The sequence below is a fragment of the Ptiloglossa arizonensis genome, chromosome 5 (assembly GCF_051014685.1).
Source record: "Ptiloglossa arizonensis isolate GNS036 chromosome 5, iyPtiAriz1_principal, whole genome shotgun sequence".
Classification (NCBI taxonomy): domain Eukaryota; kingdom Metazoa; phylum Arthropoda; class Insecta; order Hymenoptera; family Colletidae; genus Ptiloglossa; species Ptiloglossa arizonensis.
In genome coordinates, this window is record NC_135052.1 from 19,251,465 (window position 1) to 19,539,822 (window position 288,358).

The window sequence follows — 288,358 nt, forward strand, 5'->3', positions numbered from 1 at the left end:
TGGCACAATGACATTTTTTGCACGTAGATGCAAGTGAGGTCATATGCAAGTGTAAACACGTTCCATGAATATTTAACAACCATGTATTTGAAAATGAAGCTCCGTACGAAAAAATGTCACTCCTCACTTTCGACTTATTTTTTTTTCACGTAGATATACCCCCTTCCAGTTTGTACCACCAGTTCGTGCTCTATGAATATTTATTAATCTACTCGAAAATGAAGTTTCGTACAAAAAAATGTCACTACATTTTCGACTTATTTTTTTTTACATAGATGTACTCCCTTCCAGCTTGTACCACCAGTTCGTTCTCTATGAATATTTAACATTAATCTACTCGAAAATGAAGCTTGGTACAAAAAAATGTCACTCTACACTTTCGACTTATATTTTCGTACAGATTCATCCCTTTTTATCCTATACCACCAGTTCGTGCCCTACGAGTACCTAACATCAATATACTCAAAAATAAAACTCTGTACCAAAAAATTATTACTCTATTTTTGTACTGTCAGTAACACCCTGTATAAATTAATCTTGAAATTCCACCACTCGAGTACACATGTCACGCTCGAGTTAATTTACACACCAGGTATATTTACATACCGGATATATAAAAAATCATTAAAAATTTATCTAGAGCACACTCTCGATGTACGTGCAAATACAAAATACACGATCGTTCCCTACTCAATGCACGAACGAATTTTAAAATTCGAATTTCAAAATCTTTTCACCCAATTTTTTTCTTTTCTTTGTACCAATATTAATATATCACCGACTATAGACTCAAGATTAGACACTTATCGGGGTAACATACGACCTGGAGTTAAAATGAACACGCTCCAGTTAAAACGAACACCAGGTATACACGGTCGTGTTCGCCTCTCGAACAATCATTGGCGTACACGAATTGTTGTACACATTCTGTATATTTTAATCTCTTGACGCCTGCGCTCGAATGCACGCGACATGCTCGGGTTAACGTAAACACCGGGTATACACGATCGTTTCCCCCTTGACGCGCGACAAGTTTTCGGCGAATACAAATTATTAATCCTTCACCTATCTCCTGTGCTCGAGCACACTCGACATGCTCGGGTTAAAGTAAATACCAGGCTACACGAGCTCTCGTTCCTTGACGCACGGACAATTTTTCTGCGAATAAAAATATTATTAATCTTTTAACTCTTGCGCCCGAGTACACGCGACACGCTCGAATTAGAGTAAACACTGGGTATACGATCGTTCACCTCTCGACACGCGACAAGTACTCAAGCGGATACAGGATTATCGATCTTTTATCTCCTGCACGCGTGTACAGGTACTCGGCGTAAGATTGTCCGTTTCTTTGTTCAATTTCTGAGTATATTTGTGAGTATAATCCTTGGAAAATTAATTGTGAAATTAATTCAACACCGAGGCTTTTCCTATCGCTGATTAATTCATCAGTGAAAGGGTTAAACGTGTACCTTCTCTTTTATGGCGGACGAGGAACTTCTTAAAGCGCGATACAGATATTGTTAAGAAAAAAAAAATGTGCCTAGAGTTATTTGATATTATTCTTTATGATAATATAAATTTGCGAGAATCGATCGAGATCGTATGTTACTCCGATAAGTGTATAGTCTTGAGTATATAATCGGTAATATATTAATATTTGTACAGAAAAAAGGAAAAAATTGGGTGCAATTGAAATTCTACATACTCAAAGACTTTAAGTGTGTAGTCGATAATATATCAATATTCAGAAGAAAAGAAAAAAAAATTGGATTCAATTGAAATCCTACCTATTCAAAAATCTTAAGTCTATAGTCGATAATATATTAATATTCGAAATAGAAAAGAAAAAGATTGGGTTCAATTGAAATCCTACCTACTCAAAAATCTTGAGTTTATAGTCGATAATATATTAATATCCAAAAAAGAAAAGAAAAAAAGAATTAGATTCAATTGAAATCCTACTTACTCAAAGACTTTAAGTGTGTAGTTGATAATATATGAATATTCAAAAGAAAAGAAAAAGATTGGATTCAATTGAAATCCTACCTAATCAAAAATCTTGAGTCTATAGTCGATAATATATTAATATCCAAAAAATAAAATTAAAAAAAATTAGATTTAATCGAAATTCTACTTACTCAAAGACTTTAAGTATGTAGTCGATAATATATTAATATTCAAAAGAAAAGAAAAAAAAATTGGATTCAATTGAAACTCTACTTACTCAAAGACTTTAAGTGTATAATCGATACTATATTAATATTTAAAAAAAGAAAAGAAAAAAATTAGGTTCAATCGAAATCCTACCTATTCAAAAACCTTGAGTGTATAATCGAACGGAAGAAAGCGTCAAGTTTAAATCCCCATCTTTGTCATTCACACCTGGACCCTCTATCCTTATCCAGCTCCGATATCCACGAGCAAACGATTCACGACCGAGAATCATCGTCCCAGAGCAATCTCTGAACAGAAAAACAACGATGCGCGGCGATACCACGTTACGAAGACGTAACACGAACCGTTCGATCGTCGAACCGAGATCCCCGAAGGAAAAAATCAAGCAACGCGAAACGAACGGGAACGTTGCGAGTAATCCCGCGAGAATTCGCGGTTCTCGGGGGCGTCGGGGGCCTGGATTGTTCCTGGCGGTGCGTCGCCGTGAAATTTATGTGCCTAAAGTCGGTGGCGTGTTGCCGGGGCATAATTTTCGAGAGATTACCGCCAAACGTGCATCAACCTTTTGCCGGAGCGTGTAATTAAACTGTCTGTAGAGCGCCGCGATGTTACTTCATGGTAAACAGATCTATCGTTTCCTTGTTCGTCGGACAACGACTTTTGCTTTTTCACGTCGAGACACGATCATCACGTGACGAACGCGGCGAGCGCCATCGCGTGACGAGTACCAGAATCGCTCCCACTTGCGTTCTAACCTCTCTTTTTTTCACCGTCCCGTTCCCTTTTTCTCTTTTCTTTTCCTTTTTATCTATCTCTTTCGGGGGAGAGTCGTTTCTCGCGGGTTTCCCTCGTTTCACTCGTTTCCCTGCGAAATAAGACGCGGACGTAACGAGACGTGATTTACGACAGAGCTCTTCGCCCTCTTTGCACGCGTTCCGCCCAGCGTGGCGCGTTATCTGGAGGTGAAACAGGAAACGAAGGGTTGACGGTGGGGGAGGGAAACAAAACGACGCGGGATCGTCCTCGTTCGTGGTGGGGGGAGGAAAAAAGGAAAAGAAAAAAGAACAAGGAACGCGTGGAGGGGGCAGAGAATCAATTCTGAACTTTCCGCTCGTAGACGTCCACCCACGCTGCGATTATTTCGTGGGTGGGCGGTCAACGAAGTCCTTTCTCGGAAAGACGAGACACCGGGGACGTAATTAAATCGTTTCGTCCATTTCCAGCCGCGTCGATCGCGATCCGTGCCACGTTCTCTGGTTCAGGTAGATGAGTCGAGGAGGATCCTAAAAGCGATTCAGAACCTCCGTTATGCGAACCTTTCGTTACACGAATACTCTACTTTGCGAATGTTCTATTACACGACCATTTTACTTTTAGAAGGTTTCATTATGTTAACGTTTTACATTGTGTATAATATATTGTGAATGGTATACACGAACAGTATATTTCCTATTAGAATACTCTATGCAAACGTGCAATGTGTATATCTTCTATATTTTTCAATGTCTTTATTTCTATATTTCTGTTGAGTAAAATCTATACACGAGTCTACAATTATCTCCCCGGATAATTGTTCGAATTTTACCCCGGATAATCGATCAAGTTTTACTCTCTAAATAACCAAACAAATCGTCCCTGTTGCTCTATCTCGTTCGATCTCAGACTAGTCGCTTTTTAGCGAGGAATAGATACTTTCCCCGGATAACTGATCAGAAATGAACCTCTACCAGATCTATAAGGATTGGTATATTCAAGACGGGTTGCACACGCTTGTCCTCGTGATAAAAGAAAATTTGTTCTCGTAAAAGTATTCCTTCCCTCGATACTTGAACAGAAGTGGATCAATTAGCGAGGTGACGCTGTAAAAAAATTCTAGACCTACGCAAAAAGAGAACACATCGAGGATGTTCACCAATGGTCGTATAATACAGGTATTCTACAGTACCGAGTACTCTATAATTTGAACGAAGTACACTTTTATATATTAGTATATTTTATATATACGATAATAAATTTTGCATACGATTTTACATACCATCTACGAAGGTGAAACTCTTATCTGTAACGTTGAGAGTTATTGCTTTACGAGTACAGGATACCGGTAATTTCCAATAAAATTTTACGGTTTGTCTCACGTTACCGTCGAACTATAGTTAAATAAACGCTATAGTTTATTTAACGAACCCTACCTCATGCGAGTATTCGCGATCGATTCCGATACCGAGTTCCTTGTACCTGTGAAGCGAAACCTCGTAACATCCTCGATAAGAGTCCATCCACGTAGATGGACCATGCAGGAGCGAATTGACCATTTATCAACCGTTTGAAGATAAAGTTATTATAACTGTTCCATCCGACTGTTTTATAGTCGAGCAATTACGTTACGCGCGAAAAAGATGGAAACGAAATGGGAGAAGAAAGAGATCAAGACCCGTCCACGAACATCATCTGGACTTGTTTTCCGCGCAATTACGATTCCTTTTCCGGCCTAATCACGTCTTAATTAAATACACTTCGGCTCGACGATACTAAAAAACAAACGGTCCGTTTGCCATTCCTTCTGTCCGGTCTGTAATTAATCTGATAAGCGTGCACGCGTAACCGCGACTTTTACACGTTACTTTGTCTACCCAAGCAAACATTTACAGAGGTCACAGGCGTGTGATCTATGCAAGATGCGAAAGATACGCCGTATTGTCGTACAAGCAGTGCGGCCCCGCGTGGACAACGACGACTACCTCTTAAAGGGGTCTGTACAGTTTGGCGATAAAATGATTCCCTTCGAGTTTCAAGCCTTGAAAATGTTACGTTCAAGGAATCGTGAAAAAATTTGAAAAATTCACAATGCGAGGGAACTTTGAATCGAACATTGCACCGTTGCACCAGGAGAGCCAAATTTTAAATTCGATTTCCTCGGAACGACAATTTTTATATGTTAAATCGTAAAATGACATCGTCTTATAGACACTAATTCGCTGTTATGTCAGACAGTGATCGTAAATGTTAAATTTACCGTTTAGATATTTCCTCGGTTAAAAGATAATACTAAAATAATACACGGGTTGAATGACCAACGTCAAATGGTGTTTTGCAATTTTTACTCGAGCAATTTATATGCGAAACTTATCTAATCGGGATGTGTATAAATTGTGTCCAATTCTTTTTCGATTTCTCTTCTTTCTGTTTGAACGTGTTTATACCTTTTTCTGCTCGAGTCAGCGAAGAGTCGCGATAAAGCTATCAAAGAGAGGGGGGAGAAAGCATGGTGGGGGTAGCCTTGAACGGTCGAAACCTTTCACCTTGAGTATGATAACTAAAGTTCTCAAGTAGACAAGGCCTTTTTTTGTCACGTTCGTCTATCTCTCCTGATTCTACCATCTTGTAAAAAAATATACGAGTCTTTCCCTTTTTCGAATAAAAAAAAAAAACAATTAAAAAGTTGCGATAAAAATATCACGAAAAGGGGAGACGTATCATGGTGAGCTTTAAACGTTGAAATTCCTTCGTTGCAAACTTCATAAATAAAGTCATTGCCAAGTAGACTATTCAGTCAAGGTCGTACTTTTCAAGGGCTATCTTTCTGGTATAGTGTTGTCGATGTTGAATTATCTACCATCTTTTAAAAGGAGATACAGAGCTTTCTCTCTTTTGAGTCAAAGAACGACCTTAAAGTCGCGAAAAAGAATCTCAAGGAGAGGGGGGACACTACACAGTGGGGGGAGTCGATGACCTTGAACGGTCGAAACTTTCGACCCGATAATTAAAATCTCCGAGTAAACTATTCGGTCGAGTAGAAGACCGTCCTTTTCGAATGTTATCTTCTCTGGTACACTGGTATCAATGTGAAATGATCTATCAATTTTGTAAGAAGAAATACAAAGCTAATTTTCCTTGTTTCGAGTCAAAACATAAGCGAAAAGTCGCGATAAAAATCCCACGAAGAGAGGAGACACGACACAGTGGAGAAAGTCGATGACCTTGAACGATCAAAACTTTCAACCCGATAATTAAAGTCTCCGACTATTCGGTCGAGAAGAAGACCATCCTTTTAGACTACCACCGTTTCCGTTACAGTGATATCGATGCGAAACAAGAGAGACGGTACAGGTAGTAAACAGTCGGTGACCTTGAACGGTCGAAACCTTTCGCGGCGAGCTCGCGCTAACTGTAACAGCGTGAGATCGTCGTCGCGCGGCTCCATGCTCCCCGATGGAAAATTAACAATTCCCTCGAAAATAAACGACCGCGGCGAAATAACCGGAGGATACTCGTTTCGCTCTGTACCGGTGTCTCTTCGTCTCTCGCACGTAACCGTGTGTGTAAGGAGCCAGGAGGGGATGGAGGAGGGGACGAATGGCTCCGGCGTTCGTACAGTCGGCGAACGGGCAAAAATCGGTCGTTCGGTCCGCGGTTTCGTTCTCTCTCTTCCCGCTCGGGCCGAGTGATCGCGCACGTGGGAATGCCGAGGCATAATGTAACAGTTTTATTCACGGCGGCCAATGTAAATATGCGAGATTATGAGCGCCGCGAGTGCAACACGGGGCCGGTACGCCGGTGCCTAGGCCCGTCGCGCCGGTTGTATATCTGCGATGCGTTTTGCGCCTAATTCCGCCGATCTCTGGTCCGCACCGATGATTCCATTAGCGGTTCGTGCGGCTATCCCGTTCGCTCGTGTGCGCGCACACCCGGCGATCCGCGATTTTCTGATAATAAACGGCTCGCGAGCTTTAATGGAACCCGCCTCGGCGAAACGGGTGCACCGCGCCGCGCCGCGCTAACGACGTATGGATACGGGCATCGGCGATCACTCCTCGCCGTGCGGCCACTGAAAGGGAAACCTCTTCGGTTTCTTGGTTAATTGGTAGCGGGACGATGATCGGTATTTGCCGAGGGAAATTTAAGCGATTGATTAATCGCACGCTCGCGGGACGAGCGTCCCAACGGTGTCCTCCGCGAGCCACGAGAGAGTTAAGACTTACGATTTTTAAGAACTTTTTTTTTTTGGAGGAAATCGAACTTTGCGGGGGTATGTTTGTACAAGTTTGACACGTGAATTCTTTCGTAGCGAGTGGACAGAGAGTAGAAGCGTTGACGCAATTGCAAGGATTGTAGATGTTGGATATATAAAGGGGAAAAGAATTGATTCATCATTGGAACGCAAAAAAATATTGAATGGTTTGATCTTGTCTAAAGTTAGAAGGGTCGATTTATAATTTTTGACGATTTTATGTGCAAGAAGGTAAAATTCTGAGTTATAACTTACGATTTTTAAAAATTCTTTTTATAGAAAATCAAGCTTTGCAGTGTCAAATGTTTGTACAAGTTTGACACATTCGTGAAAGTTTAGGTTCTATAAAAAGGTTGATGGTTCCAATTAAACGTAAAGAGCTTCGTTCAGTTTATTAGAGATTCACAGAGTGAACAATAAAAGAGTACTATAGAACACGGTGAGTAGTTTATATCCGATGTTATCTATATCTACCGGCCGTTAATTTATCACTCGGTCTTTTTTTATAGTATACGCGATGAAATGTGGACTCTTTCGTAGAATCGAAGGGTCGAACGTCGAAAATGGAATCAAAGGCGAAGGTGGAAAAAGTTTCGAGAATGTTTGAAATCGTTCGAGAACGTTTGAAAATGTTTACGAAGGTTTGAACGTCTTCGATGGCGTTCGAAACGCTCGATAACTTTCGAAAGTATATAAAAAACAAACGTTCGGGTAACGTCCGCTTAGTATCTCCAGCAGGATAAACATTCCTACGAACAATATAGCGTGAGAGCGAACTGGGAAAGGGAATTTTGAAAATGTTCGCAAAGAGGCATTTGGGAAATGTCTGCGTGCACTGGAGTAACTGAATGGCAAATATGCGTTTCTATATACGTGCAGGAGGGTAAGAATTTCCGAGGACGACCAATCTACCGTGAGAGTGGAGTTAACAGTGAGAATCGAGAGAGAATAGCGAGCAAAGTGCACGGAGAGCTCTAAGGCGTGAATTTCGAGAATGTAAAGAGAGAAGACAGCTATATTAATACTTTCTCTTTGATAGATCGCATCACACGTTCGTTACCACGCGTTACAAGCGTATATGTGGCGTTGATCTCTAACTAGAATCAACGCTTGAATTTCGTGCAATTCCGCAAACGTGTGCATTCAACCTTAAAACATTCTTCCGTTTCGCGATATCCTCGAACGCTCTGGGTCAAAAATGGCCCGAATGTACCCCAGTCGTATTATAATTTACAATACGATAAGAGACCTGAGGAAGTACAGAAGCGTTCAGTTGTATCTATGACCAGTAACAGCTTTAACTGTAGAAAAAATATTGCACGGAAGCAATGGGTTGAAAATGACCCGGGTAACTATCCAATCCTAAGGATAATCTTCGAGCGTTCTTTCGTTTGACAATACGCTTCAAACTTCTGTGTCAAAAATGTTCCAAAAGTAAATAAACTCGTGTTATAATTTACAATGCAATAAATACCATAAGAAAATACAGAAACTTTGTATCTATTACATATAATAGTTTTAACTAGACAGAAAATATTATGTTGGACACAATGGGTAAAAAATGACCCAAGGAAAAATCTAAAGTTAATCTTTAGTGTCCTCTGGGTCAAAAACGTCCCAGACGTACACAACTCGTGTCGCACTTCACAATCCAGTAAAAACCCCAAGAAAATACAGAAAGTATCTATTACCCATAATTACACAAAAAATATTACATTAGACACAATGGGTAAAAAATAACGACGGAAAAATCTAAAGTTAATCTTTAGTGTCCTCTAGGTCAAAAACGTCCCAAACGTACACAACTTGTGTCACACTTCACAATCCAGTAAAAACCCCAAGAAAATACAGAAAGTATCTATTACCTACAATACCTTCAATTACACAAAAAATATTACATTAGACACAATGGGTAAAAAATAACAAAGGAAAAATCTAAAGTTAATCTTTAACGTTCTTAAATCATTCTCGGATCAAAAACGTCCCAAACATACACAACTCGTGTCACACTTCACAATAAAAACACAGTAAAAACCCCAAGAAAATACAGAAAGAAAGTACTCCATTACCTAAAATACCATTACCTATACAAAGTATACAATACTGCACGGACGAAATTCATCGAAGAAGGTATACATCGATCCGAGGTATACATCGTAGTCGAAACCACCCCGAATCCCTCGATCGATCGGTTCCTCTTCTATCCGTTCGCGCGGATGTTGGCACGAAAGCATCTCCCACGTCAGCGGCACCTCTGGTTCTCACCCCGAGGAACTATGTCCGTGGCTTTCCTCCTGTCTGCGATGGGCGCGCGGAGGACTCGTGCGTGTCCCGGGGCAATTCACCGGGTAGATTCGCGATTCGCTCGGGATTTAATGTGGAAGGAAGCGGGCATAGTTGTACTGTTCGGTGTGATACACCGACGTGTACCACCGGCGTGGCTTCCCTCGATAGAATAATACACGTACACGTACGCGGTACCCCTGTTTCGTTCAGGTTTCTGGGAGCAGCGGGCGTACGTGTTCGAGTGTGTTCTGGTTTGTGCTTACCGGGCGCTGTATCGGGTGATCTGTATGTGTATAATAATTCAGAGCGATATGCGCGCGGTTGCGCGTGGGAAAATGTTACGTATGTTGTCGAATCGTGGATTGCATTTCGCTGCTCGTGCATATTTCTAACCCGTTGGTAGACAACGGTAGCCGACTCGAGTACGTAATAAAATGTTTCTATTTTTAACGATGATTCGACGGTACAGGAGACACGGAGCGAAAAATGCAGCTCGGTAATATTTACGAACGTCAGAGCGAAACTTATAGAGAAATTTTATTTATCGTTTAGTCCGCGCAGCGATTTCTATTGTAATAATATAGGAACAGTGAAATATTAAGAAATATTTAAGTACGCTCCCACGATAAGTACACTCTTCCATGTAATACCTCGAGTTATCGATCGATGGTACGAAAAAGTATCTTTAAGGGATTCTCAAGAGCTGTTTTTATTATACGATACGATTAACTCGGCTCTGGTTTGGATCTTCTTGGGAAATCTGTGCACGGTGGTTTACGAATTAAATATATCCGAACGAAATAAACATGTGTAACGCGATATCTAAATATAGAAAAATTTTCAAGTTTCATAATTTGCGATTATCATCAACAGACTTGCTAAAGAGGACCCCAATCTGGGCGGAAATGTCGAGTTAATTGTATAATATCAGCTTAATAAACGGCTCCGGAGAGTCTAAGATTTAATATTTACTTTTTACTTGGCACTTGTGCTACCCTTGTCCGATCGGTATCTGGTTGTGTTTGTGGAATAACTATGTTCAATGTTATGGAACGCATAGTCTTTGTACACCTGTTGTTTTGTTTATTTCAGTCACATATTTATCATAAATGAATTTTAATTTTTACTCTTGGCTACACATACGTGTCTTCAACGTATTGCTTTATTTCTACACATTTCATTAATTTCGTATGCACCGTATTTATATTTTTTTACGGGCTCGCAAATGGAAATTCTTCGAAGAAAGTAGTTGTTCACCTTCGTAATTCACTCGGCATTATAGCGATCGTTTTGTCCTTGAAATTGGACGGCAAATGAAAAAAATATCACTATCTTCGTCGATTTTGTGTTTAATTTACCGTGGGCGTATTAAAATTTTCATATATGCATAAACATAGAAAATTAATATATTAACATAATTGAATCGTGTGTGGCGTATTTATCTCATAGATGTACGTTAACGATCGCCCCGATGTAGAATAATATTCAATGAAAAAATAGATTAATATACAATTCAATTAAAACTGTATTACCGGGAGCATATATTGTTGTAATAAACTAAAGGTGGATCTGGATTAAGTTGCAGCAAAATTTTATTCGCTGAAAATTTCCAAATCTTTCGACCACGATAGAAAATTATGCAAAAATAATTACACGAACGCATACAATGTTACGTATGAAAAATTCGTTAAACATTATTCATTTTTTAATACGTTACACGAGAATGTACAATTATAGAATTTAGATTGTATTTAAACGCTATCAAAATTAACGTAAATAATCCACAGCAATAATTACAGAAATATGTATTAATATTTCCTAGGATGGCCTAATTGGTTGAAGATGATGCCGATACGATTGTGTATGATTCTAGTTCGGAAAGTTCTTCCACGTCGCGTAAGATTTGTATAAAAAGTATTTTAGGTTAATCACCGCGAGCATACGTGTACACTAACGAACACTTTACATTATATTAAATAACTTTGTACCAATTATTATAAATTATTTTTATCAAGAAATTACGTTAATAATGTGTTAACCTCTTCAGGGACGAGCTGTTCTGTTTCAAATAAACAGAGATTCAATGCGATATTAATTATTATGTTATCGGGAAATTTAATTACGAATATTTATTCGTAATTATTACGGTTATTTCCACGTTACACACAAAGCAAATGCTCTCGATACCCGTGGAAAGTTTATCCGTTGGAAAAGGTCACAGAACTTGAATCTCTCACAAAATTTGAATCTTGCACAAAAACTTTGATCTTTTTATAAAAATTACGAAAAACTGAATCTTTTCTTTACGATATTGTCGAAAATTTCATTCATCATTTTTTGTAGTCTTTTCTACACAGTCGATGGAAATTTATGAAACTTATGAAAATTGAGAAAATTCTCAATATCTTTGTTTTTTTTTTAGAATTGTCGCCTCGAATGCATAGACAATTTTTTTTTACACGATTACCAGTTCTTCGCCGAGACGAGTGGAATTTATTGTTTTAATACAATAGAGAAAAGTATAATCTTATCGTTTTAATAGAATTCCGTAAAAAATTTCTCCGCATTTGTCAAAGCGTGAATAAATATCTCTATGAAGATATATAAAAATTGCTGTCTCTTTATTATTTTCTTTTCAAACCTTCCAATATTGTTCAATTTTTAAACATTAGAACTAGACTCCTATTATTTTAACGAAATTTCGCATTCGTTAAAGCTTGAATAAATATCTCTATGAAAATGTATCAAAATTTCTCTCTCCCTTACTATCATCTTTTCAAACCTCCCAATATCGTTCAATTGTTAAAAATTAGAACTAGACTCCTATTATTTTAACAAAATTTCGCATTCGTTAAAGCTTGAATAAATATCTCTATGAAAATGTATCAAAATTTCTCTGTCCTTTACTATTTTCTTTTCAAACCTCCCAATATCGTTCAACTTTTAAAGATTAGGACTAGACTCCTATTATTTTAACAAAATTTCGCATTCGTTAAAGCGTAAATAAATATCTCTATGAAGATATATCAATTTTTAAACATTAGAACTAGACTCTTATTATTTTAACAAAATTTCGCATTCGTTAAAGCGTGAATAAATATCTCTATGAAGATATATCAATTTTTAAACATTGGGACTAGATTCTTATTATTTTAATGGAATTCCGCACTCGACAAGGCACGTGAATAAATATCTCTACGAAAATATATCAAAATTTCTCTCTCCCTTACTATCATCTTTTCAAACCTCCCAATATCGTTCAATTGTTAAACATTGGGACTAGACTCTTATTATTTTAAAGAAATTTCGCATTCGTTAAAGCGTGAATAAATATCTCAATGATATATATATCAAAATTTCTCTGTCCTTTACTATCTTCTTTTCAAACTTCCCAATATCGTTCAATTGTTAAACATTAACACTAGACTCTCATTATTTTAACGAAATTTCGCATTCGTTAAAGCGTGAATAAATATCTCAATGATATATATATATATCAAAATTTCTCTGTCCCTTACTATCATCTTTTCAAACCTCCACAATCGTTCAATTGTTAAACATTAGAACTACACTCTCATTATTTTAACGAAATTCTCCACTCAACAAAGCACGAATAAATATCTCTACGAAAATATATCAAAATTTCTCTGTCCTTTACTATCATCTTTTCAAACCTCCCAATATCGTTCAATTGTTAAACATTGGTACTCGGCTCTCATTATTTTAATGGAATTCCGTAAAAAATGTAATCTCGTTAGCGTTTCTGAACGACCCGAGACATACACAAGGAAGCCAAGGGACACGGTTCGCACCGCGATTTAATGGGAAGCCACGGACTAGATCTAGCAAACTGCGACTCAGCCACCCGCGCGTATTTATTGCCCTCCGCGGACATGAGGGATAGCCAGCGCATAAAATTAGCGATACTCGTAATTGTTATTGCTTATGTGCCGGACGTCGCCGCGATAGCGGCTAATGTACGCTTATTTGTCGGGAAACGAGCGCGTTTCATGCGCGCTTGGCTTTCCCTCCACGCAATTAGCGACCCTTAACTCCTTTGTCGCGTTTTTTCCACCGTTTTTGGCCCGACGTCCAGCAATTATTCCACGGCCAGTCAGTTTCGTTGATTCATTCGGAATCCTTTGGTCGACCGGGCGAGAAAAGGAATCGTGAGATCTCAACCCCGCGCTGGGATGCACTATAATTTGGTACCTCGGTTACGGACACCGGGGCCATCTCGAATTTTATTTCTATTTCTCGACTTAAGGTAAATATCCCCATTATCTTACGTGTAAGAACGCTCTTGTTCAAGAAAAAAAAAAAAGAACGGTAACTTTCTACCGAGAACGCGAGATAATCGAATAAGATTTAAATTACCATAATTATTGAAGGCTTCGGTTTTACGAGATACTCAAACTTGAAGGTTCGTTCGAGTATTTATAGGGAAATTATAGTCAAAATTGTATTTTCTACTGTGTCGCCATTTTCAACTTATTTGTAACTTTCTTTAGTTTGTTTGTTGTATTAATGTTTTTCTTTAATCTGTACACGGTACAATCTGATATTTTTGAGTAAGAAGCTATTATTTCTAGTGTATATATTCGTCTACTTTTATATCAATGGAAACGCTTTACATTTGTATATTGATATCAATTGTAAATACAATCTTTATTAAGTTAGTAAAAATTATTATCTCGAGTGTATATATTCGTCTACTTTTACATCAATGAAAACACTTTACATTTGTATATTGATATCAATTATAAATACAATCTAATATTTTTAAGTAAAAACTATTATCTCAAGTGTATATATTTTCCTACTTTTACATCAATAAAACTACTTTACATTTCTATAACTATATCAATTATAAATACAATCTAATATTTTTAAGTAAAAACTATTATCTCAAGTGTATATATTCGCCTACTTTTACATCAATGAAAACACTTTATATTTGTATATTGATATCAATTATAAATACAATCTTTATTAAGTTAGTAAAAACTATTATCTCAAGTGTATATATTCGCCTACTTTTACATCAATGAAAATACTTTACATTTCTATATCGATATCAACGATAACTACAACCTTTACTCTTTAAACGATCCCTAGAATAATAAATACTATACTTTTCATCGTACTGTAACTAAAACAAAATGAAATTCAACCACGTAGAATGTATCGACCTTCGATCGACAACAGTGTTATGGAATAGTATCGTTACCCACGCACAACCATACCCGAGAGCAACAGTTAAAAGGTTAATTATAGAAATAAACACGCGTAGGTAATTTCGTTTCCGGTCCCGTTGCTACCGTGATCGATATTATTATCCGGTTGCCGCGAGAAAGGAAAAGTCAAGGGAAAAGCCGACGAATTAACGGAAAGATCGGCGGTTAATTCTCGCGCGAATGAGCGAACGCGAACGAGGCGATGAAATAACACGATCTGCCTGCTTATGCAAGATAATTGCTTTCTGGAGTGAGTTATATTGTGTATCTGTTCGTGCTAACTTACCCGTGGCAAAGCGCGGGTAATTTTTTTGCCTGGAACAAACACGTTTAAACTTTCGTTTTGCGAGACCTAGCACCAAGGCAAGAGACAAAAATCTCCTCCATTTTGGTCAAAAATTTGTAATTACGAAATTCTTAAAGACGACTTCATGGAGGGGGGCACGTCTCTCTGACGAGTCGAAAGAATTGAATTTTTTTTTTCTCGTTTTCTTAAAGTTATAGAAATAAAATGATTTTAATCATTTAAAAAGAATTAGAAATTCTTCCTTACCTTTATTTCAGTCTAAAAATACATATTTGTATTATCCTAATATTTTCAATATTATACTTTTTAAGCTATTTAAACAAAATACATTTAACACAAAAAGTTTGTAAAATGTTGCGTCGAATCGGTATTTCGAAATTCGAATATTTAGAGATGTTGCACAGAGGAATAACCTTGTTTCGCGTTTTTCGAGAAACTAATAGGTTGATGAGTTAATTGATGAAATTTAATGTGAAGTTTCCTCGTTTGATAAGAAATGGAGATATTTGGTTGGTTGTTTTATTTTTTTAAAGATGGTACTGTTTGATGAATATGTGTGAAATTTCGTGTAGATGTTGACTCGTTCATATGTTTACTGTTGTTTACAGTTGAAGTGTCGTAGTATTTGTTTACAATGGAAAAAACGACAGAACATATTGAACAACCTGGTAAATGATTACGACCATGATAGAAGTAGATATTCCAGTTTTTGGGTACGTTCATTTACAACGCGATCGTTTAATGCAAATGATTGTTCAATAGTTGATTGTATCTTGTTCTTAATGAATGAAAAACAGTTGTGGAATTTTTTCAATAAGTCTCGTCGAAACGATTAAAATGGAATTTATCTAATAAAAGTTCTCAAAATGTAATCTATATTAGAACGGATAAATAAAAAGTTTAGTTTTGGTTGAAATTGATGAGAAATAGAAATAATGTAACAAGAACAAAAGTTCTCAGTTGCTGAAAAAATTATTTAGGTGTTTTTGGTTAAGTGAAGCTTTTCTGTTTGATATTTTTAATTTTGTATCTTTTATTCGGAAGGAACATAATAATGTGTTATTATATCGAGTATAATATGATACGTTGCCAAAGAAAATTGTTATCTACAATATAAATAGTATAAATTTGGAGTTTTATTCGTTCTATGAAACTTTTTCTAAGAAAAGTTCTAAAATGATTGTATTCGTGTAATTTTTATTATAAGACTTCTAAAAGGCAAACAAACATTTCCGTTGAAGTACCACAAAATTAAATATTGGTTCGAATATGATAAATAAAATACAAAAAAAGAACTTTTTTTATTTCTGCACAATTTAAGAGCATCGTCCAATCGAAAAATTCCAATCTTTATGAAACTCGAAAAATGGATGGATTGTTCAAAATTATTAAACATCTATTTCTTTTTATACAAGTTTAACAAATACAAGCCTAACAGAACACAATGTTGCACACAAAAGAAAGTACTTGAATAAAATAAAAATTTTACCAATTAATAGCTTCACTGAGTCCAATCTGATCTCTTTTATTGCACAAGTATCTCTCATTTGTTCTCCGAAGTGTCTTTCAATGATTGACACGAAAATTATTCTACATTTCTCTAAAAAATACTCAGTAACAATATTTGCAAGATCACGATACCTCGAACGAATGAAAATAACCGCGACAAACATTTTCTCTTTCACGAAACCAAGTTTTAAACCACCCTATACGAGCATACAGTTCCTATCGCTAGATTAAGTAATTTGGCAAACGATCGAGACTATAATTTATATTTCTTTGGAAGATATGGTACTTTAGTCTAGTCACAATTAGAGAGAAGCCACTACCACTGTTGAATCTCAATTATTCGTACTAATAGGGAGAAACGGTAGAACCTTCTTCATCCGAACCTCCGTTACTCGAATACTTTACCAGCGGAATACTCGAACATGCTATTATCCGAACACAGCGTGTTCTTGTAGAATATTCCTCCTTCCATCGAAACGTTCTCGCATAACGGTTCAGACTAATTCTGATCGTTGCAATTTAGCATGGAACAGTGTACGCGTTCTACGCCTAATAATAGCAACAAGTAGCACCGTGTAAGGCAAACTTTGAGCCAAGAATTGGAAAACAGGGCCGTGTATAGATATTTTAGTGCCCGAGGCAACAGTGGGATACAACGCCCTTCGTCTGTTCACTTTACGTTGAATACTATGGGTATTTTGTATCGTGAAAAATTGTAGACCTTCAAATTTCTTTTACCAAAGAGCGGAAGTAAATTAAAAATTATTTTCATCGAACGATACAATGTTACGACGGTTGAATTAATTTTTTTTTGTACGTTGTCGCGATCTCGTTGGAAAAATATTATAACGTTGACAAGAGGAAGAGAAGAAGCTCGGGATGGTTAAATGTGTGTAAAATATTGTTCTTTCGTTGATTTTTGTACCATTTTATCTGAAATATAGAGTGATCGGTGGATCGCAGATTTTATGCATTTATGGTGCATGCGAATATGAAATCATATGCTAAACGTATGCAGACTACATACGCTTCTGCGAACTGAAATACTAATACCAGTACATTAATGGATGGAATGTACTCTTCATACATTTTGCACATATTTCCATATTAGCGTAGACCATAACTGCACGAAACACGCGGTCTAATGATCGGTCTCGGAAGCGTGAGTGTTCTACTATCAGTGAACTCACCTCGATCGATCACGTCTCTCTATTATTATAGTACGAGTAATGGTGGTTCGGCTGTTGGAGTGCTCGATTAAGGAAATTTTCAGACAATGGAACAGTCACGTTGCTTAGATTTGTTATTCCGTAACTCGGATAAAATACAATAAACGTCGGTAATAGAAACGAAAAGAAACATACAATGGAAACGATTTTCTAATCGATCGAAAAGTATCCTATGTTTTCGACTGCTACACGATATAAGCTTATCTTTTACATACGAGTGTTTAACTTCTAATTGTACATTTCTCACATTTTTTTCCATTCTTTGAAACGTAATATTTTACAAATACAGTACTAAAATATTAAGATGAAATTAGGACTATTAAAAATGTGAACTCTTTTCGTGGAGAAAAAAAATGGCTTATATTTTTTAGAAACATTAACACTTTCTTACGAAACTTGTCAGAAATATTGTTCCAACTATTCATATTTAATACACGTACGAAACATCGATATTAAACATTCCGTATTATTAAAAAAAATTCCCAAACACAGGCACTTTCTCCACCAGAAAACTCTTCTCCCTTACCCAGGTCATTACAAATCCTTTAACAAATAAATAAATATCCATCACATTCTTCTCCAACCTGTAAAGTGACCACTAACAATATTATTCTTCCCTCGTTAACAATACTATTCCTTGCGTACAAAGTGTTCACGTTCTTAATAAATAAATAAACACCACCAATCTTCTCCAATTCGAAAAGTGATACTCCCCGTTAAGAATCTTATTACTTTCCGTATGAATGATATTTTCTTTCACAAATAGATAAATAAATAAACAAATGAATCTATTCCTTCAAATTTTTAATAGTCCTAATTTCGTTTTAATATTTTAGTAGTGTATTTTTAAAATATTACGTTTCAAGGAATGGCAAAAAATGTAAATAGTGTACAATTGGGAGTTAAACACTCGTATGTAAAAGATAAGCTTATATCGTGTAGCAGTCGAAAACATACGATACTGCTCCGCGATTAACGCTCGGGGGGCGTTCACGATCGTGATTCGTCGCCGATGAAAGATCGTCCGACGCAACGAATTCCGCGATTCCTTTTCCGTTCTCGCGGAGCGCGTAAGGGTTCACGGTTCCGCGGGATCGAGAAATCATCGTTCGTAACGTTCGCATTTTTCTACGAGCATTCGTGCTCATCGACGCCAGGAGACGACCGGAGCATGCAACGGGGCCGAGAATACGAGCGGAAAAATTCCATGAAACCGCATTTGCAAACCTTTGTCGGCGTAGCCGGGTTAGTTTAATTCCGCGCGTCTCCCGCATTGGACGTAGTAATTGCTGGTATCGTTAAATTTCACGCGCGAGCTATTTCCCCGTTGCTCGTAATTAAACGCGGACGTCACAGCCGAAAGAAGTCATTGCCGGGGAAATCATTCGACGAAACCGAGAACTCTGATCCCATACGGAGATTTGTGGACATCGCGAAACGTTGGAGGTGATATACGACGACGAGGACCTAGCTAGAGTTGTAGTCAGTACGGGTTAACAACCGTCCAAGTGTAGTTTTCTTAACCTCGAAACAGTCTTACGTTCGACTAGAGAGTCGAAGCCTTTGGGTTCGAAATCTGACGAACGTATTGAGCTCATGTTTTGTTACTTGAGAATATAACCGAGAGGACTGTGGGAATAAGGGTGAATTCAGTTGCGTATAGTAGGTTTAATTACAGAGAGATGGTGTATGGTTGCGACGGGTCAGAAATGACCCAAGGAACGCGCTAGGGTCAATTTTGAAACATTCTTAAGTTTGACTATGGAATCAAAATCTTTGGCTTGAAGATGTACCGAATTTGTGGAACTTATATTTTTAACTTCGTAATGTAATAAGAGGACTAAGGAAATAAGGGAGGATTCAGTTGCGTATAGTAGGTTTAATTACAGAGAGATGGTGTGTGGTTGCGACGGGTCGGAAATGACCCGAGGAACGCGCTAGAGTCAACTTTGAAACACTCTTACGTTTGACTATGGAATCAAAATCTTTGGCTTGAAAATGTACCGAATTTATGAAACTTACGTTTTCAATTTTCTAATACTATAATTTATAATACAATGTGAGGATTAAAGAAGTAAGGGAATATTCAATTGTATCTAGTCCAGTGGCTTTAATCGAAAAAACAATATAATGCCGAGTCTACGGGTCAAAAATGACCCAAGGACCACCGCCAAGGTAAATCTCAATACTTGAGAAAATCTCTTCCATTTTGTTACCCTCAAAATTCTTGGATCAAAAATGTACCGATTGCATGTAACTCTCCAATACAACGAGAAGAGTGAGAAAATAAAGGAGAATCCGCTTAGATCGATCATAGTAGCTTTAATCGCAGAAAAATAATCTACCACGTGTACACGGTGAAAAGAATGACTAGCCATGGTGCAGAAATTTTTCTTCCACTTTTCTCAGAAGGGGCACATTCCGGTAAACCGTGAAACCCGTGGATTTGTTCGTATAAATCTCAAAGCGTAACTAATTGCGAGATCTCGACTAATAGAGAGGGACAAGTGTTCGAAGAAGCGAATCGTCGAACACGATGATTCTTCGATTCGTTCTGGAGCTTTAGTAAGTTGAATCGTCTGGTATCGACACGATGTACTGCAAGTGGAAAGAAAGATCGGTCCTTGATGAAGAACAATATGGTACCACCACTGAGGGGAGTCTGAACAGCGATTGATTGACTTTCAGGACTTTCTTTCTCGCCACGATGCGATTTTCCGTTCAATTTCAATTTCAAACAACTTCTTTGCACGTAGAAAAATTACGTAAGGTCTTTATCGCGCGAGAGAGTACCGAACGAATAATAAAAACGTCGGTCAGAGGCACGTAGCCGAAGCACTGTTAATTAACCAAAGTCGGAGAATTAATTCTCGAATATCGGTTTCTCGCGAGACCTCGACTCGACCAGTTTAATCCTAGCTCAAGGAAAGTCCCCGACGGTCCCTGTTTCGTTCCCCCAAGGACCTCCCCACTCGTTGCAGATGACTGGAACCCCACCACCGACCGAAAAGCAGCGTAGATAATAGAATCGCGAGCCACCGATCGCGATCCCTGCGGTAAGAATTCCGTCGTGGCAACACGGAGGAACAAAGGTGGAAGACGGTAATTTCAGTCCGTGAAGGCGAACGGGAAGCAGTGGCCGCGGCGATTACCACGGGGATACCGTGTTCCTGTCATCGACGGATCGAGATCTGTTATCTGATGCTGATTATGCCTGCGCGCGCACCTGTGTACACCGCTGCCACACAATGTATAATAAAAAGCAAAGAAAAAGAAGAAAAAAAAAAAACGATGAAGAAGAAGACGAAGAAGAAGAAGAAGAAGAAGGGAAAAAAAACGAAGAAGGAGGCAAGGCGCGTCTTAGCTCGACTGTAACAAATATTACCTCCTGGACGCGTATAGAGCAACGTGTGTACGTGTTACGAAGCGTTCGGCCGGCTATTACGCATAAATACCGCGTACCAAGTTCCGGCCTGGGGGGAAGCAACGAGTAGGAATCAACCACGCGATCCTGGCGTCTCTGATTGGTAATTAAACGCATGACATCCGACCCGCTGTTCCATCGACTCCGCGGACCTCCCACTCCCCGGGCCCCGATGATCGCGCGTGCGCGCGAACGATAGAGCTTCTTTGTCCCGGGTGCTTGGGCCCGTGTTTAACCCTTCGCGTACGCCGATCTTGATCGGTTTTCTGGCTCGTAGTGTCGTTTAAGTACTCGTGGAAAACGGGGCTTAGAAATGGGTTACGTATCCGATCCGATTTCGGTACTCGAGACAATGGAACGGTTGAACGTGAATCGAGTTTGCTGAATTACTTCTAGGGTCTTAAACGAATTGAGTAGATTGAATTATTTCAAGAGTCTTAAACGAATCAAGTAGATTGAATCGTTTCGAGAGTCATAAACGAATTGAGTAGATTACATTGTTTCGAGAATCTTAAACGAATTGAGTAGATTACAGTGTTTCGAGAGTCTTAAACGAATTGAGTAGGTTATATTGTTTCGAGAGTCATAAACGAATTGAGTAGGTTACATTGTTTCGAGAGTCCTAAACGAATTGAGTAGGTTACATTATTTCAAGAGTCTTAAACGAATCGAGTAGATTACATTGTTTCGAGGGTTTTAAACGAATTGAGTAGATTGAATCGTTTCGAGAGTCTTAAACGAATCAAGTAGATTGAATTGTCTCGAGAGTCTTAAATGAATCGAGTAGATTGAATTGTTTCAAGAGTCTTAAACGAATCAAGTAGATTGAATTGTCTCGAGAGTCATAAACGCATCGAGTAGATTGAATTGTCTCGAGAGTCTTAAATGAATCGAGTAGATTGAATTGTTTCAAGAGTCTTAAACGAATTGAGTAGGTTACATTGTTTCGAGAGTCCTAAACGAATTGAGTAGGTTACATTATTTCAAGAGTCTTAAACGAATCGAGTAGATTACATTGTTTCGAGGGTTTTAAACGAATTGAGTAGATTGAATCGTTTCGAGAGTCTTAAACGAATCAAGTAGATTGAATTGTCTCGAGAGTCTTAAATGAATCGAGTAGATTGAATTGTTTCAAGAGTCTTAAACGAATCAAGTAGATTGAATTGTCTCGAGAGTCATAAACGCATCGAGTAGATTGAATTGTCTCGAGAGTCTTAAATGAATCGAGTAGATTGAATTGTTTCAAGAGTCTTAAACGAATCGAGTAGATTACATTGTTTCGAGGGTCTTAAACGAATTGAGTAGGTTACATTGTTTCGAGAATCCTAAACGAATTGAGTAGGTTACATTATTTCAAGAGTCTTAAACGAATCGAGTAGATTGAATCGTTTCGAGAGTCTTAAACGAATCGAGTAGATTGAATCGTTTGGAGAGTGATAAACGAATCGAGTAGATTGAATTGTTTCGAGAGTCTTAAACGAATCAAGTAGATTGAATTATCTCGAGAGTCTTAAATGAATCGAGTAGATTGAATCGTTTCGAGAGTCTTAAACGAATCGATTAGGTTACAGTTGTTTCGAGAGTCTTAAATTGAATTGAGTAACTCGCGAAAATAATAATTATTTAGTAAATTTCACTTCAACATTGATAAATGTGCAGTGTTCGTTAGACATTTTTACAAGAAAAGTAATGCCTTCTTTGGGTCTTTTTCGACCCATAGCGTCCTGACAATATTGTTGCACATGTTAAAGATTTATTATGCTTTAATAATATTCCATCGAGTATCCTGATAAATGGAGATAGGCAGCTGTTGGTTGCAAGGGAACTCATAAGTTGTTCTTAGTTGCTCTTGAGATATCAAAGATAATACGATATTTTATTACTTGTCCACTAATTCATATATTCGATAATATCGTACTGTGGTCGAAGTAACGCATGTCGTGCTGTTATAATATATTCTGCTTCTATAATTAAAACTATTATAATAGGTGGAACATTTGCATCTATCATACGTTGCGTATGCTCTTCTTTATTTAGTTCTCTCATTACATTATAAAGTTAATAACGCGAGTTCCAAACATTTGGGAAACTTTTGATCCAAAGAGCTCAAATGTACAGTCGAAAAACTTTTAAAGTTAAACGTCGAAGAAATTAAACGAGAAGAGAAAACTCTGACTACCCCCCATTCATGATTGATGACTACGGTTAATGGGGACAATGGTGGGAGATGATTTGGGAAGAATTGGAGAACCGTGATTAGGTGTGATGGGATGTCCTTTACGGCGGGATATGGATAACATTAATCCGTGGACAAAGGGTCGACGAATTTATTATAGTTATTATAATTAAAGGTCATTATTTACGAGTACACGGACAGGGTGTTTTATTACGAGGTAGGTTAGGGTTAGATTGTAATGCTGAACCCAGTCTATGGCTATATTATGTATATTGTTTTTTTATGTATGATTGTACTTGTATAATAAAGTCGTTGAAGGAATAAATGTAATTTAAATAAACCGCGGGCATGACCCGGAGCAGTGGTGCTCAACCTTTGAATTAGTATAAGACAATGCTGATAAAACTGTAGAAAAAATGATGACCGTTTCCTAACTATTAGGATCTTTACTTGCCAGTTTCTTTTTTTATGTTTTTAATAACGATAAAGTACTTTGAGAAACATTTTTTTTATTCGTGCAAGGATAATACAAATAAAAATTAAACTAATGCATTAAAATTAAACTGATGCAATTAAACTTTGCATCAGATTATACACGAGATCCTTGGGTGTAAATGTTGAACAGTTTTAAAGTGAATTTAAAATAGCTCAATTTGCAACGAGCACTTATCGAAACGTTACAAATTTCTATAAACAAAAAACAAAGTCAGATAGAAAAAACGTGTATATTTACACACGAACTTTTTTTATTATTTTTGTGCGTTGAATTCGCTTCTTGTATTTTACTTTTTGTAAAATGCAAGATTCTTAACGCAAAAATTGTTAAGCTCGAGTTTAAGTAGTCTTTCACAAAATTTCAGACTTTTAATATTGTGAAAAAATAGTGAAAATTCTATTCCTAATTTTGGCTCAGGAAAGGTAACTTGGAGGATCCTCTTTATTCTAAAATTTGTCAAGGTCCAAATCCGGGGATTCATCGCAAAAGTTAAGAAAATCCTAACAAAGTACAAAAATTGTTAAACGACACTCGAGTTTGAATATTCTCTGCCAAAGTTCCAAACTTTTGAGATCGTGAAGAGAACAGATTTTACAAGCTCCAAATCCGAGAATTCCTCGCAAGATATAAGACAGTCCTAACAAAGTGCAAAAATTGTTAAACGACATTCGAGTTTGAATATTCTCTGCAAAAATTCCAAACTTTCGATATCGCGAAAAGAACCGCAATTTTGACTTAGCAAAGCTGGCTCGGTATCTCTTGTTCGCTTTGCTTCGAAATTTTGCAAAGTCGGGATCCGAGGATTTAGCGGCGCGAGAGTTGACGCAGCCCGTTAGGATTCACGAGCGCAGCCTAGCCTAATTAATATTTGCAGTTAAATCTGCGATCTAGATCTGAACGAACCGCTAGCTATCCAGCCAGCCAGGGTGTACCGGCTCCCTGATTCCGTTGTCCGACACCAGCGCTCTTTCCTCCGAGTATCCTCGAGATAGCGTTCGTGTGAGTGTTCACTGACCTGACGAGAACCGGGCTGGTTACGATTACGAAACAATGTGCGACGTAAATCTTCCGGAAGACCATGCCCGCCAGCCCGGAAGCGGCTGGGAAAGGTCTTAAAACAATCTCGATCTAATTCCAACTGAGCCCCGATCGTGTCCTTTTTCACGGATCGAGGGATAAATCGTTTTCTAGGTTACGATCGGAATTGTTGGATACGATTCCTACCAAGTATCCAAACGAACTCGAAGTAATCGAACCTGGAGCTCGAATTTGAGGTTAATTCGAGAGTCGTTTAGACGGATCGAGGGATAAATCGTTTTCTAGGTTATGATCGAAATTGTTGGATACGATTCCTACCAAGTATCCAAACGAACTCGAAGTAATCGAGTTTGAGGTTAATTTGAGAGTCGTTTAGACGGATCGAGGGATAAATCGTTTTCTAGGTTACGATCGGAATTGTTGGATACGATTCGTACCAAGTATCCAAACGAAATCGAAGTAATCGAGTTTGAGCTTAATTTGAGAGTCGTTTAGACAGATCGAGGGATAAATCGTTTTCTAGGTTACGATCGAAATTGTTGGATACGATTCGTACCAAGTATCCAAACGAACTCGAAGTAATCGAACATGGAGCTCGAATTTGAGGTTAATTCGAGAGTCGTTTAGACGGATCGAGGGATAAATCGTTTTCTAGGTTATAATCGGAATTGTTGGATACGATTCGTGTCAAGTATCCAAACGAACTCGAAGTAATCGAGTTTGAGGTTAATTTGAGAGTCGTTTAGACGGATCGAGGGATAAATCGTTTTTTCGGTTACGATTGGAATTGTTGGATACGATTCGTACCAAGTATCCAAACGAACTCGAAGTAATCGAACATGGAGCTCGAATTTGAGGTTAATTTGAGATTCGTTTAGAGACAGCAAGATACATTTGTAATAATCTATGTGTAATTTTCAGGATGATTTACGGATCTCTTTTAGAGAAGACACAGATGTGAAATTAGAGAACTCGAGAAAAAATAGATTTCTCGAATACAATGGTAAACATCGTTCGGGAACATTTATATCTTTGCAAAAGTGCCGAGAGTGCAACTATTCGCTCCTGACGATGTTATGATCGTAAAAAGATTATCGCGCATAACGTTCTCGTTAGATCACACTTTGGCGCACAGACTATCTTACGAAGAAAGTGAGGTTATGGGTAGATGTAGAAACTTGTTATATTTGCGCTTTATAGGTGTATCGTCGCAATTGCGAAAAATGTTAGGTTATGGGTGGGTATAAAATTTTGTTACGTTACCCCTTTACAGGAGTATTGTTGCGTTTATAAGGTTATACGAAGATACATATAAGATGTTATATCGTGCTTCAGATCGTTGTGGTTATGAAAGCAAGGTTACAGGAAAGTGCGAGATCTTATTACGTCGTTCAACGTTTCCCATTACCATTCGATGTAACAAAATTTACAACCCTATTGCCTCGTACACTTTATGTACATTTATATAATCGACAGTCTCGCGTTAACTGTTTGACAGTGATAACTTTGTTTGACAGTGTACACAACCTTTTTGTTATATATTTATATTTGATCACATATCTTGATGGTGGTATCGGTAAATCATACCGTATATATAAAATATACATCGTATATATCGTATATATGAAAAAATATATATATATATAATTAATTAGAAAAAATATATATATATATATATTTAATTAGAAAAAATGCATATATATAATGAATTAGAAAAAGTATATATATATGGTACATAAGAAATATATATATATATATATATATATATATATATATATATATGTGTATGTAAAATTACAAAATGTTCTTGATAAAAGATTAAGAAAACAAAACTGGAACTCACATAATTTCCATTACAGGTTCCCTCCCCGAAGGTACTGTACAGAGATCAGATCGATACCAGCGAGTCCGATTGGTATTAGAATAATCCCCTACCAGTGCTACTCTCTTCGACAACAATCACTCGGAGCACGCGTGTTCTCCACTTTGTAAAAAAACGACACCAATGTACGACGATCTCGTCCCGGCACAGTAGGTGCGAGAGAAGGTGTAGTACACGAATGGATTCCATTTCCAGCGTACGAAAAGACATAGTACCGCGTCACCGATCGCGAAGGAGTTAAGTATAACCGGTACCTTCCCCACCCAGCGAGCGGTGCACCTTCCCTCGTTTGTCCACATTTGCTCGAGTAATCGCGGACAGATTTCCCGGGTGTCTGTGTAGTGGAGAGAGAGAGAAAAAAAAATTGAAAGAAAGAAACAAAAAAAAAAAAAGTAAAAAAGAGGCGTTGCAACGACAACCACGAGGCTGGAACATCAACCCTTATCGGAAGGCCGCGGCGCTAGCGGCGCAGCGCCGGCCAAGGACATCGTCCTCGAAACGACGGGGCTCGTAGCCCGCATCCAGGTCGATTTGTTGAAAATAGTCGTGTGCAGGATACGCTTCGCGTTATATATCGCCGGTGGTATGTCGCATAGCCGGGATTGGAGCTCGCCGGTTACAAGCGGCATCGCGCCGTACCCGCTGCGCTAGCAGCACGTCAGCGCGCCGCCACGAAATACGGCGGACTCATGCAGCGCTTCTCAAACCGGGACGAGCTGGAACTTGTGCCGTTGAAAAATTCGCGACGAGTCCTGCTTCTTCCACGCGTGAAAATATTTTCGAGTTCTCGGTCTCGGGTTCGAGACCAGTGACGCTGGACTTTCGAAATCGGTTGTTGTTGTTCGAGCGACGACGGTGCGAATATTTGGAATTTATAGAACGAATTCGAAGATACGAATCTAACGCGTGGGAAATTCGTGAGCGATTCTTCTTGGTCGAGTGACAGTGTGAAAATATTTGGAAGTTTAGAACTAATTCGAAGATTTGAATTTTAGAAGCGCGAAGTGGAAAATTCGAAATCGGTTCTTCTAGTTCGTGTGACAGTGTGAATATTTGGAATTTTGGAACTAATTCGAAGATTTGAATTTTAGAAGTGCGAAGTGAAAAATTCGAAATCGATTTTTCTAGTTCGTGAGTGACAGTGTGAATATTTCAAATTTTAAAACGAATTTGAGAATTTGAATCTCAAACGTGGGAAATTCGAAATCGGTTTTTCTAGTTCGTGAGTGACAGTGTGAATATTTAAAATCTTCAGACGAATTTGAGAATTTGAATTTAAGACGAGCACAGTGAAAGATTCGAAATCGTTTCTTTTTTTTTGTTAGCGAGTGATGTGAATATTTAGAATTGTAGGACGAATTCAAAGATTAGAATTTAAGACGAGCGAAATAAGAGATTAAAAATTGATTTTTCTTGTCCGTGGATAATCGTGTGAATGTTTAAAGATTTTGAACTCGAAAACTTTGAATTTGAAACGAGTGCATTGGGATTCATGGGTGACAGTGTGAATTACCAATCTTGATTAAGGTTTCGTAAAAGAAACGATCCTAAAAATTTAGAATTTGATACGTATGGTTAGTTTTATAATACGAGTTAGTAGCCTCATCTAGAGAACTTACAAATTATCGATTTGCGATTCGAAGAGGTTACAAACTATCGAATGAAAATTCCCTGCTCTTTATTTAAAAGTTTTGGAGTTTTAAGTTCTTTAAGAATTTTTTGGTACAAGATAATATATTAGAAAGAGAGAATCGTGGAATTTTCTGTCACAAAAAATACAAATCTATATCTATGAGACTGACCGTGGTCTACATCGAAGTTGATCTCTGGTATTCGATCCTCGATGTCGGTTTAATGAACAGTAAACCATATGGGTCGAAGGTCCCTCGGGTCGTAAGTGCTTTGACTTCGGAGAGATCTATAGGTCATGGAGTCCGAGCGAATCAACGAATGCAAAACAACAACATCGATCTCTGATATAGGTTTTGATTTCCGTTCTTTTCGCTCGTTTTTTCGGGAGACGAACAAGAATCGATTAATCTCGGAGTCACCGATTCAAGTGCAACAAGAGATTAAATTTTCATCGAAATCGCCTTGTGTTGTCCTACTGTTTGAAAATCTTCTCGTAACAAACACTCTATTTTAATTTCTAAACGCGAAATTAATTTCGACGACTATCAAAAACACCTTAAAAATAGGTAAACGTAATCAATACCCTAAAATTTGCCTAGTTTCTTCCAAGGATTCAATTGCGTCCTTTACGAACAAAAATCCCTGAACAATCCTACTCTTCGAATTGCAAGAATTCAATTGCCTCTTCTACGAACAAAAATTCCTGAACAATTCTACTCTTTGAATTCCAAAGATTCGATTGTGTCCTCTATGAACAAGAATTCCCTCGAACAATCTTACTCTTCGAATTCCAAGGATTCAATGCGTCCTCTACAAACAAGAATCCTTGAAAAATCCTACTCTTTGAATTCCAAGAATTTAATTGCCTTTTCTACGAACAAGAATTCTTCACAATTCTACTCTTTGAATTTCAAGGATTCAATAGTGTCATCTACGAACAAGAATTCCCGCGAACAATTCTACTCTTCGAATTCTAAGAATTCAATTACGTCCTTTGCAAATACGAATACCCGAACAATCCTATTCTTCGAATTCCAAGGATTGAATTGTGTGCTACTCTTCGAATTCCAAGGATTCAATTGCGCCCTACTCTTCAAATTCCAAAGATTCATTGCGACCTACTCTTCGAATTCCAAGGATTCAATTGCGTCTTACTCTTTGAATTCCAAAAATTTAATTACGTCCTCTACGAACAAGAATCCCCCCGAACAATCCTACTCTTCGAATTCCAAGCATTCAATTGCGTGCTACTCTTCGAATTCCAAGAATTCAATTGCATCCTACTCTTCGAATTCCAAAGATTCATTGCGTCCTACTCTTCGAATTCCAAATATTCATTGCGTCCTACTCTTCGAATTCCAAACATTCATTGCGTCCTACTCTTCGAATTCCAAGCATTCAATTGCGTTCTACTCTTCGAATTCCAAGAATTCAATTCCATCCTACTCTTCGAATTCCAAGGATTGCCTCCTTTGCGAACAAGAATCCCCGAACAATCTACTCTGTGAATCCGCCATCAAACTCATCGATTCGAACGCCAAATAGATTTCCTCGATCGTACACGAAAAAAAAAAAAAAAAAAAAACACCAAAACGAAGGTTGAACACGATCGTCCAATCGTGATTCTGGTACCGCTGCGCAAACACCGGCGCAGAAGTTTCGCGTACGCGCGTCGCCTATTAGTCACAGACCTAGAGAATCCCAGACTCGATTACCGAGTCTGGTTGGGCGCGGATTGCCTAACGTTTCGCAAATTGAAACGATCCACGGCCAACTCGACCGGACCTGTTTGAGTATCACTGGACGATTGGGACCGCATTCCCGGCTGGAAACCGCAGCAGCGTTTGAAGACTGCATTTGGAGCGGCCACGTAATGCACAGAGATAACCTATATGAAGAGCTGTCGGTCCGGCCGGCGGCAGTTATGCCGAATAAAATCGCTGATTTGTTGTACTGCCACCGATTCCGATTCCCTTGCGCGGCACGATGACCAACATTCCGTGCCGCGTTTATGGGCCTTCCACGTCGATCACCGATCGCTCGTACGGCCGGGCCTGATCCCCCCTCGGTCCTTAAAGGACGGCGAAAGTTTCGCATCGGGGACGGGAAAACGCGCGGCTGCACTTTATAGGATACTTAATAAGGGGCCTTATCGACCGGCGGTGAAGTTAGATACAGAGGGAACGAGGTATCCACGTCGATATCGCTCGAGATATATCGGGTATTAGCCTGCCCGTTTAACCTCCCCGGCTGTCTTCGGCTGTTACGCGACGAACGCCCGAACACTCGCGGATAATCGCCGCGATAGAAAGTGCTGAATGGTTCCGTGACTCGTTTACCCCCACTCCTCGTTTACCCCTTTAACCCCGTGGATCGACACGGGTCGCGGCATCGAATCCCTGGGTCGATGTTCGATTTCAGTTTTCCCGCGCTCGAACGAGAGTAGTGGTGGGGAGACGAGACGTTCGGACCGTTTCGATAGGGAGAGGGATTTTCTACGGTGGAGGGGGAAGCGCGTCAGACTCGATCGTAAAAACTAGCGTCGTAAAAGGACATTTTTAGATGGAATTTCGATCGAGGGATCGACACTGAGCGACGATAGAGTTAGGTACGATGGAGAGTGGAAAATGGTGGACGTTTCGTCGAAATTTGAAATTGGTGATGTCGATGATTTACGTTGGTGGGGATGTTTCGATTTACTCGGATGTTGGGCACTGCGGTGGAGGAGGAGCGTGTCAGACTCGATCGTAAAAACTAGCGTCGTAAAAGGACATTTTTAGATGGAATTTCGATCGAGGGATCGACACTGAGCGGCGATATAGTTAGGTGCGATGGAGAGTGGAAAATGGTGGACGTTTCGTCGAAATTTGAAATTGGTGATGTCGATGGTTTAGGTTTGTGGGACGAGGGGTGGGGATGTTTCGATTTACTCGGATGTTAGGCACTGCGGTGATTATTCGAATGCGAGTAGTTTGATAATCGTGGTATCTCAGTGGCACGATAGGGAACGTGGATCGTGTTCTTCGGGTCTCTGTTTTATCAATGAGGTTCCACGGCTTCTGGTTCGATCGAGAAAAACTATCGAGATTAGATTTTACGACCGCGAGCAGGCCCCTTTTGCAGTTATGTTTGTAGACGTGGAAAGACTCGACGAGAACGAAGCACTGGGAATAGTTTTGCCACGAAATTTCTTCAAGTGAACATCAGGTACTATTTTTAACGTAACTTTTTTACTTCGGTAGTTACGTACACGTAATTTTAATTTTACGAGACGTGACACTCGAGTACGAGGTTTTGCAATTTTTCGCGATGGGATACCACGTGATGAATTGTATAAGAGTTAAAAAATATGTTTTTACTAATTTTGTCGTGGGAAGAAATTTATCCTCGTTTAACTTCCATCTTTGAGAAATTGATGTTGCGTTCGATCGTCGAAATATTAATATTTGTGTAAGTATTCGTTGTTTATTCGTAGCATTCGATTTAGTATTCGTAGTTTATTCGTAGCATTTGAGTAAGTATTCGTAGTTTATTCATAGTATTCGAGGAAGTATTTATAATTTATTCGTAGCATTCGAGTAAAGTATTCGTTGTTTATTCGTAGCATTCGAGTAAGTATTCGTAATTTATTCATAGTGTTCGAGTAAGTATTCGTAGTTTATTCATAATACTCGAGAAAGTATTTACAATTTATTCGTAGCATTCGAGTAAAGTATTCGTTGTTTATTCGTAGCATTCGAGTAAGTATTCATAGTTTATCCGTAGCATTCGATTAAGTATTCGTAGTTTATTCGTAGCATTCGAGTAAGTACTCATAGTTTATTCATAGTATTCGAATAAGTATTTGTAGTTTATTCATAGTATTCGATTAAGTATTCGTAGTTTATTCATAGTATTCGAGTAAGTATTCGTAGTTTATTCATAGTATTCGATTAAGTATTCATAGTTTATTCGTAGTATTCGAGTAAGTATTCGTAGCTTATTCATAGCATTCGAATAAGTATTCGTAGTGTATTCATAGTATTCGAGTAAGTATTTATAATTTATTCGTAGCACTCGAGTAAGTATTCGTAGTTCATTCACAGCATTCCAATAAGTACTTATAATATATTCGTAGCACTCGAGTAAGTGTTAGTAGTTTATCAGTAGCATTCGAGTACTTACGAAATAATCGAATTATTCACTCCAATCCCAGTTCCTACGTACACCGAGTTCGTAATTTCGTTGGCCAACCTATCCGGAAGGAGTAAATTTCTTCTCTCCTCGGTTTACCCGGGAGACAATGTTCCCGAGTAAAAAATTATTTTGCTCGACGGCTCGAGCCTCGATACGAAGAATCGTGCAGGGTACGATAAAAGTACTGTTCCGTCTCGTAAAACTTGCCATACATTAGCACCGTTGTAAATTTCGGAACTTCGCTACACAACGACGCCCGATCGTGTTTTACGACTACAAACGACAGATTACGACATCCACCGTTGGTGAGTACCGACCAGCCAGAGTTCGGATGCCTTTTGGCGCTCGGCGCGTCGCCGTACGAAACGACGCGGCGTCGCGACGAAAGAATCCGACGGACAAAAGGGCAACCGAGATTTTTATAACGGTTCAACCGCGCGGTTGTAGTTCCCGTCGCGGCGATTCCGTGGAACTGGCTTCGTACACGTTCCGTGTTCACCGGCACGCTTCCGTGTGTGCGTTCACGGAAATCAGAAAAACAGGGGAGGTGGAGACAGACACAGGTGGAGATCGAGAGAAAGAGAGATACTCGGTGGATCGTTGCCCGCCGGTTAGATGAATCGCGATGATAAACGAGGAAACGAACGATACGATACTTTACGCGAAGTGGTTCGCCGTAATCGAGAGGCATCGCGACGTTCAAGCCGCGTTCGTTTTGTCATTTAGTCGCGCGGCTGGCGAGGACGTTCCGTACGACGTTTATCGTAGTTGACGAAACGATGGTTTTCATCGTGCCGGTGGCACCCAATGGCGTCAAAAACGGATATACGGTCTCGTAAAACGACGCCAGGCGAACGTGTAATGTAGCACAACGTAATCCCCGCGATAAACTTGCCCGACGTTCGACCGTTTCGCATCACCGTGAAAATGTAATTTTGCACGGAGGCGTGAAATACACCCGTCGAAAGATTCTCGACGTTGAAACGAGAAGATTTCGCCGAGTGGGTGTTTTCCGTAAAGCGGTTCGTTTCCCGGTGATTCGCGATCGAAGTTCGGTGCGTAACGCGGTGTCCGGGAGTCGGGCGCCATCTTGTCAGCACCGAGCGCGATGCGCGCGCATCCGACTTTGACGTGGAATAACCGCGCGATGAGGACGAATTTCGAAAATAGTCGCTCTTTACAATCGTTTAATTTCTCAACGGACAATCCATCGGTACGATTATTGTTCTCTTACGCGAAGCTCGTTGGTTCGTTTCGTAGCGCGTTGGTGGGGTTATGTAACTCGTCGAAGCGTTCGTTCACGTACACGGCAGTCCGCCGCTAAATTTTCACTGTCACGCGAGAACAATTTTTATTGCTCTATCAGAATGGTCTTTGATTCCGAGATTTGTACGCCGGCGGAGTTTACGAGCCGAAGCGTTTACGTCCGCCCGTTATCTCCGTTCGTTTCAAGGAAATCCACGGAGCATTCGAATGTTACGCCGGGGCACCGCGAGGCGCGCGTTCCGAGATGAAAAATGCCCGGAGACACGTATAGCGGCATTGTGTCGCCAGTAACGTGAAACCTTACGAACCTTACGCTCTCGAGCATAACACGGAGCGCGCATAACGCATGGCACGAGTCTCGGGAACGAGTGTGATAAACATGTCAGCGTGACTAGACCCCCTGTAGAGGACCAGGGACCAGCGAGTTTGATGCCCTCTTACCTGTCCCGAGACCTACCCCGGTACGGCGATATTGGACCTGCTTTCTCGAATTTTTCGGTTTCTCCGGCCTGCTTGCGGAATCCTTCTTTACACCTGTGCTCGCTACGGTCGCACGACCTTCGTTCTCACGGTAGGCGCATCATTTTTTTTAAACGCCTCTCGCGTAAAATCTGGTCCGCGTTCTTGGTCCCCCGAGTCTCGCCATATCCCTGGTCAGCTCTTTGCCTCTGGAAACTCTTCCACAAGCGATAGATATCTATTAACATTTGTACGAGCGTGATCCGTTGTTGTGACCGAATTCTAGATATTAGAGTATTTTGCACGAGTTTCTTTTATTTTTATAACTCGATGCGAATTTGGCAAGGTATTACGATTTAGTAGCGTAGAATCTGTATTCTCTGAGTATCTATATACTTAAGTTTTGATAAAATATTTGGTATAATTGTTATTTAACTATGAGATATAGTTTTATCAGATCTTTGCCCCTGGAAACTCTTCCAGAAACGATAGATATCTATTAACATTTGTCGCCTGTACTAGATTTAGTAGCGTAAACTATAGATACTCAAGTTTTGATAAAACATTCGGTATAATTGTTATTTAACTATCGGATATATTTTTATTGTTCCTGATATTTGATCCACTGTCGTGCAAGGTACTCGCGTAATATATGTGCAATTTTTCAGTAAATTATAAACATTACGAAGCTTTGTGTCCTCTGTAAAGTTTAATAAACTTTGCTCTATCCTATCGTTCCCTTTCTTACTTTCAAAATACTCCAAAATCATTGTACAGTGTTTATAAATATAGTATGCATATATTTGTTCAAAATGGAATGGACTTTTCATTTATAATATTATTTGTCGATGTCGCTATTCATTCAATACTAATTCAATCTCAATGTTGGTCGAATTTTTGTTACAAACGACGTTATACGTTCAAGTTACCGTAGTTAATAAACATTGTTACCGAACTCGCAGTTCGTTTAATCTCTCGCAACCGTACACACCTGAATTGTTTAGAAACGTGACTGCCTAATTTTATATACCGTGACTGCGTACAATTCGAGCACAATAAAAGCAATCAAACCCGTGCAAGAGGGTCGAGTAAAAAGCGCAAAGTAGTTACGATCTGAAAGATCGATCAACGATAACTCGGTTAAGTAGATTTCCGAAAAGTTAACGGGCACTCGCTTCGTTCGATGTCTTCCGGTCTTCTATCGGTAACTAACGTAATTCTTCGTAATTTGTGATCGACGCAAATGTCACAAGCGCACTCGACATAACGGTACCGGATCAACCATCGTAAAAGTAAAAGCTCCAATTTGCCAACTTTTAATTACGAAGAGGCCCGAAGGGTTTCTGGATCATCATTGCAGATTCCCCGACAGATTGCGAACGTTTTTGCGAGGTGAGATGCTAATTTTTCACATTTGTCACACCAGAGGAATTAATTATCCCCTTCCCTCACCCCCTCGTAAGAGAAGGATGGTTAGCGAGCTAAGCGTCGACAGATGGTGACCGTGTCGGTCGTTCCGCCATTTTCGCCAAAATCACCGAATCATTTCCGCCGCTGAAGGGGCAAAAATACCCGGCACTCGTCTCGCCTATCATTCTTTTGCAACTTAACGACTTTAATCGGTCCTTCAAGAGCAGTCAGGCGCCTGGACCTCTCGTAAATTGCAGTTCAGCTGCGTCGCGACCGTAACGTTTGATTAAAAGCAATTTCGGCCGCGCGATTAAGTATTAACACCGGCTACCGGGCGCGTTGCGCATCAATCCTCGATGGAGCAACCGATCTGGGAACATCGTGCCCAGTGACAGTGTACTGACACATTTTCATTTATAGCGTGTACGTAGACACCGTTTCGACTTCTGCCGCTGTTGAGTTACTCAGAACCGGTTTCTGTAATTTATTTAATTTTCGAGTACAAATTTTTTATCGATCTTGTATTTTCAGCGACTACTAGTGTTCTGGTAGATTTATACTTATAGTGTGCACGTAGCTAAATATATTAAAGTTTTGCTGCTATTGAGTTATTCAGAACCGGTTTGTGTTAATTTATTTAATTTTCCATTACAGATTTTTTGTCGATCTTGTATTTTCAGCGACTACTAGTGTTCTGGAAGATGTATACTTATAGTGTGCACATAGATAAATACATTCCGTTTGGACTTTTGTGGTTATTGAGTTGTTCAGAACCGGTTTCTGTAATTTATTTAATTTTCGAGTACAAATTTTTTATCGATCTTGTATTTTCAGCGACTACTAGTGTTCTGGTAGATTTATACTTATAGTGTGTACATAGCTAAATATATTCCGTTTGAACTTTTGCCGCAATTGAATTATTCAGAACCGGTTTCTGTAATTTATTTAATTTTCGAGTACAAATTTTTTATCGATCTTGTATTTTCAGCGACTACTAGTGTTCTGGTACATTTATATTTATAGTGTGCATGTAGCTAAATATAATACATTTCGATTGGACTTTTGTTACTATTGAGTTATTCAGAACCGGTTTCTGTAATTTATTTAATTTTCGAGTACAAATTTTTTATCGATCTTGGATTTTCAGCGACTACTAGTGTTCGTTTAACATTCTCGTTTATTCAGAACCGGGTTATGGAATTTATCTACTTTTCGATTACAGAAATTTTACGACTATCAGAGTTGTGGTATGTTTTCATTTGTAGCGTGGACGTCCATTTTATTTCGACTGTTGCCGCTATTGAGCTATTTGGAACCGGTTTGTGTAATTTATTTACTCTTCGATTACAGATTTCTTACGGATCTTGTATTTTTAGCGACTACTAGTGTTCTGGTACATTTTCATTTATAGCGTGGACCGTCCATTTTGTTTGGATTTCTGCTGTTCTCGAGTTATTTAAAACTGGACTGTATAATTCATTGACGTATCGTACGATTCCTCGGTTCAATTGATATCTTTACGAGATTATTACGGTCAACGAACAGTAATTTGAACATTAGTTATTAATTTATGCGACGCGAAACCCTGACCAGTTGTAAAATAACCATTTTCAAGCAGTGCCGGTTATTTGAAAAGCAGAGAATCAACCTAATTAGCAAACTCCAGAAATTGAATTACTATCTCCACCGAGTAATGTCGTACTAATCAGGCCGACAGTAGCGATCTGTAATGTTATATACTTGTTCTTGAAATTACCGCAACTTATCAATCTAATTGTAAGATAATATTGAATCGTTCGTAATTTCCGATCCGTGACAATTTATTGTAGTGTGCAACGCAAAATAATCTTGGCGAAGATCAAAATTGCAAAATAATCTCGGTGGAGATTAAAATTGCAAAATAATCTCGGTGGAGATTAAAATTGCAAAATGATCTTAATAGAGATTAAAATTGATTAAATAATAATAAGAAAAGAAAAAAAAAGAACATTTTTAATTATTCCGATCGCTAAATCTGAATTTCATTCAAGGTTATTCTCTCCAGATTTCCGTTATAAATTAGGTACGCGGAAGAGGTAAGGTGTATTATAAAAATGCTATTATAAAACCTCTATCTAACCTCTAATACCACTATTCCCTTGAAAATCTTTTTTTCCTCTATTTTCCAACTCTATTTTACAATCTTTACCTATCCAGATCCGGTTTACCTCGTCGCCTCTAAAACTCCATAGTGTCCATAGACAATAGCTAGCATTCTTTCCAACGAGAAAAGCATGTCATCCTTCGAGTCGTTACTTTCCTGCGGTAAAATCAACGGAATTGTAATCGCGACATCATCCACTAACTCGGAAACTTTCCCGTTGATATTCGCCTTATTTATTCCTGTCGTTATATACTTTCGATATACAGAGTGAGTCGATAAGAATTGCTATCCGAAATATCTCGATATCTATTCATTCGATCGAAAAACGTTTTGGGCAAAATTTCATTGTATTGGAGGGAAACCAATGAACGAATGTTTTTTTCAATTTTTTGTGTCTTGTATTTTCAGAGATGGAAGAAAGACGAAGAAGGTTTTTTTCAATTTTTTGTGGCTTATATTTCCTGAAATATCAAGGAATATTTTTTCAACTTTTTGTGTCTTATATTTTCTAAAATGTCAAAGAATATGTTTTCAATTTTTTGTGTCTTATATTTTCTGAAATGTCAAGGAATGTTTTTTTCAATTTTTTGTCTTATATTTTCTGAAATATCAAGCAATATTTTTTCAATTTTTGGTATCTTATATTTTCTGAAATATCAAGCAATATTTTTTCAATTTTTCGTGTCTTATATTTTCAGAAATATCAAAGAATATTTTTTCAATTTTTTGTTTCTTGTATTTTCAGAGCTATCAAGGAATATTTTTGCAATTTTTTCACGTTTCATATTTTCAGAAATGTCAAGCAATATTTTTTCAATTTTTTGTGTCTTATATTTTCTGAAATATCAAGGAATAATTTTGCAATTTTTTCACGTTTTATATTTTCAGAGATATCAAGGAATATTTTTTCAATTTTTCGTATCTTATATTTTTAGAAATATCAAGGAATATTTTTTCAATTTTTCATATCTTATATTTTCAGAGATATCAGGACAATCTTTAAGTTTTTTCGATTTTGAGATTTCATCTTGTTATTGGTCGTTGAATTCCCCGGTTTATCAGCTACAACGAATAACTGAAATAAATACACAAAGTCCTTTAAAAATCTCAAAGTCACTTTGATATCTCTGAAAATATAACCCCCGAAAAATTAAAGAGCTCTTTAACGAGTCTCTTCAAGACAATATATCTTATGCGAAACATTTTTCGATCGAATTAATAACAAACGAGATATTTCACACAGTGATTCTTATGTTCTTATCAACTCACCCTGTAGAGAGCATTCTTTCTCCATAGATTCGATGAACGAAATTACGATAAAAATTCTTCCGTGCTGACTAGCGTTCTCTCCACACGGAATCCGTTTTCTTCGCGGAAAGAATATCAATTTAATACTGGTTATTGCTTCGTTAAGGTGTTAGAATCCCCGACCCTTTGGAACTTGAAATTTAAACGCAATCTTTGGTTATCGTGTATGATCATTTTTCATTTCGAAGCTGCTTTGGATAAATCGTAGATACACGGTGTAAAATCATGTAACCGCGAGACGCGCGTTGCTTCAGTCACGCTGTGACATTATCAGATATATAAATTAGTGAACAAGGAATGAAACATCGTATCTCTTTGAAATCTCGAGAGCAACTCCCAAACAGCTCGTTAGTTGTCGACTACAGCAGCTACCCATCTATTACAGGGATCTATGATGTATATTATACAATTTATTGACACGGTCAGTGTAACATTGATAGAACATAATAAATCATTAACGCGTACAACAATACAGGGTGGGTCAGAAATACGTGTCTGTACTTCAGGCGATGAATCTACACGCTAAAATGATTAAAAAATGTTCTACGAACGTATGTCCTATATACCTTGGATTTCGAGTTACAGAAGATTGGAAAAAATGTTCAAAGTGTCAATAAAAGACGATTTTTTTAAGTTAGATTATCAAATTACTTCCTTAAGACAAATGTGGACAGCATTGAGCAATTTTTGCTTATGGTTAAGTCTCTGAAGTGTGGATGTGAATGGTGGTGTTGCTGTGTGAATATGAATGAGCTTAAACAGATGAGAATCCTTTGTGTATAGTGGTGTTATGTAGTTTATGGTGCAATTGTTATACGTGACAATCTTATCTGGAGAATAATGTATGTACGTTTTGAAGTGAGTCGAAGAGAAACTGTCGATGAAGAAAGAAAGAGGTGTGAGTATAAACAACGTTAAGAGAGTATCGAGACACAGAGAGATTAGGAGTGTGAATGCTAACAATAAGTAAACTGTATACTTTTTATTAATGTGCTTTATTCTTATTTTCATCGATTATTCTTCTACTCAAATAAATTGTTTACCCTTACGATGAAAGTATTTCGTTCTATTCTATCAACAAAGGACACGTATTTTTGAATAATTCTGTATGAATTACCAAACAAGGAATAAACTATAGTATCTCTTTGGAATCTCGAGAGCAACCCCTAAACATAACAGCTACACATTTATTATAGAGATTCATGACACAAGTTATATAATTTGTAGACACGCGGTATATTGGTAGAACGTAAGAAATTATTAACAAATGTAATAATATATTAAGAAATGTAAAAGCAGTTTCGTGAAAAGTTTCACAATGAAAAAATAAAAGCTCTCCGAAAATTTGAGACTATCGCGACACTTTTCTCGATCTGGTGTAAAACAATAAACTATCTTTATATTTATATAAAGCAATATAAGTATCATTATTATTTTTATTTTAGCTACTAGCGTAACCTCGTAGGTCGATTTCAAAATTATTAACATCGAAACGGGATTTCAAAATTATTAACATCGAAACGGGATTTCAAAATTATTAACATCGAAACGGGATTTCAAAATTATTAACATCGAAACGGGATTTCAAAATTATTAACATCGAAACGGGATTTCAAAATTATTAACATCGAAACGGGATTTCAAAATTATTAACATCGAAACGGGATTTCAAAATTATTAACATCGAAACGGGATTTCAAAATTATTAACATCGAAACGGGATTTCAAAATTATTAACATCGAAACGGGATTTCAAAATTATTAACATCGAAACGGGATTTCAAAATTATTAACACGCAAAGATTGATTGTTAATCAATCACGAAAAGTTTGATTCTCGTGGTCGAAAATCGGTGACCACCGGGACACTTTTCTCAATCTGGTGTAAAACAATAAACTATCTTCATATTTCTATAAAGTAATATAAGTATCATTATTATTTTTATTTTAGCTACTAGCGCGACCTCGTCGGTCGATTTCAAAATTATTAACATCGAAACGGGATTTCAAAATTATTAACATCGAAACGGGATTTCAAAATTATTAACACGCAAAGATTGATTGTTAATCAATCACGAAAAGTTTGATTCTCGTGGTCGAAAATCGGTGACCACCGGGACACTTTTCTCAATCTGGTGTAAAACAATAAACTATCTTCATATTTCTATAAAGTAATATAAGTATCATTATTATTTTTATTTTAGCTACTAGCGCGACCTCGTCGGTCGATTTCAAAATTATTAACATCGAAACGGGATTTCAAAATTATTAACATCGAAACGGGATTTCCATATTATTAACACGCAAAGATTGATTGTTAATCAATCACGAAAAGTTTGATTCTCGTGGTCGAAAATCGGTGACCACCGCGACACTTTTCTCGATCCGGTGTCAGACAATAAAGTATCTGTTCTCTGGCTACTAGCGCGACCTCGTCGGTCGAAATAGCGCGATTTCAAAACCGTGTTCCCCGTGATCCACCGCGAGCATCGTTTCCCCGTCGTGCTCCGGTTTTAAGCGCCGCGGCGCAAGATAAATGCTTCCGGGAAACGGAGCAGAGTCAGAATTCAGTCAAAGCACGACTATCTGTACGGTCCAGATGTTCGGGAGTCTTCAGTCAATGGCCCGTGAAGCGGGAGACGACGCAGATAAGCCTTAACAGTGATTCGCCTCCGAGATAACCGTCGGCCGCCACTAATCCGTCGAGGATGTCGGGGGAGTTATTGTTGGTATCTTCTTCGGTGCATCGGGACCTGTGCACCGCCAGATTTCGAGAATCAGAATATTTCTCGCGACTCGACTTAACGACCATTGGAATTTCGAAGCTTTCGGGGAAAAACCGAACGTTTTCGTACCAATTAATATAATATGTGATATATTAATATCGTGGAGGGATCTCGTGAATTTTTTCATGAATTTTATTCTAATGAAAATGGAGTTATCGATAGAACCTTTTTGTACGAATTAATATACTCGTGGAGAGATCTCGTGAATCTTTTCGTGAATCTTATTGCAATGAAAATTGAGTTACTGGTAGAACATTTTCGTACCAATTAATGTAATATATGATATATTAATATCGTGGAGGGATCTTGTGAATTTTTTCATGAATTTTATTCTAATGAAAATTGAGTTATCGATAGAACCTTTTTGTATGAATTAATATACTCGTGGAGAGATCTCGTGAATCTTTTCGTGAATCTTATTGCAATGAAAATTGAGTTACTGGTAGAAAATTTTCAAACGAATTAATATACTCGTTCACGAGAGATCTCGTGAATTTTTCCATGGACTTTGCTGTAACGATAATCGAGTAATTGATTATATTTAGGTGTTTCTTACCGAGAAAAATATGGAATATAATCGTAAATTTTCGTACGAATTAATACACTCGTGAACTTCTTCATGAATAATAGACGAACCTATCGACGCTCCACTGTAACGATAATAGAATTATCGATCATACTCGAGTATTGTATCGAATCTGCAATCATAATCGGCAAACAAAATCGTGTCTTGTCAATTAATTCCAAGCGAAACGTACGAAGAGATTATCATCTACCCGAGTGTAATTTTTGTGTTAGAATCAGAGGAGATTGAGACACGTGAAAGAATATTTCAAATGGATTTGGTTAATTTCGAAGTTATAATACGAAACACGGTTGAAACAGCGGGAGGAGTATTTGTATCACGAATTATAGTAACTCGAAATTAGTTGTTACTAATGAAGCGTGTGAACGAATACCCGAGTCGTTCCACACCGGTTAGGTTCACATTTACTCGACGGTAGAGGTACAACGTTACACCTGTCGTAGTATTTTTAAAAGCGGATATAATTGGTACTCGGGGTGCTCGTAGAAACGAAACCAGAAGTCGATTGCACATCAACGATACGTATATATAAATTTCGTTGCGCAGTCGGCCTTTCGGTTTCGTTCGGTTATCACCGTACCGAATCCATAAAATGCGGTTTAAAAGTTACGTGCGCGTGGCGTGATACGCGCTAAAATAATATTCCCGTATTACAGCGGAATCAGAAGCAGTTTTAATTGCGCTCGAGCCACCTGGGCTAATTGAACATTCACGGTGGAAATGTCATCGATCGACGTTCCTTTCCCAGCGGAGGGTAAGCAAAATCATCGTTTACCTGGGAACGATCGATGATGGTAGATCTCCCAGGTGAACGAAGAAAAGCCGAAAGGCAAAGGATAATTCGATGTTTACTCGGTCGTTGTCTCTGTTACCGCCACTCGAGGACCTCGTCGAACGACCTAAGGAAATATTTAGACGGCTCTGGACCCGCCCTACTTCATTTTTCGCGGGAAGAAAGGCGAGAAGTGGATGACGCGGCCTAATCGCCGATAATTCACCATTTCTCATCTGTTTTTCTAAGATCCTGGCAACGAATCACGATAAGCCATGTCGCTGCATTTTACTTTCGAAACCAACTCGAAGATTCGTTTGGAACGATTTTCAGGAAGACGTTAACGGATGGAAATTTATTTTTGGGACAATTTTCGGAAATTTTTGGAGAAAAAAATTATTCTTGCAACTATACAACGAGAGAAAAATTTAAGAGAAAATTGATCGGTATCGAGTGCATTGTAAGCACGTATAATACAAATTTTGAAAATAATTTGCCTCTGCAATGACACTAAGGTCACCTTGAGTTTCTCGAGTAGGACTAGATATTTTTACCAACGCGTGATTTTTCGGCCGTTTACAACTACGTGACAGTAGAAAGCTTTGAGAAAAATTTCACTGGTATCGAATGCACGATAAACAAAGATAATACAAATTTCAAAAATAGTTTGCCCTAGTAACGACGTTAAAGTCTCTTGGGTTTGTAATGAGGATCGAGCAGACAGAATTGTTTTCAATCGCAACTCTGCAAGCATGAAAAATAAAAAAGTATTTCGGTAAAATATCGTCACAAATAACGAAATTCATTCAAGACTTTCAAATTGTACAAATTTGTGTACTATTCCAATGAAAAGATTAAATAAATCTACCCTCACAGAGGAGCTCAACAATACCCTGTGTATCGTGTGGAAGATCCCTATGTATCCTAAATAAAAATTATTTCACTTCTCCGAGACAATAAACTAACATTTTCCAGGGTCCACGTGTGCTCGAAGATTACTCTCTGATTTTATTTACATTATGTACGAGTTATCGACACCACGTTCTCCGATCCGTGAGACAAAGAAGTCCTCGGACGAAGCACTTTGAAAATTTCGTCTACGAGCTCGGTCGCTGTCAACGACGAGGGGACTCAGAGTTTCGTTCGGAGGCGAACGATAAAGGAGAAAGAAATCACGGACCCGCTGTCACCGAAGTACGCGCGGTCCTCGAACACGATGTCGACGCGATAACCTCGGATTTTTTTTCACTCTTCAAGGATCCGAAGCCGCGTGGTCCACCGGTGCTTTCTCCGCTCTTAATTTACTGGATCGTAAACGTCGCGGAGTGAAGAGACGCGGTTACACGAGGACCACGGCTTCCCCGTTCGGGGATTTTTCGAAAGGAACGACGCGACCGGGCAAAAAAGTAACCCAACGCCTATCACACTGACACAATTTCCTCGGGCGTCGCGGTGCTCGGTGGTACGGTCGCGACACACACCACGGGACACGTGAGTTATTTACTGCGCGTAAATGAAGATATATCGTAGGGAAATCCTTTTTAACGACCGTCTCTCTCTCGTGGCTGTTTCGGGTTGCTCTCTTGTAAACCATTAAACGACGAGCGTGTGCGCGCGGTCACGGTGGTTCCCCGGGCACGAGGTGGACCGTCCACGTGCGCAAAATCGTCCACGGGGGATTTAAATCCGACGTGAATACGTTGGACGTTCGCGGATCGATTCGCGGTCGCACGGGGCGCCATCTGCACCGCGAATCGTGAACCGTGTCATCGCTTCGCCACTTTGACGATCGAATACGGAAGGTGGAGATGTAAATAATACATCGTCGAACGAAATATATTACTTTCGAAAGTGAAGAATTAAGAATACATGCGTCAAGTTTTGTTTTTCGCGTATAAACTTCGGGAATGTTTCGCGCGAGATCGATCGTAGGACGACGGTCCGCCATCTTGGTGGAAGAGATCGGTGAACCGTGTAACCGCTTCGCCACTTTGACGATCGAATACGGAAGGTAGAGACGTAAATAAAACATGGTCGAACGAAATATATCGCCTTCAAACTTGAAGAATTAAGAATACATGCGTCAAGTGTCGTTTTTCGCGTACGAATTTTGGGAATGTTTCGCGCGAGATCTAAGGACGATGGTTCGCCATCTTGTTGGAGGAGATCGGTGAATTTTTCGAGAACCCTGTACCGTAATGCCGAACAAACTTTCGTATACGGTGAAGTACCTACGAATTTGTCCGTACGAAGTAATATACGTATTAACGTCCGAGGATTGCCGCGCACCGCGACGGAAGAAGCTGTTGAGAATCGTTTTCCAGAAACGCGTAAAGTATTCGTCCCCTCTGCTACAAATCACGCAACACTTGCCGCATGCGTAGCAACTATGTACCGGGGCAATAAAAGTAACAGGTTGAAATTACCCGCTTTGAAACACGACTGGCCAGCCGCTATGCAGAAACGTTCCAGATCGAGTTCCAATCGTCCGGTATCAATGGTACAAAACCACCGAGCAAAACACGGCTCTCCCACCTCGGTCCCGATCGATCATATCGGGCCGCTCGACGACGAAGAATTTCCATGGTATCACCGACGGCCGACTGTTAGCGAAGATCTCCAAGGGGCCGCCGAAAGGAAAGATGATCAGGACAAGCCGTCGTCGCAGCTGTGCTCGCGATGCAGTCGCATAATTTATAGCATCGGCCGGGTAGCGAAGCCGGAGAGAAACACACAGCAGGACAGAGAGACGGCGCGGGGGGGTTCGAGGGGGAGGGTGTGGGGGGGTCGTCGGGGAGGTAAGGAGGCGAGGGTAGGGGAGGGCTGGTGGTGGAAAGGATGCGCTCTCCGTGCCGATGAGACACGAAGAAACAGAGAGACGAGAAAGAGAATGGACAAGAAAAGGTGGAGAGGGGCGGTGAAGGGGCGGAGGGAGTGGAGGAACATTAAGATACCGACACTAGCTGGCAAGAGTGACGGGGAAAAGGCGCGGCCGAAGAAGAGAGGGACACGAGGGACAAGCATTCTTTATGCGTCTTATCGGGCTTATCAAACGGCCGGTAGTGATGTGACTCCGGCCAACTCGATGTCCCCCCTCTCCCTGTGCTTCCAGGCATATTCCTTTCCACTTTCGCCCCGTTGCTCGTCCCGTCGACCGTGTTATTTACGAGCATCACCGAAGCGAAGGGCACGGGGGGTCCGGGACGAGCCTCGGGGAACCTTCTTCTTCTCTTTTGGATTTGCTCTAGCTGGGATACGTCGAAGCGGGTCATCCTCTTGCACTTTTCGGACGGACGCAACTCGAATTCACGCGACACTCTCGCGTAACTGGCGTTCTTTGCGATTTCGTCGTGGAACGAATGTACGACGAGGTTAGTTTCAGTCTGCACTTGGTAGAATTTTATTTCGGAAGGTCAGAAATTGAAGAATTTAGGGATCGTAACAAGAGGTCGAGGGAGAATCTTCGGAAGTTGTAGAAGATTAACAAAATTTTCAATCGTTGACGAGGGTATATAGGGTAGCCTAGGTGTGAGGAATCTTGGGGGTGATTTTGAGAAGTTATGAAACATCGAAAAGTCTTGAGATTGTGGAAGAAGGTGTTTGAAGTAGCCCGGATCCGATGAACCTAGAGATCATTGTTGAAAACAGTTAAACATTTAACAATCTCTAAATCGTGAAACATGCCTAGGGTAGTCTAGATTCGTTAAGCTTAGAGATCGTCTTCAATAACTGTTAAGTATCGAGCAGTTATTGGGTAGTCTCTAAATTGTGAAGCAAGGTATCTGGGTGTAGTCTGGACCTGACGAAACTAGATTAAACATTAAAAAATCTCTAAGCTGTGAAGAAAAGGCTATCCTGTATCCGGACCTAGAGATCGTCTTCAGAAATGTTTACACATCGTAAACTCTCAAAGAATGGTAGTCTAGATCCAACTTAAATGCTCGTAAATAACACGTGAAGTCTCTAAACTGTGAAAGCATTGTAGTCTAGATCCTGACTGAATTTGATTATCACACTAGTAATTGTATGTCGAGGATGATTTTCCAATTTAACCACCGAAACCGTAAAGGGTGCGTCCTTGTCTCTTAAGGGCATAAACTACGTCCATAGCTGTGACAGTTTTTCGTTTGGCGTGTTCAGTATAGGTAACTGCATCACGAATGACGTTTTCCAGGAAGACTTTCAGAACACCACGAGTCTCTTCATAAATCAGACCGGATATACGTTTCACACCTCCTCGACGAGCCAAACGGCGAATTGCAGGTTTTGTGATACCTTGGATATTATCACGAAGTACCTTCCTATGACGCTTTGCTCCTCCCTTTCCCAATCCCTTTCCTCCCTTTCCACGACCAGTCATCTTAGAACAAGTTTAGTAAGTTGAAGTCTCTTCGAACTACAGCCACCTGACCCAGAGGCCATCTTTGGCAACTATTGAGCATCGAAAAGTCCAGAAACTGTCAAAGAATGGTAGTCTAGATCCAACTTAAATGCTCGTAAATGACACGTGAAGTCTCTAAACTGTGAAAGCATAATAGTCTAGATCCACCTGACCCAGAGGCCATCTTTGGCAACTGTTGAGCATCGAAAAGTCCAGAAACGATAAAAGAAGACGTTCGAGGTAGCCTATACCCGATGAACCTAAATATCACTCGTTTCTAAGACACTCCCTTCTCTTCCTTCGACAGTGGGCTACGCAAACCCCTTGTCCACGGTCATCGATTACTATTTTCTTTAAATTCGATCTCCCTTGCGTCCACGTTTGAACGTTCACGGATCGTCAAGCGGTGCAAAAGGCCGCTCGTCCGAAAAAGGAGCCCGGTGTCCAATCTTTCTCGAGACCAGCCAGCCACGGTCCATAAATCACCGGGGGAGAGTGCGCATCGGTGTCCAGCTCGGTTTATTCGCCGTAGACTTAGATTATTTATCACTTTCGCATCGATGCATCCCGGGCCCGTCGCCGTTAATGCAACTGTCCATACATTTACATTGTCGAGTGCGCCAAAAGCGTTGCCACACCTACGTAACACGGCACTCCCGGTGGGAAGAAGCGCATCGCGACGTAACCCTCTTCACTCTCGAGGGGCTGTAGCCGTAGCTGGCGTCTGATTGATATACGGACTGTTAAGTGTTTGCAATAACCGACGTTTATATCCACCTCTAATACATCCAGCCATAAATAACCGGCCACTTCGAACGCCTGCACGCGGCACGAACCCGCGGGAGACGAGGAGGAGACCTGCAGCGGGACGAGGCGGATTCGCTGCCAGCCTCGAGGTGAGACGTTGACCAGAAGTCAGCTTTCGGGGAGCTGACAGTTTCGGGTACCGATAACCTATTTTAACGCGCGCTCGGGAGAGTATCTTTCCTCGTTGTTGCTTCGCGGGGTTTCGCGAAACGAATCCCGTTTCGAGGGAGATCTCGTGTCCCTGGACTCTTGGGACATCGAGGATGAAAAACGTGAACGGAGTGTAATATTTCTCGATCACGAGACGTTCGAGGATGAGTTTTTAGAGATTCTGGAGATTCTGGAGATTGTGTTTATTCGAATCGTAGATCTACTAATGCAGAATTGTAATTTGTTGTTTCTGTTCTGCGTATGGATGTGTCTTTGAGATATCAGTTAAGCTTGGATGAAAATCTTGGGGTAGCTTAGAGGGTGACCCAAGAAAATTGACTTGGGATTATTTTTTGTAAGATTTATTTTGGAAAAAAATGGTAACTTATGAAAAGTCGAAGAATATTCTCTTTTCCTAGTTTTATTACTTTTTTAACATAGTAAATTTTGTATCAATGGGCAAGCACACCAAGCACTTGACTAGCAGAAGAAAATTTGTAACTGTTTGAAAATTTTTGATTACGCGTCGATTTCTTTCTTATTCGCTATCAACAATTCCAACATTTCTTCTGCTACGGTGCAAGGGGATGCATAATATTTTTTCGCGCAGAGAACAATTAATAATTCAGAAAATTAAAAATGTTTGGAAATTAAATGTGTTCAATATGAACAAGACGTGTTCTATTCTTGCAGGGATTGATTAAATTAATTGAAAATAATTGAAAAATGTCAAAAGTTCGATCGATTATGAACAATTCCTGGTGAAACGAAGTATTTTAGATAATTTTGGAAAATTTCTTGATTGTTTCGACAAATATTCGCGCGTTCTCCTTTAAACCGTGTTAAAGTCTCGTTGATTCGCTATTAGCCGGTAAACTCGGGGCAAGTTGGTGGGCACGCTTCGGTTAATTTGTGTGAAATCACCCGTTTACCCTTGACACGCTCAGTGTGTCGTCACGCCCTTTTGTGCCCTCGGAACCATTGAATCCAGTGATCTCTAGGAGGTCCTCCCGAGGGAACACCTGCGATCCAGGGCTCCAGGTGTCGCCCGTGGCTTAGAATCTTCGAAATGTACTAAATCCCAGCCCTTAAGCGCCCCCACCGACGCGTCGGAAGCGACCGTTTTGTCGTCGAAAGAGCATTCCTCGGGCTCGGTTGGGCACAATGCTGCGTCATTAGTAGCTAATAAGCGCCGTTAAATATGATTTGGGGAACCCAAGCGAGAGAGAACACCGAGTAACTTTTCTGCAGCGAGTCGCGATTTTTCAAATCCGTGCTGCTCGAAGTCTCGCGAAAGTACTTTCGGGTTGTTCGGAAAGTCATTTCGTTTTTTTTTTTTTTTTTGTGAAAATGAAACATGATTTTTTTTAGAGCGTATACACATTTTATTAGAGTATATATTCTCCATTTTGGAAAATGAAATGACTTTCCGAAGAAATAAATAAAATGTTCTCTTGGTAATTATTCCACATTGCAAAGTCTCTGAACTGTGAAAGAATGGTAGCTTAGATTCAACTAACCTAGATAATTTGGTAACCGTCTTTGGTAACTGTTGAGCAGATTGGTAACTGTTGAGACAAGAAAACTCCAGAATTGGTAATTATTATTATTATCGATATCGTTACCGTTGTAATATCTTCGACGTGTAACTTGGAGAAAAGTGTAAATAATAATTGTGTGAAACCTAACTTAACCTCAAATTATCTAACTCTGTATTTTTAAACGTTTAAAATTACTTTCGGTTGTAAATTTAACCACGCACGTTCAGAACAGTTTGAATTGGTATCTAAACCTAACCTCAAATTATCTAACTCTGAATTTCTTAAATATTTAAAATTACTTTCGGTTATAAATGTAGTCACCCATGTTCAGAACAGAATGTCACGTTCAGTTGAAATTGAAGAATGAAGAATTTTTCTCGAAACTGAAAATAAGAGAAAAAGAACGTTCGATTTTAGAAATCGTTGATTTTAAACGCGTAAAGTATTGTATTTAATTTAGAGGGTGTATTTTTAAAAGGATACGTTGTACGCGAATGACACATTGCGCTCTCTTTCGAGTTGAACGTGTTAAAAATATCAATGTTACGTTTTTTGCGCGTTCGTTTCAATGCCAGGGCCAACGGGATGGGCGGGAAACATCGTCGAACTTTTTCGACCTTCCGCTCGAGATCATCATCGGATTTTGCTTAACTAATTTGACGTTTTATCCATCACGAGCTGCCACCGCTGTCGTTTTCATTAGGCCACGAGTCGCGGCGGCTTTTTCCTGCTTGATGGATGAATTTTGGATGTCTGTAACACGAAACTCGGGGTTCAAGGGGTGGGGGGGACGTGGGGCGGGGGGACGCGCGTCAGCCGGAACACGGGGGCTGATCGCGTTGTTTATGAGATTTTTATGGAGGCGAAATGTTGGGAAAACGCGCACCCTCCAACGATAAGCCGGATAATAAAATGTCGAGCAATCACGGAGGCGCTTTTTTTTTTTTCTCTCTCCGTCGAGGGTTCATAATTAGCGAGTCGTGTGTCCTCTACCCCCTCCCCCTAACCCCGAACAAGAAAGATCGTCGTCGATAAATTATTTCTTTCCACGAACCTGTTGAATCTCTTCCGATGCATTTTAGGTGAAACTTTTCATCGATTTCCCAAAACTGGTAACTGATTCTTGTAAATTTCGAACACGGTACAAACATAAATTATGCAATGAACTTTTCTCGTTAATATCTCGGAAAGATAGTTCGATACTCGAAATATTCGAAAAAATCAAATTCGCAGGCTGTGTTTGATCAAATATAGCTACTGTTCACGAGTCTTCAATTTTTTTAAATATTCTATTCAACGTTTTAACGCTTGCAAAATGTCCAGCTTATTCTCTGAATATTTCTCTGTAAAAATTGTATTTAGAAACAATAGAGCGACTTCGAGAATATTAGAAAATAATGTTCAACTCTCTAATTACAAGAGAGTAATTTTACTACTATTTTTTCAACAACACTTCTCGAAATTATTATTCTTCAAAAACTATCAGCTCGTTACTTGAACCTTCCTCTGCAAAGCAGGTCCTTCAAAACGATGGAACGACCACAGAGAAATTAGTAAAAAAAATAAAATTTGCGCTCCAACGTTCCACAAAATATTCATGGCATCTGTCTCTAATATAATTACAAAATTTATTCTTTCTTCCAAATTCTATTTCTAACATTGTTTAATGTTACATCGTTTCACATTTCGAATAGAAGACTGACGTGTTTCGAAACCGAGGAACCAGTATCGTTACTGATGCATTTGTGAAATACTTACTCAGAATGGCGTCAATTCCCCGGTACTTGCAACCCTCTCCACTCTTTCGAAGGGAACATTATATAAACGGTAATGGTTCGTTTTTCTTCCCTTCTACGCGGCGGCAAATTGGACCGTGCTATCTTTTTTTTCTTTTTTCTCTTTTACGACGAAAGAGAAGGAACAGCGTAACGGGTGGCTCGTAGCTTTCAGACCGTTTCCCACAATAAAGGGCACACGTGAGCTCGTCGCGGGGTGTAGAGTATAGTTTTTTTACGGGGGTATCCCTTACACGTCAGATCGGCTCTCGTCAGCATCTCGTATTGCTTTACACGCCGGATTAAACCGTCAAGCTCTCAAAGCACGACTTGGAGCTGACACGGTTCGTCAGATTTTCCGCGTTACTTCCCTCTCATTTCCCTCGAATCTCGAGCGCGTCATTCGGCCTGGCGAATGACTTCGAAAAATTCAATTCTCGTGCGAAAGTAAATATGTCCTTGGGTATCTCGCGCTTTAATTATCGCACGGAGTTTAATCGTCGTTTTCCTTTAATCGCGATTAGACAGAGCGTTTCGTTATTAGTGGGATTATAATTTTTATATAAAATTCTGTTGGAATTGTTTTAGAATTATTTCGCGCTAGATTTTCGCTCCTATACTGGGTCGTTCGAATCTCTTTCGATAAAAAGTATCGGGTTGTATATGTTGCAAAATGTGGAATTATTTTGTGTTTGTTATAACGTTGCATTTATGTATATTTGCAATTTGTTAAAATTTTGTTGTATTTCCATTTCGCGTTTGACAATCTGTTTATAACTTCTCCTACTTTGTATTTCATTTTTATGTACAAATTTCAGAGCTTCAAATTTCAAATTTATTTCGAAAAATGAACGAATAGAAACCGAATAAGCTTTCTTATCCACTGTCTATGAAATCTTTGTCGTTGGAAATTTTGATTCGAATATTACCTCCTCTTTATCAGTTATTCAATTCTTTTATCCAAATATTGTCCTCTGTTTACTCATCGTTCGAAATTTTTGTTTAAATATTGTCCTTCGTTACTCTTTTGAAATTTTTATCAAAATATTACCCCCTCTTTACTCAACGTTCAATTTTTTTATTCAGATATTGCCCCCCTCTGTACTCATCAAAATTTCAAAATTCTTATACAACAATTGCCCATTTTTCCTCTTTTACAATTTTTACAAAAATATTACCCCCTCCTTACTCAACGTTCAATTTTTTTATCCACATATTGCTTCCTCTGTACTCATCAAAGTTTCAACATTTTTACATAAATATTACCCTTGTTTACTCCTTCGAAATTTTTACCAAAATATTACCCCCTCTTTACTCATCGTTCGATTCTTCTATCCAGATATCACCCCCTCTGTACTCATCAAAGTTTCAAAATTTTTATACAAAAATTGCCCATTTTTCCTCCTTCACAATTTTTACAAAAATATTACCCCCTCTTTACTCATCGTTCGATTCTTCTATCCAGATATCACCCCCTCTGTACTCATCAAAGTTTCAAAATTTTTATACAAAAATTGCCCATTTTTCCTCCTTCACAATTTTTACAAAAATATTACCTCCTCCTTACTCAACGTTCAATTTTTTTATTCAGATATCGCCCCCCTCTGTACTCATCAAAGTTTCAAAATTTTTATACAACAATTGCCCATGTTTCCTCCTTTACAATTTTTACAAAAATATTACCCCCTCCTTACTCAACGTTCAATTTTTTTATTCAGATATCGCCCCCTCTGTACTCATCAAAGTTTCAAAATTTTTATACAACAATCGCCCATTTTTTCTCCTTCACAATTTTTACAAAAATATTACCCCCTCCTTACTCGTCGTTCAAAATTTCTACCCAAACGTAGCCCTGTCTTTGTTAGCCGGTCGGCGCAACGACGAATAAAGACATTAAAGACAGAGAGACAATCGTAGTTCCATTGGACACCCGAGTAGGAAATCTCAGCGCGGTACTATTCGACTGGCGAACAGGAACCAGTAATCCCTCTCCGTGCCGAATTTCAAAGCCACGGGGCGCGCGGCCGCGCGCTCCCGTGCGCGGGCGTGCGCGAGCTCGCGCAAGTGGAGACTCGAAAAATCTGACGTGTCCCGAATCTCGCTTAATTAATAGCCTTATAGGACCGTGGAGAGGGGCGCTGTTGGCCCGAAGGACCCTCTCCGCGCTCCTCGCAGGACTGGTCGGGCAAAGGGGGCACGTGCAGGCCACGTGTCGGTAAGAGGATATCCGTCCGTGCTACCCTAAGCGACCGCCTTCAAGGGAGAAAGACGGAACGAGGGGGCACTGGCAGCGGTGCCCGCTGGTCTCAGGTGCCTCGGGTTTCTTCTTCGTTACTCCCTTTGCCGATACGCTTCTACGGTGTGCGCCGTGTAATCCTCTGGAGTGTGAGTGAAAAGAAACAGAGAGATCGAGCGTGGGTCTGCGTGAGAGAGAGAGAGAGAGAGAGAAATAGATAGAGTATGTGTGCTGTGAGAGAGAGAGAGAGAAATAGAGAGAGTATGTGTGCTGTGAGTGAAAAAGGAACAGAGAGAGTATGTGTGTCTGTGTGAGAGAGAGAGAAACAGAGAGAGTATGTGTGTCTGTGTGTGAGAGAGAGAGAGAGAGAGAGAGAAATAGATAGAGTATGTGTGCTGTGAGTGAAAAAGAAACAGAGAGAGTATGTGTGTCTGTGAGAGAGAGAAAGAGAAAGAAACAGAGAGAGTATGTGTGCTGTGTGTGAACAGAGAGATCGAGCGTGGGTCTGCGTGAGAGAGAGAGAGAGAGAGAAAGAAATAGATAGAGTATGTGTGCTGTGAGAGAGAGAGAGAAATAGATAGAGTATGTGTGCTGTGAGTGAAAAAGAAACAGAGAGAGTATGTGTGTCTGTGAGAGAGAGAAAGAGCAAGAAACAGAGAGGGTATGTGTGTCTGTGAGAGAGAGAAAGAGAAAGAAACAGAGAGAGTATGTGTGCTGTGAGAGAGAGAGAAATAGATAGAGTATGTGTGCTGTGAGTGAAAAAGAAACAGAGAGAGTATGTGTGTCTGTGAGAGAGAGAAAGAGCAAGAAACAGAGAGGGTATGTGTGTCTGTGAGAGAGAGAGAAACAGAGAGAGTATGTGTGCTGTGAGAAAGAGAAAGAGAAAGAAACAGATAGAGTATGTGGGTCTGAGAGAAAGAAAGAGAAAAAGAAATAGAGAGGGTATGTGTGTGTCTGTGAAAGAGAGAGAAACAGACAGACAGAGAAAGAGAATCAGAGAGTGAGTGAGTGAGTGAGTAAGAGAAAGACAGGGCCGAAAATAAAAGAAGGGAGCCACTCGTGTTGTTGTCGCTCGGGCGAGCAAGGATTTCGCGCGGCGCGCGCGAGCGTTGATCCACGAGCGTGGCGAATTGCGGGCCTGGACGCTCGTTTCCTCTCGGATCGAAGGGCTACCGGCTTGGCAAAGTGGACGCGGGTCGCGGGATGGGTCGTTAAGGTCGGGACCTTTGGAATTTTAGACCACCTAATCGGTGCCGCGATCAGAGTGGCGGGAGGAAATATATTTTTCTAAGCGTGTTCACGAACGATAATCACTGGTGGGTACTTTCGAAAGTCATCGAAGCTTTCGGAATTCTAGTGATTCCATATCACGAGACAATCGTTTCATTGATCAGCGAATCGGTGCGATGCAAACCAGGGGAAGGGGAATATTTTTATTTGTGTCTTTATTTGTAAATGTAATTATAGAAATTGTTTTATTATTCTTGGAATTTTAACCACTGATCGTGGCGCAACTAAATATTTTTATAGTAGTATTTACATTGATAAAATTAATTACCATATGATCTGGGAAATTGTCAAGCTGTAATGTCTTTGGAATTTTAGATTGTGCAATTGAAGGTACAGTTAACGGATTGGGGAAAAGTATTTTTATATGTATCCGTGTTTTTGGATAAAAATCATTTTTATATAATAACGAGAGTCGTGTAAGATCGAGATTTTTGGAGTTTTAGTTACTACGATTTGTGAGTTTTAGTTGCTACGACTTCAAATATAGGTGTGCATTAACACCTCGTTAAAAGTGTCGATTTTTACCTCGATAAAAGTTTTGAGATTGCCACTCACACTTGAGATTGTCACTGTGTCTTTGTAAAAGTATCTTTAATGAATCAGTGAGATTTTCCCGAAGGAAATAACTCCAAATACGACCTGTTCTAAATATTGACACGTTTCTTGACAATCGTCAAGAGAATTGTCACCGAGAATGGCAATAGAAACGTATAATATTTTTTGTTTACATAATACGAGAAGATGGAGCATTTTATAAGGTGTAACACGTTCTATTCCTTTTTTTTCAAACATTATTTCATATCATCGTAATAAAACACGCATTAAATGTTTATCATCTACCTAATTTAAGTAGAATTCTTTATCGTTTTTCGGAAAGTCAAACGATATATTTAAAACGACAATATTTATATCTCGTAATGCTCGGGTGTAGATTTTCACATTCTTTTAAGGAATCTTTTCCGTGAATAGTCGTACACCGTCTTACCTGTCGTTCATTAAATCTCTGGTATGACAGATTTTATGGCAACAGCGTACTGCCATTTAACCGAACCTCGCCGTGCGACAGGTTGTACGAGAACCTTTCTCACTTTACAATTATCGTTTAAACAGTCGTACCTGCCATAGTTGTACAACTTATCGTAAGATAGATCGTTACATCTGTGGCCCCTATAAGGTAGATCTAATCCAGATCCGACACAGACCTGGTTGTAGTATGATTCGTTGCGTTTGAGACCTTGGAATTTCAGATAACCTAACACGGAGCTAACCCAGATCTAACCCGGATCGAGTTTAAGTCGATTCTTGGTCCCAGGAATTCAAGAAAGCCCAGTTTTCGGTACTTTGTGGAAAGAATAAAATAAATACGTACAGATAAGCTTCGTCGAGGTTATATTATATTTTCTGACAGCTGTGTCTTGTTTTTCACACACACGTGTTATTATAGAAACACGTGTATATATTTATGTAGATACTTCCACGTATGTATAATAAAGGCTTAAAAAAATAAAGAATAATAATAATTACGTCCGAATAAAAAATTCTTCTACCGATTTATTGCTTAAATCGTCACAATTGTACTTGTCACACTTACTCGAGTAAAGTATACAAAATATGTATAAATTTTAAAGAATATATCTACCTCAAGATTGATACCCAAATTTTCAAGAACATTGCACAAATATCGGTAAATATTTGAATTATTTTTCATTTGAACTTCCCTCTTTGGGTTAAAATATTTACTCGAATTTGTACAATAATTTTACAAATTTCGGTAAAATTCTCTCTTGGGTTCAAATAGTTACTCTCATCTATATAACAATCTTTGAAATTTCGTGATCTTTACGTAGACACAATGATCGATACGTAAATATAATATCATCACGAATTTACACATACACCTAGTAATTTATACGATCAAGTACAACAAGAGATTAACCTGATATATTTGTATTAAAAAATCTCCGTATTGAAGAGAAAGGGAACAAAATTTTGTATAATTTGCAGATCCAAAGGATACGTCCTTTCGCGTTCGTGGTTCAACGAAGACTAACCAGCCGACGAAACAAGTACGAATGTTTGGCATTACAGAATGTCGACTATTACGAAACAATATTAGCCTACCCTGACGTTTCTTTTGTCCTTAAGGTGTCAATCATCTCGACGGGATGGTACGTTTTTGTTAGATATCGATCGACGAGGTACCTTTCCGAATCGTACGTAATTAGAGCTTCCAGAGCGCATAATGCAGAATTCTACGTTTAGACCTTCTCTTTGACTCCTCTCGGAAACTGGACGAATTGATTTATGGCACGACGGCCATATGGTCTCAACTCTATTTATCACGTCATTTCTGCGTATTTCCGTTTAAATAAATTTTATTCCACGAAAGCGTGCACAGATACGCGAGAAACATCGATCATACACATTATCGTCCATTATCCAATTGATACACCTTCCGTAGAAATAGGTTACTTCGTTATAAAAAAATTTGTTCAAGTCTCTACGACAATTCGTCCAAGACTCTGATTTTAACAAAAAAGTACCTCAAATTGGAAACAAACGTTAATCGTTCGGTTTATTAATTTAACATATATCGAATACTATTCCTCTAGTAATATTCGGTCACTTTGTTATAAAAAATTTGTCCAGGTCTCAACGACAATACGTCCAAGACTCTGATTTTAACAAAAAGGTACCTCAAATTCGAAATAAACGTTAATCGTTCGGTTTACTAATTTAACATATATCGAATACTATTTCTCTAACAGTAATCGGTCACTTTGTTCTAAAAAATTCGTCCAACTCTAAAGAACGATACGTTAGAGATTCTAATTCCAAAAAAAGTACATCAAACTCGAAGTGAACGCCAACAGTTGAATCAACTAATTCAATACACACTTTTCGAAATAACAAAATACAAACAACGCCTCAAATTGTTAGTTCGTTAACTCTGGATACGCGGTTCCTGGATATTTCGGAGCACGAAATAAAAATACGTACCTTGTGTAACCATCGACTCGAGGTTACCCCGAAATCGGTGCGATTAAAAAAAAAAAGTAACCCCCTCTCCTCTCTTGAACGAACCGCGACGAAACGTTGTACGTGTACAAAAAAGAAAAAAAAAAGAAACGCGTAAAAACGAACCGCGAAACGTTGATCGGCATCGAAACGACAAACAACAGGTTTCTCCCCGGTGCTCGAAATGTAAATTCTCCCGTTTGTTTGTTTATCCCCGTGGATCCGGGCTAATTCGCAGCGACACGCGGTGCACGCCCACGATCACCTCGTGTCCACGCTCGAGGGGTTTAACAACTTCCTGGACAACGGGCCGGAAAATTTCCTGGACAAAGCCAGGAACCGATGCTTTACGTTTTCCAGTCGTCGACTGTCCACTTGGGCCCCCACGAATTCGACCGAAATCCTCTAATCCCTGCGGTGTCCATTGATCAGCACGCGTTTTCTACAAGCAGTGTAGCCCTAGTTGTCCACCTCGAACCGAGGAAACCTTCTCCGTAGTACAATGGGGGCGAAAACATTTTTCCAACGGGGCCGCACCGGGCCCCGAGAGCACACCGGACCAAGGGTGGGGATAGACATTGTAATATCGCTGTCGAGGCGGCGCGTGTAACTGGCCCGTCCGGTCATTCATCGGTCTCGACTTCGTTTCAACGAGTCTAGGCGAGAGCCTGGACCCCGTGCTCGTGGGCGAGACACGACCCTCGACAATACCCACAATGAGCACGGGGTGGACCGTTTAGGGGCCGCGAGGGAGCTTTGTGAAGAACCTCCGCCGCCCCCTACCTCTCCGATAGAAATTGCCGCATTTCGGGGGGCACCCGGCTCCTTTCTGATGTCTCTATCCACGTGCACCCCCTTGTCCGTTTCCTTTTCTGGTGGCCGGGTGCTTTGTGCACCGGGGGGCTCGTTGGATCGTGTCCGGGACGAACGTCGTCGTGTAACTTATGTTTTTCCAACCGCCTCCGCGTGGCTTTTGGTTTTGTTCTAACGGTCGACGGGGTTCAGAGTTGGCCGGAGCTTTCACGGGTGATTCACTTTTAGAGGAGTAGGAGGGTAGTGGTTATTTATCTGTATTGGATAAGTCGTATAGGATTGGACGAAGAGTGTTTTCGGCGAGGTGCGAAAGATAGGAATGGGAATTAGTGGAGGGGAGAGAAATGTTGAGGAATGTTTCTAGAGAGGGTGTGGTTTAATGATTGTTTTTGGAACGAGGAGATGGAGGAATAGATGGGGAAATGTTGAGGTAAATTTCTAGAGGGGAGTGTAATGGCTGGTTTAGTAAATGAAAAGGTTGACAGGAAAAGAAGGTAAAGTATTGAGGAAAATTTCTAGACAGAAGATTCTCTAGAATTTAGAGAATAGAGAAGATTGACAGACAGAGGAAGAGAAATGTTGAGGAAAATTTCTAGAGAGTAGTGTGTAATGTCTAGAATGAGAAGATTGACAGAAAAAGTAAGAGAAATGTTGAGGAAAATTTCTAGAGAGTAGTGTGTAATGACAGTTCTCTAGAATGAGAAGATTGTCAGAAAGAGGAAGAGAAATGTTGAGGAAAGTTTCTAGAGAATAGTGTGTAGTCACAGTTTCCTGGAATGAGAAGATTGATAGAAAGAGGAAGAGAAATGTTGAGGAAAATTTCTAGAGAGTAGTGTGTAGTGGCAGTTCTCTAGAATAAGATTGACAGGAAAAGGAAGAGAAATGTTGAGGAAAATTTCTAGAGAGTAGTGTGTAGTGACAGTTCTCTAGAATGAGTAGATTGACAGAAAAAGGAAGAGGAAAATTTCTAGATAGTAGTGTGTAGTGTCTAGAATGAGAAGATTGACAGAAAAAGTAAGAGAAATGTTGAGGAAAATTTCTAGAGAGTAGTGTGTAGTGTCTAGAATGAGAAGATTGACAGAAAAAGTAAGAGAAATGTTGAGGAAAATTTCTAGAGAGTAGTGTGTAGTGACAGCTCTCTAAAATGAGAAAATTGACAGAAAGAGGAAAAGAAATGTTGAGGAAAATTTCTAGAGAGTAATGTGTAGTGTCTAGAATGAGAAGATTGACAGAAAAAGTAAGAGAAATGTTGAGGAAAATTTCTAGAGAATAGTGTGTAGTGACAGCTCTCTAGAATGAGAAGATTGTCAGAAAAAGGAAGAGAAATGTTGAGGAAAATTTCTAGAGAGTAGTGTGTAGTGACAGTTCTCTAGAATGAGTAGATTGACAGAAAAAGGAAGAGGAAAATTTCTAGAGAGTGGTGTGTAGTGACAGTTCTCTAGAATGAGAAAATTGACAGAAAAAGGAAGTGGAAAATTTCTAGAGAGTAGTGTGTAGTGACAGTTCTCTAGAATGAGAAGATTGACAGAAAAAGTAAGAGAAATGTTGAGGAAAATTTCTAGAGAGTAGTATGTAGTGACAGTTCTCTAGAATGAGAAAATTGTCAGAAAGAGGAAGAGAAATGTTGAGAAAAATTTCTAGAGAGTAGTGTGTAGTGACAGTTCTCTAGAATAAGATCGACAGAAAAAGGAAGAGAAATGTTGAGGAAAATTTCTAGAGAGTAGTGCGTAATGACAGTTCTCTAGAATGAGAAGATTATCAGATAAAGGAAGAGAAATGTTGAGGAAAATTTCTAGAGAGTAGTGTGTAGTGACAGTTCTCTAGAATGACTAGATTGATAGAAAAAGGAAGAGGAAAATTTCTAGATAGTAGTTTGTAGTGACAGTTCTCTAGAATGAGAAAATTGACAGAAAAAGGAAGAGGAAAATTTCTAGAGAGTAGTGTGTAGTGACAGTTCTCTAGAATGAGAAGATTGACAGAAAAAGTAAGAGAAATGTTGAGGAAAATTTCTAGAGAGTAGTGTGTAGTGACAGTTCTCTAGAATAAGATCGACAGAAAAAGGAAGAGAAATGTTGAGGAAAATTTCTAGAGAGTAGTGTGTAGTGACAGTTCTCTAGAATGAGTAGATTGACAGAAAAAGGAAGTGGAAAATTTCTAGAGAGTAGTGTGTAGTGACAGTTCTCTAGAATGAGAAAATTGACAGAAAAAGGAAGTGGAAAATTTCTAGAGAGTAGTGTGTAGTGACAGTTCTCTAGAATAAGAAGATTGAGGAAACATTGAATTGATTGAACATTTAGGAAAATTTCTAGAGACGAGTGTTGTGTAATGATTGTATTATAAAATCGGAAGATGGATAAAAAACTGAAAGAGAAATAGAAGAAAAATTCTTACTCGAAATCTTGAAATTTCGCGGTTCGCGCGGCGACGAGGTAGAGACTTAAATCGCGCGTAGTCTCGTATGAAAAAGCGTGAAACAAAAGTGGAACAACGCGGCTCTCGTTCTTCTAATCGTGAGCTAAGACAGCTGTTGAGCAGACCTTCGTTAAAAAGCAACGGCTGAACCTTGACCAACTTCGGTCTACGCGGCGAAATCAACAAACTCGTTGCTCTCCGAATCCGTCGTCGTCGTCGTCGTCGACTCGTTCTCTCCGCGATTTACAAACCATTTAGCGAACTGGCGAGTGCTCGCGAGTAACGACAACGAACCGACACGAGCGAGCGTAACAATTTCGCCCCGCGGCTGCTGTTCCCCGCGAAAACAAAAAAGAAAAAGAAAAACAACCGGGCTCGAACGCGGAAGAAAACGCGAAGGGATCGGGGATGAAAAGCGGTAGAGAAGTTAAACGCTCGAAACGAGCACGGTGCTTTCCCTTGCGCCGCGGAAAAGCGCGTTTTCAGCGAAAACAACGCGCGGAACGCCGACACGCGAACGGAACAGAAGAGCTTTCCGTCCTTTGACCCGGAATCCGCGTTTCCAGCACGGAAGCCGCTTCCGTGCACCGCACCGGCTCCGTTTCCTCTCTGCTGCGTCGTCATTCTCTCTTCTCGCAAAACGAGGCAAAGACCGAGGCGAAACTCCCGCGCGGAGGGAGACTCCCTTTGGTTTTCGAATTTTCACGGTAAATAGCGTTATACCGAGGATCTTCACTTTATAATGGGACGTTTTCGAATTGAATCAGAGGATCCCGTGAATAGGTTCTATGGGTAGACAACCGGTGCAAAGAACGTTATGGAAACTCGATGGGCGAAAATTCTCCGTGTGGAAATTTGTAATAACGAACGACGGTGAAGTAACTTTTCGTCGGTTGTTTGTTTCGAGTGGAAATTAGAACTTACGAGCGGAGCGTAGCTTTTTGCTAAATAAATGGAAAAGTATCGCCAGGGACTAATTATTGTTATAATTAAATAGCGTTATTTTTTGTTGGCTGCTTGTCGAATGAAAATTACAATTTACGAGCGGAGCGAAGTTTTTTGTTAAATAAATAGAAAATTAACGCCAGGGACGAATTGTTGTTATAATTAAATAGCGTTATTTTTTGTTGGTTGCTTGTCGAGTGAAAATTAGAATCTGTGCTATAGAGTGAAGCTACTTTGTGTTAAGTAAATACAAAATTATCAAATCATTATTATAATTAAATAGCGTTACTTTTTGTAGATTATTTGTCGAGTGAAAATTAGAATCTGTGCTATAGAGTGAAGCTACTTTGTGTTAAGTAAATACAAAATTATCAAATCATTATTATAATTAAATAACGTTGTACAAAGGTCTTCGGTATATAATAACATGTTTATGTTAGAGAAACAGAGATTATTTGACGTTATTTTTATACGTTATTAACATTGCTCGAACGCACAAGAAGGAAATTTGTAAATTTCCAGACGGAAATTCGTTAAGTCGAGAATTAATACATTTCGCTACAATGTGTGGAAGAAAATAGTAAACTTTGATATAATTGCAATAATAAAGTAATAACGGGTGTTTTCTAACGAACGTAATATTATAATTCATACAATTTAATGCACACGTTACGTTACGAGGTAAGATTATCTTAATTATTTTATACACACTTGCAATTTTACATTCATGATGTGCAACTACCGTATTATTGCACTACGAATAGATTTAATTCTACGTTCAATCACACCCGATAACATTTAATCACCATTTTATTATAATTACAATTACTTTAACGTTCTCGTTGTTCGTTTATATCTGCTCCTTTCTTTCTTCGAAGTTGCCCATAAATTTTCATTCAAGACCGAACAAAAATCCAAATTTTCTTCCACCCTTTCCACTTACTTCTCCGCGACGAATCGCTCTCGACCTGGTCGCACCATTCACCCCGACCTCCCTTGTATCTCCGTAACACGGCAATTACCATTAAATGTAAATTTCATTTCGCAAACAAACGTGGCCAACGTTCGTTGCCATTGAAAAATATCGGTAACATCATTACCTTTCGAAACTACCGTATAGATCGCTCAATTTATTCCCAAACGTAACAAACGGACCACGGGGGGAGGGCTATAGTAGGGGAGGGGGAGACACAGGGCCGCGTTCTAACGCTCGGAGGACGCATTGTGAACCTATCAATGAACGAACACAAATTTTAACAGTTCATCCGGTTACGTTGATCCCGAAGGTATAAGCGGTTTCACGGAGCGACCCCCGAAACGCAAGGTTTCGCGCTTCTATGGGTCTTTCACGGGTCTCGGTCGAGTCCCACTCATGGGGGGTTCTCAACGGGCGGGGCCCCATTCACCGTGGGGCGCCAGCGTTCATTGTACCGTCACTGCGTGTTTAGTACTCACGCGTCAAGTTAACAGCATCCCTCCCCTTCTCGCCTTCTTTTTTCGCCTCTCTGTGTTTCCATCGACGATCTCTTTCCCCTTATCCGCGTCTTCCTTCGCCGGTTCCAGCATTGCCGGTGACGATTTTCTCAGACCTGGATCCGAATAGCCGCCAACTGTTTCTTTATACTGTTAAACAGCTCGTCACGCCCGACGTTTGCACGTCTTTGGCACGGTTCGAGTCGACTGGGAAATTCGGGATAGGGTCTGGAACTCTTCGAAAGATTCGATATTCGAGTATTCCGCGGATATTCGAACGTTACGAATTGAATTTGAATGTTCGGTTATTCGAATATCGTTGCTCGAATTTTCAAGCAATCGAGGATCATTACTCGAAGGATTCGAGTATTCGAATATCGTTGCTCGAATATTCAAGCAATCGAGGATCATTACTCGGAGGATTCGAGTATTTGAATATCGTTACTCGAATATTCAAGCACTCGAGGATCATTACTCGGAGGATTCGAGTATTCGAGTGTCATTATTCGGAGGATTCGAGGATTCGAATATCATTACTCGAATATTCAAGTACTCGAGGATCATTACTCGGTGGATTCGAGTATTCGAATATCGTTGCTCGAATATTCAAGCAATCGAGGATCATTACTCGGAGGATTCGAGTATTCGAATATCGTTACTCGAATATTCAAGCACTCGAGGATCATTACTCGGAGGATTCGAGTATTCGAGTGTCATTATTCGGAGGATTCGAGTATTCGAATATCGTTGCTCGAATATTCAAGCAATCGAGGATCATTACTCGGAGGATTCGAGTATTCGAATATCGTTGCTCGAATATTCAAGCAATCGAGGATCATTACTCGGAGGATTCGAGTATTTGAATATCGTTACTCGAATATTCAAGCACTCGAGGATCATTACTCGGAGGATTCGAGTATTCGAGTGTCATTATTCGGAGGATTCGAGGATTCGAATATCATTACTCGAATATTCAAGTACTCGAGGATCATTACTCGGTGGATTCGAGTATTCGAATATCGTTGCTCGAATATTCAAGCAATCGAGGATCATTACTCGGAGGATTCGAGTATTCGAATATCGTTACTCGAATATTCAAGCACTCGAGGATCATTACTCGGAGGATTCGAGTATTCGAGTGTCATTATTCGGAGGATTCGAGTATTCGAATATCGTTGCTCGAATATTCAAGCAATCGAGGATCATTACTCGGAGGATTCGAGTATTTGAATATCGTTACTCGAATATTCAAGCACTCGAGGATCATTACTCGGAGGATTCGAGTATTCGAGTGTCATTATTCGGAGGATTCGAGGATTCGAATATCATTACTCGAATATTCAAGTACTCGAGGATCATTACTCGGTGGATTCGAGTATTCGAATATCGTTGCTCGAATATTCAAGCAATCGAGGATCATTACTCGGAGGATTCGAGTATTCGAATATCGTTACTCGAATATTCAAGCACTCGAGGATCATTACTCGGAGGATTCGAGTATTCGAGTGTCATTATTCGGAGGATTCGAGGATTCGAATATCATTACTCGAATATTCAAGTACTCGAGGATCATTACTCGGTGGATTCGAGTATTCGAATATCATTGCTCGAATATTCAAGCGCTTGAGTATCATTACTCGGAGGATTCGAGTATTCGAATATCATTATTCGGAGGATTTGAGTATTCGAATATCATTATTCGGAGGATTCGAGTATTCGAATATCATTACTCGAATATTCAAGCACTCGAGGATCACTACTCGGAGGATTAGAGTATTCGTTGATAGAATATTTGAGTATTTGAATATGATTACTCGAGCATTTGAGTGTTCAAATATCATTGCTCGAAACAATCGACTATTCAAATACTATCGCTCGAATAGTTGAGTATTCGAAATCACCACTCGAATACTTGAATGTCCGAATATCATTGCTCGAATATTCAAGCACTCGAGTATCAATACTCGAATATTCAAGCACTTGAGTATCAATACTCGAATATTGAAGCACTTGAGTATCAATACTAGAATATTCAATACTCGAGTATCATTACTCGAATTATCGAGTGTTCGAATATGATTACTCGTGCATTTGAATGTTCGAATATCATTGCTCGAAAGAGTCGACTATTCAAATATCATCGCTCGAATAGTTAAGTATTCGAAATCACCGCTCGAATACTTGAATGTCCGAATACCGTTGCTCGAATAATTCGAGTATTCGAATATTAAATGTAACGAATATTAAAAGGAGAACTATGGACTCAAGGAACTTGATTTATAATTCTCTTCGTATCATTCGAATACTACGAATATCGGGATACTCGATCAGTGCACAAAATACACAAATATTCAAGTATTTAAATAGTTTTCGAATAGTCGAATGTTGAAATAGTATTCGTGGAATATTTGAATCACCAAAGTGCTTCAATAATTGAAGCCCCAATTTGGACAATGTTTGCAGAGTACAGTGAGAGAGTTTCGGTGTGTTTCTTTGGTCGAACAGTTTTGACCCAGATGATGATTTAATGGACTCTCGCCAGTTGGAGAGGACGAAACAGTGGAGGACAAAGAATAGGATATTTGCATCCATTCAATTGTGCTTATGTACAATTCGATGGAGGGTGGAACACTTTAGGTATTTGTTGCGAAAGTGGTTTGGATTGGGGCGTTAAGAACGTGAACGAGATATCTAATTACTTTTGATCCGGAGTAGTTACTCAATTGCGAACGAGGATTGTTTGTCTGCTTCGTGCTAAGTGGGAAATTGCACCAAGGAGGGTAACTCGTCTCTTTCGAGCGTTATAAGTTCCTCAATATGTTTTTAGTATAGTACACTCGTTAGTGAATTTCATACTCCACTGACTTTGGCACCTCCTGCAAGAGAAAAGATTCGCAAGATTCATTATTCGAATGACTCCTACGGTATTGTGCGTCAGGTTGTCATAGAAATTATTATGAAAATTCAAGAACCTCTCGCGACAGGTTTACGAGAAGGGAACAACAATAACAACCGAGGTAACCGATCCAATGAGAATGAAGCCCCACTCGTACAGTATTTACATCTCCATTACCTGCTGTCGCTACTAGCAGTCACTCCTCCTTTCAATTTTTCTCGTTGCTAAGTGACCATTCCCTCCACTCCACGACGCATTGCTAAGAACGAGACTCTCGTGCAACAATCGAGATTCCGTGTTTCTCTCACCTTTAACAACCGGTAAAGAATCCTGTACGTTAGTCGTCGATTCATTCACCATTCTTTCGCGTTTCAGAACTCCTAGAAACTAGGGGTCGTGTCCCCTCGGGGGGTTCGTGTGAAAATTCTTCGGTGGCTTAGAAAATTTGGAAAAGCAAAATATTTGAACAGTTTATCTATATGTTCGAAATATCAGAATACTTTATCTATATACAAAAAGTACACTTGTATAGCAATTATTGTTACGAATTAAACCCAGTTCACTTCTTAAGAACGGTGCACCACTTCCTGACTTTGTCACTGATCTGCACATAAACTTCCCTACATTAGAGATTGATAATTTTATTTTGTAAAAGGACGTTAGTGAAAAAATCTTAAGAATTCCACGATGAAGAGTAGAAAATTTTGTAACAATTACTATTACAAATTATATCAGTGATTCCTTAAGAACGATGCACCGCTTCCTAATTTTGTCACCGCTCTGTACATACATTTTCCTAGATCAGAGATTGATAATTTCGTTTTGCAAGAAGCTTTTCTTCTGTTTTTTTTCACGTTAGTGGAGAAACCTTGAAGAAGTAGACGATAAAAAACACAAGATTCTATAAAAGATACTATTACAAATTAAATCATTTCGCTCCTTAGGAACAGTGCACCACTTCCTAACATTGTCACTGCTCTGCACATAAACTCCCTACATTAAAGATTGATAATTTTATTTTCTAAAAAAACGTTAGTGAAAAAACCTTGAAGAATTCCACGATAAAAAGCACAAGATTCTATAAAAAATACTACTACAAATGAAATCATTTCGCTCCTTAAGAACGATGCACCACTTCCTAACTTTGTCACCGCTCTGCACATAAACTTCCCAACATCAGAGATTGATAATTTTATTTTGTAAAAAGACGTCAGTGAAAAACCTTGAAGAATTCCACGATAAACCACACAAGATTCTATAAAAAATACTACTACAAATTAAATCATTTCGCTCCTTAAGAACGATGCACTACTTCCTAACATTGTCACCGCTCTGCACATAAACTTCCCTACATTAGAGATTGAGTACAAAGAGAATTTTATTTTGTAAAAAAACGTCAGTGAAAAAACCTTGAAGAGTTCCACAATAAAAAATACAACTTATTAGATTTTTATTATTAAATACCACAACTGAAATCATTTCGCTCCGTAAGAGAACGATGCACCGCTTCCCAACATTGTCACCGCTCGGCGAATAAATTTCCCAGCAGCAGATGTCGATAATTTCGTTTTGCGAGAATACGTCGACGAAAAAAAACCCCGCTGGAGGAATTCCACGATAAACTTGACATTCCACCGGTACAAAATGAATTCCAAGATCACCGGGAGCCGAGTTCTTCGTTCCCCCCGCGACTCGTTACAAATTCATCCGATTTCCCGGACGATCCACGGATCCGTCGGAACGATCCCGGTGCGAATCACCTAACCCCGATCCACTGGAGAGGTCCGCGCGCGGCCGGTCTCGAACAAAAGGCGCAACAAAAAGGGCCCCGGTTTTCATTCTTTTTCCCCGCAGGGTCCAGGCACGGGCGTAACGCGCCTGCCGCTTCCTTCCTTCTCTTCCCGGTGTTGCGTCTCCCGAGGACGGAAGGGAAGAAAAAAAAAAAAAAAACGACAGGTTTCAGCGTGGAACAGGACAACTCGGTAGGCGGTTGAAGCGCGGAACGGAGAGGGACGGAGCGTGAGCGGCGGAGACCACGAAGACCGACCAGCTGAAACAGAACGACGTCCGATATATTCCGTCATAAAAAGGAACCGGTTTCGTTCGCGAACGTAGACGGAAACCGTCGTCGTCCCGGTAGGCTTCGATGACGCCCATCGAACGATGGAATCCGCGAAAACATCGTCGACGTTGACCCGATACGATATCGCTCCTCGTTGGATACGATTAACCCTTTCGGAGACGCGTTCAGAGTCGGGGCGAACTTGTGACGCGGGGATGGTGCTCGATCGACGTGGACGAAATTTTCAAACACGCGAAACGTAAATGGAGATCAACAACGATCTGTTATTATCGCTCCGAGGTCGTGAAGAATGCTAACCATCGGTTTGTAAATGTAAAGTTTCCGTTTTGTTCGATTTGGTCCTGGCTGTTGGGACCTCTGCGAATTGTGAAATAGGAGACACACGTTGACTGGCTTATCTTTTTATTGTTATGCGTGATGGAGTCGCGATTGTTTTGTATTCCCTTTTTCACGATTTCGAGAGAGAGAGAGAGGGTTGAAAATCAGGATCGAGAACGGATAAACAATTTTTGTTTTTTTCTTACCAAAGAGATCGTTTTCTCTTTGCGGTCGACGATGGAAACGAACCGATTTCGACAAGTTTATCGCGGCTACCGTAGAAGGGAAAGAGAAGGATCTCGAGACTCGGGAAAATAAATTACAGATGTGTGGTACATGTATGAATCTCTTAGAAGAATTACCTAATACGATAACGTACGACAATCACAGTGTATTATCGGTTGGTGTTTTTCATCGGACAATTCGTTTCGGTGTTACGTTTCAGTGGCACGAAATGCATTTCTAGATTCATCGTAAATGCATTTATTACACAGTAATTTATTTTTCTCGGCACTCAACATCCTTCTTTTCCCTTCTTCGTCAATCACGACATATTTTCGCAATTTTAATTCACTCCCCGACTGTACTCCTTAAAACGTACAAAATAATCCTTTTCAATTCTATTAGGTTGTTCGGAAAGTCATTTTGTTTTTTTTTGTTTTGGTGAAAATGAAACACGATTTGTTTAGAGTGTGTAAATATTTTATTAAATTATATATTCTCCATTTTGGAAAACAAAATCACTTTCCAAACAATCTAATATCTACAGCTTAGAATAAGAAAAGCAGCGAGAGTTACAATTGCACACAAATGTAAAACACGTCCGGATAATAAATCAAATACTCGCAAATATCGTCCACGATGTTTTAAATAAATTTTCAGATGGCAGGCGACGATATCGACAATCGTTTGCACAAATTTCGTACCCCTGGTCCAAACGAGCGATGACAAAGCCGAATTTTAATTCACTCCCCGATTGTACTCCTTACAACGTACAAAATAATCCTTTTCAATTCTATTAGGTTGTTCGAAAAGCCATTTTTTTTTTGGTGAAAATGAAACACGATTTATTTAGAGTGTACAAACATTTTATTAAATTATACATTCTCCATTTTGGAAAACGAAATTACTTTCCCAACAACCTAATATCCACAGCTTAGAACAAGAATAAGCAACGAGAGTTAAAATTACACACGAATACAAAACACGCCAGGATAATAATTGAAATACTCGCAAATATTGTCCACAACCTAATATCCACAACTTATAACAAGATTAAGCAACAAGATATAAAATTACACACGAATATAAAACACACTAGGATAATTCAAATACTCGCAAATATTGTCCACAACCTAATACCTACAGCTTAGTACAAGATCAAGCAACAAGAATTAAAATTACACACGAATATAAAACACACTAGGATAATTGAAATACTCGCAAATATTGTCCACAACCTAATATCCACAACTCATAACAAGAATAAACAACAAGATTTAAAATTACACACGAATGTAGAACACGCCAAGACTATAATTGAAATACTCGCAAATACCATCCACGATATTTTAAATAAATTTTCAGACGGCAGAGCAACCATTTGCACAAATTTCGTAGCCTTGGTCCAGACGAGCGACGACAAAGTCGAATCTCGGTACGAGATACGTAGCCGGTCGTGAAGGGGTTAAAATCGAGTGTTTACAGGGAGTCGCGCACGGAATGCAGAGAAACACGTCGACTCGGACTCGCGGTGGTTCGCTTCGATGCTCGCGCGGCAGTGTATTCGGATTTTACGGGGAGATCGATTGCCGATACGGAATCACGGAACGGTAGCCAACGAGAAGATGAAGAGCGCGATCAGAGGAGCGGGGTACCTCTTTTATCTCGAGGGAAGATTGCTTTCGCGAGACGTTCTCGTCGCGCGGAGACGTCATCCGGAGATCCACGGGGTAATCTTTACCCTATCGCGAGCGACGATAGCGATTCAGGGCGTGATTTAGGGTGGAATGTACTCGTTGGCGCGGAACGTGATGTATTTGGATGTAAAAGTGAATAGTGTCTGTACGGTGGGACGAGTATAGGTGGAATTGTAGAGGCTTTAGGTTTAAGTTTGCGTTACGATAATGAGCGGAGTGTGGTGTGGGTTTGAGTGTTTTGTATACGTTGTGAAGAGTAAGAATGGAGCGTCAAGAGAGAGAATGTGTGTAATAGATTGTTCGATAAGTTTTCTCGAACCTAATAACAATCTGGTACTGTTCAATAAGTTTTGTCGTTCGATATACGATCTAGTATTATAGAATGAGAATAGTGTGTTTATAGTAGAAAAGTGAGAGAAGTAGACTATTGTGTTATCGTACAACCTAATTTTTCATTTCACGAATTATATTTTTTATCTTATCAACGTGGTTCATTATTATTCATCCTCATAGAATTTGAAGATGCTCGTGTAATCTTTCTTCCAATTTGTACAATAAAAATATTCTAATGATTTTATAATCGTCGAAAGAATGATTTCTTACTCCATTAATTGTTAAATTAGAATATATTCTTAGTCGTTTAAACGCGTATTTGTTAGTAAATGAATAATCGTGTTTGGAATACTATTAACTATGTTTTAAATGACACAACGCGTATCATCTGTGTCAGTTTTGTATTAAATAAAGATTGTAACAAAAAGGAAGTTGTCTATATACGATGTTGTTCGAGAATTGCTAAACAACGATTTCAATTTGAAATTTACAAGTAGCACACGTGCACCGAAAGATTGTTAAAGTAGAGTATATTCTTTCGAGCATGCGAGCTACTTGGTAAATATCCAATTCACAATTTATTTAATCCAGTTAACCTGCATCGTACTCGTATCGTCGAAGAGGGCTCAAAAAATGATGGAAATTATGAAACATCGATCTCGGATACCCATCTCTGTGTAACGTGATAATTGACACTGATTAGGCGCGACAGGATGAAAGATACGGTTGATTTCGGAGTAAAGATTTCGATCAAATTGAGAGTGACGTTTAACGATCGAGGTTTGTGCAAAGCGGTTTAATGTTATCTGCGGTCGCTCGTAAAAGTCTACGTACACTCTATAATTTGCATTTCAGTGGTGCCTCGATAAACGAAACCCCGATACTTCCCCGAAACATGCTAACGTTGTTCGTAGCACCGTGTCAATAAGTGGCACTACACGAGAGGTTAAACACGGGCCATAGATAACGGAGATAATGCAATCAATATTCCAGTTTAATTACTCGACGCTTGATTAGCTTTCTTACCAATTGGGTTACATCGATAATAGTAATTTTCGTATTACAACACCAAAATTTCGATGATCCCACACACGTGGCGAATCGTCTGCCTGTTGAAACAAGAAATATTTTCGAAAACTCGTTAGATCGAATTTACCAAAAAAAAAAAAAAAGAATGCGAGTAGAACGTTACAGGTGCGTTAAAATAAACGATTCTACGTAACACCGTGTGTTCTTATCCCGACTTTTCATACACTGTTAGATGAAGGCTGTACGTGGTAGCTAATTGTCTGCGCTGTAGCGTGTACCGTAATTGTGATTAATATTGATCGATCGTTGTGCGTTTGTCTATGTCCATTAAAGGAAGCGTGATAATTTCATTCGAACGAGTGGCTAGACGATTTAATAGAAAGAAACAACTGACATCGTTATTACAGTGTTCCAAACAATGAAGAGATCACGCTCTCGAACAATCGAGGTGAACGAATCGAACAACAAGGAGGAAATAAATACTACTCGTTCAGTACGGTACGATACTATTCCACGTTGAATGCCGAACGTACACGGCACGTTAGAACTTTCATCGAGAGGTTAGGTCTCGGGCTCTAAAATGGCGCGAAAATAAACTTGAAATGAAAAGAAAAAAAAAAGAAAAAAAACCGAAAGAGGAATAAATTGTCGCTTCTTTAATTGTACGTAGTTTCACTTTACGATCGCAAACAGTCACAGCCACTTCCGGTTCAACGGACGAGGCGTCAGATTCTATGAAATATTAGCGGTACCTGCGGTCACGAAACTTTCACACTATGTCCAGACTGTCATGGCCACCGGTATCCACAGCGGCTCGTTTGAAAGCGTTTTATTTGTCTCACAGAGAACCTTATTTATAATTTGCCTCTTTATTGGTACTAAACGCGAACGTAAACGAGTAGCAAGATTTACAAGACTGAAAACACTAAATCACCATTATTATTATTGGCGTACCGATACTCTCCTACAGGATAAAATACAAAATAGTACTGAAACGCGAATAGCAATTTAAACAACTTGTTTTTCTTTCTTCGTACACTTTTTACGAGCAATTCTACGGGAAAATATTTACCCAGATACGAGTCCCGATTAACGAATAGAAGATAAACATTTTATCCGTTACTCTTTGAACGAAACTTAGAATCATGGGATTAAATGTACATCGCAACGAGAGAGTAAAAATTGTAACGATCGATCGAGTAAATTGTTACACGTTGGTTACATTCGTTGAATGTTACACGATGGAAATTTCACCTATTTTTATTCACTAGTTGATATCGGTTATTTATAGTTCTGGTTTGTAACGAGGAAAGGAAGAAATTATTCCTAATGGTTACGAATGATTCTATCGATATTAATTTCGATAATAGTTACTAGAGATTATCAGAGTTTCGTGGTGATAATCTCGTTTCTTCGAGAATAAACGAATCTGAGCGAAGAATTGAACAAAGGACATGGAAACCTTAACCCGTGGACAGACCCGATCGAAAAACCGAGTGACCGCGTTCGTATCGAACGTCTAGCAAATTTCTGTCTATCGTGGACACCGGAGCGAAACACGGGCGTTGTGCAACGGCAAGAAAATCGCGGCCAAAAAGTTCCAACAAGCGAGTATAGAGAGGCGAGCGGACAATGTCGTGTACAAAGGCATCGGTCGGCGCTGGGCAAAAAGATGAAGGCCGCTACTGTTCCGCCGAATCGACTTTCCAGCGAACGAAATAAAAAGACCGCCGCCCTGCTGGGGAGAACCGCAGAAAGCGTGGCCGGATGGGACTGTCCGCTCCGCTGGCTTCTGGATTCTCCGTTAACGTATCGTCGATGACGCGAATTTCGTCGTCGGACCTTTTTCTCCCTTCAGGCCCCGTTTTACGAACGGTACGCGTTTGGTTTCGCTACTGCTGACGTTTGTGGTTTCGAAGATCGTGAATAAGGTTGCTCGGTTGTCATTGGTGTCGATGTAACAACTATGGAAAAAGGAATCGTCGAGATACTTCGTTTGGGACTTATGGTTTGGGAAATTTATAATTCGAGGGACTTATGGAACGAGGATTTACGATTCGAGGGATCAAAGTTTGAGATACATGGGTTGAGTGTTTATTGTTTGAAGGAGGTATGGTTCGTGGGACCTATGATTCGGGGGACTCATGGTTCGAGGGAATTATGGAACGAGGATTTACTATTCGAGGGATCCAAGTTTGAGATACATGGGTTGAGTGTTTATTGTTTGAGGGAGGTATGGTTCGTGGGACCTATGATTTGGGGGACTTATGATTCGGGGGACTTATGGTTCGAGGGACTTATGATTCGAAAGATCGATGATTCGAGGGACTTATGATTCGAAAGACCTGTGATTCGGGGGACTTATGGTTTGAGGGACCTATGGTTCGAGGGACCCATGATTCGAGGGACTCATAATTCGAAGGATCCATGATTTGAGAGACTTATGATTCAAAGGATCCATGATTCGGGGGACTTATGGTTCGAGGGACTTATGATTCGAAAGATCGATGATTCGAGGGACTTATGATTCGAAAGACCTGTGATTCGGGGGACTTATGGTTTGAGGGACCTATGGTTCGAGGGACCCATGATTCGAGGGACTCATAATTCGAAGGATCCATGATTTGAGAGACTTATGATTCAAAGGATCCATGATTCGAGGGACTCATGGTTCGAGGGACCTATTTTTCGAAGGATGTATGATTCGAAGGTCCCATGATTCGAGAGACCCATGATTCGAGGGACCTATTTTTCGGAGGATTTATGATTCAAAGGACCCACGATTCGAGGAACTTGTGATTCGAAGGATCCATGATTCGAGGGACTCATGGTTCAAGGTACCTATAGTTCAGAGGATCTATGATTCAAAGGACCCACGATTCGAGGGACTCATGGTTCGAGGGACCTATTATGATTCGAAGAACCCATGATTCGAGGGACTATGGTTCAGAGGACCCATGATTCGAGGGACTTATAATTGAAAGTACCAATGAGTCGAGAAACTCAAGACTTGAAACTTATGTTTTGAGAGACCCATGATTTGGGACTCCCCTGATTTAGCGTGTTCCTAAATTGTACTTCCATAGGTGTAGAATATAGTATATTAGAAAAGCTCGTTGTTCAGTTCCATAAGTTTACATGTACATATAACAGGCGTGTGCGAATGCATGTTGCGCAACAGAAAATTATTGATTTTGAATATCTTGCACGCATATACATTCGCTCATTCGATCGAAGTACTCAACCTTTCGAAAGCTTCTACCTCGACTAAGTACTCCCGATACCTGAATCCTCCTCGAGATCATCTAACAACCTCGAACGGTACAATTAAAAAAGAAAACCAACTTCGAAGAGGATGATATTCTTCAGTGTTATTGTCCCAATCCAGTGATAGAAATTAATTATTCGTCGATCGTCACGCTCAAGAGTAAACACTTTCTCGATGAAAAATTAATAAGCAACTAATTACCTCCTTCATTCTCAATTCGAGAAGTTCAGCAGTAGGGCAGGAAGACCCAAAGAAGCGACGTGAAAATTATCTGGTTGAAGTGTTTATGGACCGAAATGTAGTCTACTTCGATCGAGGGAAAGAGGAGGATAATTAGATTGTTTGTTAGTTTTCAATCGGGAGAGTGTTTATTATCGAGAGTATCGACCGACGGAATAACGTAGAATTTGCTTTATTGGGTTGGAAAGAATAGCGGCGTAGAATATTTTTTTCTCCGAAGTTGATTTCCTTTTTTCAATCTACCGTTCAAAGCGACTAGAAGATCCAAGTACGTGTCAGGAATTTGCGTAATAGCTTTCAAAATCGATCCTCTAATTAATCGAATCCCTCGAAACCTAACTTGTACATGAAATTCAATAATTCTCAAATATACAATACAAACACACACATACGTATGCATACATTCTTACAAAAGCGTGCAATCCCCCTCCAATATATTTCACAACCTACGTGTACCCAAAATTGGTCTAAAATCGCTTAAAAGAAAAAAAAGGTAGTTAAAGAAAATGTCTTCGTAGTCACCGCGTCCCATCGGTGAAAATATTTGCCCACTTCCGATCGGCTAGTTCGTATCGCGGCGTTATCGCGTTATCGCTCTACCTTAACAAAAACCGATAAAACGAGTAAAAAAGAAACTTAAACGCTGGAACTCTCCTCCTAAAACCGGCATCTAATCCGGACACCTCGTTTTCCGGTGCCAATAGAGAGATGGAAAGCCACGGGCTCATTTTGCGCGTATTTGTAGGCGAAAAAAGGGTTTGGGCTCGGATTAGGTCTATTCCGGCGCAACGCATAGGCGTCTACGTCACTGTATGTGCCGCGACGGCGGCGCTGTCCTCTCGCGCGGAGGGTTCTCTCCGTAGCATCGGCGTGGAGCCGAGCCGCGGCGATCGACGACGGAGAGAGCGACGACGTTGGATCGCGTTAGACGAGGAGAGGGTAAGCCGGGTTCCGTGCAGGGGCGGTGCCAGTGGTTCGCGGTTGGCGTGTGGTGGGGGAGCCGGTGGGCCGTCCTTCGCGGAACCGCGGCCCGCCCCACCTACCGTCGCGGGGTTTTCGCGTCTCGGCCGCGATGCGGCGCTGGCTCTGGCTGGAACCAGTTGCAGCTGTGCCGGTTCCCTCACTCCGCATCGCGGCTTCGGCACGGCAGACGGGCCTGTGAAGTATTTACCGTGGCGCAGCGTGCTCGCGCGTACCTCCGTTCCCTGGCGTTCGTTCCTCTGCGGCGTGTTCGTCGTCGGGTCTCTCTCGAGTGCCGTCACCGCTGGGCACATGCGCCATGAAACGGGCCTGATGTGCGTCCGGTCGTTCCTTCGCCGGAAGACGGACTGAGAGAATCGATCCCCCGTTACGTCGACGCTCCGAGGACACCTCGAGAGTGGTAATATTTGAGTGCAGGTGCGCGGACCAGGCCGGGTGTTGCTTCGATCGTTCTACCCCAGTGCATTGTGAACGGTTCGGGTTCGGGGTTTCGGGTCTCTTGACGATGGAACCAGGGATTCTGCGAGCGGATTCCGTGTCCCGGACTGCCGCCGCGTCTGGCCACCCTGGCACGCGCGGATGAACCTGTCCGTCAGTGATTGTGCAGTGAGGGGGTGTACTCTGTCACGTAGGACGGTGACTCTGCTCGGTGGTTACCGGTAAAGTTTCCCAGGTGGCCGATCGAGGGGATTCGGGGTGCTCGTTTTTCAGGCGAGATGTGCCGGTGAGGGGCGCGCGGGTTTACCCTCTCAGACAGCGATCGGTACCGCCTGGAAAGGTTCGTGTCGCGCGAGGACCAACGGTGGTTACGATCAGTGACGTTCCCGTGCGCGTTACACAGAGTCGTCGTAGCGAGAAATTCAACGAGGAGGCTACCAGGTAAACGGTGACAGTGGTGGAGAAGGAAGAAGAGGAGGCAGAAGAAGAGAAGAACCTGCGCAGCGGACGCCATCTCCGCGTTATCGGCAAGCGGATCCTCCGGGACTCCCCCCCAAGCAGCTTCGGCGTCGCGCACCCTCGGCGGGATCTACCCCGCGACAGCAGCCACCCTGATGGGAGTGTATGAGGAGCGCGCCCCTCCTACCACCGGCATGCACTGGGTGAGTGTCATCCCTCTGTTCTCTCTCCTTTGCTCATTGGCCGTACACCAACCGTCAAGGGGTGCCCGGCCTTTGTGCCGGTGGCCTCGATGATCCGTGGACGATGATCCTTGCCCAACCCCTTTGATCTTCTCTCTGTCTGCGCTCCTCTGAGCTGTCGTTTCCACTTCGCGGTGGGTCTCCTTTTTAGAACCTAGCCCGGTAATACAAGAAACTTTCAGAGATCTCGGATTTACCTACAAATCTCGGACGTAACCGGCCTGCTCGAGGCTCGAGAATTCTTCTTCCTCGAACAACGATTCCTCCCTGAATCCGATCCTCCTTGCTCCATCGCTCGCACCTATCAAAGGGCAGTCCTGGAACGCGTGCAAACTAGAAGGGTGTGTCTTTCAAAGGGTGTGTCGAGGTACACCGAAGTCGTAGACCGCGTCACGGTGTCCCCGGTCTTGCGTTCTTCGATCGATCTGAAATGCCTCTTCGATGGCTCCTGACTATGATCTACACCTAATTTCGACAACCAGTAGTACCAGGTCGTTCATTATTAGAACTCTCGGTTCTAACTCGGACGTTCGATAGGTTCTCTATTGGGTGTCACTTACGAATAATCCTCCCGTTCGCTAAAAGTGTCCAGGTAACTTTGTTCATTGTCAGGACGTTCGATAGGTTCTTTACTGGGTGTCACTTACGAATAATCCTCCAGTTCGCTAAAAGTGTCCAGGTAACTTTGTTCATTGTTAAGACTCTCGGTTCTAACTCGGACGTTCGATAGGTTCTCTATCGGGTGTCACTTACGAATAATCCTCCAGTTCGCTAAAAGTGTCCAGGTAACTTTGTCCCGAGCGATCTGTTGGACGATAACCGACCGAGTTCCGCGATATATTAATTGAAACTTCCCGCACGACGGAATAAGAAGAGACAGACGCCGGATCGGATTGAACGCGACGCCCGCGTCGTGTGTACCTCTTAATGGAAACAAATCCCGGGTACGGGTAATTCGAGCCAACGATTTTATTGCTCCCGATCCCGTAATTGGAATATTGCTGGTCGTCGCGCGACCACTCGCGGACGAGCCCCGACGCTTATCGGCGACGTAACGCCCGGGTGATGTATTCACCGAGCAACCGCGACACGGGCGAAAACGGGTTTCTCGATCCGCGACGACGTTGTAGATCGACGACGACAGAAGAAAAATAAGAAAAAAAAGAAAAGAAAAGAAAGGAAAAAGAATAAAAAATAAAAAAAAGAAAACCACCACCGACGACGAATGTCCGCGTCGCGCGGACACCGGCCCACGGTTTGACGGATCGCTGCGAAGGTCACGAATTTTTGGGTGTCACCGGTATAATGAATGGGGACACCAGAGGGTCCCGTTTGTTAATTGATATCCACCACGGACGACGGGGGGTTCCGATGGCCGGTTGCATCGATCGTTCCGGTGAATCGGAGACGATAACAGGGAGCTGTCTTCGAAAATAGGCACGATTGTCGCCAATGTTTTTTTTTTTGGAAGCTTCGATAATTTTTTCTCGATAGAAAAATTATATTGGATGTACCGATCTACCTCGGTTGTCGTTGAAGAATAGCGTTGTTCTTTAATTTTTGCTTCTTTAGGATCTGGTTCGATGATTTTTTTCTCAATAGAAAAATTGAAATAGGTTGTAGGTCTGCACCGATCTTCCTTGGTTGTCGCTGACGAGTATCGTTGTTCTTTAATTTTTGCTTCTTTAAGATCAGTTTCGATGATTTTTTTCTCAATAGAAAAATTGAAATAGGTTGTAGGTCTGTATCGATCTTCCTTGGTTGTCGCTGACGAGTATCGTTGTTCTTTAATTTTTGCTTCTTTAGGATCAGGTTCGATGATTTTCTTCTCGATAGAAAAATGAAATTGTTTGTACAATCTGTATAATCTGTACGTCTGTACCGATCTCCCTTGGTTGTCGCTGACGAGTATCCTTGTTTTTTAATTTTTGGTTCTTTAAGATCAGGTTCGATGATTTTTTTCTCAATTAAAAAATGAATTTGAATCGTCTACACCAATCTCTCTCGGTTGTCGTTGACGAGTATCGTTGTTCTTTAATTTTTGCATCTTTAGGATCAGGTATTGCGAGTCTTAATTTGTATCTCGCAGGTACAACGTGAGGTATTAGTGTTTTCTATACTAATGTTATTTTTTTATTAAATTTGTACGATGGTGAAATATTGATTCGAAAGTGTCTCGATTTTTTAAAAGAGTTTCGACTGTTGGACGATTTTTCAATTATTGTGGAGAAACTTGATTCTTTGTGATTATAACGCGAGACGTCAGTATGTGGTAATATATTTACTTTTTTATTAAAAAGTGCGATGATAGAATATTGTTCGGAGTGTGTCTCAATTTTTCCAAAGAGTTTCGACTCTATCGATTGATTTCTCGATTGTCGTAGAAGTGTTTTGGATGATTGTTACGATTCTTTCCTCTTAGAGTGGAGTAGCGTAAGACTCGGCTTAGGTCTTGCAAGTGTGTGATAAGATACCGACACCAGATGTAATATTATATCTCGGTTTCTGTTAAAAAGTGCGATGATAAAAGTTGGTTGAGAAGTGTCCTCGTTTCTTCCAAGGAACAGTTTCAAGTTTCAACTCTATCGGTTGGTTTCTCGATTATCGTAGAGGTCTCCTAGATCACTTATCTTCCAATTTTCTTTTTTAGGATAAAGTAGTATAAAACTCAAGCCCTGCAATTGTACAACAAAATATCAGTACCAAACGTACCCCTGTACCTTCACTTCTCTTAAAAAGTGCAACGGTAAAACGATATCGAGAAGCGTCCGCATTTTTCCTTAGAATTTCAATTGCTCGATTAAAGTTCCCTCAAAGTTTTTTCCCCAACTATCTTCTCCGGATTAGAGTAGCACAGATTCGAAGTAGGCCTTGCAACTCTATGATAAGATATCCGTACGAGACGTATTACTATATCTCTATTTCTATTAAAACCACTGACTCAATAGAACAATGTTGAGAAGTGTCTTCCTTTTTCTAAACTGAAACTTTCAACCTAACCATTCGATTTTTATTTACTCTAGAGATCCTCTTGTCAATTTTCAATTTTCTTTACTACAATTAAATCAGTCTAAGACTCAAGCTCTTGCAACTCTATGAAAAGCTATCAATGCAATCTCTGGTCGACACTAATAAACACACTTGAACCCTATCTCAATCCTCGAAAGTATTCTCAAATTCTAACCAACCCTTCGCAACCTTACGACGAAATCACGTCCAAAATTTACCTCTGGTATCGTTTATTCAAACCAATATACAAAAATCAATGCAATTACACGTTGCAAAGAATTATCCTTCCTTGAGGAGCATCTGTCCCTCGTAAAAGTGCACTCGAATCCGAAAAGACACCATTGATCGTACCAAGATCGATCGTTCGACGACTTCGATCGTCACACGAGTGGTCGGTTGCTCTCGAAAATAATTTTGAATCGTATCTGTCTTACTGTAAATCCATTGGTGTCCCTCTCCCCGTCGGCGGAACCGTGTAGAATCAAACGCAAGAACGTTGTTCGCGGTTCTGACCGGTGACATTCGTTTCCATCTCACAAGCGTTCCGAGTGCTCGAACAACGTGCAATCAGCGGAGCCCGGCGTTCATCTTCGAGGAATGTTAATTCCGTTTTAAACGACTGCTCAATGGCCACGCCGTTAACGGGTACACCTTGTAAACAAACGTAATTGATTGTTCCGTGTCACCGCGTTGCCCGCTAATTGAACCGATGCATTAACCGCGCCTACGCCGACGAAACGAGCTGGACGCGAAACTCGCGGCGCGGTGTTGTGCCCCTTTGAGCCGACATTTTTTGCGAATTCGGTTTCGAATTAAACGATTTTCAGACTCGAACACCGGTCTCGAACTACCATCGTGACAGTTGACTGAATTTTCCTCGGTTATCGACGTCACCAGTTCTACTAACTCTTTGTGTCATTTGGGTCGAGAAATATTCTATCTTTTTAACACTCTATACACACGATGGGATATTTTTCGATCCATTGTGAAAAGTTTGAATAATTCTATACGAGTTGCAGGGTGAGACTGTTAATATTTCATCTTGTGATTATATATGGGATCAATCTATTTTTTGGTTTGTTTTCTATCATTTTATATGGTGAGCAACTGTGCTTGAAAGAGTTAGAGGGTATTTTTCGATCCATTGTGAAAAGTTTAAATAATTCTATACGAGTTGCAGGGCGAGACTGTTAATATTTCATCTTGTGATTATATATGGGATCAATCTATTTTTTGGTTTGTTTTCTATCATTTTATATGGTGAGCAACTGTGCTTGAAAGAGTTAGAGGGTATTTTTCGATCTATCCTGAAAAATTTAAATAATCTCTATACGAGTTGCAGGATGAGACTGTTAATATTTCATCTTGTGATTATATATACGATTAATCTAGTTTTTGGTTTGTTTTCTATCATTTTATATGGTGAGCAACTGTGCTTGAAAGAGTTAGAGGGTATTTTTCGATCCATTGTAAAAAATTTAAATAATTCTATACGAGTTGCAGGATGAGACTGTTAATATTCCATCTCGTGATTAAATATCTGATTAATCTAGTTTTTGGTTTGTTTTCTATCATTTTATACAGTTAGCAACTGTGCTTGAAAGAGTTAGAGGGCAGAGATTTTTCTTCTAGCTGAACTTTTGCTATCAGTGTATGCTACTAAATGGAAACAATTTGAGAATAATGTGTTTGGAATATTCGAAAAGAGACTCGAATAGTGTAGAAATAAATGTTACGATAGTTTTGCTTAGTGTGTAACTTATGCAACCTGGTAGAAATTTTTAAGTATTTGATACTTTATCCAACGATTCATTCTAGCGATCGAGTATTATTTTGAACAATCTAACGAAAAATGAACCTGTACTATAGTATTCTGAATTCTAAATGAAGCTACGTTTTCAATTGATTAATTCAAAGCTGAAAGAATTTTTCTCGACGAGTAATATTTGATTTTACAATTTTTACGAATCTAACGGTGTATTTTAATTCATAAAATTTTCTAATATATTTTTCCACGATTCAGACTTTGTTAATTCCTTAATTCACTTAAACGATAGTTTGGAAGATTGAAACGACAAAATGTGTCAGGACGAAACAATTCCACAAACACCTTTGCAACAGAGGTACCTTTGCTAGATCCTTTGCATCCCCTTTTACCACTCCTAACTGTCTGATTATTGTTATTGCATTTCTCGAAACAATTGCGGAATCACGTACTCGGATTTCATAGCTGACACTTGAACGCTGCTTATGCCATAAAGTTCCGCAATAAGTCGCGAACGCAACTGTACGAACATAAACTGTCACCCCTAACTCTGATGCTTCGTTCAACCTCCATGATCTTTTGGTGACGATCAAACAGTGCAGTTTCACATTGTTGGTGCAATTGTAGCTTCTCAAAATGTGTTCACTTGTATCGAGTGCCACTGATTCGGGAATTATTGTGTATTTAATGCACAACGATGTCTGTTCCTTAAGCGTTTAACTTGTACCAACGTTTAAACGTTTTCAATGCTTTGAACATTGGTTTTCAATGCTTTCGTACCGGATGAAGGCACATCAGTGGGTAATCCTTTAACTGTTTGGAGCAGTGTATACATGGCTCGTGCTCAAAACTATTCTTACTGCGCGTGGTGGAGTCTGTCGAGGAAAATTAATCAGGATTTTCTCTATAACTCTAAAGTGACACAAATGTTTCGGTTAATTGTAAAATCCGTCAGTTTTGACGCAAGTATTTCGTACAGGTTCCGTACAATTTGAAACTTTGGTCGTAAATCAATTCGATATTGAATCTACGATCTCCCAAAAATTTTAATCTCAACTTTGCGTCTCAACTTTTGCAAAAAGTATTAGCAAAAATTTCACTCTCGTAGGAACGACATATTTTGCAATACATTATTTTACGATACGTATTTTTCTTATTATTCCACGCAAGGTTCTCTTCGGTTTCATTTCATTGAACTGCGAATATATTGAATTGAACTATCGAGAATAATCCTTACAAAATTGACAAACGCGATAACGAATTGTTTCATATAAGAAATAATATTCTTATACAATCTCGAATTGTTTAACATCGGATTATGCGCCGTTCTCGTTTGCGAAAGATTCCTATCTAAGCTGTAATTTATTTACCGTATCTCCAAGAAGACCGCGAGCCAATAGTATTAAATTATTCTCTAGTACAGAAATTATTCTCACACCCCGATTCTTCTGATTCGTAGGAATCATTAGCAAAGAATTCGACAACTAAAAAATTACAATCTACTCCCGTATTCGAACCAATACACATATATCAAAAATATTCAAATAACAGAACACATTTCCGATATTAAACTGTATATCTTCCTACAAAAACGAAGAAAATCCATGATTTTTTAAATGTTTAAAAATTCCGTGTCTTCGTGACAGCTATATCACGTAAATAATCGCACGAGAGTGTTCGAATACCAAATATTCTATACTACTTCCAAAGAGTACTCGTCGAGTTCGTAAAAATTCAGATTTCGTTCAAGGTCTTCGGGCTTGCGAACTTGAAGCAAAAATGTGTTAACTGAACGCCAAAGACAATGATCGAGGACACACAGGGCGCATCATTCATCACCGAACCCTACCAACCTCGATCGATTTCGATCGACCGCCCGGTTTGCTCTTCCAACGGTTGAAAAAAAAAAAAAAAAAAGAAAAAATAATCTCACGGATGCCTGCGGAATAATTCGGATTAGAAGAGTCGCCGGATGGCCCCCGTGTTCGAAGTGAAATTAATTTCTGTCGGGCGAGCAGAACCGGTAGCGGTTCCGTCGCCCTTTCGGCGAACGAATCTCGGAACTCGTCTCTCCGGATCCGTGTCATACGTTCGCCCCGTTAAACGGATCGCGAACGAGAGACGTAGAACCAATCACATCCCTCGATACTATAATTTTCTTCGAGGATTTTCTTTAATTTTTTTACCGAGTTACATAGTAATTCGAATATGTCGATTAATCTTCTTCGACGAGAGTGGATTTAAATATTTCGAATTATATTCAGGACTAATAGTAGAATTCATATCCTCGATTTTATAATTTTCTTCGAGAATTTTCTTTAATTTCTTATCGAGTTACATAGTAATTCGAAAATGTTAATTAATCTTCTTCGACGAGAGTGGATTTAAATATTTCGAATTATATTCAGGACTAATAGTAGAATTCATATCCTCGATTCTATAATTTTCTTCGAGGATTTTTTAAAATTTTTTACCGAGTTACATAGTAATTCGAATATGTCGATTAATCTTCTTTGATAAGAGTGGAAAGTAACAGCGAGTGGATTTAAATATTTCGAATTATATTCAGGACTAATAGTAGAATTCACATCCTCGATTCTATAATTTTCTTCGAGAATTTTCTTTAATTTCTTATCGAGTTACATAGTAATTCGAAAATGTTAATTAATCTTCTTCGACGAGAGTGGATTTAAATATTTCGAATTATATTCAGGACTAATAGTAGAATTCATACCCTCGATTCTATAATTTTCTCCGAGGATTTTTTAAAATTTTTTACCGAGTTACATAGTAATTCGAAGATATCGATTAATTTTCTTTGATAAGAGTGGAAAGTAACAGCGAGTGGATTTTAATATTTCGAATTATATTCAGGACTAATAGTAAAATTCACAACCTCGATTCTATAATTTTCTTCGAGGTTTTTTTTATATTCTTTACCGAGTTACATGGTAATTTGAAGATGTCGATTAATTTTCTTTGATAAGAGTGGAAAGTAACAGCGAATGGATTTAAATATTTCGAATTATGTTCAGGATTAATAGTAGAATTCACAACCTCGATTCTATAATTTTCTTCGAGGATTTTCTTTAATTTTTTGCCGAGTTATATAGTAATTCGAAGATATCGATTAATCTTCTTTGACAAGAGTGCAAAATAACAGCGAAAGGATTTAAATTATTAGTGAAGGGGAGACGTTTAATTAGGTAATTATTGGAATTTAGAAAAGAATAAGTTTGACAAATGTGTTCAAATTATCTTCTCAAATCTTTTCAAGGTGTTCCAATAAATATTTCACACGTAACATTAATAAAAGTGTCCCCTGCACCAAACAATCTTCTTAAGAACAAATTTTCTATTATTTTCGCTTCTTCTTGAAACATTCCACCGTGTCGAGAAATTTAAATAAAATATACACTTAAAGTAGACAATATTCATAAACGCGATACTTCTCATGCATCTACTCTATCATAAGTTTTTCCATTCAAAGTTCTCCAAATGTAATTCGGTATGGAAGATACGTAGAGAAATGATCGACAAACACTTTTATTAAAATTTTCTATAATTTGAAAATAAATCATCTCCTCTAACATAAGTTTCCCATCCAACGTTCTCCAAATGTAATTCGGCCCGGAAGAAACCTAGGAAAATTATCGACACTTCTTGAAACACTCCACCGTGTCGAGAAATTTAAATAAAATATACACTCAAAGTAGATAATGTTCATAAACGCGATACTTTTCATGCATCTACTCTAACATAAGTGTCTCCATCCAACGTTCTCCAAATGTAATTCGGCATGGAAGATACGTAGAAAAATGATTGACAAACACTTTTATTAAAATTTTCTCTAATTAGAAAATAAATCATCTACTCTAACATAAGTTTCCCATCCAACGTTCTCCAAATGTAATTCAGCCCAGAAGAAACCTAGAAAAATTATCGACCTCACATAACATCCCTCTCCCCTCTAAGAAACACTTTTGTCAAAATTTCCTATACCTTCGTCTCTTCTTGAAACACTCCCTCGTGTCGAGAAATTGAACCAAAACACACGCAAAGTGGACAATGTTCATAAACCCAATACTTTCCATGCATCCACTCTAACCTATGTTCCCCCGTTAAACGTTCTCAAAATGTAATTCGGCCCAGAAGAAACCTAGAAAAATTATCGACCCCACATAATATCCCTCTCCCCTCTAACAAACACTTTTGTCAAAATTTCCTATACCTTCGTCTCTTCTTGAAACACTCCCCCGCGTCGAGAAATTGAACCAAAACACACGCAAAGTGGACAATGTTCATAAACCCAATACTTTCCATGCATCCACTCTAACCTATGTTCCCCCGTTAAACGTTCTCAAAATGTAATTCGGCCCAGAAGAAACCTAGAAAAATTATCGACCCCACATAACATCCCTCTCCCCTCTAAGAAACACTTTTGTCAAAATTTCCTATACCTTCGTCTTTTCTTGAAACACACCCCCGTGTCGAGAAATTGAACCAAAACACACGCAAAGTGGATAATGTTCATAAACCCAATACTTTCCATGCATCCACTCTAACCTGTTCCCCCGTTAAACGTTCTCCAAAATGTCCGCCAGCGGAACAAGAGGGGTACCGCGCGGGCCCCTTGAGCGCGAATCGAGCCGGCGTAAATATTTTGTTTACCGAAATATCACCGCTCCGATTAACGGCTATCGCGTAAAGTCCACGGGCGCCGTGCGTCGAGCGTCCTAATCTCCTTCCAGCGGCGATTACATTTATCGCGTACGCTCGCGCGAACGAAATCGGGAACGAGGGACGGTTTTTCGACGATTCCGGCGGGCCGATTTCCTCTGGCCGCGGGGGTGTTGCGCAACCGTGAGTTTTCCCGGCCGGTCGTTCCGTTGAACGTCGTCGTATAATTAATTTCGCTTACCAGCGGCAAAATACGAAAATAAATAACCGTATCCCTGAACGTCGCCCGTGAATTACGGGCCGCCGGTTGAATTTTTGAGACCGTTCGTCGTTCCGACGAGAATTATTCGCCGCGTCGTTGGTAAGCGCGAGGATGAGTTACAGGAATGTTGTCTTCCATCGAGTCAACCGTACCGTGGACGAGAAAATTGAACGCAACAGCGAAAGAATGTTTTCCGAGGGGGGATTCTCCGAATATTCCTATTTTCCGTTTATTCTCGACCAGTTATTCCATTTTCTTCACCGCTGTTCCGCTGTTCGAAACCCTATGTTTCCCCGCGCCGTTTTCTATTTTATGGTTCGCGTTTACCATTCTACGAGAGAATATATGTATGTATGTGTATGTATATATATTTATCGTTCGTTCTCTTTGGAAAACGTACCAACGAGTTCTCGAGTGTGACTGCTATCGAAACGTTCGAAGGAATTCATCCATCCGGATGTATTTCAAGGTAGTGGGACATTTACCTTTTCGTCGAAACGGGCACACCTGACAGCCAACATCGGATAATTAGGAATTCTAAGGTGGAAAGTAGATAGAATTGCGAGAATATGGTAAACGGAAGGTTTTAGCGAGTGGAAATTTGGTTCTCGAGATCTGCGAACGATATTATAGCGACTGGGTGTATACCATCGATCGATTTTTTTCAACGAGAAATTCAATTGGATCGAGTTTATTCGAATCGTGTCGTGTCGGGCTGGTCGTAAAGAAAAGTGAATTTTGCAAAAAATTAAAACTCCAACGTGGAGAATAAATAGAATTGCGAGGATATGGTAAACAGAAAGTTTTAGCTAGTGGAAATTTGGTTCTCGAGATCTGCGAACGATATTACAGTAAACGATACGACAGTAACTACCTTGAACCGATTTTCTACACGAGGGTTGAATTTGATCGAGTTGAATTTAAAGTTTGAATCGTGTCCAGTTGGGTCGGAGATGCTCGTAAAGAAAATTGAATTTTACAAAAATAAAAACACTTCTCTGCGCAGGTTACACCGGCACGTGAGCCTTCGGCGCGACACGGTTGCCTTACGAACAATCAGATTGTTTAAATCGGCTACTTCTCAGCGACGCAAACAAAGATAACATTGCGTTACTCGGTTATTTTTAGAGCAAGGACTGTTTTTTGTCCGTATATGTGTAAATATAATTCGAATTTATTCGATAAAAGAACAAGAGTAATAAATCGAGACAAATTCGAGGTTAGGTTAGCAACTTTTTCCACACTTTGTATCCCCGTTGTATTTTGTTCATTGTCCACATCTCGTCCAACGTAAGACATTAGAATAAAGATTTCAAATAGAAGAAAAATAAACGCTATCAGAGCTGAATTAATTCGATAAAAGAACAATAATAAATCGAGACAAATTCGAGGTTAGGTTGGCAACTTTTTCCACACTTTGTATCCCCGTTGTATTTTGTTCATTGTCCACATCTCGTCCAACGTAAGACATTAGAATAAAGATTTCAAATAGAAGAAAGATAAACGCTATCAGAGCTGAATTAATTCGACAAAAGAACAATAATAAATCGAGACAAATTCGAGGTTAGGTTGGCAACTTTTTCCACACTTTGTATCCCCATCGTATTTTGTTCATTGTCCACTTTTCGTGGAACGTAAGACGTTGGAATAAAGCTCTCGAATAGAAGAAAAATAAACGAGAATCGAAGTACGTTGGATACCGTGATAAACGCAATACGAGTTTGATTTTTGTGAGAACGGTTCGCGCTATCGGGGCCGAATTTTTTCTGGTCCTCTCGAAGACGAAGTCGTCGCGTATTCCCGATAATATCGTGGCCCGATTCGGCGTCGTTTAGTCTCACGACGCTTTCGATGTTTTCCAAAGGCTCGCGGCCCGGACGCGTGCGTCAGCGCGGAGCCGAGACTCAGCCGGCCGAAGAGAGTGTGATTATTGTAACTTCGATGAGATAAGGGCATCGTGCCACGAACGTGTCTGCTCGTGATAGTGGTCCGTTTGTGCCGAGCGTAATTTATTAGCCGGCTCGGCCGAGATATACGCGGAGCGGTCATCGCGGCCCGAACGAACTGCTCCGAACCTTTTTCGCAGTTCGATGGAACGTTTAATTTCGTTCGATCACCTTCGCTCGTTACGGGAATTCGTGAAAAACACGACACTCGTCCTTTTTTTTTGCGCGCGTGTTTTTTTTCCTCTTCTTCGTTTCTCGTTGGATATTTTTCTTTCTTCTCGTTCCGTACTCGAAAGCGCCGCTGTCACGTATTCGCGATGGTCACTCTTTGGACCGTTGTGCTTCGTCGTTCGTTCGAACTTATCTCACGTTTATTTCAGTTTAAGTCTTATATCATACGTTGAACGTATCCGTGCTCGTATCTCGTTACAACAATGTTGGAGAGATCGAAGCGTCGAGAGACGCGGAAAATTCGAAAAAGACAACGCAGTGAGTTGCGCTTTTTTTTATTTCGAAATTATTTTCTTTTTTATGTTGGAGAACTAAGGAGAGATTTTCAGTGGGGAATGAACTTCGAGTGTTGGAATTTTGACCATTTTTTTTTTTTTGTTTAAAAGAAAAGAGCATTGGATCAATTTTTATTCAATGTTTATACGAGCCTTTGGTGCGGAAAATTGAGTCGATCTGAGTAAATAGACTCAACATAATTGCAAAACTATTACAGAATTATTTTATAGAATAATTCCTTCGAAATTCTGTACAATTTTACAGAATTATTACAAATTTATAGAATTTGTCTCGAATAGAAAACCGTCTCGAACGGTTGTAATTGACGCAACTTTTATTGCGATTCAATCTGAGTTTCTAAAATATTCGACAATGACGGTATCTGGGGGCAACGAGGAGTCGTATGATTCTCTGTCCGACTTTTGCAGTGGTATACTGCCGTTAGATAGCAGCGACGAAGTCACGAATAGTGACAGTGATATTGTGCTAAGATGTCTCGTAATTAAATTAAGTAAACACCAGTGATGTAAGCGTGCAGTGTTAATATTTACGTATAAAGCGTCGAAGCTGGTGATTTTTGGGACGAAGGCTCGCAGTCTGATAACTTTTACGCGAAACACGAGATGATCTAACTTTTAAGTTCTTCTTGAGGTAGATTCAAAAGCATCGCGTGTGTTAAATTATACAGAATTTCGAGGAAATAATTCTGTAAAATTGTACAGAATTTCGAGGAAATAGTTCTGTAAAATTGTACAGAATTTCGAAGAAATAATTCTATAAAATAATTCTGTAATAATTCGGTAATTGTGTAATAATTCTGTAAATCTGTACTAATTCTGTAATAGTTCTGCAATAATTCTATAAAATTATACAGAATTTCGAAGAAATAATTCTATAAAATAATTCTGTAATAATTCTGTAAATCTGTAATAATTCTGCAATAATTCTGTAAAATTGTACAGAATTTCGAAGAAATAATTCTATAAAATAATTCTGTAATAATTTTATAAATCTGTAATCATTCTGCAATAATTCTGTAAAATTATACAGAATTTCGAAGAAATAATTCTATAAAATAATTCTGTAATAATTCTGTAATAGTTCTGCAATAATTCTGTAAAATTCTACAGAATTTCGAAGAACTGATTCTGTAAAATTACACAGACTATCGATGAAATAATAACAAGCGATAAAAATAAATTCGAGAACACTTTCCTTCTTTGTTACAAATACATCTTTACCCTAGAGTAGTATCGATCGGTGCCGAACGAATATCAGTCGCGATTTAAAACCGAAACGTGCTTATCTGAATTTAGATAAGAAGCTCGCGCGTCGATTGAATTTGGCGCCGGATGAAATTAATCGAATAATTCTCGCGCGCTGGAAACCGTTCGGTAGGAAGAAACCTTATTCGAGGATCTCCGTGTAAACTGTTAATAAAATTTGCTGGTACAAAAGTCTCGCTCGTTATATCGTTCGTAGTTGTATCTCACGAAGACTAAACAGTTCGCGTTGCTCTTCGGAGTGGAACTACGCAAGGGTTGATAAAGAGGCGTTACGCCGCCATTTTATTTATTGCGCGGCGATACGGTTGCGAGAAGACTCGCGTTAAAATGTGACCGAAACTGTAACTACGATTCCGTGATACCTGTACGGAGGATTAATATTCTAAAAAATAGCATAGCCGTGTCTTATCTTACCTTTTTAAATAAAATATTCACATCTGACTCACGATATTTCGAATAAATTAACATAATCTCGTTACGAGGAAGAGTCAGCCGCTCTCCCCGGTTCAGAGTTAAGTGCGCCCGTAGAATTCTATTCGCAATGTAAATAAATAAATGGGTAAGGAGGATAATTTCAGTTTCTTTGGAGGATCCATGGCTTTATTCGGGCCTGAAATACCGTTAGGATTTGAAGAGGATCGTCCCTGGGGTATACCGTGAAGGGTTGCTTAACAACTCCACTTGTCGACCATGCTTTTTTTTTTTCATACTCGCTTCGGCGATGGTGTGTTTAGAGGAGATTAAATTCAGCATCACCCGATAGATAACACTCGTTGCGATAAAAATCCCGGCCAATAGAACCTGCAGTCGATCGAGGACAGTTTTCTTTAGCCTCCGACAGTACTCGTTGCGAGAGACGTTCCACGCAGCAGGATCTTTACATAAATCGCGCATGTTATTGCCCTCCCGTATAAATAAACGAAAGAAAAAAGGTAACCGTGGAAACAGTCCACGGCCCATCGAAACGCAATTATCTCGCTGAAGTTAAATAGGTCCTTCCTCCTTTATTTTCAGAGTGGCAGGTGTCTTTAATCGACTCGTTCGTTTTACAAGCTTCCTCGAGATCTCGTTTTTCCGGAGTTCAAGGGCCGTGATTCGTTTTCTACAGTGAAAATAGCAGTTTGACGCTTCGCGGAGAGATCACCTCGCGAAGTGAACGTTCCGTTACCGGCGTGAAAAACATCACGATTATTGCAAACATAAAAACCGAACAATTCGAACCGAAAATAGAATTCTTCTCGCGTTCATCTAACAAAATTACCAAGGAAATTGAAAATTTAAATTCAATTCCAGAAAATAGAATTCCTCTTCGCGAACCTTTTACTTAACTGTTAAAACGAAAACGAAGTTACCACTTAAAAATGGAGTTCTTCCGCACCACGGTCCAACTCTCCCAAAACGAGTCCTTTTCCTTAAACTTCGCTCTAGTTGTTTCGAAAGACGACTGTGCTCGTTAACAACGCACGAAGGTCCTTTATCCTTTATTACGAGAAAGATAAAATTATTCAAGATTTTTCCACGACCACCTTCTCCATCGAACCTTCGACGAAACAGTGAAGAGATTCTTCTCCCGAGTGGTGGTGGTCGTGTTCGTGTTCTCTAAACCGGGAATTTCGCGAAATGTCGGAACACGGGCCGGTTAGTCGGGCGTCGTCGAGTCGTTCAGTCACTCTTTCAACGGATCGATCGCGATTCGGGCGTGATCGATTGCAGTTGGATCGCGGCGTTGGCAGCGCCGAGGCGATCTGAATTTTCGCTGAACGCGTCGCGGACGACGAACGAGGGTAAGCAATAATCTCGGGGTCGGGTCGTGATTCTTGGCCTGCTCGGCATGCGCCGCTTTCTGTCACTGCATCTCTCCGCTCGCTCTTAGCATTTAAATAATCGTTCTCTCGTGTCCCGTGAATACGTGTTTCCATTACGACGGTGTCGCGTGGACGAACCACGTACGAATACACCGATCCACGGCCCGATTTCTCGCCCGTGATCCACGACCACTAGAAATATCGACCTGTTCTACGTCTCGTTCGTTACGTGCAGCCACCGGTGCCAACGTGGTTACAATTAATGATAAATGTCGCGATGAAAGTTTCGATTTTCTGCTTGAACTGTTGATCCGAGATCAAACAGTTTTGTAAGCGTCCCGCGATGCGTACAATTCCTATCTCGTGTTTCACCGCGTTACACAAAAATCGACGGATCGACAATAACGATCTTACATCACCGATTATTACGCACCATGAACCAACGAACTATCGTCGTTGTGTTAACGTTACCTAGGAAGTCGAGAGATTTTTCACGGGTAGATCGTTATTGTTTCGAATAGATGTAGGTTAGGGTGGATGGTTTTTGGATGAAATTATCGTATTATATATGATATAAGTCGAGTTTTAGCTTTTGATCTTGTCGATTTACGTTTCACACAGAGCAATGGAAAGTTTACGTATGTTCCTGTGAAGAAATTTGAATTGAAAATGGCGGTTGATGTTATAGAAACGTAACACTTTGTACGAGTTGTCGTTGTTGTTCGAAACATTGAAACTGTTACAGTGGATCTTTTTTCAGAGACACTATGTATATATTAAATTGTTCGATAAGTTTTGTCGCTTTTTCCATCGTGAGAAAATACCAGGACGACTTTGGACAACTGTAAATACACAAATGAATCGACAGATCTGCACGAAACTTCACACATGTTCATCGAACATGTTCGATGTCTACGCCTATGTCAGTTCATCGTACTATCTTTGGAAAAATAAAAGGAAAATAAATCTAATAGCTCTATTTCTTATCGAACAACCTATCCTATAAACAAAACTGTCTAAAACGTGCATAGATTTTAACCACTGATCTTATTAATCCACGTTTCGTGCAATGGAAAGTTCACTTACGTACCGAAGAAATTTGAATTAAAAATGGCGGTCGATGTTCCACGAAACACGAAACTTCGTACGATTTAACGTTTCTTCGATACTCCCTCGAAATTTGTTACGCGTTCTATTTATTCTATTGTATTTCCAACACCAGACGAAAAATATGTGTTCGAGTAAAATTCTACGAACGCGCGTATCGTGAATGAACCAAGATTGGAACGGAACGAGTGATAATAGAAGAATCGCAACATTGTTGAGACAACGGTCTTGTAAAATTCCCGGAAGAACGTGGCTACCGGTGCCGTAGTTGATTTCTCAATTGGTATTGCCCGTTCCCTGTACGAAATTAATCAAATTACTCTCCGTTTCCTTTCCTTGCGTCTCGAAACGATTGCACAATAACGCGGCGGATGCACCGCAAGGACAACAACGATTCCGATTTAATGCACGAGTGTGTATCATCCGGCTGAGTGCGTATCGCGACGAAATATGTATCGGTTCTTATCGGTATATTTTCAATTGGCATCCACTCGGCGATTCGCTCGGTTGAAAGTCGGCTCGATCGTACGGGCAACGAGCAAATCGAAAAACGAAGAATTATTTATCGACGAGACGCCAAGCGGAAACAACGACTTCGCTCCGGACTTTGCTGATTCATCGAACTTGCAAAACGCCCGGGATTTTGCAACCGGGCGTAAAAGCGCAATAGATTCCCGAGTTTTGTTGAAATTAATATTCATGCCGGTTACACAGAGCGATGGAAAGTACGCTCGATCGACGCGTCAACTGTTTCGCGTACGCGTGGATCATCGTCGATCATCGAAATTGTTCGTTGCGTTGTTTACGGGGGTTAGGTGTGCCCTTGGTAAGGCTCGTGTCCGAGTTTCAAGGAACGTTGTACATTTGTTGTAAGAGTAACTGTAAAGGAACCGTTTTCCGAGTAGTACGTTTTTGAAAGTGTTCGTTTCTCTTTAAGTACACTGTAGGTTAGCGAACATGTGGTACAAAATCGTGTGAATTTACTCGAATTTTCACGTTGGATTTACTCGAGGTTGCGTGTTAGGTTTTATGAAACGCTTTGTACGCGTATAGCAAAGAATCGTCTTCGATTAAGATAATGTACAGGGTGCCTCGTTAAATATGGACGATCCCTCGCCTGCTTAGTGTACCGTACAGTACACTTGTATAGTGTACGTGAATAATAATGGGGAGGAAATGAAACTTTGTCTCCTAATTTCTATCTACTCGTGACACATCTAATTTAAACACACCGGGTGCTTTGTAAACTCCGAACGATAACTTTCAGGTTACATCCAACAGCGAAAAAGAAAAAAAAAATAATAATAATCGCCGAGACGATTCTCGCGCGACTTTATCGCCTAATTCTTATCTACCGATTTGATTCGAACGCTATTACGCGAGCCTTAATACTAATAACTTTCAACAATTTATTATCCCTTAATTGAGTTTTCGTTAATGACCGGTGAAAGTTCGTGTAAGTGTCTTCATCGAGGACGATTCTTTGCTACTACTTGTGTAAATTTGAAATCAATATCTCGCAAGTAGACATTCAAGATATTTGATAATAAAATCGTACGAGAAGTATCCTCGTATCAATTTTTATTTACCATTTCCTTACGTTCGGAGTACCCTGTCACTGTCCATATTTTCCGGAGCACCTTGTATACATTTAAAATTAATATTTCGCAAGTAGACAAATATTTGAAAATAAAATTGTACGAGAACCATCCTCGTACCAATTTTTTCTTACACTTTCTTTACGTTCGAAGTACCCTGTCATCGTCCATTTCCATCGTCCATATTTTCGAAGCACCTTATATAAAATTAAAATCAATATCTCGCAAGTAGACAAACATTTCAAACTAAAATATAAGAATCATCCTCGTTTTCAAAAATTCTACAATTTTTCCCCACAATTTCTTTACCTTCTTAACTACCCTATCACCGTCCATTTCCATTGTCCATATTTCCTAAGCACTTTACATAAAATTAAAATCAATATCTCTCAAGTAGACAAACATCTGAAAATAAAATTGTACGAGAAACATCTTTGTATCAATTTTTCCACAATTCTTTTACCTTCTTACTCAAGTGTCCTCTCACCGTCCATTTCCATCGTTCATATTTCGTAAACACCTTACATAAATTTAAAATCAATATCTCACAACTAAAATCGTACAAGAGTCATCCTCGTTTTCAAAAATTCTACAATTTCTTACCTTCTTAACTACCCTATCACCGTCCATTTCCATCGTCCATATTTCCTAAGCACCTTACACAAAATTAAAATCAATATCCCGCAAATAGACAAACCTCAAAAACAAAAATCGTACAAGAATCATCCTCGTTTACAAAAATTCTACAATTTCTCCCCAAAATTTCTTACCTTCTTAACCACCCTATCACCGTCCATTTCCATCGTCCATATATTCTAAGCACCTTACATAAATTTAAAATCAACATCTGAAACTAAAATCGTACAAGAATCATCCTCGTTTTCAAAAATTCTACAATTTCTCCCCAAAATTTCTTACCTTCTTAACCACCCTATCACCGTCCATTTCCATCGTCCATATATTCTAAGCACCTTACATAAATTTAAAATCAACATCTGAAACTAAAATCGTACAAGAATCATCCTCGTTTTAAAAAATTCTACAATTTCTCCCCAAAATTTCTTACCTTCTTACCCACCCTATCACCGTCCATTTCCATCGTCCACACTTCCCAAACCACCGTGTCAACACACCGATCATTTCGATCTAGATAGCAATTAGTAAACAAAATGATATCCCCGTCTCGATTTTATTTTCCTATTCTTTTTTTTCTCCCCATTATTTCCACCCGTTCTACACAGTATACAGTATACAAGCTTTACGTTACACGAAGCGGTCGAGGGAGATGGTCCATATTTCCCAAGGCACCCTGTACATTCGGAATCCAGCCGGACGGCCGGTCCTCCTCCACTCCGCGCGGTGACTTTTTCTTCTCGGCAGCCGAATAAACCGAGGTGGCACAGTAGCACGAGTAGCCGCGGTCCAATATTTTTGTCCGCGAGTGGCTCGATCCGGCCGGTTGGTAGCCGCTCGCCGCGGAGAAGTGCAGATAGCGAGCAGTTTATCGGTTCTCTGCGGTGTTAACCGTCGCCCACGCGTTTTAAGAGAGAAACCACAGCATCCCAAGCCGTACGCCGAGTGGACGACGAGGCTGTTTATTGTTATCGCTATCATGGCCGGCCAAGGGAAGCCGATACGCACCAACACGGTGGACCCGCGTGCTTGTGGAGAGGAATCGTGAGAGCTGTGCTTGTGGCCGATTGCTGTTTGTCGACCGTGGATCGTGGACACTCGATATCGGGTTCAACCGAGTTTCCTGGTTGACGCTGTTCGCTAGAACGATTTTTCGACGCGATAGCCTCTAAATTTAGACGATTCCTCGCAGTTCGCGCCGATTGCGATGTCCACGTTCCTCGTTTTCGAACGCGTATCTCGCTCTTTGCTAGATTTCGGCGCCGCTCGAGTGTTCTCGCGTGTTAAGGGAACGGGGCCGAGCGCGACGCGACACAACACCACGCGTCCCTCGTAGATCCTCGATCCTCGAGGATCGATTTTAAATCGAGCTTTGTCTCGTGAGCCTCCGGTTACGATTAACCGGTTAACCGCGCTCGAGTACAACCGTGTGGATCCTCGTCTATGAGGTGTACACTCGCTGTGTGAAGTAAAAATCTACCATCTGCGTTCGTCGAGTACACCCGTGTCGATCGAAACCTCGTTTATGAGATGTACACTCGTCGTATGAAATAAAAATATACCATTTGTTATTCAATTTTGAAATTTTAACACAGTTACGAAAATCTGATCTCGGTGACATTGGTCGTTCTTCATCAAAATATTTTCGAAGCTTTGCGAGAGTTCAAGAATTTTTCTTCTAGGATCTTGTCTTATTTATGATCAATCTATTCGAATATTTTGAATATTTATCCCGATCGATTTTAAATCGAGCTTTGTCTCGTGAGCCTCCGGTTACTATTAACCGGTTAACTGCGCTCGACGAGTACACCAGCGTCAATCCAAACCTCGTCTTTGAGATGTACACTCGTCCTGTGAAACGAAAATCTACCATTTGTTACTCAATTTTGAAATTTTAACAGAGTTACGAAAATCTGATCTCGGAGATGTTGATTGTTCTTCATCAAAATATTTTCGAAGCTTTGCGAGAGTTCAAGAATTTTTCTTCCAGGATCTTGTCTTACTTATAATCAATCTATTCGAATATTTTGAATATTTATCCCAATTGATCGAAACGTGATATTTCACACGAGGGAAAAGTTTGATTATTTCTCCCGTTACATCGAGTATTCCACGAATCGTTTCGTGTAATCTTCTCTTCCTACAAACTGTAGGGATATTGTGTTCAGTATATCGGTTATTCCAAGATAACGATTGAAATATATATAAACAAGAAGCGCAAAATTTACTGCACACACGTTGCTCGAATTTTAATTACCCATCGAAGGGGAGATTTTTAAAAATGAAATTTCCGCAGTTGAGAGATTTTATTTTCAAATGTTTCTCTACTTGCGAGATATTGATTTTAATTTTATGTAAGGTGCTTCGAAAATATGGACGATGGAAATGAACGGTGATAGGGTGGTTAAGAAGGTAAGAAATTGTGGGTAGAAATTGTAAAATTTTTGAAAACGAGAATGATTCTTGTACGATTTTTATGTATTTTCTTTGCGCAACGTCTTTATTGAGCAAGGTTACAGACGCGCGATACGGTAGTAAGAAAGAAGAAAAAAAAAAAGAAAGAAAGGAACGAAAGAAGAAGTACCATAATTACGATACGAGCTGAACACGTTCTTTGTTCTTGTCGGAGTTTAAAATGATTTTTACACGATAGTAATCTGAATTTATTTCACTGTCAATGAACGAGGTACGCACGACAGCCATTCATGGGCCGCATACGAAATTCGATGTTAAGGTTTGCCACGGTTCGGGGGCTGCAGCGGCCATTATGGAACCAGCAGCGCTTCGAGTTCGTCGTGAACGTTGTTGCACGCGGTTGTGAAACGTTTCGATCCCTGTACGGCGCCGTGGCCAACCACGGTTGATAAACATTGCCCGGTTTGTTTTGTAACTCGATCGTGTTATGAAAACAGTACTTCGCGAGCGACAAGAGTCTCGTGGTTTCCCCCGAGAAACGAAGGTTAGGGTTGCCGAAAGAGATTCCGATAATCGTTCCGCGTTGGGAAACGATTTCTTTTTTTTTTCTTTTTTTTTCGGCGACGAGATACTTTTATCGTTCGATTTGTTTACCGAAACGCGTAAATTGTACGTGTACATCGAGCCGAAAGAATTCGATCTTACAAAATATAACGAATCTTGGAACGATACTTAAAACCTAACGTGAATGTTTAATACTGTTTGCAAACGTATCGTAAAATATTATTGGCACGGTTTAACCAAACGGTTTGAAAAAATATTACTTTTCCAAGCCAGTCGTTATTCATTTTGCAACCACGCGAGCGCACGTATCACGCGCGGAGCGTTTAAAGGGGAAAAAAAAGTATCAACGATAAACAATGACGCAACAAATAACTTAACCGCAATTACCGCTATCCCCTGCAACGATAAAAGTAATGTTACCTTTGAAGTTCCTTTTGGAAAAATTTCAAGCATTCTGAAATATTGTACACCACGATGAATGTTGTGACAATTTTTTCAATTTACATATTCGCTTGTATCTCGTCACCAATGATCCTCCCCCTCCTCGATTCGTAATTGCGCGTTAATCTCGTTCCGAGTAATCGATGTTCCTCGAAACAAACAATCGACGATAGTTCCGACAACTCCGTCTTTTCTTTCGGTATGAATGATCGATATTATTTATCGAGAGAAGAAACCTAAAAACGAGATCGTGACGCGTGTAAATGTACTTGTAACGGTTATCGTGGTTAATCGTTCTCGAAATTTTCGCGAGCGTTACACGGGATCTTGTAATGGTTGTCCTTCGCCGAGCACCAACTTTCCACAAAGAAAGAAACGCTTCGCAACGAGAAACGTTGAATTTCGCGCTCCTGTTTCGCTCGAGCTCTCGATTCGCTCGAAAATCGTCCGGTAGGTTTCCATCCGGTTACCAGGGAGCAGCTCGTCCTTGAAACTTCCCTCAGGGGTCGAAGCACCCGTGAAACCTTCCCGGGGGTTGAAACTCCCCGTGAAACCTTCTCGAGGCGAAGTGGAATCGATTGGTGTGTTTTCCCAGCGCGAGACACGTCGTGGTCGTTCACCGACCGGGGAACCTTCGTGGAAAAATTCTCGCGCTCGTTCCTGATCCATACCGATGGGCTTCTCATAAATCATAAGAGATCGCGCCGCGCGACAAAAAGGATCGCGCTCCAATTACCTCGATTCACAGCCAAGAACGATGGAAAAAGTCGCCGCGGTTGGAAAAAGCCGGGAAGTTAATCCTCTCGACTTTGTTGCGCGGGTTTCTGTCCGCGATAAGGCACCGTGAAATCAATTTCATTAGATACGGTGCAGAAGATATTTCGCGGAATTGTTCGTTGTAATACGGTTTGTTTCTCGGGTGGAACCCGAGTACGTGGAATCGATCTTTTTACCGCTGGATAATCGACGGTTTCGCACGCAGCTGAAAAAAAAAAGGGAAAATATCAGCCTGCGTTGTGCACGGTCTCCCTCTGTTGCTTTCGTTTCGAGAGATATCACGAGAGATATTACTGGTTTCTTTTTCTTTCTTTTTTCTTCTTTTCTTCTTCTTCTTCTTCTTTTTTTTTTTTTTTTTTTCTTAACGATTGTGTTCCACTTTTTCGAAATACGTTCTTCTATTACCTTCGATAAAATCGAAACTATGCTTCACAGTTTTGTATATACGGTTTCTTTTACTCGGAATTTCCATAACTGAGTCTGCTAGGTTCTTGCACGAGTTCTTTCTCTGTTCTGTTTGCTCGATGGTGACGATTGCAGAGTACTCGATTTTTGTTCTATTTTTCTTTTTTTTCTAGTGGTTTGTTCTTTTCTACTCGAAATTTTTCTTTCGATACCCTTTGTAGATTCCCGAAAGTTGTTATTCCTTCTATCGAATTATTCTTTCTATTTCTTTTACATAATTGTCTGAGTTATAATAAATGTAATTTCACATTCCTATTCTTTCTGTTTCTAATACTACAATTCAATTATCCACTTTGCAATAATTCACAGGTTCTTAAAAATTCCTATTCCTTTCCCTTCTACCGAGTTACTCTTTTCATTTTTTTTATGCTCTAAATTGTGGTACAATTAATTCCTATTTATATTCTTTCTCCCACTCTGCTTTCTTGTACTTCAATTTCCCATTTTCTTACATTTCACAGTTTTCTAAAATAAACTCCTACTCCTTTTCCTTCAACCAAAATTTTTCCATCTACTCTCCACAATGCTCCAAATTACATTACACTCAATTTTCACTCCAATTCTTTCTCCTTCTCTACTCTCTTCAATTTCAATTTCCCAATGCTCCAAATTATATTACACTCAATTTTCACTCCAATTCTTTCTCCTTCTCTTCTCCCTTCTACTTCAATTTCCCATTTTCTTACATTTCACAGTTTTCTAAAAAACTTCTACTCCTTTTCCTTCAACCAAAATTCCTCTATCTACTCTCCACAATGCTTCAAATCAACCACACCCAATTTTCACTCCAATTCTTTCTCTTCCTCTACTCCCTTCTACTTCAACCTTCCATTTTCCTGAATTTCACAGTTTTCTAAAACCTTTTATTCCTTTTCCTTCTACCAAAATTTTTCCATTTACTCTCCACAATGCCCCAAATCAACCACACTAAATTTTCACTCCAATTCTTCCTCCTCTACTCCCTTCTACTTCAATCTCCCAATTCCCTACATTCCACAGTTTCCTAAAAAACTCCTCTTCCATCTCCTTCAACCAAAATTCCTCCATCAACTCTCCACAATGCCCCAAATCAACCACACTAAATTTCCACTCCAACACCTTCTCCTCCTCCACTCCCTTCCACTTAAATCCCCAATTTCCTAATATTCCAACAAAATCCGGAAAAAGATTCCCATTCGGTGTACGAAACTCGCCAAGTCCCACCTACAAGCGCCCATTACACCTAACACCGCGATCGGTTCATTTCCAATAACCCTCCGCGTACACCCACTCCCGGCACCATTTTCTTTTCCACGTGAAACTGTCCAAGTTTCCCCACTTTTTCGATTTCCGTTTCAATGGAACACCCATAGCACGCCGCGGGTGCCTCGCATTGGCCATTCATTCGCTACGCAAACACCGTGCACGACTGGCGGCAGAAAAATGAATCACCGATTCCTTATCAATCCCGAAGCCGCGCCGCGAGCTCGCTAAATCATATCCTTATCGCGCGGCGGCAGTCGTTCAACGTGTCCGCGCGTACCGGCTACGAAACGAAACGAAACGAAACGAAAAATACGAGAAAGAAGGAAAGAAAAGGAGGTGCGCGCACGGTTCGCAATTGGCGGTCGATATCTCTCGAAACGGTTGGACCACTGACGGGGCACAATCGACGTCGTGGCTGCCGGGAGCGGCATTTCTGGCGGCATTCTACCGCTTTCCGTGCCGGCATCCCGCGTGGCGGATTCCGCGCTCGTTATTTACAACGCGTTTCGTGAAAATGAAAAAGGCGGAGTCTTGTGCAAGCTCGCCGTACGGTGAAAGTCTCGTTTCGCGAGCCGGCACTCCGCGCGGTCCACTCTCGGGATGGATAAGGATCGCGGACGAGCGAAGATCGATCGACCGGTACCGCTCTTTCGTGGGAAATTTACAGGATGGGCGTATCGATCGGACCGTGCCCGACGTTACGAAATCACCGGGAAAATTCGTGGAAATTTACAGAACGGTTACGCTCGTACCCCTTTGCGGAAATTTGTCGGTTTTCATCGATATTGACTCGTTGAGTATAGAAATTATTGTTTTCTCTTTTTTTTCTAATGTAAAAGAATTACTATCCATTTTCTTTGGCGAAAAGAATCATTTTTTCCCGAGGAATATTATAGTTTTGATTTTGGGAAAATTTAAGAGAGGTATGAGTAGAAAAATATTTTACCGAGGGGGAACATTACCTTTTCTTGTGTTTTTTTTTTATTTTGCACTGTGTGAGTAATATTTGTAGAAAAATACTTTTATGTTGTAGAGAAATTATTGCTTTCTCTTTTTTTTCTTGTGTAGAAAAATATTTATCCATTTTCTTTGGCAAAAAGAATCATTTTTTCCCGAGGAATATTATAGTTTTGATTTTGGGAAAATTTAAGAGCGGTGTGAGTAGAAAAATATTTTACCAACGGGGCACATTACCTTTTCTTGTGTTTTTTCTTTTATTTTGCACTGTGTGAATAATATTTGTAGAAAAATATTTTATTATTCATCCCCTTTGTGGAAAACTGTCGATTTTGATCGATATTGTAGAAATTATTGTTTTCTCTTTTTTTTCTTATGTAAAAGAATTACTATCCATTTTCTTTGGCGAAAAGAATCATTTTTTCCCGAGGAATATTATAGTTTTGATTTTGGGAAAATTTAAGAGCGGTGTGAATAGAAAAATATTTTACCGAGGAGGAACATTATCTTTTTTTGTGTTTCTTTTTAATTTTGCACTGTGTGAATAATATTTGTAGAAAAATATTTTATTACTCATCCCTTTGTGGAAACCTGTGAAATTATTGTTTTCTTTTTTTTTTCTTGTATATATTGTGGCGAAAAAATATTTCATCCAGAAGAATACTGTCTTTTCGATTTTGAGAAATTTTAAGAGCGATATTTGTAAAAAAATATTTTACCGAGGAGGAATATCAACTTTTCTTGCGTTTTTCTTTAAAGTTTACTCTGTAAGAGTATTATTTGTAGAAAAATATTTTATTACGATGGAACACCACCTTTCCGAGTCCAAGATATAAAAAATTTTTCTTTTATTGCTTTTTCTCGAAATTCGAGACTCTAAGAATAATATTCGTAGAAATGTATTTCGAGAAACACCACCTTCCTGATTTCAAGAAATAGAATTTTTTATAAATTTCTTCAAAATTTACTTAGAGAACATTGTCGTGAAATACGGATTAAGACGAAATTCGAAACAGTAATAACGAAAGTATAACGTTTTTCGTGGTGCGTGTCCCAGCGCTCCAATCCTTAGACTTTAAACGCGTTTTTCTTGAAACAGGTTCTTTTTAACTGTTGGATAACTTTTCTCAGAAACTACCTGTCCGGTTAACTTGAAATTTAAACTGTATATTTATACATCGACATTCTCTATCGTAGCGCGTTCGAATTTTTTTTCTCTTTTTTTAGGAAACTTCAAAAAATTCGATTTTTTCAACACAATTCAATTTTAAATATTCATCGTTCCTTAATAAATCGTTATCTTTTCAAACCTGTGAGTTCAACGACATCGACATTCGTCCAGTTTTCAAAACGTCCAATTGCATTCAATTTTAATTTTTAGGGTTAGATAAATTCTGTATACTTTCCATATATATGAACGTATTTTTTCACGAAAATTGACAGACATATTATTCATAGTACGTTCTTTTAATGCACCCATAAAACATTCGTATTAGACTTTTAACACTCACCATATTTACGTTATTTGCTCACAATTCTATCAAGGAACATCTACTTCGAATATCAATTAAATCCTAGAGGCACAAATAACCCCAGAAATAATTTCTTCCTCGGAAAGAGGGAATGAAATTCGTGTGACGAACAACGCGAATAAAAAAAATAAAACTGATTTCTGAGTGTAGAAAAAAAAAACCTACCGACGCGAGAGTGTTAGCGGAATTCCTTTTGCGTCGTTGAACGAACGGAAGCGATAAAACGACTTCTTGTCGGCGACGATGATTCTCGTCGAAGGATCGATGCATTTTTTCCAACAACATTTTAGGGATTGTATCGAACGATTGTTTCCCCCGTTGAAAATAAACGAAAATTCTACAATAATGTATTTCCGACCGAAGTTTCATTTTCGAAAAAAAAAATCAGTTTCGAAAATCCGTCGAACAGTTCACCAGAATAAATTTCACGTTTCTCCGCGTGCTGTTTACTTGAACGAAAACTTTTTCCACCAAACTGGCTGCAAAATACAGAGAAACGACCATCACCGAATAAATCCAGAAATAATAGCCATCGACGGTGAGAAATTTTTAAAAAATACTACACTTGGAATTAAACCGGGGTCGAGTGGCGTAGCACGGAAATTCGTACTCACGATATTTTCAATTTCGCGTAACCGAGGAACGCGTAAGTTCACGTATCATCGGTGAAACGTTCCTCGCGCAAACGCTGTACCGTACGTATTACGGTATCCAGAGCCGCGTGAATTATGTAGTGTTCGCGCGCGAGGAAATTGCATTCGAAGTTACGAGGCGTCCGATTGGTTCTAGGGGCCCTCGAGTGGCCACGGGACGAATACACGCGTATTATTCTCGCACCTGACGAGATCGACGAACGTATGGAACGCGTCGTAACTCCGCACGCAATTTCCTCTCGCGTACACCGTACGTCACAGCGTCGTTATTACAACGAGTATACGTATAAGATCTCGAAGCCGTTCCATTACGACTCGAATCGATTTACGGGTACACGATGCCCGAGAACACTAGCCAACTACAGGATGTTGATATATCGCATCGACCATACTCCACGTACTGTTCTATCCTATGACCGACCACAAGTCCTTCCGCCGTCAGAGGCAACCTCGAACCCGACAGTCCCGACCGGGTTTATCTAGGCTGGAAACCCTAACTCCTCGTCCGTGGTGCGGTACGCTCCTCGTTCGTGAAATTCTCGCATTAGAGTGGCACGTAATTACAAGGTGCCCCGTATCTTCGCGCTCCAAAACGGGTAAGCGGAAAAAGCGACGCGCTCGTGAGAATCGTGCGCGCGAGCAAACGGAAAAATCACGGAATAATCTCGCGGCTCGTTGGAAGAAACAACTTTGTTTCCATTCGTTGTTGGCGCTTCTTGCGCGGGATACGTGGAAATGCTGGGAAACGTAACCGAGACCCGTTGAAAAGAAAAAAAAACCTCTGCCAAAGGGGGCCGCGCGGTCCCTCTCCCGGGGGACATCTTCGCGCGTACGAGCGCGACTCGACACAATGGAGTGTTAAGAAACGCGTCCGAATGTTGGAGGAAAAAAAAAAAATAGAAAAAACGGGCATTGTTCGAGCAACGCGATGCTGATAATGACATTACGCCCCCGGAACAGTGAATGCGTCGAACCGTTCCCGAGTTTTTACGGCGCGCAGGGTGATTTTTAATTACGTCTCGTTAACATTGCGAGCGGTGAATAACTCGGTCTAAAAACGCGAACGAAATGTTGTACGATCGATTTGTTTCGCGAGTTGCGGTCGATCGAAGAGAGAAAGAAAAGAACGTACGAAACCGCGCGTGGGTCCAAAGTGACCCATAACTTGACCTTGCTCGTACGAATGTTTCTGTTAAAAATTCTGTTACTTTGTCGTGTTTTTACATATTTGATTTTTAAGGACAGTTCTACTGTTGGAGCAATGGAAATAGTGTCCCATGGGTCCAAATTGACCCCTAATGTAACTTTGCTCGTACGAATGTTTCTGTTAAAAATTCTATTACTTCGTCGTGTTTTTAAATATTTGATTTCTAAGGACAGTTCTACTGTTGGAGCAATGGAAATAGTGTCCCATGGGTCCAAATTGACCCCTAATGTAACCTTACTCGTACGAATGTTTCGGATAAAAATTCTATTACTTCGTCGTGTTTTGAAATATTTAATTTCTAAGGATAGTTCTACCGTTGGTACGATGGAGAAATCAAAAGTGTTCCCTGGGTCCAAACTGACCCATAACTTGACCTTACCCGTACGAATATTTCTAATAAAAATTTTATTACCTCGTGGTATTTTTCAATATTTAATTTCGAAGGATAGTTCTACCGTTGACACGATGGAGAAATAAAAAAAGTGGACCCCTGGGTCCAAACTGACCCGTAATTTCGTCCCACACAAATACTTCGAATGAAAATTTAATTACTTTGTCGTGTCGTTTTCAATTTCTAAGAGAAGCTGTACCAGCGATGTGAAAGTCTCTCCGGGTCAGAAAAGACCCAAGTGTGGCGAAACTTGAGTGAACACCGATCGTTAGAGCGATTGGAGGGTACGGTAGGTTCTAGATGGTTTCAGGAAAATTGAAAAGAAAGTTCGAGTGGTTATCGAGATTCGTGCAACTATCGAGGTAACCGATTTCAATAACGAACCTCTCTTACAACAATTTATCCCCGCCACTTGTGCTTCATGCTTGACCTCTCATCCCTTCCACTTGTCAACGTAATGTAACGAACGAGGTTCGTATGCAAATATCGAGGTTTTACTCTACCAAGTGTCGTTCGAATCGTTTCGAATCCATTGGGTACCTTCTCATGCGAATCACGATACGAATCTGTGTCGCGCAGACGGTAGGTTTTAAATGCCACCGGAAATAAAAATCCAATGGATGTAAGTTACGAGATATTTGTTCGTTCATCGTTCCACGTTCACTTCTTTTTACATTTTGAGTCGTGGATTTATTCCTAGACACGAAAACACGTAATTGAGAAAAATTCTGTCTATCGCGAAGTGTCCTTGTAAGAATCGAAAGTAAAAAATTACGATCGATATTTAATTACCGAAATTTGAAGAAAATTTGAGTTACCTTTCCAAAGCGGTTAAAATTCTCCAAAAGAAAGAAACATTACCATGTTATCCACGTTTTTTATTTTTCAATATTCGAAAGGTCGGTAAGAAAAGAAAGAAAAAAAAGAGAAGGAACGGTTCACAATACGATTCGGTAATTGAAACACAAACACGGAGTCGAGCGCGTTGTTGAAATCAATTTCGTAAACCCGTACGGTGCAAAGTGTGCCACGTATGGTAAGAAACTCGTTAAAAATATAAAATAGAAGCAGTGAATATCGTTTCGATTGACATTTCAAGAAGAAACTAGAATTCCATCGGTACCGTCATCATCCTTCGCAATATTCCCTCGCGCGCCAGTTAACGGATCGAGCGAACTGGTTCAAAAATCGCATATTTGTCCCGGGAATCGAGTTTACCTCCGCGGGGTGTCCCGGATAAAACGCGCCGCAAGAAAGTCGCCCAATCAAAGTTCCAATCGAAGCTTAATCAATGATCTTCGAAGGAAACGAGCCGAGTTCCCGATACGTTGCACGCCAGAAGCATTCGAGAGACACTTGGAAACGCGCGTTCCTAGGATTCTTTCCGCGACCCGGTTTATTACATAAGAAACAACGGCCGTCCGCGTAACCGTTACGTTGCACAGTGAAAATCCACGCTAACAAACAAAATCGCCAATTTCTATTTAGTTTCCCGTTGCGCGGAACAAGCACCGGCTCTCCTTTCTAGAACGATCGATCTCTTCACGGGGCTCGATCGCGCGACCTTCCGCGCGAAACGGTAGCTCATCGTGAATCGAACCACGTCGATGAAAAGGATCGATGATCCTCCACTAGAAACGAAGCGAAACGAACGGGGAAGATCGCGACGATAACTTCGTTCCTTATTTAACCGACACTTCGCGGTTATTACACCGATATTAACCACTTAACGACCACGCCCGAGTTCGTTCGAGCAACATAATCGCCGTACAAACAAAGCGAGAACCACGCACGGTGACCGAGAGCGAAACAAAAGGGGGATATACGTTCGAATTTTGAGTGGGAATTTTTCATATGGATTTTCGTAACTGGCTTTAAATATTTTTCAAAAGTGAAACGAACTTGAGTGGGAAGCGAACGGTAGGGTACAGTCGATTCTTGTGAGCGTGTTGCGCTCGAGTAAACATATTATCCTCGATTCTCGAGTTCGAGAAAATATCGTCTGTGGAAACTTTCTGGATCGATTTTTACTGTTTCTCGCTTGCTTTGTAATTGTTGGAATTTTCTAATGTGTCGATTAATTTGGTAGAAGAGAAGACCGAACAGACAATTTTCTTGTCGTTCTTGTTCCGTTGAAGTTTGAGTTGAGTCTCTTTCGACTGAATAAAGGGGAATATTATATTGGGTTGTTTGGAAAGTCATTTCGTTTTCCAAAATGGAGAATATGTAATTTGATAGAATGTTTATACGCTCTACAAAAATCGTGTTTCATTTTCAGAAAAAAAAAAGGAAACGACTTTCCGAACAACCTAATATTTACCGCGTTCACATTGTTCGATATTTAAAATTTCTCGCTTCTTCGTAATTATTGGAATTTTCTAATGTGCCGATTAATTCGGTAGAAGAAAATACCAATGACAAGAAAGAGAGCTAAAGTTAAGTTTCTTTCTACTAAAAAAATTGCAAGATTATATTTACCGCGTTCACATTGTTCGATATTTAAAATTTCTCACTTCTTGGTAATTAATGGAAGTTTATAAAATGCCAGAATTCGAAAAGAGCAACTGCAAAGAAGAGAACTAAAATTAAGTTTCTTTCGAACATATTTAAAATTTCTCGTTACTTCGTAATTATTGGTAGTTTGGAAAAATGCCAGAATAAAAAAGGTTTACTGCAAAGAAGAGAGCTAAAGTTAAGTTTCTTCCGACAGAAAAAAGTGAAAAATTACATTTACCGAGTTTACATTCTCCAATATACACCACAATTGTTGCAACCATGACATTGGATGCAGTGTAAACGTACTTGGTGTCAAAAAGACATATCATTCCATCAACATTGAAAAAAACCTACAATAGTGTACCAATAGCGACTACACCGACTGTAGAAAATTAAAAAGAAATTTTAATTAAACAAATAGTACCGAACTCAACAAACTTCCCACCCTCTCTTCTATTATACATCCTCGCAGCTCGCTAAAACAATACCAAACCCATAACGTAACTCACAGACCCGTATCTCTCAAAATTGTACAAATCATTCCAAGTTAATCGGTGCACCGAGTGAAAATCATTCCCGAATTCGTACCGCGTTCGAAAAATCCGTTTCTCCGACTGGCGTGGTACCGCGGCTGGTTGAATTTTTCGTATCGCGCGCGGAGTTAAATCCCGGAGCTCGCTCGCCTCGAAAGTTGTTAACCCATTTCAAGCCGTTGGAAATAAGCAAGATAAACCGGGACGCGTAAACTCGTACCCGTTCGAGGCGGAGTTGCAACGTTCCCGTTAGCTCGTCGCGTAAAATGCGCCGATTGGCCAAACCCGTGATCGGTGTAATTGGATCGGGGATGCCCGTGGACGCGTGTCCGCGCGAAATTCCCTAGCCGCGTCACCCGATCCGTCGATGGTAGGATCGATTCCCCGTTCGTCGTAGCGTTCGTTGGTTAAACTCGGGTTTAAATTCGTCGTCCAGTGGCGGGAATGCTCGAACGCACGAGCAAGCGAGCAAGCACGATCTTTACGACGTCCAGCGCGGAGAAGTTAACCGCCCCTGGTTGGCGATCGCAAACGCGCCGCTTCGGTTAAAGCGTAGTAAATACCGGTATCTGGTGTCGTAAAGTGCAGCATTGGTTTTCCAACCACCGGTGGTTGACGGTGTTGGCGGTGTGCAGGGGAAGGAGAACACCGCGAAGGGAAATAAGGGGGAAGAAAGGGTCGTAGGGAAAGAAGGAGAGAGGTTACGGGACGAAGAGGGAGGGTGAGCGTAGCGAGAGGGGGGGAAAAAAAGGGGAGGCGGAAGGAGAGGGACGAGAAAGAGAGGACCAGGGCAGCTCACCGCGTAATTTATGTCTGGAGCGCGGCGCGGTACGCCGCGGCCGCGTTGACAGTTGAAACACGGCGGCGGCTCGGATTGGTCGGCTCCGGGCGCCTTATAGGGTCGCGCGCATGCGCGCCACGGCTTGCGACATCCATCAGAGGCGAGCGGCTACTGCCGTCAGCGTGCCACTCTTTATCTTTCTCCTTTTCTCCTAGCCCCCTTGCCCTTTGCCGATGTCAAGCGAGCCGTAATCCGCTGTCACTTCGGATACTGGTACCCCGTCCTGGTCTTCGTGCCGGTTAGGTTGTTGTCCTATTTCGCCTATTCCGGTCGCTGTCGCTTACGGCGGTGGTAATCCTTGCGGCGGACGTCGTCTCTTCCGACGATGTCCTTTGCGGTCCCTACGCGTCCACTCGCCGTGGAAAGTGTCCTCTCCTTCTGCGGCCGTTACGGGAGACCACTTTTACCCGATAAGTCATTTTTTTCCCCCCCACCCTCCCCCTGCTACGTTACCTTACAGGTTTTCAGGGTGTCCGGGGCGCGTTTTTCGTATGTCTTTTGTTCACCCGCGTGCTCCGTGTTCCAGCGGAGCTCTTTTCTCTCGGCGCGGTAACCCTTTAATTGGACGTCGCCTTGATTACTTTCACTGGTGTGTTTCTCTTTGCTCGTGGATCTATCGCGGTCGACTTTTTCCCGTCGGTGACACCGTTCCAGCCGCGGACATCGTTCAAGACCGTAGGATCTGGATAGACGTTTAAGGACGATCGCGCGACCGGTGAATCGATCGAAAATCGATCTTCACTCCCGACGAGTATCACCGTTCATTGGCCAGATACAATTCGGGTTCTTCGGGTTTCACGATACGATCACCGAACCGCGAACAGTGGAACGAACAGTTCACGCTCGTTTCGGTGTCGCGACGAGAACGCGTTGTAAAACAGGCGACCGTTGAACAATCGTTTAACGGTACGACACGCCGCTCGGGGATCGATTAATGTACATGTTCGCACTACGTTTGTTTCGCTCCTTCTTCTGTTCAACCCGCTCTCAACGCCCGCGACCGCTACGTTTACGATACGAACGCTCGATGAGCTCGAAATAGGTACGCAAGGAGTTAGGCGCACGGATCATCCCACGAGGTACCACGTTTCGTTACGTACGCGCACTTCAATCGAACGGTGGCGATAACTCGTTGTCGGAACGTTGCTTAGCGAGTGTTACGTGCCGACGAACGTTTTCGCCGATAGCCTTCGATGTTTTGCGATTGTTTCTCCGCGCGCAACTCCATTCGAGAGTATTGTCGAAACGTTCTCCACGACTTTGTTTCGAGTCTACTCGGACGTACTTTCGATCTCGATGCGAAAAAATACAATTTTTGTTTTATTGAATATTCTTGGAGAAGAGAACCTATTATTACTTTGGAAAGTTAATAAACGAGATTCTTTTTTACGTACGTTTTGGTTCTATGTTGAATTTCGATATGAAAAAATACAATTTTTGTTTTATTAAACATTCTTGAAAAAAGAGAACCTATTATTGCTTTGGAAAGTTAATAAACGAGATTCTTTTTTACGTACGTTTCGATTCTATTTACGTTCAATTTCGATATGAAAAAATACAATTTTTGTTTTATTAAACATTATTGAGAAAAGAGAACCTATAATTGCTTTGGAAAGTTAATAAACGAGATTCTTTTTTACGTACGTTTCGATTCTATTTACGTTCAATTTCGATATGAAAAAATACAATTTTTGTTTTATTAAACATTATTGAAAAAAGAGAACCTATTATTGCTTTGGAAAGTTAACAAAAGAAATTTTTTTTTACGTACATTTCGATTCTATTTACGTTCAATTTCGATATGAAAAAATACAATTTTTGTTTTATTAAACATTATTGAGAAAAGAGAACCTATAATTGCTTTGGAAAGTTAATAAACGAGATTCTTTTTTACGTAAGTTTTGGTTCTGTCTACGTTCAATTTCAATATGAAAAAATACAATTTTTGTTTTATTAAACATTCTTGAGAAAAGAGAACCTATAATTGCTTTGGAAATTTAGTAAAAGAGTATTTAATTTAATAAACTTACTTTTTCACGTAAGTTTCGGTTCAGTCTACGTTGAATCTCGATATGGAGAAATACAATACTTTTATGAAACACTATCGAGAAAAAGAGATAACCTGAAATTTCTTTAAAGAGTCGACAAACCCAAGATCCTATTTTCCGTATATTTCACTTCTCGTCGCGCGACCACAGGGACGTACAAAGATATTTAAAACGAAAACTTGTTCACGCTTGTTAAACGTTATTATAACTTTAAATTAATGCTGCTCTGCCTTTTACACGGGAACGTTCATCATTCAAAACAAACATTACGAAACACGGGTAAATTGCCCACTTTGCGTAACGAATCTTGTTCGTTGATTTCTCCAAGACTTGATTCTTCGATTCGCGTTTAAATTCGAGCAAAAGAGAAAACAACGTATTTCGAATATCGATCGCATAAAAATTTGTCGCGGATCGATCCCTGGATCGTGTCAGTCCGCGATAGAGGTTTCATAGACGCGATTCGCGCACCGAAGAAACTTTTATTTCGTCACGATTCGCGAGCCATCGTCGTTGTTGCACAATTCCGTTCAAACGTTGTCCGCGAGAGTCGATTACCCGTGATCGACAGTCGGTTGAGCAACCGTCTATCGAAAACGCGGTGACCGTGCACCGCGTCTCTCCACGAAAGCTGAGTTTCTAAAGTCCTCGACTCTCGGTGTTTGTTCCAGCAGCCGGCCAGCTCGCAGGAGCGTGGCAGCGGCTTGGCTGTGGGGCGTCAAGGGGGGCCCGGCAGCGCGGGGGGGCCCGGAGCAGTGGACCAGGCGAGGGACCTAAGTCCCTGCCTCCCCGCGTCCATGGGCGACGCTGCACGACCTACCACCTTACCGTGCAGTCCTCCTGCCGCCCACCATCACGGGCCCCATCATACGCCCCTGCATCAGACCCACTGTGGCACCAACAACAACTGCTACGACGGACCCACCACCCCCTACGACTCTAGGGACTACGATTCTCCTGGAGGTTGGTTAATTTCTGCTTTGTATCGGGGGACACCCCTCTCGTTCACCTATCGGGTGCCCTGAATCTTCGAATTTTCTACTCTCCTGTTTTATCGTAGATTTTTCTAGCTGCTCCGCTTCGACGAGGTCTGGAAAGACCGCTTGGAAATGATAGAATTTCAATTTCTAAATCGTCTTCGTATATAGTATAAATTTATCGTATAAATAGATGTCGTCAGTCTTCCAATAGACTCCGATCGTTGAATTTTGTATATCACTCGGTAACGATAATATTAATGCGAGTGTAGGATTATCAACGCGCGAAGTTCGTCGTCGAAGTTACCAGCATCTCGCGTTTCGTTGCTGAAAAAAGAAAAATGTAACCGTACACGCCGTGAAAGTTATTACACGTCGTCGAAGCTCAATCCTACGTGTTCGTCCGCTCCTAACGAGGTCACCGCCTCTCCGCCCCTCTTCCTTCCCCCCAAAACCTTTCGGTCCGTTTCCAATAATTCGGGCGCGGTGTCGTTCATAATTTTGTTCACGAAGTGTTTATATATCGACCAGGTGGGCAAGAGTACAGGAACAACAACAGCAACTTCGAGAACCCGAGCGACTTGAGCATGCCGCCCCAAACGGCCCACCACCACCATCACCATCACCACCACCACCACCCCCATCTGCATCACCAGACGCATTCGCAAGAACAGCAGACCACGGAACACTTGCACGCTATCCCGAAGCTGGAGCCACCGCCCACCCCGCCAGCGCAGTCCGAGGACGTTCCAGGGGTGGTTTGCGCCGGATGTGGCCTCCGGATATCCGACAGGTTCTATCTACAGGCCGTCGACAGAAGGTGGCACGCCGCATGTCTTCAGTGCTCGCACTGCCGTCAGGGCCTCGACGGCGAAGTCACCTGTTTCAGCAGAGACGGAAACATTTACTGCAAGAAGGACTACTATCGGTGAGTCGATGCCACGTTTGTTAAGGCGGTTAACCCCCGGACTGGTAGGGTGAAATGTAGGCTGGAAAACTCGTTTGATATCCGACGGTGGTTAATTCGACTCCTAGTACAGGAAACGAACGTACGTTTCACCCGAACTGAGTAGTGTACTCGCGTTAAAGTCATTTGTGGAGATCTAACCTCCAAACTTGGGGCGAACGATCGTCAATCGGTAAAGTTTAGCGATGCAAAAAGTTTAGCGGATTATAATAGTTGTAAAAGGATCGTTGAGTCGATGACACGTGTGTTAATGCAATTAGCTCCTGATTAATAGGGTGAAATGTAGCCTGGAATATTCGTTTGATATCCGACGGTGGTTAATTCGACTCCTGGTACAGGAAACGAACGTACGTTTTACTCGAACCGAATAGTATACTCGCTTTAAAGTTATTTATGAAACTCTAACCTCCAAACTCGGGGCAAACGATCGTCAACCGGTAAAAAATTTAGCACTACAAAAACTTTAGCGATACGATTGTAATAATTGTAAAAAGTATCAGTGAGTTGATGACACGTGTGTCAATGCAATTACCTCCCTATTAGTAGGGTGAAACGTAGATTGGAAAATTCGTTAGATATCCGACGGTAGTTAATTAGATTCTTCGCGCAGGAAATGAAATTAACTTACGTTTCACCCGAATTGAATAGTATACTCGTTTTAAAGTTATTTGTGGAGCTCTAACCTCCAAACTTGGGCCGAACGATTGTCAACTGCTAAAAAGTTTAGTACTACAAAAAGTTTAGCTATACAAAAAGTTTAGCGATACAAAAAGTTTAGCACTACAAAAAGTTTAGCGGTACGATTATAATAATTGTAAAAACTATCGGTGAGTCGATGACACGTGTATCAATACGATTAGCTCCCGATTGATAGGATAAAACGTGGACTGGAAAATTCGTTAGATATCCGACGGTAGTTAATTCGACTCTTCGCGCAGGAAACGAAATTAACTTACGTTTCACCCGAACCGAATAGTATACTCGCGTTAAAGTCATTTGTGAAACTCTAATCTCTAAACTCGATCGTGAAGCGATAAGAAGTTTAGCGATACGATTGCAATAATTGAACGCGTTACTTGGTAAAGAATAACCGTGGCTGCGATAATCTCCAAAATCAGAGTACACGATCGTTGGTAATAAATTAATTGCTATCGGTGATTAGACACGATCCTTTGTAGATAACAGCATTGTATCTATTCCGATAACCTAAACGGAAAACATAGTTGCACGGGCTGCGACTAATTAAATTTATAACTCGTAGCAGCGTTAGCATTCGTTATGGAACTCTAACCTCCAAAGTCGGGGTAAATGATTACCGACCGGTAATAACTTAATTAGTCGTTGCCAAAGAAACAGAAGGAATACAAGTCACGTGTTATTAAGTTCGTAAGTGGTACTCGCGGTGAAGTTAGTTACGGAACTCTAACCTCCAAAAACGGTCCAAACGGTTGCTAACGAGTAATCGTTTTACCGCCATAGTCGTGGTAATTACGTTTCTATCCGGTAGCCACGCTAGCTTCAATTACGGCATTCTAACCACCGAAATCGAACCAAAGGATTATTAATCGGTAATAAGTTTGTCACCCTAACCGGTTCGGTACGAAGCATCGGTAGAATAATGCGAGTCGTTTTAATTCCACCTTACCGGTTCGGGATTATTAATCGGTAATAAGTTTATTACCGTGACTGGTTAGATACCAAGCTTCGTAAGAATAATACGAGTCTTTTTAACCCCACCTTACCAGTTCAGGGTTACGGCTTTCAATTAACAATATGCACTTGTACCTATGAATCTTCACGTGGTCGGCTGATAATCTTCCCAAGTAAACCAATTAGCCGTAACCGCAGAGGGTAGTGTCTCTGCCGTTTATCAGCAATGTTTCCCGAGGAAGTTCTGCGGTTAGGTCTATATCAGTACCTCGGTACGATTATCTGTTGCATGCAACCTTGACGATTTTATACGCAGAACTGAAACGTACGCATTGCACCTGTAGCTCATTCGAAAGTGGATACTTGAATTTCTCCCTAGCGTTATCATCAATCCATGGGGACATCTGCGCCGACAAATACGATATTTAACCGTGCTTCATCGTAATTCGTTTTCAACCGTTCCACCCTTCGCGAAACTAAAATAATAATTCCAAGGACGTTGTTCCATCGTTACCGGCCAGCTTTCGAGTGACCTGAAAAAATTACAATTCGACGAATGTGTCTTCCTAGCACTCGTTGGAACACTCGAACGACACTCGTCGAATCCGAAATAAGAATAAACGAATTAAATCGTAGGTACGATCTTTCGTGTTTCGATTTGCAAACGTTTCGATCTCGAGCTGTGAAATTTTTCTTCGATTGGAAAAATTACTCTCCCCAGTTCAAAGGGTTATCCACGTAATCTTCAGTGACGAGATTCCTCTCCGTGTCCCGATGGTAGTTCCCGTCTAAGACCTCGTCGTCTCTTTCGATCTTTCTTTTCCTGTCTGTTGTCCCACTCGTTCTTTTTCCATCGAAATTACGTTAGCCTCCGTTTCCGCGGCGTGTCGTACAATTTCAATAACGAACAATCCATGCAACGGGGTCAGCTCGTAACAACTCGCCGAGAATAGTCGGGGCCGCTCGTCACGCCAACAAGTCAAGCGGGAAGCAATTTCTGTAATTCCAGGAGCCGTTCGAAGACGAGCGGCTCGAGAGTACTCGTGCCTGCTCGAAGCGGACGCGCGTTTTGCGCAACGCGTCGCGTCGCGTCGTCGTCGTCGTCGTGGTCGTCGTCGTCGAGGCTACGGCGTCGTCGGTTCGACCGCGGGACGATAAGGGCCCGTTTTATCGACGTGCACGCGATTGGCAATAAATTACCGTTGCACCGACCGACCAACCGACGGATCACGCATGGAATAACAAAAAATTATCGTCCCGAGTTTGTACGGAAAACAATGAGATACGCGGAACGTGTTCGCGTTGGTCGAATCGACTACGCTCGAGTGTGCGGGTTCTTTCGAGACACGGTCCTCGAAACGCGACTCGAAGAGAATTACTTTTATCGGGTGAACCCTTCGTTGGCAAATCCACACGAGTTCGGAACATCACGATTGTTAAATCGTGCGCTGGTATAAAATAACACGGTTACACTTTTTATAACGGAGTCGCGTGCTGATTCAAAAAGTGCACCGAATGGGTTTCTCTTTTGGTCGCGGTTACATTCGATTGCGAAATGTAATCATTTTACCGGCGGAGTTCAACACGCGTGGGTCTTCTCGGACCCAGGGGGACTTGCATCGATTATTTATAGGGTTAGTAGAAGTTTTCTTGGAAATTTAGAGTGGTATGGTGAAGTGATGGAATTTCTGTTCGAAGTATTTTTGCTTGGTTCAATCACGGGTCAGTTTTGACCCAGAGGGACTTTTACATTGCTCGTTTATAGACTTAGTAGAAGTTTTCTTGGAAATTTAGAGAGGTATGGTGAAGTGATGGAATTTCTGTTCGAAGTATTTTTGCTTGGTTCAATTACGGGTCGGTTTTGACCCAGAGGGACTTTTACATTGCTCGTTTATAGAGTCAGTAGAAGTGTTCTTGGGAATTTAGAGAGGTATGGTGAAGTGATGAAATTTCTGTTCGAAGTATTTTTGCTTGGTTCAATTACGGGTCAGTTTTGACCCAGAGGGACTTTTACATTGCTTGTTTATAGACTTAGTAGAAGTTTCCTTGGAAATTTTCAGAGGTGTGCGGAAGTGATGGAATTTCTGTTCGAAGTATTTTTGCTTCGTTCAATTACGGGTCGGTTTTGACCCAGAGGGACTTTTACATTGCTTGTTTATAGACTTAGTAGAAGTTTTCTTGGAAATTTAGAGAGGTATAGAGAAGTGATGGAATATTTTTGCTAGGTCTAATTATGGGTCGGTTTCGACCCAGAGAGACTTTTACATTGCTCGTTTGTATTGTTAGTAGAAGTTTCCTTGGAAATTAAGAGAGGTATGGTGAAGTGATGGAATTTCTGTTCGAAGTATTTTTGCTTGGTTCAATTACGGGTCGGTTTTGACCCCAGAGGGACTTTTACATTGTTCGTTTATATCGTCAGTAGAAGTTTTCTTGGAAATGAAGAAAAATAGGATAAAATGATAGAATTTCTGTTGGAAATATTCGTGGGAGCGAGGCCAAGTTACGGGTCCGTTTAGACCCGAACGTGGTCTCTCTGACGATCGACCGAATCGCTGGTATTACGAGGATTAAGGAGAAGGAGTTTCTGTGTACTTCTATTAACGTTTGTATTATAAATTCGGATTGTTTACGTCACGAGTTATCATCCCTTTTTATTTATTTCGTTCGGTAAACCCGATCCATCGACTGGCCATCGATGGAAAATAATCCGGATAAATGAATATTATTAATTAGTATAAATTGCATGTTTTCCAATTTGTTTCACGGGCGGTGGAAATGTTTCATCAATATTCATAAACTCGTGTAGCCCGCACTTAGATCGCACCGGGTCGTTAACACCATTGGATTGAATAACCGGGGAGACGATACCAGGGTCGTTAATGCTATTGGATTAAGTAATCGAGGACAAGAATTGTCTTGAACGTTTCATTAGTCGCGAGAGAAGTAACAAACGCATCGAACGAAGCGGTAATTGAACGTTCATTGGCCGAATAAATCGGACCAGAATCGTAAACACGGTTTCATGCGCGCGCTCTTCCCAGCGGTGAACTCTCTTTCTCACACCGATCGTGCATCCCGATCGATCGACTTTCTCCGCAGGATATCGACGATAAATAATACGCAGGAAGTTATCCAACGCGTCGATTTCCGGAGGGCTTGGGGAAAAAGTGGAATTTTCCCGCGGCTCCTTTACCAGACGAAATTCCCATACAAGCTCCCGTTGCACTTGGCACAGCTTGATAAGAATTCTCTCACGTTTCGCCGGTCTACGGCGATATTTCCATTCCGAGGAAAACAATCGCGCCCTCGACGGGCCTCGAGTACGCGGAAATCACCTGTCTCGCCATATTTCGCGCGGTTTCGAGACACTAATCCTCGTCAAGTGGGGAAACTCGAAGGGGACTCGCGATAATTCCGCAGGTACGGAAATTCTGCCGCTCGGGACGTAATCTTTTCGAGCGAAAATCGTTGCCTTTAAACTCCTTTCAAACGAAACCGTTCGACCGTTCTTCCGCGATTTCCATTTCCACGGAATTCGAATTTCGACTTATTGTTTTGGGGTTGTTATTAACCCGGTACTCGATGTCTTTCGAACACTATGGATTTGGATTGTTTCGAGATAACTTTTCGATTGCGTTCCGTTCGAGATCAGTTTTCAACGAGAACCTTGTGAAGTGAAAATATAATTTTTGTAATTTTTTAATCGAGAAAATATTTATTTAGTTACTTACGAGTGTAAGTTTCTTTATGTCGAGGTGTTCTCTTTGATATTCTTTGGAATATCTTCCTTTAGGATGTGTATAGTTAATTTTCGAGTTGTGGGTTTGAATTATTTAGTTGTTGAATTATTTTCGAGAGGATTTACAAAAAGTGGTTTCAAGTGAAAATATCATTTCTAGAAATTATAGATATCTACGAACTATTGGGGAAATATTTATTTAATTTCTTACGCCCTTTAAAACACACGCCCTTTTATATCAAGGTATTCTTCTTAATAATCTTAGAAATATTTTCCTTTCGGTTGTATACGGTCACTAATGTCCGAGTTATGGTTTTGGATTATTTACTCGTTGAATTCCATTCGAGACGACTTAGAAGGAAAGCTTCCAGCTGAGAATATAATTTTTCAACGAGTTGTATCACAAATCAAAGATCTCTACGAACCATCGAGAAAATATTCTCTTTTCGAGTGTACACGGTCACTAATTTTGGAAATAAACGAGGTCAAAGAACAAAAATTTCAAGTTCTCTTACCAAAAAAAAAGATTATACCGACTGAACGTACTCCATAAAGGAAACGAAAAAAAGTCCGACAGCGTTTGGTGCACAACTGAATATTTATCGTTGAAAATGCAGTTTTCCCTTTGTGCAGCTGATGCGTTTCTACGCGTGTCACTATCTTCCTGCTTCTGTTGCACTTGATATCGAGTGACGTTCAAAGAAGGAAGTGAATATTCGTGCATGAATATTCACTTTAGAATAAATCGATGTACGACTGTTTAAAAAAAAAAAAACATATAAAAGAGCGTTTTCTCGGCAGTTGGTTGAAACCATTTTAAGGCACGACTCGATAAAAAAAGAATCATACTTCTGGTATTCCCCTTGTTAAAATATACGTAATTCTACATAGTTAGTTATACATAATTCGACAAAAAGAATCGTGCTTCAGGTATTCTCCTCGTCAGTATATCACGTGTACGATAAATTCAATCCTGAGTAGATCAACCCTAATATTCTCTCTCTCGACACTGGATGCCTGAAACTCTGTCAATTTCGATTCTTTCTTACTATCCTCGAACAGTGTTTATTAACTCAAATCGTACTCTCTTTCTCTAATAACTAACCATATCCGACGATAAACCCAACGACGGACAATAAATTTCGAAGCTCGATCTTCGAGATTCAGCCAGCACCTCTAAAGAGCCTAACACAATTTTGTTATATCGTCCACCGGTACAACAACCGAACGTTAACTACCGATAAACTTAACATCCACGAGGCTCCCCGATGTTGAATTATTGCCAACGGTTTGAATCGCCGCGGGTGTTCAGCTATCAATTTGCACGTTACGCGTGATACGTTCACTCCGCGACAATGCATCGCGAGCACTTCGTTCCGTACGTCGCTTGAACGCAAACATCGGGCCCGATCGTTCGTCGAGCAAATCCATAAATCGTCCAATTATAACACGCCTTAACGACGGATGTACCGAATTACCACCGTCGGCTCCAGCCATCACCGATGTACAACTATCGACTCGTGCAGTCGGCTCGAGAAATATAGAGAGGCCGTAAAAACAGTAGGGGGCGCAGACGGTAGTACGCTCGCAGTGTCGAGAGTCGAGATCCCGGGAACGAATTCTGTGTATTTTTTGGACACCAGGTGGAACAAGAAGACCGGTGTGTAACAAGAAAGGTGGATGTTACGAATCGGTGGGTGTTTTGTGTGTGAAAATAACGCAATTTGACGAATTGGAACATCAACCCTCGCTTCTGTGTCGAGTGTTGGACGTCACGTTTGTTGCGCCAACTTTAACCCTTTCCACTCGAGAGGTGATTCTCGATCGCCACTCAATTCGGTGTACTTTCTCCAATTCAGAAAATTCAGAATGTTTTGGAATTGAAATTAAAATTCACGTACTCCTTTCTTGTAAGATGTAAACGTATGTATATGAAATGTTGAAATGAAAATGTTCCGTTTTAAATGAATTACACGATTTGATGGGTTTCATCGAGGTGCCAGTTTCTGGTAGCAGAAAAGCTTAGAGTGCCAAGGGTTAAGAGCTAGAATAGACATTACACGACTTTCTTGCTGTTCAATATAAACGAAAAATAGAATTGTCGCACATTATATGTGTCCTTTTCAAATCTATTTGAAATTATTTTCTAAATTATTTTGTAAATTCATCGAGTCACGTTAGAAAGGAACGATAGAGTGTAAGAGATGAAGGATATTTGCGGTGTAAAATTGATCTCGTTCGAGCGCGTCTCGAGCACCTCGCTGTATTCTTTCCACCGAGTAACCACACGTGTGACACATCCAAACAGTGCTCCGTGTACATTAGTCTTCCCACTCGTCTCTTTAACATCGTCCCTAAGCCTAAGCAGTAGTCGAATTCATAAATCTTCCGACTGCTGTTCAGAATTCTAATACACGATCGCGACTGCGAAACGCGTTGTCGACTTACCCGTGGATCGGTCTCGTGAAATTGTTCCAATAGCGATCGGGAACATTAACGAGGAAGAAAAAGTTAAATTTTTCGAAATTTTATCCATCGTTGTTTACAAATCCCGATAAAAGTAACGAAAAGTCTCGTGTTTCTTCATAAAACTCGTATTTACGCGTCCAATTCTTCGCGCGGGCGTCGCGCGTTATCGAGTGCATAGAACTTTCAAGATGGCGCCACGCATGCGCGCTGCTCGCTCCCCCAAGTGCCCAAACAAACTACATTTTCAACCACGAATATTCACTTACGCTAAAAGTCCCGTGAAACTGTTCTTCTTACTCCGTGAAGATTCACGAATTCGTGTCGTTCCTATTCGCGAAAACTCTTCTCCTCGATCCTACGTTTACATCGAGTCCATGTCTTCGAAAGTGTCACTCGTCTGGTCAACACGTTGAGCGTCATATGTATTTCTAAGGCAATCCTTGCCTGGTAGCAGCTGGTATTCTAAGACCAGTGTTTCCTATCGCAGTAGAAGGTAGTTCACGTTTAGATCAAACGTAATAAATCAAAATTAACGAATCAAAATTCATAAATTTTACGTAATGAATGAAAATGAAGTAACTTTTAAATAAATTTTCTGAAACTCCATGAAACAGTGTACATTTCATAGCTCTATATCGCGTTACCCCGTTGTCAGTCCAGCGATGGTCGACATAACCTAAACGAAAAGTCTAGTGTCATCCACCGATGTCTGACCTGGCACTCTACGCGTTAAGAGTGACAATTCGAGCCACGACTCGTTACAAACGCGTGCTGTATCTAGTCCCCGGTACCGGGGACCGAATGAAAATATCAAGCCTCTCGTCGATCGCGATCCGCGCGCCCTCTACTTCGCCGTCCCTCCGCGATCGTCCCCGACAGATCGGCGCGCAAAATAATTTAAAGGTTCACGGGGGAATATCTCGGTGGACGTTCGGTGGAGAGACAGGAACATCGTGTTGGGCCGTGGAGGGCCTCACACGGCGCAGATATTAGCGTACTCCCTCGCTGGACGATTCGCACACACGGCCGTCCCGTACGTACGGACTGGCCAGTCCGTGGACTAATGGTCACGACTCGACCATTTACCTCCGGCGAAGCGTCGATTCTTGATAAGTAAATCACCGTCGATCTACATTTCACCAGCGACGGACGATATACACGTGCAGCTGCCGGACGAGATATACACGTGCACCAACGGCCGGACGTCATCCGGCGGTGGCTGATGCTGATGCTGCTGCTGCTGCAGCGGTGGCGGCCGTCATCCCCCGGATGTCCTCGGTGCACTTGCTCTCCTTCGTCCTTTTTTCGACCACCTATTGACCTCCCTGTCCGCGAGCAATTCCTTCTTTCCCTTTTCCGTTTAATTAAGTACACGATAAGTGTGTTGTTGTTCGACGTCCGCGAATCTCTGGGAGCCATCCTTGGATATTTGCGGAAGTTTTTGAGGAAGAATTTGGTGTCTTGTCTTTGAATTTTGGGTCATTGGTGTCTTTAAGTTTTCTTCGATATTGTTCTGTAGATAGAGCGTTACGTATTGTGAGATCGTAAGTTCTTGAATAGAGAACGAGAGAGACTGAAACCATTGTTCGGAGAGTCGTTTCGTTTATCGAAATGGGGAATATATAATTTAGTAAAATGTTTATACGTTCTGGAAGAATCGTGTTTCATTTTCAACGGAAGAACGAAATGACTTTTGGAACAACTTAGTATTTTGTGTTGATACGATTAGTATTATTAATCTATCTTCGTTTCTTCGTTGCGTGCATTTTACTATTTCTGTGAAACAAAGTACGGGATATTCTGTGAAATTTAATTGGGCGTACAAGAATTGTAAGAATTAGGAATCAAGCTTAATCGTAATGAGAAACTTTCGTACCGATTGGTGGTTTACAGAATGAAAATTAACAAACGCTAAGAATACAATTTGTGAAAGCACCGAGGTGCAGAATACTGTAAGAGTGACAATTGCATAGAATATCAACTATTGTGCGGAATATGTGTACGAAATTGAATAAAATATGTGTTGAATGGTCGACCGTAGTGTCACATGTACAGAGTGTTCTAGAATATGCGAGTGTAATTTTAGAGATGAATTTGGTACACTGAAATAAGAGGTTCGTGTAAAGTTATCATCGACACGACCTTGTTTCCGAATTATAGCAGTTGTCCTTTCATTGATTCTTACGATGAAGCTTCTGTAAGTCGAACAAGGGATATAATACACAAACCTACCTAACCTAGATCTACTTAGGTTTTGGTATCACATTCGATTCGAGAGCAAGCTTTTGAAGGTATTATAAATCTCATTCGTTCAAAAATACTAGGTTTTTTTCCGAATTAATTGGTAACTCTCTTGAATATACAAACGGAGCGCTTCAACGTCGAAAGAGTTGAAAGAATTTATCGTGAGAATCACTGGAAGACAAAAACGAACGTAACTAAGAAACAAGGTCGTATCGAGCGTATATATATTTACACGAATATTTTTTCCTTATTCTAATATGGCAAATTTGCTTCTGAAATTATGCCTACATATTTTGAAACAATTTCTATACGCGACACTGATGTTACGATCAATACGTTACTGTTTGAAACACAATACTCGAGTACAAATAAAGTTGTGTAGATATCTAAAGATTGTCTACTTTCGGTCTAATTGATCAGAATCTAATTATTGAATTGAAAATATAAATAACCAGACAAATTATTCGATGTACATAAAAAGATCGTCAAAATCAATTCAGTAGGAATTTCTCGCTGAACCTCTTCTCAAGATTCGACACAAAAAGAAAGAAAAAACGTATATTCCAGTTCCTGTTAAGACCTCTGGGAAACTCATCGAAAGAAATGCAGATCGCGCGATAAAGTTTCTTTTCTTCCCCTACCAGCTCTTAACGTCTGATAAATTTGCACGTTTGTACATTCTCTTTTCAAAGTACTCGATACTCGCGAAGCGAAACGTAGAGCTCCGATTGAATTGATCGATGCTTGCGTATCATCGTTGAAGATTTTCCGAAAAGAAGCTCGTTCGTTGGGTTAATTACACTCTATAAGGAAATTGATCGACCGAGCGGTGGAATGTTCTTTTTTATCGAGGAAGAGTGTTAATTTCGTTACGTACAGTTTAAGGTGAAATTTCTCGCGATTTCGGTAGCCGAGGGCTGAACAGAGTCCTCAGTTGCCGGTCTTCGGCCCTCTTTGCTCTTACGGAGGGCTTCTGCTCGCTGGTAGACGCGATGGTATGTCTCGAAAATCGCGCCGGCCGATCTCTGAAGCCACGGTCGAGATCCCATGGGATAAGTGGCTGGTCTCGTCGCACGGAGGAGGACGCAGCACCATGAAGTGGACACCCTCTGACGAGATTAGAATTCGCGGGGTGAAAAGTCGCGTATCGGACGTTCGAATACACGATTCGATTCTGAAAATTTAGATACTTGGGAATATGGTTTGAAGCACGATATTTGAGTAGAAATAAAGTTATGTAGATGTCTAAAGATTGTCTAAGAGCGTGCCCTCTGCGGTACTTTCGGTTTAATTGGTCAGAACTTAATTATTGAATTGGAAATATAAATAACCAGACAAATCAACCGGTGTCTGGTTAATTAACGCGAAGTCTTTGGCTCGAAGATCCTGCTCACTATTGATGTACTAGTAATACACAAGGTGTATTAATTCCTGAATTGAATTAAATAGTAAAAAGATATTGTTGAAATGAAAATTGAGAAACTTAATCTTAATCTTTTTACATATTTTTTTTTGCGTATTGTATTATTCACCGAGAATAATTATTATTAGGTTGGATGGTCGTTACGAGTAATAAGTGACAAGTAAAAAATGAGATACAGATCCATTAAGAAGCCTGTGAAGCTTTTTGGAAATAGTGAAGAATAAGAATTATCGTCTTTTGTGTTATTTTCTGGGAACACGTGTACGTTTCCAAAGTTTAAGGATAAAGTCGTTTTTATACGAATTAAATACTTGGCCTCATCGATTGCCTGTTATTAGATTTGTTGCGTTAGATAATATACTTTAATTGATTATTGTGTCTAAAGATCTACTAGACAAAGTTTCCCAACCGTTAGAGTCAGGATTAAGAGCAAAAGGACAGTATATTACCCTTTGTTAAGTTCATGTAATTTTTATCTGTCAGATAGTTGCAATCACTATTTTATAGTACTGCTCTAGCCTCTATAACCATTTCTCATTCATTTCTTACCCTTGTATTTAATGTATACATCAAATAACTAGAGAAACAAAAGAGATCCAATTTGACCTACCTCGTTGTCAGGTTGTCACAACATATTTCCAAACCTGCAATAACCCGATAGAGTTACCTACAATTACCTGTCCACTCCACTCTAATCGTGTGTCACATTCGATTATTTTTATTCTCAACAAGGACACGCAACATTCTATTTAAATTAGCATACGAGAATACTTATTTCAATCGTTTGAAAGATACTGGCTCGAAGAATGTCCCTGGCTAGAATTCAGATTCAGTGTTAATACACTTCTAAAAAGATTCTTTTATCATTAGTCAAAAAATTTCGTATCCCACAATCTAAACACACTTTCCGGTCAAGAAAATTCATTTCTCGTTCAATATTCTTCATAGTTCCTTACAGTAAATTCTTAAGTTATTTTCAATATTTTCCCGTGAATATCATCGCGAATAAATATTCACAATGAAATTCTCCAATGATACCCTCCAATGTGTCTCGATTGTTCACTTCGATTAACACTAGATTTACCAATCAGTCAAAATAACTGGTCTCAATAGCTTTCGTAACAAAATTTACATTAAATTCCACGTCATGTTTCCCGAAGACGTTACAATTGTCTATTCTCCACATACGATCAATCATATAAATTCTTCTTTCTCCTAATCGATTGATTTTCTTTTATACATAAAACGTACCGTAATATTACGAAATCTATCGGTGGTTCCAGTGTCGACGAAGCAAGTGATCGTCTCGAACCGGAATCACGGCTAGTGGAAAGTGCGTGTAGGATGAAATTTGCAAAAATCCTCGAAGAGAACGTGTTCATGCGGGTGTACGGGTCCGTGGCCATTGGGCCCCATTAAGACACGGTTTTTGAGGTGGTCGTGGATTTCGCCGGCCGCGTTTCCCATTGTCGCTCGGGACAGGAACTTTGTTATTCGCGGCGGATAGTGTGTCGGCGATACGCGATATCTACTAGGAAAAGGAATAAATTTGTCGCTGCGATGTGCGGTCGCGATTCCAGCGTGATTTACTCGCGCGGCACTCGTAAATTAAGCCTTGAAATTTGAGAACGTAGATTTCCCGTTGATGCGATTGTGTAAGACGAGCCCCCCGGGTTTTTGCACGCGCGCGGATCACGTTGATTCGTTGTTTCGTGCCCGAGATGCAAATGTTGCGGTCGACGATTACGCGAGAGGCTTGCGAGTGACTTGGTATCAGCTATGGTGGATCGAGGCGTAGACGAACGTTTTCCTCGATATCCGAAGAAAAGGGTAAACTGTCCCCTATCGTTGCAGGATGATTCGTTAGGATGATTTGGGACGTACAGAAGCACGCTGAAGGTTGTTGAGTTGCCAACTGTGTACCTGGGGCAGTTCACATCTCAGCTCTCTAGTTTCGACTCCTCGATAGGAACTGTATGAAAATTACGAAACGAATTTACTTTCACGAATTTTCCATAAGCAGTGTCGACTGTTTGGAATTGGAAGACACTTTGGACGGTACACCTAAACCGAAAGAATCTATTGAGATGTTCGGAAAATTACTTGGGGGTTTTTTTTTTGGTGAAAATGAAACAAGATTGTTTTTAGAGTGTATGAACATTTTATCGAATCATATATTCTCCATTTTGGAAAACGAAACTACTTTTCGAACAATCTAATAATACCAAGGATCGTGGTAGATGCTCCGAGAGTGAACTCTTTAGAATCTTAGAAACTTCATTGTTGGTGGATAAACGGGACGGTTTAGGTAAAAGAGTACCAGTTTCTACGAAAGGAGCATGGAATTTGAGGAAAAGATGAATCTTTCGCAATGCTTCTCATCGGTATTACCCAAGATCGGACCTAAGCGAACAATGGAAGAACCTTGCAGCATAATACTGGAACGGAGCATCCAAACAGAGGATTGAGGAACTGAAATCATCTTTACGATGAGTATTCCGAAATCGCAAGATCGTGAGAGTATCTGGGAATCGTGGAATGGCTGAACGTGGTACACTCGAGCAAAAAGGTCTGCCGAGTTGTTAGAATAGAACTGGACACGGTGTAATAATGCTTACCTGGGTGAAGACGACTGGAAAACTTCGTAAAAATAGAAGTATTAAAAGTCTCGCATCCTTCGCAACGTTCTTACCCAACATCGAACCTCAGCAATAAGAGTACCTTTCATTATTTCTCACAACCTTCGCACCGGGTTATCAAACGTCGGATCTAACTCAACAATAGCACGAATCTTTTAACATGATCTTGGAACATACGCACCTCGAACCATTAAACAACTAAAATCATCCATACGGTAAATACTGTGAAATCGCATCATCTCGAGCGTAGCTGGAGAACACGGAAGACTCTACTATCTGAAAGGTCTGCGGGAGATAGGATAGGCTGCGCGTAGGAGCGCGCACAATTTAATGTGGAAAACCTAATCAAAAATTTATCGAACGTATCGCAATCTCTGCAACAGTGTTGCCTAACATTGAACCCAGCCGATAAGGATACCCCTCGTATATTCCTCGCAACCTTCGCACCAGGTTATCCGACGTTGGATTCAACTCGACATACATTTTCGACACAATCTCGGAACCTTTGGAAAAATTGAAATCATTCACGAGATAAATATTGCGAGAACGCAGCACCTCGAATCTAGCCCGAGAACAAGGAAAACCGAAAGCTACTTCCACGTCTCGTGTTCCAAGAGATCTCCAAGAAACAGGTTAGACCTGCAACGATACCACGGAATACTGCAAGAGTACCAATTCTATACAACGCTCTACCATTATCCAGAAACGTGTACAGTATCGAGAAACACAAATATGTGTCAAATGTCACGCAAACGAACTCGAATTACCTATCCAAAAAACCTACCTGCCACGATACATCATTGATCTTCGGTAGGGTTCCCGACCAGTCACGGGACTTGACAGGACGGGATCTGTCATTTGTAAATCCAAGTAACTTTCCTAACATCCCGATAGATTCGATTCTTTCGGTTTAGGTGTACCGCCCAAAGTGTCTTTCGATTCTAAGCAGTCGACACTGCTTATGGAAAGTTCATGAAAGCAAAAAAATTCGCTTAGTAATTTTCATAGAGTTACTATCGAGTAACTGTATTGTAGTCGACATTTGCAGTTGAAATTAGGGTTGACAGGATGTTGTGACACCTCGGATCGGATCGGTGCTTGATCGATCCATCGAGGAAAATCATCGTCGCGGTATTTCCCGCGATCGGTTTGGTATCCGTGGCGCGAGAAACCGGGTAAGTATCTCGAGGCAGAAGGCGTGGCGGAGCTCGTGTTCACACGTCGGGGCAGCCCTTGCACGCGAGACCCCGGGACGCACAGCACGCTTCCTCGTCGAGGGCCTACGGTATCTACGGTGTTGTGTACAGTCCGCGCGGACTCCATATGTCGTCATACAAGACTGACAGCCAAGATGGAATAGCGCAGACATCCCGTCACGACACGGCTTCGGGCCCGAAACTCCTCTTATCTCGTTGGCTCGCATGCGCGATCTCCTGTTGTCGCCGCATAGCCGGCGTGTCGTTGCTGCCGCGACCGGTGTTATTAGGCAGCGCGTTCGCGTGTCCGTCCAGTGAACCCGGCTTTTGCGCGCGTGACACCCTTTCGTAACTCCCGCGGAAGGCTCTATCCGAAGGAATTATTTCCAGCAGCGGGTCCCGCGCCCGCTTTTCTAACGCCCTGGAATCGCTCTAGCCGCCGATTGATACGAGGCGACGACGCGTTCAACCGATCGAGCTTTCTAGTGTCGGGTTACCGAACCGACGAGCTGCCGCGGCCACCATGCGTTAACGATCACGGGGGTTGATGTACAGACGCCGAAAGTCACGCCCAACGTGGGATACCGCGTCCAATTCACATGGACGATCTGCGTCAACCCTTGGCAGTTCGTTGAGAGTCCCTTGGGACGAACGATTCTAGTAGTTGTGATCTTTGGATGATACTTTGACGATTGGTAGAGGTTACGAGGTATGTTTGAGAGTCTGTTCTGAGGATCCAGAGGTTAAAAGTCACACACAGCGTAGAGTACTGCGTGAAATTTACCTGGACGTTGTGTGTCAATCTTTAGTGATTTGTTGAGAGTCCTATGGAACGAACGATTCTAGTAGTTGTGATCTCTGGATGATACTTTGACGATTGGTAGAGGTTACGAGGTATGTCTGAGAGTCTGTTCTGAGGATCGAGAGGTTAGAAATCACACACAACGTGGAGTACTGCGTGAAATTCACCTGGACGTTGTGTGTCAATCTTTGGTGGTTTGTTGAGAGTCCTATGGAACGAACGATTCTAGTAGTTGTGATCTCTGGATGATACTTTGACGATTGGTAGAGGTTACGAGGTATGTCTGAGAGTCTGTTCTGAGGTTCCAGAGGTTAAAAGTCACACACAACGTGAAGTACTGTGTGAAATTCAGCTGAACATTGTGTGTCAATCCTTGGTGGTTCGTTGAGAGTCCCTTAGAACGAACGATTCTAGTGGTTGTGATCTCTGGATGATATTTTGTCGATTGGTACAGGTTATGAGGTCTGTCTGAGAGATAGAGGAGTTGTGACTTATCGAGGACCTATCCTGTTCTGAGGTTCCAGAGGTTAAAAGTCACACCCAACGTGGGATACTACCTGAAATTCACCTGAACATTATATGACAATCCTTGGTGGTTCGTTGAGAGTCCCTTAGAACGAACGATTCTAGTGGTTGTGAACTCTGGATGATATAATACTTTGACGATTGGTACAGGTTATGAGGTCAGTTTGAGAAATAGAGGAGTTGTGACTTATCGAGGACCTATCCTGTTCTGAGGTTCCAGAGGTTAAAAGTTACATCCAACGTGGAATACTACCTGAAATTCACCTGAACATTATATGACAATCCTTGGTGGTTCGTTGAGAGTCCCTTGGCACGAACGATTCTAGTAGCTGTGATCTTCAAAAATACTTTGACCATTAGTAGAGGTTACGAGATCAGTCTGAAGGATTCTAATACGTTCAGAACCTCTCCTGTCCTGTCTCTTGCTCCAGAGTTGTGATCCAAATGTTGAAAGTCGTGTCCAACAGGAGATACCGTATGAAATTCACCTGGACGTGTCAATTTTGATGGTTCGTTGAGAATCCCTTGGAATGAACAAATCTACTGCTCGTGGTCTCTGGATACTTTGACGATTAGTAGAGTCTATGATGTCAGCCTGACGGATGGAGGAAGATTTGTAGCTCTCTGAGGACCTGTTCTGTGTTATGTCCTGGTCGGAAGTTATCTACTATTTAGGTTCGTCGATAAGACTTATAAGATACTGTCTTCCAAGTTGTCGCGTAGTTATCCCCCGTCAGATTATGGGACTACTCGGGTCCAATTTCTCCGCCGCTTTTCTCGTACTCCCTATTCCTGGCTCTCGATCCCCACGCAACGAGCTGGAGATGGACAACACCGTTTAATTCTTGGAACACCTACACATCACCTACGGAACCGACACTCTACTTTGCGCGAGGAGTACAGCGAGGTATTCAAGGTAGACTCGGTCTGGAAAGTGATACGCTTAAGTATGCAAACCACTAAATGAGCTTGTCACTGGTTCGCGGTGTTTCTCATTCTCCGAGCTCAACGTAGCTATCCGGAGATAGATAACGCTGTTCGATTCGTGGAACATCCACGTATCACCCGAAGGAACGACACTCTACTTTGTGGAAGGAATGGAGCCAAGTACTCGAGGTTCACTCGGGTCCAGGAAGTGATATTCTTGAAAGTACCAACCACTAAATGTGTTTCTCCTTGTTGCTGTTTCTCACTCGTGTTCCTAACGCGGCGAGCCAGAGATAGATAACGCTGTTCAATTTCCGTAACATCTACCTATCACTTGCAGGACCAACTTTGTAGAAGGAATAGAGCCAGGTACTCGAGGTATATACTCAATTGGACCGGAAGAGAGCACACACCGTCAGAAATATGTTCCTTGCTACGCGAACTGATATGCAGGTCGTCGACCTTCTTGGTGCATCGAGGATCTTGACTAAATGACGTTCAAAGTGTACAGAACTCGTTACTGAGATCTTATCTGCTCTCTCTACTATTTTTAGGACCCTACTTCTTTCACTTTGAGACTGTATCATAACACACAACAGGGGATGTTCCATATTACAACAGGTAGACCCAAAGTCCTGTGGTTGTCGAGTAGATGACGTCTTAACGTAAACGAGACCTCGTCACCTCAACACCCTGTCCTCAGAGATCCTCAACGGCTCGATCTCTTGCGGTGTCTTCCTCTGTCGACTCACCAGCCCTAAGTTACAGAACCCTAAGTTATCCTACCCATCGGTGACGTTCGTAGCCTATCCGTTCGTCCCAACTATAGCGAGTTCCTCTTGTTTCATCCACAACTGACCTCTCTTCGCTGATTCTACGCAACAAGTCAGCTCGACTGGATACTAAAAGTCCAATCCAGGTGATCTGTCGTTGTTCAAGATTAATACTTTCACATCCGACAGAATTTTAACCTCTGCTTCGGTTCAGATCTCCAGATTGGTCGATCTCTTCTTAAAAATCCGCCAGATATTCTATTCGTTGCATCGACGTATTCTCAAATTTTCTTATTCACGAGGACACTTTTACATCGGTGATCCTCTTTGTCGTATACTCTTGAAGAATAATTCTAAACGAATCTTCAATCTCACCCAAGCGAACTCTCACTGTCCCGAGTTGTTCCTCTTTGCGCGAGTAATGGGTAGTGCGATAATCGAGGAGCGTTTGCTATTATTCGAGATCGAAGTACAAGTAACGTATCGATTATGTGATTCGAGGCTCTCGATAGTTTTCCATTACACCTCGAGAGCCTCGAATAATCGCTCCATACACCTTGATATCTATACACCTTGATATCCATACACCTTGGTATCCATACACCTTGATATACATACACCTTGATATACATACACCTTGATATCCATACACCTCGATATCCATACACCTTGATATCCATACACCTGGATAGTCACTTCCCGAACGATCGTTACCAACATGTCTTTCTCTCATCTTCGTAATCGTTGCTCCCGAATTAACCAACGCTGACTTCAACGCGCACGCGTTCCCCTCTCGCGTAGTCGTAACACGGCGCGATATTACCGAAACCGTCCCCGAAACGTCGAAACACGTCGGCATCGAATCGCCGAAAATACTCGTCCGGAATCGAGACCATCTCGGTGAACACAGTCTCGCTTTCCCCGGTATCGGCTTTTATCGGGGCACGGTCCTCGGGGCCCCTGCTCCCCGACAAAATGAGAAACAAAAGCGGATCTCCCTATCCGCCCGGTGACCAGATCTTGATATTTTGACACCGAACAGGATGTAATTAGCGAAAAACGGGGGACCAGTCGCGGGCATCGGCACAGGTGCCAACCGTAGGGTTATCCGGCTTATCCGTTTCATTTCTCGACGAGCCTTAACGAGCCACTTTCCAGGGAAATATGAACGTATATCTCCGTCGGGCGTGCAGCGTCGAAAGTACCTCGTCACCTCGCGTGTTGGCTCGGCCCGGCCGAGTGGCTTCGTCGTAAAAATTGCTTGCGCGTAAAGAGATCGTTGCACGGGCTAGGTAAGAGCTTCCTGGATTGTTCCGTTTCTTTCCTCCGTTGCCCTCCCCTCCCCGCCCCACCCCCGCCCCTCGTCGCGTCGTTGGATACTTCTTTTCCCGGTCTGTCTCGCTCTCCTATGGCGCGTCCGTTAATATGAGCGGCGTCGGTAATCGAAGCGTGTCCAGCCCCCTGATCGCTGATAAATTGCTCTAATGCGACTAATGAACTACCCGCTACAAGATCCGAGCGCGCGGATGCTTTTGTTGGACTCCGGAGACCGTCGATGATGGCTCCTCCGCTCCGCGCCAGCGGCGTGTTCGCGCGGAGCGGGAGCGGGAGAGGGGGCGGGAACGGGCGCGCGCTCGCGCACAGGGGAAGTTCAATGCCGGCAGGTAATTAATTCGGGGCCCGTCTCGCTTCGGGGACCTTTTGGAATTTCTTGCCCACGCCGGGCAAATTCGCCCGGTAAACGATGCAGATTTGTTACGTAGGCGGCCACACCGTTTGGGATATCGGGCTCGGGAAGGAGGATAATTAATAGGCCGAGGCGTTGAATCATTTTAGGTTCGGGCACCCTTTTTCTTCGCGCGGACAGAAGTCGTTTTAGGAGATTAGATTCGGGGAGAGGATTGATACGTGGACGAGATGAATTATTTCACGGTGAACTTTCGTACAGAGTTGTGCCGCTTTGAGTGTTGCGGTTGAGGAGTGATCGAGTTTGTCGGAGATTGAAGTAGCATTTTTCGATCGTAAAATATTTCGGTGTAATTTTGTGTGTATGTGATTGTTTTGGGGAGATTAGATTCGGATTGATATTTAGATAAGATGAATTATTTCATAGTGAACTTTCGTACAGAGTTGTTCCGCTTTGAGTGTTGCGGTTGAGGAGTGATCGAGTTTGTCGGAGATTGAAGTAGCATTTCTCGATCGTAAAATATTTCAGTGTAATTTCGTGTGTATATGATTCTTTTGGGGAGATTAGATTCGGATTGATAAGTAGAAGAGATGAATTATTTCACGGTGAACTTTCGTACAGAGTTGTTCCGCTTTGAGTGTTGCGGTTGAGGAGTGATCGAGTTTGTCGGAGATTGAAGTAGCATTTCTCGATTGTGAAATATTTCGGTGTAATTTTGTGTGTATGTTTTTGAGAGATTAGATTGAGATTGATATGTAGATGAGATGAATTATTTCACGATAAACTTTCGTACCGAGTTGTTCCTCTTTGAGTGTTGCGGTTGAGGAGTGATCGAGTTTGTCGGAGATTGAAGTAGCATTTTTTGATCGTATATTATTTCGGTGTAATTTCATATGTATATGGTTGTTTTGAGTACATTAGATTCAGATTGGTATTTAGATGAGATGAATTATTTCATAGTGAGGTTTCGTACCGAGTTGTTCCGCTTTGAATGTTGTGGTTGAGGAGTGCTTGAGTTTATCGGAGATTGAAGTATACAATAATTTTTCGACCATGTGTATATTCTTGTTTTGGGGAGATTAAATTCAGATTGATATTTAGATAAGATGAATTATTTCACAGTGAACTTTCCTACCAAATTGTTCCTCTTTGAATGTTGCGGTTGAGAAGTGCTTGAGTTTATGAGATTGAAGTATACAATAATTTTTCGACCGTGTATATATAATTGTTTTGGGGAGATTAGATTCGGATTAACAAGTCGATGAGATGAATTATTTCATAGTGAATTTTCGTACCGAGTTGTTACGCTTTACACGAGTAATGGAGGAGTATTATGGACGAGGAGTGGTTGAATTTATCGGAGGTTGAAATATAATTTTTCGACCATGTGTACGCTGTCCTCGGGAAGCATAGCGTTTGTAATGTCGGGATTATATAATATCGGAAGTATGGAATAAAAAATCGGTTTCGTGTATAAAAGTAATTGGATATTTTGAAGGGAATGTACACACGTAATATCGGTGGAATTGTCTTTTCTTTTTTGCTTGTCGTTTGATAAAATGGTCAATAAGGTAAAGAGGATTATCCCTCCTTGTAACCTTGTTTTCTTTGCGAACATCTGTTCGCGAATCCTTCATATTCATAACTTATATATTTCATTCTTACCTTCTTTCCATTTTATTGGATTAATTTTCATTTTATTCGTATCTCGTGTAATCGTATCTCGGTTTAACAGTAGCGCAGCCGAGTCTCGTTTCTTACACCAGTTTGTACGTGCAATTTATTTTTTATTTTCTTTTCTTTTATTTTGTACACGCGTAGAGAGTAACCTTTTAGAGAGATAAACTTAGACGCGAAGAATATTGCCAAACTAAATATTTTGAAAGGGATTTTTTTTTATCTTGTACATAGTACCGATGCGATGAGAAAAAATTCGAAATGTTCGAAAATTCGTTTCTCGAGAAAATTCTCACCACATTGAGAGAATCCAACGAATCGAAAGTTCCGATTCGAGTATCGATCCCACGACCCAACAAATCAATTCCTTTCCTCCGTGTGGGATAATTTCTGGTAATGGTATCGTGGATCTTGTAGTTCGGAATATTCAATTTCCTAGTGAATTTCTCTCAAATTAAGTTACACGTATTTGAATTCACTGTAACTTCTTCTGGGTTGAGCACTTCCTTGATCAACCGATTTTGAACATTTGTTGGATAACGCAGATGTAGTAGATACGATAATTTCGTATGTAAACAGAGTAATTACCCGATGAAACTTCTTTCCTGGTGAAAATAGAAGGTAACACAATTCTAGATTTAATTGAAATAATGATTTATATGATTTTCCAGATACTATCCACGAATGTATCAAACTTATTAGGGGCTCAATGATTTAAGCGATGTGTTGATAATTAATTCAATTTGTCAAAAATGAAAGCAAAATAGGACAGTAAGGAATTATAGGAATATTATTTCGACATCCGTAAGAACGAGACGCGTAATTAATTAATGTACATCTTATAATTAATCGACGGTGAGACATTCGTTCTTTAATTTTATCGGATAAGTATCCTTCATCGAGAACCAAAGGAATATCACTGATATCGTGGAAATTTCAATGTCGATAGAAAAATTATGTAATCTTCTTTTACACGCTATTAATGTTACAAAAATCAAGTAATCTTTTCTTTATAAAATTAATAATGTCTGAAGAAAAATCAATAGATCTTTTTTTACACATATTTTTGTTTTTCACTAGGAAATTAATAACGACGGTAGAAAGCTCAAGAAATCTTCTTTTACACACTATTAATGTTAGAAAACTCCAAAAATCCTCTTCTAGCCGTTACGAAATTAATAATATCGGAAGAGAAATCAATAGATCTTTTTTTACACATATTTTTGTTTTTCACTATGAAATTAACAACGACGGTAGAAAGCTCAAGAAATCTTGTTTTAAACACTATTAATGTTAGAAAACTCCTCTTGTACCCGTTACGAAATTAATAATATTGGAAGCGAATCAATTGATCCTTTTTTATACATTTTTTTTTGTTTCACTATGGAATTAATAACGACGGTAGAAAACTCAAGAAATCTTCTTTTACACACTATTAATGTTAGAAAACGCCAAAAATCCTCTTTTACCCGTTACAAAATTAATAATATCAAAAGGAAAATCAATAGATCTTCTTTCGTACATATTTCATTTTCTCACTAAAAAATTATTATCAACGGTAGAAAACTCGAGGGATCTTCTTTTACACACTATTAATATTAGAAAACTCAAAAAATCCTCTTTTCCCCGTTACGAAATTAATAATATCGGAAGAGAAATCAATAGATCCTTTTTTATACATTTTTTTTTTCACTATGAAATTAATAACGATGATAGAAAACTCAAAAAATCCTCTTTTACCCATTACGAAATTAATAATATCGAAAGAGAAATCAATACATCCTCTTTTATACATATTTCTATTTCTCACTAAAAAATTATTATCAACGGTAGAAAACTCGAGAAATCTTCTTTTGCACACTATTAATGTTAGAAAACTCCAAAAATCCTCTTTTACCCATTCAAAGATTAATAATATCAAAAGAGAAATCAATAGATCCTCTTTTATACATATTTCTATTTCTCACTAAAAAATTATTATCAACGGTAGAAAACTCGAGAAATCTTCTTTTGCACACTATTAATGTTAGAAAACTCCAAAAATCCTCTTTTACCCATTCAAAAATTAATAATATCAAAAGAGAAATCAATAGATCCTCTTTTATACATATTTCTATTTCTCGCTAAAAAATTATTATCAACGCTAGAAAACTCGAGAAATGTTCTTCTGCACGGTTCCGAACGATTCGAGTTTGCGTTCCGACGGAACGCGTCGCGCAGATATCCGGAGCGCGAAACGGCGCCGCGTGCGTTTCCACGTGCCGAGGGAAAAGAACAGAGGGGTCGTTAAAATTACCAACGATTCCGAGTACCGAAGGGTACGTCGGATCCGATTTACCGGAACGCGCGTTCCTGCAGGTTTATTTTCGCTATTGGTAGTCGAAATCATCGCCGGTGCCCGGTGTTCCCCCACCCGTTGCCCCTCGATGGGTTTTCGAGAACAGGAGGGGGTTGGGGTGGCGGATGAGGGCACCGGTCCCGCCACTCATTATTTATCGAGTAAACTCGTACCAGCGCCACGTGGGACGCTGGACACGCATAATTTATCGCGCGGCTTTTTTGCATACAGCGAACGTATGAACTTCGACGAGGATCTGTGCGTATTCCGAACCGCAAATTTCACGATTCGTACGATTCGGTGGTGCAACGATACGGACTCCTGTTCCTTGTTTACTTTTTTATTTATTTTTTTCTTTTAAAAAATTCTTACCGTAGCGAAACATTCGAAGACGCGCGAGTACCGCTGGCTGAGAAACCAGTGAATTCGATACACCTTTCTCCTAAGAGTAGGTATTTGAATATCTCCGCCATCGTGTGCAGCGGGTATCTATGGATCGCGAAAATACATTTTAAACAGTTTCGGGCAATTTAACGCAAGGAACGTTTAAACGGGAGGGACGAAATTGCACGTATTTAAGAATTAAATGTTAGCGAATTTTCCGCTAGTTAATGAATTGTATTTAAATGTATCGTGTTCACATTCGTTACATCGGTCTATTACAAATTGTCCCGTGTAATTAACGCGTGACGTGTGCGTTGAATCAAGCTTGATTAACGACAGTGTGATTAAACGTCACTCGACAACTCGGCGGTGATAAGAAATTAATCAGATTTGAATAATGCAAGGGCTTGCACTGACCTTTGTGCGAAGAAAAATTTACAATTTGTATATTTGTGCATCAATCCTTCAGCGGATACCGAACTTTTTCGAGACACTTGGAAACGAGAAATGCATTAATAAAAATATCTTTCATTCGAAATATTCAATTTGAGAAAACATTCCTCCGAAGATATTATTTCACAAGTATACTCCTGCAAGAATATGCCTCTCGATTTTGTAGAAAGAGCCGAGATTTCATTGGCCGTAAATGATTAATAAATAAATCACGCGCGGAATTGCCTTTCGAGAAATACGTTTAACGATCCCGGACGGGATTTCGTTTCGCGAAGAGGTACGCGCGTGCACGTCGGAAATTTCGTGAGAAAAAAATGTTCTCGAACGAGATACGATCATCGACGAAAATTAAGTAGAGCAATTAACGTCGTGGATGTTGCACGAGGAGACGGTAGGTGTCGATCGCGAAAATGTGTCTCAAAGGCCGGCCGGGGTGTCCGAAAAGAGGGGTTGCCGCGAAGATTTGAACATTGTTACGTCCAACGTTTACGTACTTAATAAATCACCGGGTACACCGGGGTATTAGTCAGTATCTCCGATACGTCATTATATTTTCGCAATGGAAGATACACGGCCGCATAAAATTCACTTATTCCTTGTAGAAGCAGCGATACGTTTGAACCGGTTCGGCGGAATATCCCGCGACTCGTCGTTCGCCAATGGCTCTGTTTCCTCAGGACTCGAACGACTTAATGTCGTCCCTCCTGGACCTCATTTTCTCCTCTTTGGGTTCCAGTTTCTCGAGAATGCCGCGAACACTGTAACCTGGACGTTTCCTCCACAACCGTCTTTTCAATTTTCGACCGTAGAATCTGATTTCCTCGACTCGGTGGACCTCGGGTGTCCTCGTGAGCAAATAATCACCTTTCGATCGTTCCTTCTCCGAGGCTTTCCAATCGTTCCTTCTCCGAACGATGATTACACTTTTAGCGGTAAACATCGACCGCCGGAGCCAGCACTTCCCTTAGTCAAAGAAACAACAGCCCCGGTGGAGCACAGAAGACATTGAAAAGCAATTGAACGTTACCCCAGTGATCGAGTACCTTAGTCTGGATAGAGATTCGCCTCTCCGATATTCTTCCTCGAAATCTCTCCGAATGTAACCACCCTGAACCCGTAAGCCGTCAGCAACAAGTACAAAAGACCAGGCCCTCGAGTCTCCACCACCTTGACTCCTTTACTTTGAAGTCTCGCGACTTGCCTCGAGAGCTTAACGCAAATTGGCCATTTCGCGAGCGAGCCAACTTCGCGTATCTCGGAATTCCCCCGTTCCTTTGATAGACCGTGTCTCTGGTAACGTGTATCAAGAAAATCGGAGACTCGAGCCGTGGCTCGTCAACCGTGAAACGTTGCAATTTCACCGAAGATCGTTCCCGAGCTTGGTCGGGCGATGGGGTGGCTTTACACGGAATTACGGTGCGTTCGGTGAAACCGTTTGCCAGTGGAAACGGAATTACACGAGTACAGAGAGACAGAGTCTTTAACCTCGGTCCTGCAATACGAGCTTCGAAACATCGTCGTTTGGCTGCTGGGGGTAGCTGAAACGTTCAGGTGTACCGGTGGGGGCGGTGAAACGACTCTATTCGAAAAGCAACGGAGACGATGGTTATCTGTCGGCGGGGACAAGCGCGGAGGACGTCGTTCGTAATTGCAGACGAAGAAACGTCGGTGAAACGATCGCGGATCGGGCTTGGCGAGCTCGACTTCCTGGAGTTTCTGGAGGCTGGCTCTCCGGGCCGGTGGCAGCGGTCATGCATCGTGATCATGGCGTGTGTTGTGCCAGGACGCCTTCGTGCGATTCACGAGCGTCCAAGCCGCATCACCGTTCACGGTTTTACGTGTACACGTACACACTTATTGTGTCTCGTCGCGCTCGGATATTAGTCGTAAAGTATATATCGCTGTAAACGTCTCGGCGGATAAGGCTGCCTGCGTGCGTGAGCCAGCCGCTCCGACCACTGAATTTGGCTTTCATGATCTCATCTAAGCCCAGACATTGTCTTCCTGCGAGCTCTAATTACCTGAACGAAATTCCCGCGGCTTTCCTCTCCTTCCTGGATGATCTAGTTTCCTTTGGCCGACACGCGATCATCGTGCGTCGGGAACCTTTTGGAAGATGGCCATCAAACACTGTTTCGTTTCGCGGTTGTTTCGGTTACGTGTTACCAGGTCTGGACAGTCGACGAGCGAGGAAATTGTTTTTTTGTTTTCGATTTTTTGGGGATTTTTAGTTACGAGAACGAACGAATAGAAACTGGTCGGAAAATATTGGATCGTTCGGAAGGTTATTTCGGTTTACAGAATGGAGAATATGTGTTTTGGTAAAATTTTTGTACACTTTTAAAAAATTGTGTTTCATTTTTACCGAAAAAATTAAGTGATTTTCCGAGCGATCTAATTTCTAGTTTCTTTTTGCACTGACGATGAGAATTTATCTAAGCACGGTGAAGGGTTTAGAAACTTTTCGTTCGATTTTTAGAATGATAAATAAGTTTCTGAAATTAATGGAAAATCTTTCGGAGAGAGAATTCTTTTGCCAGGGCATTGTCGAAAATTGTATAGGGAGATTTGCAAAACTGCGTTAAAAGTACTATTTTCGAAATAATATAGATTCTTTGTAGAATTGTTCAGATTCGTTTCTCTGTAGATACTATCCAAGAAATTTATTCGCCAATTTGTGAAATAAAATTAATTACGACAAATGTGTTACTATTTTCCGTTTCCATGCTACATCGTAATAAATAATATTACGATTTAGAATAACACTCTATTTACCTTCTACTTCTTCGAGAAAATTTCACGATCGAAACGACTTTCGAAAAATATACCAAGTTGTTCGATAAGTATTTATCGAACGATAAAACTTATTGAACGGTATTACATTGAACAGTACTCTTCGATAAGTTTTATCGAGCTACAAACCTTATCGAACGAGAAACCTTATCGAACAACCTATTACACCAGATGTCATCTTTCCAGTGACATTTACAATGAAAATTATTTCCTAGATATAATTCGAAAATTAGCTTCGTTATTAGGGAACGAAACGAATCGCTCGGCGATATCTAGAGGGAACTAGTTAAACATCGAGCGATCGCGTTGTTTAGATTAGGATACCAAATAAGTGCGTGCAGCCAGACACCGACCGCCTAAGTTTTACGATTTCCTCCCGAAGTGGGCTGCAATTAGCCCCTATCTGATCTCATTAAGTTACGATTGCGATCTCTCGCTTAACGTCTCAATTCCTCGATGACAAACTCGCTATCGTCGTCATTTGGAAGCTGCCGCCAGAATGCTCGCAATTACTTTTCATCCGATCCATCCATCATCTCGCGTGACGTTCTGCTCGCGCGATGGCCGTTTCTTGCGCAATCCTTCGGCCTAATTTCACGAAATTCGTTTTCGAGTCTGGGCTGGACAATTGCAAATATACAGGCACGGTGTCGCCTCGTTTGAAAATTCGATGTAAAATTCAACGAAACATTTACCGGTGTGGATTTATAAAAAAAGAATGTAACCCAGCTGTGCGAACTCGAGAACATTTGAATGTTAGTGATCATCGATGTTCCTTCGAAACGTTTACGAGGGATTTCAAAGTTTGTAAATTTTTAAATAAGGTTAGTTTCGTTCACGACATCGTGAAGTAACAAGTGCATCGAAAATTATTGAATATTTGTCGAGAAGATTCTTAAATCTCGCAGAGATCACGCTTAGGTTAAAATGGATTCGTGACTTGGCCTTGCTTGCACGAATATTTCGAAAGAAGATTCCAGTATTTTATGATTCCAGTATTTCTTGATTTCTAAAGAAAATTGTACCGATTGAGAAAGTTTCTCCGGGTCCGAAAAGACCCGTGCATAACACAGGGTGTCTGTACTTTCATCGTATATAGAAAACTTGTATTCCCGTTGAGAGAAATTTCAAAACCGCGTATTATCGTTAATTTTGTATTTTTTAAACAACTTCACACATTTCGGTTCATACGATTCTCATTCTAGATCGATATAAAAAAATTCTAGACTGCAAACCGTAGACAGTAAGCTCCATGGAGAATAATCTTTATCGCTGCGCAAAAAGCGGATTAAATTGCAACAAAAATACATACGCATCACTCGAGACGTTGAAGAATATTAACATTAATATTCTGAAAGTGTCGAAAAATTTCACCGAGGTTTCATCGTGAAAAAAAAAATTCCCGAAAATCACTTTTATTTTACTCGAGCCATCTTTGATACTATCGGGTTGTTCGGAAAGTTATTTCGTTTTTTCTTGGTGAAAATGCAACACGACTTTTTTAGAGTGCATAAACATTTTATTAAATTATACATTCTCCATTTTGGAAGAAACGATTTCCCGAAGAACTCCATATTACGCCATAAGTATTGTGTAAAATATTCGACACAAAGAATACTTTCCACCGCCGAATTCGAAAGAAGAGACAACGTCTCGACAAATGATCCACACCCGGAGTAACCACAAATGATCCACACACGAAGTAACCACAAATGATCCACACCCGGAGTAACCACAAATGATCCACAACCTCGTCCCCACAAAGTAAACGGATCATCGAATTCATCCGTTACTCTTTATCATTCTACTAACCAGACGTACCGCTACGATGGTAATTCTCCGCCATGGACTCGCGTTGCGTAATCTTCCGCGATGTATCGGGCTCGGCTCGTTAACGATCCTTCACCCAGTTTCGTCGAATTCGTTTCGAGGAATAAATCGAACAGGGCCGAGGAGAGACACGGGACAATCGCGGGCAGCTTTGAAAGCCGAAAGAGCGTGGTTCCCGATTCGCTTGGAACGATTCGAAGATTGCCCAAAGAAGGAGGATCGAGAGCGTACGAGATCGTCGCGAGCTGGTCCCCCGTTGATCGTGGAAAGATCAAACGTTGCTCCCTCGTTAAAGGCGGGACCGAGCGAATTTCTCGCGGTTTCGGGCCGCCGAAACGATCACGAAGGACGTCCTTTCGGGCGCAGGAAGTGGTCGCCTTAAATCAACGGCTCGCAAAGGAAATAGCGAGTGGTAATTGAGCCATAACCCTCGGCCGGCGAACGCACAAATATTTCAGCGCCGGGAGCTTGCTCATAATTTAGCCCTCATAATTAAGATGCGCCGCGCAGACTCCGGACCCGCTGGAACCCCCTGCTCGTGTCGTACGCGCGAGAATCCTTGCTCGAAAAAGGACCAGCGCGAGCCAGCTCCACCGGTCGCCCCGAAAGATTCTCGCGAAAATAGATGCGACCTGTTCGTGGCCATTTTTGTTCCATGTTCGCGCGGTCTAGCTTCTTTTGTTAAAAATCTATTGCAGTCTTGGATATTCTGAACAAATTTTTCGCGGATTCTCGATCGTTCGAACTATAGACCTTCGAGGCCATTTTTGTTCCATGTCCACGCGGTCTAGCTTCTTTTGTTAAAAATCTACTTCAGTCTTCGACAAATTTCTCGCGGATTCTCGATCGTTCGAAGTATGGACCTTCGAGGCCATTTTTGTTCCGCGTCGTTGTGGTCTAGCTTCTTTTGTTAAATATCTAATTCAGTCTTCGACAAACTTTTCCGTTGAAATTTCTCGTGGATTCTCGATTGTTCGAACTATAGACCTTCGAGGTCATTTTTGTTCCACGTCGCTGTGGTCTAGCTTCTTTTGTTAAAAATCTATTGCAGTCTTGGGTATTCTGAACAAATTTTTCGCGGATTCCCGATCGTTCGAACTATGGATCCTCGAGGCCATTTTTGTTCCACGTCCACGCGGTCTAGCTTCTTTTGCTAAAAATCTATCGCAGTCTTGGGTATTCTGAATAAATTTTTCGCGGATTCTCGATCGTTCGAACTATAGACCTTCGAGGCCATTTTTGTTCCACGTCACTGTGGTCTAGCTTCTTTTGTTAAAAATCTACTTCAGTCTTCGTCAAATTTCTCGCGGATTCTCGATCGTTCGAAGTATGGACCTCCGAGGCCATTTTTGTTCCACGTCACTGTGGTCTAGCTTCTTTTGTTAAAAATCTACTTCAGTCTTCGACAAACTTCCCCGTTCAAATTTCTCGCGGATTCTCGATCGTTCGAACTGTAGACCTTCGAGGCCATTTTTGTTCCACGTCGCCACGGTCTAGCTTCTTTTGTTAAAAATCTACTCCGGTCTTGGGTATTCCGGACAAATTTCTCCGTTGAAATTTCTCGCAAATTCTCGATCGATCGAACCATCGACCTTCGAACTCGAGAAATTCGGGATAGATAAATCGTAGAGCGGTTGATAATAATTTTGTAAGGAGGAGCTTTCTAAGGAACTTACTCGGAACAAAATATTACGGAAGACTCCTTAGGGAAATTGTATTCGATTTATGGTTTGTAATTTTTTGGATTATTCAACCTGGTCCATTACCAAACTTGAATCCGAGTGGAGTCACTAACGCAAGAAACTAAACGTCCAAGACTAGACTCAGTTCTTCGATCAGACTCGGTTCTCTGACTAGACTCGATTCTCCAATAAATCAAATTCTCTCGCTAGACTCATTCTTCAATTAGATTCAATTCTCCAATTACGCTCAATTTTTTGACTGGACTTGATTCTCCAATAAATTAAATTCTCTCGCTAGACTCATTCTTCAATTAGATTCAATTCTCCAATTACGCTCAATTTTCTGACTACACTCGACTCACCAATCGTACTCAATCCCTCCAACTAGACTCAACCATCCTCCTAGACTCGGTTCTCCGACAAACCCTCTTCTCTGACTACTCTCAACGCTCTGATTGGCTTCGATTCTCCAATAAATAAAATTCTCTCGCTAGACTCATTCTTCAATTAGATTCGATTCTCCAATTGGACTCAATCTCTCCAACTACACTCAACTATCCTCCTAAACTCGGTTCTCCGACAAACCCTCTTCTCTGACTACTCTCAACGCTCTGATTAGATTCGATTCTCCAATAAATAAAATTCTCTCGCTAGACTCATTCTTCGATTAGATTCAATTCTCCAATTGGACTCAATCTCTCCGACTAGACTCAACTATCCTCCTACACTCGGTTCTCCGACAAACCCTCTTCTCTGACTACTCTCAACACTCTGATTAGATTCGATTCTCCAATAAATAAAATTCTCTCGCTAGACTCATTCTTCAATTAGATTCAATTCTCCAATCGTACTCAATCTCTCCAACTACACTCAACTATCCTCCTAAACTCGGTTCTCCGACAAACCCTCTTATCTAACTACTCTCTCAACGCTCCGATTAGATTCGATTCTCCGATTAGACTCGATTCCCCGAGCGAGCTCTATCCTCCGTGATAGTCGATGCTTCGACCACCCAAATCTCCGTGTGAAACGCATCGAGTTTCCACCGTAGCGGTAACCAACCCCCATTGTCTCCGTTCGCGGCGCAAGCACCGTTCCAGAGGTTGGAAGACGTCGCGTCAGGTCGTCAGCGGGCAAGTGGCTAGCCCGCGGGGCGACGGGCACCGAAAAGCGCGGCATTAATCAGAACGCGAGCCAGCCACCCCCAGAGTGGCCGGTGCAGCGATAACGAGGTGCACCGGGACATAACTCGGTGCCTCCACCGTGTTACGATCTAAGAAAGGGCCCGAGAAATACTGCGACACCGGGACGGCTACCGATGATGCATGTCCCAGAAGTGCGAGAGCGCCCGTGCACGCGTATTATGTTACCGTGCAACGCACCAGCACACAAGGCCTGTCGTCTACCGTGCGTGCGTCCCCGGGACCAGGTCGTGACTCTATCATATTTATGTCCCCGAGCAGGCTGTTCCCGTGCCCGGGAGAACGTCGAAATTCCGGGGGACGCGGACCCCGTAGATCCCGTGGATAAGGGAACGATCTTCGACGCGGTTAGGTCTGGGTTATCCACGTCGTGGTCTAATCAGTCCCCCCGGGGACTGATTAGGCTACCGATTAGGGAACACAGAGGAAGAGAGAGAGAGAGAGAGAGGGACTGTGTACTTTAAGGAACGATTTCGAAGATAGGCCCCGGGACACCGCATTCCTTGGGTATAATGGTATAATACACAGGCTACGTCCCCTACCGAGGGGTTTATCGGTCCCCGGGGACCGTTAAACGTTGTGTTTCTACCCTGGTAGCTTAAGAGAAAGGTGACGCGTTCGATTTTCGTTTAGTTGAGGATCTGCGGGAGTGAAGATCCTTGGACGATTGATTTTTGTGCAGTGGAGGATCTTGGAAAATAGAGATTGTTTGACAATTGATTTTTAAGGGGTCGAGGATCTTGGAAAGTAAGGATCTTTGGACGATTGATTTTTGTATAGTGGAGGATCTTGGAAAATAGAGATTGTTGGATAATTGATTTTTAAGTTGTCGAGGATCTTGGAAAGTAAGGATCTTTGGACGATTGATTTTTGTATAGTGGAGGATCTTGGAAAATAGAGATTGTTGGATAATTGATTTTTAAGTTGTCAAGGATCTTGGAAAGTAAGGATCTTTGGACGATTGATTTTTGTATAGTGGAGGATCTTGGAAAATAAAGATTGTTTGACAATTGATTTTTAAGTTGAGGATCTTGGAAAGTAAGGATCTTTGGACGATTGATTTTTGTATAGTGGAGGATCTTGGAAAATAAAGATTGTTTGACAATTGATTTTTAAGGGGTCGAGGATCTTGGAAAGTAAGGATCCTTGGACGATCGATTTTTGTATAGTGGAGGATCTTGGAAAATAAAGATTGTTTGACAATTGATTTTTAAGTGGTCGAGGATCTTTGGATGATCGATTTTCGAATACTCGAGAATTTATGAAAGCAAAGATCATTAAGCGATTGATTTTCAAGCATTTGAGAATCTTGGAAAGTAAAGATCGTTGGACGATCGAATTTTGAATAGTCGAGGAATTTAAAAAGCAAAGATTGTTGGACAATCGATTTTGGAAAGTTACGATCTTTGGACGACCGAGTTTCGAATAGTATAAGATCTTGGAAAATAAGTATCGTTAGACGATCGATTTTCAAGCGCTGAAAAATCTTTGGACGATCGATTTTCGAATACTTGGGAATCTTGAAAAGCAAAGATCGTTGAGCGATCGATTTTCAAACGTTTGAGTATCTTGGAAAGTAAAAATCCTTGGACGATCAATTTTCGAATACTCGAGAATCTTGAAAAGTATTCTCGAATAGTCAAGTATCTTGAAAAGTAAAGATCATTGAGCGATCGATTTTCAAGCGTTTGAGTATCTTGGAAAGTAGAGATACCTGGACTCTAGAATTTTCGAATACTTGATAATCTTGAAAAGTATTCTCGAATAGACAAGTATCTTGAAAAGTAAAGATCATTGAGCGATCAATTTTCAAACGTTTGAGTATCTTGGAAAGTAGAGATACCTGGACTCTAGAATTTTCGAATACTTGAGAATTTTGAAAAGTATTCTCGAATAGTCAAGTATCTTGAAAAGTAAAGATCGTTGGACGACCGACAGTTCGGTATCCATGGCGACTTTTGGTCGCCAGAGCTGTTTTAATTGCTCGGGGAAGGATGTCGCGAAAAAAGTGACAAGGAATAATATACAGGGGGAGTTGGAAAACAGGTGCAGGAATTTTGCGACGGATAATCGCGAAAGATATCCGAAAAGTTCGACGAAGCTGAAGCGAAGCGAAGGGGAAAGGAGGAGTTCTTTCGAGGAAGAGTTCGCTCGAGTTCCATTTTAACGTTAACTGAAACGTGCATCGACCAAGTGAATAAACCGAGGGAAAAGTTGAAATTTTATCGACAGTATAGAAACTACGTAATTTTGTACCTAGAGAAAATATAAAATAACAATGTACATCGTCTTCTTTGTAACCTAACCTCAAATTACCTATGCATTTCCATCTACGTATATTTGTAAATAAATGTACATTGTATCGTTTTCTCTATTCTTGCGAATGCTGTATACACATATCCACAGATCTCATTTTTTTAATCATCGTGTACAATTATTGTAGAATAACAATTCGAGACAAAGGTACCGAGAAAGATTCCCTACGATAGACTCTCTATAATTTCCAACGAGATCAATGTTCATTTGTCAATTCGAAGTTTCGTACCGTCGAACCGATAAATAGAATTAAAGAGGAGAAAGCGGATAAAAATGAATCCTCTATTGCGCAACGTATACGAGGGGGAAGCCGGCAGAAGTAATTCCTCAAGTTCTGGGGACGTCTAGTAGCTCAGCAGGTGCAGTCACTTATCGGTAACCTTGAGATTAATTCATGGACGCATGAATAAGCGAGAAGTAATTCAATTTTTGAATGATAAAATAAAATTTCACTCGGACGGAGGGTTAATTAATTTTCCAGAAGTCGCCGGACGGATCCCTTTGAATCGTTCAGCGGAGTTAACACGGTAAAATTGGAACAGGTTTGAAACTATGCGACTCAATGCGAGCACGTCCCGTGTACAAATAGACGCTCCGTTCGAAGAATCGAGAAAAGAGACCGGCACGATATCTCGATGTCGTAGATCCTCTGAGAGATAGCCCGACCAGGCGTATTTGTCCTGCGACACCTGCGCGCAGGACACTTCATGTATCAGCCACAGGATGCGACCGAACGCAGCGAGAACACGAATGATAGCTCGTCCGTGTGGCGATATACCTTCTTGCCATTATCAGATTCACGAGCAATGGCGCCCCGCTAGGAGTCACTTCGCCGTTCGTGTTACAACTACTGTCATATCAATTTTTTTGCAAGTGGTTCGCCGGTCGGTATTAATTCCCGATAATTCCGCGTGACTCTTGAACGACGATAACGATAATTTTGTTTGCCGTTCGAATGCGAAAGTAGACCTCGAACGTCATTGTTCCCCGATATTTCTTGTTCTCTTCGTTCACGAGGCAACATACCGTTGTTTATTTTCACGACGACGCTGGATATTTCGTTTGGTAAAAATTATATTTGAGAAAACGATCAATCGATGTTTACAGCGGTGCATAACAAAATAGCGTTGAATTGCAATGCGAGGTAGAGTAGAGTTAGGTTATTGTCGAGAATAGATTGGTTCTGCATGATACAGGTTAGGTCTGGATTACGTACTCAAATATATATGTGTAGATTAGTTATGTATTATATACTCTGATGTAAGTTAGATTTGACGACTTAAAGTACAAGAAATTACAACACGGACCGAAGATTGAATTATTTTATACTGTAATATAGGTTAGCTCTGGATTACGCGAATATATGTAGATTACTTTTGTAATACTTCGATATAGGTTAGGTTCGGGTTACGCAAATATAGATTACTTTTGTGATACTTCGACGTAGGTTAGGTTTGAATTACGCACTCAAATATAGATTAATCTCGCATTGTATACTCTACTGTAGGCGAGGGCTAAATTAAATCACTAAAAACGACCAAATGGACCAAGACCGAATTCTTCTACATTGTAACAGACTAAATCTAGATTACTCAATTATAGATTATTTCTATAGTACCTCGGTATAGGTTAGGTCTAGATTACTAAAAACGACAAAATGGACCAAGATCGAATTCTTCTACATTGTAACATAAACTGAGTCTAGATTACTCAATTATAGATTATTTCTATAGTATCTCGATATAGGTTAGGTCTAGATTACTAAAAACGACAAAATGGACCAAGATCGAATTCTTCTACATTGTAACATAAACTGAGTCTAGATTACTCAATTATAGATTACTTCTATAGTACCTCGGTATAGGTTAGGTCTAGATTACTAAAAACGACAAAATGGACCAAGAACGAATTCTTCTACATTGTAACATAAACTGAGTCTAGATTACTCAATTATAGATTATTTCTATAGTACCTCGATATAGGTTAGGTCTAGATTACCCACCCAAACACAAGTTACTCCTACATGACACGCTCTAATACAAATAAGTATTAGATCAATGAAAACGTTAAAAATGACAAAATTTACCAGAACCGACTTACATTTTACCATAACGTAAATTAGATCCGAATCGCATAATCCAGGTTACGCTTCGATACGAATTTAAGCGTGGATCATCCTTACCGGTGTAAATTCCAACGAGATTACACGGTCCAATATAGGTTAGGATCGTTTCGTGTAACCCGATACGATCGAGAAAAGCTCGGTTCGGTTCGTTTCGTTTCGTTTCGTTTGGTTCGGTTTCCGCGTGTTCCGACGCGTCGAGCCGAGAGCGAGGCTCGGTGGCTCTTAATTCGTACGCATGCCAGCGACACGTTCGCGCATATAAACCCCGTTCTGCATACGCCTCTACGGGGATTCGTACGGAGTTTTTACGAGTGGTTGGGCCGTTGCTCATCGTTACTCCTTAAGAGGATTCGGCGTAGCTCGGCAGGGGGTCCATCTCGCAGGGCCCCGCAAGGTCACGACGAGTCGTGTGTCCGCCACGGAATTGCGAGTGTCACCACATAAACCATCCCCGCAAAAGTATCGGGTTACCGCGACGTTGGTCTCCGACTACCCTTCTTTCTTCTTCCTGTTCTCTTCGCTCGTCTCGCGGGCGATGCTCGAGTGCGGCCAGATGAATGGCTAGATTGTCGTCGTTCCACGCCGGCCGAGGCGTCTCTAGCGACGATCGCGCGAGCCGAGTCTGTGTCTCTTCCCTCGCTGAAGTTTTTAAGTAGTTCGAGCACGAGTTTGCGTACACACGAATGTTTAGAAATCTCGAACGAGCGCCGGTGGAGCTCGCCCGTCGCGACAAAACCCGTGGACGCGGGCACCGGTTGTATTTTCAAGTATCGCCGCGAGACGAAGCGGTTCTGTATATTTGAATTCCGGTTTAGCAATCGGAGTAACGATTGAATTTTTTTGCCAAACGAAGGACACCGGTAGAAGATTCCGGCGAGTAAGAAATACGAGAGCGTGTTTCAACATAAATGATACATTTATGTTAATTCATCGTGGAACAGGAGACGACGGAGGTCTGGGTATAATGGTAGTCATCGACTCTGTTAGGAGATAATTCTAGAGAAGGCGGAATATGTTTCGAAACTCTTGGAACTCCTGAAAGTATTGGAACTCGCTGCCAATACGGGGCCACGATAAAATGGCAACTTTTTTTTTTTTATCGATATTATCGCTCGAACGAGTAAGTAAATATTTTAATGCCCCGAGACCTATCATCGTTCTTGGGATATCGAGGATTATTAATGCACTCCCGGGCTTCGGAGATTTTCAAATTTTTAGCATTCTCCGATATCGAATAGCGAGTAATTTACTTCGATGTGGAATCGGTATTTAAATCGGAAACTATGAGAATCGGGTTGGGTTTCAACTCCGTTCGAGGCGGTTCGAATTTTCTATCTTCGAATAGCACTCGAAGGTATTAGAATTTTCCAATTTTAAGTACTATTCGAATTTTTTATTTCAAACATTATTCGAAGAAATTTGAGTCGGATAATATTCAATATTTATCGAAATTATTCGAATTTTTCTTCGATATCGCTCAACTTTGATTGTTATCCGAAATGATTCGAATCTCCCAATATTGAACACTACTCGAAGCGATTCGAATCTCTTAACATCGAGTAACGTTCGTAACGACTTGAATTCTTTAATTTTGAATAATATTCAAATCATTACGAATCACTCTATTTTGAATACTATCACAAGTAGTTAGAATGTCTGGACTTTGAACATTATTCACGGTAATTCGAATCTCCGAATATCGAGTACTACTCCCAATGTTGAATAGAATATGTACACTATACGCTATACTGTAGCATTCGAAGCGATTCTACTCTTCCAACGTTGAATAATTTTCGAAACGATTCGGAACACTTGGATTTTTAAATATTCAAATCGATATCGTCGTAAGTTCGATGCATTTGAATTCTTTAATTTCGAATAATATTCAAATCATTACGAATCGCTTAATTTTGAATAAAATTCAAATCATTACGAATCGCTCAATTTTGAATAAAATTCAAATCATTACGAATCGTTTAATTTTGAATAAAATTGAAATCATTACGAATCGCTTAATTTTGAATAAAATTGAAATCATTACGAATCGTTTAATTTTGAATAAAATTCAAATCATTACGAATCGCTTAATTCTGAATAAAATTCACATCATTACGAATCGTTTAATTTTGAATAAAATTCAAGTCATTACGAAGCGCTTAACTTTGAATACTATTACAAGTGTTTCGAATATCCCGACTTTGAACATTATTCACGGTAATTCGAATCTCCGAATATCGAGTACTACTCCCAATGTTGAATACAATATGTGCACCATAAGGTATACCGTTCGAAGCGATTCCAATCTCCCAACGTTGAATAACTTTCGAAGGGACTCCATTTTCCCAACTCGGAACACTTAGACTTTTAAATATTCAAATGGATATCGTCGTAAGTTCGATGCATTCGAATTCTTTAATGTTGAATAAAATTGAAATCATTACGAATCGCTCAATTTTGAATAAAATTCAAATCATTACGAATCGCTTAATTTTGAATGAAATTCAAATCATTACGAATCGCTCAATTTTGAATAAAATTCAAATCATTACGAATCGCTCAATTTTGAATACTATTACAAGTGTTTGGAATATCCTGACTTTAAAAATTATTCACAATAATTCGAATTTCCGAATATCGAGTACTACTCCCAAAGTTGAATAAGTTTCGAAGCGACTCCATTCTCCCAACTCGGAACACTTGAACTTTTAAATATTCAAATCGATATCGTCGTAAGTTCGATGCATTCGAATTCTTTAATTTTGAATAAAATTCAAATCATTACGAATCGCTCGATTTTGAATAAAATTCAAATCATTACGAATCGCTTAATTTTGAATACCACTACAAGTGTTTTGTATACTATTACAAATATCCCGACGTTGAACATTACTCACAATAATTCGAATCTTCGAATATCGAGTACTACTCCCAATGTTGAATACAATATGTGCACCATAAGCTACACCGTCCGAAGCGATTCCAATCTCCCAACGTTGAATAACTTTCGAAGGGACTCCATTTTCCCAACTCGGAACACTTGGACTTTTAAATATTCAAATGGATATCGTCGTAAGTTCGATGCATTCGAATTCTTTAATTTTGAATAAAATTCAAATCATTACGAATCGCTTAATTTTGAATACCACTACAAGTGTTTTGTATACTATTACAAATATCCCGACGTTGAACATTACTCACAATAATTCGAATCTTCGAATATCGAGTACTACTCCCAATGTTGAATACAATATGTGCACCATAAGCTATACCGTTCGAAGCGATTCCAATCTCCCAACGTTGAATAACTTTCGAAGCGACTCCATTCTCCCGACTCGGTAGACTATTGGACGCTACTTCTAAATATTCAAATCGATATCGTCGTAAGTTCGATGCATCCCGAGTCCACGATCTCCGAAGCACTCGCTCGAAGGCGCAGTTGAGTTACAGCCGCGCAACATTGTAATCGCGCGTATTTATTGCGCCGGTGGAGATGAGGTACGAACCCTCTGGCTAGATACCCCGCATATCACGCGACGCAGCGTGTCTTCCCGTCGAGTTTATATTTCCTTGCCGGGTTCCTTGCCTCTTTTTCCTTTTCTTCCTCTTCGTAGATCAATAATCAGATTAGACTGTTCGTGAGATAAGCGCACGCTCGCGAGGGAATTCTGTGATTACTATATCACGGAGAAGGGTTTTATGGTCGGTGGTTAGGAGCAGCTCGTTAGAAAATGTGAATGGATTGAAGTTTCTCCGAGGCGAATTTTAAACGGAAGGAACACCACGCTGTTCAACGATCACAATTAGATATTAGAAAATTAACCTATTACACACGAGGAGGGTTCTCTGAAGCAATATTTCGTATTTCTAATAACCAGAGTTGAGATTATTCCTTTATGTTCCGTGTAAATCCGCGCCTCTGGGCTCCCGGACGGGAACAAATCCTATGCTGGAAATTTTTATTACAAAATTATGTTCGGAAAGCGATCTTTCGTTTCGAGGCGTCGAGAGCGTTTCCTCTTTTCAAAGTCTCCAATTTTATTAGTAAATTCGAGGTTTTTTCGGTATTCAAATTCTTATCCTTGTCTTTGAATCTATCTCAATTGTAATTTCTACAAAGCCATCGAGAAACCATTTTTTCTTTTTTAAGTCTCTACTTTTACTTATAAATCTAAGAATTTTCCAATTTTTGTCCTCGTTTCGAACTCGAACTCGATCGTAATTTCTACAAAGGCAACGAGAATATTTGTCCTTTTAAAAATTTCTACTTTTGCTTCTCGATTCAAGGATTTTCCAACCGTTATCTCCCTTTTCGAATTCGATCTCGGTCTCAATCTCTACAAAGGCATCGTAAATCGTAGAAATCCAAGGATTTTCGATACTCGAACTTTTATCCTCCTATTCGAAGAATTCGATTTTAATTGTAATTTTTACAAAACTATTGTAAATCGTAGAAATTCAAAAGATTTTCGATACTTGAACTCTTATCCCCATATTCGAACAATTCGATTTCAATTGTAACTTATACAAAGCCACCCTGAATCGTAGAAATTCAAAGATTTTCGATACTCAAACTTTTATCCTCGTCATCGAATTCGATTTTGATTTTAATTTTTACAAAGCCATTGTAAATCGTAGAAATCCAAAAAATTTTCGATACTCGAACTTTTATCCTCATATTGGAAGAATTCGGTTTCAATTGTAATTTTTACAAAGCCATCGTAAATCGTAGAAATTCAAAAGATTTTCGTTACTCTAACTCTTATCCCCGTCATCGAATTCGATTTCAATTGTAATTTTTACAAAGCCATCATAAATCGTAGAAATCCAAAAGATTTTCGTTATTCGAACTTTTATCCCCATATTCGAACAATTCGATTTCAATTGTAATTTTTACAAAGCCATCGTGAATCGTAGAAATCCAAAAGATTTTCGTTACTCGAACTCTGATCTCCGTCATCGAATTCGATTTTAATTGTAATTTCTACCGAGACATCGTAAATCGTAGAAATCCAAAAGATTTTCGTTACTCGAACTTTTATCCTCCTATTCGAAGAATTCGATTTTAATTGTAATTTTTACAAAACTATTGTAAATCGTAGAAATCCAAAAGATTTTCGTTACTTAAACTTTTATCCCCGTCATCGAATTCGATTTCAATTGTAATTTCTACCGAGACATCGTAAATCGTAGAAATCCAAAAGATTTTCGTTACTCGAACTCTGATCCCCGTCACCGAATAATTCGATAATCGTAATTTCAACCTCCGGGAATCATCCCGAGCTTCCACATCCACGGACAGTTGTAACTTCGAACAGGTTCCTCGTATCGTTCGACGAATAATTTCACTATCCTTTCACGACTCCAGTGGCCGCGGCCGATCATCCAACCAATGACGTACGTACGAATCGTCGTAAATCGAGCCGCGTTCGGCTTGGTTCGAAAATCGTGGCGGCAGCCCCGTGTATCCGTAGACTAATATTTCCTAAAGCGAAAGAACCCACGGATATAAATTTTCCACGTTGGACCGTGGGCGTTCGTAAATGGATAGCTTGGCCATTTTCGGACGCGGATCAATTCGCATTCGTTCTTGTTCCACTTGCGAACGTTCCGGCCGTAACTCGTGTTTGTTAGATCGTCCAATAACGGTAGCCACGAGGCTGCGAAACGACAATCTGGATACAAATTTTCCATCGGTGGTGGCTCTCGCTATCTATCTTGGACGCGACGATATTGCAATTATCTGCAGGCGCAACGTGACACAGTTGTAATTATATAGACCGTGATATACATTGTATTACGTAACGCTCGGCTCGATGCAACTGTGTATCGTTTTCTCGATCGTTGTTTCGCGCCTTAGCTAACGAGTCGAAGCGTGATGCGAAATGGTATCGGGATTCGTATCTGTTTTTTTTTCTTTTTTTTTTTTTTTTTAATAGCAGTTCCTTCTTCCTTGCGACTGACGGATACGAACAATCGCGAACGGTTGAAGTTTTTGTTCCGAATCGTTGGTCAAAAGTCGATTGAAAACATTCGACGTAATTTCTGTGGTACTGAATTATTAATTTGACATTTTCTCAAACAATGTACGTGAAACAATGTACGAATTTTCGTATTTATCCACTCGTGGAACGCGTGTTTTGTCAGAAGTGAAGTTCTTTTTTACGGTATAGCTTTCTCTTAACTATTCTCCGAAACGTTGTTCGCTAATTGATAATTTTCATTGCGAAAAAATTGTATTAATTTTTGCTCCACAGCGCGGAACGTTATATGCGCGTGGAGTAGAAGGTTCGAATTTTAAAATCGTTTTCTTCGATCAACATAGAAAAAAATTATTACACTTCGAAGATTTATTACATTTGAAAATAGTTTTGGCCAGGTTTTCGACCTAAATACTTCACTGTCTGTTCCTCGATGGCGGAGCAGAGCCTCGATATCGCCGCGAAAACTTCGTTGCAATATTGTGTTCGCGTAAATGATCGTTTTTCAACGAATGAAATCGAACGTGGAAAATTACGATGGAAAAAACGCTAGATTATTGATGAGAAATACATTGTTGCACCAGAGGTTCAGCACGGATCGTAGATACTAAGAACATACATTGGGTAGGCGAGAAATCTTTGTAGATTTTCGTTTATTTAACAATGTACGTAATGGAGAAAGCCAGGTGAAAGGACGAGGTGCATCCAATTGCTGTTTGCAACCTAATTTTACTTAATTTCGACAACTGCAGGAATCTCGATACCTTGCAATTATCAAGGTTCTACCTTGTGTTCGATTTGTGCACGAGTTCTTCGAAAGACAAAATTAATTTCAACTTTCCACTTGAATTCCATTACAGTTGGATTCTTCCAATTGTATTAGAATATGCTTGTATTTTCGAATCTTCTACAATTTCATAATTACTTCGAAAAACACTACTAGTAACCTTTTACAATTCTATAATTACCTCGAACAGTAGCACCAGTAATCTTCTACAATTCTACAATTACCTAAGAAAACATTACTAGTAACCTTCTACAATTCTATAATTACTTCGAACAGTAGCACCTTTGATCCTCTACAATTTTATAATTATCTCAAAAAATGGTACTGGTAGGCTTTTACAATTGTATAATTATCTTGAGAAATAGTACTAGTAACCTTCTACAATTTTATAATTACCACGAAAAATAGTAACCAAATACTATTGGTATTATTACTATTACTATTACTATTACTATTACTATTACTATTACTATTACTATTACTATTACTATTACAATTATTACTATTACTATTACCATTACTACAGGTATTACTATTACTATTACCATTACTACAACTATTACTATTACCATTACTACAGTTATTACTATTACTATTACCATTACTATTACTATTACCATTACTACAACTATTACTATTACCATTACTACAGTTATTACTATTACTATTACCATTACTATTACTATTACCATTACTACAATTATTACTATTACCATTACTACAATTATTACTATTACTATTACCATTACTACAATTATTACTATTACCATTCCTACAATTATTACTATTACTATTACCATTACTACAATTATTACTATTACCATTACTACAATTATTACTATTACCATTACTACAATTATTACTATTACCATTACTACAATTATTACTATTACCATTACTACAATTATTACTATTACTATTACTATTACCATTACTACAATTATTATTATTACTATTACTATTACCATTACTACAATTATTACTATTACTATTACCATTACTACAATTATTACTATTACTATTACCATTACTACAATCATTACTATTACTATTACCATTACTACAATCATTACTATTACTATTACCATTACTACAATCATTACTATTACTATTACCATCACTACAATTATTACTACTACTATTACCATTCCTACAATTATTACCATTACTACTATTATTATTTTCCAGAGATTCGATATTTACCAATGCATTTTCAATCTCTGTAGACATACCGTAGATATCCACTCGCAAATTTCGAAGCCAGGTGGACGATACCAAGTAGGTACTTCGCGAGTGCATTAAATGAAACAACCGCCACTCCTTCCATTTTTTTTTTTTTTTTTTTTTTTTTTTTTTTTATATCCGCTACTCGATTCCAACGAAGTGAATCTTCGGTATCGAATTGATCGATATCGCGAGTACATATTGAACTCGCGAGCCCGCCGTAGCTACTCGATGAACGTTCCTGGCCGTTTTATCGATACATCAGCCGCGGTTTTTCACGGTGCGCGATTCGAGAGACGTTTTCCTTTTGGGCTTCTTTGTTGGCGAAGCCTCGGGGGGAAGATGCTAATGGCGATGAGTCGCGCCGATACGGAACTTGTTTGCTTTGTGAAGTTATTGGTGTTGATACAGGGAATATGACATGTTTATGTCTACTTTGGCCAAGTTCTCGTGCGAATATGCCCGGTCGCGGGTTTCAGGAACGGTGGTTTTACTCGTTTTGTAAACTGATTGCGGTATATATGGAAATTCTTGTCTCGTTTCTACCAGGGAATCCCCTTTATCTTCGAGGAACGTTGCACCGCACGTTTCCTCGCTCTTGCAACTCGCTGCACCGAATTTCCGTATCTTCGATGGCACGTTGGATTCTTTTCTTTCTTTTTTTCTCTTCCTTCTTTTTACTCTTTATTTTCGAACGCGTTAACCAGAACTCCGTCGATAACCATCCGTCGTTTCCCTTTTTCGCTGGTTTCGCGCGAAACGATTTCGCAACGTTCCCGGTACGCTTCTTGCTACCTCTTCCAACTGTTACGTAAAGTATCGGTTTTCGAAAAAATTACGCTCGTTGGAAAGAGCGTGTCGTTTTTCGACCAACGAGCTTCTCGATTCGCAATATCGATCACGAGCTATTATCATACGAGCTATATTTACAACGTATCGAACTCGACGACAGCACATTCCGAAAACTTGTTCCCAATTGTACGATTTTACTTCACATTGCACGAATTCGATTATGTTCTACGAAAACGACAACAAGATTACTCGGGAGATTACTCGGTGCTCGAACTGAGGAATAAGTGGCGGAACTTCCGGTGCTACTACACGTGCGTGTCCCTGTGGAAGAGAACATCTTCCACAAATCACGTGAAATCTCCTCTGCCAACTTTACAGGGATTAATTTTATTATTATGAATTATTATCCCATTAAAAAAAAACCCACCGACAACTTTACAGGGAATTATTTCATCGTTACAAATAATTCCATTCTTGGAATCACCCCGTCCGACGTCACGGGGATTAATTTTATTATTATAAATTATTATTTCACCATTACACGGTCTGTACGTTCCCGACAGGTCTCGTAGCCTCGTAATTTAAAGTAACCGCTCCACGATCGAGTCCGAGACGCATTCAGAGAGCTCTCTCGTGCTTACTCGTTGTTCGGTGGAATTTAACTCTCGGTAGCGATCGTGTGTTTCACGGAAAATATTCACATTCGACTCCATTGGTGTTACAAAGAAACTAACGCGTCGATTCGTACCGCCTACGCGATAATTTACACTTTTCCCTGCGTTTCCAACGAAGCGAACTGAACGAGACCATGTGTCGCGCAAAGTAAGAAAATTCAGGGCGGTCGGGTGCTCCAAGGAAACTCGTGGATTGGTCGATTCGAGGGGTCCACGGCGAGATAATATAATGCCGTGATCTAGATTAATGCGTACGCTTGCCGGGAGCGTCCCACGCGCAGCGGTGTCCTCCGTGGAGGAACGCATCCACCGGTTAGGCTGTCGCTACATTATTCATAAAATAAAACGCGGTGCTGGTGTCGGCTGGCCGACGACGCGCGGACGAGAAAATCAACGAATACGCAACGAGCCGAGGCGAGCGCGCTGTTACCGAGATTATGCGAAAATCATTCAGCGGGCCTAGCGAGCGCTTCCGGCGACCCGGTTCGTAATAAAGCGATACGCGGTGTCGGTCTGCCGTGTAGAGGAGACGTCGGTAACTGGACGTCTCTTTTCCCGGTAACGCGTCGATTCACGGTGCGCGGGTTTCGTTTCGTTTCGTTTCGTTTCGTTTCGATCGTTCTCGGTTTTATTCGTGCGGTGCGTTCCTACGGGTATCGCAACGTACGAAGTAGCCGCGACAGAGGTGTGGAGTATTGCAACCCTCCGACGATTCGGCTTTGTATCGTCCGGGTTAGGTCTTCACTTTCTAGTCGAAGTTTGCGTTACATGAATTCTCATCTTGAGTTTGTATCATCTGAATTCTCTGGAATCTCGACTTTGTATCACCTGAATTCTCTAGTATCTCAACTTTGTATCACCTGAATTCTCTATTATTTGAAGTTTGTATCACCTGAATTCTCTATTATTTGAACTTTGTATCACCTGAATTCTCTATTATTTGAACTTTGTATCGCCTGAATTCTCTACCATCTCAACTTTGTATCACCTGAATTCTCTATCACCTTAAGTTTGTATCACCTGAATTCTTTATCGTTTCAACTTTGTATTATCTGAACCTTGTATCACCTGAATTCTCTATTATTTGAACTTTGTATCACTTGAATTTTCTATAATCTTAACTTTGTACTACCTGAATTCTCTAGCATCCAACTTTGTATCACCTGAATTCTTCATCATTTCAACTTTGTATTATCAAAACTTTGAATCACCTGAATTCTCTATTATCTGAACTTTGCATCACTTGAATTCTCTATCATCTGAACTTTGTATTATCTAAACTTCATATCACCTGAATTCTCTACCATCTCAACTTTGTATCACCTGAATTCTCTATCACCTTAAGTTTGTATCACCTGAATTCTTTATCGTTTTAACTTTGTATTATCTCAACTTTGTATCACCTGAATTCTTTACCATCTCAACTTTGTATCACCTGAATTCTGTATAATATTATCTTTGTATCACCTGAATTCTCTACCATCTCAACTTTGTATCACCTGAATTCTCTATCACCTTAAGTTTGTATCACCTGAATTCTTTATCGTTTCAACTTTGTATTATCTGAACCTTGTATCACCTGAATTCTCTATTATTTGAACTTTGTATCACCTGAATTCTCTATAATATTAACTTTGTATCACCTGAATTCTCTACCATCTCAACTTTGTATCACCTGAATTCTCTATCACCTTAAGTTTGTATCACCTGAGTTCTTTATCGTTTCAACTTTGTATTATCTGAACCTTGTATCACCTGAATTCTCTATTATTTGAACTTTGCATCACTTGAATTTTCTATAATCTTAACTTTGTACTACCTGAATTCTCTAGCATCTCAACTTCGTATCACCTGAATTCTCTATAATATTAACTTTGTACCACCTGAATTCTCTACCATCTCAACTTTGTATCACCTGAATTCTCTATAATATTAACTTTGTGTCACCTGAATTCTCTACCATCTCAACTTTGTATCACCTGAATTCTCTATCACCTTAAGTTTGTATCACCTGAGTTCTTTATCGTTTCAACTTTGTATTATCTGAACCTTGTATCACCTGAATTCTCTATTATTTGAACTTTGTATTATCAAAACTTTGAATAACCTGAATTCTCTATTATCTAAACTTTGCATCACTTGAATTCTCTATCATCTGAACTTTGTATTATCTAAACTTCATATCACCTGAATTCTCTGTTACCTGAATATTGTATCACCTGAATTTTGCATCATCCGGATCGAATGTCACCTGAGCTTTCCTTCACTTGAACTCCGTGTTACCTGAAATCCCTTGAAGCCTGTGTCATCCGAGCTTTGCATCACCCGAACCCTGTGTCGACTGAACTTTGCATCACCCGAAACCTGCATTCTCTATCATCTCAACTTTGTATTACCTGAATTCTCTATCATCTGAACTTTGTGTCACCTGAATTCTCCATTACCTGAACTTTGCATCATTTGAATTCTCTATCATCTAAACTTTGCATCACCTGAACTCTGAAACACTCGAGTCCACAGTCACCCGAATCTTGTATCACCTGAACTGTACATCGATCGAACTCTGTATCATTTGAATCCACTGTCACCTGAACTTTGTATCACCTAAGTCGTGTTTCGTTCGAATTCCGTGTCACTTGAACTCCGTATCGACCTAACCCTGTGACACTTGAACTCTGTACCATTCGAATCTGCGTTACCCGAACTCTATATAATTTGAACTCTGCGTCAAAGAATCCAAGTACATTCGAACAATATGTCCTTTCTCCGTTCTATCCTGGTATCGGTAAATATCAACATTGTTTCTAATACCGATATTGTTTCTACACCTACTGTCGTAACAACGAAGCACTCGAGTACTCGAACGCGCGAGAGTCCCCAACGAAAGGTGGAAAAATCTAAAGATCGAAATTCTTCGTGGCAAGGATCGTGTGCCTCGAGTGCCTTTCCACGATTCGTTTATTATGACATCGGCTGTCACGTCGCCCGTTCACGAACATCGTGTAACTTTTAATTTACACAGATGCCCGGTCGTAAATTCCAATTTAAAGACAAATTAAAAATATCGAAGAATAAACCATCACCAAGCGAGGTAAGTTATGAAAGAACCTGTATCATTTATCAGTCTCCGTCAAATCGGCCGGACAGCGACTATATTAATTACACCGACAACTCGTCCTCGGGTATCGTTCGTACCGAAACGATTGCACGGTGATCGTCCATCTTGGCCGAAAAGAGTCTCGGAAAGCGTGTACCACGGCCGTCTCGAAAACTCTCCACGAGGGCGGTTTCCTCGATCGATACGCCGGTCACGTCGCTCGACGATCGAATCTCCGCGGGCCCGAAAGAAGGACAGAAGTCGGATCGTTTATCGCTAGATGCATTAATTACGCCCGGTTCGCGGGAATTCCACGGGAGGACAGACTTTATCGTGGAAATAATAATTTACAGTCGTCGCGAGGTTACAATCCCGACTTGAGCGGCCTGTCAGAAGCGTTTTCGAGGCCACTGGTCCCCGCGCGGAGAACGCACCAGCCCCTGAACCTTCCACCGAGTCCTGTCTAACATTATACGTACACTTGTGTGCGTATACATATAAATAAATGATTAAAACTGTTCTTTATTAAATTTCGTCAATTATTTACAATCTCGACATTACGTCCTCTTAAATACGTATTCTTACAATACTGTCTAACATTATATGTACACTTGTGTGGGTATACATATAAATAAATGATTAAAACTGTTCTTATTAAATTTCGTCAGTTACTTACAATCTTCACATTACGTCTTCTCTTAAATACGTATTCTTATAATACTGTCCAACATTATACGTACACTTGTGTGGGTATACATATAAATAAATGATTAAAACTGTTCTTTATTAAATTTCGTCAATTATTTACAATCTCGACATTACGTCCTCTTAAATACGTATTCTTATAATTCTGTCTAACATTATATGTACACTTGTGTGGGTATACATACAAATAAATGATAAAAACTGTTCTGTATTAAATTTCGTCAGTTACTCACAATCTTGACATTACCTCTTCTCTTGAATGTAACATTTATTCTACACTCCAAAATTTTTCGTCAGTTACTCACAATCTTGACATTACCTCTTCTCTTGAATATAACATCTATTCTACACTCAAAAATTTCCATATTATATATTTTATTTCCGGACAAGTTTAAGACACTTTCCAACAAATTTTATCCATTTCGATACTTCGACTATCTTACAGTGAGATTCTTTTAAAAGAAATCTCCTTTGTTAGTACTGAAAAAAATGGTAATTTTTTACCTGGTTTCGTGGCACGCGCGTGATCCGTAGCGGGGGACTCGTCATCCGGGGATGCTGAAAAATCGTCGACTCGCGAACACGTCTCCGCTCCGGGCAGGTTAATTAATTTCCCGGACGTGATTGGCGTGTCTCGCGAGCGGTGTTCGAGCCGCTACGCGGCGATTTGTACGCCGTCTTAACGATGTTGCCGAGCGAATTTAAGGACCGCGCGCGGCTGGGGTCCCGCGTGCCTGGGCCGGGCTTTGTTGCTACATTATGGAGAAATTGCAGGAATGTTTAATCGGCCGGTGGGCCGGGTGGACATTCGGTTTAATCGCCGTTTTCGTCGAGGGACCGGGGAATGGGACCATGGAATCCCAAACGCGTTTAATAATATTTAGTTCGCGCGAATCTTGGTTAACGAGTGAATTCTCGTCGACGATCAACGCGAGGACTGGGCGACGAATCGTCATTTTCAAACGACCCCTCCAATCGGTGATTGTGGACTAATTGCAGGAACGAAAGGTGCGTTTCTTGGATATTTTACCGCTGGTGTCCGAATTTGAGCCGGAGAGACGCGAACGGAATTTTTTTCTTTCTTTCTTTTTTTTTTGAAAGTGTTCGCAAGGCTTATAAAAATAACGCTACGAAACGTTACGAGGTGAGTATCGCTACGATACGAACGTAATCTCGTACAAGAATCTTGTCAGATCTTTTTGCACGGATTTATCAGCTACTTTGCGTGTTAATGGATGCAGGTATGCAGTTGGAATTTTTTTCGTCGAAATGTATCGTTGGTTTTCCGAAAGGTTTATTAAAAATTTAACAAACGGCGTGGAACAGTGTCAATTAACCGGATGATAATCGAACAGCGAGGAAGAAGAATTCCGAACGGGAAAGCGAGTGCAATTATAGCAGTAAAGCTAGGAACTGTCTATCCTTGATGGAAACCAGTCGCGATGGAACGATCATTGCGATGCAACGTGCAAACATTGAAAAAAACTGGTCAATAGTCTACTCTGTTGAAACGCAGATTGTGGAAAATATTGTCTCTAAGAGGACAAGAGGAAATAAAAACTATATTTGAGGCGGGAACAAGCTTAATTCGTCGAGTAATCATTGGAGGGTATGCAAATGTGGAATCGTTTTGTTCTGGATGAACATCGGTTAGTAGAAGACACAGTTAAGATTCGAACAATTGATAATCGTCGAAAAAGTGTTCCAAGATGTCTGCAAGTGTACGAACGACGCTTAGATAGGGTTTGAAAGTGACAATTGCGACTTCAGAAGAGGGAGAATTCGTTCTCGTTAATTATTGTTGATCAATCACTCTGCGAACTATCTTTGGTCAAGGATGATTGAATTCTACCAGGATCGGAACATTTTTATGTTTAAGTAGCTTTTCTTTAGTTGCAGTCACCCCGAAGAGAGGATATTTCGAGTATCCTTTTCTATTATTGTTTACTCTCGGGATTATTCCTCTTTGCTAAACAATTTCTAAAGGATATACACTGTATATTGTACCCTGTTGAATCTTTAGGTTTATTCATTCTTCTTGACACAAGTGACAGCTTCGTCTCAACCCTTTGTGTCAATCTTAGAGGATCGGTACTGCTTCTTACTTGTAAGGTCACATCAGTTACTATTTCTTAATGGAACATCGAGTACCTTGACACTTTGTCCACAATTAAGACTATTTCATTTTACTGCAAATGAACTTTTACAGTCTTCTCTCTCGAGGATCCAACAAACCCAAGTTTACATCTCACGTAAATTTATCACATTCGGTCTTTCAAATTTTATCAAAATTTTCGTATTTAGGTACGACATTCCTTAGATCCCTCGACTTTGTTGATAGAGAAGACAGGATTTCAATCTAATATCGATAGATATCAACATTTCCATCTACGTAGACGGAATAAATATTTTCATTCTTCATGAAGTCTAACTATTGTAAATGCCAATCTATATTTGAGTATTATACTCCATGCAATACATTTATTCGTCATATTTACCTAAATTTGATCAAAAGTTCGTCCTTTCGTCGTTACATCGAAAGAAACTTAATTTTCCAGAGTTCTTAACAAAACACAAAAATCAATTCAAACAAAAATTTAACAAAAATTCCTCGAATCGTCATGTCTACTTTCCTAAATTTGATCAAGAGAAACTTAATTTTGCAGTGTCCTTAACAAAATCTCTCGAACCGTCATACCTATTTTCCTAAATTTCATCAAAAGTTCGTCCTTTCCTCGTTACATCGAAAGAAACTTAATTTTCACATGATCCTTAACAATAACAACAAAATCTCTTGAATCGTCGTATCTATTTTCCTAAATTCCATAAAAGGTACACCCCGTCGTCGTACCATCGAAAGAAACTTAATCTTCCATACTCCTTAACAAAGACAACAAAATCTCTCGAATCGTCGCACTTGTAATTCTAAATTTCATAAAAATCGTCGAATCACCGCTTCGTACTTACATCGAGTGAAACTACATTTCTAGTACCCTTCAAAAAAATACCAATCATTGAATCGTCATATTCACTATCCTAAATTCCACAAAAATCCTCCAATCGTCATATCTACCATCCCAAATCCCACAAAAATCCTCGAATCGTCATATCTACTTTCCTGGATTTGATCAAGAGAAACTTAATTTTGCAGTGTCCTTAACAAAACCAACAAAATCTCTCGAATCGTCGTATCTATTTTCTTAAATTCCATAAAAGGTACACCCCAAATCATATTTACCATCCTAAATTCCGCAAAAATTCTCGAATCGTCATATTTACCACTCTAAATTCCACAAAAATCCTCGAATCGTCATATCTACCATCCCAAATCCCACAAAAGTCCTCCAGTCGTCGTATTTATCAATTTAAATTCCACAAAAATCGTCAAATCGTCATATTTTCCAATCTAAATTCCACAAAAATCCTCCACTCCTAATATCTACCATCCCAAATCCCACAAAAATCCTCGAATCGTAATATCTCCCATCCCAAATCCCCCAAAAATCCTCGAATCGCTCCTCCGCAGTTGCACGCGCAAAATAAAAAAAAATGGTTCATTCCTCCTTAAAAAATTCCATCTCTCGATGTTCGAAAACAGCCAACAACCATCTCCGTGTACCCGATCGGGGGTCGATCGTCGCGTCTCAGCTCGTATTATCCGCTCGGGGGATCAGGATGGTCCTGGTCCGGAGCGTCGATCACCGAAATCCCGACCGCGCGACACCCATAACGGCTGCGAAAAACCCACCGCGTTGAAACAGCTTGCAAACGTTCGCGCTTCATTAACCCATCACGGGTCTATCCGCTAATCTGGTCGCGGGTCCGGGGTCCGGGGTCCGGAGTCCCGAACACCTCGAGGCAAGGTCGGTGCGTTCGTACGGCGGTCCCGCGAGAGACCGTGTCGATCCCGGTGGGGAAAAAAATTCGTAAAGAAGGCGGGTTGAGGGGGGAGAAGAGGTCGCGGGGCGGTACGGGGTGGGGGTATAGCAGACGGTGTTTCGGCAATTCCTTACTCGTCGAGCGTGTCTTCGGTCCTCGCCTCCCCACGAGCGCTATCCGACCAATGGATGAATGAACGAGGAGCGGCTCTCCGCGACCGGGAATAACCTCATTCACGTCTCCATCCGTCCTTCCCTGCGTACATCCGTGTTTCCAGGGGCTGGTCCATGCGTTCAAGGGGGATGGGAGACACCCGCAGAGTTTTACACGATGCGCCATATGCGATACATTATTATACAATGCGAGCGCGTATTTTCTAAGCGCAGCGGAGGGTTTTTTCGGTACGAGACGTCTCTCGGAAGGGGGTTCACCGTATTCTCGGTGGGTCCTAAACAGAGAACGCGCGACCGCTCGCCACAAAGAGTCGGAAATCTTTTATACGTGACTGTATACACTCGCTGGTTGAACGCCGGGACCACTTGCCGCGCGTTCGCACACTCGGCACCCGCGGAGCACGTGGATTCTCGAGGTTCTTTCGTTTCGTTTCTGTTCGGGCCGCGCTTCTTTCGGACACGGGGCCCCACTCCCGTACCGCCCTGGTCTTTCTTTCTTTCTTCCGTTTCGTTCTCTCTCCCCACGGGCCCCCTCCTACCCTTTTCTTTTCTTCGTCGGTAGGCTTACCCCGGCCACCGAGATATGCCCGCGAGGACACGAGTCCCGCAGAGCCCGCGATTTCTCACGTGCCGCCTCGGGTACTCGCGCGCTGCGTGCGGTTCGCGCGTCTTCATCAACCACGCTTACAGCGTACTCGCACCGACCGTGAAACCTACCGTGCTTTCTGCAACGCTCGTGAGCTAAGGACGCGCGATTCTTTTTTTTTCTCTTTTTTCTTTTGTTTCGATCGATGGTGATTCGACGTCGAGGGAAATTGCACCTGGAATTTTCCAATTTGGTACATTAAGCGTTTTCGTCACCCCTTTGTCGCGTATTTGTAAATTTTCTAAAAAAAATCACCTTCTGCACTTCTAATTAATTCGTACCGAGTGCTACACTTAGGTTCGATTTTTCGAGAATTTAACAACAGTCTCGGGTTCTAGTCACGAATTGGAAAACACGTAACTTACTGTATATTATTGTATTCGGTTGTTCGGAAAGTTATTTCGTTTTTCAAAATGGAGAATGTATAATTTAATAAAATGTTTATACATTCTAAAAAAATTGTGTTTCATTTTCACCAAAAGAAACGAAACGACTTTTCCGAACAATTCAATAGATCGGTACGATTGGTATTTTTTTAAGAGCATTGGGAAAACAATGTCTATTATTATTATTATTGTTGGGTTGAATAAAGATTCTTAATTTTTTCAAACTGAAATTCATTATGATGCTACGTTCACACTTTTTTCGATAGTACGCGTTAAATGTCAATTGCCTATTAGCGAGGTTAAAACGAAACACAATCGCGTCACGCTCGATCGACGCCTACCGAGAAAAAGCAGCAAAATTTTTGTCCAATCTAATGTTATTTCACGTCTTTATTACGCAAATTGGAAAGTGGACGTGTCATAATGGAGCAATTACATAATTCTGTAATTTCAAAGCCTGTCGTGTAATTTATCTTCAAAGTATTCCAGGTAGGTAGAAATGTTTCGGACATGTGATAAATCGACTCGACAAGAAAATCTATTTCATCGCCTTTACTCTTCGAGTTACCGATCTTTACGTACAAACAGAAAAGTGAAATATTCTTGATTTGTACATGGCAAATTTACAAGGAAAAAAATGATATATTTAACAAAAAAGATCTAAACGGACGAATAACATTTGAAAAGAATTTCATGTCACAAATGACACACCCACTTCCTCCCTTTCAACTCTCAAGAATCTTTCTTATAATCTTGCCTGATTCATTAGATTGATTTGTACCAGATCACTCGAGTCTCTGTACAGTCTTTGAATCCATTTTACGAAACTAACAAAATGACACATGGATGCATCGAAAAAATCGTCTTCCGAAAATAAATATCAAAATCACTCTCCTCAAACTTTCTCGACTATCCCTGAAACTAACAAAGTACCACATGGACGCATCGAAAGAATCAAGTCTTCCGAAAATAAATACCAATCAATCTCCTCAAACATTCTCGACTATCCCTGAAACTAACAAAGTACCACATGGACGCATCGAAAAAAATCAAGTCTTCTGGAAATAAATATCAATCAATCTCCTCAAACATTCTCGACTATCCCTGAAACTAACAAAGTACCACATGGACGCATCGAAAGAATGAAGTCTTCCGAAAATAAATACCAAAATGGATCTCCTCAAACATTCTCGACCATCCCTGCACTTCGCACCCTAAATATTTGTCGGAACTCACGGTTGCGTAACACCGTGTTCCGATACACACCGATAAATTAGTAGAACAGTCTAGAACCTAGCCACAAATGTAACAAAGAACAACAAAGGATACAAGTTCCCTCGGTGAACACCTTCGAAGTAGCCTCCAGGTTGGCCAAAGGTGTATCCACTGTTGTGTCGGTTCAGAATAGGGCCAGTCGATTACCCAACACGGTTCAACGGATCCAATTGGATGAAAATACGCGGTCTTGGCCCGCTGGGCGCAAACCAGACCACCGTGGCTATTGTGCACCGGATGTGTACCACGATTGGGGCTGCCAATAGGATCAGGACCGATAACAATGTGTCTCGCGTCAAGAGACCCTCGACGATTTTCGGGACTCGGCGTGGCTAATCCATTAGATTAGGTTTAGATTTTACGCGAGGGACCGGGTCGTAATCCGTTCGAGTTGACGGCTCTGTTCCGTGTTTGGAACCTTTCCACCCAAGGTGGAAGCAACGTCCCGAATGACTAGGCTAGTTTGTAGGCGCTACGGTTGTTTCGTTGGTGGCTCCTCTGTGAAGAGGCGTTGACACGGCTTGACGTTAACTCTCGTCGACACTTGAATGGGACCCGGAGGTGTACGTCTATTTGCCAGACTACTCCAGACTGACATTCTTTTACTTAATTTGATTGGATCAGCCCGTTAGGTGAAATTGCGAAAGGGGGATCAATTTAGAGCGGAAAGGGATATCGGTTCGACACCGATAACCCGTAACGATTGTTGGACCAGGTATCGAGTGAGGGGTTTTTTCAGGATTCGGGAAACGATTTTTATTGATATTGTTAACGGCGGACGAGTAACGTGTAAAATTTTGGAATTAAATGGAAACTCGTGGAAACGAGGGGAAATGCATCGACGAGAGATAATTTGTAAATGACTTGTTTTCTTTCACCCTCTTCGAGATGTTGGGCCGGTTTTCATCTTGTATTTGTTACGATTTTATATATGTATATGTATGTATGTATGTGTATGTATATGTATATTTTCTGCATTTGGAAATATCAGAAATCCTAGAAGGCTGTGCGAACAAAAGCGTTATTTCATCCCGAAACAACGAGACTCGTTATGCTGCGAGGTTCGGCTTGCTTTTCCGTTCGTGCGGTATCTGATCATTATTCTCCATTTTCTCGTTTTCCGATTGCCGGGATCGTTGCTCCACGGTGCGTGCACGATTTCGTGTAACCACATCCTCCTTTTGTTTTCCCGTATTTCCCCATTCACTCCATCAATATCTGTGATCTCTGAAAAATCATTGTATCGCGATACGAGCTGACGTGATTTAGAGAGATCTTTCAGGAAAAACGCTTCCTTCTCGATGCGTCGTACACTTTCTCCGTTCGAGGGAAGAACACTTTTTTTTTCTTTTTTTTTTTTGACTAAATTCCCTTCCAATCGTAGTCGGTGACAAACGTCCCCTTATCGGAAAATATTGTTTTTATATAATGACCAATCGGGAGAAAATTTTATCGTATCTCTTGTTTTCGAGCACTCATAGGTAACAATTGTCTAAATTTTTTACATTTTGATTTTCAATTGCAAGAACGTTGCATGCAGGATAATCGTTGAGAGCTTTTTACACTTCGAATGCCTAATGTTGAGGAAATTTAATAAGAAAGCAATTTTTTGGTATTCTGGATCTTAATAATTTAGTAATTCCACCCTTCCTCGTTAATATCTCTACATTTTTATTCTCTCCAAGTTCTTTAAATTTTACAGTAAATTCAAATGAGAAGCAATTCCTTAAGAACTCCTTCTTTGATGTCAGTTCCTTATCTGGACTCTCCAATTTCATTCATTGATGTATTAAAACTCCTGTTTTTATTTGATCTCCCAAATTTCTCCACGATCCAAAATTTAAATTCCAAAGGAACTCGAACGTGAATCAATTCATTAAAGAAATCAATAGATTCCAAAATTCAAATCCAAAAGGTATTCGAACGCGAATTAATTCACTAGAGAACTTTACACATTCATATCAATCCCTCACAAGCATTTCTCAGCATCAACCACTAACATCTCCAAATTTCCACTTCAGATTCCTCGAATTGGTCCATCGTTCCAAAATTCAAATCTAAACAAAAATTCAAATTAGAGAACTCTACACATTCAGATTAATTCTTCACCAGGACTTCTCAGCATCAACCACTAACATCTCCAAGTTTCTACTTCAGATTTTTCGAATTCCTCTACTGTTCCAAAATTCAAACCTAAAAAAAATTCAAACGCGAATTAATTCCCTAGAAGACTTCCCAAGACTTTCCATAATCAACCGCTAACATCTCCAAGTTTCCACACGAATATTCCTCGAATTCCTCCTGTTCGAAAATTCGAACCGAAAAATAGTAACACAAACGCGAATCAATTGGTCGCGAAACGCCACGCATCTGGAGGAATCCCTCGCGAGTATTCCCTCGGAGTCCCGCTCATCGACACCTCTGGGTTCCCAGCGGCGATAAATTCCCTGACCGTCCAACGGACAACGTAATCCCCAAGGTAGCCGAGTTCTATCAGTCGTTATCGCTTAACGTTTGCGATAGTAATTCTTGGTCGGGGTCTGGCCGGTGGGAGTCATCCTGCGACTCCATCCCGCAGGGAGCACGGACAGAAGCTTGTCGACCGAAAACTCGTGCGTGTTGCGAGCGCCGCGAGGAGGTCAGCCCCGTATAAATACGTGGCACGCCAGCTCGCCGGCCGGCCGACTGGATCCGACGCGGCATCAGGGTTATAAGATCGGCCACGTCTCTATCTAGGTTCTTTAGTACGGCTGCGAGGGGACGTAATATATTTGGGAGGTGGAGAGTGAGATAGGTGGTTAGGTAGGTAGCCGCGGTGGATGTCGGGTAGATAGTCGACCGGCTTCGGTAATGGAGACTGCAGGGTGCCGCTAATGCAGTAGCGATGTCACGGTGCCCGTTGCATCGGTATATTCCTTCCCTTTCCGGCCTTTTGCTCCACCGCGGTTACCATACGTGTCCCTTCTTACCTTCGCGATATCACCCGGAGTTCTACGTGTCTCCCCGTCTCTTTGCTCCGCCTGCCTCGGTCCAGCCATCTCTTTCTCTCTCTTTCTCTCTCTGTTGCTCCGCGTCTCGTTCTTTATCTGCGCCGGTGGCTTTTTTTCCTCGATTTAACGGAACCCTATCTGGGGGACACGGCGGATATCTGGACGATGAGAAACATTCTCCGCGCGGATGTGTTTGTATCGTTTAAAGTGAATGGAAAAATGGGCGCCGCCTGCATCCCGCGGTTACGATAATTTCTTGGTTATTTTTGTTATGGTCTGCGCGGATAGGTTAGGTTCGGTCCTTGGTGCGTCTCCCGGTGTGTCGGCGAACATTGAACGAACGTTGCTCGACTTCTTGCCTCGTTAATTGGCCGACGGTTACCACGAAAAATGCGGCTCGTTCGCCGACAGCGAGCTTCGTCTCGACGTTGGACGAAACTTGCTGAGATTTTCGATTCGATTCGACCACCGTGTCGCGGATTTAGGCTATTTGCTCGACGTTGGACCGAGCTTTCGAAACTCGCGAGTTCGTCGGTGTTTCGAAGTAATTTTTCTCTTCGCAGGACGAATTATTCTCGAATAATCGTAACGATTGTTCGCACGGATCGTTCGCACGAGCTATACACGATAAGTGTGTAATTATCGGAAATGCCCTGAGTCTCGAAAATGGTGTTCCGACCTAGATCGCCGATGGACTTACCGGTACGGTTACCGTGGAATTTATTTAGACGCTATTAAGTGTCGCAACCGACTTCTATATGAAGGAATACTTGCTTATTAAAAACTACCGGATAAGGTTCGCGTCGATTGAGATATTCCAACTCTTAAATTGTTCAACGGTTTGCAAAAATATCGGAATTCGTTATAGGCGCTTTGAAGACCTGTTTCCTCGTAACGAATTGCTGACACGGTCCATTTAGCACACTATTTAGATAAGATTACTTTATGAAGTTGTTCGGTATTGACGAAGTTGTATCTCCTTATCTGTACGTCTTGAACAGTTGTGTCTGGGAAAAGATGTATAATCGACGAAATTTCATTACGGTGTGCAAAATGATCATCCAAAAGAGTCGGCGCCATGGAACAATATTACGATCTGGTGTTATTTGCTTCGGATCGAATTAATTGGTAAAAATTTATAAGAAAAACGTCGTTGTTGTTTCAAAGTTCAATTTGACGATACGTTCTGGGTTTGGGTATATACGTGTATGCACAAACTTCTTTCATCGTTGTTTTTCTAATCCATCGATGAAGTCTCAGGTATTACGATGCATCGTGTGTATCTTTATTCTATATAAGGTGGTTCAGAAATACGTGTTAATATTTGGGGTGTAAATCCACGCACCAAAATGACTCAAAAATGTCTTACAGATATTCATCCTTAATACCTTAGTATTCGAGTTACGGATGATCGAAGAAAATATTCAAAGTTTCGCAAAGTTTCAAATCTACTTTGTATCCTTTCTCGCAGATCGTGTACAGTTGGGAACTGGAAAGACGACTCCTGGATTGGACGAAATGTAGTACCATGTTGTAGAGGAATGTGGACAACCTTGAGCAATTTTTACTTATCGTTAGTCGTAGGCCTTCGAAGGCCGACTAACATGTTTCGTCCGATACGATTCTCAATTTCTTTCACAGGTCAACTTCTCACTTCCGCACAGTACATTCTTGGCGTCCGTTGACTAGATAGATTTTATAAGGTCCCTAAATAAAAATATTGAAGAACAATACGAACATTTTGAATATTTTCTTAACTTGTCCAAAACTTGAAAATTGAGATGCATAGAACATACGTTTGTAGATTTCTTACTCGTCTCAGTGTGTCACTCTCTGTTTGCAATATTGGACATTGGTCACGAGTATTACGTATCACGAGAAACGCTCAACGATAAAACAAAGCAACATCCGACATTACCAAACCCCAGAATACGAAAATTGTGAAACCTTTAGCTTAAGATTGGCACGAATAAACGTATAATATAAAAAAAAAATGTTAGCGTGTAGATTCACCACGAAAGTATGGACATATAATAGGTCGCTCGATAAGTTTTGTCGTTCGATAAGAAATGGAGCTATGAAGTTCGTCGTTTTATTTTCCTAAAGATGGTACTACTGTTTGATAAACAGTAGTATGTGAAGTTAGAACAGTAGTAGAACAGTACATGTGTGAAGTTTTATGTAGATCCCTCTAGTCGTTCGTATATTAACAGTTCAAAGTTGAAGTATCACAATATTTTCTTACAATGTAAAAACCGACAAAACTTATCTCTCAACCTAGTATCCTTCAGCCTGTAGATATTTTACTCCCAACCATGATTCTACCGTTGAAAACAACGAATACACCAAGGTGGTCTGATAGACCACCCAGTGTATAGAAAACTATTCTCATCGATATCCGCGGAGTATACCCTAGAGCTAGATAGACGAAGACCCCGCGATAAACTTCAAACCGAAATGGTCCGCGCGTTCATCGGTGAGGACCCGTCTAACCGTTCGTTGCTTTCTTTTTCAGGATGTTCGGCAGTATGAAACGGTGTGCCCGGTGTCAGGCAGCGATCCTAGCCTCTGAATTGGTAATGCGAGCCAGGGACCTCGTGTTCCACGTTCGTTGTTTCTCCTGCGCGGCCTGCGCCGTACCACTGACCAAGGGCGATCATTTCGGGATGAGGGATGGCGCTGTGCTCTGTCGGCTTCACTACGAAATGGGCGCGGAACTGCACCCATCCCAGAGTCCTCCTGTTCCGGTTTACCCGCCGGGTCCCCATTACCCCGGTCAACCGTTCCCTTCGCCGGAATTCCTTCACCATCACCATCATCACCCCACCCATCCCCCGCATCCCCATCACTCGATGCACCCGCAGCATCCGCACAGCCACGTCAGCCCTGTGCCGCTTCAACCCTCGACGCCATCCGTGCCCGACGCGGGATCGCCACCGAAAGTACCGTACTTCAATGGCGCCGCCGTCGTGCCACCGCCAAGACAGAAGGGCAGACCGAGGAAAAGGAAGCCCAAGGATCTCGAGGCTATGACCGCTAACATAGGTGAGAGACAACACACTTGCCTGAATACTTTCGTCATAGCATTTCGACTCTTTCGGACCTTGGAACAGGTTGTTTGACAGTTTGTAGAATCGGTAGCTGAATCTCGATTTTGACAGAGTTTTTTTTGAGAAATTTAGAGAATTAGAATCTTTTTGAGAGTTTGGAGAATTGGTAGCTGAATCTGGACTTTGACAGAGTTTTTTTGAAAAATTTAGAGAAGTGGTATCTTTTTGACAGTTTGGAGAATTGGTAGCTGAACCTGGACTTTGACAGGGGTTTTTAGACAGTTTGGAGAATTAGTAGCTGAATCTGGACTTTGACAGAGTTTTTTTGAGAAATTTAGAGAAGTGGTATCTATTTGACAGTTTGGAGAATTGGTAGCTGAACCTGGACTTCGACAGGAGTTTTTAAACAGTTTGGAGAATTAGTAGCTGAATCTGGACTTTGACAGAGGTTTTTTAAGAAATTTAGAGAGTTAGTATCTTTTTGACAGTTTGAAGAATTAGTATCTGCGTATGGACGTTGACAGAGGTTTAGAACAAATTTACAGAATTAGTATCTATAGATACATTTCTATAGCATCTATAGCTACATCATTTATAGCATCTATAGCATTTGTAACATCTGTAGCTGTTTATCTAATTAATATCTGTAGCTATTAGTATCTATAACATCATCTATAGCATCTGTAACATCTAGAGCTATGGTATCTATAGATACATTTATATAGCATCTATGGTTACATCATCTATAGCATTTATAGAATCTGTAACATCTACAGCTGTTTATCTAATTAGTATCTGTAGCTATTAGAATCTCTAACATCATCTATAGCATCTGTAACATCTAGAGCTATGGTATCTATAGATACATTTATATAGCATCTATGGTTACATCATCTATAGCATTTATAGAATCTGTAACATCTACAGCTGTTTATCTAATTAGTATCTGTAGCTATTAGAATCTATAACATCATCTATAGCATCTATAGCATCTATAGCATCTATAGCATCTGTAGCATCTATAGCATCTGTAACATCTACAGGTGTTTATCTAATTAATATCTATAGCTATTACTATCTATAACATCATCTATAGCATTTATAGTTGCATCATCTATAGCATCTATAGCATTTGTAACATCTAGAGCTATGGGATCTATATATATATAACGTTTATAGATATAGTATTACAGCTATGGATAGCTTCTAAAGTTATAATGTCTACAGATAAAGCACCTATAGGTATAACATTCACAGCTAGAGAATTTATAGCATCCATAGCTGTAGAATCTGTAGTATCTATTATATATACGCGGAACCGCTGATCCATTTAGGTTCATTAACGACCGTTCCATAAACAGTATTATTACTGCCTAATTTTTGAGAAATGACCAGTATATACCGTGAATCAATTTGTAGGTAATCAATCACCCTGTACTTTTGTTAGATATAAATTACTATAATTTACAATGTGTCTCGATATTGATATAACTCACTTTAGTTGAACGATTTTTCGTTTCTAGTGTAATAGAAAGAAAAATATTTTAAATGTGGTGTACGTTTACGGGTACTTGCATCAGTAGGGTGTCCAGTGATTCAGAATACGGGGGTCTTTTTCATGGAATTAAAATATGGTAATATATCGAGTATTGTTCCACGTTAAAGTAAAGATTAATTTTTGCCCATTTGGAAATTACTTAATACTTGGAAAGGACCCTTTCGGTTACATTGTAAGTTATCATCGTACACCCTGAGTACCATCGATGGTCCGTGATTATTTTGAATATCAGTTTCTTAATTATTACATTCAACACAGAAGTTAACTACCCCGTTCCATGACGAACTAAATATTAGAATTTTTGTTCTTACTTATATGGTCGTTGTTCGTGTTCAATTTGGTATATATATATATATTTGAGAAATGCGCATCCTGTTTGGAAGTTTAATAGAATCCATCGGAATTAAGACAGGTTGAAAATAAAAAACCTTTGATAAACGGATAAATTCACGTTTCCGTACGTTTGCGTTTTAAGCATCACGCAATAAGCACAGTTCGCAGTTAGAAAGCAATGACTTGTAATCTCATGAATTTGGTATACAATTTTTTGGACCGTGAAGTGGGCAAATATTCGCTTAATACAGGCAAGCATTAAAAGGCGTAGAGATGTTATTGAACCTCTTATCGCGTGAAATTATTAGCGCGAAAACTTTGCGTCAATCAGAGACACGCAGCGAATGATTCGACGATGTTACACGATACGATAGGTCGATTGTATTTTTTTTTTAAATCGTTAATAAAAACAGCGTGACAATCGTCATCTCTTGTCGTACGATGCATCGTACACGAGATACGTCAAATACATTTACCTCAATTTTCAATCTTCGTTGTTCGAAGAAAATTGAACACAGATTTCTATTTATCGAAAAACTTGATACAATACTCGTAACTTGTAACACATTTATCGATTTACATATTTTCCATATCCACGTTTGATGTCAAATGAATATCATCGACGTATTTACGAGAACCTTTCGATTCAAATAGGACAATTTTCAATCTTTGAAACTACTCTGTTTATGTTGGTCAATTAAAATACACGCTGTTCGAGAATACATAATTTATAAACGACGACGGTGCATAATCCATAAAATATGCGCGAAGGCCGCAAATTTCCCATCCCTGGTCTAGACCATGATCGTGCGTTCTCTTTTCTAACGTAACTTTCTGTTCGGTCGGTTACAGCCCGTGATCGTTAAAATTATATAAATACAAATAAATGTAAAGAACTGTACTCGAACACTTTCAGCACCAAGATGCAAACTGTTTGCACTCGCTGTGTCGAAATTCCGTGGCTGTGTTCATCAAAGCCATTGTATCGGTCGATACCATCGAAAGGATTAATTTTTTCAACAATTTCCGTGTCACTCTCTGCCCAACGTATGTCGTCGATCCGTAGTAAATAAATAACTCGTTAATGGCGTGTTTCCGTCGTCGATGCTTTTTTATCGTTCATTCGAAACATAATTATTTCGACATATTACATTTCTCGACGTACTATTGCGTACTATTTTCACCTGTTTGCGTTTCCACGAGGAAAGATATTTTACAAAAATTTATCTAAAAACGTGAAACATTGCGTTCCACGCTTACGTAACCGGCGACGTTCCGTTTACGCGATTTAAATTTTGTAAAATATGTTTCCTCGTAGAGGCACAACTAACGAGAAGAATGTGTATTATTAACGGTCGAAGAGGATTCGCGATACGTCGAAACGTTGATAATAAAAAAATTACCCAAAGAAATCGTGTAAAGGAAACGAGTCATTAGCCAGTTATTTGTGTAATTTGGTTTCCTTGGCGAGAAAAAATTACAACGACGATTAACCCTTATCATTGCAATTGGCAGTGTAATGCTGCCAACTTTAAGCCAGCAATTTCTTTTTTGCACTACTACTTTGCGTTTACTCGACGTTTATAAATATTCTTACAAATTAAACAAACCACCTCGGAAAAACTTCCTCAGTATCTTTTTCCATCACTTTGAAATTAACAAAGTTTGTTCGTCGTATTCAACGTTTACAAATATTCTTCCAAATAAAAAAAAATTCCTTGAAAAACTTCTTCAGCATCTTTTTCCATCACTTTGAAATTAACAAAGTTTGTTCGTCGTATTCAACGTTTACAAATATTCTTCTAAATTAAAAAAACCACTTTGGAAAACTTCCTAAACATCTTTTTTCATCACTTTGAAATCAACAAAGTTTGTTCGTCGTATTCAACGTTTACAAATATTCTTCTAAATTAAAAAAAACCACCTCAGAAAACTTCCTAAACATCTTTTTTCATCACTTTAAAATCAATAAAGTTTGTTCGTCGTATTCAACGTTTACAAATATTCTTCCAAATTAAAAAAAATTCCTCGAAAAACTTTCTCATCATTTATTTCCATCACTTTGAAATCAACCAAGTTTGTTCGTCATATTCAACGTTTACAAATATTCTTAGAAATTAAAAAAACCACCTCAGAAAACTTCCTTAGTGTCTCTTTCCGTCACTTCGAAATTAACAAGATTCGTTCGAAGTTAAAAATTGCTCCATAATATTTTCGGAGCAATAAGAGCAAAATAAAAAGAATTCGATCGAGAAACCCTCGGCTGGTTCGCTGGTCGCGCGAAGTTCTCTCGCATCGTTTCTATCGAAGTCGTGGTAGACGGTTCGGAACCGTGTCATCGAAGTCGCTCTAGGACTGTTTCGTCTGCCAGAAATTTCACTCGCGCGATCAAACCGTCACGATCGGCCACACGGTTGATCACCGCGAGCTGACAAAGTCGAACGCGGACACAAAGGCCCGAGTAAATCAACCGTACCGAGTGTCCGCGCTAGTCAGGCTACCTGAAAGAGTTCCGCGACGCGTGTTCAGATATCGCCGGCGTTCCTTCTAATTATATTGCACGACCAGCTGTCCGCGTAACGTGGTTAATTTAGCACCGCCGTCCGGCCAAAAGGCTGTAACCGCGAAACGAAGGAAGTCGGCTGCGCGCGGTGAGTTATCGACTCTTCCTCGCGCGGTATCATCTCGCTGTTCGCGCGGTGTTCGCGCGCGACGTTGTAGCGGTTGTCAGTACCCGGTCCGGGATTTTCATTATTCTTGGCGGGCGGTTGTTCCGCGATGGCAATCGCCGAGCCCCTCACGAAAATTCCAAGGCCCGGCCCACGGCCTAGCGTGCCCTCGTCGTGAACGTCCTGGGCCCTCGAGACGTACAACGAATTAGAATTCTCGGTCGAACGATACTCGAGTATAGGACTATTTCTCGATGAATTGTACTGTTTCGAATTAATTCCCAATTTGGAGTTCAATATCCGATTATATACTTCTGATCAATTTTTCACGATGAGGTTTATTAAAAATTGTCAGTACGTTCTTTGCAAGAGTCAAGAGTTTGAAATTAATCTTTGGTGCAGTGATATCTCAAAGTTTCTGCATTCAAAAAATTTCTTTAGTTCTTTAAGAATTAAATAAAATTTAGAATTCTCATTCGAACGATACTCAAGTGTAGGACTATTTCTCGATGAATTATACTGTTTCGAATTAATTCCCAATCTGGAGTTCAGTATCTGATTATATATTTGTTCGGAAAGTCATTTCGTTTTTTTTAGTGAAATTGAAAGACGATTTCTTTAGAATGTATAAACATTTTATTTAATTATATATTCTCCATTTTTGAAAACGAAATGACCTTCCGAGCAACCCAATACTTCTGATCAATTTTTGACAGTGAAGTTTATTAAAAATTGCCATTAAGTTGCTTTCAAGAGTCAAGAGTTTGAAATTAATCTTTGGTGCAGTGATATCTCAAAGTTTCTGCATTCAAAAAATTTCTTTATTTTTTTTTTTACGAATTAAATAAAATTAAAGATTCTCGTTCTAACGGTACTCGAGCCTCTTTTTAGGACCATTTTGAAATTAATTTTAGGACCATTTTCTACGTTTTGAAATTAATTTCCATTTTGGAGTTGAATATCTGATTATATACTTCTGATCAATTTTTGACGATGAAGTTTATTAAAAATTGCAATTAAGTTTCTCGCAAGAGTCATCTCAAAGTTTCAGCACCCAATCTCTTGACCAACTAAAAATTCCAAGATTAATTCTTAATCCAGAATCCACAACTCCGACTATTGTCATCTCCAGATTTTTACCGTCGATAGATTTGTTTAAATTCCTCGATAAATTCGAAATTGTCGTTCTAAAAAGAAATTCAAACACGTTGCAATTCTTTCGTAGAATTTGATACCGTAGTGTAATTCGTAACTAAATTCATCCACACCTCGGTGTTTTTATTCCCAATTAATATTTCGAATTTTTTCACGAATTAAAAATTCCCATTCCGAAGGCACTCGAACAGGGAAAAGTTGTTTCAAGAGCTCCACGAGTCGCGATTAATTTCTCACTCAGGATCCACAATTCTAAACACTGACATCTCTATGTTTCTACACCTAATAAATTTATCGACGCCAGCGGGAACGCCTTATAGTTACCCGCGGTGTGCGAACAAATTAATAAGGTAAATCATGGCTCGTTCTTGCTTTATAATCTTATTTAACGTTTCATCCAGCCTTCGTGGTCCTCTTCGGGAACAACACGATTTTATCTAAACGTCGAGGCTAGTGATCGCGAAGAAGCTCAAGATGCGTGCGAAAGCATTGTCTCGTAAACGGATGTACGCGTTATTAATCCATCGAATTGCGCGTTAAGTATATTATTTTATTATTTTTCTCTTTTTCTTCTTTTTCGACGAATTAGTTCCTTCCTGCGGTGTTAACGATGGTGTCGTTTACGCGATATGACATTATACGTCCGTGATTTGAAAAGATCGATAAATTTGTAAAATTCCACGATGAATTGAAAATTCCTGTTTCAGAGGGCAGCGAGTTCTCGAGTTACAATGACTTTTAGTCCCCGGGCACATTTTGTACGCGTGTATGTACCTGGACATTAAATCACGTTTTTATTTTCTCGATATCTGTTTTCAAAGTACACACGTAACCGTTTCGTTTGAATTAACTTTGGAAACCAACGTTACGCATCGAATGTATCGTAGGCAAGTAGAAAGATCGATTCCGCGAGTCCTATCGACTGGAAGGCTTCGATTGGTTTTCGAAAAATCCGTGACTGTGCAAATATTAATGTATCGTCCACAATTCCTGCATCGTGTCTTCTTTAATCTGGGAGTAATTTTTCTTAATCGGTACAATACATCGCATTCGTACAATTCGATGTGTAACCTTTCCTTCTTCCTACAATATATAGTACGTATACGCGACACTTTCTATTCTCTTCAATTACCCAGGAATAATCGTTCTTTCTCTCTACTATACATCGTATTCGTACAATTCCATATGTACAATATATCGTACGATACTAACCTCATTCTTTGTACTCGTAGCATTGTATTCTTCTTCACTCGAGAGCGATCTTTTCCTCTTCCTACTAACCTCATTCTTTGTACTCGTAGCATTGTATTCTTCTTCACTCGAGAGTGATCTTTCCCTTTTCCTATAATACACCGTACTTGCACAATTCGATTTACATGTTCTCCTTACTCGAGTGCAATTTTTCCTTCTCTCTACAGTACATCCTATTTCCCTCTTCCTAAGATACACTGTACTCGCACAACTCGATTTTCACGTTCTCCTTACCCGAGTGCAATCTTTTCTTCTCTCTACAGTACATTCTATTTCCTCTTCTTATGATACACAATTCGATTTACATAATTCCGTACTTGCACAATTCGATTTACACAATTCCGTACTTGCATAATTCGATTCACACAATTCGATTTTCACGTTCCCCGTACTCGAGTGCAATATTTCCTTCTCTCTACAGTACATCCTATTTCTCTCTTCCTACGATACACCGCACTTGCACAATTCGATTTTCACGTTCTCCGTACCCGAGTTCAATCTTTCCTTCTCCCTACAGTACATTCTATTTCCTCTTCCTATAATACACAATTCGATTTTCACGTTCCCCGTATCCGAGTGCAATCTTTCCTTCTCCTCACACTACATCCCATTTCCCCTCTTCGACTCGTCGTTCTACCACGGTACAAAAATTTCTTAAACGCTCGATACGCATAGGACTCGACGTAATTAAAACGCCGGGCAATTAGTTATCGTACGATACTAACCTCATTCTTTGTACTCGTGGCATTACATTCTACACTCGAGAACGATCTTTCCCTTATCCTACAATACACCATACTCGCCCAATTCAATTTAAACGATCGTGTTCACGTTCTATGTACCCGAGTGCAATCTTTTCTTCTCCCTACAGTACATTCTATTTCCTCTTCCTATGATACACAATTCGATTTACACAATTCGATTTTCACGTTCCCCGTACCCGAGTGCAATCTTTCCTTCTCCCCACACTACATCCCATTTCCCCTCTTCGACTCGTCGTTCTACCACGGTACAAAAATTTCTTAAACGCTCGATACGCAAAGGACTCGTCGTAATTAGAACGGCAAGCAATTAGTTATCGACCGGTCCCCCTCGCGAGGATCGTCTCGCAAGTATCGCGCGCGGCGTTGTGTAGCGGGTTGTCGGTACCCGGTCCGGGATTTTCATTATTCTTGGCGGGCGGTTGTTCCGCGATGGCAATCGCCAGGGGCCCCGGACGAAAATTCCACCGCGAAGGCCCAGAGCTAACCAACCGGGCGTTCGGTCCCCGGTGGTGGTGCGGTGCCCGTTCCGTGAGCGTTCTGGTCCGCGAGACGTCGAGCGCGCGGTCAGATCGCGCACGTACACCGCGTGTCCCGGATACACGAATCCCGACTCCCTCGGCGTGATTTACGGCCGCGCGTGGGCGTGCGGTGTTTGCCACCGAACCCTGATAAAATTTGTCGCCGCGACATAAATTCACGAATCCAATCCCAACAAAGCGTGTACGTGTCGCGCGTGGGCAGAACGCCGCGGCACTCGGCGGCGGCGGCGGTGGTAGACGGTGGCGATGGCGGCGGTGGTGGCGGTGGCGGCGGTGGCGGTAACAGCAGCACCAGCTTCCTCTTCTCCGCCGTCCGAGAGAACTTAATTTCGATTGTTGACCGACCGTGGGAACCGCTTCTCGTTCGAGACCACGTAAGCTACCCCCGCGAGCGAGCGAGCACCACTCGACGATGGAACCCACCGCTCGAGAGGAGCTCGTTCGTCCTTTTTCTTTTTCTTTTCCATCCTCGTGGTTCCTTCCCGTCCTCTTCTTCCTCCACCTCTCTTTTTCCCTTTTCGGCGAAAACGATCCGGTGGACGACCATCGCCACGACGCGTCGGACCCACGGATCACTGGAAATTATTTCTTCTCTTTGGCATCGTCCAGGGGCTGGTCGGATGAGGCGCGAGAATTTATCGTCGGAAATAAAATAATTTGATAGGGGGTCGGCTGGGGGACACTGTGAGTCGATCGGGCCTTTTTTCTGCCAAGGTCATCCGGCCCCGCTCGACGAACATTAACGTTCGAGGCGTGTTTGATCCTTTTGGACGATGTTTCGTTGCTTTTTCGTCCGCGACCGGAGGAGAAGGCTGGGCTTGTTCGTGAATGAGAACGTCGCGGACGTTTCTTTTGGAAATTCGAGATTCGAGGGCCTCAGGGAGAAGGGGCGGGTTATCGTGGATATCGTTCCGGTTTCCAGAAATTGGGAAATCGTGGTTTGGACACTTGGGGAAATTCGGGACGGATTCGAGTGTTCGATGCGAATGTCATTGGTCGATCGGTTGAATCTCTGTTGGTTTACCGATGAACGTTTCGTGTTCTCGTGCTTTCGAGTACGCGAGGTCGTCCGTGTTCACTATTTGTGGGTAGTTTGTAGTAAAAGAACGTTGATCTTTGAAACAACAGTGGGTTAGAAATTTTGTATCACAATATAGAATTAATACCGGTTCGAATAAATTTCTAACCGATTTTTGTTTCTAAGAGGAAAGTTTGTTTTTTTATCCAAGACACTACTGTTTAGAGTAGTTTAGACCGCTGTTAAAAATTACCCGTCGAGGATAATATTTTAGGGTATATTTTTCAAAAATTGTACACATTTATTTGAATAAATCGTGTCTTTCTGCAGAACTTATTTACTCACGTATTTCAAGGTATCGACCATCACCTTTTGTACACTGGAATTAAAAAATGACACGTTTATATTAAATAAATCATACTTGTTCAGACTGTGCTGTAATATTTTTTACAGATTGCTCATCGATACAAGAACGTGTATATTTGAAAAATTTGTACAAACCTTAACTGTGTATTAAAATTGACTTTGTGTACGTGTACAAATCCTCAACAGATAATACGATTGACTTCGTACACGTGCAAATCCTCGAAAGGTACTCAAATTAACTTTGCGCATACAGAAATCCTCGCTAGGTATTAAAGTTTACTTCGTACACGTACGAATCCTCGATAGGTATTAGAGTTTACTCCGTAAACGTACAAATCCCCAAAAGGTATCAAAGTGAACTTCGCGCGGGTACAAATCCTCGACAGATAATAAAATTTACTTCGTATACGTACAAATCCTCGACAGATAATAAAATTTACTTCGTATACGTACGAATCGGCAACAATTATTAAAATCAACTTCTACCGAAGAAGATCGAGATAATATCTTCGAAAAACCGATCAGAGACTCTCTTCCATCGACCAACAAACCCGTACAATTATAATCTCGAAAGAAACGAGCATTTGCTCGGAAAAATAACTCCAAAGAAAATCGATCTGTCCAACTAACCTAACGCAAACCACGTGTACTAAAACTTCTGAGCATCGATCTTGAACACTCCTGATCTAAAAGAATCTAAATCTCTATTACCTCTCTGCATCGATTGTGGCGCGAGAGTAGAAATTTCCTCGCAAAAAGAAAAAAGAAGAAAAAAGAAATATCGATCGAGGCGAGTCAAATTCATCAATTCCGTCGGGGAGCAACGAGAGAGGAAACTGGTAAAAAAAGTCGCTCGTTCTAGCGAGCTGGCGCAGATCAACGCACGATACCCGAGCGATCTCGATCTTATCGATCCGGTCGATTCATCGACTCCCCGAGACCGCGGTCGTTCAACGACTGTCAAGCGGCGCTTTATCTTCCGGGACAAGCGAAGTCTCGAGGACAAGATAGGTATACCCGGAATGAGGTATCGTGCCTACAAACTATTTGCTGCATAGAGTTGTAATTGGCCGTGTATCCACTGGTCTTTCGCATACGCTATCACCCTTCTTGTTTGCACTCGAGGAGCTAATGAGCTGTGATACACATCAAACAGCGCTAGAGTCGCGACCGGCGGCATTGGCCGCTTCCGACGGTTCTTCGTATTGCCTCGGGACGAGGCGATTGTCGCTTCGAGAACTTTATTCGCCATCGAGACGCATAATTGCCGCGTACCGCGACGATGTCCAGCGATTTTTGACCAAAGCTCTCGAATCTACAAGAAAGAGAAATAAAAAATACGGAGAGTTTCACCACGAGGATCGATCGCGAGAAATATGGTTCCTCGACGAGGATCGATAACGAGAAATAGGTTCCTCGACGTGGATCGATAGCGAGAAATTATGTTCCTTGATTTTGAAGCGATTGAATGGAACATGTGAGAGATTCGGACTGTGATAGAAAAATATACTTGGAACAAGAACAAGAATTAGGAATCTTTGCTATATTGGAACTCTCGATTCGTTTCATTTCGAAAAAGAATCTTTTATTTGGAATAGTAGAGGATCGATGGAGAGAAATTACTCGTTTCTCAAAAATGGACGGTGGATGATTTTTGAGTGATTGAAAATGGTATCGAGAATGGAAAATGAGAGAGATTTGAACTGTGATAGAAAAATATACTTGGAAGAAGAACAAGAATTAGGAATCTTCGCTATATTGGAACTCTCGATTTGTTTCATTTCGAAAAAGAATCTTTCATCTGGAAAAGTAGTGAATTTTTCCAAGAGGATCGATAGAGAGAAATTATTCGTTTCTCAAAAATGAACGGTGGATGATTTTGGAGCGATTGAAAATGGTATCGAGAAGGGAAAATACGAGAGATTTGAACTGTGATAGAAAAGTATACTTGGAACAAGAAATTTAGGAATCTCCACCGTGTTGTAACTCTCGACTCGTTTCATTTCGAAAAAGAATCTTTCATTTGGAAAAATAGAGGATCGATGGAGAGAAATTACTCGTTTCTCAAAAATGAACGGTGGGTGATTTTGGAGTGATTGAAAATGGTATCGAGAATGGAAAATGCGAGAGATTTGAACTGTGATAGGGAAGTATACTTGGAACAAGAAATTTAGAAATCTCCACTATGTTGAAACTCTCGACTCGTTTCATTTCGAAAAAGAATGTTTAGAAAATCATTGCCCTTGACATTCCTGAATAAATAACTTTAACCTTCTTTTCGTACCAATATTTTCGTTATCGCGAAAATCTGTTTTTTTAAATACGAAATTTGAGTACGAGTAATTTATATCGTGTAAATATTATTCTCCGAAATTGTGAATTCTGCAAAAATTTCGCGTTAAATCGGTCGAGATAAAGATAAGGTATTCCGCTAAATGTATAAATTATTCGAAAACTTGGAACGTTGCCCGTGTTAAATTTTATGAAATCGACTTGGCAGTCATCGTTTCGTGCTAATTGTAAAGCAATTTTTCACACGTTAACTGCCACCCCCGTTTTACAAGTTCAAATGTCCTCGATATTTGTCCAATTTATCATACGGAACACGAAAATATTGGATACTTCGATCGTGTTTTTGCTATTGTGTTCCGAATAACAGTAACGTTATTTGAAAGTTTACGCGAGGGTTCGTCGGTTCGTAACAAATTTCGAAAAATATAAATTTGAGTAATACTCATTATCGATGAACATCGTAATAGTCGTAGTATTAACCCTTACTTTTACCTCTAAGAAATACAGTAAATATGAAATTATAATTATCGTAAAAAATAATGAAAAAAATCTTTCTTAGAGAATTTGGCTTACTTTCGAAAATATGTTGTTCGAGTAAACATTACGCAAAGCTCGATAAATGAAAATTATAAATATGAAACCCTCCATTGGCATATTATATCTTTGCAACGTTACATTATAGACGCTAAATAATCATTTCTTTTAGTTTCGTGAGAACGTGTACATTTTGTTATCTCTGTAAATAGCAAACGTCGAAGGATTAATTTTATTCGCGTTATTTCTGAATTATTTTCTCCATAGTTTTCCAACTATCTCTTCATCGCGCGTTGTAGAAATAATGGTACATCCGGTAATATTCTTCGACAAATTCTATATTCCCGAAATAGATCGTAAAACGAACCTAAACTCGAACGTGTCCACGAAGAATTCTCACCGTCACGTTGTAACTTCCCCTCGTCGCGCTTGCACAAAATGGCGATGTACTCGCTAAAATTGTTCGGTAAATAATAACCCTCGGTATTTCTGAAAAGTAACTGCGGGTTCGTTAAATAGATCGTAAAGCATCCCCTAACTCACGGTCTGTCCGAAGAGTTCCCTGTACCATGTTGCAATTTCCAACTCGTGCAAAATGGCGATACACACGCTGCAACTGTTCGGTAAATCACGCCCCTACTATATTCCTGAAAAGTGTCTTCGCGTTCATTAACCTCTTCGATGGTGTACTCACCCACACCGTGGACCGATAAATGTTTGTAAAAAATTTTCCATTTGTAAAAGAATTTTCCAATTTCAACGATAGCCGATACTTTTTTTACGTAGTTATTTGTGTCGTTAAAATTGTTGGAAAAAAGAAAAAAAAAAGGAGTTAAAGTTTCCCGTGCAATCGAAATTTCACAATTCGATACCGTGAGTCTACGTTTCGAAACGAATTAAATACTTAGAAGTTTAATTCGAGGGTTTGTAATTTTTAATGTCTTACAATAAGACGACAAAGAGTATCTCGAAGAAAATTAATTCTTTCAAAATTTATCCCTGCAAGCCGTAAGTTTGCAAATTTCTTCTCACTATAGTGTAAAACATTAAAGACCGTGAAATTTTCATAGACATTCGCGTTAACGAAAACTTGCAATTTCATCAATTGTGACAGATATGCTCTTCTTGATACCGAACAACTTTCCTTCGAAACATTTTTGTATCCAGCGTGTAGTTTGCAAGAAAAATTATGTCAAATGAGTTAAATGACACTTTCTAGAATCATTCGGTTGCACTTATTATAATAGGTACAGTTTTTCTCGGTATCAAACAACTTTCGTTGGAAAGATTATTCTATCCAATGTATAGTGCACAAGAAAGATTAAGACAAAAGAATAAAATAACTCACCCTGTAGAATCATTCAGTCGCACTTATAGTAATAATTTCAACGATAAAAGAACAATATATAACATTATTCTATCCAACATATAGTGCACAAAAAAAATTAAAACAAAAGAATTGAATAACTCACCCTGTAGAATCATTCAATTCCACCAATCTTAATTATTTCAACGATAGGAAAAAAATATATAACATTATTTTGTCCAACGTATAGTAGGCAAGAAAAATTAAGGCAAAATAATGAAATAACTCACCCTGTAGAATCATTCGTTCGTACTTATAGTAGTAATAATTTCAACGATAAAAGAACAATATATAACATTATTCTATCCAACATACAGTGCACAAGAAAAATTAAAACAAAAGAATTGAATAACTCACCCTATAGAATCATTCAATTCCACCCATCCTAATAACTTCAACGATAGGAAAAAAATATATAACATTATTTTGTCCAATGCATAGTGCACAAAAAAAAATTAAAACAAAAGAATTGAATAATTCATCCTATAGAATCATTCAATTCCACCCATCCTAATAACTTCAACGATAGGAAAAAAATATGTAACATTACTTTGTCCAACCTATAATGCACAAAAAAAATTAAAACAAACTAATTAAATAACTCACCCTGTAGAATCTATATCCTACTCTAAAAATTTCAACGAATAGAACAATAGCGTACAAGAAGTCGACGAATCCAAAAAGATCCAAAAAGATCCGCGGAACGCGACAGAGTTTAACGACTCGGTACAATTGCGGTACATTCTCTTACAAGGTAGCTGAACTGTAAACTCCGATCTCGCGTTCAACCGAAAGAATTCCGGAGTAAGTGCGGCAATTATTCGTGGCGATAATCGTGGCGCGGGCGACGCGCAACGAACATATCGGTAACAATGTTGCCGCAACATTGACGTTGGTGGTATCGTAACGATGAACGGCGTTCCAGCCGAAACATAAATCTAACTGGTCCAACCCCTCGCGGAGGATCGGCTGCCGCCGGAAAAGATCCCCCGAGCTGATACACCCGATACGGGCGGCTTCAAAAATACCCGCGACACCGGTGTTTAATTAAGACGCATAATCCGGATGTTGGGATTTATGTTGCAGATTTAAACGCGGACTACATAGATATGCCCTTCGGTAGAGGGGGCCCGGCGACTCCCGGTATGCCTGGTTCCAACAGCAGAACAAAACGAATGAGAACGAGTTTCAAGCATCACCAGTTAAGGACGATGAAGAGTTACTTCGCGATCAATCACAATCCCGACGCGAAGGATCTCAAGCAACTTTCCCAGAAAACTGGCTTGCCAAAAAGGGTGCTGCAGGTAAGGATTCGCCACAATTCCCATAGACTAGCGACTAGTGCCACGTTCCGAGCAAATCGACCGTCTCGTTTTCGAGCGAGCGCGGTTTCGCGAATAACGTTCGATCGAAGTCTCCTGTGTCACGGGATACCACGGATCGACTGTGTTTTCCTTCTTTTACGCTTTTGTTCCGAGACAATCGATCGCGAAACGGTTCGCCGTAGGTGTAACTCACGTAGGGGGAACACGTTTGATCGAAATTGAACCTACGTCGATTTCCAAGCACGGTTGGTGTTTTCGAGTGCCACGAGAGTCGAGACATTTTTCTCGCGTATCTGGTGGCAGCTGTTCTCGGTACACCGGGTAAATTATACGTATTATCGTTAGTTGGGTTCGTTGTCGATTCAGAGAGAATATTGTTCGTCGAAGGGTTTTCATTCCGAGTGAATTGAACGTCGATCGAATTTTGTTTGCAATCGTGGTACTGTGGGGAGTTGATCAGGATGGCGAGTGGGACGTCGCATAGACAAGAGGGGTTTTAGCGCTATACTTAAACTCCTTAAGTAGAAAACTCTTGTAGTTGAAAAACAGAAGTAGAGAAACACAAAGATTGTAGTTTTTGAAAATTAATTTTTATCTATTTTTTGGTTTGAAAGAAATAACGTCAGGGGGGTATAAAGATTGTAGTTTTTGGAAACTGTAGTTTTTGAAAATTGTAGTTTTTGGAAATTGTAGTTTTTGTAAATTGTAGTTTTTGAAAATTGTAATTATTTAGAACTTATACCAATTAAAATGAATCTAACGACATTTCTTGAACTAATCAACTTATAAGCTCCCTGTAGTATATGCTAATAAAGATTGTAGTTTTCGAAAATGAATTCTTATCTATTCTTTCTTTTGAAGGAAGTATTACAGGGGATTATAAAAATTGTAGTTTTTGGAAATTGTAGTTTTTGAAAATTGTAATTATTTAGAACTTATACCAATTAAAATGAATCTAACGACATTTCTTGAACTAGTCAACTTATAAACTCCCTGTAGTATATACTCATAAAGATTGTAGTTTTTGAAAATGAATTCTTATCCATTCTTTCGTCTGAAAGAGTATAAAAATTGTAGTTTTTGGAAATTGTAGTTTTTGAAAATTGTAATTATTTAGAACTTATACCGATTAAAATGAATCTAACGACATTTCTTGAACTAGTCAACTTATAAGCTCCCTGTAGTATATACTCATAAAGATTGTAGTTTTCGAAAATGAATTCTTATCTATTCTTTCTTTTGAAGGAAGTAATACAGGGGATTATAAAAATTGTAGTTTTTGAAAATTGTAATTTCTGAAAATTGTAATTATTTAGAATGTATACCGATTAAAATGAATCTAACAGTATTCCTTCGACTAGTGAACTTACCAGTGGAATCCTTTGATCGTTCTATCGTCGACGTCTGAATTCAAAATAAATTACTAATGGCTACGATTAAAATAATTTCGTAGCCAACTTCCGATCAAAGCACACATCCCTGATATATTCTCAGTCCGTGTGTAGCTTCAGTCTGCTCTCGTCGATACCGTTCAGTCAAAGTCTATCTCGAATCCGAAGTTTCATCCCTGTATTCTCGATCTATAGCTGTCTGGGTTCGCGTCCAATGAAAATCTAATCCCTCGTTCGTAAGCTCACCAATTAGAGCGTCTTTCCTCGCTCTCTATTCTCGCGACCGATTCCCTCGTGGTAAATTCTTCGTCCTAACGTAAAGTATGCTTGTGCGTAAAGTATGTATCCGCTAGATAACCCCGTGGTGTTGTTGACATTTTTCTCCGGTCAGTATTTATTTTCCTCGAGCCACCCTTAAACTCTTCGTGACATCCCAGGATGCAAATTACAGTTTCTATCGTGTTCGAACAATCTGTACCATCTTGACAATTTATGCATTCCCTTACCATCTGGTTACACGTATAACGAACAAATTGGTCACGGAGAATTTTCTTTCGCGTCGATTTTAATTTTTCACACTCTATCACTCGACACTACTTCTCTGTTTTCGACGACAATCAGTGCTTGCAATAATTTCTGTAGAACTCACAGAAGAATCCTCCGTAAATACAGTTCCACTTAAACGAAACTCATCTTTAATATCAAGAAACAAATTCCATTTTCCAGTTTTATTATTCGATCCTCTTTTCTCGTCAATTCATAGAATTAATTTTACAGAAAAATTCCATTGTTTTACTTCGAATTTGATTTTTCAAACTCTACCATTCGACTTTCATTCTCTATCATAGACAACAATCAGTGTTCTCGGATAGGTTCAGATTTGTTCGTTTATAATAATTTCTGTACAATTCACAGAAGATTCCCCTGTAAATACAGTTCCACTTAAACGAAACTCATCTTTAATCCCAAGAAACAAATTCCATTTTCTAGTTTTATTATTCAATCCACTTTTTTCGTCAATTCATAGAATTAATTTTACAGAAAAATTCCATTGTTTTACTTCGAATTTGATTTTTCAAAATCTCCCATTCGACTTTCGTTCTCTATCCTCAGCCACAATCATTATTTCTGGACAGGTTCATATTTGCTCCTTCATAGTAATCCCTCTAAAACTCACAGAAGATTCCCCCGTAAATACAGTTCCACTTACCCAAAACTCCTCTTCAATCCCAATAAACAAACTCCATCTTCATTTTCACCATTTCCCCCTCCTCTCTCGTCAATATATCCCACGCGTCGCAAAAATTAATTCGATCGTCTCGTTTGAAATTATCCCACTGAACGACCCATAGGTCGTTCCACCGCCATTTTCCTCGTTCTACGCGCGTCCATTCGAATCTACACCCGATACGCGAAGCGAATTCTCGCGAACACGGTTCGAGGGAAGTCGAAACGCGCGCGAGGTGTCGCGCGTGTCGCGATGCGTAATTAAACCGAAATTTACAGGGTGGCTTCGCGGTAAAAGTATTCGCGTCGGGGCTAGCTAGCGAGCGGCCTCCTCCAATTAGTGCGCGGCGTCAATGACGCACGACGCCCTTCATAGACGCTAAAAGTATCCGGGACCTTTGGGTGTACGTCGTTTTGGACAGATTGTATCGTCGGGCCGTCCTCGTGTTGTTCGATTCGGGCGGTGTCTTTGGAATTTATGCGACCGCGTTACGTTTATTTCTGCGGCCCTTGAAACGCCGAAACACGCTCGGTGGGAGGTTAAAGATAGAAGAGATTGTTAGTACGCGAAAAGGCCAGGGAAAATTGTTATCTCCCCGCGTGTCCTGTTTTCTGGCTCTACTCGCCACGGCGGCGGCGGCGGCGGCGGCGGCGGCGGCGGCGGCGGCGTTCCTGCGATTCCCAGTCTCGATTTCGACCGCACCGTGAATCATTTTCGTTGCCCCTTGGAAGATAAATACGACGGTTGTTCTTTCGTGGACGGTATTTCGCGAAAAAGACTCGTCAGAGACGTTCGAACGGACCCTGAGATGCCATTGGATATTTCCACTCGTGGAGATTCGTCACTTTCTGTTTCCTAAACCGATTTTAACGCTGACACTACCGACGATCACGTATTACAATTTTCACTGGATTTTGGACGTGTCTTGGAAAGTGAAAGGGGAAAAGATGAATTTTGGTTGTTGATTTAATCTGTTTTCTAGATCGATAATTGTCACTGAATATTGCGAGCAAAGTTAATAATTGGGTAACTAAAGAGAAATTTGAAATGGATCGACTCCTTTGGGAATTTTGCTGTCGAGGATCCGAGCGATTTAAACATTCGTGGCATAAAACATAATTTTTTATTTAGTAGTATTTTGGTAGAATTTTAGTAGTTTATTGTAGTGGTGTAATAGTATCTTAACATTGTTTTCTGGAAGAATAATTGTTTAATATCGTCTAATTGAGCTTGTTGCCTATTACACTCTGGTTTATCGTATTTTGTTTAAAGGTTCAATTGGTTGCAATTTTGCGCCCGGAGAATATACTTGACGCGACTCTTCTCGAATTATTTTGTTAGAAATCGATAAGAATCGAATAGATAATATCGTCGTAATTGTCGTAGTAATTTAATTATATCTGTTTACAATCTCACCGAATTACTTCCACGTTGCGATATTGAAAATAACGCCAAAGCAAAACAGAACAAATTATCGAAAATATACAACAACAAAAATTATCAGCTGTGTATATTCCAAAAAATATTCCCCATTACTTCGACAAACACCGTGAAATTTGCCTTGTACAAAGTACGCATCGAAGATCCGTTCGAAGGGCCATCGAAGCGCCATTCTCGATGGCGCCCTTTCGACGAATCCTCAAAGTCATCCTCCTCGAAAAGAAAGTCTCCCAATTAACAAAAATAAAAATAAATAAATAAATCCCACGATTTCGACGTATTTCCGATCGAAGAGTCACCTACGATCCCGGGTGCAAATTACCCTCAAGTTCCTTTGAAGAATCGAGAAGAAAAAGAAGAAAGAAAAAAAAATCTCGGATAAAAGGCACGCAGAAAGTCTCGTTGATCTCACGGTACAAAAACCGTACGATTCCTCTTTCCGCCCGTAGCGAAGATTTCCTCGATCTCCGGCTTCGAGCTCCGAGTTGTACCAAAAATAAAACACCGCGAACGGTAGAAAGTCTTCGAAGATGGTCTCTCTCCGGCGACTTGGTCGGATATCCATCGGGCCGAGCCGAAGAAAGAACATTCGTAGGGAAGGAGCGGTGTAGACGGTTGCTTTCTAGAGCTCGGGGTAAAACAAGAAGTAGAAAAAAAAAGAAAAGAAAAAGAAGAAAAAAAGCAACCGTTGGAAAGGAGAGGAGGAACAAAACGGGAAAAAAAGTCCCCCTCCCCTCCCGTCAGCGTTGGAAAACAAAAAGATGGGAAAAAAAGGAGAGAAAAAGGTGCGGAGAAAAATCGCGGCTGGAAGATGGATAGCCGGTGGTTCCCGATGGGTTTTTCGTTTTTCTTTCCCTCGGGTCGCGCGTATGCCGGGGCTCCTATAAAAATATTCACGTGCGGCCGAACCGCCGCCACCACCGCCGCCGCCGCCACCGCCGCCACCGCCACCGCCACCGCCACCGCGCTCTCGCGGAGGAGACGTACGCGCGCGCTTCTCCCAATTAGTGCGTGCTGCCGGCGGCGCGGCGGGCGCGTTGAGGTAAAAGAACCGCATGGGCCGCGTGATATTTCCGTCGACGAGCCTCTCTGTGGCCTTTCTCCGTAATTATGGCCCTCCGTCAATCCGCCGCTGCTCGAAATCCCCCCGTCGGTCGGCTGGTCGGCTGGCCGGCCGGGTCTGGGCGAAGTTTTGTCGTAACAAGCGCGGCCGACGCTGCCCTCGTTAACCCACTACCGTTAAATTACATAGGCGAATCTATTTCGTGGCCCTTCCGCGCTTTAATTCGGCTCGTGGACCGCCGATCGATCCGCGGATCCACGATTAACGCGGCGTCCCTCGTACGAAAATCACCGGTTACTCGCGCGCGATTAGTCTTTGAGCTTCTGGGCTTTCGACCGCTTCCGGTTGTTTCGCGGTTGTCGGGACGCGTTGGAGTCTCTTGTTCTTTTTCCTTTTTCTCTTCTTTCCCCTTCGTTTCAACGGGAAATTAATCCGCGCCATTTTGGGGAACGTCTCGATGATGGAGGGTTTACCGCCTCCCGGAGGTGTTTCTCGGAGAGGAGTTGCGTGCTCTATCGGTGGTGTCCGGTGTGGGTGTGTCTTTTGGACGAAGATGATGCGGTTTCCGATAGTTTATCGTGGCGCGAACCAACGTTTGAGGTTAGGGTTACTTTCGGTGGACGTATATTTAAATAGTTTGGTGATTAGGGACACTTTTGGGGTAGATACATTTAAGTGGGTACTTTTGAGGTTAGGGTTATTTTTGATGGAGATATTGCTTGTTTTTGGGAAGAATACTTTTGGTGTTTAAAGAGGCATGTTTGAGGTTAGGGTTACTTTCAATGGACGTATATTTAAATAGTTTGGTGGTTAGGGACACTTTTGGGGTAGATACATTTAAGTGGGTACTTTTGAGGTTAGGGTTATTTTTGATGGAGATATTGCTTGTTTTTGGGAAGAATACTTTTGGTGTTTAAAGAGGCATGTTTGAGGTTAGGGTTACTTTCAATGGACGTATATTTAAAGAGGTAGTTTATAGATTAGGGCCACTTTTGGAATAAATAAATTTAAGTGGGTACTTTTGAGGTTAGGGTTATTTTCGGTGGAGATATTGCCACGCTAGGTTTGGAGATTCTTAGGAGTTGTTGTTTCGGAGTAGTTTCACGAATCGGTGGAGATTTCCGGTGTGAGTTTCGAAGAAATAGCAGTTTCTTGAAATTTCATTCGAGCACGACTAGACAGCCGTTTAAAATGTCGCGTGCAAGAACTGTAAGGCTTGCGAGCGAAGGAATGTTTATTCGACACTGTGCAAATACTGTTTACTTAGAGTATCACGTTCACCTTGGCTCAGAACCGATCTTTCTTTCTCCGAACAGCGCTACTTTTTCTCTATCAGACTTTAACTATCAAGTTCTTCGTTACCTACTTTCGAGATTGGAATCCTCCGACGTTGTTTCGAGAAAGGCATTACGCAGGATCTCGAACCAGTTTCGTACTCCATCTCGATCCCTGTACTTTGAACGTAAAACGACTTTGAGCTCCACTCTTGAACGTTCTACGATTTCCGTAGCCTTTGGCCCTCCCTTATCGATTTTTGTATTAATTTGTCATTCGTCGACGAAAAAGTTATAAACTCTTCGTAAATTATAAACTCCGCCAAAAATAATCCTAACCTCAAAAGCACCTTTTTAAATTTATCTGCCCCAAAAGTGAGCCTAACCTCAAAACTACCTATTTAAATTTACATCCACAGAAAGTAACCCTAACCTCAAAAGTACTTATTTAAATTCATCTGCCCCAAAAGTGAGCCTAACCTCAAAACTACCTATTTAAATATACGTCCACAGAAAGTAACCCTAGCCTCAAACGTACCTCTTCGTAGACTCGTCAAGTGTTTTATAAAATGTAATTTAAACTACCGAGAATCTAGAAATCCTTTCCATCTACAGTGTAGAGGTTATGTCTTTGTTTAGCGTCGTCTACTCGACGAAAATTCCTCGCGCGATCTCTACTCGTCGATTCTCTTAGAAATTTTCAATTCCACGTCCCCTTAAATATCGATTCTGGAGCTTCAAACACCTTCCGGCGCTTCCATAGTTATTCTTATCGAGACCATCTCGCTTCACAAATCCGTGCGAGCGTTCTCTGTCCGGTGGATTCTCGTCGAGGGAGATTCCCAGGGCTTCGTAATAGTTACCGAACAAACGCGAGAGCTCCGAAAAATCCAAACGACCACCCCTACGAGTTCAAGAGTCGGGCCTCCCCACCCATCCCCTCGAGAAATCCTCAAAAATGTTCCATTCGACGTCCGTTCGCCTCCCATTCGTTCATCCATCTCTGTGCAACGAATTTCACATCCTCGCACCCTCCGGGGCCAGCTCCCCTTCGCGCATCCCCCTCTGCCACGACGATACGGCGCATCCTCGTTGTCCAGGACAAAACCATCTCGCCGAGCGACTACAATGCCGTGTTGCCCTCCTCCCTCCAGGACGAAAGGGTAAAATCCTCGAAATCCTTGGCACTTCTGCCAGCGTACCCGGAGCAGACTCGCCTTGGGATCCGTGTAGACGCGCGGTGACTCGATGGCGCCGCCAGCAGCCAAAGAAGATATAGAGAAAGAGAAAAGGCCGGGGTCGTCGGGTGGCTCAGGGGAGGAGAGAGAAACAGAGAGAGAGAGAGAATCAGAGAGAGAGAGAGAGAAAGAGCGAACGAGTGAAAGAGAGAGAGAGCCGGCCTATTGTATTCGGTGCGGCGTAGGGTTCTTGGTCGCCATCTTGCTTGATATTGATCGCGAAACGCACGAATACTCGCTCATTCGCCGCGCGGCTGCGTTCGTCGCCGCTCTCCTCTCTCGTCTCTGTGTTCACGTAGCCAACACGCGTACACGTACACGTACGTACGTAGGTAGGTGCGCACACGTCCGCGTAGGGAACGCGCGCACCTACCGCGGGCACGTGAAACGTACGTACACGTGAATTATACGTACACGTGAAACGTACGTACGCGCGTGTAGAAATGGACAGGTGCGCGTGTGCACGTGAACGCAACACCGTGTAGACGCGCGCCTATCGCGCGAGCGCACCGCGGAGAGAAACACTCGTACGCTTCGACCACGAAGGGGAGGCCCACGTAGTGTCGGTTGGAAGTCTCTCTGCTGGTTTTCAGTCCGCGGGGGAGGAGACTATCTTGAAAATGGCGACGCGGATCCCGTGCATCGAGGCCGTCTTTTATCTATCGGGAACACAGAGGGTAGAGAGAACCTTGGCGAGGGGGACCACGACGTGGAAGAGGGAGGAGTTGGGGGCTAGGGGGAGGAACGGGGGAGAGAGCCTCGAGTGCGCGTCGTCGCATTATATATTGTTGCATTGTATGGACGATGTAGCTATCCTAGCAGGGCCAGAGGCCCGTCGTTGACGTGCCGGTGCGCGCGTGCGGTTGCATTTAAATTACTCTCTCTCTCTTCTTCCTCTACCTCCTCCCCCTCCCCCCTACTCCTCCTCCTGTGTGCAAGCCCTCTCGATGAAGATATATACGAGGCGCGCGAGCGAGCTTTTTGGTCCTCGTATTCCCCCGAGTGTCCTTTCCTTTTGTCCCGGTCGCCGGCGTTTCTCTTCGGACGTCAGGTGTAATGACGCGCCGTTCAGGATAATGCGAGAGATCTGGCCTGGGAGGGGGATCGGGAAGGGAAAAGGGCGGGGATACGTTCTTCTCACGAGCGGTGCTTTTACAAAGTCGAAATTCGAAGCACACGCGGAATGGATGACGGTGATTCTCAATCGCGATTCTCGGGAACAGGTACTTGGAATTTTGGCGCGAAATCGTTTTCAAGATGTCGGTTAGTGTGGCGAGACAGAAGGGTAATGGTGGAGATGAAATTCGTAACTGTAAAGATGTCTATTTGGGAACGTGATTCGAAATTTGACGATACGAAATGATGCATAATGGGTAATCGTAGAGGTGAGATTCGTAACTGTAAAGATATCTATTTGGAAACGTGATTCGAAATTTGACGATACGAGAGAAGACGCCATGATGGGTAATCGTGAAAGTGAAATTCGTAACTATAAAGATATCTATTTGAGAACGTGATTCTAAATTTGATGATATGAAAAGATGCAAGATGTGTAATCATGGAGGTGAGATTCGTAACTATAAAGATATCTATTTGGAAACGTGATTCTAAATTTGATGATACGAAAGAAGACTCCATGATGGATAATCGTGGAGCTGAAATTCGTAAGTGTAAAGATATCTATTTGGGAACGTGATTCAAAGTTCGACGATACAGAAGGTTACTCCGTGATGGATAATACCGCGGAGATGAAATTAGTAACTTTAATGGTGTCTATTTGGCATCGCGTGAGACAGTTGGCGACCGACGTCTTCGACTGTGGACGCAATTGTTCGTATTTAGACAGCCAACGGAGATCCTTCGGAATACGAGACCGAGTGCGAACGATTGACGGTTAACCTGTTTATCGTCGAGCAGAAACTTGAGAATATCTCGCGAAACGCCACTTCTGATGCAAATTTAAAACAAGAGAACTAATCACTTAACGGTATCGAGTACCAAGTACTCCTAACTCGTGCACAGACTTCGTATCTCCCAAAAACCATCTAACTATCGTTCTCTACTCTCTCGGTGCTACCTCCGAACGAACAAGCCTAAACTCAACGATCTATATTTGATTCGACTGAATCGAATAAAAGAATACTCGCAAAAATGTCAAAAATAATAACTCCGAAGCTCCTAGAGTTATCGAACAAGCACTCTCCAGTATACAACTATTGCGCACGAAAGATCATTACGGGATATATTAAGGGTATACTCGTACCCGACTGGGTTCGTTTCGTTGCGAAAAAGTTACGCAAAGAGCAAAAAAGAAAAAAGAAAAGAATATTTAACGCACGCGTTTCACGACTCTCGTGGTTCCCAATTTTTTTCCGTAACCGTCCCCCGATCGCTCCTCGAACGTGAAAAATACATCTCGGCACTCACCTGTCGCCTCTCTTTCTCTGTTCGCAGGTCTGGTTCCAGAACGCCCGCGCAAAATGGCGGCGCATGGTGCTGAAGCAGGAGGGCAAGTCGGACAAGTGCGACGGCGGCGTGGACGGCGGTTCCCTTGGCGACCTTGAGCTGTACGGGAACAGCACCGGAAGCGGTGGTCCGCCGATGAGCCCTCCATTCATGCTCGGCGGGCCGCACAGTCCCGCGTCCTTGGCGTCCTTGGACTGCGCGTGATCCCCGAAATCCCGTTTCCGGCCGCAATCCAGACCGATCGAACGAGACCCGACGCGAATGGACGCGTCGTCCATGTTCTACGCGTCGAGGATACGCGAGCTGGACGCCCGAGAACGTGACGCGGGACGACTATTTTCACCGAATCCGCGGTTCCCGTTTCTCGACGGTGCCCCGCGACACTGTGAATAATTTATTTGTCGCGAACGAACGAACGAACGGACCGAGTGGACGTCTCGCGAGACGGGTCGGTCGATCCGCGTGAGAGACCATGTCCAACGAGAGTGGTTCGCGACGACGGACTAGTTTACGCGGTGGTTGCGTTTCCGCGCGTTGAACTCGATGTTGTCTCGTTCGTGGAACGAACCTTACGGACAGATCGGTTAGGCACGGGTCAAACGAGAGACTCGTTACCTCGGTGTCGAGTCGCTGCGATACGAGGAATTGCTCGAGGAGGATCACCAGTCGGATCGAACTCAATTGGCGGAGTTGTATCCTTCCAGGAGGGAACTCTGGAAATCTTGGATCTGCCAAAGGTCCGCTCGAGGATTTGGAAAGATAATTTCTGGGTCGAGTGGAATCTGAACAGTAACAGACGCGTGTCTGTTTCGCGATTCCTTCAACGGATCGACTTCCAGAGATCCAACGAAGGTCGGAGAAGGTCACCGTGAACCTACTTTCGCAAAACAGTGTTGTCCGCGTGCAGAGTTCCCTCGGATAGTCCGTCTGGCCGCGATTCACGGTAGAACCTCGACAGACGCAGCCTTGATCGTTGCGCGAGGACCTCGTTCCCGCGTTGACAAGTTGGAGGGAGTCGCTTGGCAACGAGTAAAGTCGAAGAGGTTAAACCGTAGGTGCTCGAGATGTACGGGTGAGTGCATCCCGATAGTTGGATCTTCGAGCCTATTTTCTCGCGATCGTCGAGATTCTACCGTAATCGATTGCGTACGGGTTAGAAGTAACCTGTGACACGGTGATGGAGACAGAGTGGGGGAAATATCTTGTTTGCTATCGGTGCCGAACGAAATCGCTGACCGTGTAGGCGTTCGGTCGATCGGCACGCGCAACGTTGACTACGCGTTGCGAATGCGTCGGATTGAGGGTTACGCGCGCTCTCCGAAAGCCAAAGGGTCGTACTCCGGAGGTCACGTCGGACAGCACTGTGCCGCGCCATGACGCTCCCCGTTCGAGTGACAGAGAGCGTTTGACCGTGCGAGCGTGCGCGACAGGAGTGGGGGAGCCGAGCGACGCGAGGGAGGTAGTCGGTCGTTGTGGTGGGGGTAGCCGGGCGTTGTGGTGGGGATAGCGCTCCGCTAGCCTCGCGCGGCCAATCGATGTTGATCCGACCGCGAACGACTTTCCTCGATCGCGAGATTCTCGATCGACCATCGTCGTTTACCCGATCGGATTAGAAAAGCAAAACGGAGGACGCACGGACGAAGCGGTGGATGTACCGTAGCGGAGGATCGATTAGTCGAAAGAATAGAAAGCGTTGTATTTATTGTAGCCGACACGGTGTGATCTGCGTGCTATTTTTGAACGTGTACGTCTTTTCCGTCGATTCGCTGATTTCGTAGCGAGCTTCGCCGCACGAACACACACACATACACAAACACGTATACACATACACGCGTACAGAAACACACCCGCGTGCACGTACACGCGATACACAATTCGACGAGGCGCTCCGACGTCGCCTCGTCCGAAAGCGTTTGTAATTAGTTGTCGATGTCTATTTATTGGTTATAAGCGTTCTGAGGTAAGCCTAGTTAAGGGTTACGAACTTTACCAGTGCTGTGTGAAAATCCAACGTTTCCGGGGGTAGGGGGCAGGGAGGGAGGGAGGGGGGGGATGTAATACTTTCGCTCGTGTTACGTAGTAATATAAATAAATGAATATATAAATATATATGTACGTACGAACATAATAATATATATTATTATTATTATCGTTAGGTGAATTAAGCGACAAAAGCCCGATCGAGTGGTTCGATTTTCGATTGATTCGGTGCTGCGCGTCTCGAGAAATTATTATTCGTTCCGGGGCGTTCAAGTGCGGCGTTCGTCGGCGGAGAGTCATTGAAATTGTTAATTAAAAGAAAACGTGCTCTGACGGTGTTTCGTGTCGCGCGAAACGTTGGGTTTTAACGTCGAGTAAATATAAATATATAAATACATATATAAATATATTATTTATAAATAAATTCGGGCGCGTCGAGCGCGAGAACGACGTGTAATTATAATTATTGCTCAAAAAAAAAAAAAATAAATAGAAACACACACACACACACACGCGAAAAAGTGGAGAATCGAGAGGAGTGGAAGGTTGGTGTAATGGCGGATCGAAGTCGCGCCCGACCGCGAATCCTTGGCGTATTTCACGTAATTGTTGTAAATAAAGGACGTTCCTCGAGTTTCTTAAGGCACCGCTATAGGTTGTAGGGATTATAATTGCATTCGGTAGCGGTTCTGTTAGGCAAGGTAATAATGATGACGACGATTATTATTATTATCACTCCTATTATTAATATCCTTGTAACGAATGGAACGATTGTCTAATTTTACAAGATGATTTTTTCATTGAATATATTTTGACAATATACTCGCTGCCTCTGTCGACTATTTCTTTCGCAACCCCCTATTCATCCCCTTCGCGACTTCTTCCTTCGCAAAAGTTTCCTCCACCCCGGTAAGAAAACAACGAAGATATAATATTTAATTTTCTCTTTAGATTGAAACTCGTTACGAGATCGCGGCTAAGTTTCGTAATACAGGATCTTCCGCGCAAAAATTATATATCGCTCGGATTTCTCGTTGAAACTTGTTTGCGGAGCAGTATCATCGAGCGGTCTCGACTCGAGAAACGCAACATCGATAAAAATGTTGACGCTCTCAAACCGGGGGGGAAAAAAATTAAAAAGCGTGGAAAATGGAAAAAAAGGTGGTGGAAAAAAAAAACGTGGAAAAACGTTAAAACGAGGAAGAAAAAAACGGTAAACGGTGCGACTCCGGAAGACACTTGTCCTCCCTCGAAAAATAGAAGATAGAAAATATTCGTCACCGAAGTACTGACACGAGTGTTTTGCGCTAAATGCGCACGCCGGGATGAGGACGCGATTTACAAGGTTGGCAGCAATTTAACGACCCTGTTACGCGTACCAATGAGTGCGCGGCGCATCCCGAGGGGCGGACATTAAAATTAAAATTAAAATTATGCCGTGCACGGCAATTCAAATTAAACGAGGCTGGATCATCGCAGCGTGCAAATTATATTTAACTTGTGCGGGAAAAGAAATTTCTCGTTAGCTTTGCCGGCGCACAGACGATCTCTTTTTTCAAGTGATTGTTGACTTGTTAAATTAATTGCGTCACTACGTTAGGACACGGACGTCTAGATACCTTCGACGTTGGATATTAATACAGATTAATAATCCAGTTTCGATAAACCCGCGGTTATTTTATCGATCATCATTCAACGATCTTCATTCAATGATCGATCGTTTCACGAGCAACTCGTTGACTCGAGATGCGTTCTTACTTCTCTCGAAATAATTAGAGTATGACCGACTCGTGTTTCCGTATTCTCCGGTGAAGAATTTAACGTTCGAAAAACTTCAGTATTTTTAACATCCGGGAAAAATATTACCCTATTGAGCAAAAATGGGAAAGATATACTATTCGGTTAGAAACATCGAACGATGAATAAAAGATAAAAGATTCTTTTTATCCGTTATTCGTCGAATACAGATAGGAATTTTAACGATGGAATAATATATTATTCTTTTCGATTAATTAGAATTCGAATGAAATTTTCTGTGTCGTTAAATTTATAATCGGTATTTCGTACTCGTTTGAGAATGTCTACGAAAAGGTTACGTTCGAATACCGTTAATATGTTTACGATTCTACTTCGATCGCCATCATAGTGTCCATATTTTGCTAATCTCTGTGTCGAAGTATTATACGATTATTTGTCGGAAATCCTTTGCTATTAAAAACTGCTATAACATACCAGACCGTTGAATCGAGATACGAAAGGTACACAGAAAGCTGAATCGTCGTTAAGTTCCTTCTCCCCGAGCCGTGCATCGAAATGGCTGCCGTCTGCGCCATTATTATCGCGAAATTACTATTTCCTGTAAATTCCACGGGTACTCGAATTCGAACAGCACTTAAACCTGAAAAATTTCAAACAATCCCAACGCTACACCCATCGATACAAATCGATTTCCAGTCTTGAACTAAATCGAGTCTCTTCGAACGACTTCGCGTTCCCAAACGTCCCAAACGTATTCCCAAATTCGTAATTACGTCCTAGACGAAACCTATTACCGTTAACGCGATCAATGGATACAATTTTCTAGAAAAAAAAAAAGAAAAAGAAACCTCCTCCGTGGTATCGTTTACTCCGTTCGCCACCACGGGACAATGATCGATGGTGGCTCGAGAATAATAGTTTCCGTATTGTGTAATAGGTGAGTTTAAAGCTGAGGAGGTTCAGTAAATCTTCAAGCCTTTACAAACTGCTTCCTGAGTTACGGAAGCATGGGGAACGCGAGCGATAACGTCGTACTTGCAAGGAGTTTCTTATCAGCTAGCGCGTAGAAGACGAGGGTTTCAACGGCGTCGTGGAGGAACGTGGACTCGATTCTTTGATACTGGGAGGATATTAATTATTTGCGGGTAGGAAAGTGCAACGCCGAGGAGGATAACGGAAATGCAAAAAACTAGACGGTGCATACAATACGCGAGCGGTTGCATTGTGCCCGGCCGCTGAGTAAGAGGCTCCGACGCATGGCGCGATGCGATTTCGAACGGAGATTGTTTGTTGCGTTTCTGAATGGATCAAAATACAGACGGTGCAAAAAAAAAAAATCATCAACGAGGGCGGGGACCACTGCGGAAGTAAGAGGTGAGAGATCGTCTTGCGTTTAATTGGAATTAACTTGGGTAAAAGTCGCGGTGAAAAAAGTATTCGTTCGTGACCTTGATTATGCGATTCTGGAAGAAAACTTCGACTTTGTATATTCGCAGAATCACTCCCGTAAGTTTAATTGGACGGAAGACAGAGATACCCGTTCATTTTTCTTCGTTAATCGCGAAGAATCACCGAAAGTGTGTAGCTATCCTTGGGGATGTTTCGGTCGATGCGTTGCGTGCGGTGAACGCCTATAGGCGTTCCAAGTATATGAATAATAAACGCGACTATAGGAATCCCGCACGGTGAGGGTGTTGCATGGACAAATCTTCGCATCGACAGGGTTAGGTAAGTTGGAAGTCTTTTGTGTAACTATTGTGTGTAATTAGAAGTGATTCACCGAGTTTTTGGATTCTTTCTCGTACCTAAGTCTCCACTGACCCTCTGTTTATCGAATTATTGTTGTTTCCAAGTTAGTGTTCTTTATCTGTAATAATAGCACGATGTTAAAATAAATTCGATGTGAACATTGTACGAGTTAAAATAACTCGTAACAGGGTACCGATACGCAGCGAACGAATGCACTCTCTGATACAGCGAAAAGTCGTACAGTCTCGGGGAAAGATTATAATAATTATACCTTCATCCGTCCGAACCAGTTTCAATAGCTCCCTGTGACTCCACTCAAACATGGAAGACCAAAGAACCAGCCAATGTCCTTACACCCACGCTGGGTTCGCGTTCACCGTTCCTGGTCACGTTTCTGCGCGATTTCTGTCCGAGATTATTCGAAATCCCGAATCAGCAAGAGTAATTCTTGGGGACAAGAACGGAGGGATGAAACGTGTACAAAGAAAACTAAAGGATTCCAGTTTCCAGGTTCGAATAATGTTCCAACGATGTTCATTTCTAGGAATATGATCCTGCGATATGAATATGAAAATCTACAATTGTACATCGAACTAGAGTACTGCGAAATAAATTGTTTTAAACTACTAGAGGTATTATTTCTGTCCACGTGATACAAAAATCTTCTGTTTCTTTATTTTTGTTAATAAGACTAAGAGAGAAGACAGAGGAAGAAAGTTCGATTTATTTTGACATTTTTTTTAAATATATTTTCAAATCGGTTTACGTATTTTATGTTATATAATATTTATTTCTTTTGTTATCTTATGTTATCTAATATTGTACTCCTTCTTGTAATTTCTGTAACGTATTCTATGCATTCGCTTGAAAGATCACAGTTTCGGAATCTTATATCGATCTCAGTTCGAAGTAGAGTACACACGAAACCCTTGTTCAATTTAAAATTAATTTTCTTATTGTAATGTATCGAGTACAAGAATTTCCAAGAAGCCGTAATTTTGTATCCAATAAATGTCTACTTGCATCGAAATAAATCCAAATCGTACTCCAGCGTCGATTCTCGAATTCATTGGCTGTAATCCAAAAAGAATTCAAACTTTTTGCCTACAAAAAGAACGAAAATACAATGTTACACCCAAGAATCAAAATATCGATTTTTTGTCCAATAAATAAATGCCTACTTGGGTCGAAAGAAATAAAAAAAATTCAAATTGTATATTACTGTTGATCCTCAAATTTATTGACTGTAATCCAAAAAGAAATCTAACTTTTTACCTACAAAAAGAACGAAAAATACAATGTTATATTCAAAAATCAAAATATCGTTTTTTCGTCCAATAAATAAATGCCTACTTGGGTCGAAAGAAATAAAAGAAATTCAAATTGTAGATTAGTGTCGATCCTCAAATTTATTGACTGTAATTCAAAAATAATTATAACTTTTCGCTTAAAAGAAGAACAAAAATACAATGTTATACCCAAGAATAAAAATATCGATTTTTCATCCAATAAATAAATGCTTACCTGCACGAAAATAAGTAAAAAGAATTGAAATCGTACTCCAAGTTCGATCGACGAATCTATTGGCTGTAATCCAAAAAGAATTGCAACATTTCACCTAAAAGAAGAACAAAAATACAATGTTACACCCAAGAATCAAAATATCAATTTTTCATCCAATAAATAAATGCTTACCTGCACGAAAATAAGTAAAAAGAATTGAAATCGTACTCCAGGTTCGATCGACGAATCTATTGGCTGTAATCCAAAAAGAATTGCAACATTTCACCTAAAAGAAGAACAAAAATACAATGTTACACCCAAGAATCAAAATATCGATTTTTCGTCCAATAAATAAATGCTTACCTGCACGAAAATAAATAAAAAGAATTGAAATCGTACTCCAGGTTCGATCGACGAATCCATTGTTTGTAACCGAAAAAGAATTGCAACGTTTCGTCCAAAGGAAAAGTTAAGAACAAAAACTAGGACACCATCCGAGAATGAAAAGTAGTGATTCCTCGTTCCGAAATTACAACGGACCACCCCCGGTGAATCCCAAATATCGAGTACCAAATGTCCAGAGGGGCCGCGAGCGAGCCGGTCCAACAAAAACACACGGGGGTGAATATTTCAAGAATATCCAAAAATACCGGAAGGCGAGCGCTCGTTTAACAAACGATCCGCGCCGAGGACACGTTGGACCGTTGCCCACGGGCGAGGGAACCACGAAGAAGTCACGATGCGTTTAACGAAGTAAATGAGACGTTCCCGAGGATCGACACCGTACCACTGTCAACGAGGAGAGGGTCTCCGGTGCTGTCGCCCGATGCCCGGCATCGATCATTCGCGTTATCGACGTCTCGATCCTCGAACCGGTCAGAGGACAGCGTCCCAACGCGAACGAACGGGAGGGGTGAGGGGGAGGAGGAGGGGACCTTGGGATCGCATGTGGAAGATCTAGGAATCTGCTTCGGTCGCCTCTCTCGATCACGCCTGATCGGCTCGGAGAACGAACGGTCCCCGAATGCGAACGGAACGACGCGCGTTCTCGTTTTATCGCTCGACGAAACCACACGATTCTCCCGGCATTGTTTCCAACGTGAGAAGAAAATGTGAGAAGGCTTCCCCGGCCGCTACGTGCCGCGCTTTATTAACCTTGGGCCCGTTAATGGGGGCCAGGTTTGCGGTGTCGCGGTGCCTTGTAATTTTCGTACGCCTTTTAATTAATCGGACCAGTCCCATAGGAAATGTTCCGTGCGCCGCGCGATCGCCACCAAGAGAGCTTCCGCGAGTTAGCGAGCGTACGAGTGGTTCAACGCGCAGGGTTAGGTCTGGTGCTTAATATATAACTCGCAGTCGGTGACTGTGGGAGATTGATCGATATAATTGTTGAAAATACTAGCTCGCGCTAGGTGAGGTAAATATTGCGGTGAATAAATATGAACGAGCGAGGGAACTTGAGGACGCGAGTGTGTAACGCAACTGAGAATCGAAATACGTGGATGTAGAATGTTGGTTGAGAGGGTAGAATTGGGCCTGATTTTACGAAATATGACTAAACGGTGAAGTGTAACGACGATGAATGGTATTTGTAATTTGAATCGAATTGTACCAATGTACGATTTCTAAGCTATCTTCTTTAGTGTAACTAAAGAGCAGTAAAGATGGTGAATGGTAGAAAGGTTGATAAAGTTTCTGTAACGTGACAATAATTGCGTTAATAATTCTGATGGAAGAATTATTTACGAAGTTACGAAGTGTAAGTGTTTGATTTATCATTTTTCTTTCGTCGTTAGAGCAGAGATTGTTCGGTATCGAATTAATTTGAGATTGTTGTAAAGAAATATCGACTCGATGCTCTCGACGAGAGAACTCGGCAAGGAGAATACAATCTAAATAAATTCTAAATAAGAAATTCGGATAAGTAACGCGTGCAGGTTTCGATGAAATTATTCATTGCTTCGCGATAGTAATCGTACGCAACAGGGCTCAATGATTTGTACCTATTTGCAGATACATGGAAAGATAGAGTCGGTACATTTGCATGTTAATTATTATGAATATTTATTCGAGTACACGGGAGTTTCTCGCATTCGAAGTGTCCTTGTTTCTCTTTTGCAACGATTTCGCAATGTATTGACATTCCATTTCCACGTTCTTGAAACCTTTTCGTAGATTCGGTCTTCGTTGGTCGTTCAAATTCAAATTTTCGCGGGGAAATTAAAATTTTGTAATCGGGAAGATTTAATATAGAAAAATGTCAATTTTGGAAGAATATCGACTACAAGTCGATCACAAGTTGATCGAGTACGAATTGTATTATTATGTGGATAACAGTTGCGAGGGAAATAAGATTTTTTTTTAGAATTTTTTTAAGATTGAATATAAAAGAACGATCTTGAAAGAATACTGAGTAATAGGTTGCTACTAGGTTCGTTGTTTTATTTTTCCAAAGATGGTACTACTGTTCAATGAACGTGTATAAAATTTCACGCAGATCTGTCGATTCGTTTGTATATTTACAGTCGTTCGAAGTGTCATAGTATTCCTTTACAATGAAAAACACGACAATACTTATTGAACAACCTAGTACTCTACCTCGAGTACTACTATTTGACGAACATGCGTGAAGTTTCGTGTAGATCTGTCGACTCGTTCGTATATTTACAGTCGTTCAAAGTTGAAGTATCACAGTATTTTTTTACAATGGAAAAACGATAATACTTATTGAACAACCTCCTCCACGAGTACTACTGTTTGACGAACATGCGTGAAGTTTCGTGTAGATCTGTCGACTCGTTCGTATATTTACAGTCGTTCAAAGTCGAAGTATCACAGTATTTTTTTACAATGGAAAAAACGACAATACTTATTGAACAACCTACCAATCCTCCCCGAGTACTATTGTTTGACGAACATGCGTGAAGTTTCATGTAGATCTGTCGACTCGTTCGTATATTTACAGTCGTTCAAAGTGTCATAGTATTCCTTTACAATGGAAAAAACGACACTACTTATTGAACAACCAAACAGTCCTCCACGAGTACTACTGTTTGACGAACATGCGTGAAGTTTCGTATAGATCTGTCGACTCGTTCGTATATTTACAGTGATTCAAAGTTAAAGTGTCACAGTATTCCTTTACAACGGAAAAAGAAAAACGAAACGTATTAAACAAGTATTTCCTGTCTCTAAAAGTGTCAACAACCGTTGCACGGTCAACAGTCGCCACTTCGCGCCTGAAGGATCCATATTCTGAGACAATCTCGGACGCCATAAAGCTTCTGACCCTGTGCAACGAAAGTACCTCGTCCCCGGATCGTTCGAGCACCAGAACCGTGGAACAAAAGCACGCTGGGGCCCTCGATGAGAACTCGTTCGTCGAATAATCAACAATTCTCGTACGGTGGTACGGGACAGACGTTGGCGGTTGAAAATCGACAAGAGTGTACTCGTCGTCGAATCCAGCCGCGTTCTCTCTATTTCCAGTGTACTACCCGGTGCGAAACGCAACGTAACGTCTCGTCTCTGCGCGCCGCGACGACGGGATCGAGGAGCGTCGCTCCCAATTTATCGAGGCCGCATTTCACGGAAACAGAAAATACGAAGCGCGACAACGAAGCGACGAGGCCAAGCCTCGTTGATTTTCTCTCGTCCGACCAGCCACCACCACCACAACCACCACCACCATCCGCCACTACCACCCCTCTTTTTCCCCTTTTTGTATATAAACCTCGTCACGTTATTATTTCTCGCCCGCTACCCGCTCATTAAGCTCCTCTCCTTGATTTTTTTAGTGCCTCCGCGGGTCTCCGGAGGCTCCTCGTCCACGCCCCGATGCACGACCCTCGCTCTCTTTTCCTCTCTCCCACTCTCTTGACTTCTCCTCTCACAGAGTCGGGACTCACTCGTCTCGTTTGTGCGGGTCCCTCTTCGAGGAACGCTTCCTCTGAGCGCGCCGAGCACCGCAACCCTTTGCCGAGGACTTTTGACGCCCCGCGATACGCTCGAATACCGTTCGACAAGAGGATTCGGGAGGCGACGAAGTTTTTTTTTCACTCCCCCTTCCTCCTCCCTCCTTGCTCCCCGTTCGCCTCTCTCGCTCCATTTTGCCCTCGTTTTTACCTTTTTCTCTTCAACGATCGTCCCGAAAAAAAAAATACACAAACCCAGCGCCTTCTCCGCGAAGTCGCGAGATTCGAGCGACGACCAACGCCGAAGAAACGACGCGTATTGGAAGCAATACGCGAAACAGTCTCCGAACGGAGACACTCCGGCTCGTCCGGCTTGGAAAATGCAAATCGAGACCGAAACGCGATTTTACGAAGCGATGTTATCGCTACGATTATATCCACCGGTACCCGAACGCGGTCCAACCGACGAGTTTGTAAGGTATCTACGATCGAAGTCGGTTGTAACCAGTACGGATATACCCAGGTTACGATCGCGCCGATTAAACCGGGAAAATGATCTCGATTTACGCGTATTTCCACGCAACGAGCGTATCGCGAACGTTTCGTGGTATTCGAGAAACATCCGAGAGAGCCGATGAAACCAATTGGGAATTTTACGAGCCGTTCAAGTGTCTCGTGTAATTAATTACTGTATTTTTCCATTGCGGAGGAATAACGCGGGACGCAATTTATTCGTCCGCTTATTGGAAATTGTATCTCGAGTCTTCGGTATATCTATATTTGAAGAAATATAGTACGTAGGTGTGTATATTATTTTTTCTATTCTCTTTCCAACACTGGTCTTGTTTTTTGGCGCGCATCTTTGTATACAGTTACCGAAAATTGATAAAGATGGATGTAGATTTAACGCGTTACAACGAACTAATATTTGTTTGGATTAGTTTACTTGTGAAGGTATGCAAGAACGTTGTAGGCAAAAGTTGCTCGTAATAATGCTTTTATTGCGCAAATACGAGACAGCACGGTATACCGATTCCGAACCTAACCGCGAATCAAAATACGCGAATGTGGTCGCATTCGTCGCAATGGCACAACATCCTTGGACCATTTGAATAATCTTCCACGAGAGGCTACCTTTCTCGTTCGAAAAGTCATAATACAAAGTGCCTCTTTAACGGGATCCAGCGCCACGGGTCTCTATACAAACGAACTCCAACGATCGTTAACTTGTCTGTAAAAGCATCTTCGTTCGAGTGTTGCATAATTTCACTGACAAAGTTGCTTCGTTAGGGTGACAAACGTCGTTCTTTGAACCCAAGGGAAACGGTATTTCATAAAAGAAACGGAACGTTACGACTCGACGAAGTCTTCAATTTTTGTACTCAGAAGAAACGGAACGTTGGTATTCGTCGAAATCTTCAATTTCGAACCGAAAAGTAACGGTACGTTGGGGTTTGTTGTAATCTTCAATTTAGAAGTCGAGAGGAACGATATTTTGCAAAAGATTTGGAACGGATTCACGAACTTCTTTTTTAACGTACTTTGGAACGAAGGAAGTGTATTTTTTTAGAGAAATGTTACGACTCGGTAATATTTTCAATTTCGAACATAAAAGAAATGAAACGTTGCGATTCGCTGAAATCTTCAACTTCGAACTCGAGAAGATAGATGTTTTCCCAAAGACTTGGAACGAAATCTCAAACTTCCTTTTTAACATACTTTGGAACGAAGGAAGTGTATTTTTTTAGAGAAACGTTTCGACTTGGTGAAGTTTCCAATTTCGAACCTAAAGGAAACGATATTTCCTAAAAGAAACAGAACGTTGTGATTCGCTGAAATCTTTAATTTAGAACTCGAGAAGATACATATTTTCCAAAAGATTTGGAACGAAATCTCAAACTTCCTTTTTAACATACTTTGGAAGAGACTATATTTTCTAAAAAAAAATCAAAACGTAACGACTCGGTAATGTTTTCAATTTTGAACCTAAACGAAACAATATTTCTTAAAAGAAACGAAAATTGTGATTCGTTGAAATCTTCAACTTCGAACTCGAGAGGAACGATATTTTCCAAAAGATTTGGAACGAAATCTCAAACTTCCTTTTTAACATACTTTGGAAGAGACTATATTTTGTAAAAAAACATCAAATCCTAACGACTCGATGAAGTTTTCAATTTCGAACCTAAAGAAACGATATTTCCCAAAAGAAACTACACGTCAAGTTCTCGACGAGGTCTTCGATTTCGAGGTGAAAAGGAACGATATTTCCCAAAAGAAACGAAACTAAATCTCGAAATTCCTTTTTACCATATTCTATAAGAAATTATATTTTCTCAAAAAAAAAAAACCCCCCGAAACGTAACGACTCGGTGTAGTTTTCAATTTCGAACCTAAAGAAACGATATTTCCCAAAAGAAACTACACGTCAAGTTCTCGACGAGGTCTTCGATTTCGAGGTGAAAAGGAACGATATTTCCCAAAAGAAACGAAACTAAATCTCGAAATTCCTTTTTACCATATTCTATAAGAAATTATATTTTCTCAAAAAAAAAAAACCCCCCGAAACGTAACGACTCGGTGTAGTTTTCAATTTCGAACCTAAAGAAACGATATTTCCCAAAAGAAACTACACGTCAAGTTCTCGACGAGTTCTTCGATTTCGAGGTGAAAAGGAACGATATTTCCCAAAAGAAACGAAACTAAATCTCGAAATTCCTTTTTACCATATTCTGTAAGAAACTATATTTTCTAAAAAAAAACGAAACGTAACGACTTGTAAATTTTTCAATTACGAACCTACAAGAAACGATATTTCCCAAAAGAAACTACACGTCAAGTTCTCGACGAGTTCTTCGATTTCGAGGCGAAAAGGAACGATATTTCCCAAAAGAAACAAAACGAAATCTCGAACTTCCTTTTCCACGGACTCTGGGAACGGTACTGGAAGTTCCATTTTACTCGTCGAGCAACTAGCAATTTCCGAACGACCGTCGAACCTTTGAACGCCACGTTTGAACATTTTCCAAGAGTCTACACCACCGCCGAGCCTGCTCCGAGAACGCGAAACCGTCGGTAGACTCGTGTAAAATTCACCCAGGCACCGTTTCTCTTTGCCACCGAGTACTTTCGACGCCCTGCATCACGCTCGGATACCATTCGACAAGGGGTGCCGCTCTTCGCGGCCAATAATTCAGACTTCAAGGCGCGGGCGTGAAGATCGCCCCGACGGAATATCAAAAGCCGCGCACGCTTCCCGCTTACCCCTTGCTCCTCGCGCTACCGCCTCAAAGACGTCGTTCTTCGCCACCGGTGAGAGGAAGCCGTCCAAATATTTTCCCTGGAACTCGGGATCTCCGCAGAAACGCGAGATACGCGACGAATTTAAATGTAAAAGTAATTCGAACATCGGTAACCAGCGATCGGGTACGGGCGGTTATTTTTAAAAAGAAAACGTTCGGGCCCTCCGCTCGTGAAATTCCCGTTTTAATTAATTACAATTACCGTATACGAGCAACGAATATATTAGTAAATTTAATTCCCTCGTAAGTGGAACATCTCGATGAAAATGTTCGCCTCTCGCGGTGTACCGTGCGGTTCGTCGAGAACGGCGCCAAATTTCGAATATTTCAAATCGTGGATATCAGTGAACGGTATCGAGTGTATTGTATCGTTCTCGGAGGAATTTAACGAGTTTTGAGAACGATTATGCTAACTTTCGATACATCCGATTTTGGTAATTTATTTTTAATCTTTAATCGTGAATTTTTGCCCCTCAGATCTAATTAAGTTTCCTAAAATTTTGTTACACAATTTTTCAATTAAGTACCGTCTCGAATATTTCAAATCGTGGATCCCGGTGAACGGTATCGAGTGTATTGTATCGTTCTCGAAAGAATTCAACAAGTTTTAAGGACGATTATGCTAAATTTGAATACATCCGATTGTGGTAATTTGTTTTTAATCTTTAACCGTGAATTTTTGCCCCTCAGATGTAATTAAGTTTCTTAAAATTTTGTTACACAATTTTTCAATCAAGTACCGTTTCTTAAGCTACTTATTCGATCTATCGTTTATCGTGTATTTGTTAATCAAAATTTGTTTCGATCAAGTTTCTATTACTGTCTCTTAAACGACCTACTTGACGTAACTTTAATCATACATATATCTATTAACCGGAACTTTTTTCCACAAAATTCTCAACTCCTCTGAATAATACATTTATATTTGAATTAAAGCCCAAGTGCAAAGATGAGATGTGAGGAATGGATGAATTGATACCGTGAGAGTCGTGATTGAAAAGAGAATTTGGACACGTGTAATTTAAATTAACGCATACTTATTAGGTTACTAGGTTGTTCAATACAGCCTAGTATGAACATACCAGCATATGCATACATATACATACTAGGTTGTTCGATAAGTTTTGTCGGTTTTTCCATTGTCAAAAGAAATATGGGGTTGTACGAAAAGTCATTTCGTTTCTTTTGGTGAACTAGAAACACGATTTCTTTTAGAGTGTATAAACATTTGATTAAATTACATATTCTTTCCAAACAATCTAATACTATGACACTTCAATTTTGAACAACAGTAAATACACCAACGATTCGACAGATCTACGTGAAACTTCACACATGTTCGTCAAACAGTAGTACCATTTTTAGAAAAATAAAACAGCAAACCCCATAGTTCCATTTCTTATGGAACAACCAAACGTATCGAGCAACGATTTAAGAAATAATTAAGAAAAGAAAAGCGCAATAATTACCAAACCAAGTAAAAATCATACTAAGTAACGCAAGACCTAACGCGTGTCCTCTCGATGCGTGTTCTATAGTACGTCTCCTCGAACGCACTTCCGTCAAAAACTAGAACAAAAACTTCAACAAAAGCATAATCAACCCTGTCGAGAAGGTTCCTCGTACCAAAGTCCCTAGAACCAACCAACCTAACAACCTAAAGTCTCCCTCGTACAGATATTACACTCGTCCACATTTCGTACAATCGTACATACTCGTATCTGTCCCAAACGATCCAATCGTCCAATACCAAAGTCGCATCACCGGAAGCATCAAGAAAACGAACAACGAAAAGAAGCTAATCACCACCGAGGGTGGCCCTCCCCTTGAAATCACAGGTACGCGAAACGAGTCGTCGCCGTGAGATGCCAAGTATTCGAAATCCCGGAGAAAAATGATCCTCCGAGCTCGTGTTCCACGAGCTCGGAAGTAGCCGCGCGTATCTCGCGCGGGCGAAGCTCCGGGGTCGAAATCGAGCAAAGAAACCGGGCCAGAAGAAAGAGGAATCGATGGACCAGGGGTGTGGAGGGGTGACGGGTCGCGTAGCAGCCCGGTGGAAGAGATGGTGGGGGAGGGGGGTCGGAGAGAGTAGTAGAGGAACGGAAGGCGAGAGAAAAGGGGAGGAAGCTTCCTCGACGGTGCAGCGCGGGTGACAAACAACCGCGCGGATTCCACGGATCCGTGCGGCGCGCACAGTCCGCGCTAATTAGCGGTTCACGAGCGTGCCGAAAAAGAGGCGACGCGCGACGAGCAGAACGCGCGCGCGAGAGAAAGAGGGGCCCACGGGGTAGTGGGAGTGGGAGGTAGCGGTGGTGGTGGTAGATGGGACGGTAGGGCGGGCGGGGTGGGGTGAGAGCGGGAAAGAAAGGAATAGAAAGTAAAGACCGAGCAAGAAGAGCGGTGGACGGACGCGCGCGTACGGTCGTGGCACGGTAAAAGGAGGACCGCTCCAAGATGGCAGCCCGAGCGGGCCATTTGAATATATCGGCGACGGACAGTGAGCGATGTTGCACCTGCCGCCCCGAGTCAGCGTAATAGCTGCGAGATGTCACGCCCGGTACAACCACGAGCAAAATTCGCGGTTACTCCTCCGCCACGGGTTTTCGACTCTTTTTATTCGCGGCGCGAGCCGCCGCCTCGTGGAACGCCGCCCGCTCCGGATGGACGATTAGTTGGATGAGTTGCGTCGGACCACGGGGGCGGCTCGGGATGGATAAGAACGTCTTCTTCGGCCGTTAAGCTCACGGCTCCTCTCCAGCGGTAATTCGAGTCGTTTGGCCCGCGTTTCGAGCGCTATTAATCCGAGTCGCGGATCTTACGAATATACGCGAGTTATGTACACGTTTTATAACGTTCAGAGGTAAAAGTATCGTTTATCGAATCGATGTGTGTTTTTCCATGGATACGAGTGTACGTTCAGTCTTTGTTTAACGATGAAATCTCGGATCTGCGAGAGAGCCTCGTGAATACGTAGAAAAAGGAAAGAAGAGCAATTACGTTTCTGGAAATTTTGAAAGAAATTTCGCGATTAAGGTCCACGCACCGTATCGGTCGCTGGTTCGATTCGAACTCTGTTGTTTGTTTATCGATTTACCGTAAAGCGATTCGCTTCACGCGATTTGGCCGCGAAAATCCATCCTTACAATATCAATAAGGTAGGTCGTCCGGTAACACCCTGTATATAGTTAGATGGTATTGCGAAGATCGTAGAAAATGGAATGAAATAATAGAATTAAAAGTAAAATAATTAAGTGATTCTTAGAAATCGAATATCTTTGTTTTGTAAAGTAAAAATTCAATGCCAAGTTAACAGGGGAATTCTTTGATACTTGCTGTGGTTTATGGGGTAACACCCTGTATATAAATAGATAGACGGTATTGTGAAGATCGTAGAGAACAGAATAAAATAATAGAATTAAAAGTAAAATAATTAAGTGATTCTTAGAAATGGAATATCTTTGTTTTGTTAAATAAAAATCCAATACTAAATTAACAGGGGAATTCTTTGATGCTCGCTGCGGTTTTACGGAGACTGGTTCTGAATTGGCGCAATTGCGGATTTTATGCGATTTAATCGTTAGCGACGACCAAGATTACGTTACGAGATGATTGGGTGTAATTGTCGAGTATAATGTGAGGAAGGGGGAGGGAGGAGATGTTCTGCATTGACGAATTCCTTGTCGAATTGTGGGTGTTCGATGAGTTTTGATATACTTTGGCTATCCATGGGGAAATTTTATCTAATTAGTGGGCGATTATCGATTAATAAAGAGTTCGAGACGATGCTCGTTAATATCCTTGATATGGTCTAAACGTCCTTAACGGATTCTGGTTGATTACGAAGTAATCAAATTGTAATTATCTTAACGAAACAGATAGGCAGGCAATCTATACTCAGAAATGTAACGTCGATAGAAAATTAACGAGTATCGACAATCGATTGTAGTTTCTTTAAGGGTGGAATCGTCCAGTTGAAGTCGCTAAACTAAACTGGTTGGAAAGTGGCGATAGATAGTTGGAAGTTGAACGTTAGAAAGTTAAAACTGGAACGTTAAAATCGTAAGTCGAACGTTAGAAAAGTTGGAACTTGAATGTTAAAAAAGTTGGAAGTTAAAATTTTTGAGTCAGAAGTTGGAATTTAAAAATTGGAAATATGAAATTGAAAGTCAAAAGTTGAGAGTTGAAAATTAAATCTTGGAAGTTTACTAGCTCATTTCTTATACACATCTAACAATTGTAATCTGGAAGTCTAATAAACTCCAGATCTAATTTACATCTGACAGTTGGAACCTGTAAATTCGAAATTGCGAACTGAACGATTCAAATTCGACATACGAACCAAAATGTAGAAAGTTCAAAAACGGAAGGTAGAAATTCAAATTTGAAATTTAAAAATTCCACCTGAAAAGTTTGTAATTGTAATATACATATTCTTGATATCTAATTGTCAATACGCATTGTTAACACGTATAACCTACATATTAAGCCGTCATTCTTAAAGAACTGCTCAACATCGTGTTCGATTGAAATTAATGTTCCATCGTATTTTGCGATACAGTGGGGAAAAAGATTAGATCAATTCGTGGCAATTAATGAGAATTTTAAACGATAAATCTACTCCATCGAGCGTGCCACGCGCAACGGTCCGTTCTCGAAATAAAGGAACTGCTAAAAATCGTCACTAACAAAGCGAGAATTTTGGTCGACGTTGTAGCAATGTTTCTTGATGTACTGGAGGGCACGCACCATTGCCGAGCAAAATCGGTAGGCGGAGTCCCGAGTGTTTCACTCCCCGCGTATTAGTCAACACGATCGCCCACGTGGCTATCTATCTACTTTCGTAGACGTGAATTTTTTACAGTCCCGTGGATGATTCACCTCGTGCTACTCCTGTCGAGCCACGACTGAAATTCGTTCTCGCGAATGGAGCGTGACGAACGATTGTAATTTCGATTCGACGTACACGAAATGATAATACGAGTCGAACGTAACGCTCGTTGAAATTGTTTAAAATGTAATTCTATCGAACGAAATAATAATTCGATGTGTCTTCCATCGATTCAGCTTCGTACCCTACTCTACAATTAAACGAGTGAAATTTCAAAAGTAAACTTTTTAAACGAAATACAAATTGGTTAATCGTTGCAACAATTGCGAAAGGAACGCGAACTGGTGGAACCTGTTGCGTTCGTAGAATATTTGTCGAGTTGTGTTCATCGAAGAAACTCGAAGATTTAATAAGTTTCAATCGTTGTAGTGTATGAAATAATGAACTGGGGAGAAACGAATGAAAATATAGTAAAAATTTCAATTTCGGACGTATTTGTTTCCGTTTCGTTTAGACTTCTCACCGGGAAAAATGAGAACGAGAAACGAAGCTGAAATATTAGTTCCAATCTAAGAAAAATTTGTTCAAGGATACCGTTTTAGGTAATTACCGTCTACGGGTTTTTTTTTATCGTTTCAATAAACGGGAATGCGTTTCGGGCAAAGGAGAGCGCCCTCTGAGTGCACCACTGTTTAATGATATCTTATCGAGCCGCTTTGTACCGGTTTAATTAACGATTAATAATATTCGCCGGACGTTACGTAAATACGGCGTTTTACGAGTACGCGCGGTCCCCGATAAGCCCGGGGCAATAGAAACGTATGAAAATCGAAATGGATTCGTCCAGAAACCGGTCGCGGGGATCCTGAGATACCGTAACAGGGATTATAACAGGAACTCGAGCGGCCGGCCGCTTCTCGTTCGTTTCTCCTTTATCACGGCCCGAGTTCAGCACGCCTCTGCCAGTCAAATTAACGTGTTAATTGAGGCAAAGGGAGAAAACGAAGCGCCGACAGCGGCCGGCTTAAACTGCACGAGACTGTTTACTTGTGAATTATAAGCGCCTGAACGTTTCTATTACGGGAGAGGAAATCGAAAGTTCGATGCGTATTGTCTCCTCTGTCGAGGAGATGGCTCGTTCAATGAATTCAAAGTACGGGGAACGCAATACGATCGCGGATCGGTGGCGATAAATGTTGCGGCAGATCGAACTATTTTAGAACTGTTGGACGATGGAAACGATAGTGGACAAACGGATACGTAACTGTCTCTTCAAAATTGGTATTACAGGTGGAAGAACATTTTAGACATGGCAATTCAATGTTGGAAGCTGAAAATTGCAAGTTGAAGGTTGAATGTTACAATTGGAAACTTGGAAGTTTCAAAGTGCGAAGTTGGATATTGAAAGTAGAAAGTTGAAAGGTGAAAGATGAAAAATGAAAGTTGAAAATTTGAAAGATTAAAAGTTCGAAGTCCGAAGTTGGAAGTGAAAGGTTGAAGATTAAGGACTGAAAATTGAAAGATGGAAGTTGCACATTTTCAAATATTCAAACTTTCAAATTTTTAAATATTTAAATTCTCAAATTTTCAAATTTTCAAATTTTATAATTTTCAAATTTTTAAATTTTTTAATTTTCAAATTTTTCACTTCCGGTTTGGTCCTCAACTTCCGGCTGGTACCGGAAGTCCTCTGGTACCGGAAGTCCTCAACTTCTGGTTGGTACCGGAAGTCTTCCGGCTGGTACCGGAAGTCCTCAACTTCCGGTTGGTACCGGAAGTCTTCCGGCTGGTACCGGAAGTCCTCTGGTACCGGAAGTCCTCAACTTCCGGTTGGAACCGGAAGTCTTCCGGCTGGTACCGGAAGTCCTCAACTTCCGGTTGGCACCGGAAGTCCTCTGGTACCGGAAGTCCTCAACTTCCGGTTGGTACCGGAAGTCCTCTGGTACCGGAAGTCCTCTGGTACCAGAAGTCCTCTGGTACCGGAAGTCCTCAACTTCCGGTTGGAACCGGAAGTCCTCTGGTACCGGAAGTCCTCAACTTCCGGTTGGAACCGGAAGTCTTCCGGCTGGTACCGGAAGTCCTCAACTTCCGGTTGGCACCGGAAGTCCTCTGGTACCGGAAGTCCTCAACTTCCGGTTGGTACCGGAAGTCCTCTGGCACCGGAAGTCCTCTGGTACCGGAAGTCCTCAACTTCCGGTTGGAACCGGAAGTCCCCTGGTACCGGAAGTCCTCAACTTCCGGTTGGAACCGGAAGTCCTCCGGTACCGGAAGTCCTCCGGTACCGGAAGTCCTCCGGTACCGGAAGTCCTCCGGTACCGGAAGCCCTCAACTTCCGGTTGGAACCGGAAGTCCTCTGGTACCGGAAGTCCTCTGGTACCGGAAGTCCTCTGGTACCGGAAGTCCTCTGGTACCGGAAGTCCTCAACTTCCGGTTGGAACCGGAAGTCCTCCGGTACCGGAAGTCCTCAACTTCCGGTTGGTACCGGAAGTCCTCTGGTACCGGAAGTCCTCTGGTACCGGAAGTCCTCAACTTCCGGTTGGTACCGGAAGTCCTCAACTTCCGGTTGGTACCGGAAGTCCTCTGGTACCGGAAGTCCTCAACTTCCGGTTGGAACCGGAAGTCCTCCGGTACCGGAAGTCCTCAACTTCCGGTTGGTACCGGAAGTCCTCTGGTACCGGAAGTCCTCAACTTCCGGTTGGAACCGGAAGTCCTCCGGTACCGGAAGTCCTCAACTTCCGGTTGGAACCGGAAGTCCTCCGGTACCGGAAGTCCTCAACTTCCGGTTGGAACCGGAAGTCCTCCGGTACCGGAAGTCCTCAACTTCCGGTTGGTACCGGAAGTCCTCTGGTACCGGAAGTCCTCTGGTACCGGAAGTCCTCTGGTACCGGAAGTCCTCAACTTCCGGTTGGTACCGGAAGTCCTCAACTTCCGGTTGGAACCGGAAGTCCTCTGGTACCGGAAGTCCTCAACTTCCGGTTGGAACCGGAAGTCCTCCGGTACCGGAAGTCCTCAACTTCCGATTGGTACCGGAAGTCCTCTGGTACCGGAAGTCCTCAACTTCCGGTTGGAACCGGAAGTCCTCTGGTACCGGAAGTCCTCAACTTCCGGTTGGTACCGGAAGTCTTCCGGCTGGTACCGGAAGTCCTCTGGTACCGGAAGTCCTCAGCTTCCGGTTGGTACCGGAAGTCTTCCGGCTGGTACCGGAAGTCCTCAACTTCCGGTTGGTACCGGAAGTCCTCCGGTACCGGAAGTCCTCAACTTCCGGTTGGAACCGGGAGTCCTCCGGTACCGGAAGTCCTCAACTTCCGGTTGGTACCGGAAGTCCCCTGGTACCGGAAGTCCTCAACTTCCGGTTGGAACCGGAAGTCCCCTGGTACCGGAAGTCCTCAACTTCCGGTTGGAACCGGAAGTCCTCCGGTACCGGAAGTCCTCAACTTCCGGTTGGAACCGGAAGTCCTCCGGTACCGGAAGTCCTCAACTTCCGGTTGGTACCGGAAGTCCTCTGGTACCGGAAGTCCTCTGGTACCGGAAGTCCTCTGGTACCGGAAGTCCTCAACTTCCGGTTGGTACCGGAAGTCCTCAACTTCCGGTTGGTACCGGAAGTCCTCTGGTACCGGAAGTCCTCAACTTCCGGTTGGAACCGGAAGTCCTCTGGTACCGGAAGTCCTCAACTTCCGGTTGGAACCGGAAGTCCTCCGGTACCGGAAGTCCTCAACTTCCGATTGGTACCGGAAGTCCTCTGGTACCGGAAGTCCTCAACTTCCGGTTGGTACCGGAAGTCTTCCGGCTGGTACCGGAAGTCCTCTGGTACCGGAAGTCCTCAGCTTCCGGTTGGTACCGGAAGTCTTCCGGCTGGTACCGGAAGTCTTCCGGCTGGTACCGGAAGTCCTCAACTTCCGGTTGGTACCGGAAGTCCTCTGGTACCGGAAGTCCTCAACTTCCGGTTGGTACCGGAAGTCCTCAGCTTCCGGAAGTCCTCAACTTCCGGTTGGTACCGGAGGTCCTGAACTTCCGGCTGGTACCGGAAGTCCTCTGATACCGGAAGTCCTCAACTTCTGGTCTGCTACCGGACTTCCGGTTTGGTCCTCAACTTCCGGTCTGCTACCGCACTTCCGGTTTGGTCCTCCACTTCGGGTATGGGACTGGACTTCCGGTTTGGTCCTCCACTTCTGGTATGGGACCGGACTTCCGGTTTGGTCCTCAACTTCTGGTCTGCTACCGGACTTCCGGTTTGGTCCTCAACTTCCGGTCTGCTACCGCACTTCCGGTTTGGTCCTCCACTTCGGATATGGGACTGGACTTCCGGTTTGGTCCTCCACTTCTGGTATGGGACCGGACTTCCGGTTTGGTCCTCCACTGCCGGTTTTGTCCCCGATTTCAGGCTTGGGCTTCACTTCCGGTTTTATTTCAAAATTTTCAATTTTAAAATTCTGAAAATTTGAAAATTCGAAAATTTAAAAATTTGATAGGTCGCAATTGGAAGTTGGAATCTAATAGTTGAAAATTAGAATTTGATTGTTCTTTAACTTACACTTAATTCAAATCTATTAATCTGAAGTTCCAAACTCGAAGTTAGGAATAGAAACTTGGCAATAGGTCGCTCTATTTTGAAGTTAGAGTTTCCCTGATGGAAACTCAAATTGTAACTTACAATTGAAAGGTGAAAGCTCGCGGTTCGAAGTTGAAATTCGTACCTCGAGATAATTGTTTCAACAATTTTAATATCCGAGATATCGACCGGTTCTTCTTTTTTGCGCGTACTATCTGAAAAAATGACCGTCGCCTGGAACAATTAACGCAATAGTCGTCAAAAGTCACGTCTAACAGCACCTCGAAAGATTTCCTCTTGTATCTCGGGGCCTCGCTATTTAAATACAATTATTCAGTCTCGGCGAACATTTAACTGAAAGGAGACCTCCGTTACGGACACCGAGATTACCTGTAAAATGTCGTTTCTCATTTGAATGAACAATTACCATTGCTTCGTCGACAGTCAGCTTCGTAAATCGATGATCGACGTTAAGTTAGAGCCATCCTGCTCGATTCCTAGTGGCTCAATTTTCCCATTGCGATATAATAGAGTGGCTACGCAAGAAATAATCGCGCGGACAACCAGTTCGGCTGGTTGTCTGTAGCGGGAAACGAGACGAGCTTCTTTCGCTGTTCTCTCGGTTCTCTCAAACTTTTGAGCGGACGTCGTTTTCTCTCGTCGTCCTCGATGTTCTCGGTACTCGTGGGTCGTGTACCTACGGACGAGACGTTCGACGTTAAATCGGAGCACGGGTCAAGATGGCAATGTTTATCGACGGTCTCGAGGAATTGATTTTATCGAGCATCGAGACAAACCAAACCGCAGAATTTCAGTCCTCCGCTAACCAGTTAGACAATTGGACGGTTCGGAAGAGGTTGCGTTTATTTTATTTCTTAACGAGACATTAACCGTGGAAGACAGCTAGAGTTTATCGTTATCGAAATATTATATCGTACGTCACAGAATTGAAAAAACAATATAGAAGATTGCAACAGTTGCAAGTGGTCCGAGTTGGCGCATTTTTGCGCTCGGACTAGTCCTGGATGCATAATGAACGTAGAGTACATCGTGGATCGGACTTCTCTTCCATTTATGGCAGCACTGGTCAAAGTGTCTCTATTAGACCTTGGTTGATTCTCAAGTATCCCCGTTCGTCAGAGCTGACCTAACTCCAACTTAAAATCGGAATATCAAAATTTGACCGTTCTTTATTTACATTAATCTTGTCACTACATCGACTAAGGGTAAATTTTAATTCACGTTAGTCGTAACTCTGGTAATATCTACATTAGAAACACAAAGGCCACACTTACGACCAAGTACCCCATTCTTCAAGCGAGAATTTTATTTCAACGATATTAATAATCGTCAATACGTATAATATTCCATGAAACCGGCCCGTTTCACGTCCCCGTTTAGTTCACAACAATATCTTCGGGTTCTCAGCTGGAAGAACCTCTTTCCAACGATATCGTTTGCCCTTAACGCGAATAATATCGCTCGAAATTGAATTTCAACGAGCGGTTCGACGTCGTTCCGTGTCTCGATTCGATTTAAAATAATGAAGAGAGAAGATCGTTCATGCGGGTTTTTCGCGTCGGTTCGTTGTCAGTCGATATCGACGCCCGTGACGCAACCGAACGCCACCAACGCCGATGCCATTTATCCCTAACGAGGCGGCTTATTAGCTAATTAATTGAAGGGCATTATTGCGAGGAACCGGCGACAGTCGCCGACCAGGCGAGACCGTTCTTTTCTTTCTTCCTCGTGAACGCGACAGCGCTGACCTCTCGATAATTCTGACGACGTAATCGCTCAAACATTCTGCCTCGTTTCGCGATACTCGCGCGTCTTCCACCCAACGAGGAGAGAGGAGAAGAGCGGGGAGGACCGTGGGTGAATATTTTATTCAGGATGATCGATAGGTCGCGAGCTTGGGAAACAGATGATATCTTCATGGTTGCTGGGATCTTTTTCGTGCACCGATATCTTACAACAACCAACAAATTCCTCTTCCATTTTAAACCAGTTAAATCATCGGTATTGGCTACAGTCACACGAACCAGGATGCATTTTGTTACGTGAACAACATAAGTATCTTTCTTCTTTTCTTTGCATTCCTACGAGTTTATCCTAACCCTAAAGTAGAGGCACAATGAATCTCCACTTGGGACAATTGTGTTGTGTTTCTTGGATATAGATTGGCTGTTTTTTAATTGTACAAAATTGTAGATATTATTTACATGGCATAGATAAGAAAGAATTGTTTGGTAGAAGAGGTGCTTTGTATTTTTAAATAAATTGAAGTTCAAGAGAGATCCTTCTACACCTACTTAGGTTACAACTCTGAGTACATTTATCTAAGGGTTGAAAGTAACAGGTTGGTGAACTCTGTCAGGTGAAATTGAATCGTTACACGTTTGAGAAAGGTACAGTTGTACAACTAAAGACCAATGTTCATCCATCACGTTCGAAGGTTACGTGAACAGATGTCTACCAAAGATCCCGCTCGAAGCAACAGGGACCGTAGTTCGTTTGGAAAAGATTGAACAATTTCACCTGGCTTTCAATTTCAATTCGTTTCTACGCTTATTAACCGTTATTATGCATCGGTGGATAATGCAACGACAGTGACGCAGTGCGAACGATACCTTCATTAATCAAACACGAAGTTGTGCACACGCATCGTGGACAGTGGTTGAACCTACGGTTAAATAATTACACGTAAATCGTTAACGGAACGACGCATCCATCGGTAAGAAATATTGATGTTCGAGATCGGATATCGCGATCGAACGTATCGAATCTGTATCGAGTGCACTCGATTTCGTTGTAATTGTAACAGCAACCGATCGTGAACGCGGTGTTCAGCCACCGAACGAAAGACACGTTTGAACGTTGCTCGCGCCCGACTCGGTGGTTGCGAAAGACACGATCGACGAAAATATCCACCACGACGATGCTAAAACGATTCGATCTTCGTCGTATTTTTAAACACGGCGATCGAAGAAGAAGAAGAAAAAAAAAAAGAAAACTCGAACGCGTATCACGATGGAAACGTTGCACTCGTGATCACCCGAACGAGACACCAAACCGAGCTCACCTGTCCTGTCTCTCGTGCGATCTTCCCTCGAAGCAACGTCGAACAATCAAAGCAACCAACGATACCAATCGAACATTGTACCCGTCATGGACACCATGGGCCACCTGCATGTGTCTTCGTAACAACGGGGGGTACACCGTGGACGATGATGCGCCGACTAGCAAGGGGTTGGCAACCAGAGAACGTAGCCGGGGAGGTGGGATCGGGGTACGGTGGTGATGATGGTGGGTGGGGTGGGGGGGCTAGCAGAATTTAAATTAATTGATGGCCAATCTCGTATGAGACTCATAGTCCGTTAATTGGCAGCTTATAGGCGAGCGACCCCTCGTTAGTAAGCCGAGTATCGCGAGCGTAAGCGCGCACCGCGGACCGACCGTGTATATGCGTGGCCGCACGTGGTGTTTTCGGATGTGTTATTTCAGTCGAGCGGAGCGCGTACGCGACGCAACAAAGCGAGGATAATAACGACGACACAGGTGCAACAACCGCCGGTAGCACCGGCTGTCATGCGCCTCCCGCGTCACACGAGCTGCTCGATCCTGGATGACAGTTCGGTGAACCGTAACCGCTTTAATGACATAATCCCACCCCCTCGGTGACCCCGCCCCCTCGCCACCCCCCCGCCCCCCTGCAGACCGACTTGCGTCGCGAGCTTTCGAGTTCGATGGGCGTCGATGGATGAAATTCGCACCGCGACGATTTTTTTTTCCGAGTTTTTCGAAACTCGAGGCGCGGTTGCACCGGTGCGTGCACTTTGCTGCACTTTCACGCGTTGCGCGTGTAATCATAAGAAACGGTAGGAGGAATATGGTAGGAAAATAATTAAAAATTCACTTCTTAAGAATTGAAGAAGAAAAATCATTTTAAGAAATTTAATTGATACTGTAGTTTTCGAAGCAAGGTATAGCGCAAAGTGAAGGTTCGTAGAACATTTTCACAAATGTGTTCATGCAACATGACACATTTTCCAAGTAGAGTGTTCTCGAGATATTGAAGAATGATTCGATAAGAGTGTGATAGCTATTTGGAGATTTTGAAATGTTTATTTTTGTTTTGTTCTGGGTGTAGTCGATGATTGACGCGAGGGAGGTGTTTTATTATTGTTTTATTATTTGAACGTGTTGCGTGTCGATCCTTCAAGTATTGAAATAATGGTTCGATAATAGTTCGATATATTTTGTTATGGAGCTATTTCAGAATTTTTAAAGGTGTATTTTTTTTCGTTCAGCGTGTAGTCGAAGAAGAAGGTGAGAAGATATTTACTAAGAGATGTAATGATTGAAAAATATGGGAAAGAACGTAGATAAAAGTGAAACAAATAAGTAAATGAGAAATTTACTTGTGGAGTGTCGAGCGTTTTAATATTAACCATAGAGTGGTTAGCCCATTTGATTTCTGAAGTAGCGTTCTTAATATTAAATTATTGATATCTCACGATCCGAAAGAAGTATCGAAGTTAATTTTAACTCGAAAACTAGTGCAATTATCGAGGTAACCTACCGAATATTCAGTCCCTTTTACACAATGTATTTCCACTATCTACGATTACTACCACCTGTTACTTCCATCTTCAACGTCGCGTGTCACTAAGAGACCACCCCTTCCACTTGTCAATTCGATGTTACAAACACATGCAAGTATCGAGTCTTCTTGTATTTTGTACTTCTGTTCGGTACGTACAGCGTGTTAGAAATCGTTTAGATCAACGGCTGGTAAACTTCATCGATCATTGATTCCCCATCTCGCGTACCATTCTCGATAAACTTCATCGATCATTGATTCCGCATCTCGCGTACCATTCCCGATAAATTTCATCGATCATCGATTCCACGTCTCGTGTATCGTTCCTCTAACCAGATTCGGAGAATGCTAGTTACCATAACGATTAATTCATTTCTCACCAACAAGATCTATAAAGAGTGTCATGAAATTGATCTTGGATCTTAGGCGGGAAAACGAGAAAGCGATCACGTTGTAACGATCTCCTTTTTTTGACAGTAACGACTCGTTTATCCAATCGCAGAGACATCGATACATGTCGTTCATTACACACGTTAAAAAACAAAAGCGTAACGCGATATCGATTCGAAACATTAAATTTATCTACCGCAATTCAAATTCCCCCTTTTATCATTATTACTTACCTATCCCTATTTTCATCGCTAAAAAACTATCTAATTATTTGACAATATATTATCAAAGTGTTACCGTTATTAAAAAGTCAAAAAATGTCGGAAAATAGTTAAAGATTCACTTCCTAAAAATGAAAGAAGAAAAATAATTTTAAAAAATTCAATCGATACCATCCTTTCGAAGCAAGGAGCGTAAAGTGGCGGTTCGTAGATCATTTCCACAAATGTGTCATTCACCACGACACACGTTCCAAGAAGATCGACTTGCGATGTCATAGCTGACATCACAAAGGAGACTTACCACCGAACAAAGTTCCCGTTACGTCTTACCAAAGTTTCGAATTTTCATACTAATCGTTTACTTCACGCGACAAGTGTACGACGCGTAAACGCACCGGGACAGAGCTTCGGATCGACGCGTGTGCACGTCGAAGGCAGTTAACTGGTTAATTCAACGAAGCGTGTCGGGGGTGCGCGAGAATGTTGCGCGCGCACCTCGTCCAGGACGAGCGCGACGGAATCGGAGTGCGAATCCAATTGCTTTCTCGCTCGTTCTCCGGCTATCTCGTTCGGGTTCTGGCAATAAATTCAGCGGAATGGTAAACACAACGGACCGGCGAGTGCATCGAAACCCGAAACCCTAAATCACCGCGTAGATCTGCGAAAGAAGAGGGAAGACGCGCGCGAGGGAGAGGTGGGGGGAGGGTGGAGGGGGTGGGGGGACCGGAGACCGGACCCGGCGCATCCACGCTCTTCCCCCCGTAGTGTTTGACTAAATAAACAAATACAGATTAGTTCCAGCGGGGCCACGGGGACGTAAATCATCGCGAGAACTCGTTACACGCTGCGCGCGTATATATATATGTATATATATATATGTATACGTATATGCATACGGTCCGGGGCCCGATGCCGCGATTTGTTGGCGATGGAACCTCGACCGGGAGAAGGGAGAAGGGAGGGACTCAAAATGGAACAAAACGCCTCGAATTATTACTTCTCGACGTTCGCGTGCATTGTTTCGTCCCGAGCCGATACCGCTTTACCTCGTATGCTTCATTTTGCCCCGGTCCGACCACGACTACACGTTTGGGAATAATTTAACGTCGCGCACCGTGGACCCTGTTACGGGGACCGCGTCGAACACTGCGAACCGTGCCCTGCCCGTTTAACTGACTAACTCTACACGGGACGCGATCAGGGATGGTGACGGGATCTTGGCCGTGTTATATGGATTCGTTTTCTCGTGGTATACGGTTCGAGGTTACGATTCATTTTCAAATATGGAACGTGTGTTGGAACAACCGTTTGTTGGAAGTATCAAACTTGACCCTTTGGACTTGAGAAAAAAGGACTCGCTCGCTACATAATTTAGTGTAGTACTTTTCCATCCGGGAAAACTTGGTGGTTTGGAATTCAAATTGGGATTGAAATATTAGGTTCTTGCAGAGTGTAAACGCACGTATGCGAAGTATATAGAAATGTTCCGTTCCAGATGAATTTTACGACTTGAAGGATTTTATGGTAGCAAAGAAGCCTCGAGTGCAGAGGGTTAAAATTAAAAAGTCATTTTGGTTTACGTCACCTAGTGCTATGGTTGTTCTTCATTCGTACTTTTGTCATATTTTTTAGTAACAGGAGGTATAATGTATGATGTAATTGTGGAACCACCTGGTGTAGGCTCAACAATCGATGAACGTGTAAATTGTGAATGGTTAATATACTGTGGAAGGATTAGCTTTTTAGTTTAGATGGAATTGAATTTGTAGTGTTAGATCAAACACGTAGTCCATCGATTCCTAAACTTAATAAGATTCTTTTAATGTGTCTGGGATTTATCAGTGTATTTAGCTTTCGAGTTATAGAAGTTCGAAGAAAGTGTTCAAAGTTTCGCGAATAGTTTCGAATCAATTTTAATTTTAGTGTATTCTTTTAATTTTAGTGTATTCTTTTAATTGTAGTATATTCTTTTAATTTTAGTATATTCTTTTAATTGTAGTATATTCTTTTAATTGTAGTACATTCTTTTAATTTTAGTATATTTTTTTAATTTTAGTATATTCTTTTAATTTTAGTATATTCTTTCTCGTAGACCGTGTACAGTTAGGAACAGGAAAGATGACACCTGTACTAAGGGGACCGTAGTATCGCGTTGTAGAATAATCTAGACAACCTCTAGCAATATTTACTCATTGTTAGTCTCAGGCCTTCCAAATCCTACCAGAACGTTCCACCCGATATCCTCAAATTCTTCCAAAGGTCAACTTCTCATCCCATCACAGTACATTCTCAACGTCCGTTGAATCGATTACAAACACTCCCCAAATAAAACTATCAAACAACACTGTGGACACTTTGAACACTTCCTGCAACCACCCAGAACTCGAGAACCAAAGTACACGAAACATTTTCTACATTTATGTTTCACCTCGAAACTATCATCCCCCGAAGCACGTATTTCCGAATCACCCTGTATGAATCCCCTCCCCTCCGAAATGCATCATATCGGTATAAATTAAACGCTGTACAAGTTCCTCGGTCTGACTCCAACACGGTACACCAGTCCACGATCAACGACCACCGAAGCCCGGCCCCGCTCCGGATTCGTCCTGTCCCGCTTCACGATCACGAGCCGCTACGTTGATCTCAGGTCCGCGAGATAATAATTCCAAAAACGGAAAACACTTTCTCAACGAGCGAAAAGTGTCTGAACCACCGTTGCTAACTACAACTAATCATTAGAGACGCTACACCTCCCTCCGCTGTGTTCACCGGTACGGTTACCAAGAGGAAAGAAAAAAAAGAAAGAAACGGTGCACGAAGTGTGTTCGGATGGAAGGTGGTTAAATCACGGTCTGACGAGTTATTTTGTCCGCCCTCCGGTCGGATATCGGGCTACCGGGCCCGATCGGCGTAGGAGAGTCGCGTGCTGGGTGGTCCCGAAAGTGGGTATTCCTGTAACTTCCTCAATGGAGCGGCTCGTTGCACGGCGCGGAGCATCGTTTTCGGGGAACGTCGGATTTCGGATGTAGGCGCGACCACGTCTAACCGAAGTGCGAAGGTCCGGTGACGACCTAATGAGCAACAAACCCGCTGCCATCTGGTCACCAGCTTCGTTCGAGAAGAAGGCCTGACGTTGCTCGTGGTTACGGGAAATTAATGTACCTCGAGAATTAATGATCCGACCCTCTTCCTGGAAGAGGAGCGCGGGACCGATTCGGTTCGCGGCGGCTGGTGGCACGGTGCGAGCCGAATTGTCGTCGCCGGTCTGCCCAACAATCGCAAGGCCGAAGCTCTCTGTTAGAAGCTGGGACCGTTGTCGGTTGTTCGCCGGTATTTATCATATTTGCTGGATCGAGGCTGGTAATAGCCCCGCCATTAGCGGGATGCTTGTTTCTATCGGGAGATGTGTTACACCGGTTTGACGAACGTATCCATCGGGTTGTTCGGTTGTTTATTTGCACGTGGGATTTTTCCCTTCGGGGGAATTCTGTTTCGGGGATGTTCCTGCGTAAAAGAAGAGAAATTTATATTTTTCACGAGAGATATATCAATTTGTCTAATGGTTGTCAATGGTGACATCTATCGGATTGTTTTCTATTATAGTTTTGTTCCTGAGATTTTGTTTTAGGTATATTGCGTTTGAGGGTATGTAAAAAATGTTAATTTGTCTAATGGTGTCAGTAATGATATCCAATAGATCATTTTCTATACTTTTGTTCGTGAAATTTTCTTTTAAATAAATTGCATTTGAGAATATCTCAAAAATATTAATTTGTCCAATGGTGGTCGATGGTGACATCCATCGGATTGTTTTCTGTTATATTCTTGTTCCTGGGATTTTGTTTTAGGTATATTGCGTTTGAGGGTATGTAAAAAATGTTAATTTGTCTAATGGTGTCAGTAATGATATCCAATAGATCATTTTCTAGACTTTTGTTCGGGTGATTTTCTTTTAGGTAAATTGCATTTGAGAATATCTCAAAAATATTAATTTGTCCAATGGTGGCCGATGGTGACATCCATTGGATTGTTTTCTATTATAGTTTTGTTCCTGTGATTTTGTTTCAAATAATAGAGTATGTAAAAATGTTAATTTGTCTAATGGTGTCAATGGTGATATCCAATAGATCGTTTTCTATACTTTTGTACGTGAAATTTTCTTTTAAATAAATTGCATTTGAGAATATGTCAAAAATATTAATTTGTCCAATAGTGGTCGATGGTGAGATCAATCGCATTGTTTTCTATATTTTTATTTCTATGATTTTGCTTTAGGTAAATTACGTTCGAGGATACTTAAATGTTAATTTGTCTACTGATGTCAATAACGACTTCCAACGGATCGTTTTACTATATTTTTGTTCGTTTGATTTTCTTTTAAGAAATGTTAATTTTTCTAATGGTGTCATTGGTGATATTCACTGGATCGTTTTCTAATTTTTGTTCGTGTGCTTTTCTTTTAGATAAATTGCATTTGAGAATATGCCAAAATTATTAATTTGTCCAATGGTGGTCATTGGTGACAGCCATTGGTTATTTTCTACACTTTTGCCCATGTAATTTTATTTTGCACGAATTTTATATTGCACTCGAACAAACTTTGATAGCTCTGGTATGAAAGTATTTAAAAGGAACGAACTATAATCTCTGAAAAGATTGAAATATCGTTACCGTCGTTAGCAATGTTTGCAAATAACAAGCATACCGATGAATTACGAAGTATTTGTACCTTTCACGCTGGGTCATCGATGACCCGTTAGACAATGTTACAATCTACGCTTCTCTGTATCCTCTTAGCACGAAATATATCTTTATTCAATGTCAAAATATTTGTTTCGTTTTGAATCCTGAGTGGCAATTATATTTTTTACGCGTCCATCGTCGTTCCTGGTATATTTAACTCGTTAGAGATTTAATTTTCAAAAAGTCTACTCAATTCCGGAACAAATGCCCATCGTAAATATCGTCGATACTAGTAACAGTCCACGTGGCATGTTCTTTCGTTTCGAATGCGCAAAGCGGAGAGCGCTTAATACGAAATTTCCTTAGCTTCGTTTTTAACTGACAAGTACTAACGATCTTGCTGAAACTCGCTTCAGGGACTGGAAGAAGTCTGAATATAAAACAACGATGGACGTTGTATGATTCGTAGCAAGGGGACTGTGCTTACTTCGGGTTAAAAGTTTGCGTAGTTGAACGCGCAGAGCCTTGCGAAACGACCTGATGTTGAACAGAGTGCTTCCTAAAATGTCGATGCAACTATAACGGAGTGGTCGATGCTTCGAAACAATCCAGAAACAATCCATAAAAAAAATAGAGTCTTAAAACAGAGAACTATCCAGACCTAACCCTCGAATTTTTCGAGAAACTTTCCATTCGCTTAAAATTGTTTACCATACTCCTACTTGATGCAACTTAACTGAATCCTCAATCACTCTAATTGCCACTATCTCCAAAAATTTCCACTATCTCCCAAAATGGTTCGAAACACAAAAAACACAAATTGAAAAATATTCATAAAAATGTTCTAACCCCCTATTTGTCGCAACTTAACTGAATCCTCAATCATTCTAATTGCCACTATTGCCAAAAATTGCCACTATATCCAAAAATGGTTCGAAACACAAAAAACACAAATTGAAAAATATTCATAAAAATGTTCAAACCCCCTATTTGTCGCAACTTAACTGAATCCTCAATCATTCTAATTGTCACTATTTCCAAAAATGTCCAATATCTCTCAAAATGGTTCGAAACATAAAAAAAAAAAAAAATTGAAAAATATTCATAAAAATGTTCAAACCCTCTATTTGTCGCAACTTAACTGAATCCTCGATCATTCTAATTGCCACTATCTCCAAAAATGGTTCGAAACACAAAAAACACAAATTGAAAGATATTCATAAAAATGTTCAAACCCCCTATTTGTCGCAACTTAACTGAATCCTCAATCATTCTAATTTCCACTATTTCCAAAAGTTTCCACTATCTCCCAAAATGGTTCGAAACACAAAAAACACGAATATGAAAACTATTCTTCAAAATGTTCAAACCCCCTAGCATCTCAAACTGAAAAATTGTTATTTCCCTTCGAATCTGTCGTCGTATCCCCGAGTTGTCGCAACACACCTTCTACGCTTCGCGACCAATCGATCCCAATCGTCGATGGCGCGTCATCGGTGACGTAATCGCGCCAAGCCCAAAAAGAAGCTCACCGAGAGTCTCGATGATTGCGAGATCTCCGATCGAGGGAGGGGTTAGGTTAATCTCCGAAATCACGGAGCCCTGGAAACCGTGTTTGGGGATCGTTACTACGCTAGCCGGTCGATTCCTCTTCCTCGCGGTTTAATTAATTGGCCATAAGTCGAGAAACACCGTAAATCTTCGATCTCGCTTATGCGCGGCCCGCCGCGGAAGAATGGCCTCGTAGGTGGCGATTGTCTCGGGGCCCACGCCGCGTGGGTGTGCAGAAATGGCGCGGCACCTCCGCTTTTTCAGGGGTACCGGGGGACTTTTGACGTTCGACGCGAGCTCGAAACGTCCGCGACGTGTTCCACGCCGCCGGAATCCGCGTTCTCCGGGTCAGATCGACGGAGTGACTAAACTCGGGGTGTCTACGTTCGGCTCGATTGTTTCCAAGCTGACAGGTTGCGCGAAACGAACGAGAAACCGCACGATCGAATAGACTCTCTCACCTTTCGATCGCGTGGGACGGATAGAACACGAGGGAAGCAGGTATTCGTGGAAATGTCTCGCGCCGCATTGACCGAAGGATCTCGTGCAAACCTGAGTATCCGAGAAACCACTCTGTTCGGGCTGTGCGAGAATTCTGACTTCTGAATGTTGCGCAACGAATGCGTGTCTTGCAAAGGTTGACACAGAGAGAAAGAGAGAGAAAGAGATTTTTTGCTGATTCTGATCTGTTGGAAGAATTTTGATTTCTCTGGAAAGCTTTCCGAATGAGTATATCGTGAAAATGTAAAAAATGTGGAACAATAGTGGTCGATGAAGAAATTGAGAGGATAAAGAGAATGTAGAATTTGGAACGATAAAGGTATGCGATAAGAGTGAAAGTAGAGGATAAAGAGGATTTAAAAGTAGAAATTCAAGTGTTTCAACTTCTGTGTTAAAGAATGTTTACAAAGTTGATAGGAAGAGCAAATATTTACGAGGAAGTCGAATGACAGTTTTTGACATTTATTTGTGTACATTTCGATCGTGTTTGTTCGTAAATTATTTCGTTCGAGTTGATCGAATTTTTCATCGAACGAGGTGATAATGAATCGGTGGTTGTTCTTGACTCAAAATGAGAAAAGGTGTTAAAGAAATATAGACCTAGAAATCTCGACTGAAAAGGTACGCTTGTACCTTTCAAGCAACGCGAAAGTATGTTAACAATATTTATCTATCTATACATTCGAGAGAACGAGGAAAATATTGTGACAGTTATTGGTCTGCGCACGTGCCCTAAAGTAGACAAGTTAGGTGCCACTTGAAAGGTTTTGACTCCAAGTTATGCCTTCTCGGGGTTCCAAGCCTCCCCACTTCCGGTTCGGAAGTTACTAATCATTCTCTGCTGGAACTTTATCAACGTGTACATACACACACTTGCGCGAATTCTTTCAGAGTAGTTTATTACGACATACGGTTCTATAATATATGAAAATTTATGTTCAGAAGAAGAGATAAAAAAAAAAAAGAAAAAACCAGATCAATAGCGTTACAAACTATTTCTTCGATGAAACGCCAACTGCCGATCGCTAATTTATTTACGCGAGCTGAAAAATGTGACATTAACCGAGCAATACAACTTTTTTTTTAATCGCGTGTCATCGATACCCAATTTTTCTCCCATTATTTGCAGAAAAATTGACGCGTCGTTGAAAAAGTGAGGTTACTCGTTTGAATTTCGCGTCAATATTATCCCCTCCCTCCGAACGGAATATTAATTATATTTGCGTTCGGGGCGTTATTAGTATAGATATTTGAACAGATATTAATGCTTCGTATCGGCGCGGATAAAATATAAATTTTGCCGGGCCCCCGTCCAATTACAAGCGGCGTTGAATTCTTTTTTCACGAGATCTCCGCCCACTCGTAACTCGGACACAGAGGATGGAAGGGCTCGTAGGACGCGTCAAGGGTGATAAGGAGCAGATCGAGTACGATAGCGAGAGGGCGTTGTGTCGCCGGAAAGCGAGGCAGCATCGTAGATCATAGCCTGGCGAAATATGAATGGTCGCCTGGTACTGCTCACACGTTGCTGGTGGTTCCATCGTGCAGAGAAATTTGCAAGTCGAGAGGAAGAATGGAAGCCAACGTTCCTACGGACCACACGCAACTCGAATCTTCTCGATCCGACGTTGAATATTCCGAATCTAACGTCTCTGGTCGAAAGTATTCTGTCTCGAGAACGCAATTTATTAAGGAAAGAAACTTTCTGCACGAGAGGCCCTAGGTTGATGCTTCGAAGCTGTCTAAAAGATGAAACTTACCGAGAGAAGAAATTTTTTGCAGAAAAGGCCATTTGTTGGTGCTTCGTAGTGATCGAAGTTGTCTAAGAAATGTAACTTACTAAAAGAAGAAACTTTTTGCAGAAAAATTCCTCTGTTGATGTTTTGCAGAGATCAAAGTTGCCTAAAAATTGCAATTTACTGGAAAAAGCAACTATTTGCAGAAAAGTGCTTCAGGTTGATGTTTCATAGTGATCGAAATTGTCTAAGAAATGCAACTTATTAAAAGAAGAAACTTTTTGCAGAAAAATTTCTCTTTTGATGTTTTGCAGAGATCGAAGTTGCCTACAAAATGTAATTTACTAAAAAAAGAAACTTTCTGGAGAAAAGTTCTTCAGATTGATGTTAACGAAACCAACTATTCATGGCAGACTTCCGAAAATAGAATTGAAAACTAGTATTAAAGTAAAATTTGCTTTAAATTCTTGGAAATATCCCACGCTTCGTGTTTCATCCCTCGTTTAACCATACGTTGCGTAATGATGCATATTTGCACCTCAATTTTACTCCGATAATCTTGTGTTTCAAATATAATGAGTCGTGACCGAGCAAAGCATCGTATTTGTTGATTATTCCGACATTTTTCGCATAAAACGCATTACGTAAATAATAGGTAATGGATACACGTATCGATGTTTTCTCAAGGTAAATATTGTTGAAAGTTTCTATCGCAATTTTCCTTTAAAAGTGCAGAACCAAGACGATGCAATACGAAGTTGGATAGGTGGTCGACAACGAAACAAGACTCGGAGAAACTTACCGACTTGGCAATTCACACCACTGAAACGATAAATCTTTAAGGAACCTTCGTAACAACGGAGTAACAAAATTATTCCAATTCTCACAGTCTCTCCACGAATCGAAGCAAAAATAATTGGAATCATTTCGTTCGTGGTAACAGACAGTGCCACACCCTCGGCTCCTACAGCGTGCAACGTTTTTTTACATCGTAGCACATTCGGTTTATCTAAAGAAAAATTCTGCTTCAAATACCAGAAAAAAAACAATTAACAAATCACCGTTCAATTTTTCAATTATTCCAAACAAAGATCGATTCGTAAATCTATATATTTCAGCACTTACGATAGACTCTTTACACCATTGCACAGTACCGAAGAGATATTCTGCAGGAAACATTGAGAAAATATTAAACAAATCACTGTTCTTCGATCGTTCTTATTGCAAATACACAACGAGTACTCGCAACAACTTCGCGTTACACCCGAAGAATTTTCAGAGGCTCGACCCTGGAAAAGAATCAAAGTCTCTCACCTAAGTCTCTGGAACGCGAAGTAAAATCCGAACGATGCAAATGAGCGACATTACGCGTTTCGAGGTTAAGTGAGCGAGGTGATAATTAGCCGAAATACCCTTCCAGCTCGATCCCTGTAGCATAAAGAAGAAACCGTGGTGAAAAAGGGGTCTGTCGAACGTTTCGACAACCCCTATCGGCCGTTCACGGCTGGCCCGTGAAAGCTCAGGTGTGTCCGAGCATAATGCACGGAATAAATCGGCGCGAACGGGTTCCAACAAAGTTTCAGACGAGGCGCGAGCCTCGTCGACGCTTCGACGATCTCACACAGTGAGGGCCGAAGTCCGCCACGCCACGGGGTTCTTGCTACCCGCCAACTTTACAAACCTCTTTACAGATCGTTATTCGTCCGATCGGGGCCACACATAAATCGGGCCCCGAAAAGGGGGAGGAGAGGACTGCGCGCCGTTCAGCGAGAATAGCACCTACGTGCCGTGACCAGGGTATATATCCACCGTCGGAAAACTTATTCCGATCGGCTTAGCCGGGGTCAAGGGCTGTCGTAAAATCAACGCGGAACACCTGCTGCGCCCTTCCCGATCGGTGACCCCTTCGAACTCCTCCCCCTCCGTGTCCGTTTCGCTGATTTTCATGATAGTTTTCGGCCCGGGAGAGGATACGCCGCTACCAGTGAGTTACGAGTGATACTTTCGACTCGTAGCTACGGTGTCTCGTTGTGGTATAGTTTAGGTCGACTCTCGTGGCTACGGATGGGATCGAGCGTATTACGAGCCACTTTCGACTCGATACGAGAGTTTCGAAACTTTTGCGAACACTCGGAGATTTCGGATAATCTATCGTTAGGTGTAAAGAACGATGTTCACTTTTTTAGCACAGATATTGAAGTTCTGCGGTTAGCAACGATCTTGGACGTTAGATTATAGGATACAAAATTCTGACCATAATTTTCAAACATTCTTTCTCAATTTCATTTTTCTTTTTTGAAGAAAAGTGGGTTTCTATCTTGAATTGAAACTTTTTTCTGAATATTCGGAAATGTGGTTACGATCTATCGTTAGGAGGTACAAAGAACGATGTTCACTTTTTTAGCACAGATATCGAAGTTTCGCGGTTACCAATGATCTTGGACGTTAGATTACGCGATATGAAATTCTGATCATAACCCTTTTCAAAAATTCTGATCGCCAAGTGTCAATTTAATTTTTTTCTTTTTTAAGGAAACTCGAAAAAGTAGGTTTCTATTTTGAATTGAAACTTTTTTCTGAATATTTGGAGATATGGAATAATTTATCGTTAGGAGTCATAAAGAACAATGTTCACATTTTTACCACAGAAATTGAAGTTTCGCAGTTACCAATGGCTCTTGGACGTTAGATTATAGGATACAAAATTCTTACCATAATTTTCAAACATTCTGTGTCAATTTCATTTTTCTTTTCTTTTTTTTTTAAGGAAAGTCGAAGAAGTAGGTTTCAGTTCTCCGTGGATACTGTAATTTGTTAGCACGTATTACTCGAAAGTGGAATTAGTTAAAAAATGAGAGCGATACTTTCAACTAGAATCAGTCATTTCAACTAGATTAGTTTCGAACCATTCGTGAGTATTTTACCGGTCATTCTCCACTCTTTCAACATAGGTCGTTATCAACAAGAATTATACTCGAGTACAGTTAGCACCTCGAACTTCTTCACAGTTTTCATTAGCTCGACCATAAATCAATAATACCGAAATACCAAACAAATTAAACGTTAAATACGGTTTAACTACTTCTGCGAGTGTAATCGTTTCAGCTGTTCGAACTCGAAGTTATACGACGTTAGGATGTTTCTCCCGCGTTAATCGCGTGTATATTCATGGAATATACGTGTATTTCAAGGAAAACAACTTCAAAGGAAACAACTGTGGCTGAAAACATCATTACGAGCTTCTTTACGACCCCCCACCCTCTTTAAAGATATTTTTAACGACTTGGGAATATCTTTCGCTTACGAGAACTTTGAAAATAAAACATTCATCGTACGGTAAGAAAATCACGAAGACAATCAACTGTAACGGCGATTCCCTCGACGACAAAGGTAAAGAGATAGAAAAAATTTCGCATGCTTACTAAAAAGGTAACTTTCGATCCGAAACGGTAAACTTATAATCTTCGATCGCTTCGCGTAAACTACGTATAATATCTTCCGACCGGTCGCAGTTAGCGCAGAAAACAATTTCACGGTAATACGGCCATAAATATTCCTCCCAGCTGTTCAAGGATTGAACCATTAAGTCGGCTATAATTACAGCAGGAAGTCCAGTTTCTCGACATAGGTGTATACAATTACCCCAGACGTCTACTCAAATGCCACGATCGAGTCACAGAGTGTCGTAAATGCAATAGTGTTCACTTTTCCAATTTTCTTCTTTCCATTTTCGAACGAAAAGCTCTCGTTTAACAACCGCCAAAGGGGTCTCGTTCAACACCAGAACCACCAAAGTACAATTACCCCAGAAGTCTACTCAAATGCTCGAGACACAGAGTGTCCACAAATAGTAAATGTTCACTTTTCTAATTTTCTTCCTTTCTTTCCACTTTTCCAATTTTCTTCCTTTCTTTCCACTTTTCCTATTGTCTTCCTTTCTTTCAATATTTCCAATTTTCTTCCTCTCTTTCCACTTTTCCAATTTTCTTCCTTTCTTTCCACTTTTCCAATTTTCTTCCTTTCTTTCCACATTTCCAATTTTCTTCCTCTCTTTCCACTTTTCTTCCTTTCTTTCCACATTTCCAATTTTCTCCCTTTCTTTCTACTTTTCCAACTTTCTTCCTTTCTTTCCACTTTTCCAATTTTCTTCCTTTCTTTCCACTTTTCCAATTTTCTTCCTTCCTTTCCATTTTTCTTCCTTTCTTCCTTCCTTTCCATTTTTCTTCCTTTCTTCCTTCCTTTCCATTTTTCTTCCTTTCTTTCTACTTTTCCAACTTTCTTCCTTTCTTTTCACATTTCCAACTTTCTTCCTTTCTTTCCACTTTTCTTCCTTTCTTTCCACTTTTCCAATTTTCTTACTTTCTTTCCACTTTTCCAATTTTCTCCCTTTCTTTCCACTTTTCTAATTTTCTTCTTTCCTTTCCATTTTTCTTCCTTTCTTTCTACTTTTCCAACTTTCTTCCTTTCTTTCCATTTTTCCAATTTTCTTTCTCTCTTTCCACTTTTCCAATTTTCTTCCTCTCTTTCCACTTTTTCAATTTTCTTCCTTTCTTTCTACTTTTCCAACTTTCTTCCTTTCTTTCCACTTTTCTCCCTTTCTTTCCACTTTTCCAATTTTCTCCCTTTCTTTCCACCTTTCCAATTTTCTTCCTTTCCTTCCACTTTTCCAATTTTCATCCTCTCTTTCCACATTTCCAATTTCCTTCCTTCCTTTCCACTTTTCCAATTTTCTTCCTTTTTTTCCTTTCTTTCCACTTTTCCAATTTTCTTCCTTTCCTTCCACTTTTCCAATTTTCATCCTCTCTTTCCACATTTCCAATTTTCTTCCTTTCTTCTCACTCTTCCAATTTTCTTCCAATTTCGAACAACTCTCCTTTAACATCAGAACCACCAAAGTTAGCCCCGTTTCGAATTTCCTCTTAAAGTAACCCGCTCGTTAACAACGCTCTCGCTCGAAATACTCGATGAATTGAATTATTTGATGAACTGATTATCGAAACGGAGAACCAATAACATTCCAAAATCAATTCGTCTTCACCCCCTCCGCTATCCAGTACACCCGCGCAATCCCGATAGAAATGGGAATACCTCGATTCCTTCGGCGTGAATTTCCGCGAGCGGAACGTTTCCATTTCCACGGAACCGTTCTCGTGGATGTTTTCGTTCCCTTTGTGAAAATTATGCGCCGCGCGAACAATTCAAAAGGTGTTGTAGGAGCCGCGAGGGCAGCGTGAAAGCTCACGGAAACGTCGGGGTCATCGGGTCCGGTCGTAGGAAGAAAACGCAGTAAAGGCAGCCAGCATTTCATGAATAATGGTCGCAAGAAACGTTCCTCGGCGCGAGGCGTACGGTGGGCGGTTCTTCATTTTTTCTTTTTCTTTTTTTTCTTTACGTTTCACTTTTACGATCCATTCGGTCTTAGCCGGAGGTGGAGGCGCTGCGCGTCCGGCGGGCATCAAGTGAACCGACACGACGCCGATCCGCGTCCGGGTTCTAACGATTTCCTGCGATGAAATGTTTGTTCTAATGCCAGCGAAACGCGCCTCGTGGCCTCTCATTAATACGGCGCACCTTTTTCACCGCTGGCGGAATCGTTCGTGTCGGATTTAAGTAGCCTTGTCTATCTTCGGGCCGACCGTTCCCTCGATGCGGAGTAAAACGGAAGAATTCGGCGCAACGGTTATTTTCCTAGAATCGTGATCTTTCTTCGTTAAATCGGACGTTTCGCTCGACGGAGTCTCGGGAGGATTTTTTTTTTTTAAGGTTAAACTCGATCGTGATTTCATTCACTGTTTGGAATTATTGGTAAGATCGTGTTCGGGTACGAGGTGATTGTTTTGAAAATTTGTGGTTGGGTGTTCGTGTTTTAAATTGTATTTTTTAGAGATATGTACAGTTTCTTTGAGAATCTTGTGATTGTAGCTACATTGTGCTCTGTCTTCTATTGCTATTCATTCGTTCAATTAGGGTGAAACTTTACGAGGACTGTTCGATTGAATATTGTAGTGTGGTATTTTTTACACGGTTAGTTTCTAAATAAGCGACTAATAACACTTTGATAATTGGTTAAAAGGGAATAGACAAGTTTCGATGAAAATGGAACTGCAAACTCAGTAGAAGTGACCCAATCCCAAGATGCAATTATATATACGTACGTTAAGTAGTTTAACATATGTCATATTGGTTCCGTAAAAATATCATTAACAGCGTCTCGTATAAAAATACATAAATTTTGTATAAAAAATGAATTCCAAAAACTCTTCTCTTTCATCGTATCGAAACAAATCGTCTAACCATCTCTATTCATAAAAATGGAAATGCAAACTGATTAAGTAGTTTAAAGTAGTTTAACGTATGTGACATTGGCTCCGTAAAAATATCCATTAAATCCTCTTTATACAATATCATTAACAACGTCTCGTACAAAACTACATAAATTCTGTATTCGTCTCACAAATAAATTCCAAAGACTCTTCTCTTTCATCCTACCGAAACAAATCGTCCAACCATCTCTATTCTTCCTACGCCACACGAATCGACTAAATCTCACGATTGGTACATCGTTCCCGAAGATTCGAATTCAAAAAACACCAACCCTGTAAAATTCTTCGACTCGGATCACCGTCAATACCAAATACCGATACCTGGAATCTAGAAGTCACACTCGATGATTATCCAAGAAGAAAATCCAATCATCCAAATATCGATAGTTAGTTTCGTGGTTGCTCCGTGTTCGAATCGAGACGACAAGAGTCCAAGATCACCCAAGGAACTAATATCCATTACTCAACCATAAACGACTATAAAGCTGGTGGATCTAACGCAAAATATAATATAATTCACAGTAAATTCGATCTGAGATTTTGTCGGAAGATCCTATCGATAAAATATCGTCGAAAGTGAAGTAAAATCGAAAGAGTTCGCTGTAAAATTATTTACACAGCTCTCTCGTTACAGAAACGGAAGTCATAGCGCAAAGTTTCCATCGCGATCTTAAAGGGAGAGAAGCAAAAGCAGAGAAATCCCACAAGTCCACAAAGCGACTAATCGTTCGGAGAATTGGTCGCGCGTCGCGGGGGTGTACCGTTTACAAGGAGGCCGCGAAACGGTCGTTTTTGAAAATAGCTCGAATTCCGGATCGCGGCCGTTCTTCCTTCCTCCACGCGTCATTAGCCGGGGAACGAGGAGGCGAAGGAGGAGGTGGAGGTGGTGGAGGACGAGGGAGAGAAAAAAAAAGGAGAAAAGAAGGAGGCCAAGAGGGGAACCCGTGGTTGTTGGACTTGCGCGATTCACACCCCTGCAGACGGATCACGTGTCAGCCACGCAACGACGTGGCGCCAGGGCTCATCTTGTTTTCGGGGTCCCTTCTCGGGGGCCTTTGAGACCGACCGCAAAAATCATCGACTCTGTGAAACCCTACGCAGTGTACAGAACGATACCCGCACACGTGCTGCTCGCCTGGTTTCCTCGATCCCGTACGGCGTCGACTTTCATTGTTGGATGGAAAGAGGCGGGCGTGTCGTGCCCGAGTCGAGACGCCTCGTGGACGCCGGCGAGCTTTCGAAACGTTGCTTCCACTCGGTAGCTCCGTGTCCACGTCGGCTGTGAAACGGGATCTTGCGGTGAGATCGGTTTGCGACCACGGTTGCCGGATATATCGACTGTTGGTGATTTTTTCCTTGGTGATACGAAAGTAACCACTTTCATTCGTGGTTTGTCCTAATCTCGGTTTTTACGGTTTTTGGCGCGCTTTTGGTTCCTTCTGGTGAGCCCGTGATCGTGGTAAAGAGTACAGGGATTGTTTGTCTGGACAGTGAACGAGGAGGACGTATTTTAGATGTAGAGGGAGTAGTTTTGGATATTTTTAGTGTTCTTGACGCAAACCGGTTCGTCTGGACAGTGAAAAAGGAAGATGAATTTTAGATATAGGGTTTTTCTATTTTTGGATACGTTTAGTGTTCTTGTGAGGGTTGTTAGTCTGGACAATGATCAAGAAGGATGAATTTTAAATATAGAAGTTCTCTATTTTTGGATGCTTTTAGTGTCCTTACGAGGATAGTCGTCCTTATGAGGATGTTCGTCTGAACAGTGAGAGGGGAGGAGGAATTTTAGAAATAGTGGTTTGCTTTTGTATATTTTTGCAATCGTGGAGACATATGTATCGGAATGTTAGTACGGATAGCGGGAGAATAGAAAGAATAATTTCAGAGACGAGGTTTTCCTTCTGTCGATTTCTTTTAGCGCATTTATGATCATGGCAGAGAACTCGTAATGGAACTTCCATTTTGACAAGAAGAGAGTAAGAATGAACAATTCCAATGCTGGAATTTTCCTCCTTTCGATCACTTTTAACGTACTTACTATCGAAGAGATTTCATATCGAAACTTCTTTTTTGACAAGGAGAGTCTAAGGATGAACAACTTCGAAGCTGAAGTTCTTTTCCCGATTCCTTTTAGAGTCCTCATAATCATCATAAAGATGAGAAATATCCACTTCGACAATTAGAGAGTAAGAATAAACAAACAACTTTAGAGCTGGGATTTTCCTGCTTTTGCTTCTCTCCCCTTAAGATCGTGATAGAAATTTTGTGCTATAACTTCCTGTAACTTTCTGTAACAAGGGAGCAGTGTAAACAATTTTAGAGCGAACTGTTTCAATTTTCCTTCACTTTCGACAAAATCTCAGATCCAATTTACTGTCAATTATATCCTGCGTTAGACCCGCCATTTTTTATAAATAAAACCCCATTTCGTTTCCAACGATACAATTAAAATACTTTCAGCACGAGACGATGCACCAAACGACCGAACACTCGTGTCACAAATTCGAGAAAGAGGTACTCAGCGATTATTGCAACGCGAATATTCCCTTAGTTCCTTAGTCCCGTGGAAATAAATATCGAATGTAACGGTTCATCGATCACATCGTCGATGATTGTCATCATCCAGCAGTGGGGTATCGCCGAAGGAGCAACTGGTGAGCCGAGTAGGAAACGATCATCACCCCCCTCCCCTTCTACGGGCTCGTTACTTCACCCCAATGGGAGAGAAGCATCGCGTGGCAAATCTCCGTGCAGCAGATTTGACAAGGTACTTTTCGCCGGACAATGGTGCCACGATCCCCCTCGGCACACAATTGATCGTCTATCAATGAACTCCATTTATCTTTTCGACGAACGGATAATAATTCTCTTCCTGGTACAGGATACCCCGTGAACCAGGTGCTCTGGGGGATGCGAGTCAGCGAACGTGTTTATTTCGTAACAATTCACCTTGTGATCCCACGGAAAATATCGATTCTACGAAGATGAACGGTTACGAGGTATTTTCAGGTTGCGAGAAATAATTGTTAGCTCTTTCATCGTGGAATGAATAAGAAACGGGCATTCCTTGTTCCACGATGGACGTTTCTGTCTCACTGATCTTTGTGCTTTTACGATCTCTCGGTTTCCTGTTTCACTGTATTCTTTTTTTTTTATTTTTACTCTCTTTCGATAGATATTGGAATGCTTCTTCCTGCTGGGCTTCGTTAAGCAAATGACTCGTTAGGTTTCGTAACAGTATCTTAGGTTGCACCTTGTTTCTTACGGGTATAGGTATTCTGTGAATAGTTTATTCTTATTCACGAGTATACGTTCTACTCGAATCGTAAGAAATACGTTTAATAATAGGAATGAAAGTAATTTTTTACCAATGTTTTCGAATGAATCTGTTTTTCTTCGCGATTAATCTGTCGATTTACAAGCGCGAAAGTTTTCGATGAACTGGTTATTTAGCAAGGAATAATGGTCCGTGGACGATCTTGAAGTTATGTCGAAGGATGATAATAATTTTTACGCGCAACGTCAAGATGATACGCCATTTTGTGGAAGGCATCTGTTACCTTCGTGACTTCTTTTACAATCTTCTCAACCCCTCGAGCATGATCTATGATCCGCGAAATCTCGCTGGTGGTTCACACTTTTTTGCTTAATTTTTCAACGTCAGTTCTTTAACGCATCTCGTTTGAAAATTATGAAAAATTCGCGCAATAAGCAGTGACATATTGATTCGAGATTAAAAATTGTGTACTTAAGGGGTTAAGATAGATAGATTCGATGCGTAGCTAAAAATTGTTATTCAATTATCCGAATATCACGTTCAGTCTCCAGGTACGAGTGGTGAGAATATAACAAATAGATAAAAATAGTAAACGACTAAAAAATCGGTATGCATTAGACATCTGACTACATAATAAATATGACTATCATTCAACATGAGGTCATTGTATAATATGAAAAAATATGACCATTATTCAAGACACTAGCGCCACTCTGTAAGAAAAAATATAAATACGACCAGCAATACCGACGATGAAAGAAACAAGTATAAACATCTATAAGAATACAAGTTATAAGAATACAAGTATAAACAATCTGTAGGATGCTATGATCGTTTCGTACTGGAAAACAATTAATTCGACTATCATTCAGAATCCTGGAGCTCACTGTTTAATGAAAAAACAAGAAAACCATCCAGGAGGTCACTGTCTAAGAAAAAGTATAAATACGAGTTCCTTGCAGGATACCAGAGTGATTATAAAATGAAGAGAATAAATGTATTTAGAATAAACGATCATTGTCTAAGAAAAAATAAATCTGACCATTAAAATTCCATTCGTCCTCTTTGATTAAATATACCATAAGACATTTGTTATTTGTACAACGAAGAGAACAAATATATTCAGAACAGAAGATCCTCGTATAAGAAAAAATAAACCTGACCGCTAAAATTCCATTCGTAGTTTTTGATTAAATATACCATAACACAATCGTTATTTGTACAACGAAGAGCACAAATATATTCAGAACAGAAGATCCTCGTGTAAGAAAAAATAAATCTGACCACTAAAATTCCATTCGTACTCTTTGATCAAATATACCATAAGGCACTCGTTACATTTGAATAATTAAATTCCCAGATTCGCTCGCGGTGCAGGAACGAAAACGAAAAGTACAATCGCCGGAAAAAAAGAAGAGAAGTGGGCACCAACGTCTGGAAAAAAAGTGTCGGTTGACGAGGCCCTGTTGAAACGTGACCACGAGTCCCAGAAAGAGATCGATCCTCGGGTCTCTCGGTTGGCGAAGCATCCCCGATTCCCTCATTTCTCGTCGAAACGCCCTGAAATCGCCGTAACTCAGTCCTGCATCGAAAAAGGGGCCCGCGCCGCATGTACCGGGCGCAATCTCCTCGATCATCATCCACCCTCGCGGAATTTATCACCCGCGCTAACACGCGCGACGCGAGAAACAAAACTCGCGAGCGTGGAACACGGGCGAGGGGGTGTGGCGGTTGTACAGGGGGTGGGGTGGGGTGGGGACCTCCGCGGCGGTGGGGGTGAGAGGGGCAGGGAAAGAAAGTAGAAACACGAGGAACAGGGGGGGTAGGGTGGGGGTTGGGGTGGGTGGGGGGAAGACGAGAGCGGTGGAGAGACGCCACCGGCGCGCGACTGACCATAAATCCCGAGTGTCACGTGGCGTTGAGTTGCGGGTCTCTGAAGGAGCCATTACTTTCGTAGCATCCCCGAGGAGCGTCGCTCGACTCGACGGGGCGCGGGGTAGAGAAAAAAAAAATGGCGCGATAAAATCGTCCCTCTGACGTTGTACGCGACCATGTACACGTAATACCGCGTGTCCTGTCGTTACCGTCGAGTACGCGCGCGCGCGAAAAAGAAAGAAAGAAAGAAAGAAAGAGAGAGAGAGAGAGAGATCGCGTGTATATGCAGCCCTCTGGTACATACTCTTCTCCCGGCTCGGGAAGGAGACCTCGTTGGGGGTTGGGAAACGAAGGACGGAGAAAGAACGAGGGAGAAGGAGAGAGAGAGAGAGGGGATGGAAAGAGTGAGAGATAGAGAGAGAGAGAAAGGCAGGAGGAATCGGGTTCCGGGGGTTTGGGGCGAACGGAGTTTCGCGTAACGAAGGTAATTTCATTCTTCGTAAGGAAGGTTAGCCTCCGCGGAGCGAAGGGTGAGAACTGCCGGTACCGAGGGGCGGCCGGGGTGGCGAAGAGGGGTGGAAATCTACACAGGAAAAAGGGGTGAGTGGAGCTGAAGAGCGAGCGAGGCAGAGGGAGAGAATGGAAAAAGCGACGAGGACGAGGGAGAAAGAGATTGAAGGATAGAAAGAGAGAGGAAGGGAGTAGGCGAGAAGGGAGGGTGAAAGAGAGCGGTGGGAGGGGCACGGGTCGCAGAGGGGCGAGGCGGAGAAAGGAGGTTATTCGAAGAGGCGAGGGGAGCCGGCTGGCTGGCTGTGTCGAGTTTCTACGGCTAAAAAGAGACTTTCGGTATAACAAACTGCGAGGAAAACGGAGGGAAAAGCCTTCGGGGAGTTGCGGGGGCGGTGGGGAACGGGGGCGGGTGGGGTTCGAGCGACTTGGTTCGCGCGCGCGATACCACGACGAGTCTCGCGGAGGTTTCGTGGGTGGCTGGCTGGGTTATCGGCCGTGGAAAGAATAGATATGCGCCTTATTATGTCCCAGCGGGACACCTAACCGGAGGATTTCAAAGGACCCTGGTACCCGCCGCGCGCCACGCTGCGCGCGTGAGAAACAAACGCCCGTGAATTAACATTTTCGAGGAGCGCCACGGGGGAAACAGGAGGACCCTCTCCTCTTCGGGGAGGCTTCGACGGTGTTCGGGATCGACACCGTGTCTGGGGATCGAGCACCGAGACGAGGGAAAATACACTACCCGAGTAATTAGGGAATCGCGTTTGTCCAGAATTCACCAGCCCGGAGTAATTATTCCGGGGACGGAGGATTTATCGAATCGGACGCCGCGAGTCCCCGAGTTACTTTTTTAAAGAAACTCCAATCTCTTGCCAACAGGAAGAAACAACGTTCGTGCTCTTTCGAGCGAACGCTTCGAATATCGAACGTTCAGTTTCGTATCGATGAAATAGGGAAACTTACGGTAGGATTGTAGTTTACATCGAACGTTGATTTCGGGCAACAATGTGGAGTTTACACGGTTGCTTTAACGAAACGTGGTTCGAGTAGATAGTGTGATTTTCAGTGATACGATTGGAAGATTCCGTCCCTGAAGAGTAAATCGAATATTTTGAAAAGGGGATGTATAATAGGAGAGAAAAGAAATTTTTAAGTTTTTAATTAAGTTCGATAGACGTAGCTTCCAAAGTATTTGATATCTGACATTCGACTATGCGTTATAAATGTATTAGATAGTGTACCGAATGTTAGTTTGCGAAAAAAGGACCAAATAGAGGAATCGAAGAAATATAGAATATTCTTAGCTCTTATAATACGTGTAGCCCTGAAAATATTGGCCAAGATCCTCGTACCTAGAGAGCGAACCGAATATCGAACGCTAAAAAAAGAACGATACATCGAGAACGAAGATACGTCGAATGTTTAACTTATCTAGTCCGAGTAGCTTCCAAAACATCGGTTGTCTGGCTTCGATAAGCGATCTTCCAATTATTTCGAGCAATACAAATGTCTCGACTTATTAATTCGAGTGGTAGCAGCAACATGATTCACGAGATGCGTCTTTCAGATACGAACAAGAAGTTTCTAATGATTTACGAAGTCGAAAATACACTCGATGTACGTTCGAAACGCGGATTGCATAATGAAATCACGGTCGTTGTTGCGCGTTCGATAAATCGTTTCCATTTTACCGAGTTTAGCAATTTTTGTCCTGCTGGAATTGAGAACACCAACCGTCTTGCAATTTAGGTTTTCACGCAACACGATGGAGTTTGACAAGTACCTTTTGGTTTAACGAAACGTGGTTCGAGTAGATGATAGTATAATTTTTCAGTGATACTAGGTACTTGCTTCGGTTAGTAAGTAGCCAATAGTAGTACAAGTCAACCGTCCGGTGCAAACCGACTCGTTTCACTTCCCGATCACTCGATCGCGATAACAGTGTAGAAAGTGCACTTATCGAATAATCGTGCAAATAATGCGATAAAATCTTACCCGAAATCTGTCGGTTAAGAAAGTAAAATTACGTAAAGAATAAACGGTAAATCGTTCTTCTCGTGAAATTATCTTTGTAAATTTTCAACATTCTGAAATATTCTCAAAGATATTGGTCTTCAAATTCGAACCTGATCGACGTTATTATCAAATTGATATCTACGCTACGAAAAAATAACACATGCTTAAATTCTTAGAAATGTGCACTTTAGGACGATTATCCGTTAAAACATTGATTTTCGAGTAGAGTCTAGTGAAGCTTCCCTGGAAACAATTTTTCTCATAAATTGTACTTTCAACCCTCGCGATACTAACGGTTTGGTAGACCACAGACCACAAGTCCAAATGAATCTGTACCTCGATCTTGCTGGCATAAATACTTCAACCGCGTGTCAATTTATTTTAGAAAAGATTCTCAATCAATTCTCACTAGAAAAGAAATATTTCCTTCTCTATACTTTGTATAAGAATGTTCACTACGCAGTTTCTCTTACTAAAAAAACTATCTTTTATGTCCACAAATAATCTTGAAATACTTCCTAAGAGTTAATACACGGATCGAAACACCAAAGAAGTTCTCTGTCATTTACGGTTAACCCTTGCAATTCAAGTTTCGATAACACGTGTCGTAATTAATACCAATTAATCCTTCACTGTCCTCGAGAAATTCTAAATATTCCTTTCCAAGACAATTCCTAAGAATTTCTTCTTAAAATTTTCAAAAAATACATTAGAACAGTACGACCATTTTTGCAAGACTCGTTCTCACGTTTGGCCCGATTTCCCCGCCATTGATCCCTCACATTGTGAGGCGCGATAGGGTTAAAAGGAAGTTCGAAAAGCCTCGTTTCTCTGTCATTTACGATTAACCACTGCGATTCAAGTTTCGATAATACGTGTAATTAATATCAAGATCCCTCACTGTCCTCGAGAAATTCTAAATATCCTTTCGAAGACAATTCCTAAGAATTTCTTCTTAAAATTTTCAGAAAATACATTAGAACAGTACGATCATTTTCGCAAGACTCGTTCTCACGTTTGGCCCGATTTCCCCGCCATTGATCCCTCACATTGTGAGGCGCGATAGGGTTAAAAGGAAGTTCGAAAAGCCTCGTTTCTCTGTCATTTACGGTTAACCCCTGCGATTCAAGTTTCCAAGACAATTCCTAACAATTCTTTCTAAAATTTCCAGAAAACATATTCGAACATTACGATCATTTTCGCAAGACTCGTTCTCACGTTCGGCCCGATTTCCCCGCCATTGGTCCCTTACATTGTGAGGCGCGAGAGGGTTAAAAGGAAGTTCGAAAACCCTCGTTTTTTCCCTTCCGCGCTACAAAAGCGCATTCCTCGTTCGAACGCAATTACATCTCAATAACGCTCGCGTTACATCGTCGAACAGCGACGCTGTACCCAAATGATGCGAGAAGAAAAAAAAGGAGACCCTTCGCATTGAGCGTAACCGCGGTTCGTTTGCCGCGCGCGGTTTTCGAGTAGGTAGAAAAAAATCAGTCACCGTTGCGCGAGCCTCGCTTAACATAAATGGCGGAAGTGATCGCATTAGGTCCACGCGTTAACCGCCGCGAATCAGCCACTCCTCGAGCATTCCGCGCCACGGGGACGAGACTCACCAGGCACCGGGTTCAGGTATTAACGTCGGTTTTGTGTAGCGAGCGCGGTCGGTCTCCACAAAAGGTGCACCGTCGGTTAATGCGGGGTGACGTGTGTTTATAAATAGGCGGCCGAATCGCTGGAGGGTTCGTGCGTGTATTTCGTCATCCGTGTCGATTCGCGCCCCGAATCGTTCGCAATTATTGCCCGGTCATCGAGCCGGCAGCTAAGTATAAACACGTTGACGTTTGGTGAAAACGATGGTGCCTCGTGGACGGAGAGAACGTTTCGACGATGGTTCGCTTGGATCGAGGGGGACCGGATACTTTGCAAAAGAGAGGAGGGAATTTAGGGAAACGTAGACTTCGAAAGTATGTGAAGCGTAAGGTTGAGTTTTAGGTGGATTATATTAGAGGGAAGTATTGGAGCGTTGGGTGGATCATTTTAGATGGGAGTATTGGAGTGTTGGATGGATAATATTGGAGGGAAGTATTGGAGTGTTGGATGGATGATATTAGAGGGAAGTATTGGAGTGTTAGGTGGATAATATTAGAGGGAAGTATTGGAGTGTTAGATGGATAATATTGGATGGAAGTATTGGAGTGTTAGATGGATAATATTAGATGGAAGTATTGGAGTGTTAGGTAGATAATATTAGATGGAAGTATTGGAGTGTTAGATGAATAATATTAAATGAATAATATTAGAAGTATTGGAGTATTAGATGGATAATATTAGATAGAAGTATTGCAGTGTTAGATGGATAATTTTAGATGGAAATATTGGAGTGTTAGATGAATAACATTAGATGGAAGTATTGGTGTGTTGGATGGATGATATTAGATGGAAGTATTGGAGTGTTACATGGATGATATTAGATGGAAGTATTGGAGTGTTAGGTAGATAATATTATATGGAAGTATTGGAGTGTTAGATGGATAATATTAGAGGGAAGTATTGGAGTGTTAGGTGGATAATATTAGAGGGAAGTATTTGAGTGTTGGATGGATAATTTTAGATGGAAGTATTGGAGTGTTGGATGGATGATATTAGATGGAAGTATTGGAGTGTTAGGTAGATAATATTAGATGGAAGTATTGGAGTGTTAGATGAATAATATTAAATGAATAATATTAGAAGTATTGGAGTATTAGATGGATAATATTAGATAGAAGTATTGGAGTGTTAGGTGGATAATATTAGAGGGAAGTGTTGGAGTGTTAGATGGATGATATTAGATGGAAGTATTGGAGTGTTAGATGAATAATATTAGATGGAAGTATTGGAGTGTTAGATGAATAATATTAGATGAATAATATTAAAAGTATTGGAGTATTAGATGGATAATATTAGATGGAAGTATTGGAGTGTTACATGGATGATATTAGATGGAAGTATTGGAGTGTTAGGTAGATAATATTAGATAGAAGTATTGGAGTATTAGATGGATAATTTTAGATGGAAGTATTGGAATATTAGATGGATAATATTATATGGAAGTATTGGAGTATTAGATGGAAATTTTGTAATTGGAAAGATTGAATATGGAAAAGGGTAAATTTTGGAAGAATATCGACTACAAGTCGATCACAAGTACGAATGTATTATTATGTGGATATGAGTCGCGAGGGAAATGAAATTTTACATTTAGGAAGGTTGAATATAAAAGAATGATCTTGATAGAATACTGAGTAACAGGTTGCTCGATAAGTTTTGTCGTTCGATACTAAATGGAGCTATTAAAATTAGTAGAATATTAAAATATTAAAATTTAAAATTAGTAGAATATTAAAATTAGTAGAAAGCTAAAGCTGAAATATCGATGCTCAAGTAGTATACCGAGAATACCGAGAAATTTAAAGAAGTATTGAACCCAAAACCCCATAGTAGGAACACTGATGTTCCTTGAGAAAAGCGAATACCACGACGATAGATTTTAAGAGATTTTTCTATCGTTGTTCGATTTGGAATGAAAAAGTGAATACAATTGTAAAAAGTTCCAACTCTACGACATCTCTACATTTAATAAAAGCAAAGGAACATTGTTCTCGAGTCGTACACAGAGATACGTGTATCGTTATTTTTAAAACCATTTTCCTCCGCTTGCCTGTTAGTCGTCGTCCCTTATCCATTATACCTGAATTATCGACCCTCCCGTGATTAGTTAAGATTTTAAAATACCGCTCGTGCGAGTCGTTCAGTCTCCCTAGATCTCTTCTTCGTTGGAAACTCCTGCAAGTATCTGGTACATCCAATCTTTTCACATCTGAAAGTCGGATACCTCCTTCCTGTGAGAAGACAGTATTAAACATTAAGTTCGTTCAAGTTACAACAATTCTGCGTTCAACATTCACGGTTTACCGTAACACGGACAAATAATTACCACGTTTAGCGAAAAGCTTCCACAGAACTCTCCACGAGAAACTTGCCACGATTCGTAGAAAAAAAAAAATTCTACAAAGTCTCGTCGAGATCTTCGTTTCCACAGAATCGGTCTCGTGCTCGATTCCGAGCGAAATGTAGTTTTCCACGGTGGTGGAAAATCTCGCATCTCGTATGGAATAATCTCGCAACGAAACGTCGAAGAATCCTCACGGTTTCCATCGGCAACAGTCGAACGTGTTCGAACGGTTCTCGAGCCACCATCGGTGCGGATCCCGCGAGGGGTTGTTTATTCGATTGATCGCAACCGGGGTGGCCAGTCAGCGGTAAACTAATGCCCGTCGGTGATGCTCGTTGCTCGCGCTAATTGATTGATTACGCGGCCAAATATTATGCTCATTTTCGTGTCGGTCGAACGGCTGGCTGACCGTGCAAACATTCTCTTCCCGTGGCGTAAATCAGCAGCGGCTTTGCTAGTCCGCTTTGCAACTTCCGCTGTGCAATGAAAAAAAACGAAAAAAAAAAAAACAACGTTTTCGACCCGACTGAGATTTTTACTCGACGCGCGACCAGACAAACGGCTCGCTCGGATTTTTTCCACGGGAAATTGGCTGGATTTTTCGGTGTTTTTTCTTCCTCAAAATTTACTCGACGTGCCACGGATGGGGAGAATCAGGTTTTGCGTCTCGTTTTCGTTTCCATGAATGCTCATGCAATGACCGGTACTCTACGACGAATCGTCTTAAGAACGATTTTAATCGATTCATCGGTTAGAGGTGTTTCGAGGGCGAGGATATCGAGAGATACGAGCTATTGTGATTTCTTGCTTTTTGTATCGTTCTTTGAACCGTGATTATTGTACGAGGCATCGCTATTTCGTGTGTTTTTTTGTATTATTATTTGTATCGTGATTATTGTACGAGGCATCGCTATTTCGTGTGTTTTTTTGTATTATTATTTCTAACGTTATTATTATACGAGGTATCGTTACCTCTTGTCTTTTTTTTATTATTATTTGTACCGTGATTATTGTACGAGACATCGTTACTTCTTGTTTTTTGTATTGTTATTTGTATCGTGATTATTGTACGAGGCATCGCTATTTCGTGTGTTTTTTTGTATTATTATTTCTAACGTTATTATTATACGAGGTATCGTTCCCTCTTGTCTTTTTTGTATTATTATTTGTACCGTGATTATTGTACGATGCATCGTTACTTCTTGTCTTTTGTATTATTATTTGTAATGTGATTATTATACCAGACTATTTCTTCTTTTCTGTATTATTATTTGTACCGTGATTATTATACGAGCCATCCTTATTTCTTATTTTTTATATTATTATTTCTAACGTTATTATTATACAAGCCATCGCTATTTCTTGTTTTTTATATTATTATTTGTACTGTGATTATTATACGAGCCATCGCTGTTTCTTGTTATTTATATTATTATTTCTAACGTAATTAGTATACAAGCCATCGCTATTTCTTGTTTTTTATATTATTATTTGTAATGTGCTTATTATACGAGCCATCCCTATTTCTCATTTTTTATATTCTTATTTGTAATGTGATTATTATACAAGGCATCGCTATTTCTACTTTTTTGTATTATTATTTGTACCATGATTATTATGCAAAGTATCGCGATTTCTTTTGTTTTGTACAATTCCTTGCACCGTGATTATTTTTCTCATCTATATAATTTTACAGAGACGTTTCGTTACTAAAACTTCGATTAATTATCAGCTCGAACATCGATAATTAACGATCGTGCCGAGTACTTCGAATTATTTCGTCGATGTTTGAAAATTCTCACTCGAGTATATTAAAATTTATATCCAATCCGGAATTATTATATTCAATAATCGTTCAATCTTCTCGTGAACGATTCTCGTTGTTATTCTCGCCGATACGCGTAATGTTCAATCTTCATCGACGTACGAGCAAAAACCCTTGCACACACTTTACTCCAATGTGCAACAAACAAACGCGCGAACGAAGTGCAAATAATACACGAGCGAAAAACTACGCGGGAAATAACACGTCGGTGAATAGTCGAATAAAAAGGTGCGAATATACGACCAAAACGAGAACAAAATGATAAGCGAATGGATGGGAGACGCGAATGGATGCGAAACAAAGATGGATGAAAATTAAGGCTTGGATTAATTTACATTCTCGTCGTAACGTAAGCTTAGAGTCTTCGTACGGAATCTCTCTCTCTGTCTCTCTCTATCTATCTATCTATCTATCTATCTATCTATCTATCTATCTATCTCTCTATCTTTATCTATCTATCTATCTATCTATCTATCTATCTTTATCTATCTATCTATCTATCTCTCTATCTTTATCTATCTATCTATCTATCTATCTATCTATCTATTTCTCTATCTCTATCTATCTCTCTATCTCTATTTATCTATCTATCTATCTATCTATCTATCTATCTATCTCTCTATCTCTATCTATCTCTCTATCTCTATCTATCTCTCTATCTCTATCTATCTCTCTATCTCTATTTATCTATCTATCTATATATCTCTCTATCTTTATCTATCTATCTATCTATCTCTCTATCTTTATCTATCTATCTATCTATCTCTCTATCTTTATTTATCTATCTATCTATCTCTCTATCTTTATCTATCTATCTATCTATCTCTCTATCTATCTATCTATCTCTCTATCTTTATCTATCTATCTATCTATCTCTCTATCTTTATCTATCTATCTATCTATCTCTCTATCTTTATCTATCTATCTATCTATCGCTCTATCTTTATCTATCTATCTATCTATCTCTCTATCTTTATCTATCTATCTATCTATCTCTCTATCTTTATCTATCTATCTATCTATCTCTCTATCTTTATCTATCTATCTATCTATCTCTCTATCTTTATCTATCTATCTATCTATCTCTCTATCTTTATCTATCTATCTATCTATCTCTCTATCTTTATCTATCTATCTATCTATCTCTCTATCTTTATCTATCTATCTATCTATCTCTCTATCTTTATCTATCTATCTATCTATCTATCTATTTCTCCTTCTCTCTCTCTCTTTCTCTCTCGTCGAGCGAATAGATCTGGAAACGAGACCACAAAATTTCAACGTCGAACTGTCCCTCGAAAACAGTCCAATTTCTATTCAAGCGTGCAGGTCGTCCCCTTGTTTCTGTCGCGTCCAACGTCGCCTCCTCTCAGGCACTCGTTCCCAATTGAAAAGCGAACGTCAGCCGGGGAGTACGCGGGTCCAATCCTCGAGCAGATCTTCGAAACAAGCGTTCCGTCCTGGCGCAGATCGAAGTGCCTCTTCCGTGCCCAGGAATCGCGGGCTAAAATTGAAAATCCCGTTCACCGAGGCACGCAATCGGTCACGAAGAAGAGGGTCTGTACTTGAAGAGGACGGTGGCTCCGATTTTATCCCCGGGCACCAGTCGTCGTCGTCGTCGTCGTCGTCGTCGTCGTCGTCGTCGTCGTCGTCGTCGTCGTCTACGTCGTCGTCGCCGTCGTCGTAGTCGTAGTCGTCGTAGTCGTCGTTCTACCCCAATTAGGGAGGAACTTCGCCGACGTTCCCCTCTCTCTTTCTCGACCTCTTTTCTCCCTATTTTCTCCTTCTCCCTTTCTCACTCTTTTCGTACGTCGTTCCGTCCTTGCGCGTCTCTCGTTCTCCGTCACCCCGGCGGCGTCTCTCTTTCAGCTCGTCGGTGACGTCGACGCTCTCGATTTCACCTAAAGCCGACGCTAACGAGCACATGGAAGTCACGTGGAAATACGACGTGGACGTAGCCGGAGGGAGGTGTAGGAAAACCGGGTGGGGGGAGACAGAGGGGCGGGCTCGTCGCTGTCGTGGAAAACCCGTGACGGTCACGTGGATCTGACAGGTGAGCGCGACTACCATCTCGACGCTCTGTATTCGCTTCCGGGGCTAATGAGGCCGACTTCCGTCGACGAATCAATTGGCCGCTTCCGTTCACCGCGTTTCATCCCGATACGTTCTTCCGGTCGAGGATCGCGAAGACGTGGACGCGATTACAGGGGTAGTGGTGTACAACTTTGACGCGATAATTTGTAACTTGACGAGAAACGATCGTTGACGATTGAAAAAATTTACAGTTGTACCTAATGTTTGATCGCGTGTGTGCAGAAAATTTGAAATCGATAGGTCTCGTACTTTCTTTGGAATTAATTTGCAAAGAAACTTAACTTTGCGTTCCCTGGTTAAGGAGCGCTGGTGTACAACTTTGACTCAATAGCGTGTAAGTTGACAAGAAACGATCGTTGACGATTGAAAAAATTTACAGTTGTACCTAATGTTTGATCGCGTGTATGCAGAAAATTTGAAATCGATAGGTCTCGTGCTTTTTTTGGAATTAATTTGCAAAGGAAACTTAAATTTGCGTTCTTTGGTTTAGGGGAAGTGGTGCACAAGTCTGACTCAATAGAGTATAACTCGACGAGAAACGATCGTTGATGATTGAAAAAATTTACAGTTATAGCTAATGTGTGATTACATGTATGGAGAAAATTTAAAATTGATAGATCTCGTGCTTTTTTTGGAATTAATACGCGAAGGAAACTTAAGTTTGCGTTTTCTGGTTAAGGGGTGGTGGTGTACAACTTTAACGTAATAGCGTGTAAGTTGACAAGAAACGATCGTCGATGATTGAAAAAATTTACAGTTGTACCTAATATTTGATCGCGTGTATGGAGAAAATTTGAAATCCATAGGTCTCGTGCTTTTTTTGGAATTAATTCGCAAAGGAAACTTAAGTTTGTGTTCTTTGGTTCGGGGGAAGTGGTATACAAGTTTTACTCCATAGCGTGTGAGTCGACGAGAAACAATCGTCAACGATTAAAAAAATTTACAGTTGCACCTGATATACGATCACATGTATGAAGAAAATTTGAAATCGATACATCTTACACATTTTTAAAAATTAATACGTAAAAGAAACTGACCCTCATTACGCAAGTTTCGTCCGGTGCACAAATTTGTTAACCGCGATAATAAGTTTCGTAATATCAGAAGAATAAAAATGTACAAGGTCCAATGTCGAAACAAGAAGACGATAAAACCCAAAGAGAAGTATCCAACCGTTGCGTACTTTCCGATGCGTACGAATTCGTTTCGTAAGCACTTCTCCGCGCGACACGTTTTCGTCGTCGGAGATCATCCCCTATGAGCAAAATTGTAAAATACGATCCAAACGAACCACCACCGTATCGTCGAATGGATCTTGGCAGCCGCAAGGGTGCGTTCTGAAAGCGTATCGATAAATCGTCCAAGTCCAAGGTGTCTCTTGTTCGCATTGTTTGGTCGCAAACACAGGGACGAGGAAAAAAGGTAAAGTGGTAAACGTTTAAATCCTATCCCCGTCACCGAGACAAATCCCTCCGCGCAATTAAGTCAGCCAGGCGCACAATAGGCCGTAATTGAAGGAGTCGAGGATCACGACCCGCGACAGACGGCGTGTTAAATGTACGAAAAAGAAAGAAAGAAAAAAAAAAAAGAAATAATAACACAGGGTGGTCGGGTGGCAATTGATTGCGGTGGCCATAAATTCCCTTGATGTCTTCATATGGTGGCGATCAGGAACCGGAGAAGGGTTGGGGCGTGCGCGTAAACGCACCGTGGCGAACAACGAGGGTTGGCTCGCGGCTGAATTTCAGATTCCACGGACCCGATACGAAAGATAAACAAACCCCTTCCCCCATTTTCGAATACTCCCTCCCCTCTGTACCTCTCTCGAAGCGTGTTCGACGAAACACCGTGTTCTCGATAACGACCACGTGGATTTTATCGTTGGAAATTGGGAAACGTGGAACGCTCGCTCGAAGAATCGCAGATAGATCGGGACTTAACGAAGACGAATGACTCGTTTCGATCGAAGGATCGACGTTTGGCCCGGCAAGGTCGGGAATATTTTTTAAAAGAGCCGAGTGATTAATGGCGCGACCGACGAACGCCCTTTACGAATTTCGCTGGAAATGGAACGACCGATGTCCAAGTATTCCGGTCTCGAATTCATCGACGACGGATTAACTAATTTTTATCCGGTTGTTCGGGCGCGATTGTTCAGCAGAGGGTGGAGAAATAGTTCTAAATCTTCTCGATTCTATGTAGAATATAAAACGCACCGGTTTGTACGATCAGAAATAGTCCACGACTAAAGTAAAACAATGGACTAAATGAAGTAAAACTCTAAGAAGAAACAGCATCGGGATACTTTTCGCGATGTAAATACAAATTGAACAGGTTCTTACTTTGTAGAAGGACACCAACCATGGTTCACTTCGTAAAGAACACCCTGCTGATGCAAAAAGTGTGCGAAGAAGGTAAGAAGAGCTCGAGCAAGGAGTTAAAAGACACCAAGGATAGGCCGAGTATGGGTAGCAGTGATAGGATATTAAACATTATTCCAGTTGTGGTGTTCTCTATAGCAGAGTACTAGTTAATTAGAAAGGTAACTTTCGCAGCAGGTAAACTCTGGAAGCACCGGAACATCGCAACATCGCTGGGAAGATAGGTCGATCGGTCGTCCAATTAAAAGCTGCGGTTGGTGATCTGCAACATTAACAGGAGACTATTTGAGTCGACGACAAGTAGACAGAGTATCGCGGTATCGGTGCGATCTGAAATCTCGAAAGCTGTAATCGCAACATCAAGTAGATGCTCAAAGCCAGGAACTGATCCTTATCAATTGGTTAACTACTGTATCATAATACCATTTGCCTGTTCCTACTGTATTCTTTGATTACTCCACCGTTTCATTACTTTGCCTCTTTCCCTTTCTGTTTCCCAAGATAACTTACTAAAGAAGCAACCTGACACGAAAGTAAGACCAGTGTTTTACAGGTTAAAAGAAATTCCTACTTTAATAGTAAACTTCGTCCCAACAATCTCTCAACACTACCTAACTATAACAATCTTTCCAAAAGGTCATCACAACAGTAGTGCTCCACTCTCTATTCCAGATTCATAGTTTCATATTCCACTCGTCCTATCTACTATCCAACAACCTTTCAACACTACCTAACTATAACAATCTTTCCAAAAGGTCATCACAATAGTAGTGCTCCACTCTCTACTTCAGATTCATAGTTTCATATTCCACTCGTCCTATCTACTATCCAACAACCTTTCAACACTATCTAACTATAACATTCTTTCCAAAAGGTCATCACAACAGTAGTGCTCCACTCTCTACTCCAGATTCATAGTTTCATATTCCACTCGTCCTATCTACTATACGTCCTATACAAATATAGTCCTATCTACTCAAACACCATCAAAATTTTCCCAAAAGGACATCACCTACGCTCAAACCCTAACCTAATCATGACTCGCCGCGAGGATCACCGGTACTTCGACCAAAGACGACCCAACGAATCACTTTGTACACCAGTGTTTGCCAGCCACGGCTCGCGAATCCGTCGAATCTGTGCGGAATCCCCGTGAAAACCGGTTGGAAATGCCAGAAACCCTTGACACCGTTCGAGGATGCTCACTTGGTATCCCCACTCGACGCGGAACAGATTTCGGCGGTTCGCGCACGGGGCTCGCAGCCTTTATTTATCTATTACACGGGCCTCGAGATCGAGATCGACAGGATTAGCGGCGGGGACGAGGCAAGGACGCAGCGAGACAAACGAGGACAGCCCGAGCGAAGGGTAACATATGTTAGGGGTTTCCTCGTGGCCCCTCCTGGGGGTTGCGGGCAGAGTGGGCTACCCCCCAATTACCGGGCACCCCTCCGACCTCTTCCCCGTCTCGCTGTTAGGCGGGATCGACCCTCCAGAAAGTACTTTATTACGCAGACAGCCGTGTTGACTTGTATTGTGCCCGTGCTTCAAGAGGGAGCCCCTTCAAATAATATCTGTGACGAATCGCTTGCACTTCTCCGCCCCTTGGCCCCCTTGCCGCCTCCTCCCTGGCCCTTGCGGCTCCCTTTTACTTGTTTTTGCACCGGTAACATCGAATCACACGGAGACGTTGATTTTTCCTTGGAAACACGTTTTTTCTTTTTCCTTTTTCTTCTTCCTTTTTTCCCCCCCGTTACCATCCTTCCTTTCTTTCCGTCCATTTTTCTCGGAGATCTCGTTCTTTCGCGGAGCTGGCTTTCTCTTTTATTTTTATTTATTTTTCTCTCTTTTTCTCTCTCTCCCCCGTTTCTGTTCACGTTTCTGCGAGCCGATTCTCTCCCGGCCGGCTCGGTGTCGTTTTCTCCCGGCAAACGAGAACGATTCGGGACCAGGAGGGAACACCTGCTGCGAAATGTCACCGGGCGGTTCGTCGTTAACGATGAACACCTCGGGCGTGATGATTTTCGCGAATAACAACGGTGCGAATTGTTTCTGCCTTGGGTGCGGACCGGAAGCTCGAATCCACGCCTCGGAGATTCTTGGAATATTTTTCTAACGATTGCTCGAAAGAGGACCGCGTTTCGTTGGGTTTGTCCGATCAAGTATGGCGTGGTCGCAGGGAGTGTTGTGTCGTAGCCGAGGAGTTCGAGGAAGTTGGCGGGACGTAGAGTCGACGAGGGCTGAAGAAATTCGAGGATTCTCTTCGATCTTCCTCGGGTACTTCGAAGACAGACTATTGTTAAAGGGACGCCACGAGGGATGATTGTATTTACGCTCACGTACATTAGTGTTGTACCAAGGTGCAACTACCAATAGTTGATTTCTGCTGTATTTGCTCGTGGAGGACTACTAGGTTGTTCCATAAGTTTTGTTTCTTCTATTGTAAAGAATACTATGATATTTCTTCAATTTTCAAGTGTAAATATAATATAAACGAGTCGAACAGTAGTACCATCTTTAGAAAAATAAAACGATGAACTTAATAGCTCTATTTCTTATCGAACAACCTATTATATAGACGAAACTGTGTAAAACGTGTATAGATTTTGGCTGCTGATCTTGTTAGTCCTCATTTCCTGCAATGGAAAGTTTACTTACGTTCCGAGCGAAGATATTTGAATTAAAAATGGCGGTTGATGTTCTAGGAACGCAACACTTTGTACGAGGTACCGTCGTTGTTTGAAACAGCGAAGATGTTACAGTGGATCTTCTTTCGAGACGTTATATATATACTAAGTCGTTCGAGAAGTTTTGTCCATTGTGAAAAAATACTATGACATTTTAACTTTGAACAACTGTAAATACACGACGAGTCGACGGATCTACACGAAACTTTACACATGTTCATCGAACAGTAATACCATCTTTAGGAAAATAAAACGACAAACCTAATAGCTCTATTTCTTATCGAACTCCATTTCTTATCTTATTGAGCAACCTATTATTAGAGTTACTACGATAAGTAGGGTTATTTATTATTACTCGAGTCTATACTTTACATTTATTCTACATTCATATTGCGTGTTTCCGATTCAATGGTACGCGCAAGAACAAGTAAAAACATTGCCCAAGTGTGTAAATAATTATCGAAGAAGAGAAGTATCGCGATGGCGATATATATTCGTGCTTTAACGGTTATCGTACGATTTTCTGGACAGTGTTTCAACGACGTGATCGATAACGATAATTTTTCCACGAAAGAGATCGACTTGAGTACAATATATCGTTCGGCGAGCAAACGATCCGAACCTAACGAATTCTCGTTATCGAGAGTACTCCGAAAGGGGAATCGTTACAATTTTCGTATCGAATTAAGGATCGAGCACCTGCGACAGAAAATTTTTTTCCATCGGGGCAATGGATTTGGCATCGTCCACGACTTACCAACGATAAATCAGAACACCTGCCTTCGTAAAAACCGATCATCGTTATCCCAATGAACAAACGGGCCCGGACAAATAAACGGGGATCACCGGGGATCTAATAACGCCAACGGGATGACTGCTCGAGCGCGACTAAGTATTTCGCCAAACACGTTTTAATCTGTCGAGTAAACATGCTCCAGTTTGAGGGAAGGGTGGTTTGTTTAAGAAGCGGACGCGAGTAATCGAGATAATCGTCGAAACGGGAGCAGCCGGCCAGTGGTGTCAAGGTGTTAACTTTGTCGACTTAACGCCTGCATCGATGCGATATCCTACTTAATGCACAGGTTGCGGTCAGGTGTTGATGCTTAACTGCAGCCCGTTTCGCGAGCTTGATGTTCGATCGTTGATCCCAATACTCGGTTAAAACATCGTATCGCGTTCGAATAGATTCGCGAATCTTTTATTCGTAACATTCGTTTCCAGATTGCGATCAGGTGTAGTCGATGTTTGTAGTTTGGTCTGTGCGTTCGAGAATTTCATATTTCGAGGATTCGATCGTTAAGCCGACTGTTGGAGAAAAATTCATTCTGTGTGTTCAATACTGTATGCACAAGTAGACCATTGTGAATATTTTGATGTACAAGGTTGTGATCGATCGTAGTTATCGATATTTGACGAATCGTTGACGAGATTATATTTAATGTCACGTGTAAGTAATGAAATAGTTGTAAATAGTATTTTATGCTTCGATAGTTGGATATACAATTTTTTGTTGGAAATGATACGCAACGATCGTGACTCGATCGCTACATTTCGATCGAGATCGATGATAAAGGGCGCTGATCGACCGTGAATCGAATAATTTCAAATTTCGCGCCGTGTCAGTCAGTCATTGACACCAAGTTTGCACGATGGAACGATAAATAGCGCGATGTAGCTAAACGATAGGGAGGAGTCCTTCGGTGGCCTTGAGCAGCCACTTGATTCAGCCTCGACTCTAATCCACCGTCTCGTGTAAAATTGCTTCGTATTTGTTACACCGAGCAAGTAAACGTTCTCGAGGCCTCGTATCCGTGAATTTCTACGTTCTAGTTCGTCGATTCGATGCATTCGATAATTAATTTCCACGCGATCGCGAATTAATTATCGATCGGATCGGTCTCGGTGTAACAGGGTAAGCGTCGTGTTTCTCTCGACGTTTAGCTCGCAAACACGTGTACTTAGTACTCGGCTAAAGCTGCAACCGAATATTCGAGAGGTTGTTAAGCGTGGTTGTTCGTGGATACAATGTTCGTAAATTTGGTGCCTGTAACATAGCGTTTCCAAGACCGAATAATCCGATGGTGATTGAAACTGCTCGGTGTGTTCGCGACGGGCCGTTTCTGCTCTCTATTGAAAATTAAATACCGAAAAAAAAAAAACAGAAAGAAAGAAAAAATACCGGGTGAATGTAAAATTCGAAAACCCGACGAATCGGAATATCGATCGATAACGGTTGCACGCTCCCGTTGGTAGATTTATTTTTCTCTCGGAGTTTAATTATGCAAGAGTATAATACCTTGTTATTATCATTGATCCCCTTGTCGTTTTTAATCCGTCTTGTAACGACGTTTCCAAGCTTTCGTTTTACAACGAGGCAAAAGTGGCGCAACTGGAACGAAGGGAGACTCGGATTCGGGCAGAGGGCTTCGTTGCAGGTGAGGTAGCGAGAGACGCGAGCTACCCCGCTGATTAATGATGCGCAATCAAAGTCAGCGTTAGAGGATCAGCAGCGGGTCATAAAGGCAGCGTTTAACATCGCGCAATGCCTCATCATTCCTTTGCTATAAATCAGTCTAAGCGGATCTCGAATAGAGAGAATGATTTTTTCGACGTCCACCTTGCTCTCCGCGTCCGTTCGTACTTTCATACAGCTGAACGACATACCTTTCGGGATTACATCACGTCTTTCTCACGCCTTGGAAATGGTGTTACCGTAACCACGCCGGCGTCGAAATTCGTTAATAATTAATCAACGATCTCGTATCGGTCGTGATTCGTGAAATCTCGTTGGGCAATTGCAGGAGATGTATCGAGTGGTTCGGAGAGTCACTTTGTTTTCCAAAATGGAGAATGTATAATTTGATCAAATGTTTGTACATTCTAAAAAAATCGTGTTTTATTTTCACCCAAAAAAAGAAACAACTGAAATGATTTTCTCGATAACCTAATAGAAACAATTATTCTACGCTCGCTTGTTATCTTGTATTAACGGTGATCGCGAGCGAATTAAGAGAATTTTGAAAGTAACGAATCGTGTGTAATATTTTCTTTTTTTTTATTAGAAATTGTAATTGTTTCTTTATTTCTTGTCTCGAAGAAGATCGACCCGTTTGAAGTACATCGCTCTGTTTACACCGGACGAGTTTCTTTGCGCGATAAATTCGTTCCCCCTCACCTGTAGAAATCGGACTGGTAGGTCCGGACACAGGGGGCAAACAGGTCTATAGAGACGATGGGACAAGCAAATCGATAGCGCGACGTAGATGCTAGCGGATAAACAGCTCGAAAGAAAAAGAGATCGCGAGCACGCGGGGTGGACGGAGAAGGGATTGTAATCGCGTGTTATCGATCGAGTTCCTTTCTACCGTGGAAAACTTTCCGATGTCGTGGAAAAATGTGAACCCGGGAAACTGCGTATTTTCTTCGATAATTGAGTTGCTTGCGCGACTTGTTCGAATCCTACAAGTCGCCTTTGCGAACGAAATATAATGACCAAGTATTAGGAAGGAAGAAAATAAGGACTGGAGAAAGAATACTGAATCCCTATGGCTTTTAGAGAAAGCTTATTTGATTAAGGTTTCCTTTCCGGCAGGCTCGCATTGGAAAAAAGTAGCTTTCCTTTCATTATTATTGTGTCCGTAATCCTTTGATCGAGCGGACGGAGTTTCTTCGTTCCAGCGAGAAATTATTCCGCGGAATAAAGTTTCCGCAGTTTCTTCGCTTTAATTTGAATTTCTCAATATGCCGGAATGAATTAAAGATCGAGATTACAAGTAATTGTAGTCCCGGGAAATTATAAGTATCTAATTAGTTTATTACGAAACTGGGGATGGATATCCGAAGAGGTCGAAATTTTTTAGAGAAAAAATAAATATTTATGGAAGCGTCGCGGGATTCTTTGATAAGCGCTCTATTCGAACGAAGTTTTCACGTCTTTTGTTTTTCACATTTGCCTCTCGTAATTCCAAATTTTTCAAATATAACAACCACTGGAAAAACATTGAATAGAAATTCTTCGAAGTATAAGAAACGCAAGAAATGTTTAATAAAAAATGGAACTATGCGCGCTAAACTAGGATTTCTTGGATTTATTTTCCTTCTTATTAAACAAAAATTGAAATATTTGAATTTGTTAATTCATTACTCTGTCAATTACGTATAGAACGAAAATATTCGAGAAATTATTAAACATTTTCTTACCAAACCTAACCAAAAAACAGTGTTGAATCGATTGCCAATAAAAAGCTTAGAAAAAGAAAAAAAGTACAGTTTAGGTTAGGAAATATTCCAGTTTGTTAATTTATCTCTCTGTCAATTACATATAGTACGAAAATATTCGAGAAATTATTTATCAAAAATTTTCTTACCAAACCTAACCAAAAAACAGTGTTGAGTCGAATGCCAATAAAAAGCTTAGAAAAAGCAAAACAAGTACAGTTCAGGTTAGGTATTCAAATTAACGAATACCTAAACAGTTCGAGTACAAAACGCAAACAATTGTGCACCGTGAGAAAAGAAAGTGGAAAGAAATTCCTTCGAAATGTATTTTCCCGGATATAGTAGAGCCGTCATCGAAATCGATCAATTATATCACTTACTTCGTCGTCGAAGCTAACCTCGAAAACGACACGGTGGTTTGAAAAGAAGAGCCCGCGCTAAGTTGGCCGGCGGTGAAAGGTTGGAAAAAGAAGACAAAGGACGTGAAGAAAATAGAGGATTACGGTAGTCTTTGCGGTTTATGAAAGCACGAGGCACCCAAATCTCGCAGCGTAACCGCGACGGTGTCCGATCGACAAGAGGTGGCTAACGAACACGCACGCCTCCGCTTTCTTCTCTCCGGTTACGGGGGCTGAGGGAGCGCGGATACCACGCCGGACGAGCGCGGCGCTCGTGGCAGAAAAATCGTTAAGGCCATTATGTCGCGGAATTAAGACGTGAGCGCGGATCCGGCGCGGCAACATTAATCATTTCGGGATCCTCGTGGACGTAGCGGCGGCGATTCTTCGTACGCGCGGTGGAGCCACGCATTGTGCGATCGCGTATAGTAAACCTCAATGCCGTGTGATTACCGCGTGCAACGCGAGCGAACCAACGACCGGCCGAGCGCCCGCGCAGGCGCAGCAACGCGGACAGACGCGTTCCGCCGCTGTAGGCCGTTATTATCGCCGTGAATCGGTCCTACGAAGTTCAACGCGAGCGATTGCGCAACGTGAACCAGCAGGTGGTGCGATATAACAGATCGTAAAGGCGGCGAGTTGTTTCCACCGGCTGATACACCGAACGAGGCGCGGACAAGCACAAAGAAGACACAGTCGGGACGAAGTGCCGACCACAGGCGAGGAAATTCGAAGATTCTCCTCGGTCCTGGTCGGACAACATCCAAACGGACCGCGACCAACTCGTTCCGACCTTGAGGGCAAAATTCGCGAGGAATCGCGATCGAAAATATTTTAATGGCAATTTTTTCATTAGCTTTGCACGTACATCGTGTTAAAGTTTCTGGACTTACGATTGGAAGGTTATGAATCTTTGAAGGGGGAGGTTGTAAAGAATAGTTGTACGATTGTTTTTATAGTGTTTTAACTTCCATGGGAAGATTTTTATTTGAAGTGGAATATCACGGTGAGAGAAAGATATTTTCGGGCAATTTCTGGGAGGTCGTTGCAAAGAAGAGGCTACGATTTTCGAGTTCCCGGTGATTTTGAACAACTGGAAAATTTTTCAAACGATTGGGTATGGTTTGAAGTTTTTCTTTTGTTTGTTCAGAAAATTGTGGTCACTTTTTCAATCTCTTCCCGATATTTATAGATTTTCAGGGGAATTTAACTCAGGAATGTTAGAATAGAGGGTTCGATCTTTGAAACGACTCCAAGAAGATTATCGTACGATTATTTTTCACAAAGTTAGAGCAGTTTGAAGATTGACAGGTTTCGGTCAGGTGTCTGGAGACTTTTGAACGATGCACGAAAGACACAAACGAGATGAAAATAAAGTTTCTCGTTTCAAATAACACTGTTCAATTTTCTTTTATGATACTTGACCTCTTCAATGTTCGTTTGAAAAGTCGAAGAAAGTTGTGCGATCGATCACAATCTTTCTGTTATTTTCTTGTTCTCAATTATCCAATAAAGTTGTTCCTACGAATACACACACTCTGTAACATGTTAGTATTTCCGTAACGTAAATTTACTAGTAGTCGTTACTTCGTTTTCGCGTCCATTTGTTCGTAAGTTGGCACTTTAGCTGCACCTTTCGATTAAGTGCAAGTTACAACACGCCCGTTTATTTTTCCATCGTTTAACGAAGTTGTCGATTTAGCAAAGAGTCTATCGCACCATTCTCGAAACGTACACTACGTACTGTTGGAATATAACGACATTAAATCATGCAGTACTTGAGAAGTCAAGGAATGGTGGATGAGCTCGATACCGGCTTTCCTATTTTTCTATTGATGTGACGACGTGATCGATACAATCTGTTCAGTTGTTCATAACCATACTTCGCTGCACGACTGTAATATATTTATCTAAAAATAAACGTCCTATTTACATTTTTCTCTTGTGCTAAACAATTCCATAATCCCACACGTACGTACGATCACGTATGCAATCGTGTACAAATTCGAACATTCCCGAGAAAACTAGCGAGAAAATAATCCGCCAACATGGCGGCCTCTGCGTACTATTGGGTTGGAAAGTAGTTTCGTGTTTTTCAGTGAAAATGAAACACGATTTTTCCAGAATACATAAACGTTTTATCAAATTATATACTCTCCATTTATATTCTCCAATATAGATTATATATTCTCCGTTATACATGCTCAATTCTGTCAAACGAAAATATTACAGAATCGTACGAGACACTTGGTGCGAAACTCGCAAATTTGCGCGATTCCTTTCGTTTCGATACGAACGAACGATCGAGAGCACCGTATCGAGGAAGAAACGAAACCTTGGAGCGTTTCATATCCACCCGATCGTTCAGGAGTACCATTTCGGCCGTCGGGCTCGCGACACGTGAAAACGTACCTCGTGACAGCGGCCGAGCGTGTCGCGGGCTCTCGCTAGTGTCCAGCGAACGTTCTAAATTCCTCGCGATTCGCTGGTTGAAACGATTGCCGCTGTGGAAAAGAGAGAAACAAAAAAAGAAAAGGGGAACGAACCTCCCCGCGCGGACAATTCCGAACGAATCGGCGCCGCTCCGAGGAAACTGGACCGAGAACGCGTGGAAAGAAGAAGAAGAAAAGAAAAAAAGAAAAACGCGCTCGGCATCGGTAATCGAAACGTAGCCAGCGATATCCCCTGGACGTTTCGACAAACGACGATAGAACGGTGACAAACCACGCGTCGATCCGCACCAAGGCGATTCTGTGTTTGGCGATGAAAGGTAGCCACATTGTTGAACGGTGAGAGGAACGCGACCCGATTCCCCGAGTGCGCGAAACCGATCGAGTTTAACGAGGATCCCTGTGTACGATGTCACTTTCGGTGAGAGGTTATTATACCGAGTACGGGCCTTGAGTTTTTATATTACATCTCTCGGGTATAATTGTCAGCCCGATTACTCGAGAAAGTTCAACGAGGAACTGTTCCTACGTCGTGGAGCGACTTCTTTGAAAAGGAAGGTTTCTTTACCCTGGAGCGGGATCTTGCATGTTTTGAGATCCAAGCGAGTAGTGCGTACTTTCTACATTGTAAAGGATAAGTAAGACATTGTTGCATTATTCAATGGGCTCGTTTTCTTCCGTTCCCTCCGTAGCGTGTTTCTAAAGTTTCGGAATTCATTTTCGTAAGTGAACCGAGGAACGTTCATCGGGAAGAGAAATTACTCGGTCGAGATTCCAGCAGAAACGGAAGAGTTCTTCGATCGTTGCAGAAATTAGGGGGTCATTTTGTCGACGTGACGCAGGGTACGAGTACCGTGACGCAATCGAACGTACAAGAGTCTAATTAACCGGACACCGTCTAATTAACGGGACACTGTCTAAATAATAATCCGTTAGTACTGTTAGATCTACGAGGAGGTAATTCGGAACGAGTTCGACGTTCGTGCAAAAAGTAACCTTTCAAGCATGTCTGTGTCTTGGGTGTACCAAGACACGGGGTTACCGGTACTTTAACGGTATCTTCGATTTTTAATTTTATTTTATTCTCATTTTCTAGAATATTTTACCATTAAATTTTAGCGACCTTTACCGCTTCTACTAGGGAACAGAATTTAATACTGTGCAAGTTCAATTAAAAAATTACTCGTGCTTCGATCTTCGATCTTCGACCTTCAATCTTCGATCTTCGATCTTTCGATCTTCGAGATCGAGTAATTACAAACCCCCGTTACTATTTCCAAGCCGCTCCGTACAATTACATTCAACAATTATCATAACCTTCGACAAAAATAAAATTCCATTACAAACAATGCTGATCTGCAATGCTGTAACTTTCTGGTAGTCTCAAGAGAGACTAAAATTGCTCGAAAAATACCTCGATTACCGTTTGTTATATTAATCACTCGAAGAGCTAAAAAACTCAACCGATCCCCGTTCACCAAGATGTTCCCCAAGTCGTTAGTAAAGGTACGTTAGAAAAGCTCGAAAAATCGCTCGTGGATTTTTCACGATCGGTGTAAAATCCTAGGTAACTGGTTCGCGATCGCGGGACGGTAGGTTCGATTGAAACGTAAGGGGCGAGGAGTGGGCTCGATCCTAGACCGATAACGAGATCGGGCTACGCGATCGCGGTTTGTCTCCTCCGAGCGAAGGATGATCGGGCGCCGCAACAAAGAACAATGGCGCACGGTGGCCAGCACGTATAGTCCGTCATTGTTCCGTCCTGGGAGCTCGTTTCGAGTCCACCCAGGACGTTTTGACCCCGCAGCGAGATAAGAGTGGTCGGCTCCCTTTGATACCGTGGCGGAGAAAGGGGAATCGATGTGGATCATCGGCGAGACCGTAGACGAACCGACCGAGTTACAAATGGACCTTTCGATTCGGTCATTTAACGGCATGGACACTCACTTGCCAAGACACGGATACCGATCCCGAGCAGCGATAGTCGATCACGAGCCGTTCGATCGCCGGTTGCGTGGATTATCGTTGTACTTGGTCCTGTTTTGACGGTCACGCGCGTTGCTTTTGTGTTCCGTGACCGGTCCGGTTGATTCGATGGTCCCTCTCGTTTCGGCTGGTGTATTCCACTTTGTCACTCGGGGCAGCTGCGAGCAATCGTAGCGTACTTTGTCACGGAGCTTACGCGATACATCGTATTTAATTTCACTGTCGCGATTCCAGCTGGTAGCCGGTAATGGCTGGGGTAATTGAGTTCAATGAGGTCCATGGCGAAGTTTGGTGACGTGGATGGTTGTTGTTTGTGCCAGATAACGATCTCGAGAATACTACTCGCGATCTATTATAATAATTCATTTCTTTTGTTATGGGCTAGGAAGCGTGGTTTACAATGTTGCTGCAATTTAATGACGTTTTGGGTAATTGAGTTCGATGAGGTCTGTGTCGATGTTTGGCATCGTGGATGATTGTTGTTTGTACCAGATAAAGATCTTCAGAATACTACTCGCGATCTATAATAATAATTAATTTCTTTAGTAGTGGGCTAGGAAACATGGTTTACAATGTTGTTGCAATTCAGTGACGTTTTGGGTAATTTAGTTCAATGAGGTCCATGGCGAAGTTTGGTGTCGTAGATGGTTGTTGTTTGTGCCAGATAACGATCTCGAGAATACTACTCGCGATCTATTATAACAATTCATTTCTTTAGTTATAGGCTAGGAAGCGTGGTTTACAATCTTGTTGCAATTCAGTGACATTTTGGGTAATTGTGTCCAATGAGGTCTACCTTGAAGTTTTACATCGTAAATGGTTGTTGTAGACGGTGTAACAATTTTGAGAATACTTCTTGCGCTCTATAATAACAATTAATTTCTTTAGTTATGGGCTACGAAACATGGTTTACAATGTTGTTGCAATTCAGTGACGTTTTGGGTAATTGAGTTCAATGAGGTCCATGGCGAAGTTTGGTGTCGTAGATGGTTGTTGTTTGTGCCAGATAACGATCTCGAGAATACTACTCGCGATCTATTATAACAATTCATTTCTTTAGTTATAGGCTAGGAAGCGTGGTTTACAATCTTGTTGCAATTCAGTGACATTTTGGGTAATTGTGTCCAATGAGGTCTACCTTGAAGTTTTACATCGTAAATGGTTGTTGTAGACGGTGTAACAATTTTGAGAATACTTCTTGCGCTCTATAATAACAATTAATTTCTTTAGTTATGGGCTACGAAACATGGTTTACAATGTTGTTGCAATTCAGTGACGTTTTGGGTAATTGAGTTCAATGAGGTCCATGGCGAAGTTTGGTGTCGTAGATGGTTGTTGTTTGTGCCAGATAACGATCTCGAGAATACTACTCGCGATCTATTATAACAATTCATTTCTTTAGTTATAGGCTAGGAAGCGTGGTTTACAATCTTGTTGCAATTCAGTGACATTTTGGGTAATTGTGTCCAATGAGGTCTACCTTGAAGTTTTACAATGTAAATGGTTGTTGTAGACGGTGTAACAATCTTGAGAATACTTCTTACGCTCTATAATAATAATAATTTTGTTATTAACGGGCAAAGATCATCTTTGGTATACAATGCTGTTACAATTCGATGACATCCTGGGTAATTGAGTTCGATATCTGTGTCGAAGTTTGACGTCATAGATGTAACAATCTCATGGATACTCCTTGCAGACCATAATAATAATTTTATTATTAACAGACAAGGAACACGTTTGGTAGAAAATACTGTTACAATTTGTTACTTACCACCTCGTTGGACAGTGGCGCTCAAATAAGATTTCGTTTTCAATTTCGCAAAAAGACAAATCTAGGGAAACGTTATACTGCAGGAGAGCCTAGGGTCTAAATAGACCCGTAACTTGACCCTGCTCGCACAAATCTTTCAAAGGAAGATTTCGTTATTCTATCAGTCTAAGGAGAATTGGACTGACGTTCTAATCCATAGAAAAGTTTCTCTCTAAAGATCTTGACTGCAAAGATTAACATTAACGATTTAAGGAATAAAATAGTGCCCTGTGTTTGTCTTGTCGCGAAAAAGAACAATGCCTAAAACTACCTACGAAATCGCGAGTAAAATGAGTTATCTGGAAAAGAACCTGCACCGTTTAAGACTCTGCGGGCAAAAACCACTCCATTTCGTTACGTCGCTCGCATAAACTCCTACAGTACTCCTTGGAAGCATTTGCTCGATCGCAAAACTTGCTAAACTAGCTTAGCTCGTCCCGCGAAAATCGACACTTCCATCGACGTTTCGTTATCGCTTCCACCCAACCTGGAACACGTTCGAACAGTTCCCTCATCAAAAGAATTGGACCTTCCAAAGAAGTGGAGAGGTCCACTCGGAGCGTTCCGCTCGTAGAAACATAAATTATTACCTTCCCCGCGTCTAAGAAAGAATAGAAAAGTAGAAAACGAAGGGTGACGAAAGGACCCCATCTCCGAGTGTATCCACGGCCCCGAAGGGACCTCGATGGCCAAAATTGGCGATCGGAGCTTCCGTACGGAGGATTCCTCTCTCACGGGCGCGTTGTCTCGTTGGAATCGGCGTTGTCATCCCGGCTATCTCCTGGCCGGCGACTGCGAGTGACTCGACGAATCCCGGTCGGATGTCAACGGGACCCGCCAGTGGTCCTTTCTCGACGTCTCGCCCCGTGTACGGTGCACGGTGAAAGAGCAACGGTGAAAAAAGGAACGAATCCATCGACGGCAGAAGCGTCATGAGTCATCGTCCAGTCATCCTTAAACTGCCTTTTAATATCTCCGGCTGCAATCCGTGGTGACACGAAAGGAGGTGAGAGGGCACACACGGCCGATTGTCGGGGACGACTACCTGCTCGGTTGGCGCTTGGTGCGCGAGTCCTGGCGTACGGCGTCGTGAAAGAAAAGGAGGAGGACCGGTAGGAGGAACCGGGCGGAGGAAAGTCGAGGGTAACCGGGCGGTTTAATAGTCGGAGGCTCGAAGCTATTACTCGGCGAATTCTTTCCCGCGGCCCCGGTTCCTTGGCCGTAATCCAGCAATCGGTCACCGGGGATCGCTATGTCCTACCGTCCTGCCACCGTCGTAAAACTACACGATGGACCACGAACGGTGGTGTTACAGGAGGGCAACGTGGATTCGTCGTGATCGCGCGCTATTAAACCGTTTTCTATGGAACCTGGCCGGTTATTAGACACCGTGGCTTTCGTTTCACGGGACAAGCGCCGATCGGAGGAACATCAAGGTGTACACACGGAAGATGATTGATCGTCGAGGCGCTCGTTCCTTCGAGCTCGGTAGCGGCCCGAGCGAGCAAGGGTGTTGAAATCGATGGTAGTCGGGACATCTATCATTTCAACGGAACGGTGAGAAGAGTGTGTACCGTTCCCACCTGTTCCACGAAACCTGGAACTTTTTGGTCCCGCGATTAACCGTCCCGTAATGGCCACGCTCGGCCCTCGTCGCACGGAGGATCCTTCGTTACGCGGGACGCTCTCGTTTAATTGGACCAACGCGAAAATAACAATTCTCTGTTACTGTTTTCGGTGAACGAGATCCGGTTCTTTCGCGGTGATCGGGCTCCCATTGCTCGGGTAACACGACGCAACCGGAAACCGCAAGAACGATCCACGGATACCGCGCGGCGATGGTTCGCTCTCTAAGCGCTATAAAGGAATCGCGGCGATCGCTACGGCATACTTGAAACCAAGTATAGAGCGAACCACCCTGCCCAGCTAGTGGATCGTAATAGCTCGAAGGTTTTCCATAACGTCGTGGCCGGTTCACGGTGAGCCTAACTACCGTCGAGATCCATCCGGACGTTCGTCGCGTAAATATCGCAAGAACCTGCCCCCATCGTTTACCCAGGTGTCGCAGCGGACCCAGTGTCCCTCGACCGTTTCGAAATTAACACTTCATCGTGGCGGGCACCGCGACGGTAGCGCAACCGGGACGGTAAAGGGGAAGGAGGAGGAGGCGAAAGGGTAGGGAGGGACCGATCACGCGTTCACCTTAGCCAGGAGCCGTAGCCCGTATACGTACGCATCCAGCGACACATTAGACGCGCACACGCGATGCACCGCACTATAATTGAACCTATCCCCGTGTATCATTACGGGGCGACTTTTTTTCTCATCGCCCCGCGGGCTCGTTTCCACGGCGTCCCGTCAATTACCAATCGCGCATTCCGGGAAACCGCAACGGCCGACGGGACCTACAGCCGGCAAAGAACTTTTTCGGGAGAGAGGGCCGGGGAGGGGGTGGGGCGTCCGCCATTTTATCCACAGGCACGCAACAACGATTTCGTACGGGATCGCTCCGGGGCCCCGTGCAGCCACGTATCGGTAAACAAACCATACGAACCACCGCGGCGAGTTCCGCGCGAGTCGAAACCTCCACTCGGGCCACGGAATCCTTTTTTCGGGAAACACGGTAGGCGGTGGACCGAGTTGCAACAAAGTACGGGATAAGAATAGGGTGCGGCTGTGAAATTGACGGGACCGAATTGGTCGACTGTCAGGAAGAAGGGCCACGTAGTTCTGTGCGGCTGATACTCCGTAATATGTGGGTCACGATTTCTTTTGTTGCCCAGACGCTACCAGCCGACGTCTGCTACCTCGGATGGCTTCCTCGGATCGAGCGTTTCCGGAATTTTCGTTCGTGACTCGCGAACCGCGACAACCAAGGGACAGAGCGTCACTCGGACACGTTCGCGGGGAGATTCAACGATGCCTGGTTCGAGGATACCTCGAGTGGCTCGATGGAGTCGAGGACGAAGGAAGGTGACACGATTTTTCGCGGAGATTCCTATTCGTTGGAATTATTATATGGTAGTGTTCGTGGATATGGGAGACGTTTGTTTTTTATTCGACTTCTTAACCGATTCTGAGATAGAAGCGTGACGATTGGAGAGATTGGGTTTTTCTATAATGCTACGTGTCGTTGTCGAGTTACGAGGAAGTGTACAAATGAAGCGTAGTGACTAATTATGGAGACGTATCATTTTCATTCTAGAATTATTCTATGGATCAGGGACAGATCGATCGAATGGATGGACCAGAATTCGAAGACAGATATATTTATCTACAGATGCTTCCGTACCAAAATGGCTGCCAGACGCATGCCGTAAATTTTGACGGAAACCTTAACCTTCTTAATTTTTGTCTAATCTGTTTTCAAATTATCCAAATTACCTAAATTTAATTCTTTCTATCCTTGTCCTGGGGTTAACTCTGATCGATTCTAAACGCAACTCTGGTAGCCGCGACACGCAGCAACCTCGTAGTTAGATCTGGATTAGGGTGAATAAAGAAAATTAACATTGTCAAGTGCTACGAATCACTTCTTACCCATTGTTCAACCTCTTTCCACCTTCTTTTTCCTCTTCCGTGATTCCCTAGAACCTGGGATTAACTCTGATCGATTCTAAACGCAACTCTGGTAGCCGCGACACGCAGCAACCTCGTAGTTAGATCTGGATTAGGATGAATAAAGAAAAATATCATTGTCAAGTGCTACGAATCACTTCTTACTCATCGTTCAACCTATTTCCACCTTCCTTTTCCTCTTTCGTGATTCCCTAGAACCTGGATTAACTCTGATCGATTCTAAACGCAACTCTGGTAGCCGCGACACGCAGCAACCTCGTAGTTAGATCTGGATTAGGGTGAATAAAGAAAATTAACATTGTCAAGTGCTACGAATCACTTCTTACCCATTGTTCAACCTCTTTCCACCTTCTTTTTCCTCTTCCGTGATTCCCTAGAACCTGGGATTAACTCTGATCGATTCTAAACGCAACTCTGGTAGCCGCGACACGCAGCAACCTCGTAGTTAGATCTGGATTAGGATGAATAAAGAAAATTATCATTGTCAAGTGCTACGAATCACTTCTTACTCATCGTTCAACCTATTTCCACCTTCCTTTTCCTCTTTCGTGATTCCCTAGAACCTGGATTAACTCTGATCGATTCTAAACGCAACTCTGGTAGCCGCGACACGCAGCAACCTCGTAGTTAGATCTGGATTAGGATGAATAAAGAAAATTATCATTGTCAAGTGCTACGAATCACTTCTTACCCATTGTTCAACCTCTTTCCACCTTCTTTTTCCTCTTCCGTGATTCCCTAGAACCTGGGATTAACTCTGATCGATTCTAAACGCAACTCTGGTAGCCGCGACACGCAGCAACCTCGTAGTTAGATCTGGATTAGGATGAATAAAGAAAATTATCATTGTCAAGTGCTACGAATCACTTCTTACCCATTGTTCAACCTCTTTCCACCTTCTTTTTCCTCTTCCGTGATTCCCTAGAACCTGGGGTTAACTCTGATCGATTCTAAACGCAACTCTGGTAGCCGCGACACGCAGCAACCTCGTAGTTAGATCTGGATTAGGATGAATAAAGAAAATTATCATTGTCAAGTGCTACGAATCACTTCTTACTCATCGTTCAACCTATTTCCACCTTCCTTTTCCTCTTTCGTGATTCCCTAGAACCTGGGGTTAACTCTGATCGATTCCAAACGCGACTCTGGTAGCCGCGACACGCAGCAACGTCGTGGTTCCATGGAAATCCGATCGGAATTACCACCGGGTGTATAAATAATCGCCTACGAACCCGAACAGGCTATTTACCATGCCGATTCTTCTCGGATCGTTTAACCGTGCCCGTTCCCGCGTCCCGCCATCAATATTAACCGTCGAACACTCGAAGCTAGTGCGCGCCCGTACGTTTCCATACGACTATTCCCTTCCCCCTCCGCCCCAACCTCACCCCCCACCCCACCCCCTCATTCCGTCCGCCCCGCGGAAAGGGCTACACGCACGCGCACGCGCACACCGCGACGTTTGTGTACACAGAGTCCATCTCGCGTATACCTGTGCACGCTCACCCCTGTCAGCATCCTCGCAAAGAGGAATATTTAGTGATAGTCGCCCGGAGCAAGAGCAACGGACGTTAACTAATACACGAAGCCGACTGTGGGACATAGTGACGTATGGGCCTCGGTAAATAAACTATTAATATTATGGTAACGTCACGCATTCCTATCCATATTGGCTCTCGGCTCGCCCTGCCTCACTCGTTGGCGCCTCAAACCCCGACCAGCCAGAGACAGAAGGAACGGGAGGAAGAGGAACGGTCGAGACCCGCTCGGAAGATTTACAAGGCGAAGAACAAATACGTAAATTACGGGCCAGGGCTAATGGCCACGAGTACTAAACCGCCCGATCCAGTTAAATGGCCAGCAACGGGTAGGACTTGGTCCGGGAATCGAGTCTCAACGCGAAACGATCAATGGAGAGATACAGGTGGCTTCGATATCGTCGCGGGTCCCTTCGATGGACTTTTGTCTATGGATGGTTCGTACCTGTCGATATTTCGAAGAAGAACTGACGCGTGCACGACGGTTCGCGGTATCGATGTTACGAGAGTAACCGAGGCAACAATGACGATGCGCGGTGTCGACGTTTTAGAGGTAGAAGGAACCGATAGAATGAACGATGGTTCGTCGTTGTCGATGTTTCGATTATACAAAGAACTAACGAGAAGACGACGGTTCGTCGTTGTCGATGTTTCGTAGGAACCACTTCGAGACGATGGTCAGTTGTCTTAGGGTCTTAGGGTGCTTGTTTCGAAAAGGGTTCGAAATTGCTTGCGAATCTTCACGATAGGCTTCGAAGATACTTCCTCCGATTTCTGCAACATAATCGTCGGCTTCCGATGCACGATACCGACCACGTCTTAAATAACCTACTAGCTAACCCAATTAGGTGCAGGTGCTGCCCAATTAGGTAATACGCGAAGAATGGTTCTCGAGTTACGAGGTATATACACTCTAGTGCGTCCTTTGGTATTCGGAACCGTTGATACTCTTCGGGAAACAAACGATACTCTCCACGAAACGAAACGAGATAAAGCAATAACGAGCGACGATTAGAACGCATTGGCAGAAAGGTAAAGATTAAATATTAACTAACGGAACGAAAGAATTCCCGTGTCTTTCGTAATCTCGCTAAATTCTAAGCGGTGACTAGCATTGTCGAGAAGAGGTATTACAATTGACTATCGCTATTTTCGTCTTCCTATTCGGTGTGATCGCTTTGCACTTAAATATGGAGATCTCTGACGGGGAGTGGTCGGAGCAAGGGCCTAGTCTCCTTATCCGTCGTTCAGTTTACAGAGACTTGGCGAACTTACGATCACAATACTTTCTTCGTCGTTCAATTATCGTGTGTGGTTACGACGATCGTCTCAATACAGGACACGTGTCCCTCTGATCAATTAGACCCGCATTCCTTCCGCGGGACATCTTGTCACTCGTGCACAGTACATTGTACTACCGCGAATATTTCTCATTTGTCCGTGGGATCTATTATTCGGGAGCTAAAACTTTCCTATCCAAGTCGAACGGTCTAATTTGTTAACAACTAACGACCTCTGCGTATTATACACGACTACTTTGGTCTATGATACACTACAGCCAAAAATGTGCGCGAAACAAGGTGTGTTCTTTGAATTTTGATCAATTGGACCCACATCCGAATTGAACGATTTGATTCGTCGATAGTTTAGGATCTCTGCATAGTACGCGTGACTAAACAATAATACACTACAGTCAAAAATATTTGTGAAACGCGTGTCCCTTGGTTTCTGATCAATTGGATTCGCATTCCTTTCGCAAGACATCTTGTCACTCGTGCATAGTACATAACACTACCCCTGTAAATATTTCGTGTTGATGCGTGGGATCTATTGGAAAGTAAACCCTAGAGTGATTAAACAATAATATTCTACAACTAAAAGTATGTACAAAACGTGTGTCCCTTGAACTCTGAGCAATTGTACCCGCATTCCTTCCACAGGACATTTTGTCACCCGTGCACAGTACACAACACTACCGCGAATATTTTGCGGTTAGTCCGTGGGATCTATTGGAAAATAAAACCTAGAGTGACTAAACAATAATACACTACAGCTAAAAGTACGTACAAAACGTGTGTCACTTGAACTTTGAGCAATTGTACTCGCATTCCTTCCACAGGACATTTTGTCACCCGTGCACAGTACATTGTGCCGCTGCGAATATTTCACTTTGATCGATGGGATCTATTTGGAAATTAAACCTAGCGTGACTAAACAATAATACACTACAGCTAAAAATATGTACAAAACGTGTGTCCCTTGAACTCTGAGCAATTGTACCCGCATTCCTTCCACAGGACATTTTGTCACCCGTGCACAGTACACAACACTACCGCGAATATTTTGCGGTTAGTCCGTGGGATCTATTGGAAAATAAAACCTAGAGTGACTAAACAATAATACACTACAGCTAAAAGTATGTACAAAACGTGTGTCCCTTGAACTCTGACTAATTAGACCCGCATTCCTTTCGCAAGACATTTTGTCACTCGTGCACAGTACACAACACTACCGCGAATATTTCGTATTAGTCCGTGGTATTCACCACTCGGAAGAGAAAAGTCGTGGCATTCGAGTCGAGGGATTCCCCGTGTCGCGTCGTTTCCTCGCCGACGAACGAGATTCGTTGGAAACGCCTCGAAGACGGCCTCGCGATACGAGCCATCCGGCGCGCGATAAAGTATTCAGCGCGGTGCATCGCGTCGAGCCGATAATAGACGCGTCTCCATAAATCACGGCTCGCTGGCTTCGACGTATCCGAAAAGGACCAGCGACCGTGAAAAAGGAGAAAGAAGGATGGGGCGCATCTGCGGCGCGGTAAGGCGCGTTGCAATGGACCCGGGACCGAGTCCAAGGCGCGGGGCGGGATGGTAAATTGAAATAATTCTCGTGGAAGAGAATAGCCGACGGCCAGGCGAAGTGGTATCGGTCGGGTTGGCAGGCGGACGTGTGTAGGGCCAGCTACGAAGGGAAACGAACCGGGCTTCGAACGGCCCTCGTGACGACGTAGCCGTAAATCGAGGCGAGTTGATGGCGCATTGATTGCCTCGCATCTCATCACGCTGGAAACTTCCACGTTGCTCGAGCTATTCCTAGTCACCACGGTGCTACTTTTACGACGATCCTTGCCACGACTTTGGTTGTGATTTTTAGGGGGACGACAGGGGTGTGGAGTTACTCGAAACGAGCCGGGATGCGACCATGGTGTAGGAACTCGAGAATCGAGCACGTTCCGGCTTCGAAGTTCGAGGGGAGCCGGCTCGAACATTTCGAGAACGGTTGAAACTTTACGGAAACGTGGTACACGCTACGTTAATAACCGTGAATGTTTTTCATTTCGTGGAAACTTCTATGATAGAATCGCAAGTTTTCGTATCGTCGAGGATATTCGAGGAAAAGTAGAAGATATCTGGTCGAAGATTCTAGAGAGAACGATTTTAAGTTAGCGATGCGATAACTTGGAGAAGTAACGATTAGAGGGTAGGTAACGTAGGTGGTTCTAACATCGATGTTACAACTCTGACGTAGATCGAATCGCGTTGACGTAGTAAACGAACGAAGAGTAACGAATCACGTACTCCGGATCGATGGTCAATTACAAGACGTCCACGAGACGCGGGATGGGTAACTTCGTTGTGCCATAAATGTGTCGTTGTAACGTTCACGGATCTCTCGACGAGTATTTCGTCGCGAGTGTATCAGGATCTCATCGAGGACTGTGAGAATTCCTCTGCGGACGAAATTTTCGTGTCGAATTTATCGCCGAACAATATTTGCAACTATCCGATTCATTTTTAATCACTCCCGCAGCTCGTTAGCCTCGTTTCCCGTGAGAGAACACCGCGCCGTCCTCTCTCAAGAAAGAATAATAACAGCGCAACTTCGTTGCACCAGAATCGTACGCGACGAGTATCGGAGAAGAAAGAAGAATAAAATAAGCGGCAAGGACGAAAATAGCTACGCGTGTATAATCCGTTACGTAGCTAACCTAGAAGCCAACGCGAACGAAACGCGTAACCGCGGCTCGGCTTCCGAGTTGCAACGCGTAACTGGAACTCGGCTTCGAGTTGCAACGCGAAAGGACCTTGAAAATTCGAGATCGTGTTCGCGCGCTCGATGTAAGACCAGCTTCGTGTCGTCTTACGTGTAAGTACGTCTCGCGGTGGATGGTGGGCCAATATGAACGATCACCGGTAGGCGGGATATTTTCCGGGACGAAGGGACGAGAGAAGTCGTTCAAGTTCGAGGGATCCCTAGTGCCGCGAGAGGTTCGCGACGACCGTAGGAAGGGTTACACGCCGCCGAAGAGTTATCGGTTACCGCGTGACGCGAAGGAGACCGCTTAGAATTTCGTAGTCGCGCATTAAAGACGCACGGTCTGGTTCGAATAACTTCTGCGGTGGCGCCTTGACGCATGAATAACTAACCTCTGGCCCCTCGAGTCGCGGTGTGGGTGGCGTTGAGATTTTTTACACGACTGCTCGCCGGCATCGGGCCTGGAAACTGCGAGCCCAGTAGTAATTATTGCTCTGCCCCTCCTCCTCCTCCTCCTCCTTCTACTCTTTTTTCCTTCCGCTTCTTTTCCCTTCCTCGCGCCTCACCGGCCCTCCTCTCGCCTACTCTTTCTCTCTCTCTCTTGCTTTCTCCTCTTCTCTCCACCTCTTGCTCTCTCCTTCTATCTTTTCTCTCTTTCTTTCTCTCCAACTCTATCTTTCTCTCTTTCTCTCCCACTTTATTTTTCTTTTTCTCCTACTCTCTCTTTCTCTCCAACTCTCTCTTTCTTTCTTTCTCTCCTACTCTATCTTTCTTTCTTTTTCTCCTACTCTATCTTTCTCTCTTTCTCTCCCACTTTATTTTTCTTT

At 41.5% G+C, this 288,358-nt stretch overlaps 2 protein-coding genes across 3 annotated transcripts; one reads left to right on the forward strand and one right to left on the reverse strand.

Annotated features, from left to right (window-relative positions):
* Positions 1–47,355: 47,355 nt before the first annotated feature.
* On the reverse strand, positions 47,356–47,687 carry LOC143146933 (histone H4). Its single transcript, XM_076311695.1, has one exon. The coding sequence runs from the start codon at positions 47,665–47,667 to the stop codon at positions 47,356–47,358; it is 312 nt and encodes a 103-aa protein (XP_076167810.1). The 5' UTR covers positions 47,668–47,687.
* Positions 47,688–77,382: 29,695 nt separating this feature from the next.
* LOC143147181 (protein apterous-like) lies at positions 77,383–205,273 on the forward strand. 2 transcript variants are annotated; one of them, XM_076312207.1, is made up of 6 exons: positions 77,383–78,315; positions 114,189–114,480; positions 115,026–115,422; positions 177,457–177,986; positions 192,923–193,140; positions 203,250–205,273. In XM_076312207.1, exons 1-6 carry the CDS (start codon positions 78,268–78,270, stop codon positions 203,463–203,465), a joined length of 1,701 nt encoding a protein of 566 aa, XP_076168322.1. In that variant the 5' UTR covers positions 77,383–78,267; the 3' UTR covers positions 203,466–205,273. The 2 variants fall into 2 exon arrangements, with proteins under 2 accessions (XP_076168322.1, XP_076168323.1); XM_076312208.1 differs by having other exon boundaries at positions 114,192–114,480.
* The last annotated feature ends 83,085 nt before the right edge of the window (positions 205,274–288,358 follow it).

Excerpts from the sequence above, each read along its gene's own strand:
- LOC143146933 (XM_076311695.1), bottom strand. The coding sequence starts at position 47,667 with ATGACTGGTCGTGGAAAGGGAGGAAAGGGATTGGGAAAGGGAGGAGCA.
- LOC143147181 (XM_076312207.1), top strand. The coding sequence starts at position 78,268 with ATGGGAGTGTATGAGGAGCGCGCCCCTCCTACCACCGGCATGCACTGG. Across the intron at positions 115,423-177,456 it reads TGCAAGAAGGACTACTATCG|GATGTTCGGCAGTATGAAAC; the intron begins GTGAGTCGATGC and ends TTTCTTTTTCAG. Across the intron at positions 177,987-192,922 it reads GGCTATGACCGCTAACATAG|ATTTAAACGCGGACTACATA; the intron begins GTGAGAGACAAC and ends TTTATGTTGCAG.